Here is a 223764-nt window from a genome sequence, read left to right as displayed (position 1 = left end):
ACCTTGCTTTTAATTAAGTGGGTCTACAGAACCCTTATACATATTCTAGCACTTTGCCTTAGTTAGGTCACTTGGGAGCTTATATTTTCCTTTTAAAATTTCTTCTTTGCATCCCTCCCATATTTCTATACCTTTATTCTACTTTTGTTTCTTCTATAACCATCATTGTCGTCTGTCTTCTTCGTATTTTTGATATCCTTTCAGTTTCTCTCTCTCTCTCTCTCTCTCTCTCTCTCTCCTCTCTCTCTCTCTCTCTCTCTCTCTCTCTCTCTCTCTCTCTCTCTCTCTCTCTCTCTCTCTCTCTCTCTCTCTCTCTCTCTCTCTCTCTCTCTCTCCTCCTCCCTCTCTCTCTCTCTCTCTCTCTCTCTCTCTCCCTCTCTCTCTCTCTATCTCTCTCTCTCTCTCTCTCTCTCTCTCTCTCTCTCTCTCTCTCTCTCTCTCTCTCTCTCTCTCTCTCTCTCTCTCTCTCTCTTACACACACACAGGAAAACACGACGAGGAATGAATAATGAAAGCACACTATCCCGCTCACTAATTTGTCTCAGCGTCAATAGGTTGGAATAGGCCGAGGGAGGACACGGCGAAGGTGAAATTGTGGAGACTGTGAGAGAAGGAGGGAGGAGGAAATGAAGAGTAAAAAAGATGGACGTGCAAAGATGTAAGGAGAAGATAAAAAGTGAAAGGAAAGTGGGATGGACGTATAGATGCGAAGAGAAATGAAGGAAAATAAAAATGGACGTGGAAGATATGAAAAAAGAGATGTAATGGAGATATATATGGATGGATGTAGCAAGTGTGAAGGGGAAAAATAATGAAGGAAAATAATGGTAAACGTGGGAGATGTAAACGAGAGAGAAAAGGAAAGATTTTTTTATGTACGTCAACAATATGAAGAAAATAAAAAAAATGAAGGAAAAAAGTGTCGTTGAAGATATGAAGAGGACGGGAAATGAAAAATATGAAGAATATAAAAAAGAAAAAAAATGTCGTTGAGAATATGAAGAAGACAGGAAATGAAGAAAAATATGAAGAATAGGGAAAAAGAAAAAAAATGTCGTTGAGAAGATGAAGAAGACGGGAAATGAAGAAAAAGATAAAGAGAATAAAGAAAATGAAGGAAAAAATGTCGTTGAGAATATGAAGAAGACAGGAAATGAAGAAAAATATGAAGAATAGAGAAAAAGAAAAAAAATGTCGTTGAGAATATGAAGAAGACGGGAAATGAAGAAAAATATAAAGAGAAGAAAGAAAATGAAGGAAAAAATGTCGTTGATAATGAAGAAGACAGGAAATGAAAGAAAAATATAAAAAAAGAAAGAAAATAGAAAAAATGTCATCGCTGAAGTTATGAAGAGAACCCAGGAAATGAAGAAAATATGAAGAAAAGAAAGAAAATGAAGGAAAAAATATCGCTGAAGTTATGAAGAAGACAGGAAATGAAGAAAAATATGAAGAAAGAAAAGAAAATGAAAAAATACCTGAGATATGAAGAAGACAGGAAATTAAGAAACTATGAAGAAAGGAAAGAATATAAAGGGTAAAAATGTCGTTAAAGATATGAAAAGGACAGGAAATGAAAAATATGAAGAAAGGAAAGAAAATGAAGGAAAAAATGTCGTTGAAGATATGAAGAAGACGAGAAATGAAGAAAATATGAAAATAGGAAAGAAAATGAAGGAAATAATGTCGTTGAAGATATGAAGAAGACGAGAAATGAAGAAAATACTGAAGAAAGGAAAGAATATGAAGGGTAAAAATGTCGTTAAAGATATGAAAAGGACAGGAAATGAAAAAAATATGAAGAAAGGAAAGAAAATGAAGGAAATAATGTCGTTGAAGATATGAAGAAGACAGGAAATGAAAAATATGAAGAAAGGAAAGAAAATGAAGGAAAAAATGTCGTTGAAGATATGAAGAAGACAAGAAATGAAGAAAATATGAAGAAAGGAGAAAATATGAATGAAAAAAAATGTTGAGAATATGAAAAGGAGAGGATATAAATGGAAAAAAAAAAGATGGAAGTAGAAGATATGAAGAAGAGAAGAAATGAATGAAAATGGAATGGACATGAAAAGTGGAGAATAATAAAGTGGATGTAGATGATAGTGGACGTTGACAGAAGCATGCGAAATGGAGTAGTAGGGAAGAAGAGGGTGATGGAAGGCTTATGTATGTGGATTCATGTGGAAAGGCTGCTATTGTACATGTAAGCAAAAGGGATTAGCTGTGTCTGATAAGCCTATATAACGCAATCTAGGTCATCTATGAGCACTTTGACATAGCAAGTGACTAATCCACTTTTTACTTTGTGTCTGCTTCTCATCGTTTCAAGTGGTATCATTGTTTCGGGCCTTTTCTAGTTGTATTATCACGTTTATCCGAGCTCTGAAATTTTACCTTCAGAAATTTACGAGAGCATATTTCCGTCTCATAAACCTTAACAGTAACATTATTAATACGAGACTGCCGGATGTCGTTTTTATTTTATTGTCGCAGGCTGAACACCTCCTCTGATGCACACTGAGAGACTCGTCCCTGACAGAGAGAGAAAGAGAGACAGAGAGGGAGAAAGAAATAGAAAGATAGATAGACACATAGACGGACAGACAGATAGATTGATTGGAAAAAAGATAGACGTAATGGAAGATAGATAAATAGATTGACTGAGAGAACTGTTGATTGATAACTTAAGTGTATGACAGATAGTAAGACATATAGATTAGATTATGAAAAAAGATAGACAGATACAGAGATAGATAGAGTGATTGAAAGAAGGATAGATATATACGTTAAGTGAATGATAGATAGAAAGACGTATAGACAGCTAGATTGATTGATTGAAAGATAGTTAAACAAGTAAAAAGATAGTTAGTTAGTTAAAATTAAAGGAAATAAAAAAATGACAAAATGAGAGATAGGAAAACAGATAGAGAGCTAGACAGATAGTTGGAATGAGAGAGAAGAAAAAAGAGAGATAAATGGAAAAAAGAGAGAGAGAGAGAGAGAGAGAGAGAGAGAGAGAGAGAGAGAGAGAGAGAGAGAGAGAGAGAGAGAGAGAGAGAGAGAAAGAGAGAGAGAGAGAGAGAGAGAGAGAGAGAGAGAGAGAGAGAGAGAGAGAGAGAGAGAGAGAGAGAGAGAGACCAACTCACCCTCCCCTACTTTACCTTCCAGCACGTGATATTTGCCTTTCAACCTCCTCATAAATTCAGTGTATCATGTTATTTTACGCTACTACCGAACCCACCGAGACCACCGTTAGGGGAAAATAATGCTAAAGTGTCCCCTGAGTCGTTTTGAATGAGGGCGACAAACCCTCATATTTCAACGACACGATAAATCCCGTGTAATGTGAGGGAGAGAGGGAGAGGGAAGAGGGCATGGAAATATTGGAGAGTGGGAGGAAATGAGGGTTTAGGAAATACGAAAGAAGAGAGGGATATAGGTAAGAGAGGGGAAGTAAGGAAGACGGATAGTTGGAGGAATGGCAGAAAAAGAAACGTAGAAATGAAAGGTTTGCATGAGATTGAGGAGTAAATAATTGAGGGAATGGTGAAGAAAAAGTTAGAAAAATGAAAAAAATGTGTATGATTGTGGTTTGTGTGTTGATTTAGAGTTGGAAGTAAGGAAGAGGGAAAGCTGGAGGAATGGCAGAAAAGAAGCGTAGAAATGAAAGGTTTGCATGAGAGCGAGGAGGAAATAATTGAGGGAATGGTGAAGAAAAAGTTAGAAAAATGGAAAAAAATGAGAGTGCTGGTGGTTTGTGTGTGTTGATTTAGATTTGGAAGTAAGGAAGAGGGAAAGCTGGAGGGTTGGCGGAAAAGGACACGTATGAATTAAGGGTTTGAGAGAGGGCACTGAAATAGGGAAAGAGAATAAGAATGAAGGGAATGATAAAGAAAAGGTTGGAAATTGTAGAAACGAGAGAGTGCGGGTGGCATGTAAGTGTTGATGGTATTTTAGTGAGAGTAAATATATAAAGTTTAATATGATATGCTGCTGACTTTCTAAAAACTCTACGGTGTCCTTTTACTCATGCATTTCGGTTACTCACGTTATTGAAGGTAAATACAGTAATGAGATAAAAGTGAGATCACACGGAAGAGGAAGAACGCTAAAAGACAGAAACCCGACACGAGAAAATAGAGTGGCTCTTAATTACTGCATAAATCTCTTTGATCTTATTATTACTCTAACATTTTCCGTGATAATGATTTACGGCCTGTCTGTGCTGTTTTTTTTTTTTTTATTCAGTGTTTGTGAGAAAGGCAAAGGAAAGGAGGAGTTATAGATGTAGTATTAGTGGGTAGTAGGAGGACCAAGAGGAGCATTCGTATTGGTAGGGTATAGTAGTGGGAGTAGAAGGAGACGGAGGAGGAGAAAGACGTAGAGGAAAAGGACAAGAGGGCGGGGAGGATGAAGAGGGAAAGGAAGAAATAATATGTGACGATTTTTGAAAGTTTAATGTAATGTCTAAAAGATAAGTCCAAGAATGTAGCAAGAGGAGAGAAAGAGAACGAGGGTAAGAGGACGCTGGGGACGAAGAAGGGAAAGAAAAATTTGATGATATCGGAAGAGTTATAGAAATATTTAATAGAAAACTCAGATATACGTGACGCAATATATTATAGTTGTGGGTGGTAGACTATAGATATAAGCCTGTGAAATGCATCGGTAGTAGGTCAGAGGTGAGTTAGGAGAAGGTGTGCAAGTCGTGTAGGCGGCAAGCAAGTGTTTAGAAGGTCGAAGGGTATAACTCTTTCTCTCTCTCTCTCTTCCTCTTCTTCCCCGCCTGCTGCTGTTGCCTGCTGCGGGAGTGGAGGATCATGGCGTAGATATATTTTTTTCCTTTCCTTATCCGCCTCGTGTCTCTTCCTGCCACGGCCATGGATTACCGCAAGGCTGGTGTACCTGTGTGTGTGTGTGTGTGTGTGTGTGTGTGTGTGTGTGTGTGTGTGTGTGTGTGTGTGTGTGTGCGAACGAGAAAGAGGATATGAGCGTCGAGAAAGCCGCTATTTTCTTATTTTCTTGAAGGTGAAGTAACGTGGAGCTGTATTTTACTTTTTTTCCAGATTAAATTGTGAAGGAGACCGAGAGAGAGCGATGAGGCGTTATCCCCTCATCCTCTCCTGCGTGTCGGGGCTGAGGATGAGGCTGAATGAGCTGCAGGAGGAAAACCAGACTAAGAGAACGGATGAGAAACAGTTTTTCATGTTCTTAAAGGCGACGCGGCGCCCACAAGTAACGGCGAAGTGGAGGAGCGAGGAAACTGAGAAAGAAAAGTAAACAGAAGAATCATTATTATTATAGAATTTGGCTTAGAGTGAAGTTTCTTGAAATATAATAACGTAAATAGAAATATAAACATAAAAATCAACAAAAAAGGTAAAAAAAAGTAGCGGTAAAGTGGAAGAAAGAGTAATAATAGATAAGAAAATATAAGAATCAGTAATATTATATAATTTGGTTTTGAATGGTTTTGTTCAATATACAGGAACGGAAACTACAAATATAAACACCAAAAAATACCAGGAAAAGAAAATATATCGCTGATATATAGACAAACTTTCAATCCACATAATCATCTACATTTACTTTGAACCTTACCACACGAGTACCATCTCTAAGCTATATATAAAACAGGATTCCCTTGAGAAGATGAAAATTTCTACGAACGGGGAAACTCGTCTTCACTGCGCTATTCACTTCAACAATCGAGCTTCTGGGAACATTAGGCAGTTTAGCGTGTTGTTCTGAGCGTCTTTACAGCTGTTTACAGGGGTTATGCAAAACAGAGTACTCGTATCGTTAAGGGAATTAAAGAGGAATATGAAAGTGTGATGATGCTATAGATTGTTAAATGGGCAAGATAACTCAGATAAAGCCCAGAGATGATCTTCAGTGGAGTAGGTTTGGCAGTCAGTTTCTTCCCTTCCTCTTCTCTCCTTCTCACTCTCCTTTCCTATCTCTTCCTCCCTTTCTCTCTAGGTGGACCAAGGTACAAAGAGCATCTGCGCCTTTCTCCTCCTTCCTTCTCCCTTCTAATATCTTCCACAGCATCTCCCTTCTCCTGTCTTGTTCCTTATCCTCCTCCTCCTCCTCCTCCTCCTTCTCCTCCTCCTCCTCCTCTTCTACCTACTATTATCTTCCCTCCTTCCTATATCCTTTTTTTCTCCTCAACGACAGCAGTGGCGTCATTTGAGGGAGACCCGATGAAAAGGGGACAAAGGGAGACCAAAGAAACGAAGAGAGAGAGAGAGAGAGAGAGAGAGAGAGAGAGAGAGAGAGAGAGAGGGAGAGGGAAAGAGAGGAAGGTCGTGAAGGGGAGAGAGCAAGTAGAATGAAGGGAAGGGAGGAGATCAGATGGCCCATGTGGATGCAAGCGAGATCAAGGGAAAGCTGTAATGGGATGGGACCAGAAGCGTTGTTAAAGTGTAGTCAGAAGGGCAGAGCGAGGAGGAGAAGGAGACTGGAGGGAAAAGCAGGAAGAGCAGAAGCTGAAACAGGGAAAGAAGGAGAAGGAGAAGGGGAGCGGGAGGCGGCAGAGAAGTGGCACAGAATGGAGGTAGTGAAAGGAGGAGGAGGAGAAAATTGTGGAGAGGTAATAGAGAGGGGAGGAGAAGAGCAGGGCGTGAAGGGGAGGGAAAGTTGTGAGAGAGGGAGAGAAAGGTTCCATTGGGAGGAGGAGGAGGAGGAGGAGGAGGAGTAGGAGTAAGGGGATCTAGAGACAGAAACCTTTCGCAATTTGAAAGTGAACAAAACCCAATATGAAACTTTTTATTAATTTTATATTCTTTTTACTCCTTTTTTTGGGCAGGAGTTTCACTTTTAGGTTTTCGGCACAAGGGACGCTGCCGGAAAAGTGACTGAGGGAGGAGAGGAGTTAAAAAAAGGTTGGCAAAAGTTAAGGACGCGAAGGGAATGATAACAGCTGTCCGGGTCGCATGTTCCTAGTCTCTCTACGGGCATGTGGTTCCTGAGTGAAGATGCTTGGCTGTACCGTCGAAATTAACCACGGGGTGTCCTGGAAAATACTCTCATTGTAATTCCCGCTCAAAATTATTCTATATAACTCCAACTACACCACTCAGAATTACCCTATATAACTCCAACTACACCACTCAAAATTACCCTATATAACTCCAACTACACCACTCAAAATTACCCTATATAACTCCAACTACACCACTCAAAATTACCCTATATAACTCCACCTCCACCTAACCTAACCCACCTTAACCTAACCTAACCTAACCTGCCCAATTCGAGAGCGAGCGCCACATACCCGTCCAGAGAAGGAAAATAGGCGTCCGGGTCCTCGCGAGTTGTGATTAGCGTGAAGGATGCAAGTATGTGCGAGCGTCCGATTTATGTACCTCGTTTATTTTAATCAAGGCGTTTGTCAGCCATTTTTTTCGATACCGACACGGCATTAATACCTCACTGAAAGTCACCTTGTGAAAGTAATCGGGTTACATTTGTTTGATTATTTAAGTACCTGAGGGCTGACATGTTGGCCTTTCAACCTTATTTTCGTACATGAGTAAGCGGGTTATATTTGTTTAATTATTTATAGATCTTTAACGTTGATATTTTGCTCTTTGAACCTTAGTTTCGTATTTAGTCAATTTTGTCATAACCATTGTCTTCTTTTTCTTCTTTTCTTCTCCTCTGTTCCTCTTTTAACCAGATTTTCGTTCACAAAGTTCATTTTATCATTGCCAAGTGTCTTTTTTTCTTCTTGTCTTCTTTTATGTTGCTTTTTAACTTTATTCTCGTACACAAACTTCAATTTATCATAGCCAAGTGTCTTCATTTTCTTCTTTTATTCTTTTCTCCTCTCTTAATATATTCCCATAACGAGACCTGTTCGTTATAGCCAAGTATTTTTCCTCATTTTCTTCTTTTCGCCTTTATTATTTCCTCAACAAGACCTTTTCATCACAACCAAGTATTTTTTTTCTATTTCTTCTTTTCTTTTCTCCCTTCATTATCTTTTTTTTTCCCTAATGAGACCTTTTCATCAAAACTAAGCAATTTTCTTCTTTCTGATATTGTATTCTCTTTTTTTCTCCTTTATTTATATTTTCCCATAACGAGACCCTTTCATCATAACGAAGTATTTTTCTTTTGTTCTTTTCTCCCGTTCATCATAACCAAGTATTTTCTTCTATTCTTCTTTTCTCCCTTAGCATTTTCCCATAACGAGACCTCCTTTTCATACACGAAGTCCTTTTTTGTCCAGTAAACAGTTTGATTTCTTCGCAAACAAAGTCTTTTCGGTACACAGAGGGCGCGGGGCGAGGGGCGAGGGGCGAGGGACGGGGGGCGGCAGTGAATGTGAATGTGAAGGAGTAGAAGGATCGGCGGGGAGGATGAGAAGCGGCGGCGTCGGTCGTTGTGGTACGAATATCCGCGCGTCAGGAAGGAAAACACACGTGATGGACGCGACCCCGACTGCTGCAGAGAGCTCCTTAAACGCCGTCAATCTCACATGTCTCCTTCGTCTCTCGTTTTATAGTTAGTGAGGGAAAACAAAATGAAAAAAGCGGAAAAGAGTACATACAAAAATATCTGAAACGCACTGATCCCATACCGAAAGAGAAGTTAACAAATGAAGTGAATTTTTTTTTATAGGACAGTAGAGGAAAGAAGTTGCCAAAGAAAAAAGTTATGAAGTTGAGTTAAAGGATCGGAAACAGTAAATTAGAAAAAAAATCCGGAACAGACTAACTTCATAAAAAAAAGTTAACAAGAAAAGTTATCAGATTTTAAAGGGCAGTAAAGTAAAAGAAGTTACCAGATAAAAAAAGAATAATTAGGAAGTCAAATGATATAAAATAGTATAGTATATATGAATAAAAAAACTATAACAAGCACCCCCCCCCAAAAAAAAAAGACGAAGTTTATTAAAAAGTGATCAAATTTCAACGTACAGTAAAAGTAAAGTAAGAGAACAAGTTAACGAAGAAATGAAATTATCAAGTTAAGCTCCTGAGGTGATTTGGTGCGCCCTTTTATGGTTAGTGAAAAAGAGTAACGCCCATAAAAAAGTAAAAAAGGAAAAAAAAAGTATATATGAATGAATGAAACTATCTTGCAACGCTTTAACCACATCAAGAAAGACTGAGAAGTGAACAAAAAAGTGATAAAATTTCAACGTACAGTAAAGTTAAAGAGAAGAACAACTTACCAAAGAAAAAAAGAATTATGAAGTTGTGTTCCTGAAGGGGTTCCATGCCGCTCCCCTCTCGCCCTCATGTCTCTCCCTCCTGCATGGTGACGGGATGACGCCGACGGGCAGCCCTTTGAGTCGCTGTCAGCCCAAACATGTCGCGCTGGGCTCCCGCGAAGCCAACAAATCAAAGAAATCGAGCTTGACGGAAAACTCGGAAAAAAATTCATATATCTTTTCGACTTGCATGAAGTGTGGAGACTCGCAGACGCTGACCGAGTTTACTTTTCTCATTTTATTGATGTTTGTGTGTAAATGTTTAGGGCGGTATTACAAGACATTTTCGCTTCTCACATCACCTATTTCTAAAGGTCAAAGAGGGGGTCAGTTGGGTTCTAATGAGTGTTTCTACAGGTTCATGGTACAGAGGAAGGGTCAGACTACCACCAGGGTCATAAATCTACCCCTGAAAATGCCCACAAGTCATACGAAAGCCCTGTCAAATTAGTGTCCTTGGGCGATGAAATGTCTTATAATACGACCCTAAATTAGTGTTGTAGTGCGTGGACTACATGGGATTAGTTTTGACGTGCGTGTTCGTTTTCTTACGTAAGGGAGAAATGAGGAGGGAACCTTCTCGGAAAACCAGGAAGTCAAAGAATCGAGATTGATGGATTGTTTGAAAACTACAAATATTCAAATCTCTTTTCGTCCTGCAAGAAGTGTGTTGACTCGCATATGTTGACGGAAAGAGTGTTTGCGTTTTACTTTTTGATATTTTTTTTGTCGCTGTCGTGTGTCACTATTTCTTGTTATATTGAGATGAAGATGAGTTTATTTTGATTCGCGTGCGTGTCTTTCTGTCTGAGGGAAAGGTGAGAGGAAAACGCGTTCCCAGAAGAAAATAATCAAAGAAATCTTGCCTGATGGAAAACTTTGCGAAATCTCAAACATCTTTTCGATTCGCAAGGAATGTGGAAACTCGCGTATTCTGGTGGAAATGTTTGTTTTAAATTTGCACACAGGATGGTTATACGAATTGTTGGTGTTTTATTGTGCTGACACGAGTTGATTTCATGGTTACTGCTTCATTTTCCTATATGAGAGAAGGGTGAGGGACGTACGTGATTAGATGTGTGTCCAGGTGTGTTAAAAGTGCCAGTGCAGGTGTAAGTGGCGGCGACAGGTGCTCCCTATGATTAGTGTGCTTCTTCCATTCCTTCTCGTCATTTGGTTTTCAGAGGAGCGCAAAGTGTACCATCGATGAGGCGAGGGAAGACCACTACACGGTTAGCGGGGTTTGTTATCTCTCGAGGACGGGTAATTGTTGCGTTGGTCTCGTTTAACGTTGAGAGGTAGTGGAGGAGGGAGGTGCGGGTGGTGGAGCAGGGCCTCGTGCTTAGCGAAGTGTGTGTGTGTATTATTAAGGTGGCGTGGCGCGCGTGGCTGGCTGTGTTAAGGAAGGAAAGGTGTGATAATGAACAGGAGAGTAGGTGAGGTGAGCATGTTTAAGAGAAACGTGGATTTTACCAGTTAGGGGCCGTTGATCATATCGTAAATATAACAAAAAACATACGCTTTCCTCTTTTCATTGTTACAGCAGAATATTTATGGCGCTTCCTGTTGTGATAACGAATAAATTATGGCTGAGTGTACTTTGCAATTTTTAGAACGAAAAAAAAGCGACATATATAACTTTCTAGTGTAACATTTTTTTCTGAGCAGGGCGACGCTGTGCTTAGGGTACAGGGGGGCCTTAAAACAGGTGCATTACATATACCTCTACTCCCAAGCACTTGTCAGCCATACCTTTGCTACTGAGCGGCGGACAGGTGGGTCGATACGCGGAACCAGGAATGTAAAATGTGACAATGTAGACAAAAAGTTCATGAAAAAAAATAACGTAAACTTTCTGTCTTTTCAGGTACGGCTGCAGCATCGTTGAGAGAGAGAGAGAGAGAGAGAGAGAGAGAGAGAGAGAGAGAGAGCAGGAGCACCCCACTTCACGCAACACTCAGGTGAGCAAGTGTTGTTTTGGGGACACAGCTTCACCTGTGGCGGGGGTGGCGAGGCTGACTCTACTTGTTTCACTTTCACTCTCGCTATTTCATGCTTTTGTTTCTTTTTTATGAATCACACTCTTATTGATGGATTTTCTCATGCATTTCCTGTCTATGTGATTTTTCTTTTACATTCTTTATATATGACAAAAAATATGTCTCTTTATATGGCTTTTCTTTTAAATCCCCTGTCTAATTATACGACTAAAATTCTTATCTATGTAACCTTTTTTTAGTTATTCTTTTTTTTTTATATATATGGCTTTTCGGATGAGTGATTTGTGTATGTTTTCTTCCAAGTTGTTTTTTTTATTTCCATTTTCTCTTGAACTCCCTGTCCTTTATTTATAGATCCTCTTTCTTAGTGCCCAGTCTTTCAAATTCTCTATTTTAATATGGCTTTCCTTTTATATACTGCTTATTTTTTTGGATTTTCTCATTATTTCTTTTAATTTCGATTTTCTCCTTTCTCCTCCATTCCCAGTCTTGTTATGGATTTTATTTTATTTTCCAGTCTTTCAAATTCTATGTTCTACTGTCTTTTCTTTTATATACTGTTTAATTATTTGTATTTTCTAATTAGCTATTTTTGTTTCGATTTTCTTATTAAACTCTCAGTCTTGTTATGGATTTTCTTTTATTTTCCAGTCTTTCAAATTCTATGTTTTAATATGTCTTTCCTTTTATATACTTCTTAATTATTTGTATTTTCTGATTAGCTCTTTTTATTTCGATTTTCTCCTTAAACTCTCAGTCTTGTTATGGATTTTATTTTAATTTCCCAGCCTTATTTCACTTATTTTTCCCTTTCAATCTGGAGTCATGAAAGGAGGCCTTCAGAGCGCCAAATGAATGAGTAATGATGTCACATTCATTCATACAGAGTCATTACTGTGGATAATTGCATCGCGGAGTCCACCGGGCCTGTGTATTTGTGTGTGTGTGTGTGTGTGTGTGTGTGTGTGTGTGTGTGTGTGTGTGTGTGTGTGTGTGTGTGTTTAATAATGATATCAGCGCAAAATACCGAAGCTTGGAACATACTTGAGCGCTGCAGTCTTTCAAGAACTGTATTTTCTCTTCTTTTAGTGTTTCTTAATGAGCGGAAAACTTGTGAAAATATGTCATTTCATATTCGAGTTGCGTATCTGCCTTTTTATATTTCTTCGTATTTTTGTTTGACTTATATTAATTTATGAAATGGTGTTTTTTTTTAGTTATCTAGTCGGTCGGAAAATATATCCTTTTTTTTCTTTGCTCACTCTTTAAAATCAAATATCCAAAATGTCTAGTAAATGTGTTCAGTTCCAATTTCCTTCAACGACTGAATCTTATAATTCCATATGAGAAACGTGTGTGCTATATCTACGTTGACTACTATTACTACAGCGTCGTCTTAGGATAGAGAATGAACAGTAAAATGAAAGAAAATAAGGGAACATTGCTATAAGGAAATGAAAAATGCGAGTTATTTTATTTCCATGACAACTTTTATTTCACCGTTTTGGAATAGAGATGAAATAAAAATAAGAAAAATTAAGGACCATGAATATAAAGAGGAATGAAAAGATGGACACAAAAGTTAAAAAAAAAATAAAAGTATCCGTATAAAAGAGGAATGAAAAGAAGAAAAAATAAGAGAAAAATAAAGGAGCATAAAAACAGAGGAATAAAAAAGGAAAAGGTATAAAAGAGGAATGATGAGAAGAAAAATAAGAGAAAAATAAAGGAGCATATGTAATATAGATAAATGAAAAGATATACAAGAGTGGAGTGAACTGAAGTCAAATAATTGTGTTGTAATGTAACTCTGAGAGGCGAGGATTGTCACTCCCTGGTAATCCACGCCTTCCCTCTCCCTCCCCCTTCAATCACTCTGACTCTGCCCCCTCCCCTCCCCATTCTTCTCTTCAGCCACCCTCCCTTGACATCTCCATTTCCACTATACCATCCTTATATTTTCTTTATCAGTATCTTTGTATCTATCTATCTATCTATCTATCTATCTATCTATCTATCTATCTATATCTGTCTTTTTATCATTGCTTCATGTCCCCACTTTCGAGTATTTTCCCTTTTTCTTTCATTTCTCCATATCTCCTCATGTTATCTCTCCTCTCCTTCCCATCCCCTCCCCTTTTCACGTTTCTCCTGCACCCCTTCTGTTCCCTTCTCCACCCCTCTCCCATTTCACTCACATATCCCCTCTCCACTGTCCTTCCCCTTCCTCTCTCTCCCTCACTCTCCCTCATCCCTTTTTCTCACTTCCCTCCTCTACTCTTATTTCCCTTTTCATCTCTCCCTCTTTTTTTTCTGCTATCCACTTTTTCGTCCTCACGTTTCCCCTCTACCCCTTTCCCCTCTCTCCCCTCTCACTCACTCTCCCCTCTCTCACTCCCTCTCCCCAGAATTCCTCCCTCTCCCTAAGTCCCAGGAATCTTGCCCAGCCTCCTCCAACTAAGCCACTTCAGCTCGTCCGCGGCCACACACACACACACACACACACACACACACACACACACACACACACACACGCGCGCACACGCACACGCACTGGCAGAATGGATATAGGAAAAAATAGCGAGGAAAAATACAAAAAAGGATAAGAAACAAGTGCAGAATGAGAAGAGGAGGAGGAGGAGGAGGAGGAGGATGAGGAGGAGGAGGAAAAGGAAGAGTTGAAACAGGACAAAGAAAAATGAGGTCTACACGAAATAGGAATAGGACCATGAGTCTTAGGAGAAGGAGGAGGAGGAAGCGGAAGAAGAAGAGACGGAGGAGTAGGAGTCGGAAGAAGTTGAAGAGGAAGAGGAGGAGGAGGAGGAGGAGGAGGAAACAAGCAGCAGGAGTAATCAACATAAATCCTTGGGCGAGCATCAGCAGCCTCCGCGCGGCGTCTCGGCTCCATCAAGTCCGTGTTAATCCCGTTGTGTTGTATCGTCCATCACCCGCGCACACCGACGCAGCCACTCCCGCTTACCTGGACGATCCTCTGACTTCGCCAACGCTTCTTTAGTACACCTGGCCACATACACCTATTTACTGGTACCTCTTTAACTTCTCTTCCACTTTCTTAACACACAAGCACCGCAACACCTATCCACCTTGATTTTCTTGTAACTGTTTATTTATTTTTTCCTTTTTCTCTCTCTTTTTTATCATACCTGCGGGAACAAATGAATAACGAGTGAATGATAGATATAACGATGACCTAAATCACAATATCAGAAAAGAGGAGAACGATAAGAAAATAATGAACCTTAACGATCCTTTAACATTTCTTCCACTTCTGTGACACACTTGCTCATGTACACGTATTCGCCTTGATCTTTCTCTGGCTTCTTTTACTTATTTCCCTCTTCTTCCTCTCCCTAACTCTAACTCTTTGATCACACCTGTATAAACCAAGCATCTTACCTGGACGCTCCTCTAACTTATCTTACACTCCTCTAATACACCTGGTCATGTACACCTCTTCTTCCTCTCTCTAACTCTTAACTCTTTGACCACACCTGTATAAACCAAGCATCTTACCTGAACGTTCCTCTAACTTATCTTACACTCTTCTAATACACCTGGTCATGTACACCTCTTCTTCCTCTCTCTAACTCTAACTCTTTGACCACACCTGTATAAACCAAGCATCTTACCTGAACGTTCCTCTAACTTATCTTACACTCCTCTAATACACCTGGTCATGTACACCTCTTCTTCCTCTCTCTAACTCTAACTCTTTGATCACACCTGTAAAAACCAAGCATCTTACCTGAACGTTCCTCTAACTTATCTTACGCTCCTCTAATACACCTGGTCATATACACCTGTTAACCTCTCTTACTTCCCATTCTCTAATAATTTTGATTCAAGTAATAATTCACACCTGCACGAAGAAACCTACTTACCTGTACTCCTCTAAGTTTCCTTCATAATGTTATACTATTTATCAAAATCTTTAATGTTACCTGTACAGTTCTTCACATTGATTCTTCTATAACTTACTCTTGATTGTGTTACTCTTTTTACACTTTGTCTAACCCTTTCATATTAACTTAAAACACTTACCTTGACCCTCCTTTCACTTTTCTACACTTTGTCTAACCCTTAAAACACTTACCTTGACCCTCCTTTCACTTTTCTACACTTTGTCTAACCCTTAAAACACTTACCTTGACCCTCCTTTCACTTTTCTACACTTTGTCTAACCCTTAAAACACTTACCTTGACCCTCCTTTCACTTTTCTACTTTCCTTTCCTTTCCTTCACACCTGTACTTTCACATTACTCACCTGGATTATGTTACTACTCCATTAACACTTCCTTCTCCCATGTTTTTTTTACCTCATTGATCGCTTCCTGCTCCCTATTTTTCCTTACTCATGAATCTTTTATTTCAACTTCACTTCTTCGTCTTCTGAGTCACCCTCTCCTGTCTCTTTCTCCTTCTCTTCCTCTTATCTATTTTTCTTCCACATAATGATTTTTGCTCTTTAGCTCTTTCATCTCACTATTCTGTTTCCATTTTTCTCTACCTCCGTACTCACCACCTCCTCCTCCGCTTCCTTTCTTCATTTAATTTTTTTTCTTTTGCTTTTTAATCGTCATTCTGTGCTACATTTCCTTATACTCCTCTTTTCTTATCTTCAGTTTTTGGTCCCTTTTACTGTTTTCCTTTTAGTCTATTTTGGTTCACTTTGGTCAACGTTATTTACAAGTTTATTTTCTTTGTTTTATCTTTTTTTCACTTCCTTTCTTCATTATTTTTATTGTTTTATTTATTTTTCACTCTTCCTTTCTTCATTCATCCTTTTCCTCCTCTCTAACATTGATCATTTTATTTTCTTATCTTCTTTTTGCGAGTATTCTGCATTTATTTATTTATTTATTTATTTATTTATTGTATGTTTATTTTCATCTTCGTTATAATTGTCGACCCTAACATAACCTACATTCATTCCCCTCACGTTAGTTATATTTTCTCACTGTGCTGGTGGCATGATTTACTTCCATTTCTGATAACTCACCTTCGTTTCGCTTTTCATTTACCAGTTATTCCTTTTCGCTCACCCTTTCGCTTCTCTATATTCCGTTCTCTCATACTTCACAATTTTCCTTCCCTTTATTAATGTTATGAACCTTCGACACTTATTCTTCTTCTCAACCCTTTTCCTTTTTTTAATTGCCAGATTTACCTTTTCGTCCTTCCTCCTCCCTTTATATTTTACGTCCCCTTACACTTCACCATTTTCCTTCACCAATACCGTTATCTTTTCATCCTCCATTTCCACACCAATTTATCGTAAAAACCCAGGAGAAAATATCGTGAAAATACGGCGAAAAAGAATGATCCAGGTTTATGGAAGGAAAAAAATGTGTTAGGAAAAGTAAAGGATATCAAGTGAAAATAAAAGAAGGGAATCACATTTTATTCCAACATTTCCTTCAGTTTGAAAAGTTGTTCCTCGTGAAAAGAAAAAAAAAGGAGAAAAAATACAGGAAAGGAAGTGAGAATCGGGGACTTTTTTCATCACACCTTAACCTTTTCCCCTTTTTTATACCTATTCTACTTTTTTCATCCTTCCCCTTCCCTTCACATTACGTCCTTTCATATTTTCCCATTTTCCTTCCCTCTAGCATCGTTGTTCAGCCGTACCTTCTCCTCTTTTCCTCTTTCTCACTTCCCCCTTCCCTCCAGCATTTTCCTTCCTCTCCCTTCTTCTACTCACCCGTTTGCCTCCCATCAAAAAATCTTGTGTTTCAATCAGAAGGAAAATCAATCAAATACTAAATGTTGCTGTTTTCCATTTCATCGCCTCAATAAATCTATTACTTTCACTATGGAAGAGAGAGAGAGAGAGAGAGAGAGAGAGAGAGAGAGAGAGAGATAATAACTTGAATATATCTGAATCCTCTACATATATTAAAAGAAAAGAGAGAAAAGTACTTCAGAAATAAAATAAAAACGAAAAACACGAAATGAGAAAAGGAGAAAGAAAAAAATGAAGTAAACGAGGAGGAGGAGGAAGAGGAAGAAGACAAAAAAGAGGAAAAGGAGGAGGAGGAGGAGGAGGAAACAGAGATACAGAAATGTGTGCAAAGGGTGGGATGTAAAGGAGAGTCTCGAGATAGTGAGGGAGAGGTCTGAGGGAAGATAAGGAGGAGGGAGACATGGGAGATAAGGAAGGAGGACGCGGGGAGAAGGGAGCGCGTCAGGAGGAATGAAACGCAAGCAGGAGGGAAGAAGAAACGGTAGCATTTGCATATAAATTAATTAAGAAAATACTTGTTTATGCAGGAGAGAGAGAGAGAGAGAGAGAGAGAGAGAGAGAGAGAGAGAGAGAGAGATGAAGCCATAATTTGAATACTAAAGGGAAGATGAATACATGTGGTGATGGAAACGAATGACGAACAAAAGTATGAACGATAGAGAAATAGGAAAAAAAAAGAGGAAAACGGGGAAAGGAAGTAAAGAGAAGAGACAAGAACTCATTAGAAATTTGAATATTCATTTCCAAACTCAATTTACTGATATTCTTTTTTTCTCTTCGTGTTTCCTCTTATTACGTAGAGTCTAAGGCACATATTCATTAGGCACATTTCAATTTCCAAACAGACGAAAAATTAAAACGAAAAAAGCATCAGCCAAACACACACACACACACACACACACACACACACACACACACACACACACACACACACACACACTTACATACGCTCCGACTTGTCCTAAAATTCCCTCAAGTTTCAAATGACGTGAACTTCGATCATAAAACTTGTCCGTAATTTGTCACTCACCTGTGGAAGACGATGAGAGAGAGAGAGAGAGAGAGAATTGGAAAAAAATTAGAACCTATAACTTTGTATCTAGTTTTGTGTATGTGAGTTGTTGTTTTTTTATCTGTTTTGTGTCCCTTTACTACTAATGCATTTTTATTCAGATTATTCCGTTTCGTCTTCCTTGTCAGTCTCTTTCTCCTTCCTTCTTTCCTCATTTTTTTTTTTCAGTCTTACTCTTTCACACGCATATATTTCCTTCATTGATTTTTTCTTTTTATTTTTCCCTTTAATAAACCACTAAACCGAAGACTAATATTCTGCGTTTGTTGAGAGACAGAGAGAGGGAAACAAGTCGATGCAAGGGAGGGATGGGTAACTAATCTGCTCTTCCTCCTCCTCCTCCTCCTCCTCCTCCTCCTCCTCCTCCCTTTAAGATCTGGCCTGAGCGTATTAATAGGTGTCCGCGATGGGCTGTAAGACGTGCGAATAATTAAGAAATGATGTTGATAACTAATGGGTCTTCGCTAACGACTGTTGAGGGAGCGTGTTAGCCAGTTTAATTAGTCCGCCCAGCTCTGTTGTGTGTGTTATTGTTTGTGTGTGTGTGTGTGTGTGTGTGTGTGTGTGTGTGTGTGTGTGTGTGTGTGTGTTCATTGTTTTTTTTGGGGGGGCTGTTGGTGTTGTTCTACTTCTTCTTCCTCTTCTTCTTCCTCCTCTTCTTCTTGTACTTCTTTTTGTACTTCTTCTTCTTCTTCTTCTTCAACATTGGTAACTGCAAAATATAAAAGACTTAAGAAATATTTGTGCGTCTGTATATTTTATTTATCTTTCTATCTTCCTCGAGGCACCTAATCTATTTTTAGCCGGCAAAGATTCATCGCCTCTTATCTAAAACTATCCACCTCCTTCATTTTACCGCCACTTTCCTTACTCCTTAAGCCTTTATCATACTGCCTCTTAAGATTCTTTTATACCCTTGGAATTTATCCTTTATTTTCTCTTCTCATTCTTTCTCTCCTTTCTCCTTTCTTCATTTCTGTTTCATATTTTTTCTTATCCTTCTTATTTTTTGTTTCTCATCCCTTAACTCTTTCTATGGACGTATTTCTTTTTACATATTTATCATAGTTTCTTTAGTTCGTCATTCGCGTTCTTTTTTATTCATTTCTCTGTTCTTTTTTTATTCTATCGTTTGTTCAACTTATTCCATTTTCTTCTCTTTGTACGCACTCCATATCCTCTTTCCTTTCTTCCTTGATCTTCCTTTTATCTGACTTCCTTTACTTCCTCGTTTCTCTTCCTACTTGCGTTCCTCCTCGCCCTATTTCTCTTTATCTTCCATTTATTCATTTTCCATTTTCTTTTCTTCTCTTCGTATGTTCTTTGCTTCCTCTGTACCTTGTTCCTCTTTGCTTTTTTCCTTTCTTTTCCCTTTATCTAACTTCCTTCTTTCTCTTCTTTCTTGCGTTCCTCCTCCTCTCCTTATTTCTCTTTCTCTACCATTTATTCATTTTCCATTCTATTTTCTTCTCCTCGTTCGTTCTCAGCTTCCTCTGTGCCTTGTTTCTTTCTATTCCATTTATCCAACTTTCTCTTGCTTCCTCTGTTTTGTTATTTCTCGTCCTCCTCCTCCTCTCCCATTTTCTGTTAGTCTACCATTTAATCAGCGTTATTTTTCATTATTTTTTGCTCCTAGTTTCGTTCCTATTTTCCTTTCGCTAACTTCCCTTTATATAACTTTCTTTTTCTTTCTCTTTTGTTTTCTCTCGCTCTCCTCCTCTCGCTTTTGCTATAAGTCTAACATTTCATCACCTCTCAGTCTATCTTCTCTACCTTTCGCTTCCTTTTATATAACTTTTTCTACTTCCTTCCTTCTCTTTTCCCGTCCCGTCTTCCTCTCCCTGTTTTCATTATTCTTCGTATATTTTTCATTCATTTTTTTTCTTTTCATGTTCGTGCTTACTCCGCGTCCTCTTTGCTATACGCCTTTCCTTTCCTTTTCTCTTTCTTTCTTTACTTCCTCCCTTCTGTTCTCTTTCACTTTCTTCCTCTCCCTCTTTCTCTTAGTCTCCCATTTAATCACCTCCTTTATTTTCTTCTTCCATGACCGTATCTCACGTCCTGTTTACCTTCCTAATTAACGTAACATCTTTCTTTTCCTAACTGTTCTCTCTCTCTCTCTCTCTCTCTCTCTCTCTCTCTCTCTCTCTCTCTCTCTCTCTCTCTCTCTCTCTCTCTCTCTCTCTCTCTCTCTCTCTCTCTCTCTCTCTCTCTCTCTCTCCTTCCCTATTACTCTGAGTCTACGTTTAATCACCTTCTCCCTTTCCCTTCCTCTCCCCTGTCGGTAGTTCACGTCCTCTTTGTCTTCGTTCTGCTCCTCGTTCTGGCATGTATTCGCCTTGCCATCCTCCTCTTCCTCCTTCTCTTCGTCTTCCTCCTCCTCCTCCTCCTCCTCTCTAATCTAACCAAGAGACTATGAAAGGGACGTAGGAGCTAGTGGCATGTTTCACTGTCAGGAAATTGATGGCTGGGGAGTGTGTGTGTGCGTGTGTGTGTGTGTGTGTCAGAGAGAGAGAGAGAGTATATTGTTTACCTGTACGAGGCTGAGTATGATTGAGTGTGCGCACCTTTAAACAATAAAGCTACACCGTCTACACCTGGAGAGAGAGAGAGAGAGAGAGAGAGAGAGAGAGAGAGAGAGAGAGAGGGGTGGTGTGTGGAAGGCTATGGAAGGAAGAGTATGTATATGTATTTCATAATCAATGTAATCTAACGTATGTTTTAGCATTAGTAAGGTCAGGTTAGGTTAGGCTTGGTTTGGTTAGGTTAGTAAGGCTAGGAAAGGATAGGTTAGTAAGATAAGATGAGGTTAGTGAGGTGAGGTAAGGTTAGGTTTGGTTAGATAGATTATGCTAGGTTAGTAAGGTTAGGTTGATAAGATTAGATTAGGTCAGGTTCGGTTAGTTAGGTTATGTGAGGTCAGGTTAGTAAGGTTAGGTCAGGTTAGGCTAGGTTTGTAAGATTAGGCGAGGTTAGGGAGGCTGGATTAGCTTATGTTAGGTTTGGTTTAGTAAAGTTAGGTCGATAGAGTAAGATTAGATCAGGTTAGTTAGGTTAGGTTAGGTTAGGTTGAGAGAGAAGGGGAGGGGAGAGGAGAGGAGAGGAGGGAAGTGTTAAAAAATATAAAAGGACAATCCACTTTAGTAAGATAAGGTTAGGTTGGAAAGATCAGGTTAGGTTAGGTTAGATTGAGGGAGAAGGGGAGGGGAGGGGAGAGGAGACGAGATAAGTGTTAAAGAAGAAGAAAAAAAAATGGAGTTAAGTAAGATAAGGTTAAGTTGGAAATATTAATTTAGGTTATAAATATTAGGTTAGGTTAGAAATATTAGGTTAGTAAAGCTTGTAGGGCTAGTAAATATTAAACGTTAGTAAGGTGGATTATATGAGCAAAAGAGAGTTCATAAAAAGCACAGACACTTTTTTTTACCGTTTTCCATTTTCATCTGAACATTTTAACACTAATGAGAATTCAGGATTTTTTTCCACTCGTGTACTTAAATCTCACTCTGTCGAAATGGACGAGAATTTCAAGTTATGTGAAAATGTAGAAAAAAAAATAATTACTGCATATCATTTAGTATCTCAGCTTGTCTGTTTATCGTATTGAAGTTTATATTTGTGTGTGTGTATGTCTGTCTTGTCTGTCTGTCTGTATTGGACCTGCAGGTGTTCCGTGGTGCAAAAGATCCCCCACTCCCCCCTTAACCCCTCTCTCTCTCTCTCTCTCTCTCTCTCTCTCTCTCTCTCTCTCTCTCTCTCTCTCTCTCTCTCTCTCTCTCTCTCTCTCTCTCTCTCTCTCTCTCTCTCTCTCTCTCTCTCTCTCTCTCTCTCTCTCTCTCTCTCTCTCTCTCTCTTTCTCTCTCTTTCTCTCTCATGGTAAAAAAGTAATGAAGTTTTAGACCGTGAAACTTTGATAATGACTTCTGCCTCCGTCTCGTCATCTCCCAAATGCGAGTAATAAGAAATCATTAGGCCAGTTGGCAGTAGTTAAGAGAGCAGAGAGAGAGAGAGAGAGAGAGAGAGAGTGTTAATTTTAGCAACACTCTTTTTTTTCTCTCTCAACTATTTTATATTTTATATATATTATTTACACACACACACACACACACACACACACACACACACACACACACACACACACACACACACACACACACACACACACTCCGTCACAAAGAGGAAGAGGATTAAAATCAGACGTGTGAGAAAGAAGATGAAGAGGAAGAGGAGAGGAGGAGATAAGAGGGATGAGGAGGAAGAGGAGGAAACGGTACAGACGGAGACTATAAACACGATGAAGATATTTTAGAGAAAGACTAAAGAAAAAAAGAAAATGTAAATGAAAAGGAAGAAGGAATTAAGTAGTTGAATAGACAAAAATCAGTAAGGAGGAAGAAATGGAAGTAAGAGGAGGAAAAAGGACGTTAAGAAGAGGCTGAGGGGAGAGAAGAGGAGAGGGAGTAAAGGAGAGAGAGGAAGAAGTGGTTTAGAAGAAAATAAGAAAGGAAGTGGAGAAAAAAAACGTTAGGGAAGAGGCTGAGAGGAGAGGAAGGAGATGGAAGAAGAAAGTGACTAAGAAGTAAATTAAGTAATGAGAGTAAAAGGAAGAGTAGAACAGGCGTTTGGGAGAAGGCTGAGAGAGGGGAGGAGAGATAGAGGAAAGGGTTAAGGGAGATAAAAGGACTCTGCAATTTCCTGCTAATCCTTTCCCTCCAGTGGACTCCGTTTAGGACTCCACCTCGAGCCTCTTCAACTCTCCTTCACACTCGTCACCTCGTGTTAGGAATCAATTAGGAGAGTTTTATTCTTTATGGAGCCGGTATATGCAATCTTTTGTGTCCTCTCCTGCACCGGATGACGAGAGGAAGAAAACAGATAAAGAAGGAAGGAAGGAAGGAAGAGGAAGAAATTGAGGGTAGAAAGGGACACAAGGGAAACGGAGAACTGATTTTTGTTACTTTAAAAAATTATGACTTTTTAGGTATTTATTTCTGTTAGATTTTTTAGAGTGCAGAAAACAGCTAAAAGGCAAAGAAAAAAGAAAGTTAATATTATCATTATCATTAGAGTAGGATGGGACAAAAGGGCAGTGAAGGACTTATTTCTGTGTTACTTTAAAAATATACGACTTTTTAGGTATATTTCAATTAGTTGTTTTCGTGCAGGAAGGGAAGCAGCTAAAAGGCAAACGCAAAGAAAACTCAAAACAAAAAAAGATGAGTATTATAGTCGGTTCCACGAGAGCTGGCGCCCCCAATCAATGATACCCGCGGACTTGGTATCATTGCTTCGGTGCCGGTACTGATTTAAAGAGCCGATTTCACAGTCCAACACAGTGTCTTCGTAACAGCCCGAACCAAACTATAGAATCCCATACAATCCAAAATGGTGAGGTCTTCGATGCCACACTAAATACACAAAACTTTTCCTGTGTAGTTTCGTTAAATTTGTGAACTTAAATATCAACACCAGTCACTATACAAGGACATTTCGAAGGCTCTGGTATTGGTTTGGGAGCTTTCTAACCCGTCATGGGGAACTGTGAAACTGGCCCAAAGAGGTAGCAGGTTAGATCTAATAAACAACAGCCAATGAGCGACGCAGAGACTGTCACCCAAGCAATGATGCCAAGTACGCGAGTCAACCCCTGAAGGAATTGGCCCGCCAGCTCTCGTGAAACCGACTATAGAATTAACAGTGTCATCATTATCATTTTTTCTAATACGATGCAGCTTAGACAGAAAATTTATTAACCTGAAAGGGGAAAAAAAACGAAAAACGTATTTTTGTATTACATTAAAAAATGGTATGAATTTTTAGATATATTTGTCTTAGTATTAGCTTTAGTTTTATCATCATTATTATTATCATTTCAAACACGTTGCCACGCAGACATATATTTTAGAGAGACGTAAAACAGAGCGTGTAATTAATATTTATGTGTTTGGTAATAAATTTCATCAAGCGCCGTAATTCATTATGGTTATCACGCCGCCGGGACGCGACTTTCAGCGGGGCGAACTTTAGATGAATGGCCCGCGCTAAACACGCCTTTTGTCCGCGTTCAGAGCTGTAAACAGCGATATAACCCGCGCCACTTTTGTTCAGTACCTATTTACTGCTCGATTTTTTTTTTGTATAGAGGTCAACATTGTGGTTTCTTTACTTGTTAGATGAAATAGCTCTTACATGACTTTTTTATCGCATTCATAAGTGTAAACAGGAATACTACGCGTCGCCCTTCTGTTTATTTTTGTTTCATATGCTCATTTTTTTGCCGTGTTCAAATTTATGGTGTCAATTTCTTGTTTCATTATTTGTTCTTTTAATGGTCGCTGGGGTAACACAGTTAGTCATTCATAACTGTAAAGAGGAACATTACATCGCATTTTTGTATTACCTGTTTAATGTTATTTTTTGTCGAGTTCAAATTTATAGTTTTTTTTTATTTGTTGTTTTATTATTTACATGGGTAATTAGTCAGTCATATGGGCGATTGTTAAGCGGTATAGTTCTGTTCGTATGTTAGCCGTTGTATGCAATCTTTTGTGTCCTCTCCTACACCGAATGACGAGGAGAGAAAGAAAACGGATAAAGGAAGGAAGGAAGGAAAGAGGAAAGAGAAATTGAGGATAGGAAGGGACACAAGGGAAACGAAGAACTGATTTTTGTTACTTTAAAAAATCATATGACTTCTTAGGTATTTATTTCTGTTATTTTTTAGGGTGTTGTTAGTATGTGCGTTACTTTGCAAATTATATAGTTTGACGGATTCATATTCTCATATTTGTTATTCGTTTGATTATTGTTTACTTGTCACTTTGGTAATTAGTTAGTTATTTTGTTGGCTCTTCAATGGTCTGGCTATGTGGTTTAACGGATCGCTGGTTCATGTTGGTATTGTTTCGTTGGTTCAGTGTTTCATTCAGCAAACACTTCAAAAACATTCGAAAAACAAACATTACCAATCTGTTAATTAAATTGATGCCTTTTGTAGATGGTTCACTAATTACGTGATCATATATTTATTGTTCCTCGCACAGACATCGCAAAGGTAATATAACAGCAATTAAAACCTCAGTTAACTCGTATTTCCAGGTATCGTAACAATTTATCACAGGTATTGAAAGCAAGGGTGTGGAGTCGGGGTCGCCGGGGTCGCCTACTTTTGGCCGGAGTCGGTAAAAATATCTCCGACTCCGGTTCCTTTACGATACGTGTGATGTATGAATGGGCGTAGTGTGGTGTGTGATGTGGCTGGGTGTAGTGTGGTGTGTGGTGTGGCTGGGTGTGGTGTGGTATGATGTGGCTGGGCTTGATTTCTCTACCACTGTTATGCACAAGAGGGGAGGGGGAGGGGGGTGGAGTCGGGGGTCGGATTTGGAGTCGCAAGCTTAAAATTACCTGAAGTCGGAGTCGGAGTCGCAACCTTAAAATTTCATGGAGTCGGAGTCAATTTTTTTTACACCAGACTCCGCCCCCTGATTGAAAGTGCAAGTGCTTGGAATAAGAAAATAACCCGGGAGCAGCGGGGATCATGTTTCTTAATGGTCCCTCCATGCGAGAAAAATGAGAAAAAATCACCCCGCACACAAACTATTTCATAATATATATCAAAGCATTTGTGATCAGATTATGTATCATCTATTTTAGGGGGTTCATGTCATGGCACAAATTTGGCCCGTCGCTGCTACACGGTAGAGCCACAAATTTGGCCCCTCGCTGCTACACGGTAGAGCCACAAATTTGGCCCCTCGCTGCTACACGGTAGAGCCACAAATTTGGCCCCTCGCTGCTACACGGTAGAGCCACAAATTTGGCCCCTCGCTGCTACCGGAATAAAGACCGGATTCAGTTTTCGAGTTACGTTGGTCCGCAAACACACTCGGGCATAAGGTTGATGGATTTTCCCTTTCTTTTCCGCTCCTTTCTCCTTTTTCCCCTATCTCCTTCCCTTTCTTCAATATTCATTTTTGCTCGCTCACCCATTCACTTATATCCCTGTTTACAGCTCTTTCCTCTCTCTCTTTCTCTCTTCTCTCTTCGTCTCTCCTCACCTCACTCTCCCTCTTCCTCTTTGTCTGTTATTGTCTTTGTGTCTGTGCCTGTTTGTCCGTCTCAATCTATCAGTCTATATCTTTCTATCTATCTCTTAACTTTGCGATGTTACTCGCTTATTCATTCACTCGTTTACACAGTCACTCATCGATTCACGTCCCTTTTTCCCATCCGTCTTCCTCCCTCCCTCCCTCACTCACTCACTCACTCACTCACTCACTCACTCACTCACTCACTCACTCACTCACTCACTCACTCACTCACTCACTCACTCACTCACTCACTCACTCGCTCACTCACTCACTCACTCACTCACTCACTCACACACTCACTCACTCACTCACACACTCACTCACTCACTCGCTTGCTTGCTCGCTTGCACACGCACCCGCCTCCTCCTCGGCCCAATACGGAATTCAAATATAAACAACAAAACCAAAATAACCGCGACCTCGATAAGCCTGGAGAGAGAGAGAGAGAGAGAGAGAGAGAGAGAGAGAGAGAGAGAGAGAGAGAGTGTGTTGCAATATGTCCAGCGCCATCAGTATGTGTGGAAAACTCTTGCAAAGGAGAAATCGCTTGTGTGTTGCGTGTGTGTCGGCGCTCTGAGTGAGTGTGTGTGTGTGTGTGTGTGTGCGTGTGTGAGTGTGTGTGTGTGTGTGTGTGTGTGTCATCTGTCTGTCTCCCTGCCTATGTCTGTCTTTAGTTAGTAATTTCTTAGAGTTCAACCTCTTTTATATATTATTTCAAAGATTTCTTTTCGACAAACACAGAAAGAGGAAAGTATAAAGCAGAAAAGTATTTACTGATCTCAAACGTAACCCATTTATATAATTACCTCCATCTTCTGTTTACTACTACTACTACTACTACTACTACTGCTACTACTTCTACTACTACCATTACTTTATATATACTACTACATACTGTACCGCTAATACGAACATTACTACTAATAATTTAATCTACTGCTACATACTCACCACTGACACTTAACACCCCTACCATCACTTTATAAACTCCTACCACACACACTCTACCGCTAACGCGAACTTGTGGTCGGAACGGAGGGAACAACACCCATTAATGTTGACGAAAATGAAGTAGCACACAAACACCCCTCATAACGCCGTCTAATGAGTGGTAATTAAGCGGTGCGAACTTCGTGTCACGCGCGCCCGCCAAACAGCACAAGTTGACAAGGGAACACGCCAGCACTTCGTCTCAGCGCCCACCTTCACCTGTACTTAATTACGCTACACGAAACTTTCCTTTTGCTTAGTTTGCATTCCCCTTTCCTTTTCTCTTGTTTAATTGCGTTTCAGTACACTTAACTTTTACCCTTCTATCCTAACACACTTTCCCTTGCATTCCCTTTTATTTGTTTCCTCTTTTTTTCAATTCCTTTCTCTTTCTTTCGTCTCCTTTCCCTTCCCTTCATTCCATTTCTTCTTTTCCTTCCTGTTTTCCTTTCCTCTCCCTCTTTTCTCCCGTTCTTTTCCTTCTCCAGTCATTTCATTCTATTCTTTTTACTTCCGTTCCTTTCCCCGATCTATTCAATTTATATCTGTCCCCATTCCGTCTTTCCCGGTTCCTTTTTTCCCCTTCTCTGCATTTCCCGCCCTTCTCTTACCCCGTTAACTTTGCCCTAAACTACCTTCCTTTACTTTCCCTTACCTCCAACTGCCGTTTCCTATCATCTTTTCCCCATTCTGTCATTAGCCTTCCTTTAACATCACCTTTCCTCCCTTTCCCTATCTTCCTACTCTCTCCTGCCTTGCCCAAACCGTGTATTGTTGTGTTGTTCCTGTGTTGTGCTCATTATCATTATCTTCTGAATTCCCCTTCCCGTCATTTCCTTTCACCTTCTGCTCTCCCTTTCCATTCCGCTCCCTTTCCCCGTCTTCCCACTCTCCCCTGACCTCGCCAAGCCATGTATTGCCGTGTTGCCTCCGTGTTGTCTTCATTATCATCACCTTGTTGGTCATGACAGGTACACGGCAGGTGCAGGCAATGTGTATTACCTCAGGTAGAGACGTGTGCCACTTCTCAGGTAGATAGCAATTAGAATTAGAGCCCTCGACCTGCCCTCCAGCGGTTGCATTCTCGTTCTGCCTGTTTGTGTATTTGTCTGTCTGTCTCTGTTTCATGGCTGGCATGTGTCTGTCTGTCTATTCTGAAATCAGTTTGTCTGGTAATGTGTTTCAGATATTGCTTCTCTGAGTCTGTTTTTCTGCTTCAAATGTTTCTGTTTCTGCCTGTTTATATGTCTGTTCTAAGTTTGTCTGTCCGTTTAAACATTCGTCTGTCTGTCTTCAAAAGTTCCCATATGTCTGTTTTTCTTCTTCTTTTCTTTCCTCTCTCTCTCTCTCTCTCTCTCTCTCTCTCTCTCTCTCTCTCTCTCTCTCTCTCTCTCTCTCTCTCTCTCTCTCTCTCTCTCTCTCTCTCTCTCTCTCTCTCTCTCTCTCTCTCTCTCTCTCTCTCTCTCTCTCTCTCTCTCTCTCTCTCTCTCTCTCTCTCTCCATTCCCAAATTGTTGTGTTTCTCTCCTCAAAATTTCTTTCCCTTCTTCCCTCGCTTATGATTTTCTCGAGAATTTCCACGCCAGATGTTCTCGGCTTTCGTTTTCCTCTCCACAAGCGTACGTTTATCTCGTTATTTAATGTTCTTTTACCTAATCCTTTGCTTACCCGTTCGTTTGTTTCGTTCTTCGTCGTGTACACTTTTTCTTGTTAGGCTTTTCGTCGCTTGAACTAGCACGGATTATTTTTATTGTTATGTTTTAGTTTGTTTTCAGCTTTATATCTCTTTTCTCATTATCAAGAGTGGCACCTTCTTCTTCTTATTTGTAACTTAAGTATTCGATGTATTATTTTTGTTGGTCTCCATTTCGTCACTTCAACTATCATCCATTATTTTATTTTTTTTCCTTATTTTCTCATTGGTAATATTGACACTTTTCCTCCGTTGTGATTTTAGCATTCGATTTTAACTCTTTCATTGTTAAGTTAAGCTTTTCGTCCTATGAGTCAACGTTATTTTGTTATTTTCTTTTGTTTATATATTTTTCTTTTCTGATAATCAATTGCCACACTCTCTCCTCCCATTTTGCAGCGGGCTTTTTTTCTTTAATATTGTTTTCTTTTCTTTTTTACGCCCTTGAGCTGTCTCCTTTGCTGCCTGGCTCTGTGGCGCAGCAATAATCCAAAAGGTGAGAGTTATGAAATCTGTCGTCTCTCCCGAGGTCGAGGTGAAATTAACATGACATCCGAGCCAGTGTCTGCGGAAAGGTACATCTAGTACTGTCACTCTGCCTGTGTCCGAGTTGTGTCAGTCTCCTTGTCTTTATCTTTGGGTCCATTTGTTATCGCATGTTTCTGGGGAGGGTGGTACTGTTTTTGTTGTAGTTGTTGTTAGTTGTCGTTTTTATGATTTTATCTGTCGTTCTTATTTCAATTTTTTTTATCTTTCATTATTTTTTTATCAACAATTATTTTTTTCATATAAAGCAAAAAAAGAAAAGCTTCCGAACTTCAAGGCAGCCATCACCAATTCACCCGCGCCTCCACCTCCACCAAACCACACTCCTCTCTCTCTCCTTGTGTCGGCGCGGGTAAATGTTTGGGCCTGTTTACCTCTTTGGGATTCACCTGGGGCGCGCCGACTATATTTACCTGCAATTATCCTCATCACCGTCCACTTCTCGCTCGTTTTTCTTCTTTACTTCTTGTTTGTCTGCTTTTGGTCTGTCGGTTTTCACTTGACTTGCCTTCCTTCGCCTCCAGTTTCTCGTTGCATCCTTCCTTCTTTCCATCTTTCTCCTTTTTTTGATTCCTTGTTTCTCTACTTTTCTTTATTTCTTGTTCTTTTGGTTTGTCTTTCTCTTTTCATTTCACTCCTATTTCTTTCTCCCTTTTTTGTCTTCATTTATTTAACATTTGTCGCTCCTCTTCTCTGTTCTCATCTTCCACTTTCCTCATTCTATTCCCTCCCATTTCTCGTCTTTTTTAGTGGGATGTCTCCTCTCCACTTTCTTTACCTCCTTCCTTCACCTCTTCCACGCCACATTTCCTGTTCCAATCTCTTTATTTTCCCTCCCCGACATCTCCCCCACAACACATCTGTCACCATTCCTTTCCCTCACCACCCTCCTGACCTTGTTTCCCACTCCCCCATCCACTACTACATTCTCCCTTCCCTCTGCTCCCTTTTCCCTATGCCTCTCAGCCTCTCCCTTAGCGCCCCTGTCACTATTTCTTTCCCTTAACATAATCACCTTTGGGACTTTCACTCGTTACTCTCACTATCGCGTTACCTGAACATAATGACTCCCTATACTCCACCCTTGCCCTAGACTCCCCCTTCCTTTCCCTTCCTCATCCTTCCCCTTTATCCTCAGGGCTTGTTGGTGCTTCGGTGCGTCAAGTATTGTGTCTCGGAGTGTCTTGAGTAGCACTTCTCTTTGCTCTTCGTTCCCACCTGCTTCTGACCTTCTTGCTTCCTTCCTCTTTGTCTCCTGAAGCTTAAAATTTAGTAGGCCGATGAGAAGTGACGCAATATTTCCATACTAATGAGGCACTTTCTTCCTCCTGCTTTTTTTTCTCTCTCTTCCTTCCTCATCCTTTTCCTCCTCCTCCTGGTCCTGTTCCTATTGCTCCTTCTCCTCCTACTCATCTTTCTTGTTTTTCTTCACACCTCCTTGTTTTCATCCTTCTCCTCCTTCCCTACCTCCTCCGTAAGACTTTTCTCTACCTCTCCCTCTCTCCAGCTCTTTCTTCTCTCTCATCCTTTGCCTCCTTTTCCTCCTCCTTCTTCTCATTTTTTCTCGCACGTTCACATTCTCTCCTCCCTCCTTGGTTTCCTCCTCCTCCGTCTCTCCCTTCCTCCGTCTTTCCTTCTCCCTCATCATTTTCCTCCCCTCCAGCTCCTCATCTTTGTTTTCTTCCTCCACATGTTCACAGCCTTTGCTCCCTCCTTGTTTTCCTCCTCCTCCCACCTCTCCACTCCTCTGTCTTTCCTTTCTCTCCTCCTTCTCTCTTTCTCTCCCTCCCTTCTGCTGACCGCCGCTGGGCAAACCCTGCATACGTAATGAGCGACCAGGTGGAGAGAGAGAGAGAGAGAGAGAGAGAGAGAGAGAGAGAGAGAGAGAATGTGCGTAGCAGACAAACTTAAATTGGAATACCGAAAAAGAGGTGAGATAGGGAGCGAAGCAGACAGACAGAAGGAGATAAAAGCAATTCATACACAGAGCCGCGGAGATAAAAGAAGACTAAGATAGACAGACGCACAGACAGATGGACAGACGGACGGCCAGACGTTAGGAAAAAGCAGAAATAAAAGAACAACACTCACAAACAAATACGCGTAAGATATGATCAGAAAGTAAAGGAAGAACAATAGAAACAGGAGCAAAAGTTGTGATAATGATAGTAATAATGATGATGATGGTTAAGCTTCTCACAAATAAACAGACTAATGAGAAACACAAAAAAAATATTAACTCTATGACATAACCGGAAAACAAAAAGGAAGAAAACATTGAAACTGGAACAAATAAAAGAGAAAAAATAATTAATAAATAGATAAATGCGAGATAGAACCAGAAAGCAGAGGTAAAGAATAAGACCTAGAACGAAATAAGTAATAGTAATAATAATAATAATAACAATAATAATAATAATAATAATAATAATAATAATAATAATAATAATAATAATAATAATAATAGTAATGATAACAGACCAGTAACAAGCTTCAATTAATCCCAATATTCGTTCCTTAATCCGTTGTATCCTCTATATTTTTCATTTTTATATATGGCGAAACTTGAAATGATAATAATAGTAATAATAATGATAATGATGATGACAGCACAAACACGCATCGATTCATCCCTTTACACGTCACTTCATCCAACGTATCTTCTATTTATTTCTTTATTTTTTTTAACCGAGCGACGCGAGGGGCAAACATCATCAGACACACCTGCCGTACATACCTGCCGCCTCGTAAACACAGGTCATGATCCGGAGAACAGGCGTGAATGGAGCCAGGAATAGAGACGACATAATTATACTGTGTAAATTACAGGTAGACGTAGGTGGGCAGTAGGTGTGGGGGGTGAGGGGTGAGGGAGGTGCAGGTAGAGAGAGAGGGCCTTTGTGGTGCGTACCAGGTGAACTTTTCATTAACATTCCACAGGTATTACCGCCGGATTTCACTCATAACCCGATGGTCCAATTTCCCGGAGTCCATTGAGTGTATGTGTCTTCTCCTCCTCCTCCTCCTCCTCCTCCTCCTCCTCCTCTCTTCTTCCTCCTTCCCCCTCTCACGTTTACTCCCTACCATTGAGTGTATGTATGTATGTATATATGTATGTATGTATGACCCTATTGTCTCACCAACACCGGAGAGTAGTTCAGCATGCTCTCTAAAGACAGATCCTCTCTTTATCCACACCACACTACATTCACATAACATATACACCTTTTTCCAAAATTCAAAATTCAAAATGGCTCAATTAAGCAATGCCTCGGAGTCCCCGCCTGGGGGGACCACAAATTCCCCCAGGGAGGACTCCCCTTCTGGCTGCCGACCCGAGAGGTGTCTTGATAACTCCTCGAACCTCTTTCTTCTCAATTTCTGCAACATTCGCGGTCTTCGCTCTAATTTTCATTCTGTGGAACATCATCTCTCCTCCTCTAAACCTCACCTTCTCTTCCTTACCGAAACACAGGTTTCTGAGGCTACTGACAGCAATCTCTACTCTGTTCCCTCCTACTATCTCTATCCTAAATTTCAATCCAAAGCTGGATGTTGCGCCTACGTGCGCAACGACATCACTTGCTCTCGTGCCCACGACCTTGACTCTTCTGAATTTTCCACCATCTGGTTAAGACTTCACTGTCATTCTATTACTAAATACATCTGTGCTGTTTATCTCTCACCTAACTCTACCAACTATGTAAAATTCTTTGACTATTTGAATTCTAAAGTGGAGCACATCTTGACCACTCTCCTTCGCTGAAATCTCCATCCTAGGAGATTTCAATGTTCACCACCAGCTTTGGCTTTCATCCTCTTTCACTGACCATCCTGGTGAACAAGCCTACAACTTTGCTATCCTCAACGACCTAGAGCAGTTGGTCCAGCACCCTACACGTATTCCTGACCGTCTTGGAGATCGGCCCAACATTCTAGACCTCTTCCTTACCTCAAACCCTTCTGCTTATTCTGTCAAACTGTTCTCTCCGTTGGGCTCCTCCGATCACAATCTTATTTCTGCATCCTGTCCTATCGCTCCTGTACATCCTCTGGACCCACCGAAGAGGCGATGCTTCTGGCATTTTGCTTCAGCTCGGTGGGACGACCTGAGGATGTACTTTTCCGATTTCCCGTGGAATGATTATTGCTTCCAGGATAGAGACCCCTCTATGTGTGCTCAGCGCATCACAGAGGTGATTGTCTCTGGAATGGAGGCATACATTCTCGTTCTTTTCTCTACTCCTCAAGTTAAAAGCCTTGGTTTAATCACGCTTGTTCTCGTGCTGTCAATGATAGAGAGGTAGCTCACAAAAGATACCAGAGCCTTCAAACTAATGCTAATTATGAACTTTACATTTCTGCCCGAAATCGTGCCAAATCTATTCTCCGACTAACCAAAAATTCTTTCATTAATAGAAAATGTCAAAACCTTGCTTTCTCTAACTCTTCCTGTGACTTCTGGCATCTAGCCAAAACATCTCCTCCAACTTCACTTCTTCATCTTTCCTCCACTCTCAGTCCTGACGGCAACACTGCTGTCTCATCTATCTCTAAGGCTGAACTCTTCTCTCAAACTTTTTCTAAAACTCCACTCTGGACGATTCTGGGCATATTCCTCCTACTCATCCCCCTCTGACTCCTTTATGCCTGTTATAAAGATTCTTCAAAATGATGTTTTCTATGCCCTCTCTTGCCTAAATCCTCAGAAGGCTTATGGACCTGATGTAGTGCCTCCTATTGTCCTTAAACACTGTGCATCCGTGCTGTCACCCTGCCTGGTCAAACTCTTTCGCCTCTGCCTGTCAACATCTACCTTTCCTTCTTGCTGGAAGTATGCCTTCACACAGCCTGTACCTAAGAAGGGTGACCGCTCCAATCCCTCAAACTACCGTCCTATTGCTTTACTTTCTTGTCTATCTAAAGCTTTTGAATCAATCCTTAACCGTAAGATTCAAAAGCACCTTTCCACTTCTGACCTTCTATCTGATCGCCAGTATGGGTTCCGCAAGTGGCGTTCTACTGGTGATCTCCTAGCCTTCTTAACTGACTCTTGGTCATCCTCTTAGCCGTTTCGGTGAAACTTTTGCTATTGCGCTGGACATATCAAAGCTTTTGATAGGGTCTGGCACAAATCTTTGCTTTCTAAACTACCCTCCTACGGTTTCTATCCTTCTCTCTGTACCTTTATCTCCAGTTTCCTTTCTGACCGTTCTATTTCTGCCGTGGTAGACGGTCACTGTTCTTACCCTAAATCTATTAACAGTGGTGTCCCACAGGGTTCTGTCCTATCTCCCACTCTTTTTCTGTTGTTCATTGATGATCTTCTTTCCAAAACGAACTGTCCTATCCATTCCTACGCCGATGATTCCACTCTGCATTATTCAACTTCTTTTAATAGAAGACCCACCCTTCAGGAACTTAACGATTCAAGGCTGGAGGCTGCAGAACGCTTAGCCTCAGACCTTACTATTATTTCCGATTGGGGCAAGAAGAACCTGGTGTCCTTCAACGCCTCAAAAACAGTTTCTCCACCTATCCACTCGACACAATCTTCCAAACAACTATCCCCTATTCTTTGACAACACCCAGCTATCACCTTCCTCAACACTAAACATCCTAGGTCTATCCTTAACTCAAAATCTCAACTGGAAACTTCATATCTCATCTCTTACTAAATCAGCTTCCTCGAGGCTGGGCGTTCTGTACCGTCTCCGCCAGTTCTTCTCCCCTGCACAGTTGCTGTCCATATACAGGGGCCTTGTCCGCCCTCGTATGGAGTATGCATCTCATGTGTGGGGGGGATCCACTCACACAGCTCTTCTGGACAGAGTGGAGGCAAAGGCTCTTCGTCTCATCAGCTCTCCTCCTCATACTGATAGTCTTCTACCTCTTAAATTCCGCCGCAATGTTGCCTCTTTCTATCTTCTATCGATATTGCCACGCGGACTGATCTTTTGAACTTGCTAACTGCATGCCTCCCCCTCCCGGCCCCTGCTGCACTCGACTTTCTACTCATGCTCATCCCTATACTGTCCAAACCCCTTATGCAAGAGTTAACCAGCATCTTCACTCTTTCATCCCTCACGCTGGTAAACTCTGGAACAATCTTCCTTCATCTGTATTTCCTCCTGCCTACGACTTAAACTCTTTCAAGAGGAGGGTATCAGGACACCTCTCCTCCCGAAACTGACTTATCTTTCGGCCACCTCTTTGGATTCTTTTTAGGAGCAGCGAGTAGCGGGCTTTTTTTTTTATTAATGTTTACTTTTTTGTGCCCTTGAGCTGTCTCCTTTGCTGTAAAAAAAAAAAAAAATGTGTCTCCTCCTCCTCCTCCTCGTCCTCATCCTCATCCCTTCATCCCCTCCTCCTCGTCATATCTCCCCTCTCCCCCCCGCCTCACTCACACTCCCTTCCCCCTTAACTCCCCACCCAGACACACTTACCTCCATCCCCTACCTCCCCCATCCCCCTCTTGCAACACCCCCACCCATACAAACACTCATACATACTTAACTTTCCCACCCTCTCCCCCTTCCCCTTATGCCCTTACCCACTCCCACACGCACACACCTCCCCCCCTCACCTCACCCCCCCACTCATTATTGAAGTGTCCCTCTGGTATCATCATCGAAGAGTAAGAGTATGAACTGAGGCGATTGACTTGATTATGTTTTTCATTTTGCTCTCTCCCTCTCCTCATCCCTTTCCCTCCCCACTTCACTCCTCTCACCCCATTGCCCTTCTCACCCCTCCACACCCATCCACACACGCACGTACACATACACATTCTGATATTGGAGGTGTCCCGTCATATCATTGTGAATAACAGTTAAGAATCTAGTGTTTTTTCCCTCTCTCTCTTTCCCTCCCTTCCTCTCTCTTTCCCGTCATGTCGTGGAGTCCGCCGCCCTTTGCCACCTCATCAGCGCGAGGCGGTAGGATTTGGGGCTTTACCAACACAACACCGGCGGCCTCGGCGGAGTGGACTAGCGAGGACAATGGCACTTGAGAACGACAGGCTGATGGGGGCGATGGTTTGCCGGAATAACACACACACGCGCGCTGGTGCTTTGCGAGAATATGATGTACACATTCATTTTGTTACCACGGTGCAGGGAGCGGCTTGAAGGGCAGATAAAAAAATAATCCACAATACAAAAAACAGGCAGAAAAGTATCACATGTTGCTCCGTGGCCTGCGAAATATGTATAATACTTTTGGTTATAAGAGAAAAGAGGGTAACTTATACGCACTCATTTGTTTTTACTGTACAGGAAGGGGCGAAAATTACAACATAGAACGCAATACAAAAAATAGAAAATGATCAAGTTGCTTGGTGGCCCGTGGAATATACATAATACTTGTGTTGTAGTAATAAAAAGAAAACAAGCCACACACCTTTAATTTCGTTTTTATAGCACCGGAGGCAGCTTAAGGAAAAAAAAAAAAAAACAGCGAAAGTGAAATACAAAAAAAAAAAAAAATATCACACGCTGCTTGGTGTCCTGTAAAAAATATAATATGTATTCTTTTGTTGGTATAATAGTACAAAGTAATGTTTTTGTCCTCATAACGCATACGATGATGGCTTAGAATTATAACATATTAAAACGATAACGCTTTACTAAAATAACACACGAGGATAGTTTAGCGGCCATATTCCCTAAACATTCCGGCGCCCAAGCACTCACATTTGACGAGGCTTTGGTGGGAGTTGTGGGCACTCTTATGGGCAATTTTATGTTGTCTGACAAAGCAACTGTATGGTTAAAGTGAAATAAAACACTCATGAGAACCCGATGACTCTCCTTTTTTGGTTTTTGTAAATTGAATAAGAACCCGATGACTCTCCTTTAAGGCCTTTGGGAATTGAATGAGAACCCGATGACTCTCCTTTAAGGCCTTTGGGAATTGAATGAGAACCCGATGACTCTCCTTTAAGGCCTTTGGGAATTGAATGAGAACCCGATGACTCTCCTTTAAGGCCTTTGGGAATTGAATGAGAACCCGATGACTCTCCTTTAAGGCCTTTGGGAATTGAATGAGAACCCGATGACTCTCCTTTAAGGCCTTTGGGAATTGAATGAGAACCCGATGACCCTCCTTTTTTGGTTTTTGTAAATTAAATAAGAACCCGATGACTCTCCTTTAAGGCCTTTGGGAATTGAATGAGAACCCGATGACTCTCCTTTAAGGCCTTTGGGAATTGAATGAGAACCCGATGACTCTCCTTTTTTGTTTTTTGTAAATTAAATAAGAACCCGATGACTCTCCTTTAAGGCCTTTGGGAATTGAATGAGAACCCGATGACCCTCCTTTTTTGGTTTTTGTAAATTAAATAAGAACCCGATGACTCTCCTTTAAGGCCTTTGGAAATTGAATGAGAACCCGATGACTCTCCTTTTTTGTTTTTTGTAAATTAAATAAGAACCCGATGACTCTCCTTTTTTGGTTTTTGTAAATTAAATAAGAACCCGATGACTCTCCTTTTTTGGTTTTTGTAAATTAAATAAGAACCCGATGACTCTCCTTTAAGGCCTTTGGGAATTGAATGAGAACCCGATGACTCTCCTTTAAGGCCTTTGGGAATTGAATGAGAACCCGATGACTTTCCTTTAAGGCCTTTGGGAATTGAATGAGAACCCGATGACTCTCCTTTAAGGCCTTTGGGAATTGAATGAGAACCCGATGACTCTCCTTTAAGGCCTTTGGGAATTGAATGAGAACCCGATGACTTTCCTTTAAGGCCTTTGGGAATTGAATGAGAACCCGATGACTTTCCTTTAAGGCCTTTGGGAATTGAATGAGAACCCGATGACTTTCCTTTAAGGCCTTTGGGAATTGAATGAGAACCCGATGACTTTCCTTTAAGGCCTTTGGGAATTGAAAGAGAACCCGATGACTCTCCTTTAAGTCCTTTGGGAATTGAATGAGAACCCGATGACTCTCCTTTTTTGGTTTTTGTAAATTAAATAAGAACCCGATGACTCTCCTTTTAGGCCTTTGGAAATTGATGATGTGAGAGGAAGCACCTGAGAATACCGACCTTCGTTGTACTAATTTCAGGTGTAAGTAGACAGTTTGTGATAGGAATATAGGGAGTCTGAAACCGCCAACACCGCCATGACGACCAACAACAACAATAACAACGACATAACCACAATTAAATAGAAAACGTGATGCAAATAGAACTCTTAGACACCCATTCCTGAAGGGCAAGGAAAGGGACGGGAAGGGAAGGAAATGACGGGAAAGAAAGGGAAGGGAAGGGCAAGGAAAGGGACGGGTAGGGAAGGAAATGACGGGAAAGAAAGGGAAGGGAAGGGCAAGGAAAGGGACGGGTAGGGAAGGAAATGACGGGAAGGGAAGGAAATGACAGGGAAAGAAAGGAAGGGCAAGGAAAAGGGACGGGTAGGGAAGGAAATGACAGGAAAGAAAGGAAGGAAGCAAGGAAAGGAAAGGGACGGTAGGGAAGGAAATGACGGAAAGAAAGGAAAGGGAAGGGCAAGGAAAGGGCCGGGAAGGGAAGGAAATAACAGGAAAGAAAGGGTTAAGCGTTCACAAATTCGCAGACGCAATATAAACTCGGCGCACAGGTAACGGAGCAATTAGGGCACCGATTCACCTGTCATAGCCAATGTGTAATCAGGTGAGACGATCTTTCACTTTTTATCTACCTGTGAGGAGCTTACGAGAGAAGCTTTGAGGAGGATTATGGAAATTTTTACCTCTCTCTCTCTCTCTCTCTCTCTCTCTCTCTCTCTCTCTCTCTCTCTCTCTCTCTCTCTCTCTCTCTCTCTCTCTCTCTCTCTCTCTCTCTCTCTCTCTCTCTCTCTCTCTCTCTCTCTCTCTCTCACATAAGAATGGTCTGCTCCTGAAAAATGATGGTAGTGTTATGTCGTTTTAATGGTTTGCTCGTGTGATTCCCCCATTACTTGTCCATTACGAGAGAGATGTGTAATAACATGGAACGAGCTTGAGTGACAGGCATGGGAGGAGGAGGAGGAGGAGGGCTCTGACAACATCCCTGAAGACGGACAGGAGAGGACTAGGCCGAGAGAGAGAGAGAGAGAGAGAGAGATACGTGGTGGTGGTCGTCAGGAAAGACTTAACGGTAGAATGTGACAGTTGGAGTATTCAGAGGCTGGAGGAGGAGGAGAAGGAGGAGGAGGATGAAGAAGTATTTTGGAATAGAAGATGGAAGAAGAGGAAGAAGAGGGGAAAATGGTGTAGCATGGAAGAAGAGGAGGAGGAGGAGAAGGAGGAGAAGAAGGAGGAGGAGGAGGTATTCTGATACGAAGGAAGAGAAGGAATAGAATATGGAAGAATAGGAAGAATTGGATCAAGAGGAGAAAATGGTGTGGCATGGAGGAGGAGAAGGAGGAGGAGGAGGCAGCGGAGGAGGAGAAGGACAAAGGGCCGTAAGTGAGCTTGAACGGGCTTTGAATAGTGGCCGCGGCCCTTGGGATTCGAACTAGTGGTCTCGGGTAACGAAGACGCCCGCCTCCACCACCCAGCCACACCTACACCCCCTCACCTCCCTCACCTGCTCTCCTTTCACTGGCCAGGCTGCGCTTCACATCCTCACCCATCTGTCCTTCGCCTTTATCCATCCACTCCTTCCTTCACCCATTTCCTCAACCTCTTGCTCCTTGCTGCCTTCCTTCATCCATTATTTTGAGTTTTTTTGTTTATTTATTTTTTTCCTTCATTATTTTCAGTGTCTTGTCTATTGCTTTCCTTCATCATCCACTTTTTCCTTCATCCATATCCTCAGTTTTTTGTTCCTTGTCATCCTTCTTTATTCACTTTATCTCTCATCCACTTATTCAGTTTCTTGTCTATTGCTTTCCTTCTTCATCCACTTTTTCCTTCATCCATATCGTCAGTTTCTTGTTCCTTGTCTTCCTCCTTCATTCGCTTTATCTTTCATCCACTTATTCAGTTTCTCTCTTGATCCTTTCTTCCTGCATCCAATTTTTCTTTCACCTGTTCAATCATCATCTTATTCTTTCATCCAGTGTTTTTTCATCCGCTTTTTTTCTTTCATTTCTTCAGTTTTTTCTTCAATCCTTTTTTTACTAATCCGTTTCTTCAGTTATTTTTTCAGCATCATATTTAATCTTTTTTTTTTCCTTAACCCAATTCTTCAGTCTCTTCTTCAATACCTTTCTTCTTCATCAGTTTCTTCTTCGTCTGTTTCCTTAGCTTTTTATTTACTGTTCCTCCTTCACCACCTTTCTTTCCCTGTTTCCTCCTTCTCCCATCTTCTTTACCTGTTTTCTCCTTTTTCTTCTTTACCTGTTTTCTCCTGTTTCTTCTTTACCTGTTTTCTCCTTTCCATATCCTCGTACACATATTTATCCTTCCTTCTCTTCTCCTTTGCTTCTTTACTTGTTTCTTCCTACATCCACATCCTCGTACACATATTTATCATCATTTTTCTTAACCCACAGATTAGAAAATGTGAACTAAATGCAGACGTGAAAATCTTGCAAGAATTTTAACGTCACTTCCTGATTCGACTCAAAAATATTCCTCACAAGATCATTTTTGCCACCAGGATTTTTTTTTCGAGGGCTCAGAATTAATTTCCTTCTTAGATTTCCCACGAGGAGGATGTTAATAGACGCGTGCCTGTGTGTGCGTGCGTGTGAGGGGGAGGGGGGGATAGGGGGAAGGGTGTGTGTGTGTGCGTGGGTGCGTGCGTGACTTGTGTGTTCGTTTGGGGGTGGGTGTGAATGGGGTGAATGTGGGTAGGGGAAGGAGAGGGTGGGGGAGGGGGAGGGGGTCTGTGTTTGTGTGTGTGTGTGTGTGTGTGTGTGTGTGTGTGTGTGTGTGTGTGTGTGTGTGTGTGTGTGTGTGTTTATAATGGTTGGTAAATGCACATATATTAGATTTTTTTTTCGTCTGCCTTTCTCTTATTTTTCGGTGGTTACTCTCTCTCTCTCTCTCTCTCTCTCTCTCTCTCTCTCTCTCTCTCTCTCTCTCTCTCTCTCTCTCTCTCTCTCTCTCTCTCTCTCTCTCTCTCTCTCTCTCTCTCTCTCTCTCTCTCTCTCTCTCTCTCTCTCCCCCCCCCCAAGGTGACCTAAAATGAGGGCAGTGATGGCATTCCAATAATGACGTCGGGAATTATTTCTGCCCATAACTGTCCAAAGAAATATCTCTCACGGTTATGGCCGCCGCGGTGCTATTGGCGACAGTGATAACGGTGAATATTTTCCACCGATATCAGGGTCTGGGGTGCCCGTTCGTGTGTGTGTGTGTGTGTGTGTGTGTGTGTGTGTGTGTGTGTGTGTGTGTGTGTCTCATTATTCACGCACCATTGCTTATTATGTGAACAAAACGAAAATTCATCTCTTGCTATTTTTTTTATTTCGTCAGGTTGTTTTAATTATCATCTAAACTCACTGCACTAAAATCACTACATATTTTCTTCCCCTCATCTCCCCTTCCCTCATCATTTTTGTGAACGAAACTAAAGATCACCGTTTTCTTTTCTTTTTTTTAATCTCATCAGGTTGTTTTAATTACCCTCTAAACGCACTGCACTAATATCACTGCTCATCCTCTCTTCCCTCATCAGCATCCCTCATCTCCCTCTCGTCTCTCTCTCCCTTCTCCCATCTTATCAATTCCAAGTAGAGAATGAGGTTCCGGCCTGACTAATTTAACGAATTCATTTTTCCTGACAAATGATCTCGTAACGTCGCATGAATATGGTTGTAATTTCTCCTCATCTCCTTTGCTTCCGCGGCTCGAGTGTACCTGTGAGAGGGCGGGTAATGGGGTTGACCTTTTCCTCTCCTCTGTGTTCTCTCTCTCTCTCTCTCTCTCTCTCTCTCTCTCTCTCTCTCTCTCTCTCTCTCTCTCTCTCTCTCTCTCTCTCTCTCTCTCTCTCTCTCTCTCTCTCTCTCTCTCTCTCTCTCTCTCTCTCTCTCTCTCTCTCTCTCTCTCTCTCTCTCTCTCTCTCTCTCTCTCTCTCTCTTTGTCCCAGGGGTTGGTTTTTCTTCCTCTGATATGCTCTTTTTCTTCCTCACTCCAATCTCCTTTTCTATGTTTTGTCTGTGTTACTCTCATCTCTATTTTTGTCTTTGTCTGTGGGAGGTGAAGGAAGGACTATGCTGGGTTTTGTCTTTCTTTCTTTGTCCCTCTAGTTTTTGTCTTTCTCCCTCTGCTGTGCTATTTTCCTTCTTTCTTCTTACGTCTTTGTGTCTTGTCTGTCATTCTCTAGTTATGCTCCAATGTCTTATTCTCCCTCTGCTATACCTTTTTTCTCTTTTCTCTTTTTTATGTCTTGTCTCTGTTTCATTCTCTTCGTTTGCTCCGGTTACATTTGTTTCCCTTTTCGTTTGTTTTTCTCCCCTTACTATGTTTATCTCCTTCTTTTTCCCCTTCTATTGGCTGTACGAGTCACCTTATCTGTTTGGGAGGTGTGGCAGCCGTGCGTAGCCTCTGTATGGGTGGGTGTTTGCTTTTTTTGTGGAGCTGTGATTTGTGGTCGTCCTTCAGAAGCGTATAGTTGTGTGTGTGTTTGTGACCCAGTTCTGCGTGTCACTTAGGTCTGTCTCGGAGGTGAGGTTGCCATGTGTAGCCTCTGCGTTGATGAGTTTTACTTTTTTTGTGGTGCTGCATTCGTGGGCGTCCCTCGGAGATGTTAAAACGGCTTGTCGGCTTGTTTTTGTGCAGTGCCTCCGGGAAAGGGCGCGGCGCTCCCCCGAGGACTCTTTGATTGTGGAATATTGTTCGGGGCTTTGCGGAGCGTCCTGGAGGGTTAGGCTGCCACACAATGGTCCGTGTTGACTTCCTGAGCGATTGTTTCACCCGGAATACCATTTTTTAAGTTTGAAGGAGGCAGCCGAAGGTGAGAAAGGAAACAAAAAGGGCCCGATGGCTGTTAGTGGATGGCTCCTGGCGAAGGGTTTGTTTTGTGTTGTTGTTGTTGTTCCTTGAGGTTTCTAAAAGGTTGTGCTGCATTTTCAATTTTCTTTCCTCTGTGTTAAAACAAAAGACCGTTGGCTATTATTGCATTATTCGTAGTGAAAGATTGTTTTAATTTTGTTCCTTAAGGTCTCCAAGGGAAGTGTTTCATTATAGATTTCCTTTTTTAGTGGTAAAACAAAATCTTGGTGGTTCTTCGTTGAGTATTAACTATGAAGGATTGATATTTGTTGATAAAGATCTCTGAGGGATTTTATTTCCTTACGCTCCCTCACGCTGGTAAACTCTATCTTCATCTGTATTTCCTCCTGCCTACGACTTGAACTCTTTCAAGAGGAGGGTATCAGGACACCTCTCCTCCCGAAATTTGACCCCTCTTTCGGCCACCTCTTTGGATTCTTTTTAGGAGCAGCGAGTAGCGGGCTTTTTTTTAGTTATTGTTTCCTTTTTTTGTGTGCCTTTGAGCTGTCTCCTTTGTTGTAAAAAAAAAAATAGTGGAGAAGAACGAGGGGAAGAGAGATCAGGTGGAGAGGTGAAATTTAAGGGGACACAAGGGAGTTGGGCTTAGAGGAGGAGGACACAGAAGACAGAAGCTACTGGCCACAACATATAAGAGCGGCCTACCTCATAAGGGAACGCGAAGAAGAATTTCCTTATCTAAGTTTCCCCTTTGGCGTTTTGAGCGAGTCTCCACTAACAAGCCATTCAGGACATAGTGAGCCTGGTCTTGGGGGGGGGCGGGGGGGCAGTATAATTGCGCCGCATTGTTAAGTCATCAGGAGCTCCCACAGTTAATGTCGCGCTGTGGTATTTCCGTATTTAATTTTCCCTTTGGTGTTTTGAGCGGCTGTATCCTCTGGCAAGCCTTTATGACCTCTTAGTAAGCCTCGTCTTGGGGGGACAGGTACTTGTGGGCATTGTTAAGTTTCCAGGAGCTTTGGTGTTAATTCCCCTCCTAACTAATGCTTCACTGTGGTATTTAAGGCGATTATTCCCCCATTATCGCATATTAGTACACTGTTGTTAGGGAATTATTACTCTGAGCGCCCTGAGACCACCTGGGGCTGAAGTTTCCTCGTTATATTCCACTTGGGCAATTGTTCCCCCTGGCGCAGACTCCCCCTCTCTCTACGGGTGTGTGGTTCGCAGTCAAGACGTTCGACTGTACCTGAAATTAACAGTGGGGTGTGCAGGTAAATATTCTCGCTGTGACTCCCGCTCCATCCATCTCTGTCTCTTTCTATCTATCCTACTCTTACCGGTTTTCAGTTTTTCAGTTCCTCTTTTCTCATTATCTTATCCTAAAAGACTCTTCCAATCCTTGCCTTACCTAACCTAACCTAGCCATCGCATTAGCTTACAACAAATGACTTTTACCAATCTTACCTTACCTTACCTAACAACCTAACCTGCCTCTTTGTCTCTTCCCAATCATTACCTTACTTAACCTAACATAACCTTTTCATTATCTAACCATATGTGGCTCCTACCAATCCTTACCTAACCTAACCTAACCTTGCCATCGCATTAGCTTACAACAAATTACTTTTACCAATCTTACCTTACCTTACCTAACAACCTAACCTGCCTCTTTGCTTCTTCTCAATCATTACCTTACTTAACCTAACATAACCTTTTCATTACCTAACCATACACGACTCCTACCAATCCTTACCTAACCTAACCTAACCTTGCCATTGCATTAGCTTACAACAAATGACTTTTACCAATCTTACCTTACCTTACCTAACAACCTAAGCTGCCTCTTTGCCTCTTCCCAATCATTACCTTACTTAACCTAACATAACCTTTTCATTATCTAACCATACACGACTCCTACCAATCCTTACCTAACCTAACCTAACCTAGCCATCGCATTAGCTTACAACAAATTACTTTTACCAATCTTTACCTAAACCTAACAACCTAACCTACCTCTTTGTCTCTTCTCAATCCTTACCTTACTTAACCTAACATAACCTTTTCATTATCTAACCATATATGACTCCTACCAATCCTTACCTAACCTAACCTAACCTTACCCCGTTCAGAAGTGGGCGCCACGTACCAGTAGACAGGGACCCCCCCCCCCACCCTCTGGGCAGACCATTAAACCCTATTACCGCCCTATTTGTGGTGGGTTGGGACAGGCCGCAGTGCTCTGACCTGTGTTGCTTTAATGACATTAGGCCACCGCCCCCCGACAGCCTCCCGACATCCCCCCCGACCGCCGCTAACCATTGCCTGTTTGTTAATTATTCCGGACGTAAGCTCTTGTCGGTCTGGCTTTGTATGACCGCAATCATCTTACCGTGCCTCCCGCCTGGCTGCTTTCCATGAATTATTAACATATTGCCTAATCGATTCCGGCAAACCTTCATTTCGCCTTTGCCGGGAAACATGTATATTGATGAGCGCCGCGCACGTCCCTTCTCTGAACCGAACAATGCAGCGCTTAATTTTCCAGCTCGAGCCAAACCTGCTGCCTGCTTTTTACCTGCTGACGATGAGGAATGACTCGCAAACGCAGCACTAGCGGAGAAGTAATTACAATGCTCTCTTCCAAACGGTAAAACACATCGGCCATTCTCTCTTTCCCTCGGCGCCGTCCTGTTGTGTAATATCGAAGAGGATTGTGGGAAGAGGCTTGGATTAAAGAGCGAATGATGAGGCGATGCTGTTAAACGAAAGACTTGGATTATCCGTTTTTTGTTAAGGAAGGAAGGATATCTCTCTTGTCTTTTGTCTTTGCCTGTCTAACGCTGTCTCTTTGTCTCTATCTGTCCAACTTTGTCTTTACTTTGTCTCTCTGTCTGCCCAAGTCTGTCTCTATGTGTCTCTGTCCAGTTCTGTTTTAAGTCTCTGTCTACCGAACTGTCTCTATATATCTGTCAAACTCTGTCTTTGTCTCTGTCCAACTCTGTCTATCTGTCTTTCTTTGTCCAACTCTTACGGTGGTTCAGTTTTCAGTTCCGCTTGTCTCATTATCTTAACTTCTTTTTCATCTTCGTCTTTTTTTTCTGTCTGTGGCCGTGTCTTCATATCGATTTGCTTCACGGTCTCGCAGCTTTAATGTTCTTTTTACACCTTTCTCTGTTTTCTTCACTTCTTTCTTTTGGTCTTTCTTGCTTACGTCCTCCTCCTCCTTCTTGTCTTCTTTGTCTTCATTCATTTATGCTTTAACGCCGATCTCATCAGCTACATTCCTTCTTTTGTTCCTCCCCTTCCTTATGCTCTGTCCCCTTGTTGTATTCCTTCTCTTCATCCTCTCCTTCCTCTTCCATTTCCTCTTCCTCCTCCTCCTCCTCCACTAGCGCCAGCTCCTCCATCACCAGCTGTCCATCTCGCTGTCTGTTACTTGTGTCCTGTTGCTATTTTCATCATGTTCTACCCTCTTCTTATGACCATTCTCTTCCTCCTCCTCTTTCCTATTTAATTTCCTTTTCATCTTCTATCACCAGTTCTTTCCTAGCCAGTCATCCATCTTGCAGTACGTTACCTGGGCTGTCTGTTACCTGTAGCCTCCTGTTGCTGTTTTCATGTTCTTATCTTTTTCCTCGTCCTTTTCCACCGTCACTACCACCAGCTCTTTCCTCTCCAGTTGTCCATCTCGCTGTCTGTTACAAGTTCTCTCTTATTTTTTATTTTGCTCATGTTTTTATCTCTTCTCTTCTTCCTATTCTTCCTCGTCCTGTTCCATTTTCTCTTCTTGTCCCATCCTTGTTCACGTCCTCCTCCTCCTTCTTGTCTTCATCTTCATTCAATTATGCTTTGTCGTCGATCTCATTCTGTATATTCCTTCTTTTCTTCCTCCCCATCTTCATGTTCTATTTTCCTTATGTGTTTATCCCTCCTCTTCTTTCTATTCTTCCTCGTCCTGTTCCACTTCCTCTTCTTGTCTCACCAGTTCGTCCGTTAGCAGTTATCCATCTCGCTGTTGTCACCTGAGGCCTCTCGTTGCTGTCCTCCTCATGTTCTTTCCTCTCTTTATAACACTTCCTCGGTTTTCTTTTGCTTTTCCATTTGCTCGTCTTGCTCCACTAGTTCTTCCCTCGCCAGTTGACCATCCCGCTGTCCGTTACCAATGCCCTCTCACTTCCGTTTTCCTCATGTTCTATCGCCTTTCTCTTCGTCCTCTTCCTGTTTCATTTCCGTTTCCTCTTCCCTCTTCCTTCGCCAGGTGTCCATCTCGCTGTCCGTTACCAGTGTCCTCTCGTTTCGGTTTGCCTCATGTCCAATCGCCTTTCTCTTCGTCCTCTTCCTGTTTCGTTTCCGTTTCCTCTTCCCTCGCCAGGTGTCCATCTCGCTGTCCGTTACCGTGGCCTCTCGTTTCGGTTTGCCTCATGTCCTATCGCCTTTCTCTTCGTCCTCTTCCTGTTTCGTTTCCGTTTCCTCTTCCCTCTTCCTTCGCCAGGTGTCCATCTCGCTGTCCGTTACCAATGTCCTCTCGTTTCGGTTTGCCTCATGTCCTATCGCCTTTCTCTTCGTCCTCTTCCTGTTTCGTTTCCGTTTCCTCTTCCCTCGCCAGGTGTCCATCTCGCTGTCCGTTACCGTGGCCTCTCGTTTCGGTTTGCCTCATGTCCTATCGCCCTTCTCTTCGTCCTCTTCCTGTTTCGTTTCCGTTTCCTCTTCCCTCGCCAGGTGTCCATCTCGCTGTCCGTTACCGTGGCCTCCCGCTGCTTGGTATTCATGCAGGACGGTTCAGTTTTCGCGTTTGGTAAATTGGGCGACGTAGATCGAGTGTGTAGCAATATGTATCTGTTGGGCGGCGAGCAGCTGAGGGCGAGGCAGGCGAGGCGAGGCAGGCGAGGCTCTTCTTCTTCCTTCGAGCTCCCGCGATCATAAAAAAAGTAGATTGGCTCTGAAATGGACGCCAGAATGTATTGATACGTGTGCTGCTTGCGAATAGAACCGAATCCTCGTGTATATGTTTAGTGTCCTCGAAGCCTTGTCTCTCTGTCTTTTTTGTCTCCTCTCAAAGACTCCTGTTAGTGGGATTATGCCGCTGAGTAAGGAATTATATTGCGATGTTGGTATTTTTGTTTTTGTTTCTCGTGATAGTTCTGTGAGTCGTTCAGTTAATAGTGTTGATTGTGTTCATATTTTTTTGTTGTTGTTTGTTTGTTTTCCTTCGCCGTTAAAAAATCATGTACCGATGGATATTGCTTTTAAACGTTTGCGTATTACATAAAGTGTTCGTAGCTTCGGTTTTAATATGTATTCGAATTCTGGTCCTGCTTTTAGGTTAATGGCATTCATGACTTTTACGCGTATCCCTCAGAGAGCTTTTCAAACGATCTCATGGCGGAGGGAAATGACTTCGAAATAGTTAACGTTATTGTAGTGTTACGCTTGTGTCCGCTTTTTTTGTGCGTGTGTTTGAGTTAGCAGCGGCGGGTCAGGTCGGGCACATCTCAGGCCGGGGCGGGGAAAGTGAAGCGGGTCAGGTCACGATGAATTCTCGAGATAAAAGGTCAAAAGGTGGAACGATGCGCTGCTGGGAAGGATTGCTTGGCGCTTCCCTGGCCGATGCTGCGTCCGGTACTGTTGTTTTGGGGGCTGATATGATGAGTTTGACACACACACACACACACACACACACACACACACACACACACACATCTTAGTCTCAAAACTGAAAAACAAAAAAAGAAGGAATAAGAAGATAAAAAAAACTTGAATCCTACATGTTACTATGATATTTCGTAACGTAGATTTCCGGATTTCATTTCCTGTTGTGTTTGTTTGTTTTATGTACTAACTGTTTATTTTTTTTATTTTTTCATTTTTTACAAGAAGAAAGGCAGGTCAAGGGCAAAAAAAAAACCAGCAACAACAAAAAAAAGGGAATAGGAGACGTCTTATATTATTTTTGTTCTACGCATGGTTACTGTAATGAGAGAGAGAGAGAGAGAGAGAGAGAGAGAGAGAGAGAGAGAGAGATATTAAACACCTTTTTCATATCTTTCGTCTGTTCACCTTCTGCTTATCACACATCACTCCTCCTGCGTTTCTCTTTTTTTTTCTCGCCTGCGGATAATTATTGGCGGGAAGAAAATATCCGGTCATTAATCAGAGAGTTTTCCGATACCGATGAAAGTAATTACGGAGACGATACCCACGGAGTAGGCGTAAATCTGACCGGGTCTTGAACGGAGGAGGAGGAGGAGGAGAAGGAGAATTAGAAAGTGAAGATGAAGAAGGTGAATGTGAAGTTGAAGGTGAAGGAAAAGGAGGAGGAGGAAGAGGAGAAGAAGAAAAAGAAGAAGCAGAGGACGAGAAGACGAGAGAAGCGGAAGCGAGAACCGGAAGAGGGAAGCGGAAGAGAGAAGCGGAAGAGGGAACAGGAAGAGGGAAGAGGAAGAGGGAAGCGGAAGAGGGAAGCGGAAGAGAGAAGCGGAAGAGGGAACAGGAAGAGAGAAGAGGAAGAGGGAAGCGGAAGAGGGAAGTGAAAGAGGGGTGTGGAAGAGGGAAGAGGAAGAGGGAAAAGGAAGAGGGAAGAGGAGGAGGAGAAAGAGGAAGAGGGAAGAGAGAAGCGTAAGTGGAAGTGAAAGTGAAAGAAAACTGACCAAGAGTGAGAAAGAAAAACAAACAAACAAAAACAAACAGAAAGATGAAGAGGAAGAGGAGGACGAGAAGTTAAGGAAGGAAAAAGATCGAGAACAAGAACTAAAACAAGAACACCAACAACAACAACAACAATATCAAACAGAAGAAGAGAAAGTGGAAAGAGAGAATAATAAAAGCTGAGAAAAGAGAAGGAAAAAAAGAAGATAAGAAAAGAGATCAAAGAAAAAAATAAGAAAAAAGAGATGAACGAGGAGGAGGAGGAGAAGGGAAGCAGGAAGGAGAAGTAGACGAAGGAGAGAGAGAAACGCCAACCTAACCCTGGCAGTTGTCGAGGAAGGACCAAAATGTGCAGGATCCGATTCCCTTGGAGGTGAAAACTAACACCACTAGAACACTCCATCCTCCTCCCTCCGCCTCTCTGTCACCTCTCTCCCCCCCCCCTCCCCCGCCGATCCCATCCCACGGTTTGCTCGGTTAATTATTTGTTTCATTCAGTCGGATAATTCTTTCCTACTCGGTGAACACACTCGTCACACTCGCTCTAGCAATGCTTTTATACGTGGAAGCACTAAAGCAATCCATTAGTGCCATTTTATCAATTATCGTATTTACTCCACTGCGCTCATCATTAATTACAACAACAACGTCAGATAATGAGCGCAGGAATCCACTATCAGCTCTCAGGCGTTGTTGATGTAGTTTTTCTTGGGATTTTTTTCACGCTAGACTTTTCCGAGTTAATTCAGACAGGCAAAAGATGAGCTCAAAATTCCAGTATCAGCTATCAGGTCCTTCTCTCTCTCTCTCTCTCTCTCTCTCTCTCTCTCTCTCTCTCTCTCTCTCTCTCTCTCTCTCTCTCTCTCTCTCTCTCCCTCTCTCTCTCTCTCTCTCTCTCTCTCTCTCTCTCTCTCTCTCTCTCTCTCTCTCTCTCTCTCTCTCTCTCTCTCTCTCTCTCTCTCTCTCTCTCTCTCTCTCTCTCTCTCTCTCTCTCAAGCGTTGTTTTAAGGAATTACTTTGTATTTTTTTCACTCTCAAAATTAATCAAAAATGTCGAATTATAAGCTCAAGATTCTAGTAGCAACTCTCTCGTGTTTTCTTCCTCAAAGGTTATTTTTATCACTTTATTTAATTTTTTTCATTTCTCACTTACTGGTTCCTTTTATGTGGGTTTTGGAGGTGTCTGAAAAAGCAATACGGTATCATTTATCCAGTGGCTCTTTTCTTGCATGCTTGACTCTATCCCGGGACGCCACGTGGTTGAAATCACAGTTGAAATTAGTGTCAATGGATTGTGTGTGGCTTTTACTTGGCATCTCTATTATAGTTGAAAACGATTGAATTCTTTCGCTGAACCCAATTTCTGTACGAGGCGTCTGTTTAGTTAACCCGGTAGCAGCGACGGGACAAATTTGTGGCTTTACCGTGTACCAGCGACGGGCCAAATTTTTGTCATGATATAAACTCCCCAACTTAGATGATGCATAAACTGATCACAAATGCTTTGATATATATTATGAAATGGTGTGTGTGAGTGATGATTTTTTTTTCATTAATTCGCTTAGAGGGGCCTTTAAGTAAGAAACATGATCCCCGCAGCTACCGGGTTAAAGGTGGGGATAAGAGAAGAAGCGCTTGCAGCAAATGTGGAAAGGTTTGTAATTTTCTTTCATGGGGCCTCAGAGACACATGAGTGCTGAGAGGTGTCCCCGTGTTAACCCCGCAATCCACGCTTAGCCCCCTCACGCCCCCCTCTCAAGAAGGTCACACGCCCTCGACACCTCTTATCTTTTAGTAGATTTTAATGACGTTTTTCCGCCATCGTGCAGATTAGAGTGTGAACAGAACGTCCCATCCCACGTCCTCCTCCCTTCCTCCTTGCCTCCTTGTTTCCTTCCCCACCATTTCTCTCCCTGTCGCCTTTTCGTTCTCCCTCCTCTCCTTCCTTCACTCACGTTCTCTCGCTCCCTTTTTCCCTCCCTTCCCTTCCTCATTCACAGCCTCTCCCCCTTCCTCTCTTTCACCTTTTTTTTATATTCTCCCTCCTTTTCCTATTTACCGCGCTCACTTCCTCTCTCTTCCTTTCTTCAACCTTTTCATTCTCCCTCCCTTCTCTACTTCATTCATTGCTTCTTTTTCCCTCCCTTTCTTTCTCCCTATCTACCTCATTCACAGCATCTCCCTTTCTCCCTATCACCTTTCCAGTCTCCTCCTCTACTTTCCTCCCTCCCTCACTCCCTCGCTCACGGCCTCTCTCCCTACCTCATTCATGGCCTCTCATTTTCCCCCTGTCACATTCATCCTCCCTCTCTCTCTCCCGCTCTTCCTCCCCGCCTCTGTCCCAGTCTCTCCGACAATTAATCTATTTGAAAGCACTCCGCAGCGTTTTTTGCATATTAAAGTGAGCACCTAATTGCATTGTTGACTCGTTTAAAATATTGCTCGCCGGTCCGCTCCAAAAATAAAGCAGAAAACGTTGGGCGCGGCGTGGCATTACCGAACGTTTATTTGGCGCTGCATTACTAAACGCTTATTTGCCTTCCCGTCGCTAATACCGGGACCGACACGCCGCTCCTCCGCCGACTGCACCCGCGAGAAAAACTAGTTCCTTAACACGTCCGATCCGATCCTAATGTCTTTTTTTTCTGTTTAACAGGTGAGCCGCGCCAGGTGTTGTTGTGGGCCGTGGATCAATGCCGCCAGGTGAGAAAGAAGCACCTGTTGTGTTGTAAGCCTCGATGAGTCGCGGGAATGAGGGCAAGGCAGGAAGGCAGCGGCGTGGAGTGTTGGTTAAAAGTTTGTTGTGCTTTGTTAATGATTTTTTTTTATGCAAGTTGGGATGAATGAAGAGGACAAAGAGCTGGTGTGAAAATAAGTGTATGTGCATTTGTTTGTTTATGTGTTTGTTTGTTCGAGAGGAGGAGGAGAAAGAGAAGATGAAAGAGGGAAAAGGAGTAAGGAAAGAAGAGGAAAACTGGAGACAAAAAACAAGAGAGAGAGAGAGAGAGAGAGAGAGAGAGAGAGAGAGAGAGAGAGAGAGAGAGAGAGAGAGAGAGAGAGAGAGAGAGAGAGAGAGAGAGAGAGAGAGAGAGAGAGAGAGAGAGAGAGAGAGAGAGAGAGAGAGATCCTTTGTGACAAATATGCACTTTTATAGAAAAAGGTGAAAAGTTTGATACATCAGAAAGGAATATTTTACCTTTGCCTTTTATAATCTCCATCCGAAATAGCTTGTATGAAGAAAGCACTTAACATGCAAATCCCAAAGCTCTTTAACACCTTTCAAGTTGCTGGAGTGACGCAAACCGTTCTAATTTTACCTGATGAACCCCTTTTACCACATTTTACTTATTTATTTCTTTTTCTTATTGATATACATACTCATTATATGGCGGATAGATACCTGTAAGATCACATTTCACTCCTAAATTATAAACGAATGGAAAGATAGATTGAAAGGTTATAAAAAAACAAAAACAAAATAAAGGAAGGACAAATCTACCTGTAAGTCCAGAAGGTAAAATGACAAATCAGGAGTCAACTTACCTTTCCTCTCCCCAAACGTCCAGGAACCTTCCCTAAGCACCTTACACCCCCCCCAATACGTGTTTACCAAACGGGGCCGCTGTCATGGGAGTTGTTTCTTTGTTTCTGTTTTTGCTTGATTAGGGAGCGCGTGTCTTGTCTGGTGTTCAGTGTTGGTGGGACTGGTGCGGGATGACATGGTGGGGAAAGAGGGAAAGTGTGTTCTGATTTGAGATGAAAGAGAGATTGTTTGACTGGTGGAAATATTGCGATAGGAAAAAAAGTGGGAAAATAAAAAGGCAAACAAATAGACAGACAGAAAGCAGGGGATGGCTGACATGCCTTGGAGGGAACGTGATGGCTGACATGGCTTGGAGGGAACGTGAGAGAAGGAGAGTGTGCTGTAATATAAGGAGAAAATCAGAGAGATTGATTGACTGGTTGACAGATATGATGAAAAAGGTAAAAGAGAGACACACAAAAGACAGAAAGCTGGTTATGTAAGGGGGAGGGAGAGAGTCATCTAAATTTGAGGAGATAAAAGAAGTGATTGACATAAGCAGGGGTGTGAAAAAATGTAAACAGAGATAAACTGACAAACAGACAAAGACGGACGGACAGATAGACCAGTAAATATAAATAGGTATATAGATAATTAAAGACAAATTCAATAGATGCAAAAAGTTATTCCAATGATTTAATACAGACAAAGACAGGAGATAAGAGTGAAGAAATAGATAGAAATAGAAGTGATGCAAAAAGTTATTCCAATGATTTAATACAGACAATGACAGGAGACAGGAGTGAAGAAATAGATAGAAATAGAAATAGATGTAGAAAGTTATTCCAATGGTTTAATACAGACAAAGACAGGAGACAGAAGTGACGAAATAGACACAGACAGACGAAGACAGAAATGGATACACCCAATCACCTGACGGGTAGATAATGATAATGATAATAAAATAAAATGCCTGTGTGTGAGCGAGTGTCTGTTGTGTTAGCCCGTCATCAAAATGTAACGTTTATGTATTCACTTTATGTAACTCAATTAAGTCAGACGGAATTATAATGATCGCCGTTATGATGCATGATTGGCGTTGACTAATTAGGAGAATCTACATAATATTTACCTTCTTCGGTGCCTGCCGCGGGTGACTGGCCAGCCATTGCACCGTGAACACCTACGTACACACACACACACACACACACACACACACACACACACACACACACACACACACACACAAACACACACACACACACACAGACACACACTAACAAACTAATTAACTAAATGAATAAATCAATAAATAACTTACTTATTAATTACCTAATTTAATTATTATCTCTCACATATTGTTACTAAGAACCATATAATTATAGCTACCGAAATGACTAACAAACCAATTATTTACTTAACTCATTATCTCTCTTACACACACACACACACACACACACACACACACACACACACACACACACACACACACACACACACACACACACACACACATACACACACACACACTGCCCTCAAACAGTAAAGGTTGGCTTTCAAAAGAACTTTAACCTTTAGTTGGAGATAACGAGTGAGAGCAAAGGTGAGCAGTTCGTCCAGGCAAAAAGCAGAGGAAAGGAAATACCAGAAAATAATTGAATACTAAGAAATGAATCTGTGAAATCTTGGAAATATTTCGGACAGACGAGCACAGAGACGGAAGGAGACTGGCACTTTGAGACACATGCACACTCGGCGAAAAGCGTAAAGCAAAAGATAAATCAACGAAAGTAAAGTGAAAGAAACAGAGGAATGATGAAAAAAAAGGAAGTCGATTTAGTGTGAAAGTTAAATGATTAAGTAAAAAAATATAAGCCGACACAAAACCACTAATAAAAGTTTTGAAAAGGATAAATAATAAAAAATGGCTTCAAAACCAAATGACTAAACGAAAAAATAGACAAAAAATACGATAAAAAACAATAACACCAAAGAGAGCAACAGGTTAAGAAAAAGCCGTTTACCAAAAAGAATAAATCAGCTTCTCTAAAACGGTAAAACTAAATCTAGAAACTATTTATTTTGCCCTTCAGCTGCCTCCATTTCTGTAAACAATAATAATGATAAAGGAAAGGCAACACGTTCAGAGGTCAAGCTCAAGAACACACTCTTGGGGGAGGGAGTCTAGCGCCGCGTCCGCCTCCGCCCGTCTCCACAGCGCCCCTCCAGCCACGACACGACTCAGTAATATGTCACCTGCTGGAAAATTGTCCGGAGATTAAAGCCGCCTCCAGCAGGTATCTCGCGTCCTTCCTTGCCTCCTGCTGCTGCTGTTTGATGTTGCTGTTGTTCCTGCTTGTGTTTCTGCTCTGACTGCTACTCATGTATTGTTTCTGCTGCTGATAGTGATTCTACTTTTGGTTCTTGTGTTTCAACTGTTGCTTCTTCTTCTAATACTGCTTTTGATGGTGTTACTGGTGCTTGGTGCTTCTACGGCTACTGCTGCTGATCTGTTCCTGCTTCTGCTGGTTCTAATGATACTGCTGTTGGAAATGCTTATGCTGCAGGTGCTTGAGTTTTCACTGCTACTACTGCTGATGTGTTGTTTCTGCTACTGCTACTGCTACTACTGTTGATGATGGTGTTGCTTCTGCTTCTTCTGCTAGTGCTGTTGTCGCTCTACTGCTTTTGATAACAATGACGATGATCTTTCTGCTCCTCTAGTTTTATTTTTACGTTCGACTTACAGAATCGGGAGGCTTCCATGATCGGGACGGTTGTTTGGCCTCAGTCCATTAGTTGCGCGGGCAAGTTGTTTATAGTGGCGTCATTCTTGCTCGCGTCATTCTGTCCCCCCGGAGCTCCATTTTTGGTATTAAAGTTGATGATTTCGTTGGTTCTGCTTCTGTTGCTGCTGTTCTCTCTGACCGTGCTGTTGTTGATGTTGCGTTCTCTTTTTTAAACTACTGACAACATCTTTCTCTATTTCTGTGATTGATGCGCTTCACGTCTGTTTCCAGGACATTTTTTTTTTATTTGCACTTTTTTTTCTGTTTTAGGTTTTTCATCTCGTTTATCTGTCTTAATTCTTTGTTGGACTTTTGTTTTAGTTTACCAGCTCACACGGAGGCAGGCTGTTGTGGAATCCTGTTGCTCGCTGCTTTGTTTTGGTTTTTTAAAGTTTTTGTTTCGTGTGTTGGCAGTTTCCCCTTTCATTTCGTTACTTTAATTCTGTTTGATAAATTTGTTGTCTTATTCTTTCCCTTTCCCTAATTTATTCCACATGCTCGTCGTCTTGTATCTTTCTCATTGTTCTTCTTTTCATTTCATTATACTCATCTTTTCGTTCTCCTTCCTTCCTTCCTTCCTCCCTTCCTTCCTCCTTCCTTCGTTCTTCCTTCCTTCCTCCTTTCTTCGTTCTTCCTTCCTTCCCCCTTCCTTCGTTCTTCCTTCCTTCCTCCTTCCTTCGTTCTTCCTTCCTTCCTCCTTCCTTCGTTCTTCCTTCCTTCCTCCTTCCTTCGTTCTTCCTTCCTTCCTCCTTCCTTCGTTCTTCCTTCCTTCCTTCCTTCCTTCGTCCTTCCTTCCTTCCTCCTTCCTTCGTTCTTCCTTCGTACTTTTAATGAACACGGCGCTGGTTCACAATGTTAAAAAGACAGCACCACACACACACACACACACACACACACACACACACACACACACACACACACACACACACACACACACACACAAACACACAAACGAGATAGAGAGCGCAACAAAAGTAAAAACCAAAAAAACAAACCTAAATTAAACCAAATACAGAAGAAAACCACATAAAAAAAGACAAACGAAACACACAAACACACACACAACCCTACCCAGAAAAACACGCAACACCCAGACAACCAAACAAACACACACACACAGACAGAGGCAGAGAAAGAGGAACAGGGAGAAAGTGGAACAGACAGACGCCGCTTGGGACCATGAATATGTAAACAGAGGCAGCGTCGGGCGGCGTGGGCGAGGCTGGGCTGTGTTTTCGCCCTTCAACGGTACAATTGTCGCCTCTGTTGATTTGTGGGCAGACTGGCGGTTACTGGGCTACTCAGGAAGAAGGGGGGGAGGGGGGGGGGGAGAGAGAAGGAGAGGGAGTGGGAGTGATATTCTGACTCTTCGGTTCCGACTCTCACATCAACTATTTCCAAAGGCCAAAAATGAGATCAGTCGGGTTCTAATGAGTGTTTTTGCAGGTTCATGCCACAGAAGAAGGGTCAAACTACCACTAGGGTCATTAAACTACCCCTGGAAATGCCCCAAACTCCTACGAAAGCCTTGTCAAATATGTGTGCAGGGGCGCCGGAGTGTTTAAGAATACAGCCCTTTCTCTTACATATTCCGTCCTTGTCTTCCTTCTCCTCCTCCGCCTCCTTCGCCTACTCCCTTTTCGTTCCCTTTTAGTACTATCTCCTTTCTTTTGTCTCTCACTTATTCCGTCTTTCTGTCTTTCTCTTCCTCCTTCCTCCTTCTATTTCTCCTTTTTCTTTCTCTCTTTGTTCTCTCTCTCTCTTCTTCTGTCTGTCTCTGTCTATATTTATCTGTCTAATGCATACATCCTCTTCATATTGGTGTGTATTTTTCCTCTTTCGTCCTCTTACTGATACCTCGTCCTCTTCATCCGTCTCCTGTTTCTTTTTTTTCTCTCTCTCCTTCCATTTGCTCCTCCTCCTCCTCTTCCTCCTCCTCCTCCTCCTCCTTTTCCTTACTTTCATCCTCTTCTCAGTCATCAAAACCCTGAAAACACTCACAAACACTACACACACACACACACACACACACACACACACACACACACACACACACACACACACACACACACACACACACCAGCTACTTTTCTTCCTATTTCCCGCGTCTTCCTCTTTGTATTCACCTTCTTTTCTTCTTTTCCTCCTCCTCCTCCTCCTCCTCCTCCTCCTCGCCACCTCCTTTGTCCAGCCTGACTTTTAATCTTGGGATGAACTCTGCTCTGAACGCCTTGACGGTCTCTCCTCCTAGGCTTTCTTACGGTCAATCTGGATCTTCTCTCCTCCTCCTCCTCCTCATCCTCATCCTCATCCTTCTCCTCCTCTTTCAGCGCCTTCTGCGTGTGGGAGAAAGCAAGCATCTCATCCTTTTACTGCAAACGTCCATGAGAGTTATTTTTCTTTTCTTTCTTTCTTTTTTAGGTCTTTTCTCCACCTCAGTGTTGCTCTCTCTCTCTCTCTCTCTCTCTCTCTCTCTCTCTCTCTCTCTCTCTCTCTCTCTCTCTCTCTCTCTCTCTCTCTCTCTCTCTCTCTCTCTCTCTCTCTCTCTCTCTCTACGAAAGAGAGAGAGAGAAGAAGTGGAAATGACATGTAAACTCAGCTGATTGGGAAGGAGGATAAAAGTAAAGAATAATTAATGAACAAGGAAAAAATGGAGGAAAGGAATTAAGAGAAGGGAGATAGGTTAGCAGTGGAGTGTTTGTCGAGAATTGAGATGCAGGATGAAGAGGAAGAAGACGTAGAGAGGATGGTGAATAAGAGAAGGAAAGAGGAAGGAGAGTGAATGAAGGAAAAGAATTGAGAATGAATGAGGGAAAGAGAGTGGAAGAGAGAGAGAGAGAGACGCGATGATAGTAATGAAGGAGAAGGAAAGAATATACGTAGTTGTGTGAGGGGGTAAGAAAAGTGAAAAAAAAAAAGATAAAATAAGTTGGGTATCGGAAAGATGGATAATACCCGTACTCAAGATACCTTACTCACTATGTCAATCACTCACATTCATTCATTCATTCATTCATTCATTCATTCATTCATTCTCTCACTTATTCACACTTATCGTACCCATTAGTTAACATTCACTCACTGTCTCAACCTAATTCACACCCTCACACTCATTCACTCACCTTCCACCTCTCACTCACATATCCACTCATTCACACCCTCGTACTTCTCTCTCTCTCTCTCTCTCTCTCTCTCTCTCTCTCTCTCTCTCTCTCTCTCTCTCTCTCTCTCTCTCTCTCTCTCTCTCTCTCTCTCTCTCTCTCTCTCTCTCTCTCTCTCTCTCTCTCTCTCTCTCTCTCTCTCTCTCTCTCTCTCTCTCTCTCTCTCTCTCTCTCTCTCTCTCTCTCTCTCTCTCGTATATACACACTTCTTCTCCTGCCAATGACTCACTCTTAAACTAATCCACTTCCTCACTCATTCACTCACCTTCGAACCCACACATCCTTTCTATCTCCTCTTCTTCTGACACATATATGCATTCATTCACACATACTCGTACTATCCCTCTTCTCTCCCTCTCTCTTCTACACACACTCCCTCATCCGTTACCACTTCGCCCTATTCCACGCCACACCTGCACGGAATAACCACAAACATAACCTGCATTCACTTCTTCTTAGCCAACACGACCTCCCACTTACTGTTTTTATGCCTTGGTTAGTCTGCGCAGTGTTGCCAGAATGGGCGTTGCTATTGACAGAGGGGAGAGAGAGAGAGAGATATGCAATGTCTTGGTCGTGGGTTGTGGTATGGCTGAGGGTAATGGCTGTTGCTACTGACGAAGGAGATTGTGTTTTTCTCTCTCTCTCTCTCTCTCTCTCTCTCTCTCTCTCTCTCTCTCTCTCTCTCTCTCTCTCTCTCTCTCTCTCTCTCTCTCTCTCTCTCTCTCTCTCTCTCTCTCTCTCGTTCTCTCTTCTCTTCTCTTCTTTGTTTTATGAAGACTCCTTGGTCTCATTCCCCCGTTGGTTTATTACTCTTTTTGTTTTATGAAGACCTTCCTCTGCAGTTCACAGGTCTCTCTCTCTCTCTCTCTCTCTCTCTCTCTCTCTCTCTCTCTCTCTCTCTCTCTCTCTCTCTCTCTCTCTCTCTCTCTCTCTCTCTCTCTCTCTCTCTCTCTCTCTCTCTCTCTCTCTCTCTCTCTCTCTCTCTCTCTCTCGCTCACGCACACACACACACACACACACACACACACACACACACACACACACACACAATTACCTTAAACACCACAAAGGTTTCATTTTCTTTATATTCCTTTGTTTTGGCTCATTTCCTCCTCCACCACCACCACCACCACCGTCACCACCACCACCACCACCACCTCTCACTGTCTCTCCCCTCACACGCTCCCCTCGCCCCTCACTCATATACACCTCACCTTCTCATCCACCCTCTCCTTCCCCTTCTGCATACATTTCACGTCGGCTCCTCCCTCTCCTCTTCTCTCTTCCCCTGTTCCTCCTTTGCATATCTGCCCTTTCGTCTCCTTGCCCAACCTTCATCATCGCCCCCTCTTCATCCCCTCATCTCTTCCCCTCGTTTCCCTCTCTCCTTCCTCTCCTTATCCTCGCACACTTTCGCTTTCTCAGGTAAATGGATTCTCAAAGCTCATTCTGACAGGTGAGGAAAAATACCCACTGATTCCCAGGTAGGTCTCAGGAGTCAGTCAGAGAGAGAGAGAGGGAGAGGGAGGGAGAGAGAGGGAGAGAGAGCTACAGAGGTCGTGACAAGAGAGACAAAGGGTTATAAAAAGGGGGATATATGGGGTGAGTTGTGAGCCTGTGTTGGTCATATATAAGGGGACCAGCTAGCGGAGTGTGTGGGAGGGAGAAGGAAATAGATGGAAGGGGAGTAAAGGAGAGGCAGAGGAAAGTGAGGGAGAGGAGGTTGAGGGAGGTAAGGGAAGAAAAGGAGAATTAGAAGGGGGTGAGGGAAAGGGAGGTAAGAGTGGTAAGGGAGGTGAGGGAGAGGAAAGAAAGGGAGAAGGAGGTGAGGATGACGCCTGTCTTACGAAGGTGTGCGAGGGCTTGAAGCTGGCCCATTGTTCTCCTCTGTTTCTTGGTGCTTCTTTATTACTGTCATCCTCCTCCTCCTCCTCATCCTCCTCCTCCTCTTCCTTGTGTCTTGGTACTGCGTGTGGTCTTTCGTATGTCGTTTTCGTGGTTGCTTTTATTATCGTTCCCCTTTTTCTCTCTTTCTTTCTCCTTTCTTGTGTTTCTCGTTCTCCTTCTCTCTCTTTCTTTCTCTCTCTCTCTCTTGCTGCCACTTCATTCGTTTTCTCACACCCTCGTCTTCTCGTTTTCGTTATTGTCCTCCATTTTCTGTTCTTCATACTCTCTTGTTCTTCTCCTTTTCCTCCTCCTCCTCCTCCGCCTCCTCGGTACATATGAAGGTCATCCTCATAGTGTCAGGTGGGTCACTAGAGAGAGGTTGAGGAGGAGGAAGGAGGAGGAGTTTACACGGCCGCTTATTCATGAGTTTTCTCTAGGGTATTTTCTCTCTCTCTCTCTCAGGTTTCTTTGTTTCTTTTTATTATGTGACGGCAGACAGATGGTTCCTTTATCAAGACAGAGTGTTGGTAAAGAGAGTATTGATGTCTCTCTCTCTCTCTCTCTCTCTCTCTCTCTCTCTCTCTCTCTCTCTCTCTCTCTCATACCTTCACTTGTTTTCTTTTATATTTTTCCTGCTTCTCAATTTCCTCCACTTCCCGCCACTTCATAACAGCTCGATTTTGTTTCTTTCCTCTCTTTCCCTCACTCTTTTTTTCTATTTTGTGCTTTTTTCTCACGCCCACACCATTACCGCCTCATTCATCTCGGAATCTGCCCATCTCAACCCCATCCCTCATCCCTCCAACCCTTCCTTCCCTCCCTCCCTCCCTTCCTTCCTCTTTGGCCTCCTCCCTCTCCTCCTCTTTCTGCTCTGCTCCTTCATATCTCGGGGTTAAAATCTGCCCATCTCTTGCCCATCCCTCCTTCCCTCTACCTCTTCCTCCCTTCCCTCCCTTCCTTCCTTCCCCTCTTGCCTCCTCCCTCTCCTCCTCTTTTTGCTCAGCTCCTTCATATCTCTGAGGTAAAATCTGCCCATCTCTTCCCCATCCCTCCTTCCCTCCTCCTCCTCTTCTTTCCTTCCCTCCTCTCTTGCCTCCTCGCTTTCCTCCTCTTTTTGTCTCCGCTCCTTCATATCTTGGAGCTAAACTCTGCTCATCTCGACCCCATCCCTCCTTCCCTCCTCCTCCTCTTCTTTCCTTCCCTCCTCTCTTCCCTCCTCGCTTTCCTCCTCTTTTTGTCTCCGCTCCTTCAAATCTCGGCGCTAAAACGTTTGGCGTGGGAAAAAAGGAAACTCCTACCACACGGTGTGACAAACAGTTCCCGGAAGCAGAAGAGAAGGTTCGCGGAGTCAAAATTGTATGAGTGATTTGACGCGGAAACTCTTGGGCCAATGAGTGACTGGCTTTCATGGCGAGGGTCGGGCCAGAGCCAATCATGAGCTGCCTTTGTGAATGGCTGAGGCTGAAGGTGAAGCGTTTGAAAGAGTTGCTGCAAGACGCTTGAAAGGGTGGAAGATTAGGAGGGCGGCGGGCGGCGAGTGTAAGACTGACAGGAGGACGTTTGCAAGGGTGAAGGGAGATTCGTTAACTGGAAGAAACGTTTTTAAAGATGACAGAAAAAAAACGTTTGGTTGTGTGACGGAAATATGATCAGATGATAGGAAATGGTTTTATAGATACCAGAAAAAAACGTTCCAAAGTGTGACGGGAAGTTTGTAAGGACGAAAGTAAATGTTTTATAGATGACAGAAAAGAAACATTTTTAAAGGTGACGAAAAAAGCGTTCGGAAAGGTGACAAGGAATGTTTATTAAGAGGGTGATGGAAAACGTTGTCGTGGGTGACTTTGGGCGCGCTAGTTGAAAAGGTGACCAGAAACTTTGCTGTGGTAGCGAAAACCCGTGAATGAAAGGTCGAAATATAACAGTTGCAGGGATGAGTGTTAAATTTCGGGGGAACACGTTAAAAGCGATACGAATGAGCAAAATCGTTTAATGGAGGAGGAGAGAAACATTCGTAAGGCCGTTGAGGAAACAATAAAAAAAAGTTACTCGGAAAAGGTTAGGGAGGGCAAGCGTCACGAGGGACGCTATGAACAAAAACGTTAGATTGAAATGGGAGCGAAACGTTTCCAGGTACGACGAGTATATCAAACAAAACGTCTCTAATTTTAGCCGGAAAGCGTTTGAAAGGAAGCACATGAATGGCGAGGTGAATGAACGCTTGTAGGGGTGAGAGGGAGAACATTTTTAGAACGTTTGGGCTTGGGTGCTGACAGGGCTGGAGTGAAGGGGAAGGGAAAGGAAGGGAAGGGAAATGAAGGGAAGGAAAGGAAAGGAAAGGAAAGGAAAGGAATGGAATGGACAGGACAGGACAGGACAGGACAGGACAGGGCAGGGCAGGGCAGGGCAGGGCAGGGCAGGACAGGGCAGGGCAGGGAAGAGAAGAGAAGAGAAGAGAAGAGAAGAGAAGAGAAGAGAAGAGAAGAGAAGAATTGAGGAAAGCAAAGGAAAGGAAAGAGAAAAAGGGACGGAAAAGAGAAGGGATAAGTGAAGGAGGGAGGAAGAGGAAAGATAAGTTATGGTTTAGAGAGAAGGAAGAAGGGAAGAGGGGAGGAAGGGAAGAAGGGAAAAGGGGATGAGAGAGAACAAGAAGTAATGGGTTTGGAGTGAATAGGGAAAGTGAAGGGGATGAGAGAACAAGAAGTAATAGGATTGGAGTGAATAGGGAAAGGGAAGGGGATGAGAGAACGAGAAGTAATGGGTTTGGAGTGAATAGGGAAAAGATAATGATTGAAACCAGGAAGTACTCGTAATGGGGTTGGCGTGAAGGGATAAAGGGGGATGAGAGGCCAGGAAGTAATGGGTTTTGTGTTATAGTTGGCCCAGATAATGGCAATATATGGGTACATAACACCTCCATTAATCACACACCGAGGTTATTAGCAGGAGTGGAAGGCATTATCTCGCCCCTTCCCTTCCCCTTCCTCTACTCCCTTACTCTAATTCATCTTACCCCTTCTTCCCCTTACTTTGTTCCTCTGTTCTCGCCTCGCATCATTCCTTCCTCCCTTCCTGCCATTCTTTCCTTATTTTTCCTCCTTCTACTATCTTTTTTTATCGTCCCTTTTACTCCATTTCCTTGCCAACTGCCTTCCTCTTTCCTCCTTCTTCCCTCTCTCTCTTAACCACATCTTATCTCTATTTTTCCTCCCCACCTCCTCTCCCCTTTCCTTTCCCCTCTCCTATCCCTTCGTCTTCAAGCCACACCCTAGCATATCTCCACTTATAAATCCCTCTTCATTCCTCTTTCGCCTCTGTCCTTTCCCTTCCCCTTTCCTTCCCCTCCTCTTGCTTCAGTCGTACATTCACAACTTACACTTCCTCCTCTTACATTCAAATACATCTCTCTTACTTCTTTTCTTTCCCTTCCCTTCACAAACCCCTTTTTTCCCTTATCTCCTTTCCTTCCCCTTCGCTTTATTTCCCTTCCCTACCCAAACCCCTTTTTTCACTTCTCCCTTTTTTTTTCCTTTCTCTTCCTTTCCCTTCTCTTCCCAAACCCATTTTTCTCCTTCCTTTCCTTTCTTTTCCTTTCTCTTCCTTTCCCTTCCCTTATCAAGCCCATATTTCTCCCTCCTCTCCTTTCTTTTACTTTCTCTTCCTTTCCCTTCCCTTCCCACACCCATTTTTTCCCTTTTCTCCTTTTTTTTCCTTTCTCTTCCTTTCCTTTTCCTTCTCAAGCCTATTTTGGCCCCTCCTCTCCTTTCGTTTCCTTTCCCTTCCTTCCCAAACCTATTATTAGCCCTCCTCTCCTTTTTTTCCCTTCCCTTTCCTGTCTTTTCCCTTCCCTTCCCTTCCCATCCCTTCTATCCTCCTCCTTCCATCTTACACATACCGTACCCTTCCTGCTACACTACAAATCCATCTTACCTCTCTCTCCTCCTCCCCCCATGTTTCCATCACGTGTCCTGCTACCAAGGCGGGTGTCCAAGTATCCAATTCTTTGCCCGGACACCTGAGTTCCTCTTATTCCTGCGCCTCACCTAATCCGCTTAATGGAGGAGCCCTGGGTACCGGAACACTTTTTTGTCCGGTGCGTGTTTTTTGTGAGTATTTTTCCCCGTTTTTCTTTCTGTCTGACCCGCTTTATTTTTACGTTTTTCTCTATATTCTTTTTTAATCTTGTTCTGCTCGCTACATTTTTTTCAACTTTGTTCTTTCTTTTCTTTTCTTTTGTTCGTTTGTTCGTTTGTTTTCTGTTTGTATTTTTCTTTTTTTCGATTTGTTTTTGTGTCGTTTGATGCGTTTTTGCTCCATTTTGTTTTTTATGTTAAAGTCTTGTTGTCATTTTTTATTTGTTTAATGAAGTTGATTTGTTTAAAGCCCAGTAAGCTTGTGTGTGTGTGTGTGTGTGTGTGTGTGTGTGTACAAATGACTCACCATTACCACGCCATCATTAACTGTCCGCATTGTGGTGATGGTGGCGATGATGAAGGGAGCATTCGAAAGGAGAGGAAGGGAAGAAGGAAAGGAGGGAAAAGGATGGTATTAATTATAAAGGGGAAAAAAATGTAGGAAAAATAGGGTTCAAGTCATTAGCAGGAAAATGTTATCACTGTCACCATTATCACCACTATCACCATCACCACTATCACCATCACTATCATTACTACGACCACCATAATCACCATCACCATCATTACTACGACCACCATAATCACCACTATCATCATCACCACTATCACCATCACTATCATTACTACGACCACCATAATCACCATATCACCATCACTACTACCCCCGCCACCATCATCACTTCTACTGCCACTATCGTTCACCACAACAGTTCACACAACCACCATTTCCATCGCCACAGCACCTCCATAATCACCTCCATCACTTTCTATCACCAATACTAACCTCCTCCCACACACACACACACACACACACACACACACACACACACACAAACACACACACACAGTCATCACTACCACTAACACACACCCTTCCTCTCATCACCAGCCACCACCATCACCAATACTAACCCCTCCCCCCCCACACACACACTGTCATCACAACCACTAATACACACCCTTCCTCTCATCACATGCCACCACCACCATCACCACCACCACCAGCATCGGTCGGCTTACAAATCCAGCCTTACGTGGCGAGGCTTAGCTTATTTTGAGAGGACTTTGAGGGGACTATCCATAGATGGACCATTAAGAAACATGATCCCCGCGGCTACCGGGTTAATAGTCCCTCATATCCTTGTGTATCCGTGTTATTTCCTTCACCTCGTTCTCCACTGCTCTCCCTCTCTCTCTGTCCCGTTCCCCGTCTCCCTCAATCCTCTCTCTCACCTCCCAACCCTCTCCCTGCCTCCCTCCCTCCCTCCCAGCCATTGTCACTCCCTTAATCCCATAATCGTCACTCCCTTAATCCCCATAATCCTGTGATCGCGATATTATTGACAATTAGTTCCGTTCTAATGCGTTTACGAACCCGACTCATTAATCGATTCCTACTTTACTCTCTCTCTCTCTCTCTCTCTCTCTCTCTCTCTCTCTCTCTCAAGATTAAGTAATATGTATAGTGTTTTGATGTGTTTCTGTTAATATTTTTGAAACTATGAGGTTTGTGGATAAACGAGAGAGAGGAGAAGGTGGAGGTGGAGGTGGAGAAGGAGGAGGAGGTGAAGGTGGAGGAGGAGGTAACTTTATTCTCTTACAGTCCTCAAATAAGGCAACCACGAGGTCTGTTTTTTTTCTTTTTAAAGGAGGAGGAGGAGGAGGAGGAACAAAGAAACACAAAGAGAGAACAAACAACAGCAGGCCTGCTGGTCCTAACGAGGCTGTTTGTGATAAGCTACACTAACTATCTAATCAAAGGTGGAAGATGAAGGACAGCAAAGGCGAAGGCCGTGGTGAGCAAATCAGGGAAGTAAAGTAACGGAACAGGCCGAGGCAGCAAAACTATAATATAGTCGCCAAGTCAGTCAGTTCGGGGCCTCGCCATTCACGCCAATCCCGGGCAGAATCTTGGCGGTTCAGTCTCCTTCCTTCGCCCTGTCAACTTCCAACTTTCGTCACATCACTTTCCTTCCTTCCCTCGTTCCTTCCTTCCTTCCCTCGTTTCTTCCTTCCTTCCTTCCTTCCCTCGTTGTTGCTTTCCTTCCTTCCTTCTCTCGTTTCTTCCTTCCTTCCTTCCTTCCCTCGTTGTTGCTTTCCTTCCTTCCTTCCCTCGTTCCTTCCTTTGTCCTGTCATCTTTCTCCTTCCTCTCTTCCTCCTGTCACCTTCCCCCCTTTATTTCTCCCTTCCTCTGTCGCCTTCCTTCGGCCTTCGTCCTGCCATCCTTGATCCAACAAAAACGGTCTCCGGCGCCTTCACTGTATTTTCGATTGATTTTATATAATCCCGTCTGGAATTTTAAGAGACTCATCTTGCGATCCACCCTCCTCGCCTCGCGGGGCTGGGGAGCGTCAGGGGGCCCAAGGCCTTCCTGGCGAGCGTCGCAGGGCTCAGGGCTCCGGCAGGGCGCCTCGGCTCCCCCGGAGCGTCCACGGAGGTGTCGGAGATCCCGAGGGTCCGGGGGTTGGGGGGGCGTGAAGTGGCAGCAAGACATGCAGTTATTGACCTCTTATTAGCCAGGCGACGCGTTAATGACACGTTCCAATGGAAGGTTCGACGCATGGGGAGGTACAATTCCCCTAAGCAAGGCAAGTGTCATGCCAACTACGATAAAAAACGAAAAATCCAAAAAAAATACAAAAACAAAAAATCCAAAAAAAATTGTCTTGTTTTGCTTTGTTTAAAGCGTCTTGTATGTTGGTATGGCGGGTCTTCTCTGGGGAGAAGGAGACTAACGCGTTCCAACATACAAAACCAGGAAAAGACGACATGGAAACACCGAGAGAAGGAAGGGAAAGAAGGGAACACCAGAAGAAGGAAAATACAGAGAAGTAACACAAGAAGAAGGAATATGAAGTAACACAAGAAGAAGGAATTTGAAGTAACACAAGAAGAAGGAATATGAAGTAACACAAGAAGAAGGAATATGAAGTAACACAAGAAGAAGGAATTTGAAGTAACACAAGAAGAAGGAATATGAAGTAACACAAGAAGAAGGAATATGAAGTAACACAAGAAGAAGGAATTTGAAAAGAGTTACACAGAAGAAGGTATTGAAAAGAGTTACACAGAAGAAGGTATTGAAAAGAGTAACACAGAAGAAGGTATTGAAAAGAGTAACACAGAAGAAGGTATTGAAAAGAGTTACACAGAAGAAGGTATTGAAAAGAGTAACACAGAAGAAGGTATTGAAAAGAGTTACACAGAAGAAGGTATTGAAAAGAGTTACACAGAAGAAGGTATTGAAAAGAGTATAACAAGAAGAAGGTATTGAAAAGAGTAACACAGAAGAAGGTATTGAAAAGAGTTACACAGAAGAAGGTATTGAAAAGAGTTACACAGAAGAAGGTATTGAAAAGAGTAACACAGAAGAAGGTATTGAAAAGAGTTACACAGAAGAAGGTATTGAAAAGAGTTACACAGAAGAAGGTATTGAAAAGAGTATAACAAGAAGAAGGTATTGAAAAGAGTTACACAGAAGAAGGTATTGAAAAGAGTATAACAAGAAGAAGGAATTTGAAAAGAGTAACACAAGAAGACGGAATTTGAAGAGAAATAACACAAGAAGAAGAAATGTGAAGTAACACCGGAAGGAAAATCCAGAGAAGTAACACAAGAAAAATGAAAATGGAAATGAAAAGAATCATCCACCTTTCGGCCCAAACCAACATCACAAAATTATGGGCGAGTCTCTTCTGGGAGGAAAGCGGCTCGTTCAGACCCAGGAACACCAGAAAGGATGATAGAAACGTCAAGAAAAGGAAAACAAAAAAGTCATCCACCTTTCGGCCCCTGGGGCCGCAGGGTGGGTGACGGGTGAATCTCCTCTGGGGAGAAGGAGGCTAACCCACACAGTCAAGATAGAGGATAGAGAAAGGAAATGAAATCATCGAGAAAAGAAAATGAAATTACAATATCAAGAAAATAACTAAAAAGTCATCCAGCTTTCGGCCCCTGGGGCCGCAGGGCGGGTGACGGGTGAGTCTTCTGGGGAGGAGGAGGCTCATCCACACCCAGCAACACCAACAGAAAGAAAAGAAAAGAAAACATCAAGAGAAAAGAAAAGAAAACATCAAGAGAAAAGAAAAGAAAACATCAAGAGAAAGGAAAAGAAAACATCAAGAGAAAAGAAAAGAAAAGGAAAAGAAAAGAAAAAACAAAGTAAACAAAGCAAAACAAGACAAAACAAAAACAAAACAAAATAAAACAAATTAAAACATAATAAATAAATTAATAAACAACCCTATAACAAACAATATAATTTAGCTACTGGGACTGCTTAAACGTTCGAGATCAGCTTGGAAGTGTTCTTTATCCGTTGTCGTAGTGACTGCTGGCTATGTTTGTGTCGTCGGCAAATTTCGATATTTTACACGATAGCCGCTCGTCAATGTCATGTACGTACACCAAAAACAGAACAGGTCCCAACACCGACCCCTGCGGAACACCGCTTTTGATATCTCGCCAGTCAGATAACATAAGAACATAAGAACGTTGGAATCTGCAAGAGGCCGGTAGGCCTATACAAGGCAGTTCCTTTGACCCTAAACTCCCGTGTATCTAACCCCACCTAGTATCGCTGTCCATGAATTTATCTAATCTATTTTTTAATGTGACAATTGTATTGGCACTCACCACGTGACTGCTAAGCCTATTCCACTCATCCACAACCCTGTTGGTAAACCAATTTTTGCTTATGTCCCTGTTGAATCTGAATTTATCCAGTTTAAACCCATTACTTCGTGTTCTACCCGGTTCTCTTACCAACAAAACCTTATGAATATCTCCCTTATTAAAGCCCTTCATCCATATATAAACCTCGATCATGTCTCCACGCACCCTTCGCCTTTCTAGAGAATGCAAGTTTAACTGTTTGAGTCTTTCCTCGTATGGCAAGTTTCTCAACCCCTGAATCATCTTACTCATCCTCCTCTGCACTGATTCTAACATTTTGATATCCATTCTATAGTAAGGTGACCAGAACTGAACCGCATAGTCAAGATGAGGTCTAACTAATGCTAAATATAGTTTGAGGAAGACTTCGGCGCTTCTGTTGCTTACGCTCCTTGAAATAAATCCCAGTACCCTATTTGTTCGATTTCTAGCTTGAATGCATTGTGCCCTTGGATGGAGATCAGAGCTCACTAAGACCCCTAAATCTCTCTCGCACCCAGACCTGCTTATGAGAGTGTCGTTTAAGCAATAGTTGTGAGAGGGGTTGTTCCTACCTACACTCAGAATACTGCACTTCCCTACATTGAACTCCATCTGCCATTTATCCGCCCAGTCATACAATCTGTTTAGTTCATCCTGGAGAATACTAGCGTCCTGATCCGACTCAATTACTCTACCGATCTTGGTATCATCTGCAAATTTACTGACATCACTACTAATTCCTCTATCTATATCATTGATATAAATAATAAACAAAAGTGGACCTAATACCGAACCTTGTGAGACCCCACTCGTAACACATCCCCAGTCAGATCTTTTACCATTGATTTGCACTCTTTGCTTCCTATTGCTAACCCACGCCTTGACCCAGTTCAAAACCTTATCCTCTACACCGTGAGCCTGTAATTTAAGCAACAGTCGTTGGTGAGGAACTTTGTTAAACGCTTTACTAAAATCAAGATAGATTACATCATAGTTTTCATCTCTGTCTGCCGCCTCAAATACTTTACTGTAGAAGGACAAGAGATTAGTGAGGCATGACCTGCCATTCGTGAACCCATGCTGCGAGTCATGAATTAAGCTGTGTTTCTCTAGATGCTCCCGAATGTTCCTGGCTATTATGGACTCCAGCATCTTGCCTATAACCGATGTTCAGCTAATTGGGCGATAGTTTGAAGCAGCCGACCTGTCCCCCTTTTTGAAAATCGGCGTTACATTAGCTACTTTCCATAAGCTGGGCACATAGCCAGTATTTACCGACATCTTAAAGATGTCGGTTAGTGGGCCACTGATTACATCACCTAATTCCTTTAATACCCTCGGAAATATCCCGTCAGGACCTGGCGACTTGTTCTTCTGAAGCTTATCTATCTCATCCTGAACTATTTGCCTGGTAATGATTATATCCCTCAATTTATCGCCATCCCCGCCCTCGTACACCTGAACCCTTCCCGGAATAGTCGTTTGATCCTCTTATGTGAATACTGAAAGGAAGTAGCCGTTCAACAATGTGCTCATATTTTCGTAATTTTCTACTAGCTCCCCTGTGTTTGTTTTCAGCGGTCCAATTTTCTCCCGTGTTTTTGTTCTATACATCTGAAAGAAGCCCTTAGGATTACTTTTCGCCTCATTTGCTACTTTGATCATAAGAACATAAGAACATAAGAACGCAGGAGTCTGCAAGAGGCCGGTAGGCCTGTACGAGGCAGCTCCTTTGACCCTAAGCTCCCGTGTATCTAACCCCACCTAATATCGCTGTCCATGAATTTATCTAGTCTATTTTTGAATGTGACAATTGAAGCCTATTCCACTCATCCACCACCCTATTAGTAAACCAATTTTGCCTATGTCCCTGTTGAATCTGAATTTATCCAGTTAAACCCGTTACTTCGTGTCCTACCGGTTCTCTTACCAACAAAACTGAATGTCTCCTTATTAAGCCCTTCATCCATTTATAAACCTCGATCATGTCTCCACGCACCCTTCGCCTTTCTAGAGAATGCAAGTTTAACTGTTTGAGTCTGCAAGTTCTCAACCCCTGAATCATCTTAGTCATCCTCCTCTGCACCGATTCTAACATTTTGATATCCATTCTATAGTAGGGTGACCAGAACTGAACCATAGTCAAGATGTAACTAATGCTAAATATAGTTTGAGGAAGACTTCAGGGCTTCTGTTGCTTACGCTCCTTGAAATAAATCCCAGTACCTATTAGCTCGATTTCTAGCTTGAATGCATTGTGCCCTTGGACGGAGATCAGAGCTCACTAAGACCCTAAATCCCTCTCCCAGACCTACTTATGAGAGTGTCATTTAAGCAATAGTTATGTGAGGGGTTGTTCCTACCTACACTCAGAATACTGCACTTCCCTACATTGAACTCCATCTGCCATTTATCCAGATCATATAATCTGTTGAGTTCACCTTGGAGAATCTGATCCGACTCAATTACTCTACCGATCTTGGTATCATCTGCAAATTTACTAACATCACTACTAATTCCTGTGTCTAAGTCATTGATATAAATAATAAACAAAAGTGGACCCATACCAGAACACTCGTAACACATCTCAGATCTTTTACCATTGATTTGCACTCTTTGCTTCCTATTGCTAAGCCACGCCTTGACCCAGTTCAAAACTTTACCCTCTACTCCGTGAGCCTGTAATTTAAGCAACAGTCGTTGGTGAGGAACTTTGTCAAACGCTTTACTAAAATCAAGATAGATTACATCATAATTTTCATCTCTGTCAACCGCCTCAAATACTTTATTGTAGATCTTTTTGTAATTCCTTTTTGCTATCCTGGTGTTTTTCTTCACTAATCTAGATAATTCGACATACCGGCCCCTGAGATGCGTCTCACCATTCTTTATTTTCTGATAAATTCTCTTCTTTAACCCAATCTCGTGCTTTAGTCCACGAGTCATCCACTTGGGGTCATTGTTTTCTTTTCTAAGTGTTCGCTGTGGTATATGCTGTCCTTGCCTCTCTACTATTACTCTAACTAAATTATTGTAAGACATTTCTGCCTGGTTCTCCTGGCTCTCATGTATCCCTAAATTATCCCAGTTTATCCCTTCAAGATGTCTTCGAAGCCCCTCGTAATTTTCTCTTCTAAAATCTGGCACTAACACTGGGTTTGGCTCGCGGATTACCTCCCAGTCTAAGCTAAAACGAACCGTTCTGTGGTCACTATTTCCTAGCTCTCCGCCCACCTCCAGCTGATGTAGCAAGTTTCCATTTTTCGTTAGGACTAAGTCTAATATGTTATCCCCTCTTGTAGGCTCAGTAACTACCTGCTTAAGGAAGTTATCTTGTATAACTTCAAGAAAATCCTCTGCTTCCAGGTCACCCACTAGGTCTTCCCAGTCTATATTCCTACAATTAAAGTCCCCCATTACGCAGACATTTTTAGTTCTACTCGCCCTGCCAATCTCCTGTAGTAATATACTTGTGTCCTGCCTGTTAAGGTTGGGTGGCCTGTACAGAACTCCTAGAGTTAGTTTTTCTTTCCCTTTATAAACGTCCACCCAAACCGATTCTGAATCCATGTTAGTTTTGACTGAATTGTTAACTAAACATTTAAGTGAGTCTTTAACATATAGCGCAACTCCACCTCCCTTTTTGCCCCTTCCGTCTTTGTGAAACATCTGATAACCCGTTATTTCAAATTCCGATCTAAAATTTCTATTGGCAGTGTCTATCCATGTCTCAGTGATCGCTATTATGTCAAAATTTTCTGAACAAGCTTCACCCCTTAGTAAATCTATCTTGTTTCTGAGGCTCCTGCTGTTGGTATAGAAGATTCTTAGCCCGCCCTCTGTTACTCCCCTATAATTACTTCTAAGCTGCCTGGTCGTATTATTAGCTAGATGTCCTCTCCCATTACTCTTCCTATTGCTCCCATTACTCCTCCCCCCCTCGCCTATATTAAAAAATCCCTCAGGGTACCAAGTGCTCGCTCAAGGGAGTCTGAGAGAGCCTCAACACCCTTGAACGTCAAGTGTATCCCGTCACGGGCGTAGAGGGCGTCGTTGCCAAAGAAGAGGTCCCAATTGCCGATGAACAGCCACCCATTGCGCTCACAGTGTTCAGCAAGTCTGCTGTTCACTGCTATCGCCCTGGACAGCCATCCATCGCCAACGCCCCTCCTTGGCAGGACGCCACACACTACTGGTGACCCACCAGCATCTCTTATCCTACCTAACAGTTCCCTAAAACGCAGGAAAAGGTCCTCGCTTTGCACACGAGAAACGTCGGTTCCGTCACAGTTGAGAAAGACAATGGGGTTCGATCCCTCACTTGCCATACACGCCTCAATCCTGTCTGATATATGGCCCACCCCTGCCCCTGGGAAACACACCCTCGTCCTGTTCTTATCCTTGGAGCAAAATTACCTGTCAACATAACAAATCTGACTGTCACCAATGACAAGCACCCGGCGACCAGGAGAGGGGCCAGAAGGACGGGTGGGTGAAGGGGGGAGGGGAGAGCAGGAAGGGAGGGGAGGGACCTGCTGTGAAGAACGAGGAGAAATTGTGGAAGTGGTGGAAGGTGGAGAGGAGGAGGAGAAGGAGGAGGAGAAGGAAGAGGGAGAGGAAGAGGAGGATGTTGGGGAGGAGGAGGAGGAGGAGGAGGATGGGGAGGAGGAGGGGGAGGAGAAGGAAGAGGAAGGAGGAGGAGGAGAAAGGGAGGGTGAGGGTGGGGAGGGAGGAACGGACGAGGAGAGGGAGGGGGAAGAGGCGGAAAGGGAAGGTGAGGGACAGGTGTGGGAGGGAGGGACGAGCGAGGAGGCGGAGGACGAGGAGGAGAGAGAGAGGAGGAGGAGGAGGAGGAGGAGGAGGAGGAGGAGCAGGAAGAGGGAGAGGAAGAGGAGGATGCTGGGGAGGAGGAGGAGGATGGGGAGGAGGAGGAGGGGGAGAAGGAAGAGGAAGGAGGAGGAGCAGAAAGGGAGGGTGAGGATGGGGAGGGAGGAACGGACGAGGAGAGGAAGGGGGAAGAGACGGAAAGGGAAGGTGAGGGACAGGTGTGGGAGGGAGGGACGAGCGAGGAGGCGGAGGAATACATAGGAATACATAGAAAGAACAGACACCAGAAGACCTATCGGTCTATGGCGAGGGTGTCTGTTTACTACCGCTACTACTAGTAATCTACGTGTGGTAGGACAGGACAGAAAAGATGAAGGCTCCTCCCCACCCACCTCTCCCTCCGGCAACGTGCCGGCAGGAAATAGTTAGAAGAGAACACCATGTGCCTTTAAGGAAGAAAGGGACATGGAAATTTTACAGTAAAGAGAGAAATAAGAGGAAATTACTACCCTCAACTTACACTACTGGTAACCTAAGCTGTGGGGGAAAATGACTTCAATACATAAGAACATAAGAACATAGAAATACAGGGAGACTGGAAGAGGACGAGTGACCTACACAGGGCAGTCCCAGAATCTCCTCTAATACTCACGATGGGTGAGGTGTAGTTTCCGGGGCACAGGTGGAGGCTTGATCCTCGTTTTACCGGCGGTACTAGGCACGGCACCAGTAACGTGTCACCTTACTGCACCCACACCTCACTCCACCTGTCATGCGGACATCAACTGTTGCTTTACTCTATTGTTGACTTTCGCTACTTGCAATCTAGGTTGTGGGGGAGAATTATATGAATATAGGTTGAGGTCTTGCTGCAATCTGTCTGAAAACATGCGAAAAAGGGTCAGTATAATCTTATATCCCTGAAGTACTTATCCAAAGAAGACTTAAAGCTATTGATACTCTGTGCGCTAACTACTGACGGTGGGAGTCAATTCCAGTGATCGACAACTCTATTATTGAAAAAACTTCTGCACACCAATGTGTTACATCGATTTCCCTTTTAACTTCGTACCGTTGCTGCGTGTTCTTGTGTTGATGTCTCTCTGAAATAGACTATCTGGGTTAATGTTGTCGAATCCATTAAGGATTTTGAACACTTCAATTAAGTCCCCTCTTATCCTTCGCTTTTTTTAGGAAAAACGTATCTAAACGCTTTAAACGCTCGTCATATGGCAAGTTTCGGAGCGCTGGAATTTGTTTGGTTGCTCGTCGCTGTATCTTTTCTAGCAAAACTTGATCTTTGATATAGTTCGGTGACCAGAACTGAACGGCGTATTCTAGGTGTGGTTTTACAAATGCTAAATATTATCTCTTCATAAGTTCGGGTGATTTATAATCAAAGTTTCTTGAGATCAATCCCAACATCATATTGGCTTTTTTTACTCGCTGCAGAACATTGATCACTCATTTTAAGAGTGTTACTGATAAGGACACCAAGATCTTTTTCTTGTTTTACTTCGCTGAGCTCATGTCCTTGAATCTGATATTTAAAGTTAGGGTTTTTTTCACCTATGTGCATTACTTTACACTTATCTACGTTAAAACTCATTTGCCATTTTTCGCTCCAGTCGGCAAGTCTTATTAAGTCTGATTGAATATTCTCGCAACTTTGACTGTTCATTACCGTACCTCCTAATTTGGTGTCGTCGGCGAATTTGGCTACTTTTGATAGGATATCAGTTTCTAAGTCGTTCACGTAAATTATGAATAGTGTTGGCCCCAGGACCGAACCTTGGGGAACGCCACTGGTGACGGGTTGCCAATCCGATGCTTCACCATTAAGAACTACACGTTGTTCTCTGTCGGTGAGCCAGTCATGAATCCACGCACATAGATGGTCGTTAATACCGTGGGAACGCAGTTTTGAAATAAGCCTAACGTGAGGAACTTTATCAAACGCTTTCTGAAAATCTAGGTAAATTACGTCATATGGGCTTCGGGCGACCCAACATGTATAAACATCGTTGAAAAAGGTTAATAGGTTGGTAAGGCAAGACCGATTACTACGAAATCCATGCTGACTATCAGTTATCAAATCATTCGTGTCAAGGAAAGTGATCATTTTATCCCTGATTATTTTTTCGAATAGTTTAATTAGGACAGACGTAAGGCTGATGGGACGATAATTACTGGCTTGTTTTTTATCTCCTTTTTTAAAGATCAGTGTAATATTGGCCTTTTTCCACTCGTGAGGCACACTGGCCTGTGTTAATGACTTGTTGAATATTAATGTTATGGGTAATTCTAGCTGTTGACTATATTCTCTCAACACGCGAAGAGATAAATTGTCGGGGCCCGGAGATTTATTTGGATCTATTTTCTGCAGGCACGCACGCACTTCGCTGATATCAATTTCGATCAACGCAAGCTTATGTTCTTCAGGGCCTTGAAAAATTTTCTTTGGGGCTGGAATCGATGTCATGTTTTCTTTTGTAAATACGCTACTAAAGGTTGAATTTAGGACCGACGCCATGCCTTTATCGTCACTAATCGTATTTCCACTTAATAGTAGTGGGCCGATATTATTTTTAAGTTTTTTGTTTCTTATGTAACTGAAAAATAACCTGGGATTTTTCTTGACATCGAGTGATATTTTCATCTCATATTCGCGTTTTTGTTTTCTGATTTTCCTTTCGCACTCTCTCTTGACATTGATGTACTTAGTATGATCCTGTGAATTATGCGACAGCTTATATTGCTCATACAGTTTTCTTTTTTCGACGATGATTTTTTGTAGGTAATTATTCGTCCACAACGGTTTTTGATTATCAGTCCTTCGTGGCTTGAGTGGAATGAATTTATTTACGACGAGGAGGAGAGAGAGGGAGAGGAGGAAGAGGAGGAGGAGGAGGAGGGGGGGTGGGAAGATCTCCAACTCGTTGATCCTCTGATCATCCTTCTGAGTCTTAACGCAGAACCTACAAACGTCCTTCGAAAGAAGGTACTGCTTGGCCATGCGAAGGCCACACCCAAAACAACGCTTGAGGGACGTCATGGTGAAGATATGGGCGAGGTAAGACAAAAATAATTTGGCGCTTAGGATAATAACAAAAGTCCGCACTGCGGTGACGTCGTCAGGTCAAATCTCTCGGGAAAAACGCGTATCTAGGAAAACAAACCAGCAGCTGCTGTCAGGTCGCAGTCAGGTCAGTTCCCCGGGGAAAAGGGTGTGGCTCGGTAAAAAAAAAAAAGGCGCGGTTACTTCTACCTACCAAGACAAGACAAAACACGGGCCTATATTATTATACTGAGAAATCACTTACGGAAATAAGATAAAACTTTCACACAAAAGCAATATAAAACCGTGTAGCACTGGGTTTGCGTGAAAGAGTGTTGAAGTTGGTGTAGGTGTGGGAAGCTTAATACACGTGGCCTAGAACTAACTGTGGATCACTATCTAACTAGGTAAATACTAATTCAGAGCACTTAGCGGGTTGTAGTATGCAGTAGTCCTCCTGATTGTGTAGTCCTCCAGCACAGCACAAGCTCCCAGCACAGAACGCCTCAAAGCACACCACAAAAACAGCACACAAACAGAGGAAAAAGGCTAGTTGGCACCACACAGCAGGGGAGCAAAAGTCAACGTGTTAACCTGGGGAAGGTCAGCGCTCGACTGGCGCTTACTGACTCTTAGGCGCCGTCTTAGCTGAAAGTGATTAATGATTGCTTGAAATGAAAGAGATAAAAACACAGAGTGAAGGGGATTAGGAAAGGAGTGAGGTGAGTGAGAGGGGGTTTAGGAGAGGAGGTAAAGTGAGAGAGGAGGAGTAGGAAGGGATGTGAGGTGAGTGCAGAGGGGGAAAGAGAGGAGGTGAGTGAGGTGTGTGAGATCAATGAGGGTTATGAAAGAGGTGAGGTGAGGTGAGGCGTGTGAGATCAATGAGGTTTAGGAAAGAGGTGAGGTGAAGTGTGTGAGATCAATGAGGGTTATGAAAGAGGTGAGGTGAGGTGTGTGAGATCAATGAGGGTTAGGAAAGAGGTGAGGTGAGGTGTGTGAGATCAATGAGGGTTAGGAAAGAGGTGAGGTGAGGTGTGTGAGATCAATGAGGGTTAGGAAAGAGGTGAGGTGAGGTGTGTGAGATCAATGAGGGTTAGGAAAGAGGTGAGGTGAGGTGTGTGAGATCAATGAGGGTTAGGAAAGGGGTGAGGTGAGGTGTGTGAAATCAATAAGGGTTTGGAAAGAGGTGAGGTGAGTGAAGGGGTGGGTAAATATGATGTGAGGTAAGGTGAGCGAGGAGGGGGGGGGGGCTTAGAAATATGTGGAGGTGAGGGAGGGGTAGGAAGGGCTAATCCTCTAGGAGATTTGTAGTGAGGAGGAGCAGAAGGGAGGTGAGGTGAGGGAGTGTGTGTGTGGGGGGGGGCTTAGGTGAGGTGAGGGAAAGGGGGGTAGGAAGGGTTAATCCTCTAGGGGATTTAAAGAGGGTGTAGTAGGAGGAGCAGATTGAATCCTCAGGGAATTCAAAGGGTGAGGTGTCGGCAAGCACATCGCAAAAAAGAAAAGAAAGAAAAACACACGAGAAACTCACGCAAGAACACCCGACACACCCAAATCACACGTGAAAAAAAATGGAGATCACAACAGCACACGAAAAACAGTCAGAAACTCAAGTATAAGCACGATTCAACACCCCCAAGTCACTCGCAAAACACCGGAAACACAACAACACACTCGAAACACTCTGAAACCCACGCAGAACACTCGGAAACACAGCCAAATCACACGCGAAAACACCGGAAACAACAAAACACTCGAAACACTCTGAAACCCACGCAGAAACACTCGGAAACACAGACAAATCACACGCAAAAACACACAACACGCTCGAAACACACGCAGGGATATCACAGGCAAGACGCAGCAAGGCTGTGAACGATCGCAGCGTGGATCTCACTTCCGCTTCTCAGGAGAGCTCAGGAGGCACGACCTCTCAGAGTGAGGGCAGGGCGCGTAGTGAGGGAGGGCAGGGCGCGTAGTGAGTGAGGGCAGGGCGCGTAGTGAGTGAGGGCAGGGCGCGTAGTGAGGGAGGGCAGGGCGCGTAGTCAGTGAGGGCAGGGCGCGTAGTCAGTGAGGGCAGGGCGCGTAGTCAGTGAAGGCAGGGCGCGTAGTGAGTGGGGGCAGGGCGCGTAGTGAGTGAGGGCAGGGCGCGTAGTGAGTGAGGGCAGGGCGCGTAGTGAGGGCAGGGCGCGTAGTCAGTGAGGGCAGGGCGCGTAGTCAGTGAGGGCAGGGCGCGTAGTGAGTGGGGGCAGGGCGCGTAGTGAGTGAGGGCAGGGCGCGTAGTGAGTGAGGGCAGGGCGCGTAGTCAGTGAGGGCAGGGCGCGTAGTGAGTGAGGGCAGGGCGCGTAGTGAGGGCAGGGCGCGTAGTCAGTGAGGGCAGGGCGCGTAGTGAAAAGAGAGAGAGAGAGAGAGAGAGAGAGAGAGAGAGAGAGAGAGAGAGAGAGAGAGAGAGAGAGAGAGATTGATTTGATTTGATAAGTTTATTACGCCTAATGGCTACAAACAAAATACAAATTCGATATCCACAGGTTGAGATCCGTACACACACACACACACACACACACACACACACGCACACACACGCACACACACACAAAATATAAGAGACTGAAAGATTCACATTTAATATCCCCCAAAATAAGGAAATCTTATGAGCATTAAGTCCAAATTGTCATCCTGAAGTAGATATTTACAAACATTAGTTAAATCCTGTCCCTGCGGTAATAGGTCTTTCACTGTGGGGCAGGCAAGACAATAATGTTGAAGGGTATTAGCGTTCACTTGGTCACATAGTTTGCATGTAGAATAGTGTGGCATATCCTCGACCTGGGAGATCTGCCACACTGGTCGATAACCCAACCTAATCCTCGCTCTCACGACATTGTGTCTACGGACCATGAGGCCATGACGACGATATTTGTGTTTTGTGTCCATGAAGGCGTCGTGATGTCGGATGGATACATTGTCAGCACGCTCAGAGTTCCTGCGATTCACCACACGGGCGTTGACGTCTGACATCAGCGTATTCCTGTAGCACCGTAAGGAGAGCGGGACACGCACTGCAGGAAGGTTAAGGCCACACGCAGCCTTAGCGAGACCGTCCACAGTATCATTGGCCGTGAGTCCAACATGAGACGGCACCCACAAAAAGGACACAACCAACGCTCTGTCACGTGCGGTGGCCAGCCGACGTAGGATATCTTGAACCACGTGATCGTAAGCGGGTCTCGGAGATGAAAGGGCGAGAAGGGCAGACTTGGAGTCGCAGATGATCACCCAACTCAGTCCCCTGCCAGTAAGGAGGGTAACAACATCCAACAAGCCATTCAGCTCACAGTAGTTGGAAGACGTCGAATTGGGTAAACGACGGCCAACCCACCCATCTCCCGGCGGTGCCACAGTGGGGGAGAACACAGCACACGCCGCACTCCCGTCCGCCTGCAGTGAGCCGTCAACGTAGAGATGGTGTGCAGCAGGAACAGAAGCAGACACACTGGCGATGGCCTCAAGGGACAACTGCTTCTGTAGGAGAGTATGGTCAGTTTTAGATGTACGAGTGAAGGAGATGCGTGGATTAGGTACTCGCCAGGGTGGCAAACCAGGAACAACCTCGACTGCAGGGACATCAATGGCAAGCCTTCGGAGATCAGCACATACCATGCGGACAAGTGTGCTTCCGCCTGGCCGAAGTGGAGGTCGGCGCGTGTTCGGATCGAGTGCCGCTCGGATGACATAAGTGTAGTGAGCAGCAAGATGGGGAAAATGCAAACACTTGATGCTGAAATACTTGACATTCATGTAGATCCTATCAACAAGTGGAGTCAAAGTTAGCTCTGACAGCATGTTGACTATTCTGGTCGAAGTTGGGCAACCCAGGATAAACCGCATGACTTTGTTTTGAAACTTTTCAAGTGGTTGCAGTGATGCCCTGGAAAGCTGGCAGAGCGCAGGGGAAAGATAATCGACAACTGATCGAAGAAACACTATGTAGATGGTCTTGGCTACAGGGATAGAGACTCCTTTCATGTTGTTTGCAAGCCACTTGACAGGGATGAAGCGCTGCTCTAGTCTGTCCAGTAGCTCCTTAATGATGGGATGGATACGTTGTTGTGCAGGCATAGCTGGGGTGATGCGCACGGGTGAACCTAAGTAGGTATACTGTGTGCAATGAGGGACAATACTGCCTCCCACGGTGAAGACAGGGAGCGTCTGAGGGTTGCGTGTGGAGAAAAGCCTACTCTTCTCAGGGGAAATAACGAGGCCACAAGCAGTTGAGGATGCATAAAACGCATGGAGGAATTGCTGAAGATCCATGGGTGAGTAGGAGTGGATGCAAATGTCGTCAGCATAACAGGTGATTGCAATGCCAGGGCTGTCAGGAAGGAGAGAAAGAAGGCGATGCATGAGGACGTTGAAGAGAAATGGACTTAGTACGCCACCTTGTGGAGTACCCAAATCGAAGCCTTTAGAGGTACTGCACGCGCCCCTAAAAAGGACCCGAGCAGTTCTGTTGCTGAGGTAGCTACGTGTCCATCTCAAAAAACTTCCTTTAACACCAAAGGCCACAAGCTGATCAAGTATGACTTCTCTACTCGCAATATCAAAAGAACTCTTAAGATCGGTAAATGCTGCAACACTGGTGGGTGAAAGGCGGGAATAAAGCTCATACAGGCAGTGGTGCGTCCCCCGCTGAGGCAGGAAACCATACAGTCGCGGCGAAAGTTTGTTTTGCAGGCGGAACATCATGCGGTTAAAGAAGATCCGTTCAAGCACCTTACTGAAGCACGATGTCAGGGAGATGGGGCGGAATTTATCAGTACCGGGTTTTGGTATGGGCACTATGGTGCTAGAGGTCCACGCCCGGGGCACACAACCCTTCCGAAAACACGAGTTATAAAGCTGCAGCAGGGGATCGCCAGGAACTGTCTGGAGAAGACGTAGGACAGAGTAAGTGATTCCGTCATCACCAGGTGCTGATGATGTACCTCGAGTCAGGGCACGCTGCAGCTCATCAGACGTGATGGGAACGTCATCCTCCTCATCTGTCCGCAACAGAGCGTCCACCAGGGCCAGGCGGAGAGAACGAAGGCTTGCGTGGGAGGAGAGTGCAGCTTGTACAGGTGCTGGAAGGTTGCCAGGTCGTGATTGTGCAGACCAGGAGTCAATAAGGGACTCGGCATATTCCGTTGGACTGTGATGGAGAGCAGTGCAAGGCTTTTTCTTTACAATCTTGTTAATCTTGTGCCACATTGAACCCACGCTGGTGAGATGATTGATGCTATCAGTAAAGTTGTGTCACGAGTCAGTCTGGGCATGCTGTTGGAGTCATCAGCTCGTCTCGAGACGTCTGGTACTGGTGAAGATGGGCAGGGGTTGGGTCTCTCTGGAAAGCAAGGCCGTGCTCCACCGCCTTCCTTTCTGCCTGAAGCACACGGTCATCGAGTGGCCCGATACGAACCCCAGGTCGACGGGTGAGATGAGGCCGGGTGACATACCGGGTGTAAAAATCACGGGTGGACTTCACCAGCGAGGAATACAACTCATCAGGGGAGCTGGTATTAAATGTAGGAAGCATAGTAGTCATGTAGGAGATGTATGTTGGACAGTATTTTGGAGGTATCTGGACGCGGGTGCGGGCGTGAGAGGGAGGGGGTGTTGCTGGTACGGAGTATCGGAGGCCCAGAGCAACGTGGTCGGAGAACAGCACGGGGATGGAGAAACACTTGACACGTGGAGCTACCAGTCCTGACGTAAAGATGTGGTCCAGGGTACCTCCACGGGAGTGGGTGGCGCCGCCAGTATCCCATCGTGTGAGTCGATGTCGTCTGACGAAATCAAGAAGTCGAAGCCCATTCCGGTTCTGAGCTGGAGAAGAGTCACCAAGTTCAGGATGGCGGGCATTAAAATCACCCATGTACACAATGCCACTAAGTGTTGGAAGGGGCAAGGCCGCCAAGTTTATTCTTCCCGGGGCTGAATAGACATTACATGAACGAATCTTGCCGTGTCCCATCGCTACCTCCAGGAGTTGAAAGGTCATGTCTGCTTCAACGGAGGTACGAAGCAGCTGGTGTGGTACTGAGGAGTGTACATAAAAATTATGTGACGAGACCGTTTGGAACTGGGTGGACGTAAGAAACGTAGCCAGTAAGTGAGGGAGCTTGTCTGTCACCAAGAAGAGGACCAACAAAGGCCTCCTGAATGAATATGACTGTCGGGGAGTGCTGGTTAACATATCCCTTCAAAGCTGAGAGTCTTGCCAGATCTCTTAAACCGCAGGCGTTCCAGGAGATGACATGAAGCTCAATATTACGTGCGAATTCTACCCTTCGGTACGCGGAAGCCAGACGTGGAAGAGGTGGTGGGGCGCGCACGAACACGCTGTGCCCCGCCCACTGGGTAGGAAGGTGTCAACGACTCCATATCCTTCTTCTCTAGGTGGGAAACGATGGCGTCAAACTTCTCGGTGAGTGTGGTGACCGTAGCAATCATTGCCTGCTGCCCTTCAACAAGTGTGGTGAGTATGGTGTCTGTGGAGGCTTGTTTGGCGACGAGATCAACAAGGTTAGTCTGCAGTGCATCACACCGCTCTGCGAGTGAGTTGCAACGAGTCGTTAGAGCAGCAACAGCCTCACCAAGCTCACGAATCTGTGCTGACTCCGAGGAGACAGAAGCTTCATAATGCGGAGTTTGAGGCAACGAGGCTAGCGGAGGAGGCGAGGCTGCTGGTTGCCTCGCCGAGCGCTTGATACAGCCGTGCCATACATTAACTCCCTGCCTGTTACACCGAGGACACTTCTAGTTGATGTTCGTAGATGCGAGCAGGTCGGGTTGTTCGGTAGCTGAAGGTGAGACAGGAGGCGGCGGAGGAGCGACGCGGTATGAGCAGGTGCGAGAGTCGTGGTCACTAGCGCACCAAGCACATTTTTCTGATGCACTGCAGCAGCGTCGGGCAGAGTGAACACCAGGGAGTTCCAGGGCGAGGGAGGGATCAACACCGACAGGGTACCGAGTTATCAAATAGTTAGGATATTTCCTGGGCCTCTCAGGGGAGTCTTGCACATCAAGAATGACAAACTCACCCTTTGCTACTCGCTCCACGATGTCCTGGCGGCACCTTGCAATGTAGACGAATCGTGGTCACAGATGCCATCTTCACCTCGGCGATATCCCGCTCAAGCTGGAATGTTTTCTTGACCTCCGCAAACCAACGAAACTTAAGTCTCCACTGGTAAACGCTCCCTAAAAGCAAGCTTCACGTGATCAGCACGGGGAGCAAATGCTGGGAGGGCAGGTTTGATAGTAGCTGCAGCAGAGGTGCGTTGAGGAGGCGGCGGCAGCAGAGCAGGGAGTGTGGGGGTTCACTATGTTTTGGTGTCTTGGTAGCGGGTGAGTGTGTCTCGCTGTCACTGTCTGTTGTGTCACCCATAGACCGCTTGCCCGAGTTGGCAAGGCGGGAGCCGTCAGGTCTGGAAGCAGCGGCAACAGAATCACTTGTCACTGACGAGGCAGAAGTGGCCGTGTCCCACGCTTACGTCCTCGTCTTCACTGAGCGCAAGATCCATCTGCACGTCAGCAACAGTACCGGGGCCAGAGTACTCCATGTCAGCAACGATGAACTGCTGCAAGGGGCAAACAGCCACACGTCTTCACCCAACCGTAGGTTGGGCTAGACAGAGAGAGCCAGTGTTGCCAGATGGGATTGATGAATTCCCAGTAGATTTTACTAAAAAAAAATCAGTAGATTGGCAAAGCTCTCCGGTAGATTTTCTTTAATATAGTTCTTATGGCACTTGGAAAAAAAAAAAAAAATATATATATATATATATATATATATATATATATATATATATATATATATATATATATATATATATATATATATGTGTGTGTGTGTGTGTGTGTGTGTGTGTGTGTGACTTCTGTGGGTGTATTTAGATCACCTAAACGTTAGGTACATTTACGTTAGGTAAAATGTATTTCATATTATTTACCAAAGGCAGATCTAATTCAAATAATGTATATTAATCTCATCTCTTCTTTGGTTACAAAGTTATTTTTTTATATTAAAGGTTTATTGTTGTAAAAGAATATACAACTATAGACCTAAAACTTGCTGGCTATTCCGCAAACAATTTCTAGCTTTAATCTCTTCCGGTACTCAAATTACAAAGATACCAAAACAGGAACACTTTGATCTAGTTCCAATGCATAAAAGAAATGGATTAAACTTTGCCAAGCATGAAAACTGAAAAGTAGTATCTGAAAGAAATGAACAAAAATTACATTCCAAAGGTCCCAAAATGTAAATAAATAGCATTAAATTTTAAGTATTAAACATACATTGAAGCCACAAACAGTATGCAATCATTTGATTCCAGAGCGGGGATGCAGAAAACAATTTGCACGTTATGGGTGCCAAGATACGGTCGCCCCACTCTGCAGATTATTTTTTAAACACCATAGGAAGTCCACAACTCCTCGACCTTTCTCCAATAAATGGACATCCACTTATTGGCGAAATTTCGAGGAGTTTTAGACTTCCTTTGGTGTTTAAAAAAAATTAAAAAATGCAAGGTGAGGCGGCCGGATTCTGCCAGCCTTAACGTGCAATTTGCTTTCTGCATCCCCCCCAGAATAATTAGTTAGGAAGCAAAACATTTAATCCTCATCACTGGCACCATCATCTTCCGTGGCTTTATGATCAATACAAGATTTTTTGTACATATCACTATTCAACCCTTGTCTTAGTCCTTCTGTTATTTTAAAACTATGACAATTGGCATTAGATAGAAGTCTCTTAGTGTGTAGCAAACCAGTGAGTGTTCTTGTGGAGAGTCTATTTCTCAGTGTAGTCTTCATGCGGTTTATGGCTGAAAACGTTCTTTCAACGCTAGCACTTGAGTGAGGCAAACAGAGCAACCTCAGCATGAAGGAAGCTAAATGTGGATACATTGGACTTCCATCTCCTAGTTTTACGTTTTGTACTCTTACCCAAAACTCAGTTACGCTTGCGTCACTCCTAGTACACAGTATGTCACTGTTCCTTAACAGCCGCCATTCTGAATCCATAGTTTGAACTGCCTGACTGGGAACAAGGCTTGGAAATGAGCTCATTAAAGCAGCAAGTGAATCCACTGACTTACTTCTTACCACGTCAGGATCTAATACTTCCAGATGCTGGAAAGTATCTTCTGCAAATGGAAACCTTTTGCATATTTGAGTTGCTGCTTCTACAAGAAATACTTGACATCTTTGCCGAAATGTTTGCACATCTGGAGGGGGGAGGTTTTGCCCTTGATGGAGTGTCATGGCTACCTTAGCTCCCAGATAGATTGAGGAGAGGTCTTTGAAATTACTAGGATCCTTAAATTCTATACTGCTTAGTGGAGTTTTTCTCAGGTAATCATCTTTAAGATAGCAATCAAGCAAGGATCTAAAGGCCTGCAACACTGATTTATATAGCTTGTGAATTTGTGGACTCTGTGATTGCATTTGCAGGTTAAGAGTGTTGAATATTGGGAGAACAAAATCCAGAAATTCCAAATACATCTTTGTAAAAGGGTTATTTAGCCTTTGTAGTATGGTGCCACTTGCAACGAGTCTGTCATTGAGAACAGCTCCAGTAAAGTATAGCTTGAGAGCATCCCATTGCTCAAGCAGCCTGGACACTACCATATGTAGGGATAACCATCGAGTTTGACTCGGATGGAGTAATTTGTGAGGTTTAGCATTAACAAAAGACTGAAATTCTTTTAGGTCACCAATGCGCTTTGGACTGCAACTGAAGTATGAGAACACATCACGAGCCAAATCTTCCACATCTTTAGGTAAAGTTGCACATGCATATGAAGCACAAAGCGCAAAGGAGTGGCAAATACATTTCATCACAAATAACCCTGGTATATCCTTTTTTAGTAATGTTGAGAGAGAGTTGCGAGCTCCAAGCATGGAATTTGCCCCATCAGCACCAAAGCCAATCATATTTTCTTTATAGGGGATATGATTGCAGGCAAAAAAGTTTACGACAGACTCATACAGTGTCTTTGCAGTTGCATCATGTAGAGGAATCAGACCTAAAAAACAATCAGTCACTTTGTCTTCAATCATAGTCCTGACAACCATACACAGATGCTTTACAGATGACAAATCAGTGCTTTCATCAACAATCAGTGAAAATTTTGAATCCTGAAGTTTTCTAATCAATATATCAGAGCTTACCTCACCTGTCACATGGTTTATAATTGATGTTAGCTTTGTGCGTCCACACTTGATCTGTTTTGCAATATTTGAATCAGGACATATGGCCTGAATGAGTGCTGGCATGTGCTCCACAGTTCTAATTGGCAAATCATGCTCACACACAAATGCAGCCAGTCTAATCTCACCATCCCGAACAGCTTTGTCAATTTTTGTTTTAGCGCTAACCAGAGGCATGTCTAGTACGGAGGGTAATTTGGCCTTACTACACATATCTTGGTGCTTTTTAGTAGTGGAATGCCTCTTTACCTCCATTTTACCTGCGCTAACATTTATGTGAACATGACATGCATCACAGAAAGCAAATGTTTGTCCCTTTGAACTTGCTTTAAGCCATCCCTTGAATTCTGGTTCAGATTCCCATTCATGGTGATATTTCTGAGCATATTTTATCTTTTTCTTTGGAGTTTCACCTACTTTGCTGAAGGTAGATGCAGTAGGCCTACCTGCTGCTGACTGATCACGTCTCCCTCGCGACTCAACGTTTTTGTCCTTCGACCCATCCATTTTTTCTGCATGCTCCCAATCAGAAGGTTCCATACTTGATATACCTCAATTGCAGTCTGGTCTTGTGTCCGACTCCTACAAAAGATATTCTGGTTAATACGTAGGCCTAGTTTACTTTCTGTGCCTGACTTTTGTTTTCAATATTATTTTTCTTCTTTTTCCGCTGGCGATGTTTTTATTTCCTCTATAAGGCAAAATATCAAATAACAGTACCGTACACAGCTGGACGCGGTCGTTAGGTTAGGTGAGGTCAGATAGGGTTGGGTTAGGTTAGGTAGAGGGGTTCGAGAGGCGAAAAGCCCCCCTCTCCCGTTAGGCGTTGGTTTTAGCATTGAGTATTGTACATGAGACAAGGTGGGATTACCAAGGGTTGGTTAAGTTAAGTTTGATTAGGTTAAGTAGTAGAGGGAGGGCGAATCCCACCTCGATATATAAAGGGGGGTACAGGCCGAAGCCCTCCCAATAAGTTTCAGCAGGTTGCCACAGAAAATTACGCCATTTGAAGGAACTTTCTTGAAAGGGAATTTTCGCCGTAGCTTTTTCTTATCTTGCCAAATATGGTGTATTTAAAAACCCCGCATTCCCCCACGTCCCCAGGTTTGTAGGCTTTGGAAAGGGAAATAGGAAAAGTGGTGTGCGTAAACTACATACGGTATTTTCCGATATTCTAGTCCTGTCGAACAAAGTACTGCACAAATGCACAAATAGTAATACACATATAGATAAGACGTAGAGATGCCCAAATGTTGAAGCTATGACACGAGGACATTTAAATTATGAACGTCACACGAAGGTATACACTATTAAACTCACACCACCCACCTCCCTTCAGAAAAAGCTGCAGCCCGAAGATTCCATACTTTGACACGCCGCGGCCTCGCAGTTTGGTCTGATGTGTTCGATACCTACAAAAAGAGGTACAGGCAGGTGCACAAACGGTAGCTACACTCGTAAACTAATACACACCACCCATCTCCCTTCACAAACGATGCAGCCCGCTAATATGTGAGGCCCTTTTTAAATAAATTAACACAAATTTGAACTTCTAAACAGCATGGATATATTATCTAAAGACTTACAGGTGCGTGGGTGTAAGCTTAGGTGTTTGAGACCAGTACGGAGGCTGCAGCCTACAGAGTACAGACACTTGAAAGATATATATGTATACTTAGTTACTGACTAGGGCCGAGCCAGTGACGCCACTCACGCCAGTCTCGTTTGTTGTTGTCCGTCAGCTGAGTGCCGATACACGAACAAGACACGTACGTTCGTCGTCCGGTTAGCCACCGTCTCCCACCCGACCCCATATCTCTCTCTGGTTTGCCCCCCCAAAATATATATATATATATATATATTTTTTTTTTTTTTTTTTTACAGCAAAGGAGACAGCTCAAGGGCACAAAAAAGTAAACATTAATAAAAAAAAGCCCGCTACTCGCTGCTCCTAAAAAGAATCCAAAGAGGTGGCCGAAAGATAGGTCAGTTTCGGAAGGAGAGGTGTCCTGATACCCTCCTCTTGAAAGAGTTCAAGTCGTAGGCAGGAGGAAATACAGATGAAGGAAGATTGTTCCAGAGTTTACCAGCGTGAGGGATGAAAGAGTGAAGATGCTGGTTAACTCTTGCATAAGGGGTTTGGACAGTATAGGGATGAGCATGAGTAGAAAGTCGAGTGCAGCGGGGCCGCGGGAGGGGGGGAGGCATGCAGTTAGCAAGTTCAGAAGAGCAGTCAGCGTGGAAATATCGATAGAAGATAGAAAGAGAGGCAACATTGCGGCGGAATTTAAGAGGTAGAAGACTATCAGTATGAGGAGGAGAGCTGATGAGACGAAGAGCCTTTGCCTCCACTCTGTCCAGAAGAGCTGTGTGAGTGGAGCCCCCCCACACATGAGATGCATACTCCATACGAGGGCGGACAAGGCCCCTGTATATGGACAGCAACTGTGCAGGGGAGAAGAACTGGCGGAGACGGTACAGAACGCCCAGCCTCGAGGAAGCTGATTTAGTAAGAGATGAGATATGAAGTTTCCAGTTGAGATTTTGAGTTAAGGATAGACCGAGGATGTTTAGTGTTGAGGAAGGTGATAGCTGGGTGTTGTCAAAGAATAGGGATAGTTGTTTGGAAGATTGTGTCGAGTGGATAGGTGGAGAAACTGTGTTTTTGAGGCGTTGAAGGACACCAGGTTCTTCTTGCCCCAATCGGAAATAATAGTAAGGTCTGAGGCTAAGCGTTCTGCAGCCTCCAGCCTTGAGTCGTTAAGTTCCTGAAGGGTGGGTCTTCTATTAAAAGAAGTTGAATAATGCAGAGTGGAATCATCGGCGTAGGAATGGATAGGACAGTTCGTTTTGGAAAGAAGATCATCAATGAACAACAGAAAAAGAGTGGGAGATAGGACAGAACCCTGTGGGACACCACTGTTAATAGATTTAGGGGAAGAACAGTGACCGTCTACCACGGCAGAAATAGAACGGTCAGAAAGGAAACTGGAGATAAAGGTACAGAGAAGGATAGAAACCGTAGGAGGGTAGTTTAGAAAGCAAAGATTTGTGCCAGACCCTATCAAAAGCTTTTGATATGTCCAGCGCAATAGCAAAAGTTTCACCGAAACGGCTAAGAGAGGATGACCAAGAGTCAGTTAAGAAGGCTAGGAGATCACCAGTAGAACGCCCCTTGCGGAACCCATACTGGCGATCAGATAGAAGGTCAGAAGTGGAAAGGTGCTTTTGAATCTTCCGGTTAAGGATTGATTCAAAAGCTTTAGATAGACAAGAAAGTAAAGCAATAGCAATATATAATAATAACAATAAAAATAACAAATAAATAAATAAATAAAAACCTCTCTCTCTCTCTCTCTCTCTCTCTCTCTCTCTCTCTCTCTCTCTCTCTCTCTCTCTCTCTCTCTCTCTCTCTCTCTCTCATGAAACTGAATATCGGTAGGTTTCTCGGTAGGTTTTATCGAAAATCCAGTAGATTTGACCTTATTTTCGAAATCGGTCGGTAGATCGGTAGATCCATCAAATATCCAGTAGATCTACCGATTTATCGGTAGATCTGGCAACACTGGCTCAGAGAGCAGTGTTGCCACGCTACCACGACTAATTTTCCCTACAGCCAAGGTTATTTTCCCCTATATTCCCCTACGCTCACAAATCGTAATAATATAGTGAAATAAAGACTACACATGGAAAAAAAAAATGTTTACTTACATGCTTAGCAGGTTGATGATGATTATGAAGATTCTTGTGCTTCAACGAACATAGCATTTTCATCTTTATCTGAGTATTTTGAGAAGTATCTTGTTCTTGCACTTGATTACAGCTTACACAGAGAAGGGGTCAGGGCAAAATTTGATGGAAATCTCTCGCATGTTTTAATTATTGATTCCAGTGTTTTAGTCGATAACTTATTTCTAAGTTTTGATTTGTTGTTGTTAAGTTTCGAGAATGTTCTTTCAACTTCTGCTGTACTTTGGGGTAATGCTGTTACTCTCAGCATGAAGGTTGATAGTTGTTCATATGAAGCTACTTTTCTCATTTCTTTCCAAAACTCCTCAATGCTCTTACTTTCCCATCCGCCTCTCTTAACCTCTTCATCAACTAAGATTGACCTCCATTGTCGATCAATGATTTGTACATTAGCATCAGGAAGAAGACGTGGTAGCCTCCGAAACAAGACTGCTGCTGAGTTCACTTCAGCTTTATCCTTCAAAATGTATTCATGGTTAACGTCTTTGAGTGCCGCAAAAACTGGATCCACTAGATCAATCCTTTTAAGAATTTGACAGCATGCAGTTTTGTACCAATTTCTACACCGTGAAAGAAAGCTCTTTCGTGTCGCTTCAATTTTGGCAGGGTTTCGCTTGCAAGTATCCCAGGATAGACTTTATCCAACTGCAACCAATTTGATTCATCCTTAAAACTCGAAATCTTGAAACTAATGCTCTCCCTTTTCATGTAACTTGAGCCAAACATTTTAAGGACTCTTTCAGTTTCTGGCAGTAGCATGTGCAGTTTGAAGCTATTTGACTGAAAAAGCTTATTTAAGCCAACCAGATCCCCGAGAACAAAGCTTGTAAATTCAAGAGTGGCTTGGATATATGGAGATTTTATAGCCTGAAGTATTCTGTCAGCTTGCATATTTTTCACTCCAATAGCCTCTCCTGTAAAATACAAGTCAAGTGCTGACCACTGTTCAAGTACCCGGTTAACACACTGAGAGATTGACAACCACCTTGTTTGACATGGCTTCAATAGCTTATGAGGTTCACACTCCACGAAGTGTTGGAATTCTTCATAACTCTCTTTCCGGTTTGGTGATAATTTGAAATAATTATAAATGTCTTGGATTAGCTGCTCTGCAGTTTTTGAGAGCTCTTCACATGCATGTCCTGCAACTAAGTGGAATGTGTGGCAAAAACATTTCATGACAAATAAATCTGGCATAACTTCCTTTAACTTCGTTAATAACGAGTTATTCTCTCCCTGCATTAAATTTTCACCATCAGAGGCATACCCCACTATCTTGCTCCATTCAATGCCATCTTCTTCAAATGTATTTTTCAGCAGTTCAAATAGCCCTTCTGCAGTACCATCTCTAACAGGGATGAGACGGTAAAAACGTGTCACTGGTTCAAAAGTGTCACTGTTCAAAAATCTGAAGTTAACACAAAACGTTTTTTTCATTGTTATGTGTGTTGCCTTATCACAAAGCACTGAAATTCCACCAGACTTACTAACCTCTTCCATTAGTTTTTCATGTGCATAGGGTGACAGACATTCAGTCAAAAGGTATGTCCCCTTGGTTCTGTTACAAGTCATGCCACTGATCGTCTTCGAATCATCTGCTACAAAGTGAAACGTACTCATCATATCATCAAGACAGTTAAAGGAAAGATTCTTTCTAGCAATCATTGCAACAACATTCAACTCTGCTTTAATTCTGTTCTCATCCTTTACTTCTACATAAGAGGGCATCAAATGATTTGATTGCACTTGTTTTGCTAGTCTTATGTGGGAAGATGTTTTAGTATGTCCGATGAGCTCAGATTTTCCAGCCACTAATTCTTTGTCACACACTTTACAATGAGCTTTTTCCCCTTTTCCAACCGTTAGCCAACCCATGGCCCAACTTTCTTTTTCCCATTCCTTCCGGAACTTTTGGGAACGATAACTCTTTTCAGCTTTCGGCATGATTAGCGAATATTCCACGTAATGAAAGGATCTGCAGTTGTAAAGGTCAGTTTACGAAGCGGAAGTACACCAACTACTGCCGTGCTAACTTCAAAACTGAGAGTGAGAGACTGAGAGTAGCACATCGGGACTTCTTCATACCAATTACCAAGTATCATTAGATTATTTTCTGTCTTTTCATTAAGCTGGCTTAATATTTCCCAAGCCTATATTTAGACAATACCAATGCAATGCTGACAAATAAAAGGAAAGATAAATACACTATTATTAGTGTTATTACTGAGAAAACAAAAATGAAAAAAATCCAAATCCAATATTGCTGAGAGGTCTGCTTCTGCTCTCTCTCTCTCTCTCTCTCTCTCTCTCTCTCTCTCTCTCTCTGAGAGAGAGAGAGAGAGAGAGAGAAAACACGTTAACGTTTTCCATCTTGATTTGTTTGTCTTCATCAAAATACTGTTTTCGTCCTGGTCGATGAAAGTCACCGTCTGCATTTTCCTCAGGTTAAATTTTCGTCATGAGGCAACATTTCTTTATTGTTTCGTTTAATTTTAATTTCGTACACCAGCAGAAACATGTCGATAAACAAAAACGCAGTTGACAGATTTAAGAAAACAGCCTTTCATGCTTAGTTCGAATTCTCAGTGCAGACACGGGGGACAGAGGAGTGTGCCTGCATGCTCGGTTCTTAACTACGGGAGCATCACCACCAAAACAACACGATCAAGCAATATCTTTAATAAATATGTTATGCAAGATCCCATGTCTATGGCGGCACACCCCGAAAACACTCGTTGCGTCGCCTCCTGAACCTTTTCCTGCCTGTTTATCCTCATATCAGAAATTTTCTCCATCATAACAACACACTCGCATAGGAATCCTTCGATTGTTCCATACCTTCGGCGCCCCACTTCCCTAATACACACACTCCTACCTCTCCCTCTTGCACCTTGCTCCTTCATCTCCTGCACTTTGACCCCCAACACGCCTCCTGCCGTGGTATTGTTGTTTCCTGAAGGCGATCCGAGCACGCCGAGCATTTCCAAGCCGACGGGAGCATCACATAATCGAGTCAATCGTCTGGAACCCACGTAGCTTCCCGCGCCTTTCTCGAGAATGCCACTGATCACGTTATGCACGGATGAGCTTCGTGCATTCTATATTATAGTCTGATGCTGGGGGCTGCCAAAACATTGTTCCCAAAATATGTCCACTATAAAGCTCTATATTCTGCATTAATATTTCATTGATTTTTTTTTTTTTTTATTAATAATTCATAGTGTCGTTTAGACTGTAGGAGATTTTTTTTCTTTGTCATTTTCATTTTGCTTTTTATTGCTACAGCATTTTCATTTCACAGGCCTAATCTATTACTACAAGTTAACTCCTCCTGGTTTCTCCCTCCTAGGCACTCATTGTTGCCAACCATAGGGAGATATCCCTAAACGGAGAGACTTTTGATTGATTTTCAGAGGCGTTAGGACGTAGGGACGCCCAGGCAAAATTCCTATAAACGTAGGGACTTTGGGCATTCATTGATTTATATTATATTTTTCTGTAAAAAAAAAGCATGCAAATACTGAAATTTCGTGTACTTAATGCAGTTACGTAGGAAGCCCCTCCTTTACTTTTTCGTTCTCTTTGGCGAACATATAAGGAAATGGGGCTGTCTCAGGTCAAGGGCGTGTCACTTGAGCGATGTTTTCTGGCATCTTCTTATCAAGTGATGTCCATTGTGGCGGCAAAAGATGCGCGTGTGGTCACACGATCGATCCGGCTACGAGAATCTTCCACTGACATCTTCCAGCAACCAAAACAAACAATGGATCGAGAGAGATGTCGTCTTGCTGCGATTGGCCTCAATTAGACCAGTTACTAATAATTTATAATTGCATTACTCACAAATATGACCCGGGTTTCACTGTGGATCTCATTCTTATTTACTATGACAAAGCCTTTGACAAAGTTCACCATCAAATGCTTCTAGATAAACTGTCACTGACTGGTATTTCAGGCAAGCTAATGAACTGGATCTGAAGCTTCCTGGTTGGATGCACCATGTCTGTTTCAATTAGCTGTCACTCGAGCCAACCTAGATCAGCGCTTAGTCGTGTGCCGCAGGGTTCTGTCCTGGAACCGCTTCTGTTTCTGATTTTCATAAAGTATATTGCATCTCAGATCACATGCAAATACAGTAAACCCTCGATAATACGGACTCGCTTATAACGGATTTTGGATATAAGGGAACTGTTGCTTGTATCGTCTGGGAGATTGTCAGGGCTTTGTTCAGAGTTCTCAGGGTACTATGAGTGAACCTTGTTGGATTGGTCGTCACGAAATTTTCACAGAATTTTTCAGAGTAGTCAGAGGATTATCAGAAGGGCTTGTTGCTTAGATCGTCAGGGGATTATCAGGGGATAGTTCAGAGAGTACTCAGGGGATGGTTCAGAGAGAAGTCAGGTGAATAACACGGCGCCTTGTCGCATGGGTCGTCAGGGAATTATCAGAGGATTTTTTAAAGAGTAGTCTGAGGATTGTCAGAGGGCCGCCAGGGGATTGTTCAGAGAGTTCTAAGGGAGATTTTCCAGGGGGGGTCCTTGTTGCATTGGTTGTCAGGGGATTATCAGGGCACTGTTCAAAGAGTACTCAAGGGATTGTCAAGGGTCCTTGTGGCGTGGATCGTCAGGGAACTGTCAGGGGATTGTTCAGAGTGTAATCAGGGAAATGTCATGGGCCCTTGTTGCGTGGGTCGTTAGGGGATTGTCAGGGGATCGTTCAGAGAGTTATCAGGGGAGTGTCACGGTCTCACGGACCTGCTCATACTTTTGACGAAGACATCAAGATCTTGGAAAATTCCACATACCTTGGTAGTGTTGTGCATAGTAATGGCGGGTCACTTCAAGAAGTCTTCCTGCGGATTGGCTTGTCCCACGGTGTTATTGACTCGCTCAATACGACTAATATGCTGTTGTCGATACCCGTTTAGAGGGGCAAAGATTCGGATCTTGAAGTCGATTGTGCTCCCTTTCTTACTTTATGACTGTGAGACATGGACTTTAAATAGTGACTTTAAGGCCGGGTTCTAGCAGTATCATTACGAGACGAACTGACGTCTTTGGTAAAAAGTGTCTTCCCAGAATAGTGTGATATCATTGGAATGACTGTGTCAGATCGGTAATTACTCCTTGTGACAGAATCGAGGCATATTGCCTTCATAGTCCGTGATCGGCAACTCCGGCTGTACAGGTGTGCTACCTAAACGTTGACCCTAATCAGTGGGTTGTATCTGTAAGATACATTCCTGTGTAGAGGAGGTCAAAGAAGTATCACAAAGTTCGTGGCTGGAGCAAGTCTATGGATCCTTTCATGAGTTACTTAGGATAAAAAAAGGTCCTGCGTGAGGGCTTACTCGGAGGGACCCCTTTCCGTTTTTTTGACGCAACTTTTCCAACCCCTTATAATTAATTTTTACTTTTAAAATTCATTGGTGTATTTTTATTCTGTATGACTATTTTTTTAACTAAATTAGTTTCCCTATATATTGCAATAGCATCCTAGCCAACCTTATGAAAGCAAGTCTTAATCATCATCAGAAATCCCAATACTATTCTAAATACTCTTATCCTGAATGTAACCCTCCCCGTTTCTCCCCTTCTCCATAACAGCTTGCAATATTCCACTTACGTTGTGTTCCCTGTGTTTCCTCCATGGTGTCCCCTCCATAATAGTTCCCTCTTGCTACGCCACGTCCGGACAATAAGGTACAGTCGTAACTTTCCACGGACTCCTGTTCATCTCATGTTGTCAATTACTGAGCTTCCTTTGTGCTCGACATTTCCCTTGCTTTCGCTAGATATTTTCTCTCTCTGTTTCTCCCCTCCTACTTCTTATTTGTTCACATTCTGTTCCACGTATTCGCACATCTCTATGACTTATAAAATATGATTTCCAAGATCCCACTGACTCATTTATTCAGGTACTCGTACATTTTCTAAGCATATATGGCACTTTATTTCAAGTAAAATTCGTTCCCACGTGTTTATCGTTTTCAATATCACCTCCGTGCCTTTTTCCCCCGCGAGCAACGAATCGTCTGCATAAGCAAAATAATGTTCCAACTTGTAGCTACCCTATTTCTTGCCTTTTACCCCAACCGCTACATGTATGCATAAGTAATTTGAGACAACGCATCCTTGTTTCCCATTATTGTATTCCAGTCTTCCTCTCCCCCTAATCCAATTTCACTTCATCGCCCAAACACACACACACACACACACACACACACACACACACACACACACACACACACTTGAGTATTATTAATGTGGAGTTTGTGTGTTTTAAGTATTCCATATGTGGAGTTTGTGTGATTGAGTATTCTATATGTGGAGTTTGTGTGTTTTAAGAATAAGAAAGGGAAAAGGAAGGGGAGGACACCGAGCTTTATGCTTTCCCAGGAATTCTGCGCTTAAAATACTGCATGGAGGCTGCCGGACGGGAGCGTGAGGGTCCCTGGACAAGCCCCGGCGGTTGATGGCTCATTAAAAACCTGTGTCGCTGGAACTGAAAGACATATTTCCTTTAAGCCACGGAGCAGCTCAGGTGTCTGCGTCACGCCTGCACGCCCTGTGTACCCTGCGCCTTGTAACTACGTTGTGGATTTGGATGTTGGTGTTATTTTTTTTTCTTCACTGATGATGACGCTGATAGTACGAAATAATAACGATGGTAATGAAAAGAATACTAATAATAATACTGCTTTTCCTCCTCCTCCTCCTCCTACTGCTACTACTACTGATGATGATGATTATTATACTTCTATTATTATTATTATTATTATTATTATTATTATTATTATTATTATTATTACTATTACTATTATTATTATTATTATTATTATTATTATTATTATTATTATTATTATTGTTGTTGTTGTTGTTGTTGTTGTTGTTGTTGTTGTTGTTGTTATTTTATTGTTATTATTATTATTATTATTATTATTATTATTATAATTATAATTATAATTATAATTATAATTATAATAATTATTATTATTATTATTATTGTTATTATTATTATTATTGTTATTGTTATTGTTATTGTTATGATTATTGTTATTATTATTTTATTATTATTATTATTATTATCATTATTATTATTATTATTTTTATTATTATTATTATTATTATTAGTAGTAGTAGTAGTAGTAGTAGTAGTAGTAGTAGTAGTAGTAGTAGTAATTAGTAATAATGATGATGATGATGATAATAGTAATGATGATGATGATAATAATAATAATAATAATAATAATGATGATGATAATAATAATAATAATAATAATAATAATAATAATAATAATAATAATAATAATAATAATAATAATAATAATAATAATAATAATAATAATAATAATAATAATAATAATAATAATAATAATAATAATAATAATAATAATAATAATAATAATAATAATAATAATAATAATAATAATAATAATAATAATAATAATAATAAAACAACAACAACAACAACAACAAAGGTGAGAGACTCCCTCTTTGTCTTACGTGACCTCAATTCGATGATGTAACTACAACTTTAATCTACCCCGGCATAGGGCACATATATACACTTAGGCCATGGTTAGAAGAGTTGAAATAACCCTGTCACTATTCGCCATGTAAGCTCATCGAATACTTGTCTAAGTATGGCCTAAATGATGATAATGATAATGACAACAGTATTGGCAATACTAAGACAAAATTAATCAACCCAGCCAGGAATCAAACCAGCGCGTCTCCCGTACCCGGCCACACGGAGATTAGAATTGAAAGGTCCACGCCGTCCTTCTTTCCACACAACCTCACCTCGGTGGTATTTTAGTTATGACTTCAGTCTATCCTGGCATAAGACTTCATTACCTATTTGATATACTAAGACGACTTCAAGTAACCCAGCCAGGAATCGAACCACTGGACCTCAATGAGATGAGGTGGGTGAAAGGTTGAGTGAGAGGAGGGAGTAGCTGAGTGGTCAGCGTGCGGGTGCGGCGTCCAGGAGGACGCAGCAGGTTTGCGTCCCGCCGGCCGCTACTGGCAATTTTTCAGCCATCGCCGATTGGCCTAAGGCCGTGTTGCGCTTGCAAGATACGCGTGGAGAAATACCAAGTCCCTAACGGAACCTCGTCGCGTCACGAACTTTGATGCGTCCCACCTCGCTGATTCGGAATCGGTACGTGTTTGGAGGTTGTACTGTCTCCCTTGTTTTCTAAGAAATTTCTATCCACACAAAATTGTGAAGCATTTTATCAAAATGGTTTGCGTGTTTTGCTTCCCATAATAAGGTCCTCTCCTTATAACACCTTATAAATTGAAGGACAATTGTGGTGGTAAGGCACAGTTTATACGAGTACTTCTCACGCAGTGGATCAGTAGATTTGAAACGCCAGAATTTTCTCATTTATACACTACCGCACGACCTCTGCGTGTAACGAAACACACGAGAAATTAATCCAGACAAGGAAAGGTTTTGCCGGCGCCGGGGATCGAACCCGCAACCATCGAGACAGGAGAGCCACTCCTTAACCAGTCGGCCAAAGAGGTACCCCACTCGCAGAGTGAGTTATGGGAGGCTCGCCCATCAGGCAAGTCAGCTGCACTACACGGCTCCCCATTCCTATTTAGATTAAATTCTGTGTTGAGATTTTCCATTTTCTATGAACTTTTCGGAGAGCATGGGCCATCACTCTACCTGTTACCCACTCGGGGTGACACAACAGAATCACAGGAGAGAATGCCACTGCTTTGCCACCAGTGAAACGCCAGAATTTTCTCATTTATACACACGAGAAATTGATCCAGACAAGGAAAAGTTTTACCGGCGGTGGGGATCGAATCCGCGACCAGCGAGACGGGAGAGCCACTCCTTAACCAGTCGGCCAAAGAGGTACCCCCCTCACAGCGTAAGTTATGGGAGGCTCGCCCATCAGGCAAGTCATCTGCACTACAGATTTCTGAGCTGTCAGCGAGTTGAGCAGACTCACTACAGCCAGTTGATACGCGTCTAACACACGTACCGTCCACACACTGCGTAACTTCACCCTGTTACATCCTTGGTAGCCTGACATCTATTGTTTGTAAGTTAATGGAGACTATCATTCGCGACAATATGGTGAAATTCTTCGAAGAAAATAATATAATAAATAATTCGCAACATGGCTTCCGTAGTAAACGTTCGTGTTTGACTAACTTACATTTTTTCACTATATTTTTGAGGTGTTCGATGAAAGCAGATCAGTAGATATCATATATCTGGATTTTCAAAAGGCATTTGATAAGGTCCCCCACAAACGATTGCTCAGCAAACTACTGGCGCACGGTATCTCGGGTAACATTCACAATTGGCTTGCGGACTGGCTCTCTGAGCGGAAACAGATAGTAGTTCTAAACGGTGTTACATCTAACTGGCTCGATGTCAAAAGCGGCGTACCTCAAGGATCAGTGCTTGGCCTCATGCTCTTCTTAATTTATGTTAATGATATCGATGATGGGCTCACTTGCAAAGTATTAAAATTTGCTGATGACACAAAAATTGCTAGTAAAGTAACTGCGATACTCGACGAAGAAGCTTTACAATCAGATATAGATCGACTTGCACGTTGGGCCAATCAATGGCAAATTAAATTTAACGTTGAGAAATGTAAAGTGTTGCACATCGGAAAAAATAACAATCGCGTTCGGTACGTAATGAATGGCCAACAACTTTCTGCAGTAAGTAAAGAAAAGGATCTTGGAATCACTATATCAAGCGATTTAAAGCCCGGTCAGCATTGTTCAGAGGTAGTTAAAACTGCAAAGAAATTGGTTGGCTTCATCGGACGAGTCTTTAATAATAAATCGGAAAAAGTAATATTAAAACTGTATAATTCGTTGGTTCGACCCCGTCTAGAGTACTGTGTACAGTTTTGGTCTCCCTACTACAGAAAAGACATAGAAAAGTTGGAACGGGTCCAACGAAGAGTAACAAAGATGATTCCTAGGTTGAGAAATTTGTCATATGAACAAAGGCTTAAAAGTAAATTTATTCAGCCTATCAAAACGAAGAATGCGAGGCGATCTAATAGAAGTGTTTAAAATGTTCAAAGGATTCAGTGATATTAATGCGGAAGATTACTTTACAATTGATCGATCAAATAGAACAAGAAGAAATCACAATTTGAAGATAAGTGGTAAAAGATTCTCGTCGTACGAAGCTAAACACTTCTTCTTCAATCGAGTTGTTAATGTTTGGAACTCTCTACCTTGTGATGTCGTTGATAGTACAACAGTTACGGCCTTCAAGAATAGATTAGACAAGTGTTTTGAATCCAACCAGCAACTAAGATATTACTCATTGTCGTAATAACGTTAAGTTCTTTCGAATACTGGTGTCCTTGTCCGCTTTTATCGCCCGGTTAGTGGTAGCAGTAATGGTAGTTCTTTCCTCTTTCCTACATAAATTCCATGCAGTTTTTCCATGCTGCATGTTTTTTTTCCTTTCCTGCCAGCTTTGGCTGGAGGGATGGGGGGGTGGGGAGGAGCCTTCGCCTTTGCTGTCCTTCATCTTCCACCTTTGATTAGATAGTTAGTGTAGCTTGTCACAAACAACCTCGTAAGGACCAGCAGGTCTGCTGTTGTTTGTTCTTACTTTGTGTTGTGTTACCTAGAGGCGACACACAAAAAAACGACAATCGGCGGAACGGTAGCGAACCCCGACACGTAACAAATAGCTATGTTCGCGCGGATGTTACGCAGTGTCGTTACGAGGTACCGTCCACACTGGCGTTTTTGTTGCACAACGGAGTTATGTTACGATGTTCTGATCGCGTGTGTGTACCCGGCCTGAGACTACCCACATGCTCTCCTGAAGACCTATCAACCCAGACTCTAGAGTCTCTCTAAAAGATGATCAAAGATAAGTTTCTTGGGGCAGCATGATCCATGCAAGATGACGTCACTCTAAACACTTGTCTGCGCCAAAGCGGGCTGGGGCCGACCACTAATAGTGCCCCATCAAGAAAGCCTACCGGCGCATGTCTCACCACTCACCAGGAAAGCCTGCCGGTACCATAAGGGAAACGTAAAAAAAAAATAGTAATAATAATAATAATAATAATAATAATAATAATAATAATAATAATATTTATAATAATAACTAACAATAACAACCACAAACAATAAGAACTCCGTAAGACGTAACAACTTTGAACTCCCCAAAACCGTAAGACTGTTAACCATCTATTAAGTTTTCTGTTTCGCATCACTCGAAGCAAAAGTGGAGTGCGAGAAAGACTGCCTGTAATTTATAGGTGCTTTGTTTAGCCGTGTTTTCCATTTTTTTCGGTTGTCCTCTTGACATCTATTGCAATGCAGAAATCATGGTTTCGAACAAAGACTAAAAGAAAAAAATATATATTTTGAGGCTCATGGATTTGTATGTAAGCAAGCTATCCGTCACTCCCCCTCCCGTCCTCCGTCTATCTCGTGCTGCTTCAACGGTGATTCTCATGCTATGGTTACTACATGCTGTTATTCAGGGGTTGGTCTTTATTAATTTTTGAACCTACTAAATGCGTGGCGTCGCCTCCACCGTCCGCTACGGCTAAGCAAGTTGTTGGTCCTCTCAAAAACACTGTTCAGTCTTGTGCCGCGTACCTCACTACTCGCACTCTTCTCCTCCGTGTAGTATACCTGTAAGTGTAAACTGTAATATCAACTGTCAGTATTTTTTTTATTTCTTCTATTTACTGGAGAAGAAATAGTAACCATAATTTTATTTACAGTTATTTCTTGAATCTGAATGGGTCAGAACATATGAAATGTAAACATATTAATATATAAAAAGGGTATCACTGGACACCACCAAACGCTTTTTTGCCAGGTCTGAGTAAACTAAAGCATCCCATCACCATAGTGCTCTTCTCTCTTAATCAGTCTTTTTTTCTCTCGGCTGGGCATGTAAATCGTTTCTGCTCGAACGTTTCTTCTATTCCTAGAGTGTCAAGCTTGCGTGGAATTCAAATGATAGATAGAACGGACTCTTCTTCGTAGCCAAAGTTGTACTGCAGAGTTGTGACTTGTACAGCAGTGGACCGTACCGTGCCCTGCAAACCCTCAAGAAATATTTAATTAGCGGACGTGATGATACAGTTGTCGAGTGTTTAGAATTAGTTCGCCGTGTTACTCTATCAAAGACGGGACCTGATAACATTATACTATATCACTGCTGAACAGAGTTTATTGCACTTTATTATTATTATTATTATTATTATTATTATTATTATTATTATTATTGATGTTATTATTTTACGTTTCACATATGAAGCCAGTAGGTTTTCTTGGTGAAAACTGGTGCTCGCCCCCAGACTGTTGTGGCGCAGGCATGTGTTTATAGTAGCGCCATCAATACCCCTCCGTGGTCCAGCGGTCAAAGTGCCTACTATAGCTACTACTCCGCGGGCTCGAGTTCGAATCCCGACTCGGGCACTCGGCGTGCAGCTCACCCAGCTGTTCGTCCTCTTTTTCGGGCTGGTCGGGGTACCTGGGGAAATCTAGGGAAGGTAAACTGTGGCAATCCCGGATTTCAGATTGGCCCACAGGCTCAAAGGGCCAACGGGTCGGAGATGAGCACCGCAGCCACGCGCAGCTGTATCCACCCACCTTTACCTTTACTTTTTCCTTTACCATCTTGTTTGGCTCATGCTGTTTCCTAGAGTTCATCTTTAATCTTTTTTTTTTTTTTTTTTTTTTTTTTATAATCTAGAGTCCTGGTTTATAGGTAGTCTTCAGGACAGCATGTTGGATAGTCGATGACTGGAAACTATCAGTTTAAAGCGGCTGGCGGAACTCGAACCCAGGTCCTCCAGGACGCCGCTTAGCGCTGACCACTCAGCCACCGCCTCCCCATTCGGTAACTGTTCGCAGTTTTGGTTTATCCTGCCATTTCTCATTGGAACATTTGCAACGAACGATATATACATTTGCCTGTTCTAAACTTCTTCAGAAATAATCATTGTAGCGAAATTGTGATTTTTTTTATGAGAAACGGACATTCAACAAATTTATGAAGCCCTTGGATTTTTTTTGTTTTTGTTTTTATCTTGTTTAATGAAGGGGCGGTGAAATGAAATCTACTGAATTAAGAAGAGGATGATTTAATTATCCGATAAAAACTGACCAAGTGACGGCAACTGAATGATAAAAACTGACTTAATAACCTGGACGGTCACATGAAATCCTCCCTGTGCTTCCACTCACGCTCCGGTTCGGTTCACCCATGAATGAGTGGGTACAGGAAGAGGTTTTCTGTTTCCTGGGGACTGTTCTGGACCCTTTCTGAGAGCATACTCGTAAATGCCGAACGCAGATAGTCTACAAGTCAAGGTGTAGACCTACTGCACATTATTCATCAACAGTGGCCACAGGAAACAGTTTGAAGGGCCAAGAACATATTACAGTGTGCTACATCTCTATTTCCTGCCAATTCATTCTCTCTAATGTTTTTTTTTTTTATTGATTTGTTGTCCCATTGATTTTTCCCAGGCCAGCGGCGGGGAGCAGGCGGAATGGGATTGCTTTTCAGCGCGAGTTTTTCTTCACGAATTTCGCTTTTCCAGATTTTATCAGAAGCTCTTTTATCATGATGGAAACCAGCCAAGTCCATTGAACGCCTGATTAGAAAATGTAAAAATTTCAAGCTAGATTTTCCTTTCAAGGACACATGTTTCATCCCCTAGGCGTCACACGTGTTCGGGGGCTGCTGTACAAGGTGCTTATAGTGTCCCTATCTGCCTGTTTCGTCTCTTGTAATGATAATAATAATACCTAAAACTTGATAGAAGTCACAATTTGTTTATTGGCAGTTCATCCGTGAGATTCGCCTCTATCGTACTCCTTTTAGGCACGCTGCACCTCCTCGCGTTCCTTCCATTATTTCCTCCAGAATCCATACGATGGATTCTGATTTCCTCCTTAGTAGCACTTGGGCCGAATCGTGAGCAGACTGCCGGGTGGTGAGATAATCCAATATTGCTGAGAGGTCTGCTTCTGCTCTCTCTCTCTCTCTCTCTCTCTCTCTCTCTCTCTCTCTCTCACACACACACACACACACACACACACACACACACACACACGTCAATCAAAAGTATCCGGATCTGTAATTTACAAACATACAATTTTCTCTAATAAATCCTATCTACTTCAACTTGCAATTTATCGCTATACGAAAATAAAATCTTTATCATCATCTTCAGCCATTACTATTCCAATACAGGATAGAGACCTTTCCCATGATGTATAGTCGATCCTGCTCCGTCAACTGCTCTTAATTTCAGTTTATTTCTCCTCTGTCTGTCCTGAATTTCATAATTTCTAGCTTGCCACTCTATTCAGTTGCGTTAATCACCTGCATTCCATCAGTTTGGTAAATCCTAGTCAGTTTCTCATCATTATTATAGCCACTGAAATATCTCAAACCTTTGTCTCTCCTTTCTGCGGTATTATCAGTCAACCTCTTCCCCCTTCCCGCGAGGAAAGCAGTCTTCGTGGACCAAACGGTATTATAAGTGACAAGGAGTGTCTTTGTGCAGCGCGCGAAGCGGCGAGCGGGAAGGAAACGAACCATGTTCTCTCTTCAGGAAGAGCAGCTGAAGACCACCTCTGCGCCAATATCTTCGCACATTTAATGATTTATTACGACATTTTTCCATGTTACTGTATTATTAATTGAGTATAAGAACAATCTAATTTTTCTAGGCCATATGTAAAATCATACAATGCGAGAAACAATATTTTTATGTTTATTCAAGACTTCACTGTTCCTATAATAATATAAACCAACTTTGGAACACGCCGCCCGGTTCACTCTTTACCAGTTCTAACAACAGTTCTCGCTTATGAGTGTTTATAGGGTTGCCCTTTCGAACCACCAGCATGGTGGGTGTCTCCGGGGCGCTATATTTCCCAAGTCTGTATGGGTATGTGATGCTTCCTCCAAGATGTGGTGCTTAGCTTCCCACGGCTAATCATCGTTGTCCCAGCTCGTGAAGTCACCTGTGGGTGGAGCCGCTTGAGAATAAAATATGCATTTTGTCGCCCAAAACAAGACTAACGTAATATACATGCATATATTATGGAAGCACAAATTATAATATTGTAGTAGATTTATACTAAACATCCTTAACAAGTGTTTAGTAACTAATGGCAAAATATATATACAACCTCGTTCTCTCTGTGCGAAGATCACAACAGCAGCAGCTGGATATAACGACGAGGAAAGCTCAGCAGAACAGATGATACCATTTTCCACCCACTGACAGGAGCTCGAAAACTAGTTAAAAAATATTCACACGGGAGAAATAACGAAGGGAGAAAGAGATGTCTCATGGAACAGGTGAAGAATAAAGAAAATATACACATTTTATTATCCAGCGGTTTCCTAAGCTCCTCCCACAGATGACGTCACAAGCTGGAACGACGATGATTGGCACCTCACACCCGTATAGACTGTGTGTGCTATATTTTATCCCGTGTGAATATATTTTGAACTAGCTTTCAAGCTCCTATTATTGGGTGGAAAATGGTATCATCTGTTTTGCCAAGCTTTCCTCGTCGAATGAACGAGCCTCCCATAACCCACTTAGCCAGTGGGGTACCTCTTTGGCCGACTTGGTAAGGAGTTGCTCTACCGTCACGCTGCAGTCGCGGGTTCAATCCCAGGCAGCCGGCGAATACCTTCTCCTTGTCTTGATTAATTTCTCGTGTATTTCGATACACGCAGAAGTCGTGTTGGAGAATAGGAAAATAGTAAAAGAGAAAATAAACTCTCGGGGCATGACAGTGGTGGCATAGCGGTGGGCATCCTCTCCTGCAATTCTGTTGAGTTTCCCCGAAGGGGAAACAGGTAAGGATGGCCCATGCTCTCCGAGGATAATAGAAAATGGAAGAATTGCAGGTATTTCTGAAAGGGACATTGTGGAGTTATGTCTGAAAGGGACATCGTCAACAAACAGAAATTAATCCTCATTGGCGGGAAAGCCGTGTAGTGCTACGATTTTGCCTGATGAACGAGCCTCCCATAACCCACTTAGTCAGTGGGGTACCTTTTTGGCCGACTCGGTAAGGAGTTGCTCTCCCGTCACGCTGGTCACGGGTTCAATCGTAGGCAGCCGGCGAATAACCTCTCCTTGTCTTGATTAATTTCTCGTGTGTTTCGATACACGCAGAGGTCCTGTTGGAGAATAGGAAAATAGAAAAAGAGAAAATAAACTCTCGGGGCATGACACATGAACCAGAGATACTTGGAAACAGTTGACTGTTGTGTTGTTAAAGTGGCCACAACAAGCGACGCTGCGGCGTCCTCAACGAAGCTTGGGCGTGAACAGGATCACCCACAACCTCCGAGGTCTCCATAGCGGTGTCCTGACCCTCTCCTGGGTCAGAAGGAGCGGGGTCCTCATCTTCCGCAGGACTCGGGGACGCAACAGCAGGTGACGGGGCAGGCACGTTCGAGCGCAGTTTCTTCTGGGCACGGGACACGACGGCAGCTAGTAGTAGACAACCATCAGAAGCGGCAGAGTCAACACTGCCAGTTCTCACTGAAGCAGGCCTCCGTGCGCGCCCTCCGAGGTCTCTCCCAGAGAGTGAAGAGGCAAGCCCCTGAGGGACAAGCCGACTGGAACGGGCAATTCCCTTCTAAAAAAAATCCTGTGTGTGTGTGTGTTGAAAGAGAAAGAATTTAATGCGGCGTTTGCGACCTTGGGCCTCATGGGAACCGTAAGGCGAGGATCGAGGCGCGTGAGGCACAGCCGACCCGCATGCTAGCAGGAGGCGAACTGTAACGAGAAGGATGCAGCTACAATTTTATTAACACGAGTATCACTTATTGTATTCAAGCGTATGTTTTGAGTCCCAGAGAAAGACAGGTGATTTAAGACAATTGAAAGAATGGCTCAAGCTTCATGGACCCTGTGACCTAATACACGCTGGCTGGCAACTCTGAATATTCCTCATTGCCTGCCCCTGTATTAGACAATATATATTAATTATCAGTGTCTCGATCTGACCCATAACTATCGCAAAAAAGCACCCATAATTAACGGATATAAGAATAGCGGATCAACTGAAGAATTGCCCCCCCCAGAGTTCCCAATGGGCGACTTCTGAAGCTCATGTCACCAGATGTCTCTACTGGCAGTCGACCACCCGAGATTTTCCCTGAAAATATCTCGTAATTACCGTAAATCCCCTGCGTTCTTTCTTGGCAAACTATAAATACACATCAATACAGAGTCTGATATTGTTTGTATAAAAAAATGTAGTGGATATGTTTCTTTCTCTACACAAGACGAAAATAATGACGATATGACGGTACTTGACAACTCGGGTGGAAAAAACACGTCCTTGCATGAAAACAATGCAAATTTAAGCAGAAAAAGGCTTCGAAAATATTTCTGCTTGCATTGCTGCATTTCCTTACTACCTGCATTGGGTGTGCCCGTGTCTCTCGACGAAAATTTGGCCAAGAAACAGAATGGCGCTTAGCAACTCGAGCCATAGAACGTCCCAATGTCAGGACGTGACACTAGGTCACTTTGTTGTCGCCGTCGTGCCGTGAGGAGTCCTCGCTGCCCCTCGCTGCCACAACACCGGCCAATCCTCGCAGCCCTAAGCAACATCAACAGGTGTGTATATGGCATGTGACTTTTGGTTTTGCTTTTACAGTACAATAGATTTTTTCCCGTTGAAGGCCCCAGCTGATGTAAGCAAAATTTAGCACCATCCTGGTTATAGGACAGTCGTCAGAAGCCACGCCCTCAAATTGTTCTTGCCCAAATTTTCGTCGAAAGAGACACGGACACACCCGATGCAGGTACTCAGGAAAGGCAATAATGCAAGCAGAAATATTTTCGAAGCCTTTTTCTGCTTAAATTTGCATTATTTTCATGCAAGGACGTGTTTTTTCCACCCGAGTTGTCAAGTACCGTCATATCGTCATTATTTTCGTCTTGTGTAGAGAAAGAAACATATCCACTACATTTTTTATACAAACAATATCAGTTTCTGTATTGATGTGTATTTATAGTTTGCCAAGAAAGAACGCAGGGGATTTACGGTAATTAAGAGAGATTTTTAGGGAAAATCTCGGGTGGTCGACTGCCAGTAGAGACATCTGGTGGGCCGTGCCTTTTATTAAGTTCCCCATTGAAGATTCGCCCCCACCAACTCTGCCCAACTGAAGAATCGGCCCCCCAACTAGAAATATCGGAAATTAATATATTATTTTTTATTTATGCCTTTCGTTTGGCATCTCCACGCATAACCATCCTTACACTTGGCATGTTTAGTCGTTCATCGCATTGTCACAATTGCCACACTTCACTTCATATTTCTTAAAAGTCGATGTTGTTTAAAGCCAATAGGTAATTGGTCACAGGCAAATTAAGGATCCTTAGTCAGCAGAGGGAGCACGATAGACTTGAATATGCCACGGGCCATGTCGAACTACAAACTGAATACATGAACCCAATGGTGCTAAAACTGTTCACAAGTCGTGTCAGGTTAGTCAAAAATGTTCAAGTGAGGTCAGGTCAACTGCTGAGGTTTTGATCCCATGTCAGGTCTACCGGTGAGGTTTTGTCAGGTTAGTCAAAAATCTTAAGGTGAGGTCAGGTCAATTAACAGCTAAGGTTTTGATCCCATGTCAGGTCTACCGGTGAGGTTTTAGCCGCCCCCTGTAGAATCGACCCACCAGCGGGTCTGGGGGGGCAATTGTTCAATTGATCCAGAGTAACTTTAATTGGATATCGTTATTTTTGCAGATACAACAATTTTGGGTCTGTAACCGATAAATGCAATGCTCTGAGTACGACAGTCGGTGGCGCTGCCTCGCGGCGAGCACACACACAACAATGTAAACAACGGGACACGTGCGCGGCCCCGTGCGTGCGTGCGTGTGTGTGTTGGGGGCGGCGCCTGACGGACACGCACTGTCATGCAGCTGCACCTTGACCGTCTCGACTCGATCACCTTGGCTGACACACGTATCGAAAAATCGCTCATTTATCAGTGAGGTTAGATTTAAAGACATGAACTTCCCTGCCAAGAAATAAAACTGATGAAGAGTTTGTTGACGTTTGATTGTGGAGGGCAAGGTCCAAGGAGACTACTTGGCACCTGTGGGGAAGATAACCGATGAGCCTTGACAACCACACCAGAGAGGCTCGCGAGGCACCGTGACACTAGGCCTTCAGGCAGCTGCTGTACAGGAGAGGTATTCATAGGCCTTTTCATTGGATAAACAATCATAGTCTTATTCTGTGAAGGTATCGAGTGCGGTTTCACTGTCGCGAAAATCAGGATACTTTTACTTGTTTTAATAGCTAATCACTTACTGCCACCCTCAAGAGAATGTTCCAATAAGGTTACCTGGTCATGTCAAGGTAATTTAAAGGTCTGAATTGGTCAAATTATAGTCCCAATTCCTGGTATTTCTATAGTTGGGCTGGGTTGCTGTCCCCATGGCTATATTAAGAAGCCAGGGTTATCCAGGATTACTTTAGTCAAATGTAATTATATAGTTAAACACCCAGACTGTATCACTGAAAATCATAACAAAGTAATAGGCTGATGTGCTTTTTTTATTTATTTTCTTCAACTGTTCTAGTGCTGCTTCCTTTGCTGTCATTTATTGTTATTTTCATGCTAATGGCTCTTATGAACTTACTATCTGTTTGCCTTTACCCCTTCTGCAGTCTTATACCACAAGACTTTGTACGTAAGCTTGTTCCTCTGATGTCTAACTCCCTATTAATTTAAAAGTTAACCAAGGAGACTATACATTGAGTTTCCAATATGTAAACTTCTTTCACTGGTAAACTCTGGAACAGCCTTCATCTGTATTTCCTCCTTTCTTTGACTAAAGTTTTATAGAGGGGAGCATCAACTCCTCTAAAATTAAATTTCATCATGTCTTTCAGTTTCTTTCTGTTTCCTTTATTCAAGGAGAAGCATGTTACATTCAACTTTTATTTATTTATTTATTTTAGGTTTACTATGCCATTGAACCATTCCTGTACCATGAAAAGAAGAACATTACCAGAAAACTTTGTAAGCTCACAGCCAGTAGTTATTTGAAAGATCAACTTTTCAACATGGTAATATATTTGTTACCATGCTGTGAAATAAGGTGTAGTTGAATTTTTGTAGCCCTTCAACATACTTATTATAGTCTCACACTATAGCTGTCATTCATTCTTGTCTAGCTGTGGTAAACTGAAGAAGCATTAAAAGTATTGCACCCTAACCTTAGAACCATAAACTATCCAATTTTCATTAATATGTGAATAATAATAATAGTAATAAGAATTATATGTAGCCTACAGCAGTTATCATGAAGGGGACAGAAGTGAAAGAGAGAGAGAGAGAGAGAGAGAGAGAGAGAGAGAGAGAGAGAGAGAGAGAGAGAGAGTTGCTGGAAAACAGTAAAGTTGTATAATTTTCTCAAAGACATTGTATTTTTTTTCAGGATGGACTATTCAAAGCTTTTTTCAAAGACTTCTTCCAGAAGAAAACCATCTTGCATCAGTGAATTACGTGAGTATACAGTTTTCCCTCATTAATCACTCACTGATATAAGAAAAATAAAGCATAATATCAGCCATTACTAATACATGAAACTGTTTTGAAATTGCTGTATTAAACTTTGTGGAACTGATAAGAATATGAAGCCCCTTTCCTCTGTGACTTTCTCTGTATTCAACTTGTATCCTACCAATATCTTGTACTGACATTCTCATACTACTATTCTTCTAAGTTTCATAAATATCTCCTTGTTCCTTTTGTAGCCATGCAACAAGAAAAAGATCTCTGAAATCTCCTAATGTATTCTGTCTATATATCACCAACACCTATATTCATACATCTCTTTTACAAGTAAATTGAAGTAGCCCTACTTTTTTCTTTTCTGGTTTCTTCATCCTTAGAAAATAAATTGGTTTGATCAAGAAATTTTCATTCTCTTTTTTAAAGGGCATTAACAGACTTTTGTTAATGTTATAAAGGGATGTCCTGAAGATATATGGTGTTGGAGGGCATTTACTTGAAGGGATTAAGTCACTACAAGGATGCAAGTGTTTCTTTGTGTGTGAATGGGACACTGAGGGAGAGTTTTGGTGTTGTCATGAGTGTGAAGCAGGTGTATAATGTCACCATGGTATTTTAATTTTTATATGGATGGTCGTATGAGGGAAATAAAAGCCTAAGAAGGGGAGTTTATATTGAGTAAAAATATTTTGAATATGAAAATTATTATTACTTTTTGAAAAAAAAAAATCTCATTTTTCAAGTAGCTACTTCCCGTTTTTACAACTTTTTTGGCATAACTAAATATTTATTTGTGACAAGAAAATGTATTAAAGCAAGTCAGTATCATCCGGCATCGTAAAATGTTTTTGTAACGTTCTTGAGTTGGCACCAGCCATCATTGCATTTATTTATTGTTATAAAAATTATATTTTCCACAAAAAAGGAAGGTCATCAGTGCCAGCCAGCCACCCCACAGACAGTGTAGTACATGATTAAGACAAGATATTTTGATAGGCTATTTTGATAGGCTAGGTAGTTAATATGCCAATCAGTTTTCATAATGGTGCTGCTCACTGCGGGGCATTACGTTTTATCTTAGAAATTGTAATACTGTACATACAGTGAGGGAGCAGGTTGGAGCTTGCTGACTCCCCGGACAGTGTATATGTAAATCTATGCTCAGAAAAATTAAAAGACTTATTATTATGACAATTCAATGACAATTCTCGATTGTATGATTATATGCACCTGGTCAAATTCCAGCAATTGGTTTGCTATATTTCATAAAGTAGTAATTATCCAAGGTTTAAGATATCTGTAGATGAAGTAGAGGAGATATTTAAATGTGTTAGGGGGATCAATAAGAGCGATTTAGATGAAATAATTGTATCAAATACTGCTGTAAGATCACACAGCAACAGGTATAAGTTGGATCAATTCAAGTACAGGAATGAAATAGGCAAGAACTGGTTTGCAAACAGGGTGGTGGATGAGTGGAATAATCTGAGCAGGTATGAAGTTGAGGCAAACACAATTGAAAGCCTTAAACGAAGGTTAGATGTATGTATGGATGGGAAAGGAATATGGTGAATAACATCTTCAGGAGCTGCCACGTGTAGGCCTTCAGGCCACTTGTAGTCTCCTTATATCCTTGTGTATTCTTGTGTCTTAGTGTCTGCTTCTTCTTGGTGAGACATTTAAGGTTCAGTTCTTTACACATTGCAGTTCACTTTTTAGAACAAAGGTATTCTTGCAGGAAATGTTCTTAAAGAACCATCACCATCATTAGTATGGCTGGCCTCAGGGATGCCCAATCCTGAGAAATTTCCATTCCAAAGTCTAACTGTGACACTGAAAGGGGGAAAGGAGGTGACCCTCAGCTCAGAGGCTTTGTCCACTGGTCTACAATATGGCCCTACACCCGGGTGAGTGAAAGCTTTTTCATGTTATGATATTGATTGTAACATTTTCTATTCGTGTATCTTCAAAGATTGGGATGATCTGTTCTATATGAGAGTTACCTAGGGGGACAAACAGTGGAGATGGTTCTCATATTCTCCATGTTCATAAACTCTGGAAAATGCAATGTCAATGTCTACTGCCTTACTTCTCTCTTTTTCTTTTTGTTTAACATCCATATTGCACCCCTGCTTCTTTATAGGCTGTTGGGGACTGGGGTTCATTTGATTTTGAAGACACATATGTATTTTGTTAGGCTGAGTCATACTTTCCCCTGGATACCTTTTTAAACGGGGAAAAGGGTGCATTGGTACATGGTCAGTTTTAACGACTCTATAGCGCCCTCACTGGCCGCCACTTCCAGTGAGACATGCTACTTTGCCATGTACCCCCAGCATGAGGTACAACCCCCAATGGGGATATATTTCTGGTTCCTTTCTGCTGAAATGATTTTAGTGATTTCCCAGCCACTCCATGCCTCTCAATTTGTCTTTCATGCATCTTATCTCTCTTTTTGTCTTTCATACATAGATCACACAGTTACAAATCATCACATAAGAACATAAAAACGTAAGGAGTCTGCAAGAGGCTGGTTGGCCTATACAAGGCACTCCTGTAAGCCTAACCCCACTTCTCACTATCCATGAATTTATCCAACCTCTTCTTGAATATATCTATGGTATTGGCACTCACTATGTAATTGCCAAGTCTGTTCCATTCATCCACCACTCTATTAGTAAACCAATTTTTGCCTATGTCTTTGTTGAATCTGAATTTATCTAACTTAAAACCATTTCTACCATTGCTACCTAGACTATCACAACTTAAGATGCTGCACTCATTACAGTCCCTTGCCCTTAGTATCATCAGCATCACTATATATCTGTCTATGTTTCCAACACCCTGCTCACTCACAGGAACCTCCCTCAAGGCAGTAGCCACAGCAGTTGTCTCCAGTTTTCCCTGTTCTGGCACTCCCTCTCAGCACACTCAATCCCTCACTTACAAACTCTTTTTCTCTTTCCATTACTCCTTGACTCTGTTAATCCATTTCACTGGTGGTCTCCTCCTGACACCCCACTCCCTAAATCCTGCCCTCATTTACTCTCTTCACAAAGTCATCTTCATTCATACTCGTCACATGTCCTAACCATTTCAGAGCACCGCACTTCACCTTTCAACCACACCACATTCCACACTCTTTGCCGTTACACCCATAACAAATCTCTGATGCATGTTTTCAATGCTTTCTACATCCCATCCTAGCACCCCACATCCTCCTCTTATAAAGCTCATTTCCACTGTGTACACTTGTGATTCCTGTGCTGCATTCCATGTCCATGTTTCTGATGCATATGACAGAGTTGAGAGGGTAATACTATTTCTTATACCTTTTTATGCTAGGGGGACAATCACTGAAGATGAGTCTCCTATTCTTCCTGTTCATAAACTCTTGAAAATGCAATATCAGTGTCTCTCCTGACTTTGTGGTGAAATGCCTAGTGATTTTCCCTCTACTCCATGCCTCTCAACTTGTCTTTCATGCATCTTATGTCTCGCTTTTTATCTTTCATACATCTTCTAACTAACTTACAGGGAGCATACACCAAGGGGGCATCGCTTCACCCACCCACCTCCTCCACCCCCAACAGTCCCTCATGCAGTTACCCTTCCCATTCTAAGCCACTCTTGGCGGGCTCAATCAACTTGCCCCAGTCATGCATTACGTGGGTGTCCCCTTGATTTCCTCCACTCAGGATTGTCTCATACAGAAATAACCCTTTATGCTCACACTTCTTCCTTTCATAACTCTCTCCAAAACACCAATCACGTGCCTGCCCTTCACTGCTCTGTCTCCTTCACCTCTCTCCATGCCTCCATGTTTACATAAAACTGTCCCTAAGTACTTCATCTTCTTCATTCTCCCAACCAGACCTCACACTCTTTCATGCTCTCTCACTCTATGACTTTGCTGTCTGCTCTCTTACCATCTCAAATCCTCAACCTTAATATCCTCAATCCTATCAACATCTACTTTCAACTTTGTCCTTTTGACACCCTGTCAAATTCATCCACAATCCCCTGGCCGAGTGGTCAGCGTGTGGGCATGGTGAGCCCATGGCCCTAGGTTTCAGTCCCACCGAAACACGCTGATTTTTCAAATCATTGCCGACTGGTGGAAGATTACCTACTTGCTGTCAAGATCTACAATCGACCCTAACTTCAGCGACTTTGGTCAAGAGGAGCACCAGGGAGCAGCACAGGCCAAGCAAAGAGTCATACATCATGGCAGTCACTGTAAATAAAATTCTCCTGCGCCACTAACGGGCTGGGGTCATCAAGGAGGCCCCTCAAGAAAGCCTACCGGCACTACAGGCCTATATATATATATATATATATATATATATATATATATATATATATATATATATATATATATATATATATATATATATATATATATTTATATATATATATACTATATATATATATATATTCTGCAAAGAGGCATGCCACCAAAAACTGATTTGTTCTCATCACTTTCAGCCTTGGACCTAACTTTCTAACTCTGGCTTTCATTTCTCTCATGGAACCATCCATATAAACATTAACCAGTCATGGACTCAGGGTTGTTTAATTTAAATCACTGATTCAAATCATGATTTAAATCAAATGTAATTTTTTTTTAAATCACTGATTTAAATCAAGATTTATATTATTTGATTTTTTTAATGTCGTTGATTTAAATCTTGATGTTGTTGCTGATCAACAACACAGAATGGAGAAATAAACAAAGAAAACACTCTCTAACTTTGATATCAATATTTTCCTTGTCAGCTTCACAAAATTTTTACCTGATCTGGTCAGTTCATTATATATATCTTCCTTCAGCCACACCTGGTCCGTCCAGTGTCCTGGGGCAGAACAAGACACTGACTACCTTTCTCACAGTATCTTGCTGAGGCAGAGTGATGGTTTCTAAAGTGTTTTACAACATGAAGCACATGTTTGTTTATGTTGCCAATTTCCAAACCATGAGCCAATACATTTAGAATGTGTGCAGGGCAACCATGGGTTAGCAACTTCAGTTCATTTGCTTGTGTAACTGTTTTCTCATCTTGTTGACATTGGCTGCATTCGATGCTTAAGTCTGACCTCATATAGCAAGTTTCTCACCCCTTGGATCTTTTTTTTTATGCATCCATGGTCTAGTGGTTAGCGTGCCTTGCTACGAACCCACTCCCTGGGTTCGAATCCCGACCTGGGCTGTCAGTGTGCTGCTCACCCAGCTGCTCATCCTCCCTTTCAGGCTGGTTGATAAATGGGTACCTGGGGAAACCTGGGGAAGGTAAACTGTGGTAACCCAGATGTCACGCTGACCGTCCTGGGGTGATGGGTTCTTCCCACCAATGGTCAAGGGCCAGTGCCACAGAGATGAACACTGCGGCCATGCTCAGCTGTAGCGTATGCCCCCATTTTTACTCTTTTGGTTGGCCGCAGCCAATTGGTGGCGCAGGCAACTGTTTTATAGTGCAGCCATCTTGCTGGCTAATCCCCCCCCGAGCTACACTTGGTCCTCTTTAGAGAGTTTCGCTGGAGTCCGGGTTGATGGGCAATCATGAGGACAGCATGAGGGTAGTCATTGGCCCCTCCAAACACTCAAATGAACTAAAGAAAAGCTATTAAAAGGGACAAATGAAATATATACCCCTATTTTTCAAAGAATCACTTCACATACACTCATGGATCATCCACAGCCTTTTCTGATACATTCATTTGAAGCTGCATTCATCTTTCTTTGTGCAATTTCAGTGAGGACATGTCCAAAACATGACATGATATGGTTAGACTGTTAAGAGACTAGACAGAGTTGTGGTGTGGTGCTGGCCAGTGGCTGGCTGGCTGCAAATGGTCAGTCTTAGGACTGGCTCAAACAGCCAGCCAGGTTACTTATGATGATGGAATATGATACAAGAATACTCCAGCAAGTGTTAGAAACTAATGTAGAGAATACAGAGGTTTACATTCATTTAATTATTTTCATTAACAAAAAAATATAAAATTGATTTAAATAAAAAATCTGATTTAAATAAAAAAAACTGATTTTTTATTTTTTTTCTGAAATAAAAAATCAACAACTCTGGTCATGGTAGCATCACATTTCTTTCTTACATCCACACTCACATAAGTAAATAGTTCTGCTTCTTTTATACTTCTTTTTGTTTCCAGGTAATTGACAGTTTTTACTTGAAACCAGGTATCCACCGCTGGTTGAACAACTGAAGAGGATGGTACAGCAGTGGCATGCCCCACCATGCTGGGCAAGGAGTGATCTGGTGGTGACTGTGGGAAATCAGGATGGTGTATCCAAGGCCTTGGAAATGCTTCTGGATCCAGGAGACTTTGTTGTCGTTCAAGAGCCCTGCTACTCGGATGTTCTCTGTATGGTAAGTATGAATCCACACATGAAAATAATGTTTGTACGTTAAGGAATTTGTGCATGACGGCCTACTCAGGAAGACTTTTATTCAATGACAAAGTATATAAAAAATAATGATAACATGAAGTGCAAAGATTGTGGTGTAATTCATAAGTCGAGTTATCTCTAGGGTTAAGAAAATAAAAAGAAAGTGATGAACATGGGATATCAGTCTGTACTCAGCACCATTATAAAGTTTTCACTATTTGGACACCCCTTTATAGTAAAAGTTATATAAATATCTCTTAACCCTTTCATGTACTAATGATAACCAAATCAAATTATTAAAAAAAATATTTGATTTATATCTTGATTTAAATCAACTTAATTCTAATCATACAACCCTGATGTTTGTCATTTTTTATCTTATGCTTTTCTCGAATTATTATTTATCTCATCTCTTTTTACTGCCCTTGCCCCTTCTCATTCCTGTTTCTCCAAACCATGTTCTTAGCCTCTGAGCTGTTACTTTCCAATTTTATTTTCTCATCTGCTCTTGCTTCCTTCTATCGTCTGTTTCATTCCATCTGTCCACTTGTGAACGTAGATGTGGCACCTGCGCATTGTTAGTTTGTGCTTTCGTGAAGATCAACTTTTTATTTTCAGTGATATATTTGAATGTTTGTGTATAAAAAGAACCCTCAAACCCTTTTATATAAACCACAAACATACTGATTTGCATAAATAATGTACCACATAAGCACACGAAAGACAAGCTTGTATCAGACAGTAAAGTCAGATCATACTTGAACGATATATGGCCTATCAAATCACTGATCTCTGTTATCTTAGAAATCAGTGTTTCAAATACCTATCATTCATCTCATTGCAGGCACACAAAATGACATCTGTCTCTGCAATTGCATATACATAAGGAATGTTGATCATTTGTTGCATGTAAATAACATGGGTAATATTCAAAATACTAGCCTAGCATCACACTCAACAGTTATTATTTACTATTTCTTGTTATTTTGAATATTAATCATTATTTATATGCAGTAAATTATTACAATACCCTTTATTTGCAATTGCGTAGCCAGATGTCATCTAATGTACTTGAAATGAGACAAATTATATATAGGCATTTGGAAGGCCATAGATCGTTTGAGTATTATCTGACTATATACTGTCTTTTTGCGTGCTTGTGTGGTAATTATCAATGCATATCGGCATGTTTGGGATTTATAAGTACTGAGGGTTCTTTTGTATACATAAACATTAGCTTGAATATGAATCACAACAATTGATTTTCACGTATTCACGAACTAGAACTGTGCAGGTGCCACATTCATCAAAATTCATGCTTTATTGATGGACAGATGAAATAAAACAGACTATAGTTTTCTTTCCTTTGCTAGTTGATGCTGTTCTCTTATCAGTGGATGTATTTGCCTAGTTGTGAGATACAAGGAGTGAGCTACACTCAAGGGGTTCCATCTCCAAATCTCAGTTTATCAAGTTTAGTTTTAAATTCCTGAGTAGAATTGGCTTAAACTAACTGCTTTTCAAGGTCATTCCAAATGTCAATTTATCTATTGAGAAAGCTACACTTCTTGATATCTCTCAGACACCTTGTCTTCCTCATTTCTTTACATGACATTTCATATTTTTATTGTCCAATAGAGACAGGTCATCCATGGCAGTAGGGGCACCCAGCAATGCCACACAAGGCTTGGATTCAGTGTCTTTCTAGTCAGTAGGGTTTTTTTTTTTTTTTTTTTTTTTTTTTACTAAAGTCGATGAAGTTAGGGCTGATCGAAGATCTGGGCAGCATGTGGGTAATCTTCCACCACTCAGCGATGGCTTGAAAAATCAGCTTGTTGTGGTGGGACTCGAACCGACATAGGTCCACAGGCTCACCACACCTGCATGCTGACCACTTGGCCACCTCCTCCCCATAATGTAATTATTGTATTTTGTAAAGAATACTTCATTCCTAAAAAGTAACTAATATTTTTAGTATTCTTCTTGTGCAAACATAAAATAAACAACAGAATTATCTTATACGACAACTGCTGCCCAGAAGCGTGCCAAATCTATTCTCCGACTTACTAAAAGCTGTTTCATCAAGAGAAAATGCCACAACTTTTTTTTCCTAATTCTTCCAGAGACTTCTGTCACCTAGCCAAAAATATCTCCAATTTCACATCTTCACCTTTCCCTCCTCTCCTTAGCCCTGATGGCAGCACTGCTGTCTCATCTGTCTCTGAGGCTGAACTCTTCACCCAAACTTTCTCTAAAAATTCCACTCTGGATGATTCTGGGCATATTGCTACTACTCATCCCCCCTCTGACTCTTTTATGCCTGTTGTTAAGATTCTTATGACTGATGTTTTGTATGCCCTCTCTGGCCTCAATCGTCAGAAGGCTTACTGGCCCGATGGAGTGCCTCAAAAAACGTCCAAGTGAATCAAAAATGAGTTCCAGGGGGCAGCATGAGCCAAGAATAAATGGTGCCACTATAAAAATTGACTGCGCCATGATGGGCTTGGGCCGACCACCAGGCCCCTGAAGAAAGCCTACCGGCACTATAGGTGAACACGTAAAAAATATATATACGTATATATATAGAAACTGAACTAACAGATTGGGAAAGCAGTTTTGAAAAGTGTTCAAACCTCTAAAAGGCTATCTCTCAAAACATGATTTTTCACCTTTGATATGCATCTTCTCAGCCATTTATGCAGCAGTTTCAATAAAACAAAGACTCAGAATAAGCAGAAGCTCATTTTTAATGTAACAATGTAATAGTATTTTCAAATATAATGACAAAAATATATAGTAACTTCGCGTCCAACATGAGACTTTGGTCAAAGATCACATCACATTGGACGCAATTTAGTGGATATCAAATTTCCTGGACAAAATCCAAGGTTCAACAATTGTTGGACATATGCCCAGTCAACCTCAGGAACTGAAATAAAATCCAGGTAAAAAAATTGAGGTTTGTCTAATCTTGTGGTTGCCTGGCATATGCCTTGCTAAGTGTGCATCTGCAACATTCACTAGGTGGCCAAGTGTTGTTGTTGTGATAGCAGAGATGGAGAGGTTGATATTTCCTCCAAAACAGACTTCTTAATTCACTAAGCTTGATATTCTTGTTCAGAGTTGTTAAAGTCTTTTGATTTAATTTGCTTTTTGTGTACTGGTGATTTGCTTTCTAAGTTTGTCTGTGTCTTCAACGAAATAGCCACTATGAATTCAGTAACCTTCTTGTGACAACCATTTTTGTCTGTTTGTAATTATCAGTTGAGCAGTTGCTTGTTGTTATGATCGTTTTTATTATCCATTTCATTTTTTCATCCAATTTCTTTAGAAAGAAGCATATATTAGTAAATAATTCACATGGTATGATATGCACCTGAAATCCAAGAAAAAAGTGGTGCCATCACAGCAACAGTACATCCTTTGTTGACATGTAATGCAAGTCTTCAAATACCTTGTTTTAGTTGATCTCTTTGATGTTCTACTTAAATGTGCTTTACAAAGTTTGGTAAGAGTTCGGGGCAGGTACTGAATATTGGCGATTGCCAGACCAAGTATTGTAAACTTCTGTAATTATGCTGTTACAATATTTATAAAAAAAATACTTGTCCAAAAAATGGCGCATTGGACATGAAATGACCTGGACAAACACGTGTTGGTCATGAGGCCTCTACAAATATTTTCTCCAAATTTGTAGCCAAAATTTTGACTTCTTGAACTAAAAAAACATTATTGTCAAATTAAATTCACTATAAAAAATTCACTCATTTACACCCAAAAAACATAGTAAGATTTTTCATGCACATGAAATACATGCCTGTACAATGAAAATTGTAGGAGGAGATAGGTTTAAAAGTCTGGTCTGGAAGGGGGCAGGGGGTGGGTGAGGCAATGGAAGGGGGAGGTAGGGGGACTTTTGGACCATTATCTCTGTAGTGGTCTTGACTTCACTGAATATTTTCATGTCAAGAAAATCATTAATAAGGATTTTCAGAGTCAACCACCCGACCCCCTTAACCAGTACAGTGTCAACTTCAGACAAAGAAAAGGGTCATGTCGGGTTGCATTTTTTTCATATTGGTTTTACTTGACTCAAAAGGTCTCCAGAAAATTACAGGTTCATTGATGTATATATTAATTTCATGTGATGACTTGAGATGTGGCTTCTTTGCAGTTCTTATCTGCATATATTCCCCAATCTTGAAGCTCACTTTCCTATTATGTTGGCCAAAGCCATTGCTATCATGCATACATCAGGATGTGGCCAACCAGATATTTCCATGTAGACCTCCTACGTATGGTCAAATCTACTCCCATTTAGTATTATACAGACCTTGACAATTAGAGGTTGCTGCTGAGCTCAAAAGCAGGCCAAACTTTTGACAGGATACCAGTACATCACTCGGCTGTTGAGCCCAACACACTCATGACATCTCCATATGTGAGACTTTTCTGTACATTAAATTTTGTCCTGCTGGGTGACTGTGATGCCAAGTACATCCATATTTCATAGAATTTCATGAAAGTCTGACCATATTTTTACATCAAGCTGAGACTTCATAATTGCTTGAACTTTGCAAAGGGAAAAGTTGAGGGGATAGGGTTATATTATCATCCAGTTTCGCTACTTTGATGAATCTTATTTTAAAAAATTGTCATGTTGATAGTGTAGCTATGCTTGTTATGGTACATTTTATGAGTGGCTACTGTTTTGCACCTTTTACAAATTTTAATCTATAATATATGAAATTTCCATCAGTTTTTATAATAAACTTTAACCAATGTCAGATTTCAAACTAAATTCTAATATAATTGTATTTAGCTTTCAGCCCTGTCACCTCAGTACTTGGCTGTGGGTGGTGATGAGCAAGGTATGCGAGCTGACCTGTTGCAGTCAGCACTGAAGCAGGCAGTCAAGAGTGGGTCACGCGGCGTGCCCAAGGTTAGAGAATGTCTTTGCCTGAGTATTCATGAGCAACCAACATAAACTCTACTTGAGACATCAGTGACCTGAACCATCATTATATATAACAGAAATGCTGTACTATGCTCTTGCAAGCTCTCTTCAATGTACTTATGCCTTTTGTTCTTTTCTGCAAATTAGAAAGAGAGAGAGAGAGAGAGAGAGAGAGAGAGAGAGAGAGAGAGAGAGAGAGAGAGAGAGAGAGAGAGAGAGAGAGAGAGAGAGAGAGAGAGAGAAAGAGAGAGAGAGAGTTTCTACAGTAATCTGTTCACATTTATTGATTAGTAACCTGAAAATGTAGTTTTAAGGGACTATTGAATTCAATATCATTGCCATTACCATCATCATTTCAGTGTTCCCTTTTTATTTGCAGGTTTTTTATTCGCCAATTTGATTATTTGCTTGTTATTCTAGAAAAATCTAATATTAAATATTCTTAAATGTGAGGCATAAATTTTAAATTCCCACCTCAAATGTGGTAGCGTTGTAAGCAAATGTTACAGGGGGCCCATGCCACCACTGCTGCCACTTCATTCCTCAGTTGCACATTCCACCCAGAAAAAGTAGCATGTAAAATATCACTGTTGACCCAGGTGGGTCAAGGTAAAGCTGGAGGCATATATATATATATATATATATATATATATATATATATATATATATATATATATATATATATATATATATATATATATATATATATATATATATATATATATATATATATATATATATATATATATATATATATATATATATATATATATATATATATATATATATATATATATATATATATATATATATATATATATATATATATATATAGATATAAAACCCGATTATCCTAAAGCGGATTATCCGAAAAACCGGATTATCCGAATTGATCTGATAATGCAATTAAAAAAATTTTTTCTATACTAAAACGTTATAAAACATCAAAAATAAATAAAAGTAACTACATATGTACTATATTGACACATTTAAAATTGATAAGAACAGTTAAAATGAATATGCTTTCTAATACGTATTGCCGAAATAGCTTGTAACGAATAGATCAATGTATTAGACAAAAAACATTAAACAAACTCTCAACAACACCACGTCCGCACCTTCGCCCCAGCAAGGACGTAGGTGCGGCGAATGAACAAACTACTGCACGACTACTCTCACACCGTACTCTCAAGACAACGACACAAACACGACTCCCCTCTCCACTCCATGCCACATTCCCCTTCCAACATACGAGTTGCGCGATAATATGAGTCATCATACTGTGTCTCCACCTGCACGATGCATCAAGGTCACACTTGCAAGCTTGCACAACCATTCACAATCGCACTCTGCAACATTCACAATTCAGATCTGCAACGCTCACAAGTATCAACATACACTGGTCCAGACAAGGAGACACACAGACAAACATACAATAAAACATTTACATCACATGTTTTAAGCGTACTACTTTGTTTAGCGTAGCGTGTGTTTGTTTGGTTTCATTGTTTACATCGTCAGTCGGCAGCAGTCGCGTCACACACTTCACACTGGGCAGTCGCATCGCGTTCTACCTGTGCTTCGACCTCACTTCTTTCTACATCACCATGCCGAAAGAAACCGGGAAAAGGAAGAAAGTCGTCCTTACCATACAGCAGAACACAATGCCGACGATCAAACTGGCGGCGATCAAAATGGCGGCCATAAATCCGGATTATCCGATACACACACACACACACACACACACACACACACATATATAGCGCCCAAAGTGATGGCGCAAAACACCCAGCGCCATCACTTTGGGCGCGGAATAAACCACCGTCTAAAAACAAGGATCAAATCCGCCGATTTTGTTGGCGCGGAGATGATGGGTTCAGGCAAGTGACCTTGAGGCCCTCACCACGTGTTGTTGTCTAAGTGTGAGGCGTTACCTTATACGGACTGCATGTGTCTGAGTGTCTATGTTGCACAATGTGTTTTTTGTTGCAAAGTGTGCTTTGCTTTCCTGGCTTGTGCTTGACAGTGGGACCTAAGAAAGAGCTGAGAAAAGAACAAATTTCCTCTATATGCTCCCTGAGCCTAGGGTGAAAAGGAAATAAAGAAATAGCTGCCATCAAGGGTGCAGCACTTCGTAGTGTGCAGTGTTATACAAAAAAAATGTAGGGACGCGGGACATGCTGTCTCGCCGCCACCTAAGAAGAAAAGGACAGGGAGGCCTCGTGTCACTTCTACGATGACCCTGAAGGTGCTGAAGCGTCAGATGGACAATGAGCCTCTCATCCGTCCAAAAGAACTGAAGGAAAAGAACCCAAGGCTCCTTCAGGACGTCTCAGTGCGAACTATTCAGAAATGCCTTCATCACGACCTTAAATTCCAGTATCGTGCACCACGAAGGAAGCCCATTTTAACAGCAGTACAAAAAACAAAATACTCTTGTTTTGCCGTAAATATTTAGCCTGGTCTTCAGAGAAGTAGAAAACAGTTATGTGGTCAGATGAGGCAACTTTTACAGTGACTGGCAACAGACGAGGGAAAGTGAGGTTACGTCCTGGCTCAGATCCTTATCTCCCTAAGTACACTGAGGGAACTGTAAAACACCCAAGCAGTGTGATGGTATGGGGAGCATTTGGGTATCATGGCACTGGGACTTTAGTAGTGCTGCCAAAAAACCTCACTCTCAACAAAGAATGTTATCTTGAGCTTCTTGCTGACAATCTGGAGGACTGTTTCACAAAATGCAAAAGTGAAATAATCATGCAGGACAGTGCACCGGCTCACACCGCCAAATTGATCACAAATTGGTTTGAGTGAGTCGACATTGAATACATTAAAGACTGGCCAGGTAACAGTCCCGATTTCAACCCAATCGAGAACATCTGGGGCTTGATTAAGCGCTGACTACGAGGCCGTGACACCTCCACAGTGGATAAGCTGATCATCCACATTCAGGAGATCTGGGAAATCTGGAACCTTCCTTCCTCCAAAACCTGGCTTTGTCGGTTCCAAAACGTCTTCAGAGTTGCTTCAAGAGGAAAGGCAACCCAACAAAGTATTAGAGGTGACAATAGTACTGTATAAACATTTTTCTTATCCATTTTACATGCGTTCAGAAGCAAAAAACGTGATACGCCATCACTTTGGGCGCTGACTGTATATATATATGTATATATATATATATATATATATATATATATATATATATATATATATATATATATATATATATATATATATATATATATATATAGCGTGGCGAACTGGTACTGGACCAACATTCGCCAAGGTGATGGACGACGGCGGTTCAATCCTCACGCTACCACTCGGATTCAGTCACCGCCGAGTGGCTTAACACTACCCACATTCTGTCCTGAACACCACCCATCACCCCGGACTCTAGAGGAAGCCGTCAAGCGAATCAAGAACGAGTTCGAGGGCAGCATGAGCCAATGCAAGATGGCGCCACTATAAACACTCGTGCGCCAGAACGCAGGCTGGGCGACCATCAGGCCCACCTGGAAGAAGCCTTGGGCCGATCATCAAGCCCCACAGGAAGATGCCTACAGTATAATAGGCAACAACATATATATATATATATATATATATATATATATATATATATATATATATATATATATATATATATATATATATATATATATATATATATATATATATCACACAGTGTGGCAGCATATGGTAGACATGTACTGAAAGTCATTACATTTTTGCCTATAGTGCCAGGCCCGGTAGGCTTTCATAATAGGGCCTGATGGTCAGCCCCAGCCTGTTGTGGCACAGGCAAGTGTTTATAGTGGTGCCATCTTGCATTGTCTCATGCTGCCCCCCCTGAACTCATTTTTTATCCTAGAATCTAGAGTCCGGGTTGATAGATGGTCTTCAGGACAGCATGTGGGTAGTCTTAGGCCACTCACCGGTGACTGAAAAAAAAATTGCTTGTGGCACCTGGCGGGGCATGAACCCACGTATAGCGTATGCCCCTGACTTTACCTTGCCTTTTCTTGCTTACTTGACTCGTGCTACCCCCTTGGGTCAAGGGTGATATTCTACATGCTACTTTATCCAGACAAGATGGAATTTAACAAACATTTATGAAAATGCAGCAGTATTTGTACTGCATAAGCAGCATTCTCCAGCTACCTCACCCACAGGAATGTTAAAAGTGAGGAGCTCACCCTGGTTCTCACCCAACCTCATCACAATGGTGCTTAAGGTAGCAGTAAGGTGGGAGAGGTAGCTGGAGATGCTGCCTATGTGGTTTGAGTACCAGAGAGGTTTTCTGAATTTTTTTATATGGATTAAACTGAGGAAATCATAATAATTAACATACTTATTTTCATCAAAGTCAATTAACCTGTTAATGACCTGTTTTATTTGATAGGCAATGTACTTGGTCCCTAATTCCTGCAACCCAACTGGCACAAATATGGGAGAGAAGAGACGTCAAGAAATCTATGCCATAGCTCGGGAATATAATCTGATCATATTGGAGGATGACCCCTATTACTTCCTGCAGTTTTCTGGCAAGGTTAGTCTTACATTTGAGCATGATATTCAGTATCATATAAATCTATTAATTCAAAAGTATACAAATATGATTATGATTTAGAAAATTATCATTTAAAATTTGAAGTATATAGAATAAGGAATAATGTCTAGTGCTTATCCCAAACAGCAGCCTTCAAGTTTCCTCAGTTTGGATGTGGATGGTCGAGTTCTGCGGTTTGATTCTTTTTCCAAAATCATAAGTGCTGGGCTTCGCATCGGCTATGTGACAGGGCCGTCAGCCTTGCTGCAGGGCATTAAGGTGCACCTGCAATCCAGTTGCATCTGTGCCCCAGTGTTGTCCCAGGTGTGTCATAAGTGATAGTTTGGCATCACACACACACACACACACACACACACACACACACTCGAGACACCGTGAAAGAAGGACGCATGGTCAGCGAGCTCCCCAATGATCAGCTGATTGGCGTTGTTCGCCTAGAGTAGTGTTTACAAAGGGCCTGGATGATGGTCACTGTGGTTCTCGTCTCCTATTATTGACCTGGTTGTAAGATGAGTGGGAGGGAGGATGATTTGTGGTGGAATACACCAAAGAGAAGAGGAATTGAATCACAAAGGAAGGAAAAACAGAAAGTGCTGATGATGGCATTGATGATGAAAGGTATGGTCCTGGTAGCTTCTCTGGTTTTGCGAGTAAAGAGTCGGCTATTTGTAAGAAAATTTTGCTTATGAAAAGGAAACTAGATAAGTGGATTGGAATAGTGAAGAGCAGGGACGAGGAGGAAGTACAGAACAGAGAACTTCAAAGAGACCTCAGATCACGAGTGCGCAAATTAGAGGACAGGGAGAAAAAGCTGATTCAAGAAAATGAAGAGCTAAAGGAGAAATTGGTGAAATATGAAAAATCGATGAAGGAAGGACTAGAAGAGGCAAGAAAGGAAAATGAGAATTTGAAGGAAATAGTGAGCAAAGAGGAACAAAGGGTTAGAGAAGAAGTGTTGGGAGAAATACAGAAAAGGTGAGCTGGCTGGAACAGAACCAAGTGTTCAGGGTGGGGCTCAGCTGCTGTCTGATGAAGGAGGTGCTGGCCACCCACCAAGTCGCCTCCCACAGCGGGTTAAGAAGCCTTGGTGGTTCGTTCGACCGAGGCGTCGAACGGCTTCAGGCAAACGTGCAGCGGGAGTGTAGCAGGTCGTTCGCCACCCAGATGGTAGTTGCCCTCACACAGGCCCCCATACACTGGACAAACACATCAACAGGATAACGGGACAAACTCTAAATTTGCTGAGGAACATAAGGACAGCATTTGTGTACTTGGATGAGGAGATGATGAGGAAAATAAGTCATAATGATAAGGCCAAGGCTGATGTATGCAGCAGTGGTCTGGTCTCCTCATGAAAAGAAAAACATAAAGAAGCTGGAAAGAGTGCATAGAGCGGCAACTAAGATGGTACCAGAACTTCGAGATCGGACTTATGAGGAGGATTTGAGGAGATTCGTAAACATCGTCGATGATCTGAAGAAGGAATTGATAGCAAGAGGTGAAGAAATTAGAAAACTTTGGGAAGAAAATGAAAAACTGAAAAAGGGAAGTTCCAGAGATGATAACATTGATGGCAATATAAAGGCAGCGGTCAAGGAAGAAATATCGAAAAGGGTAAAGGGAAATAGTGCAGGCAAAATGGACATGGAAAATAAGAATAAGAAAACAGTTGATGTGAAAATAAAAGGGAAAAAATAGTTTCAAAGTGATTCTGGAACAACAAGAAAGGGAAAGAAAGATTGAGATGGAGCCTGAGGTTGTACAAGTAATAAGAAGGAAAACTTGGTTAGAGAAGTGGCAGAAGAGAAAAAGAGTGTGATAATCATGGGTTTCAAAGAAGAGAAAATCCCAATGAGGGCACAGAGAGAGATAGTATATGAAATCATTAAGGCGAAAGAAATATTGAAAGGCTTAGATGAAGAAGGCAGAAGGCTGACAGAGGAGGTGGATGAGGTGACGACGAGACTAGGAAAATATGTGGAAGGAAAAATAGACCAATCAAGCTGAAGTTAAAGACACAAACGGTGGCCAAGACAATAACAAGTTGGAATGGGATCCTAAATGGTAAAGAAAAATATAAAGAAATATACATAAGGAAAAATATGAGCATAGAGGAAAGAGTTAGGATGAGAGAAATTAAGAAAGAACAGTCAGAAAAAGAAAGTTTTTTTGAGATTGTGAAACAACAGAGTGATGAAATGGTGGATCAGGAAGAGGGAGGAGGAGAACAAGTAAAAAGACAAAACAATAGGGAAGAGAAGACGGGAACGAAAAACCTTAGGTTAACGTACACTAATGTCGACAGACTTACATCAAAGAAGCTAGATTCAAAAGACTACCTGAACAAAATAGAACCAGATGTAATGTGCATCACTGAAATAAAACTAGCTAGAGGCACAAAAATGGTGGGAATAGAGTAGTGCAATTATAATATAAAGAGAAAAGAAAGAATAGGAAAGTGTGAAGATATTGGTCAAAACAGATTTATAAGTGATAGAAGTGAGAACAGGACCAGAAAATATGGAAATTTTAAGTGTGTTATTGCAGTTGAAATGCAGTGAAAACTAGCAGTAATGGTGACATATGTGCCCATACACACAGCATGTGGGACAAGTGAAATTTATAACAACCTGTTAGAAAGTACAAATAAAGCAGTAGAGGATATTATTAGAAATAGCAAAAATATAATTCTAACAGGAGAGTTTAACCCGGTAGCAGCGACGGGCCAAATTTGTGCCATGATATAAACCCCCAAAAAAAGATGATACATAATCTGATCACAAATGCTTTGATATATATTATGAAACGTTTTTTGTGAGGGGTGATTTTTTTCTCATTTTTCTCACTTGGAGGGACCATTAAGAAACATGATCCCCGCTGCTACCGGGTTAACTGTAAAAATGTCAAATAGGAAGAGTTTGAAGTTGAAGTGGAAGGTGAAGAAAATTCATGGGGAGCTAAAGTATTGAAACTGGCCACAAATAACCTCATGACACAGTGGGTGAGGGAAGAGACAAGATTTAGAGAAGATGAACCACCTGGATTGGACTTGCCATAATTTTTACAAAAAAGATGAACTTGCTAAGTGAAGTTCACCACGAGTGCCTGCCGGTAAAAAGTGACCATGAACATTTATAAATAGAAATAGATGAAGAATGTGAAGAGATTGGACCAGAGAACCATAAAGAGAAAAGAAGAGATTACAACAAAGCTTGGTAGAATGATCTGCGAGCTTTTTTTGGAAGCATAAATTGGTCCGAAATTAAAAACTACAAAAGGTATAACAAAAATGTGTCTACTTCCTTAACATATATAATGAAGGTGTAGGAAAGTGGGTACCCTTCTATGTAATAAAGATATGAGGGAAAAAAGTGGTTTAATACAAGATGTCTGGAAACAAAGAAAAAGAAAGATAAAGCATGGAGCAATTTAAATAGGAGAAGGAATGCCATAAATAGGGAAATTGTTGTTAAGCTAGAAATGATTACACCAAAGTGAGGAGAGGAAAAAAAAAGTATGAAAAGAATATAATAGAAAAATGTAAGGAAGACCCAAAACTTATTTTTATAGACAAATAAAGAAGAAATTAAAGAAAAAAGAAGCTGTGAATGCAATCAAAGTGGGTGACCAAGTCTATAAGAATGTAAAGGAAATATGTGAAATATAAAATAAAAACTTTCAGAAAGTATTTACCCAAGAGATCAATTTTGAAGAAGGAATGAAAAACATAAAAGTGGATAAAGAAGAGATTCTGGGGCTATTGCAATCACCAGATGGTAAGAAGGCATGACCAATGAAATATCAGGCCAAGTACTGAAAGAGTGCAGTGAACAATTAATAGAACCAATTCATGACATCATAAGTTGTTCAATCAAGACTGCAGAAGTCCTAGTGCAATGGAAGAAAACACATGTGATCCCATTATATATAAGAGCGGAAATAAACAAGAGCCACTGAACTATTGACTGGTTTCTCTAACAAGTGAAATGTGCTCAATGTGTGAGAAGGTAATTAAAAGACAGTGGGTAGACCATCCAGAAAGAAAGATAATAAATGAAAGTCAGTTTAGATTCAGACAAGGTAAATCTTATCACAAATCTAATATGTTTTTACTCAAGAGTAATAGATACAGTACAGGAGAGATGGATGGGTTGACTTTATATTTTTGGACCTAAAAAGACAGTCAATAAAGTTCCACGTCAAAGATTGCTGTGGAAACTAGAACATAGAGGAGGGTTAGGGAGAAAATGACAGAATGGATGAAAAGTTACCTGACAAGCAGAGAAGTGAGAACCATGTCGAGAGATGGAAAATCAGACTGGAGAAAGGTCACAAGTGGAGTGCCACAGGGATCAGCGTTAGTGCCAGTAATGTTTTTAATAAATATAAATGATATGCCGGAAAAAGTAAAGAGCCCATGTCTCAGATCTGTGTAGCAATACTGATCTGATACATGCTTCAAATACTTTTTCTCTTCTTTGAAGTGGAAGACTCCTATTTATCAGCAGTCCTGCCGTCTCTCTCAGTTCCATGTTGCTACCCGCGTACTTACTGTTCCTCCACTCCAGCCTCGCTATCTAACAAATCACCAAGATGGCAAAACTGTTTCAGGTCTTCTATTACATTGCCATCAACATCCATAGCTTCTTCCTCTTCCTCTTTTGGCAGTTTCCCTCCATTTTTACACATGCAGGACAGCAGAAATCTACCACAGTCTTCAAGTCTCACTCCCAAACATCTTTTATGGCACCACTTTTTACATTCTGTTCAAAGAATAGAATTTACTCCCACTTCACCACTACACACTCCACAAGGAAAACTTCTTTGCTCTATTTTCTTGCCTATCACCATCATCTTTGTTTTGGCTGTTTTCATCCTCAAACCTCTTCCCTCCAATGCTTGCTTCCAATCAGTAATTTTCTCTTGACTTCCTTGTGGTGCCCAAATTACATTTAACCCAAATTTCTCCTAACAAAACATTGAGGCAAACAGTAAAAGGAACAAAATGTTGGTCTCCCTACTATGCAAAGATTATTGCTTCATTAAATGTTCAACATAGAGTAGTGAGTATACATAACAGGCTTAATGTGCAGCTTTTAATTGTGCTGCAGAGGAATCTTAGCAAGCATGGCAGCTGTGGATATTATTCCAGAAAATGTAAATTTTAGTATACAGTATTATTAATGTAAAAATGGTAACTGGTAGATTAATATTACCCCGGTTAATGGTAAATGTTTCATTTGGTGATGGGTAATTTAGTAAAGCATGGTAAATCTTTACCAAGAATTTATTGTGATGACATCATGCTTTACTGAGATTCCTGAGGAAAGGATGCCATATTGGTCCTAGTACACAAGCAGACTTCAGTGTGATAACACCAGTGAGAATTAACTTTTAAACTAGATAAAGCCAGTTGCAGCAAGGAAAGACAAGTTCCACCAATTTCATAGAGAGTGCAAATTAAGTTTATTCACTATACAATAGAGAGGCAAAACTCAGAGATAATATTTTGACAGTGGTTGCAAACAAAGCCATGTAAATTGTGTGCATGTCATTGATAGATTTCATTACTTTTCACTCTCCTCATTTTGATAGCATTTCCTGACTTTCATCAGCCATATAACAAAGCATATAAAGGAGTCTGTTATATCTCAGATTGAATAAAAGAGGGGTTAATACAGATGGATAGGGGAAGATTGGAGTCCTGGAACTAAATTCCATTTAAGCCATGTTATAATGGGTTTGCACAAGTTTTGCTCAGCTAATGGTTTATCAAGAATGTAACATGTTCATAAAATGGGAGTCACTTGTACTTTAGGTTCATTGAAATATTCACTGTCAGGAGGTTGAAAGGTTATTGTAAACTCACATTAGATTACCAACAGGTTCTAATCCATGAGCTACTAACAACATGGGGTGATGAAGGCTTCAAGAAACACATATCCGATATCTGTCAGTTTTACGAGAGAAAGAGGGATGAGATGCTTCACGCTCTTCAGACTCATTTGACTGGTGAGTTCCATACAAAAAATTTTATGCTATATGATACTGAGGCAAAATATTTTGGTATTACATTAACTGCACAAGCAATGACAGAATAGTAACAAGGGAGGCTAATGCAGAGTGGTGGCACCGCAGCTCATCTCACCACCACTCCTTATTAGCCAGTAGTGTGTCTATAAATTTTTCTGTGCGTTAACCCGGTAGCAGCGGGGATGATGTTTCTTAATGGTCCCACCAAGCGAGAAAAATGAGAAAAAATCACCCCTCACACAAACAATTTCTTAATATATATCAAAGCATTTGTGATCAGATTATGTATCATCTATTTTAGGGGGTTTATATCATGGCACAAATTTGGCCCGTCGCTGCTACGCGGTAAACCCACAAATTTGGCCCATCGCTGCTACACGGTAAAGCCACAAATTTGGCCCGTCGCTGCTACACGGTAAAGCCACAAATTTGGCCCGTCGCTGCTACATGGTAAAGCCACAAATTTGGCCCATTGCTGCTACACGGTAAAGCCACAAATTTGGCCCGTCGCTGCTACACGGTAAAGCCACAAATTTGGCCCATCGCTGCTACACGGTAAAGCCACAAATTTGGCCCGTCACTGCAATCGGGTTAACTATGATTGGGTGACTAATTAGAGCAGATGAAAACTTACTGTTGATGTTTTTTGCTCTAGTCATGTGCAATGGAGTGGTGGTTTTGTAAGGTGAAGATTATTTACATTACATTCCTTTTTATATTTTTTTCTTTACTTCGCTTTATTCTGTCTGATGATTTTCATATATCACCTTCTAATGTTATTCGTTATCATTCAACCTTTTATGGTCCTTATAGACTTAATAGAAAGTTTTAGTCATGAGGATTCAGTTACCAGAGAAAGTGATCAATAGCTGTTTAAGATCATTCAGTATTTTTCTGCTCCGACTCTGGACCTTCAGCTTAGAACTGATTTTAAGAGCATATATAGTCCTTGGTTCTTCAGGGAGGGGCACTTATAAGCATTGCGATCATGATGAAAGGATTAGGAGGGATGAGGAATGCAACACCTGTGAGACGAATGCATGTATCCACAAGTTGAAGGATGAAATAAGATGAAAGAATTTAAAAATCTGTGAATATAATATTTCTGTACTCTTTAAGTGTGATGTAGTTTATTAATCATTATCTATGGTAAAGGACTGTGATCTCTATCCTCAGGTTTATGTGAATGGGTTGTTCCCGATGGAGGGATTTTCATTTGGCTGAAAGTAAGTACTCCCATTTTATTTTAGATTAGAATTAATACATCAGGCAGAGCTTTCTGGTCTGCTTATTTTTTTAATTTCACATTAGTAATGCTCAGTAGAACAGAAACTTGGATATCAGTGCTTGTTGTATTTTATGTTTGTATGCAACAGGTCTGATGCAGAACTTTTATGTTTTATTCAACTAAATACATGAATGGATGACCACATATTATTTATCATAATACTGAATGAAGGTTCAAAATTGAATTTTTCTTTTCGAAATTCTGCCAGATATACTACAGAATCATATACAAACTAAACAGAAGTTAGGAGCATCAGCCTATAATCATTAGATATTTGATGCAGCAGCATAACACACTCAAATGATGTCATTGAGGAGCTCGAGAGTTTTCAAGGGAAATGGAGAATCCACGAACTAGATTTGTCATTTTTTTTTTAAATGCATAGCTCAGTGGTAGGAGGATACAAGTGGATGTCATACCACATGACACAGTACACCCAGCCACACCGTGCTGCATATCACACCAGCCACACCGTGCTGCATATCACACCAGCCACACCATGCTGCATATCACACCAGCCACACCATGCTGCATATCACACCAGCCACACCATGCTGCATATCACACCAGCCACACCATGCTGCATATCACACCAGCCACACCATGCTGCATATCACACCAGCCACACAATGCTGCATATCACACCAGCCACACCATGCTGCATATCACACCAGCCACACCATGCTGCATATCACACCAGCCACACAATGCTGCATATCAAAATCACACCCAGTCACATCACATCCAGCCACACTACACCACACATCACATCTAGCCACACATCACATCCAGCCACACCTCATCATATATCACACCCAGCTACACCACACCACACATCACACTGAGCCACAACACACTACACCATCAATCATCACACCAGTCACACCACACTACACATCACACCCAGGCACACCATACCCATTTAGCTTCCGCTGAATGTAGTTCCTTCTCCGCTAACTTTAAGTCCACTAAAAATTCATACAGGTTTGTTCTTGTCCGTTGTGGGCAGACACAGCACCAGTGGAGCCACATGGCGCAATAATTCCATGGCTTCCACTTTTGGGTAAATTACGCCTTAAAGTAGGGTGATTGGACAATTATTAGGGAAACTTTTTGGTATTTTAGGGTAATGCATCTTCCATTTCCAGCTCTTTGAACTCTGGATTTAATAACAAGAATTTGATATTTTCCACCTGACAAGAAATAACTTAAAATAATAAAAAAAATAAAAGTGTCACATGAAAAAAAGTAAAAAATGCATAAATTTCCGGGAAATCTTGGATAAAATATATGGATTTAGGATAAGCTGGAGGCTTCTTTCTCTTCTCTTCTTGCTGTTGTTTATTGGGCTCTTTATTCAGTTCAGCTGCGACATTGTCATCGTGTAGTCGCGTTCGTTATTACTGCCTTGTTTATCGTTATTGACGTCATGGAAGGTGACCTGAGTGCAGGGATGGGGTGAATACAAGAACTGTGTATTCGAATACGAATACCAATACTTTATATTTATACGAATACGAATACGAATTCAAATACACTGAAATATTGATAATTCGAATACAAATACGAATGCTTCATGAAAGTATTCGTGAATGTATTCATGAATACTTTTCGTTGAAGATAACTTTTTCCAGACCCCAGACCCGCCAGACCTCAACAGTCACAGCGGCCACGCTAGTGAACCTGTATCATACACGTCGGACAAACAGGAATGAAGATTTGTAACTTGGAAGGAACAATAACTATTATTTCATATGATGGATTTAAGATTATTCGGCATACTATTCGAAGAATACTAATGCTTTTCCCAAGTATTCAAATACAAATGCGAATACTTTGATGTCAGATGCCAAGTATTCGAATACGAATACACCCAAATACTGTATTCAAATTTATTCGAATACGAATACCGAATACCAATACCCTCATCCCTGCCTGAGTGAGGACGTTTTTGTTCCACCTGAGGATGCTGACCCTGTTAAGGAGCCGGCAGCAGCTGTGGGTGAGGTGGAAAACTCTCAAGCTGACGGCCAGGAGTCCCAGAAGTTCCAGAACCCGTGACCCCACCAGGAGAAGTACTTTGTCCTTAAATCAAGAGATATGATGAACGCCAATGTCTTGCACTTCTGATGCGTCATGTGCCACCCCACAAGTCACATGTCGCAGCGAGCATTAGCCGTTTTTGCTGGTGGTGGTAAACGCTCACTGCGAGCTCCAGCCGCACTCAAATCTCCCGTGTATGAGTGTTCCAACAATATTTCTCACAACACAGCATTGCCAATTGAGTAGATTCTCCACTAAATTTGGTGGAAAATCATGTCAGCCCAGCGCGGAAAATCTACGGACGAGCAACTGGTGGATATTGTTGTCCAATATAGTGACATTTTTGCTTAGCTTCACCTATCACATGACTGATATTTTGACCAAATAGTTGTAAATTTTGCAGTTGGCAATACTGCCCTGCTAGCACCCCATCATCAAGAGATCTATAGTAGTTGCCGTACGGCTGACCGTCGCGCACGTATAAATGTACGTCTTCACAGGCAACACCCCCTGAACGTGCCTGTACTTTCGCAGGAGAGGCTTACATTACCGAATCGTATAGATCTTGGCCTCCTCTTTCCAATGGTGTTTTTGTTTTTTAGCTGTGATGAATAGTTTTTTGAAATACAGAGGTTAAAAGAGTGAGCACTAATGTCATTTGCTGGTGGTGCTAAAAGCTCGCTGCGAGCGCCAGTCGCACTCCCAGCAAAAAACACCTCCTGAACGTGCCTGTACGTTCGCAGGAGAGTCTTACATAACCGAATCTTATAGATCTTGGCCTCCTCTTTCCAGTGGTGTTATTGTTTTGTAGCTGTTATGAATAGTTTTTGAGATACAGCGGTTAAAAGAAATCCCCTTCCCCCGCTGGGGTTCCCGAGCGCGCCTGAGGGGATAGTCTCGTTGCGAGCACTTAGCAATGAAAGGGTTAAAGGAGGCGATGCAAGCAGTTTTGATGAAAAATATCACTTTCTGTGATATTGTTATTATTTTAGGGTTTTGACATTTCTAAAGCCGGTGTAACACCGGACAAATCTACCCAGCAATGGACAGAATGTCCGTTGCTGGGTATTTGTCCGTTGAGATTTTGTGGTTCGTTAAATCCGAAATCCGTTAAATCGGGGTCCGTTAAATCGAGGGCCGAGTGTGTGTGTGTGTGTGTGTGTGTGTGTGTGTGTGTATATATATATATATATATATATATATATATATATATATATATATATATATATATATATATATATATATATATATATATATATATATATATATATCATCATCATCGTCATCATCATTTCGCTAACTGTCCGTTTTGAGTCTGCCTGAGCGGTTGGATGCTTTATGGCTCTCCTCCATTCTACTCTGTCTTCTGCCCGATGCTCATCAAATCCCATCAGTGTCAAGTCTTCCTGTATACACCTTCTCCACGTTTTTCTAGGTCTATCAACTGGTCTCCTTCCTTCTGCCTCCAGTCTCTCCAAAACTCCCAGCACTGTATCCTCCCCTGCTCTCTTCACATGTCCAAACGATCGAAGTCTTTCCCTTCTGAGCACTGTTTCCAGGTCCTCTACTCCACATGTTAGCTACATCTGCACTGGATGCCCAGTCTTACCACCTGATCCCCACCATATATATATATATATATATATATATATATATATATATATATATATATATATATATATATATATATATATATATATATATATATATATATATATATATATATATATATATATATATATATATATATATATATATATATATATATATATATATATATATATATATATATATATATATATATATATATATATATATATATATATATATAAGGACAGATATATAAAGTAGAAAGAGAAAAAAGAAAAGAATGAAAAGGGAAGAAAAACAAGAAAATAAATAAATTATAGAAAAATAAAAGCATTAAGAGCATTAAGAAAAAGAAAAAACGAAAGAAAACAAAACTTTGAAAAGAAAAAATGAAAAAAATGAAATTATAAAAACCTGAAAATGAAGGAAAAAGAAAATACAAGGAGGAGAAAAACAAGGAAGGAAAGGAATGAAGGAAAAGAAAAAAGAAATAGAAGGAAAAAATAAAAAAAAGTATAAAATGAAGGAAAAGAGGAAAAAGAAACAAGAATAAGAAGAAAAAACACCAAGCCTTTCTCAAGTTGAAGAACTTATTACAAAGACAAAATAACTGTTTGTTTGTATGTATGTATGTACGTATGTCTGTATGTTTGTTTACACATAATAATAATAATAATAAGTGCTAGACACACACACACACACACACACACACACATGCATAACACACAGAGCACCACAACACAGCACCTCAGGGGAAGTGGATCTTCATGTGTTTGCCAATATCCGGCTTGGTCTTGAAATGTTTCTTACAAACATCACACTTGAACTTTCTCAGGCCAGAGTGTCTGAAGATGTGGCTGTTCAACTCAGACATACAAATGAACCTCCTGCCACACTCTTGGTATTCATGAGGTCTTTCACCAGTGTGTGAAAGGGTGTGTCTGTTGAGGATACTCTTCATACTGAACTTTTTGCCACACTCTTGGCATTCATGAGGTCTTTCACCAATGTGTGTAAGGGTGTGTGAGCTGAGGTGACCCTTCTGGATGAACTTTTTGCCACACTCTTGGCATTCATGAGGTCTTTCACCATTGTGTATATGGGTGTATATGTTGAGGTGATTTTTCCTACTGAACATTTTGCCACACTCATGGCACTCATGAGGTCTTCCTCCAGAGTGTGTGGGTGTGCTTGGTGAGGTCAGCCTTCCCAGGGAATCTTTTTCCACACTCTTGGCACTCATGGTTTCCTTCAGCAGTGTGTGCATGGCTGTGTCTAGTGGACCTGTTCTGTCTCAAGGCTTCCTGCACTCAAACTTTCCCTTTCCTTTATGGCTGAAGGTGCCAGCAGCAAGGTGGTAGTGGTGATGGTAGTGGTGGCTCTTCTGATCACCCCTGACCCTCACAGCAGAGACAGTCTGCTCCTGCTGGCCCCAGGCACTCAGGCTGCTGCCCAGCCTTGCAGCCTCCACTGAAACAGAGGCCAGTGGCAGCCAGGATGCAGGGAGCGCTGAGCACAGCACCGCTCCAGACCCTCACTTCTGTACAGCACCGGTGGGGCTGTGGGGACAAAGATCACATCCTCATAGAAACAGGATTCAAAATAAAAAGCAGCGGCAAATTCCTAAAATGAAAGACATAGCATATATGTTACAGTTACTGCTATCAACCACAATACTGTGAAAACTGCATCAAATAAACTGAGGCAAAGTAGACCCAGAGTAATGAATTATCTGCCCTCGACACCTTGGAGGCACCATGCAGCAGGCAGCTGAAGGGCACCTTGTAAAGACCTTCAGGGAAAGGGAAACTGCAAACCAAGAAGGGGCAGAACCACACCAAAGAACAGACACCATTAGAAAGGACACCAAGGAGAGAACACAGTTGCAAGGGTGAGAATGACCAAGGAGTGGATGGCTGTCTGGGCAGGACAAGTGCATGGGTGGGCGAGGCTGTGCTGCGTGTTGGGATACATGGATACATGAAATGAACATGAGCCAAACACCTCGTACTGACCCCCTGAACACGCCCAGTTACTGCTCCTTCCCTTCACAGCAGCGTTCGCTAACACGCCCAGTTAAGTGCGGTTCACACGGGCAAAGTTTCCCTATGTTGAGTCCCGGCACCCTTGTTGGAAGCAAGTGACCGCGTTCCCATGGTTTCGTGAAGACGGTCATCTTTCTCCTGTTGTGGGAAACTCTTGTGACCTTCTCACGTCAAAATTACAGTCATTATAATGTCTGACGAGTTGGTGTGTCCTAAAAGTGTAGTGAAATCCCTGTGCGAGTTGGTAGAAGAGCAAAGATGCCTCTGGGACCCGAGAGATGCTGATTACCCTAAACACAAGCTTCGTGTAAAGATGCCTGGCTTATTCATGAACATAGGTCACTATTGATAGGAGGCCTAAAATTACATCAGACACGTCAGAAAACAAGAAAACTCGCGCCAAAAATCATCCGTTGGCCTGGTGGTCACAGGTGGGGAAGCTGCCGAGGAAACGGGAACACGAGATGCCGGCACAGAGGAAACTTTGCCCTTGTGAACCGCGCTTTGCTGTGAGAGCCACCGCAGTCATGGAGGTAGAATTGGTGGAGTCGACACGGCCCGCTAATCCCATTCATTGAGGTGAAGCCGACAAACTGTCAAATTTACAGCCAACAGATGGGGGTGGGCAAGCCTGGCCGAGCCCATTAAGAGGGAGCCTGACCTGACACCTGACCGTAAAAATGACAGCTCGGGCGGATTCACTTAATTGGGCTGATGTCGATTCCACCAATTCTACCTCCATGGCTACAGTTCAGTTCAGTTGTAGGTCGGGAGTATAGCCTTTGTAACTGCACTCCCTGATGTGTTTTTCTCGCTGTCTGGGATATGTGCTGTGCTTTTAACTGATGGTTATTATTATTTTCTTCTTCTTTCATTACCTTTTCTCTTATTTTCCACAAATTCCAAATAGATATTTTTGATTCATGTTTGCTGGTGTTATTAAAGAGCAGATCTCTGATTACTTAATTTTTATAGGGTTGTTGTAGCTTAACATTTTTCTGTCTTTCCTCACTATATGCTGGACACCAAAGTAGGAAATGCTCCAGGTCTTCATTTTCTGCTCCACACATACTACACTGTTTTCTCATTCTTGAATCTATTTATGTCGTTTAGCCTTAGGGTGTTTGATCTGCACTTGAAGAGTATTTCTGAGGCTGGGTCATTAGTGTATACTTCCTCTTGTCCTCCGATCTCCTTCCGTCATTCTCTGTAGAGTATCACACTTGACTTTTCATTCAGATCTTCTCTCCAACATGTTGTATCTATTTCCTTCATTTTGTTTTTAATATTTTCCTTTGTTTGAATTCTTATGCCTTCTCTAAAAACTTCTAATTCTCTCATCTCACTAAGCAACCCTTTCATCCATTTCCCCGGTCTGTTTTCTAACATCTTCTCTGCTATCATTCTCACCAAGTCATTGCCCTCCACCAGCAGGTATCTTAAATACTTGAACTGTCCCTCCCTGATCCTAGCTTTCATGCTAGAGGCTCCCACTTCCCCCCTCAAGGTTGCCACTGGTGCATAGCTTGGTGCTCCTAAAATTTACATAAATACCCCATTCTCTATTCTCTGCAATTTAATTATATCTGTTGCTGTCACTTCCATGATATTGATTCCATATAAAAAAGATGGTTATGCTACACTTTTCCAAAAAGTTTTACCAATCAAAATCTTAGAGCAACAGCTTGCTATCACATTCCTGGTCATGTTAGCTAATTTTTCTGCCTTTTGGAACATCTCTTCCTTCTGTACCTTAAAAAAAATTTTGCTGTCATTAATTGAAATCCCCAAATATTTAAATCTATTCTTGATTCTTATATTCTCGATAACCTATGGTTTGTCTGCCATGTTAAATATTACTATATTACTTTTATCCTTGTTAATCTCTAAACCCACCTCTTTTCCTACCTCTTCTAGTTTCTTTATGATCTGTTTAGCGTCCTCCACATTGTTGGCCAATAACAACCCGTCATCCGCAAAGAACAGGGAGGTTATATTAACCCATACAGTGTTGTCTTTTGTCATAGATAGGGGTCATGCCAGGTTGCACTTTTTTTATTTTTTATTTTTTTATGTGCTCCTTAAAATGTAAAAAAAAAAAAAAAAATACAAATCATTTGATATATATATATATATATATATATATATATATATATATATATATATATATATATATATATATATATATATATATATATATATATATATATATATATATATATATATGTGAGGAATGGAACACTAGAGTGTTCGTTCTCATATTTTTCTCCGCTTCAGAGCTAACGATGTCGTACCAGGAAGGGGAAATTTATCTTTGAAATTTTTAGAGCCTATTCTTTCCATTATAAACACTTCTCACAACCCTAAAGTGTGAGTAATGTATAAGTACTTCTTTACATCACAAGAACCTAAAAAAATAAACAGGAATTGTAAGTACAACAAAATAGTTGGATGTGCATTAGGCAACACCACTCGCTTCAGGGCTGTGTGTAGTTCTCATAGCTCAACATAATACTCTGAAGCTTCTGACAATCAGTTTTCATTTCCAATTACTCTGAACTGTAATATACAATTCCACATGCCTTACTGATTATAGAATCAAGGAGTAATTACCTAGAAGAAAGTAACTTACCTTCTTGTATAATGATTTTTGTTGGAATGCGGACAAATGTCCAGAAAGGCCCTTTAACATCTATTAAAAAATACGAAGACTTGTCAAATTATTCCTCTTTACTGTCAATGAACAATGTTACATACACAAACAAAAATAAAGGGCGTATAAGCCCTCAAAAGAGCATGCGTATATATACGTATTAAACACTTCCCTAAGAGGTACGTATATTTACGTACTAAACACTGTAGCTACGGGTTAAAATCCTCATCCTTGTATCCTTTGTTTAATTTTTTTATTTCTTGTATTATTCTAAAGGTGACTAGTTTGAATAGACTAGTAGATGCTGTACATCATTGTCTTATCCCACTGGTTATTTCTATTTTAACTTCATCCCCCTCTCCTACCTCTACTTTAGTTTTATCCATTGTATATACTTTAGTTATAAAGTCAATGTTGTTAGGACTAATTTTATTTTGCATTAATATATCTATCAAGCATTCCCTCTTTATGCTGTCATAACAATTGAAATAACGATGCGTGGTGTCTTATTTCTGTAAGATTGTTCGATGCAGTATTTTAGAATAAATATTTTGTTTTCAATCCTGCTCCCTTCTGTAAAACCTGCCTGTGTTTCTTTACCTAGTCTATTTCTTACAATATGATCTAAGCTATTCTTTATTACTGCCATCATCAGTTTATATCCAACATTAGTCAGTGCAATTGGTCTCAGGTCCTTGGCCTTTGGTTTCCTAATCGTTGGTTTCATTACAGTCCGTGACTCCTTCCAGCTATCTGGCACCTCTCCTGTCTCTAATGTTACCTTTAAACTGTCAACTAACAAATCTTTTAGCACAAGGCTCTCCCCTTAACTCTTTGTACAATTCAGCTTTTATTTTTATCTGTCCCCACAGCTCGTTTGCTTTTCATTTTCTTGAGGCCCTTAGTTACTCTTTCCTCTGTAATGCTCTCCTCTAGGTGTATAAATCCTCCTTTCACTCTTCTTGCCATATCTTAGTGTTCCACTACTTCCACTGCACATGTATGTAGATATATTCCTCTTCAGCACTTTCCACTTCTTCAACTCTCTTTAGCATAACTGGCTGATCTCTTTCTATGTCTCTTTTTAATCTAGTATATTCCCTTACATATTCTTCTCTAGTCCTTGTAGTACCGTAGTAGTAGTAGTCGGTGTTTGATCTTGATCTTCATGTCACGGGTGGCTTGAGATTTCTCCCTAGCCAGGCCTTTGTATCGGCAGCTCCTGTGACCCGGTGTACGTTGTGTTATTTGGTGTCCGATCATCAAAAGCTGGTGCTTTTATTTACAAACACTGGTCTCGTGAACTGTGCATGTTCAGACCAGTAAGCGGAGCCCTGTACAGTCTCACAAAGCTTTTTAACACATTAAGAGTTGCTGGAAGGCTGAATCAGAAATACAGTACCACCATCCTCGCTTACAAATGTTATTATGCAATGTCATGTCTACAGTTCATGGGTAGGCCAGGAAAACAACTTAAAGAGAACAACAACAACAAGATGGACAATCTGTTGATCGGCGTCTGCGACGCCGATAAAAATGAATTTCTTCCACAAATTTATGGAAATTTTTTGCAAAGTGGCAACACTGGCCTAACAGTGCACCCAAGTACTTTGCGTAAGAATTGATCATGTAAAGGATTTGGAGATATTTTTCCTGACTCTGACTCTGACTCCACACCCTTGCCTGGTAGCTTGGTGAGACCATTTGCAAGGAAAGCCATGCATAGGTCTATCAAACTCCTGGACTCCTTTGTTACCCCTCTCATTACTCATTTCCATTCTAAAGACCATTCATTTTCTTACTCTTACTTGCTTTAAGCTATTCCCAAGGATTTTGAGGCTATGAGAGTTTCATATGATATAGGAGACTTAATTCTGTATGGTTTTATTCATGAATATCTTAGAAAGTTTTTTTTTTTTTTTTTTTTTCATGCTTCTTAAATTTTGTTTCACAAGCTACACCAATTTTTATGTTTCCATTTAGTAATACTAGTACATTGATTTTAAACTTTACAGTGAAGGCAATGCAGATTTTTATGTACAGTAGGTACATAATTTCTTTTTTATTTCCTTTAAGGCACTGCAGTTGAATGACACTACTTCAATGCTGCTGGAGAGGGCAGCAAAAAGGGACATCGTGCTTGTTCCTGGAAATGAGTTTATGGTGGATTCCTCAAAGCCATGTCCATACATGAGAGCTGTATATTCCTGTGCAACACCTGACCAGATGATGAGAGTAAGCTGTGTATTAGAGCCACAATGATGTTACTTTACATTTAAAGAAATCTGAGTTTGGTGTATTCTTCCTTGATGAATAGTTCATGTGTGAGCACATCTTTGCCTAAGTTGCTGTGGAAGCACAAAAATGGAAGAGCATTGCTGTGGTTTTATTGATGTGTCTGAGTTAAAATTCAGTCCTCATAAACCTCCTACTAGGTAGTGACATTTAGATATCACAGATCATCATCATCATTTCATCGACGCCTGCTCCTAGGAGCTCCCACCAGGGGATGGCCACGGCAGAAGAGCTTCCAACTTTCTCTATGCAGACACTCCCTCCTTGCCTGCTCAAAGTTTCTCAAAGATCTTTCCCCCCTCTCCCTAACGTACTCTTGCACCCTAGCCCTCAATTTCACTGGAGGTCGTCCTCTAGCATTCCCTCCCTCTATCTCACTCACATACACCCTTCTGGTCATCTTACTCTCCTCCATTCGCTCCATGTGGCCAAACCACTTTAAAGTCTGTCGCTTCACCTCTTCCACCACTCCACACTTCTTCCCTTCACCCCTGAGACACATTCCAAAATGCTCGTACACATTTTCATTACTCATTCCATCCATTCTACTCACACCACAAGCACTCCTCAAATAACTCATTTCCACTGCCTGCACTCTAGACCTCTGACTTTCATTCCAGGCCCACGTTTCACTTGCATATGTGAGGGTTGGTACTATTATTGTATTTCTCAAATCCCTCTTTACCTCCATGCTCACACTTCTGCCATTCATGATTTGTTCCAGAGACCCTACCACCCTTCTTCCTTGCAATACCCTTTATCTTATCTCTCCCTCCATACCACCATGCTTACACATAACTGATCCAAGGTACTTAAACTCATTGACCTCCTCCATTTCTTCACCATTCAAAATTATTTTGCATTCTTTTTCACATTCAATTCCCACTCTATATGGGCATACAAAATCTACAACCTCACTTCTACTTCGCTCACAAACCATCACTTTACTTTTGTTGACATTTACTTCAGCTTTCTCCTATTACAGACACTATCAAAAACACTGACCAAATTTTGTAGGTCACTTTCATTTTCTGTAATGAGCACCGTGTCATCAGCAAACAGTATCGAATTCAGTACCCACTTCCTTCCCTCATCGAACAGTCTTACTCCAACTTCTCCAACTTTGCCCTTAATTTCTCTAATAACACCATCCATATAAATATTGAATAACCATGGTGACATGATGCACCCTTGTCTTATGCCCACTTTTATCTCAAAATGTTCACTTGTTTCTCCAGTAATTTATTTGACAGATAAAGTAATTATCTTTGATTGTCCAATATAGTGTTGATTGTGGATATTTATTTGTTGGGGGTGGACAGTGGACACAATATTCATGTCATCTTTGATGGCTATTTTGTTACCAATATTGTGTGTCGTTGCAAGTGGTAGAATAATGTTTATGTTGCTACCAAATTTATACAAAGTGAATTTTCATTTTTGCAGATCTGGAATTTAAAACATAATTATCTAATAATCTGGATGTGGGTGGGTGTATTTACCTATTTGTATTTACCTATTTGTAGTATACAGGGCCTGATCTCAAGCTCAGTCAGTCCTGTCTCCCAATCTATATTTGTCAAGCTTTTCCTTCATTTTATGGACACTGCCTGCTTTAACAATGTCGTTAGTCCAGCTTGCTGTGCGTGGGAGCACATATGTTACTATTACCGTCAGTTTTTCACTGCATTTCAACTGTAGTAGAACACTTAACCAGGTAGCAGCGACAGGCCAAATTTGTGGCTTTACCATGTAGCAGCGACGGGCCAAATTTGTGCCATGATTTAAACCCCCCAAAATAGATGATACATAAACTGATCACAAATGCTTTGATATTGTTACACCACCGACCCGCATACCACACTCCAAGCATGGGCAGGCGGTGTGCCTCAACCCCAGACCACCACACACGGGTCGTGAACACCCAGAACAGCAAGACACACCATGAGGCCACACTCCCCAGGGCCGCCGACACACCATGAGCGGACAAGGCAGGGCAAAGAGGCTCACAGTGTAGGTTTTCCACTTTACTTAACAGCTCCACCATGTCAGAACACAGATTTACAAGGCGCAGTAACTCCCAGTACACAGAGCGGGGGCACGGACACAGCACAGGGCTCACAAAAGCGGGCAGGGCACACAGGAGCGGGCAGGGCACACACAGGCAGCAGCGCTCACGTCTCTCGTCTCTCGCAGCTCAGCTCTCTCTCCAGCGCGGCTGGCCCGCCGTGATGCACCCCACGCCGCTGGCCATCACCAGCCCTCCGCGCCCCAAACTAGCACCCCCCCACACAAATAACACAGATACATATGAAAATATACCTTCTGGCGTAACAATATATATTATGAAATGGTTTGTGTGAGTGATGATTTTTTCTCATTTTTCTCACTTAATTTTAGAGGGACCATTAAGAAGCATGATCTCTGCTGCTACCGGGTTAAAATCTCCGTATTATGTGGTCCTGTTGTCATTATTAACACTTTTATGTCTGTTTTGACCAATATCATCACCCCTTCACCACTCTTCCCCAGTCTGTCTTTTCTCTATATGTTATAATTACACTGTTCTATTCCCACCAATTCTATTCCTTTTGTTAGTTTTGTTTCAGTGATGCACATTGCATCTGCTTTAGCTTTGTTCAAATAGTCTTTTAATTCTAGCTTTTTTTATATTGAGTCCGTTGACATTAGTGTACATTAACCTAAGCTTTTTCATTCCTTTCTCCTTCTTATTGTTGTTGTTATTTAATTGTGTGTGTAATTCACCTCTTGGTCTGCTGCGGGTCTCTCTCGAGACAGCCAGCCGTTCCCCTACGGAAGAACACAGAGCTCATAGTACTGATCTTTGGGTAGGACTGAGACCACTCACACAACACACCGCAACAACAAGGTCACAACTCCTTGCCTTACGTCACGTACCTACTCACTGCTAGGTGAACAGGGGCTACACGTGAAAGAAGATAAACCCAACTTATCTTCACCCGGCCGTGGAATCGAACCCCGGTCCTTCTGGTTGTGAGGCAGACGCTCTATCCACTGAGCTACAGGGACGTGTGTGTGTATGTGTATTTACCTAGTTGTAGTTTTACAGGGCCTGGGCTTATGTTCATGTAGTCCCATCTCCATATCTGTATTTGTCCAACTTTTCCTTAAAGTTTTGCACACTCTTCGCCGATACTACAGCCTCACTTAGCCTGTTCCAAACCTCTATATTTCTTTGCGGGAAGCTGTATTTCTTTATGTCTCTCAAACATCTTCCCTTCCTCAATTTTTTACTGTGTCCTCTTGTGTTCCTGGTGTTTATTCCTTCTCTTAGCAGCTCCGCATAGTCTACTTCTTCCATTTTACTCAATGATTTATAAATTTGTATTAGGTCTCCCTTTTCTCTTCTTTGTTCCAGTGTTGGTATGTCCATTTCCTTTGCTAAGTCCATTCCATATATCCACAGTCCTGTATGGAAAACTGAACTTCTTTAGGTCTTTCAAACAAGTCCCCTTTCTCAATTTCTTACTGTGTCCTCTTAGTATCTTTCTCACTTTCATCTTGATTAAATCATTTCTATCCAACACTTCAATTTTACTCATATTCCTGTACAACACTATCAGGTCTCCTCTTTCTCTTCTTTGTTTCAGTGTTGGTAAGCCCAGCTCCTCTAATCTAGTCTTGTATGACAGACTTGATAGTTCTGGTACCATCTTAGTCACACTCCTTTGAATTCTTTCAAGTTCCCTTATGTCCTTTTTCTTATGTGGTGACCAGACAACTGCCACATACTGTACCCTTGGTATAATCAATGTTGTCATTATTTTCTTCATCATGTCCCCATCCAAGTAGTGAAATGCTATTCTAATATTTTGCAATAATATCTGCGTGTGTGTATGTATTTACCTAGTTGTGACGTACGGGAAAAGAGCTATGCTCACACTGCCCTGTCTCCATAGCCACGCTTATCCAATTTTTCCTTAAAATCATGAATGTTTCTTGCACAGACCACCTCCTCCTCCAGTCTATTCCATAGCTCAGTGCTTCTATTTGGGAAGTTAAACTTCTTCACATCTCTCCTACACATGGTCGCCCTCAACTTCTTTCCATGTCCTCTTGTTTCTCTCTCGTTCCATACACAGGTCCTCTCTGTCCAAATGCTCCACTCTGTTCGCCACTCTGTACACCGCTATCAGATCTCCTCTTTCTCTTCTTCTCTCCAGGGTTTTGACCCCCGTGCTATTGTGTGTGTGTGTGTGTGTGTGTTTAGATAGATAGATAGATATATAGATATAGATAGATATAACAATTGGATAATATCAAATTAATTTCAATGCATGTAAATAAAATGGAAATGTTATAGTGATCATTCATTAGTGTTCTAAATTCCTTAATCTCTAATATTTTGTTTGCAGGGCATGGAAAACTTGGCAAAACTTATCCAGGAAGAGATTGAGCTGCAGTCTACACAGGCCTGATAAAACACTGATCATCAGAGTAATATATATATTAAGGTAACATTTTGTTTGTATTGTGTTAAATGAATAAACAATTTTGTTAATGTTTCTTGACCCATAAAGCGTCAGAGACATAAGAGACACGTCAGCTGCTCTCAGACATTCGAGCGTTGGAGACGAATGAGATACGTCGCCCTCCTCCCATCCTTTTCCTGATAAATTACGTCCTCAAAACGTCTTCATATACTGTACTGCTCTCATACATCATACACACTGTATATTCTGCCTTCTCAGCCCTGCTAACATGAATATCGTCTTTTATTCCTTATATTAGTTTTCAATTTTGTGGCGGTTTCTGCTCCATTATTTTTGTGGTAGCTGCCTTATGGCACTTGCAGGCCTGCAAGTTTATCAGGATAAGCCACAGGCCTGCCTAGAGACATTGTGATAGGCTGATGAGTCAGCTGTGTCCCCTTATCCCCTGATGAGACTATGGTGGGATTCTATCAAATGCATGGCATGCTACCCATCACTGCACAGGAAACAGTTCAGCTTCTTTTAATATTCAGGTCGTTTACTTCCATTGTGACCAGTGCTTTATGATGACCTCCAAACACTCAAGACTAGTTTTTGGTTATTAAAGCTCGATTTAAATTGGCATACATCATGTTATTCTAAGTAAGCCACAAAGTAAAAAATATTTTTTACCTCATGTTATTCCAAATTCATGCAGTTTGAACACGCTTAACTCAAGAATTATTTGTTCCATTGCCAACACCTTGTCCCTTGTCTCACAATATTCCTGTTGCTGCTGTCTTTTAGATTGGCAACTTCTCAATCTCTGAGCTTTACATGGCCTAGTGCTATGGCACATTGTGGTCTGAAGTCAGCTATGCCCTAAAATCTAGCAATGCCTCTACCTTACCTCACTTACCAGTACCTCTTTCAGCCTTTTGCCTCAAGGCTGACATTGTCTGTTGCACTACTACCATTGTCAATCAGGTTGTCATCCTTGGTGCTTAGTGGAGACAGCACTGAAGCTTTTCCGCAACACTACTCAAGCAGGCCATCCAAGGCAAGACAATCTTATCTGCAGCTTGTGCCAGGTGTTGGACCTCAATGAGACTTTACAGTGAAAAGCATGATGATGCTAAGTGTCCCTCCTGTGTACACACTAAGGGTACTTTAAAGACTATGCCAAATCTTGAATACTTGATGGTTCCTTTGATGATGTAGGCATCAACCTTGTACAGCTTCCTCACAGCCACCGAGGTTCTTCATACTTACTTGTCTGTTTCAACCACCTAAAGCATCACGTGGTCTGCCAAGACAGTGCCCCAATGCCATTGGCTTAACTTAAACTGTCCCTTCATGACTCTTTAGTGTCCCTTGAGTGACAACAGGTCTGAATTTAAAAACAGGTACTTCAGAGTATCTGCCTACATTTAACAGCAGACTTTTAATTTCTGCACTTCATATTTATATCTATTACTATATAATCTGTTTGACTCTTTTGTTCTTCCCTTCCAATTCTACTTAATGTGTACCTAGGGGATCATTTTATGTTGGATAAAGGTGTTTGCCCAAAACACACCTCTCTTACACATCCACTTGAAACTGGCAATATTTTACTTACTGTCTACATCCTACTTTGTTACTATATTACCAATCTGTACATGACTTACCCTTACATTTGTATTACCCATCAATATATACTTTTTTTTCAGAATTATTTTCAGGGATATTTATAATACATTCATAATATTAATAATACTGTAATAACAATAATATACAGTTTATTCTTAAATTGGGTAGACCTAACTGAAAATGTACATGTGATGAACTTAGGAACGGGTGAAAGGAGACATTGTCTTGAATGGTGCAGACCTATGGTGTTATATGCCGAGCCTTGGTGCAGGTGACCACATCCACACCTACTGTTTAAATTGTTGTCATCCTTTATGTTGGAGAGAAAGAAGGTTGGCAAGTCATTAACTGACCCTAACACCCCAACAGTGTGGTGTGGTGAGGGAGGCAGGAGATGCCAATATCTTCTCCATGTATTCAGATTCAATAATTCTTGGGAAATGATGATAGTGTTTCTCCCAGTTTTGTGCATGGGAAATACAAAGTGACTTGAACCTCTCACAGACACTGCTCTCTCAAGGTGTGTGTGTGTGTGTGTGTGTGTGTGTGTGTGTGTGTGTGTATACTCTATATATAGGAGAGATGAACTACTATTATCAATCCACATTTTTTGTGAATGTTTAAAAGCTGAGGACAATTCTTACATTTACAAATCTAATCTGAGGTATATTGCACCTTTACATTAGTTTTAAATTGCTGGGTATATACATAACTCTCTAATAAATGACTCTGATAAATAAATCCAATTTCCTCTACTTTTAATTAAGTGTAATCACAAACTCTAGCTTCTGATGTCTCAAAGTGTTTGAGACTCATGATTCTGACATTGTACTAAGGAAAGCTGTCATAATTTCCCTTTCCCCCAATTATCACCATGTACAAATATGTATATTAAACTTTACAGCTCTACAACCCTAAAAAGTTTGCTAGTAAAAAGGCAAAGCACAGCACACCAGTAGCAAGGATGGCAACAACCCAGACTGGCACCATACCTGTAATGAAAATAAAGAATCTTAGAATTAAGAAAGTTTTGCATACATTACATTAATTGATTTTTTACTGTATATTTTCTAACATCAAATTTTTTTTTTTTTACAGTATAGAAGAACTAACTAATGAGGAGCACACGTCCAGGGGCACGTCGCTTCACTCACTGCCTCCACTTCCAATGGTCCCCCAGAGCAAGCTCCTATGCAGCTACCCTGTCAATCTCAAGTCCCTCCTGGCAGGATCAATTGACTCTTCCCATCCATGAGTTCCATGGGCACGGAACTTGGTCTCCTCCACTCAGGGTTGTCTCATGCAGAAACAACCCTATGAGCAGGATTGATGATTGGGAGCTGTGCCATGTGCTCATATAGCCAGAATTGGTGTTCATGGACTCAGCTGGTAACAGGCCTTGACTCAGTTTCATTATGTAGTCTCTGGTTCGAAGTCATTCCGGCGAAATACCCCATGATCCTGCAAAGGCACTTGGAACCAAAAGCATCGACATGCTTCTCAAAGTCACTTTCAGTGTCCATGTTAAACTGAAAAAATAACTTTCAAAAAGCACTGTTCCTCAAAAGTGGAAAAAAAATCCAAATTTAATGTTGAAAAATGGTTGGAAAGGTGTCGTCATACTGGCAACTTGAATGCTTTCTTGAGGGAAGAAGTAAATACAGATGAAGGAAGGCTTTTCAAAAGTTTACCAAGAGACTGGGCCAGAATTAATGAAATTGGAATTAACAATTTCAATTCTGTGTTAATCAATTACTCACATAAGCAAATAATGTTACATAGCTGTGGCAGGCAGTACAACTAAAAAGACCTCTCCCATGCATCACAGGACTGCTAATAATAATAATCTCTCATCATCTTTTGTTAGCAATTGAGGGAGTCTCTAAGTAAGTAGGCCACTGCCAACCACCAATAACTCAGTGGTACCAAGACTGCCAGTCTGTAGTGACACCCAACAGCTACATGCTCAAGTGAGAACTTGCTCTCACTCTACTGTAGTGTAAGTCAGTGATCCATGGAATTACAGCATGGAAATTGATTCCTCAATTGGGAATCATTTCTGAGGTACAGAAGGATCTCTTCAATAACCATTTCCAAAATAACATTTTGGAGAATAATGTCAACCAACTCACTAATTGGGAGCATATGCCAGGAGGCACTTTGCTTACTCACTTGCCACCTCACCCCCAACAGTTCCCCTGAGAAAGCTTTCTTGCAGTTACCCTTCCCACTCTAAGCCACTCTTAGCAGGATATATTAACTTGCCCCACCCATGAGTTAAATGGGCATCCCCTTGGTCTGCTTCACTCAAGGTTGTCTCATTCAGAAACCTCTATAAGCAGGATCAGTGTCCAGGCAGCGTGCCATGTACCCATAAAACTGAAGGTGTTCACAAGTTAAGCTAGTAACAGGCCTCAACTCGGTTTCATGCAGTCACTGGTTTGACACAAGTCATTTCAGCAATACCCCATGATCCTACAAAGGCATCGACACATCTCTTCAAGTCACCATTCATTGTCAATGTCTCACTGAAAGTCCTGGTGATGGCTCTCAAAATGCTGCATGAGGAGGCAAAGCCACTGGGACTTAAGGTCTCCTGGCCAAACCAAGGTCCAGTCATTTGGAGGTTTGGTGGATGATAAAGTTCTGTTTGTTTATGCATATGGTGAGGACATTGAGGTCACCAATAGTTTCATATACCATGGTAGCATAGTGCAAAACAATTGTGGGTCTTGCCAGGAAGTCATTTGACGGATTGGCCTGGCCCATGGTGTTTTGGACTCGCTCAACATGAGTATATATATGGTTCGGTGAGTATCTATGCTGGCTGACAAAGATTTGAATCTTAAGGCACTTATGCTCCCTATTTTCCTGTATGGCTGTGAGGCATGGACACTGAATAGTGACTTGATAGGTGTGTCGATGCCTTTGATACCATGTGCCTTTACAGGATCACGAGGTATCACTGGAATGACTTTATGCTCCCTCTCTTACTGTATGGCTGTGAGACATGGACACTGAATAGTGACTTGAAGAGGTATGTTGATGCCTTTGGTACCATGTGCCCTTACAGGATCACAAGGTATCACTGGAATGACTTTGTGTCAAACCAGCAACTACTCCATGAAACTGGATCAATGCCTGTTACTATCTTAGTCCGTGAACGGCAACTCCAGCTGTGTGGGCATGTGGCACACTTCCCGGACATTGATCTTGCTCATCATTTTTTTTTTTTAAGACTACCCCAATTGGAGAAGACAAAGTGGACACCAACAGAACTCATGGCAGAGGCAAGTTGATCAATCCTTGGAGTGGCCCGAGATGGGAAGGAGGGGTGCATGGAGCCTTGCTTGGGGGAACCAGTGTGAGTGGAGGGACACTTCCTTGCGTATGCCCTCCTTTAGATAGTTAGTAGCTCTGCATTTGTTAAGAGAGAGAGACTGGCTTATCTCTTTCCCTCCTCTCTATTCCCCTCATCCCCCCTCCTCTCTCTCTCTCTCCATATGTCAATCCATGTATCCATCTATTCTCTCAGTCTAGATAGATATTGATAGACAGACAGAGAGAGAGTAATATCTCCCCTCATCACTGCATTCAGTCAAAGTTAACTCAGCAGCCACACAACTCCCTACAGGTGGGGGGGTGACCCAAACTGGATAATGGATCAGCTGAGCACAACACAAGTATCATCTCACAACAACAGGTTCCTCACAATGTTTCCTCATCACCTCTTACAGGCAACCCTTTACTGGAGAAGTTAAGAAGATGCAGCAGAGGTGAGACTGGCTAGTAGTACACCTGAACCAAGACCAAGACTCACTGAGTCGTACAAGCAGGGAGGCACTGTTTCTATACAATAGAAACAACACAGCCAATGAGCATGGCCAGTGTCACCTCTGTTGCAACTTGACACTGGGCAGCCCTGCATACAGTTGATGTGTTAGCCATACAACTTCCACAGGTGGGTTGGTGAGTACAACAGAACAATGGATTAGCTGAGTACAACAAAGATATCATCCTGTAAACAAAATCCTCACAATGTTCCCTCAGCTGCACTTACTGTTAACGACAATCAGAGTTAAATAAAACATTCGTAGAAAGTAAGAAGATGCAGCAGAAGTGACACTGGCCACGCCCACCAACCACGACGACCCCCTTGTTTACAAACACTGTCCAGCCAATGGTACATCCCCTCCAGGTACTGGCTCAGCACAGCTCAGTCTTGGTCCTAACTTGGGTGCCTGGCCAATGCCATCTAGGCAAAATTTGCCAGTGCCGCCACAGCTGCCATCATGAAGGCAATCCCACTCCCACTAATTGACCACCAGCAATGCTGCACAATGCTATGTAGCTAATGGCTCAACTGTATGCAGAGCAGGCCTACTCTGGAGGTGGTGGTGGTGTAGCACAGATATTTCACATCTAATGCCAGTCAGATATTTATAATTTTTCAACAATTTTTCTTTGACCAGGCAGATTATTGCAGAATACGTGGGGTTTCTAGACACCTGGGGGCCAGATAGTTGGGGTTTTACTATATCCAGAATTTATATTCACCCAGCACCTCTAAGGGCCACTTTCACAGTCGTCTGGTATGCACCCTAACCAAAGGCCCAACCATCCTGGTAACAGGCATTACCATCGCCTCGATCCGCTTTCACAGTCGCTGTTTTCGTGGTATCGACGACTACCAGAGTGGTGACGGTCATGACAAGACAAAGGCGCGTGATTCGGCAGTGTTGGTATGCCGGAGCGGCGGGAAATGTCGACATTACATCAGCTGAGCGGAGGATTATGAAGGATAAATGTGATAAACGTACAAAGAGTAAACGTGAAGAATAGCTAAATATAAAGAGTAACTGTGAAGAATAGATATGATGAAAAAATGTGGAGTTTCTCGCTGATACAACCAAAAGCTGTTGATAGGCTAAAATATTTCCTTGGCGGAAAAGGTGAAATAATAGCAGATGTCAGCAAGACAGACTCTTCACCTATGTCAATTACATTTATTCATTATTCACACATTTATCAGACTTCACATTTATTCTTTACCTAATAGGGCTGATTTTGTTATATATTATGCTCTATGCATACATATTAGGCTAACTATAATAATACAAGTTTGACCAAGAAGGCGTAAAAGGTGAATAATGGTGACAAGTATTAAAGTCCTCCCTTCTTCTTTGTTGTGTACTTTTGCAACAATAAACCATCAGTCAATCAAATTGAAATTCTCATTTTACGTTTACTGGTCAGCAGGTTCATGTCATTCAGATCTAAATTTTTTCTCATATTACCACTGAAGCCATGCAACATGCTGCTGTATTGTTTAATATTTTTCACATCTATTTAAAGAAATAATATAACCATTTGAGAGCAAGAATTTGTATTATTTACTAATTAGTGTCATTGGTAAGCTCAATTGGGGAGCCCCCCCGGCCACCAGAGCTCCGTTACCAGAGGCTCCAATCTCTGGTACTGATGCAAACAAACAATGCCGCGAAAGACGACTGTGAAAGTGGATTTCTTGTTGGTAGCGGAGATCGCCGCTCATTGGTAACGATCAACACAAACAAACCTGACTGTGAAAGCTGCCCTAAATCCCTGTGATTCCTGGTTACTAGGGATTTTACTGTAATTGGTATAAAAGGTGTAAAAATGGTTAAAACTAGCTCAGTAAATGTATTTTATATCCTTTATGTGTGGGGTAGGCAAGCAGAATGGTGGGAACATTGACCCTGCAATGGCCCTTAAAACCTGTGGACACCAAAAAGTTTTGTGTGCAGGTCTATCAGTGAAAATCAAATTGTTCACGGATGTATCCACAAATATTAAAAAAGTTAAAACTGCAGAGGTTAAGGGATGAGTACAAAAATAAACCATTATAGTGCTGTTCCTTCAAGCAGAAGACAGTAAAAATTGCCTAAAGAGAATGTCTAGATACTCCCTTGAAAGCATTCATCTCATAGGATGGAGGTAATACAGACAAAGCAAGGCTGTTGCAGAGTTTGCCACTGGTCCCGATTAATTCTTGCATAAAAAATTTGACACCCTAGGGGAGCATTCCCTAATTTATATAGTTTTCTTTTGTTATTCTGTGTCCTCTATTATTAAATTTCCCAAACTGTATGATCAACCTTTAGTTCTCCTAAAGTCAGATAATTAGAACTTTAATTAAAAATCAGTTACATTTATAGCAAACTAAAAGTAGTGGCTTCTGGGAAGGAAGAAATTATATATGTAAAATATTAATTCATATCTTGATTTGTAGTCATTATTTTCCTTTTGTTGAATCATAATTAACACGATCAGAAAATGACAAGCAGCACATCAATACATATTTTCATTAAAAGTATTTATACCTGGTTGAGGTTTTACTCCAAAGAACAATCATTCATACCTGGTCGAGGAATGTGGTGAATTTTGAGAGAATTATCACAGGAGATGGAGAGGACGGAGGCATCCGAGTAGCCACGCACCATCTGTGATGCTTTGTTCTGTGTAGGAAGCCACTCCAAACCTGTCACAAACATGCTGTGGGCCTCTTCCACAACTTGTAGTTGCTGAGGCACAGATAAAGTTCATAAGGATTAGTAAGCATCTACACAAATATAAGTATGATGAAGTGCTACATATTAACCCGGTAGCAGGGGGGATCATGTTTCTTAATGGTCCCTCTAAGCGAGAAAAATGAGAAAAAATCATCACTCACACAAACTATTTCATAATATATATCAAAGTATTTGTGATCAGTTTATGTATCATCTATTTTGGGGGGTTAAAATCATGGCACAAATTTGGCCCGTCGCTGCTACATAGTAAAGCCACAAGTTTGGCCTGTCTCTGCTACACAGTAAAGCCACAAATTTGGCCCGTCGCTGCTACCAGGTTAAAAAGAGCTGAGTGGTAAGCTGAAGTAAAAATCTGACATTAGATCAGTCAGAGTTGCACTATTACTCAGCTTAAAACCCACTTTTTAAAAAAAAAATTTTAGTGTAATTTTGTATGATATTCTATAACTGCCAGTGATGTTGTAGTTGTAACCTATATCACTGTCTTATTTGTAAACAGTAAAGCAGAACAGTAGGTGAAGGGAGAAGAATTGGAAAGAGTAAAGGGAGTGATGGCAGATCTGTGAAAGCAGTGAGGCTGTAATGGACTGATGGATTTGACATTTAGGGGAATAAAAGGAGGTAGGAGGCATAGGGCCGCTTTTACAGTCATTTTGTTTGTTTTGATCGTTACCAATGGCAGTGATCGCCGCTATAGTATTTCCATGTAAAACTGGCCAATGGGGTAGTGGTGGCTGCGGGGTTACCCTAGCCCCACACCTTACCACACACTCTCAACACCTCTCGCTTCCTCTGCAGCCACCACTACCCCATCAGCCAGTTTCACGTGGAAAACTAAAGCGTCGATCAGCGCCATTCGTAACGATCAAGACAAACAAAGTGACTGTGAAAGCGGCCCATATACTCTGTTCACATGGATGTCTCCTAACATCTACTCATAGGTTTCATAATTACTTCTTACCCAGTCTCTTAATCCACTGCCTCTTCAGAAATACCCTCTCCACATCTCTAGTACTGCCTCCCTTCCTCTCATTTACAAGCAGTCATTACTTTCAGCCTTTCCAGTGCCTGTCCCTTGCCCTACTCTCCTGCTTTACAAGTAGCTTTCAAAACCAATTTTCTCCTTTCATTATGTCTATCTTTTGTCCTTTCTAAACTTTACTCATTTATCACTGATGATATTATTTGTTATCATTTGAACCATACACAACTTTCATTTAACAATGACAAGATTTTCCCTAAAATTCTAAAGTATTGCATTATCCTTCACAGGAGCTGTAACTGGAAATTCATGATGATACTTACTTGCAGACTAAAGGCAATGAGGATGTACACATTGCCACCCATGGTTCCAGTGGCCAAGTACTGGCCATTGTCGCTGAGGGCCAGACTGCTTAAAGATCCTACCAAAGATTTTGTTTTTTCTTGCTTGTATGTCTTGCCACACCACTTTGCCACAATAGCAGGATTTTTAGTTCCTATAACTGGGTTGCTAATTGTGAAGAGTCTGGTCTTCTGTATACTTCCTTCAACAATTCCATATCTGCAAAGAACATGAATTTGGAACTCAGTTTTCAGCCAATAAACACAAATACATCAGACTTGCAACCCAAAAATTCTCTTTAGAAAATCAAATAAGGAAAATTAAGAAAAGGAGAGGGATTCAAAATGTTTACTTGTTACTGAACCTGAGTATATTGTTCAAAACACACCCATCCCCCTGTTATCACACCTAATTGGTTACAAAACTGTGTGATAGCAGATATGCATGATAGCTGAATTGAAAAATCAATGGGAACATATTTTTGACATATTTGGGGCATTTTTCCACCAAACCTGTACCCACATGGAATTATACTTATTGTAACACTCACTCAGCAATGGTTGGGGGATTCTTACAAGGTTGCTCTGCCATTATTATCATAAAAAATCAGGGGCGGGTTCAGTTCCCTTGCTAGCCTTACAACACCCTGCAGGTTTGTATGGAGGGGGTGATGCAAACTGCACAATTGATCAGCTGAGCGCAACAAAAATTACTACTAACAACAACAGCTCCCTCACAATATTCTTTCAGCAGCTCTTATAGGCAACCATTTACCAGAAACAGTTATCATAATTGAATGAAACTTTCATAGAAGGTAAGAAGGTACACTGGCCATGCCCATATAGTTACACTGCTGCTATTGTTTACAAACACTAACCCCACTCCCACCAATCGTGCAACAACTTTGGCCATTTGGCTAATAACGTCACCATCTTGACACAACTTGTTCGCTCTGTTGCATAACATTACACAACATTTGGTGGCCATTTCATCAACTGAACACAGGGCAGCTTTCACTGTTGTCAACAGAGAGAAGCGCATTTGACTGAGTAAGTGAGAGAATGGCGGGAGCGTTGACCTATCACTGAGCAAGAATGGTCGAAGATGTAGCACTAACAGCTGGTGTGTATTCCATGACCAAGGTGATTCAAATTCACCAATGCACCCAGGCCTTGTGTATGTGACAGCATGAGGATGGCAGCTTTTAGAGTGCGCATGATAACAGTGAATTGCGATAGCAGAGGGCATGATAGCAGGAGGTTGGGTGTATAATATAAAAGCAGAGATGAAACATACTTGGCACGAAAGCATTTGTACTTGACTCCATTGGTCTGCAGCACCACATGTGTTATTTTGCTTCCATCCTTGAGGCTCCATACACAACACTCATAAGCAGGCTTACACACAGAGACAATCTGTATGGGAAGAGTAACATTATTCCAACATATATGACAATATAAATCTCATGATGAAACTTACATCATTTAAAACTGTTACTATGTAATTAGCTTAATCCATGAAAATATAAAGAAGGATTTTTTTTTATAACAAAGAAGATGGCTCAAGGGCAACAAAAAGTGAAAAAAAAAAAAAAAGCCCACTACTCGCCGCTCCCATAATAGATAACAGTAAAGAATAGCCAAAAGAGAGAGCAATTTCGGATGGAGAGGTGTCTTGATACACTCTTCTTAAAAGAGGTCAAGTCATAGGCAGGAGGAAATACAGAGGAAGGAAGGCTGTTCCAGAGTTTACCAGTGTAAGGGATGAAAGAATGGAGATGCTGGTTAACTTTTGCATAAGGGGTTTGGACAGTATAGGGATGAGCATGAGTAGAAAGTTATGAGCAGTGGGGCTGCGTGAGGGGGGGAGGCATGCGGTTAGCAAGTTCAGAAGAGCATTCAGCATGAAAATATCTATAGAAGATAGAAAGAGAGGCAACATGGCAGTGGAATTTAAGAGGTAGAAGACTATCAGTAAGAGGAGGAGAGCTGATGAGATGAAGAGCCTTAGACTCCACTCTGTCTAGGAGAGCTGTGTGAGTGGAGCCCCCCCACACGTGAGATGCATACTCCATACGAGGGCGGACAAGGCCCCTATAAATAGAAAGCATCTGTGCGGGGAAGCTGATTTAGTGAGAGAGATGTGAAGTTTCCTGTTGAGATTTTGAGCTAAGGATAGACCAAGGATATTTAGTGTTGAAGGTGACAGCTGAGTGTTGTCGGAGAATAGGGGATAGGTGTTTGGAAGATTGTGTTGAGTTGATAGGTGGAGAAATTGAGTTTTTGAGGCATTGAAGGACACAAGGTTCCTTTTACCCCAATCGGAAATGATAGCAAGGTCTGAGGTAAAGCGTTCTGCAGCCTCCAGTCTGGAGTCATGCAATTCCTGTTGAGAGGGTCTTCTGTTGAAAGAAGTTGAATAATGCAGAGTGGAGTTGTCAGTGTATGAGTGGATAGGACAGTTTGTTATGGAAAGAAGATCATTGATGAATAACAGGAAGAGAGTGGGTGATAGGACAGAGCCCTGTAGAACACCACTGTTGATAAGTTCAGAGGAAGAACAGCAACCGTCGACCACAGCAGAGATATAACAGCCAGAAAGGAAACTGGAGATAAAGGAATAGAGAAGGATAGAATCCAAAAGAGGGCAGTTTAGAAAGCAATGATCTGTGCCAGACTCTATTGAAATCTCTCAATATGTCCAGCACAACTGAGAAAGTTTCACCGAAACAGCTAAGAGAGGATGACCAAGAGTCAGTTAAGAGGGCAAGATCACCAGAAGAACGCCCCTTGCGGAACCCAAACTGGCGATCAGATAGAAGGTCAGAAGTGGAAGGGTGCTTTTGAATCTTCCAGTTAAGTATTGATTCAAAAGCTTTAGATAAACAAGAAAGTAAAGCTATAGGACGGTAGTTTGAGGGATTGGAACGGTCACCTTTCTTAGGCACAGGCTGTATGAAGGCATACTTCCAGCAGGAAGGAAAGGTAGATGTTGATAGGCAGAGACGAAAAAGTTTGACCAGGCAGGGTGTCAGCACGGAGGCACAGTTTTTAAGGACAATATAAGGCACTCCATCAGGTCCATAAGCCCTCTGAGAGTTGAGGCCAGAGAGGGCATAGAAAACATCATTCTTAAGACTCTTAATAACAGGCATAAAGGAGTCAGAGGGGGGATGAGCAGGAGGAATATGCCCAGAATCATGCAGAGTGGAGTTGTTACAGAAAGTTTGAAAGAAGAGTTCATCCTGAGAGATAGATGAGATGGCAGTGCTGCCATCAGGGTTAACCCTTTCATTGCTAAACGCTTTCAGTGGGCGTTAGGCGTATTTGCTGGAGGCGCTAAACGCTCGCTGCGACCTCCACCTGCACTCAAATCTCCCACGTATGAGAGTGTTCCAACACTAATTCTCACAACACAGGATTGCCAATTGAGTGGATTCTTCACTAAATTTGGTGGAAAATCATATCAGCGTGGCAAATCTACGGACGAGTAACTGGTGGATGTTCTTGCCCAATATAGCGGCATTTTTGCATAGCTTCACCTATCACCTGACTGATTCTTTAACCAAATAGTTGTAAATATTGCAGTTGGCAATACTCCCTTGCCAGAATCTGAAGAAAAGATGTCTGCAGTTCCCTCAATACGGCTGATCATCCCGCACGCACCGACGTAAGTGTTAACATTCAACACTCCCTGAACGTGCATATACGTTCGCAAGAGAGGCATACATAATCGACTCCTGTAGATCTGGACCTCCTCTTTCCAATGGTGTTTTTGGTTTTTAGCTGTGATGAATAGTTTTTGAGATACAGAGGTTAAAAGAGACCCCCCATTGGGCTCCCTGACTGCGCTTGAAGGGATAGTCGCGTCCACACAACGCGCAAGGAAAGGGGGGTTAAGGAGAGGAGGGAAAGAGGAAGAAGTAAAATTGGAGGAGATATTTTGGGCCAGGTGCCAGAAATCTCTGGAAATATTAGAGAAAGCAAGGTTTTGACATTTACTGTTGATGAAAGGGCTTTTGGTGAGTCGGAGAATAGATTTGGCACGATTCCGGGCAAAAATATAAAGGTCATGGTCAGCAGGAGTGCGAAGCCTCTGGTACCATTTGTGAGCTGCCTCTCTATCTTTGATAGCACGAGCACAAGCGTGATTAAACCAAGGCTTTTTAGCACAAGGAGTAGAGAAAGTACATGGAATGTGTGCCTCCATTCCAGAGACAATCACCTCTATGATGTGCTGGGCACACACAGAGGGGTCTCTCTCCTGGAAGCAGTAAGCATTCCACAGGAAATCAAAAAGTACATCCTCAGGTCGTCCCACCGAGCTGAAGCAAAATGCCAAAAGCATTGCCTCTTCGGTGGGTCCAGAGGGTGTACAGGAGCGATAGGACAGGATACAGAAATAAAGTTGTGATCGGAGGAGCCCAACGGAGAGAACAATTTGACAGAGTAAGCAGAAGGGTTAGAGGTAAGGAAGAGGTCTAGTATGTTGGGCCTGTCTCCAAGACGGTCAGGAATACGTGTAGGGTGCTGAACCAACTGCTCTAGATCGTTGAGGAGACCAAAGTTGTATGCTTGTTCACCAGGATGGTCAGTGAAAGAGGATAAAAGCCAAAGTTGGTGGTGAACATTGAAATCTAGGATGGAGATTTCAGTGAAGGGAGAGTGAGTCAAGATGTGCTCCACTTTTAGAGTTGAAGTAGTCAAAGAATTTTATATAGTCAGTAGAGTTAGGTGAGAGATACACAGCACAGATGTGTTTAGTAACAGAATGAAAATGAAGTCTTTGCCAGATGGTGGAAAATTCTTAAGAGTGAAGGTTGTGGGCACGAGAGCAAATGATGTCGTTGCGCACGTAGGCGCAACATCCAGCTTTGGATTGAAATTTAGGAGAGATAGTAGGAAGGAACAGAAGAATGGCTGTTAGTAGTTGCATGTGGTATTAGTAAAACCCATTTTTCTGGTCAGTGAACAGATGAGCATGATCTTTAAGCATCCCAAGTTTAGGGGTAATCTTGTGTGCCAGATGTAAAATCCTAACTTCTGCATACATTACATACATTAAATACATTAAGAAATATCCAAGATCATTCCTGAGACTTGTAGGGTTAAACATCTCTCCAATTATATCTAACTCTCACTGTCTCAAACAAGATGCCTAAAAACAACGTACCTCCTACATTACAGCTGATCAGGATGAGGAACTAAGACACTCGACTATTTTTGCCCCCAAAATTTGTTATGCACTTGATGGAGTATCCAAGAAAGAAAAATGAGAAGACAGCAAAACTTAACTTCCACTTAGGATGGAGCTTCTAATTTTCTGTCTACATTCACAATAGTATTTTCCAAATGCAATTGAACAGATATATGTTATACATCCCCTTCTGTCACATAATATGGATGTGACTGGGAAAATAATTACAATTATGATTCATTGGAGACCCATTCTTGCACTTACGCAAAAATATGGATGAGACCTACTGATAAATCTAATAAGTAAGGTACCTGTTTACAGTCTGGTTTGATGTCAAGGGCATCAACTTCCTTGTCATGAGCCTTTATCTCTCTTTCCTTCTTCATTTCTGGTAGACTCCAGACTCTTAGGTAGCCATCAGTTCCACCCGTCACCAAAAACTTGTAGTCAGGAGATACTCCACAACATTTCTGATATACTTCATCTTCTGTTTTCTTTCTGTGAAAAAATAAATAAATATATATAACTTTCCATCCAGTTTTTCATTTTCCCTTTCAATCCTCCTCTATTTTCCAGCTTCCATAATAGTCTTATATGTGGAACTTTGTCGAAAGCCTTCTTCAAGTCCAAATACATGCAGTCTACCCATCCATCCCTCTCCTGTGTTATGTCCGTCACTCTCAAGTAAAACCTTAATAAGTTTGTTACACATGAACGCCCTTGTCTAAAGCCATACTGTTTTTCTGCAATTGTGCTCTTCTAGAAATTTGCCCATTGTTTCATTATCACTTTTTCACATATTTTACAAACTATATTGGTCAATGATACTGGTCTATAGTTCAGAGGTTCTTCCTTTTTCCTGCTTTTATGTGTGTGTGTGTGTGTATTTACCTAGTTGTGACATACAAGAAAAGAGCTATGCTCGCGCTGTCCCGTCTCCATATCCACTTTTATCTAATTTTTCCTTAAAATCATGAATGTTTCTTGAACAAACCACCTCCTCCTCCAGTCTATTCCATAGCTCAATGCTTCTGCTTGGGAAGCTAAACTTTTTCACATCTCTCCTACACGTGGTCGCCCTCAACTTCTTTCCATGTCCTCTCGTTTCTCTCTCGTTCCGCACACACAGGTCCTCTCTGTCCAAATGCTCCACTCCGTTCACTACCCTGTACGCTGCTATCAGGTCTCCTCTTTCTCTTCTTTTCTCCAGGGTTGTGAGCCCCATTCTATTGAGTCTCTCCTCATAAGTCCGATCTCAAAGTTCCGGTACCATCTTAGTTGCCACTCTCTGCACTCTTTCCAGCTTCCTTATGTTCTTCTTTTTGTGAGGAGACCAGACCACTGCTGCATACTCCAACCTTGGCCTTATCATTGTAACTATTATTTTCTTCTTCATCATCTCCTCATCCAAGTACACAAATGCTGTCCTTATGTTCCTCAGCAAATTCAGAGTTTGTCCCGTTATCCTGTTGATGTGTTTGTCCGGTGACATGTTCTCTGAGACAGTCACTCCCAAATCTTTTTCCTCCACTCCTCTGCATATTATCTCACTTCCCATTTTATAATCATATTCACATCTTCTACCACTCCTACCAAACTCCATTTTCTTACATTTCCCAAGGTTGAACTCCATCTGCCATGTACCACTCCACTCCCATATTCTATCCAGGTCTCTTTGCAGTGCCTCACAGTCTTCACATTTTTCACTCGTCTCAAAAGCTTTGCATCATCTGCAAACAAACTCACATAGCTGGACACTCCTTCCACCATATCATTTATATAAACAGCAAACATTATTGGTGCCAACACCAAACCTTGCGGGACTCCACTCATCACAGGGCACCAGTTGGAAACCCTGTCCTTGATTAGCGTCCTCATTTCTCTGTTAGTTAGGAAGTCCTCCAGCCACTTAATCAGTCCACCCCTATTTTTAATTTTCCAAATTAGTCTTCTGTGGAACTTTGTCAAATGCCTTTTTCAAATCCAGGTACACTCCATCCCCCCAGCCTTCTCTCTCTTGTAATAAATCTGTCACCCTTGGGTAGTAACACAACAAATTAGTGATGCAAGATCTCCCTCTCCTGAATCCAAACTGGCAATCTGAGATAATTTTCTCGCTTTCTAAGAAATCCAACCACCTGTGTTTAACCAGTCTCTCACATATCTTTGCAACCACACTAGTGAGTGATACCACTCTGTAAGTTAATGGGCCCTCTCTCTTGCCTCCCTTTAAAATCGGTACTATGTTTGATCTCTTCCAATCTTGTGGTACCCTTCCTTCACTCAGGGAGGCACTCATTATGGAGTGTAGTTTCTCTGCAAGTTGCTCATTACATTCTTTCAAGATCCATCCTGATGCTCCATCCAGCCCCGTTGCCTTTCTTACATCCAGCTTGTTCAAACTTTCCTTGACCTCCTGCACTGTTAGCTGTATCTCCTGCATAATCATTCCTCTTTCCTGGCCCGGAGGTTGTACAAAATCTCCTTCTTTTGTGAAAACTCTTTGGAAGCTGTTATTCATCACCTCTGCCATCTCTGCTGGGTCCTTATATGTAGTTTCATCCATTTTCAGTTATCAATTGTTTCTCTATTCTTTAATTTGATGTTCACATGTCTAGAGAATAGTTTGGGTTGGTCTTTGCACTTGTCAATTATATCTTTTTCATATTTCCTTTTTTCTTCTCTTCTAATCTTTGTATATTCATTCCTTGCTTGTTTGTAATCGTTCCACGAGTTGATTCTTCTTCGTCTCCTCCATCTTTTCCAAGCTTCCTCTCTTCTCTTTCTAGCTGCCTCGCATCTCTTGCTAAATGACTCCTTTTTACCAACATCCCTTTTGGTTACCTTAGGGACATATCTATTTTTGGCTTCCTTGTATAGCTTTAAAAACTCCTCCCACTTATCCTGTGTTCCCTTGGCTTTGTACAGCCCACTCCAACCTGCAATTTCAAAAAAAGTTCTCATGCTAATAAAGTCTGCCTTAAAGTAGTTGCTTCTCCCAGTTTTATGATCCTCTTTTCGGTCAATCGTTCTCTTTTCTGATACTTCAAATTCCACAACCGCATGGTCACTCTTTGCTATTGGACAATCTATTTTAAGATTGTCTATTATTTCTGGCTCCTTACTAAATACCAGGTCTAGTCTTGATGCCTCACCTTCATTCCCGAATATGGTATGTTCCTTGATCCACTGAGTCAGCACATGTTCCATTGCCAGTTGCAGGGGTCTTCCTCCCCATGACTCGTCTGCTCCCTGCATCTGCCAATCCTCCCATTCCATCTCCTAGCAGTTGAAATCACCCATTATAATCATTTTCTCACACTCCCTCAACATTCCATCCAGGCTACTCACCGTGTCTTGTATCATTTGTTCATATTCTCGCAACTCTCATGCGCTTGTTCTTGGGGGCACATACCCTACTACATAATGCCTCCTTCTTCCTTCAGCTCCCACAGTTTTCCCTTTCAACACCTTCGTGTGTGTGTGTGTGTGTGTGTGTGTAATTCACTCGTGGCCTAATCACAAGATGGGCTCACAATCGCCAGCAAGTACCCTCCCAACCCAAGTAAGTTCCTTGTAGTTGATCTCCAGGTACTGCCAGGACCTTCACACATCATACACCCCATCTCCCTTCCTTAAGGTGGGACAGTATCCGCTCCTCTGTCAGTGGAAAAAATCAACCTGAGCAGGGCTCAAACCTCCGCCTGCAAGACCATGGAGCCTGGCAGCGCAGCGCTCTACCACTGATGTGAATGTGTGTGTGTGTGTGTTTACCTAGTTGTGATCTACAGGAACAGAGCTATGCTCCACATGCTGTCCAGAAGACCACCTATCAACCCGGACTCTAGATTCTAGGATTAAAGATGAGCTGGCAGCATGAGCCAATGCAAGATGGCGCCACTATAAACAAAACTTCCCTCTCCAGCCCATTGCAGACACCCACACATCTCTGCAGGAAGCTGTTCTTCTTGATGTCTCTTCTACAAATTCCTTTTCTCAACAGTTTTCCATTTCCTCTTAAATTTCTCTCTTCTCTTATCAAAAGGTCATCTCTATCCAATTTCTCTAAACCATTCATCACCCTATACACCGCTATTAAATCTCCTCTTTCTTTTCTAATTTCCAATGTAGGGAGGTTCAGCCTCAGCAATCTTTCTTCATAAGGCAGGTCGCTCAGACTAGGTGCCATTTTTGTTGCCGCTCTCTGTATCCTCTCCAGTTTTCTAACGTGTTTCTTAAGTGATGGCGACCAAGCCACTGATGCATATTCTAGTCTAGGGCATATCAGGGTCACAATTAATTTCCTTACCATGTCCTCATCAAGGTATGTGAATGCTGCTCTGATGTTCCTCAGCAGGTTGTATGTCTCAGCTGATATTTTATTCACATGTCTTCTGGAGACAAGTTTTCTGTGATCATCACTCCAAGGTCTTTTTCTTCTATCTTCCTGTCTAACTTATCCTTATTCAACTTATAATGTCCCTCTACTCTCATTCCACTCTTTCCAAATTCAATAACACTGCACTTTTTTATATTAAATTCCATTTCCCACTTCCTGCTCCACTCCCAGTGTCCAGGTCTCTCTGGAGCAGCAAGCAGTCCTCCTCTTTTTCCACTCTTCTCATTACCTTAGTGTCATCAGCAAACAGTCTCATATAGCTATCCACTCCTTCTATCATATCATTAACATATACTGCAAACATAATTGGGGCAAACACAGTCTTGCAGAACTCCACTCATGACATTTTTCCAACTTGATTTCCTGTCTTTAATAGTTGTTCTCATCATCCTGTTCTTCAGAAAATCCTCCACCCACTTTAGAAGTCCTCCTCCTAATTTACCGGCTGTCTCCAGCTTCCACATCAACCTCCTATGCAGCACCTTATCAAAGGCCTTTTTCAAGTCCAGGTAGACAGCATCAGCCCATCCATCTCTCTCCTGCACAACATCTATCACCCTTGAATAGAAACACACCAAGTTTGTCAGGCATGATCTTCCTTTCCTAAATCCAAACTGTCTTTCTGTGATGATTTCATTTTCCTCTGGGTGCTTTGTCCATTTCTTTTTCACAATTCTTTCGCATATTTTTGACACTACGCTCGTAACTGGAAACGTGTGTGTGTGTGTGTATGTGTATTTACCTAGTTGTAATTTTACAAGGCCTGGGCTTACACTTGTGTGGTCCCGTCTCCATATCTATAATTATCCAACTTTTCCTTGAGGCTCTACACACTCTTCACTGATACATTTCTTCACTTAGTCTGTTCCAAACCTCTATATTTCTTTGTGGGAAGCTATATTTCTTTATGTCTCTTGAGCATCTTCCCTTTCTCAACTTTTTACTATGTCCTCTAGTATTCCTGCTGGAAGGTTCTTCTTAGTAGCAATTTCTCGTTATCTACTTCTTCCATTTTACTCAATAGCCTATATATTTGTATTAGGTCTCCTCTTTCTCTTCTTTGTTCCAGTGTTGGCAAGTCCATTTCCTTTAGTCTCTCTCCATATGTCAGTCCCTCCAGTTCTGGAACCATTTTTGTTGCCATCCTCGGTATTCTTTCTAGTTTTTTTATGTGTTCCTTCATATGTGGAGATCACACTGTTTCCGCGTATTCTAGTTTAGGTCTGATCATAGTAGTAATTAATTTTTTCATCATTTCTTTGTCCATGTAGTGGAATGCTATATCTATATTTCTCACCATGTTATATGTATCACCGAAGATCCGATTTATATGACTTTCTGGTTGCATATAATCTTGCATTATTACTCCCAGGTCTCTCTCTTCATTTACTTTCTTTAATATTTCACCATCTCCCATTTTATATGTCCATTTTGGTCTTTCTACACTTTTTCCCATTTCCATAACATGACATTTCTTCACGTTGAATTTCATCTCCCATTTCTGACTCCATTTCCAAATCTTGTTTAGGTCTTCTTGCAGCTCCTTGCAGTCTTCACTATTTCTTATATGTCTTTGCAGTTTAGCATCATCTGTGAACAGGCTCATGTAGCTGTTTATTCCCTCTGGCATATCATTAATATAAACTAGGAAGAGTACTGGTGCTAAGACTGACCCCTGGGGCACTCCACTTTCCACCGTTCTCATTCCGATCTAGTGTCCTTAATCACAGTTCTCATCTCTCTTCCTCTTAAGTAGCTTTCTAGTGAGTGTGTGTGTGTGTGTGTATTAACCTAGTAGTTTTACAGGGCCTGGGCTTTACACTCATGTGGTCCCGTCTCCGTATCTGCATTTATCCAACTTTTCCTTAATTTAAAGCTTTGCACACTCCTCGCCGAAACTACATCCTCACTTAGTCTGTTCCAAACCTCTATATTTCTTTGCGGGAAGCTATATTTCTTGATGTCTCTCAAGCATCTTCCCTTCCTCAGTGTTTTACTATGTCCTCTTGTGTTCCTGGTGGTAATTCCTTCTTTTAGTAGTAACTCCTCGTTATCTACTTCTTCCATTTTGCTCAATAATTTATAGATTTGTATTAGGTCTCCCCTTTCTCTTCTTTGTTCTAGTGTTGGTAAGTCCATTTCCTTTAGTCTTTCCTCATGTCAATCCCTCCAGCTCTGGAACCAATTTTGTTGCCATCCTTTGTATTCTTTCTAGTTTCTTTATGTGTTTCTTCTTATGGGGAGACCACACTGCCTCTGCATATTCCAATTTTGGTCTGATCATAGTGGTAATTAACTTTTTCATCATATCTTTATCCATGTAGTGGAATGCTATTCCTATATTTCTCACCATGTTATATGTATCACCGAATATCCAATTTATGACTCTCTGGCTGTTTATTATCTTGCATTATTACTCCCAGATCTCTCTCTTTGTGTACTTTCTTTAATATTTCACCATCTCCCATTTTATATGTCCATTTTGGTCTTCCTTCACTTTTTCCCATTTCCATAACATGACATTTCTTCACATTGAATTTCATCTCCCTTTCCATACCCCATTTCCAAATCTTGTGTAGGTCTTTACTGTTTTTTATGTCTTAGCAGTTTTGCATCATCTCCAAACAGGCTCACATAACTATTTACTCCCTCTGGCATGTCATTAATATATACTAGGAAAAGTATTGGTGCTAATACCGATCCAAAAGGCACTCCATTTTCTACAGTTCTCCATTCCAATTTTATGTCCTTAACCACTGTTCTCATCTCTCTTCCCCTTAGGTAGCTTTCCATTCAGTTCTTCATTTTCCCTTTCAATCCTCCTTTATTTTCTAGTTTCCATAGCAGTCTTGATGTGGAACTTTGTCAAATGCCTTCTTCAGGTCTAGGAAGAAGCAATCAACCCATCTGTCCCTTTCCTGTATTTTATCTGTCACTCTTGAGTAAAAGCTCAGTAAGTTTGTCACACATAAGCACCCTTTTCTAAATCCATACTGTTTACTTGTAATTAAATTTTGCTCCTCTAGAAATTGCATCCATTGTTTCTGTTATCACTTTCTCACATATTTTACATACTACACTGGTCAATGATATGGATCTGTAGTTCAGGGGTTCTTCCTTCCTTCCACTTTTGTATATGGGGACCACTTCGGCCCTCTGCCACTCCTTAGGTACTGTACCAGTTGTTATTGAGCATTTAATGATGTCATATATCAGTCTAACCAGCTCATTTCTGCATTCTTTCAATATATACCTATGTGTTGTGTGTGTGTGTGTGTGTGTGTGTGAATAATTTAGAGTTATAAGTTGACAATATGCAACATCAAAAATCACTCACTTGAAAACTGTATCTATGGAGCTGATTTTGTCTACGTCAAATGTAAAGTACTTGGTGCCTCGAAGGGTTGTGTTGATGGACCGCCGCCTCTTTTTTTCTTCTCTTATGTCTTCTTTTTCTGTTGACCCTTCCTCTGCACTCTTTTCACTTATTCTTCTTTTTCTTAAAAGGCCTGTTGCATGACCTAAAAAATAGGAAACTTAATACATGAATGTTCTGTTACACTAGATTAAAAGATAAAGGTAAAGTATAGGGCATACACTTAAGCTATGTGTTGTGTCAGCACTCACCTCCAAACTCTGGCTCTTGAACCTGTGCTATGAACCCCTTACCCTGGGACACAGGACAGATGTGCCACACAATCACCTTCCCCAGGCTTACCCGAGGTACTCCCCGACCCCAGAGAGGATGAATAGCTGGAAGGGCTGTACTCTGATTGCCCAGGCAAGGATTAAACCCAGGCCATCAAAATTTAGCTAGGCATACTAAACGCTACATCACAAAGGCACATACCTGAATTGAAAGATGCCTTATTGTTATACATAAGTTAGTTGTAAACTTAGGTAGCTTGCTCTTTTCCCATTTCTAATTTCATACAATTTGCTTTTGAGTTGATGGATGTTTCTTCTGTTTTGGTCGATTCCAAATCTCATGTCAATACATTTTTAGAAGAAACAGTGACATGAGATGTGGAATCATTACATTTGGAGGGCTATCCATTCTTGATTTGCATTAATATCACCTTATTTCCATACATCCTCAACAAAAGAAGTCCTTTTCTCTCCTTATCCTTTATTGCCCTAATCTATGATCAACTCTCCTCTCTCTTCATTATCAATATGCCAATTATCATCATTATGGCAACTTTTACCTTACATAAGGAGACTCAGTTACTGCTGCATTATACTGTCTTAATTGCTGTACAATAATTCAGCCTCAAAATATCTTACGGGTTTAAAAATGAAGTTTGTTGTACAAGAAATTGCTTATTAACCTTTCTCTTTTCCTTTCACTGACTGCTGTAGAGAGACTTCCTCCTTTTTCACTGCCTTGAGTGTTGGCTTCAGCTTCATGATGACACACTTCTCCTCCTGACCCACAGCAAGGGTGATGATGGGTGCTGTCTTGATAGTGGTGGCTGCTGTGATGGCCCCTGGCCAAGCCACCATGTTGGTGATGCAGTCATCCCCAACATCATACGAAAGAACTCGCTCCCCGACAGTCTGGTTTCCATTGTGGTACAGTTCAAATACATCCTGAAAAAATATCACTAAGTCAGCCTTAATTTAATGTTGTTGTGGTTCAATTAATAACAGTATGAACAGCCATTTTTTATCAAATGTTATTCATGCTGTTATTTTTCTTCCTCCCATATATGCTGAACTTAATAACATTATCATCAGTAGCATAAAGAAGCAAATACTTCTATATAAAACATTAATTGATAAAATGAAAAGAAATTCATAATAATGTGATACATATTGCTGGGAGTAAAGGGAAAATTCAATAAGAGATAGAAATCTGGTGCTGCACAGAGAATATCAACAAAACATCAGGAATGAGAAAATGTAAATGAAACATTTATTCACGGCAAATAAAAAGTCCAGAAAAATAAAGTAGATATAAGGAGCTTAGAACCATAAGATATCAAACACCACCATATCAAAACATGAGATAGGCACACCATAGTCTTTCCCAATTATCCCTAAAAATGCATGCTGCAATATGGTAAAAAATCCCACTAAATGAATATGATTATTTTCCTTATGCATCCCCACCTGCACCTTCACCCACATTTCAGAGTCAGAGAGTACCAAGCAAGTCTTATATGACATGTAGAGCTTTCAGACAACAAGAGTAAGCAAGGTCCAACCCAGTGAGCAGGGTCAACTTCTGGGTAGCATGCCACACGCCTGTATAGACAGACTTGATGTTCATAAACTAGCCTATGCAGGTAATCAGCCTCAACTCAGTTTGGAATAATCAATAATTTGACAAGTTTCCATGCAGGACCCATTCCCATCCCAAGTACTTCATAGTATGATACATCAACTTGCTCAAGTCACAAGATTTATGGGCAAAAAGTCATCCTCTTGTTGAGTGAGTCCATAACAACACAGGCCAAGTCAATCCTCCTTAGGACTTCTTGGTGAGACACACCATTGTTCTGCATTATGCTACCAGATATATGTGAAATTTTCCAAGATATCAATGTCCTTGCCACACACATGAACAGACTGTATTGTTTCAACCTATAAATTTCCAAGCACCTGCACAACTGGTCTTGATTAAGGAGACCTTAAATCTTGAAGGCTTCACCTCCTCCTGCAGTGCCTCAAGAAAAATCATCAGAACCTCCAGCAACTCTGCAAGTATTATTGCATCATCAGCATAACAAGGTCAATAACCTTGGTATTGCCAATAGATACTCCACAATAACTTTAGCCTAATCCACAACTCTGCCTAATATCTATTCCATATGTGTAGAAAAAATTTGGGGACAGGACACATCCCTGCATCACTCCTGTGTTCACAAGAAAGAAGCTGGACACACCACACCCCCACTTCACAGCCTCTAGCCCTAATTACAGGCTAGTCAATAGACCAATGATCCTACCAGGACCTTATGGAGTCACAGGAGATGCTAAAGTGCTCACGATGCACTGAATCAAATGCTCTCCTGAGATTGACATAGGCTGCAAGCATCCCATGTCAAAATTCACAGAGGTGATCCACCACTATGCAAAGGTGAGCAGAGTGCTAGAATCTGGCTAGTTGTCAACCTACCAGGCATAAATCCAGATTGCTCAGGTCTTTAGAACTTCAGCTGTTGGCTACAAATCCTCCATATGAGCAATAGATGGGCAAGCACCTTGCCTGACTGACTGAGCAATGTAATATCAGGGTAGTCGTTGCAGTTCTGATGATCCAATTTCCCTTTCCAGATAGGGACAACCAGCCCCCTCTTTAGGTTCCACACTAATGTTACAACCTTGCCATAGCCACTCTAACTTCATCAAGAGAGGATGAGGTTTTATCAGTGGGTGAATCTACATTTAGAACAGGCAACCCCTGTTATTCGACAGCATTGTGTTCCATAAAAAGTGGTAAAATAACAAAATAAAATAGTTGTTAGGTTCATCACTCCATTAAGACAAGTGAACATGGTGGAGGCATGTGTAAACAGCTTTAAGGCAGTAATAATGTATTTTATGTCATCTTATGTCACCATACATATATCGTGCCAGCAAACTCTAGATCTAATACCCTCAATTTACTTTCCTATCATCCACATGATATCTTCATGTTACAAAAGACGAGAAACTGATCTAAGTCCAGAAAGGGGTAAACATACATTTATGACACTGGGGTATTGAACCTGCTATCAGCCAAATGGGAAACCACCACTATAACATTCAACTAAAGAAGCGCCCCCTAGCCGAGTGGAGTTTTAAGGGCTTTCCGCGTCACAGGTCACTACCAGTAAAACCTCACTTTAACAAATAAATTGGGGAAAAGGGATGACATTATTATCCAATGGATCTTAATTTTTCACATAACAAACTTATGAGCTGAAAGTTTGTTTGTGACCATTCCTATGTATAACAAAGTTTGTTAGTTATATTAGATGAAAGGTGAGGTGGTGGCTGAATGGTTAGTGTGCTGGCGCAGCATCCAGGAAGACACAGATTTGTGTCCCGCCCACAGCTATAAACATGATAACAATTTTTCAGTCATTGCTGAGTGGCCTATGACTACCCACATGCTGTCCTGAAGACCAACGATTAACCCAGACTCTAGATTCTCTCTAAAAGAGGAGCAAAGATGAGCTCCTGGGGAGACCATGAGCTAAGCAAGATAGCACCACTATAAACACTGGCCTGCATCATAATGGGCTGGGGCGAACCATCAGGCCCCATCAAGGAAGCCTACTGCAGAAAAAAAGGAAGGACAAGAGTGGAGCTGTTTACAGTTGGCTGGACAAAACTAGACTGCCTAGAAGCACACCACCTAATCAGATTTGTTTCCACTGCCACCAAGTGACATGTGTACATGTTTGGCCGGCCCACCACCAAACCCACCACCTAATCAGATTTGTTTCCACCGCCGCCAACTGATATGTGTACATGTTTGGCCGGCCCACCACCAACCCAAGTCCCCCACTTATTGAACTTGTTCAGTAAATCCCAACATATACCAGAATGGCCCAAAATGTTTGTTAAAGACTTGTTCTCCAAAGGAGTGCTCAGTTTAACTGATTCAATTTTCTTTACACTGTTCATATTATGGCCTCTACAACAAAAAGACAATCTAACACCATTCGATGCAACTTATTCACTTTGTGAAGGAGCTTGGCAAGAGGGCTGCAGAGAGGCCTTTTGGACCATGGGCAACAGAAATGATGATTCAGTATAAGGGGAGCCATGAAGGCTGACTGAAGTCTGACCCTATGGGGTAAGGTGACAATAGGTACACATTTTTTTTTTAATATCTCAATACGGTTAAGTCTCTTATCCAAGATTCTCTTAACCGAATTATTTGAAAAACTAAGTTTTATGAAAACTTTCTCGTATCATTTAACCAAAAAAATCAAATTTATCCAAAATCTGAACCTCGCACCACAAGCGTTTGTTTACGGATGTTCCACCAGAGCGCGCGCCAGCCACCACCAGCTCCCCGCCCTCCCCCGCTTCTCTTAACCCCTTCAACACGAGGACGCGTATACTGCGTCCTTGCGTAACCCGTACCATATCTGAGGACGCGCATACTGCGTCTTGGTTCGCTTTAGCCAGTATACGAGTTATTTTATCTCTGTATATTTATGCTTACATCTCAAAATTATCAATTAATTTATGTTTCTTTATGTGCACCATTTAATTCTGCATGTTTTTTCATATATAATGCATGATGATTATGTTGAGTTTATGGCTGAAAACTTGTTATATTCAATAGCAACATTTGAAATTTGCCACACGCGGCAATCCCGGATACGGCACGGGGCGCTATTTTGGCCCGGCCATAGTGAAGGGGTTAAAGGTAACCCAGTTGGTGGAAATACCAAGAAGGAAAGAGTTCTGCTTACCCCGAAACAAAAAAATAGAAATATGTAGAATATAGAAAGTGGTGCAAGCAGAACTGTTGATGAAGGATTACAATGACGGGCCTACCACCCTGTACAACATACAAAAACAGAAAGACAAACTTCTCAGTTTTGTGGTTAATTTTGACGTTTCACAGACTATGAAAAAGCAATGTACACTCGGCTCCAAAAGTTCGTTTCCACATACTACATATGTTTGTGTCAACGGGGATGGTAGCACTGAAGGGGCGGAGTCGGGTTTTTGATGTCACGTGTATGTATGATTCAGAATCTGAAAACAGAACGCGTATCAGTGTTTCATCCGAGAATTCTTGAACTCATGGAATTTGTGTTGGCGGACAGCCAGCATGAATGAAAGTAGCAATTCTTGACATCACATACTACAGTATTTTTTATTATAAGTTGACAGATGTGAGGAATAGAAAAAGTTGTCACCATTAATATCACAGAGTCCCGAACTATACCTCCGTAGCAATAAAGTTTGTCATTCACGCAAAATAATTTGACATAACTGCAGATTAGATCTTCGTTCGCCTCGTATTTCTCCATTATCCTCCTCCAATATGCGGGTGTTGCGACAACGACGAGGCATTGTTCCGCAAGGGAAGCTGTAGTTGTTCTGAAGGTGGTTACAGGCCTTACAACGTATACACTTGGCTAAGCATTTCTATGACCTCATGGAATTGAAAGAGCCATGTGAATTCTCTATTGATTGGCTCCAAAAGTTTAAAAAGACATGGCATCAGGAAATTAGATGTGTGGCGAAAAAAAATTGGCCGACACGGACGCTGCAGAGGAATTTGTCAACAAATTTTGTCAGCTCGTTTACTTAATCTGTTTTCTCTTGTATTTTATAGATTATTGTACATCCAAAAAAATCAATTTAACGGAACTTTTAAATTCTTTGATTTACCAATAAAAGAGACTGGACTGTACACTGCTGAGAAATCAACCTGCAAAGCTGGTGCATATATACCTATTTTCATGGGTTGTCCAATATGTATGCCCCTTGTCCAATAGGTACTCATTCACTTATAATTCTGATGATATTAAAGCTAGATGAGTCTCCCATGGACATGTTTGCCAACGTTCACTGCTTAATCCACTCATTCATGTCTCAGTGAGGGTCAATTGCCTTATCAGAATCAGCCTCATTAGAGGAGATGGATGCATGGATTGACGCTACATGAAGAGAGAGAGAGAGAGAGAGAGAGAGAGAGAGAGAGAGAGAGAGAGAGAGGAGGGACATGATGTTGTGTGCGTCCCTCATAACGAGCAGCATCACACACTCACGAACTGGTTCTTGATGCCCGTCTTGGCCGAGCCGCCGCCGCCGCCCACCACCACATGCCGGCCGCCCACGGCTGTCACGGCGTAGCTGGGGTAGTTCAGACTGGCCACGGTCTCACATTTCTTCTGGCTGGACATGTTGAATCTTCTTCAGTATCTGAGGGGAGTGGTTAGGCCATGGGAGCGGTGCCCGTCACGCCGAGGCCTGCCAGCTGTCAGTCGTGTTGACACACACGTCACCGCCGCGGCTCCGGGTCGTGTAGCGGCGATCACGGACACACTCTATACACTAAAGCAATGGTAGTTTTCCTTCTTACCTCCCAGATTTAGTCATTTAAATTGTAAACTGTATTTAATTTTGTAATGGGGTATGTTTAAATTCATTTGGGTATGATATTGTGATGCTGACATTACACGATATACAACATTTTTTTTCCGTGTTACCTACTAATATATTAATTAGTATACCTCAAATATGTCTTGAATCTTTGATATCTATAGATAAATAGTATTTGAATACGTTTAGACATAACGTAGATACTACAGCTTCACTGTGACCGAATACCTGCCTAAAAGTTATGCAGGAGTGAAAGTTGATGTACCCAATTAGCTGCATCCAAGGGAGCATCTTCACCCCCAGGCTGAGGCAAGGAGACTATATCTGCTTGGGCTGAGGTGAACCACGGCAGCAGACACACCCCGTGACCAAAAGGGTGGTAAATTAAAGGTCTAAAGGTCTTGCTCTACTGTACGTTGCCAGATATAGCTACATATATGATGTTCTCTTAAACTGCCGGTAAAAAAAATAAGCATGAAATTAAAAACTCATGTCTAAGCTATCCACACATATATTGGCAAATACTGCTATTACTCACTGACAGCCTTTGCGTCGTCATTGAGGCAGATATGTATTACGTAAACAGTCGCAGAGCTTCAACATCGTAGGATTTTTTAATACGAGTCTATCCTTAAAATACGTTTTCTTCATTATTTACGTTTTCTTCAAATAATTTTGTTGGTATACACATTTGTAGAATAGAGAAAAAATATATAAATGATACTTAAATCATGAATGTTAAACAATATATTGCATGTAAAATAGCTAAATACCTTGAAAAACACTATTTGGGAATTATTTAAGGAGTATATTTGGTCATTAATATTTAACATTTCATATTTTTTTTTTAGCGGGAAATTTAAAACTCAAACCAAGGCTATCCACGCACATGTTGTCGAATAGCGCATCACTGACAGGAGAAAGATGCTTGTACGGGTGATTTCTGAAATTAGTGCCCTAAATTACGTAAGATAAGGCCACGTCCACACGTACTTGCATCACGTCTGGTGGAGCGAAAGGCCTCTTTTGGCCTGTAAGAACCCTACTATTACTTTATCTTTTCGTTTGAAGGCCAAAATCCACTTCTTCAAAGTGTGTTTGTCTCTAGGAAACCTAATGAACTTAACACCTTGACGACTTTCCTCAGCTGAGCCACTGCATCATCCATATACACCACAAATCACCATTTTCACTGAGCACGCTACGGTGAGAACATAGTGAAGTGAACCAGTTTGATGCCAACTCCAAGCACCATTTGTTCAACCCCGGACCCCTAACGACATCTAAACACTTAATTATTTTACACCAATCATAGTACCGGTAACACCTGATTTTTCAAGCTTGGTATTAGTCTTTACTAACAATAATATGGCTGATTTGTCTGTTTTTTGCTTGCTTTTTTAGGTGTAGTTAGTTGGTGTCGGAAATTTTTGTATAAAATTAACTCCCGTTAATTAAATCAAATTGTGTCAGTAGGAAGAAATTACGCACTATTTTTATTATGATTTAAATTTACGACGGTAAATCATGGGAGAAACTTTTATACCAGCGATTCGAAGCTGTATTGGCTGACGTGGCAGATAAGTGACGTCACGTGTTGAATCTTTGAAGCTTCACCTTAACACATGTCACGTGCACTTGAGGCACAAATACCCTCTCGATTAATTATAAGACAGCGGGGCCCGCCATGCAACCTGCCCCGCGAGTCAATTTACCGTCTCACCTTTCCACAACCTTTATGGTTATTATAATTATTCTACATATGTAAATAAGTACAACAAACAATGTAGCGTAAATATACATTGTCCATGGTCTACAAGCAACTATTGGGAACTCACAAAGATGATCCCCTTATCCACGACGTTTCGCCTCACTCCATAAACCACCCGAGCTAAGTACACTGTGGTTTTCGGGCGATTAAAGCATCACCGAATATCCTGTAAGTATTACGGATCCGTGGTATTGGAAATTAGTTTAATTATGATCGACTCTAGGGCAGCAAGAGCCAAGCAAGTTAGCGCTACTTTAAACACTTGCCTGCGCCACCACAGACTGGGGCCGACCATCAGGCTCCATCAAGAGAGCATACCGGCGCCACAGGCCGAAAGTAAGGAGGCTCGAGGATCTTAGCTATATATATGAGCTTTGCTTATAACTTTTTTCCCACTTAGCACTACGCTGCACAGTTACTGATAATATAAAGTATTTGGGGAAATAGATGGTTTTTTTCTGAGCTACTGAAAACAAACAACCTTCTTTTCAGCATCGCCAAGGATGACAAACTTATTTTCTACTAGCTTTGCAAGCGTCTCATAGGTACAGCGTGTTGGCTTATTTTTCTCGTTTCAGTCTTCTATTGGTGATATATATCGCTTACAATCGCCTCGTACGTCAGCCTCCTTGATCTCTCTCGACTAATAGCACACTTTAGTGACTTTACTGTCCAAACGCGTAACTCAGGTATTTTTTCTTACTAGAATTAACTATAAGATTTCTAGAATTTACTAAAATGCTAGTTCTCATATCGGGGATGAGGGCAGGGAGGAAAATTGTTTGAGACAAATGGTCATCAGGTTGGTTCTTCAGTAAAAAAAAATAGTCGTAGCTAACCTTTAACGAAAATATATCCCGTAGACACAATTGGGATGGCAATCTATTTTCGCTAAAGTAGTACGTAGCTCTGTGTCCTTATGGAAAAAAAAAAATCAAACCTGGTTTCTCAAGTTTACATGATTATCTCGACTTAATATTTTGGAGTCTCGTTTTTTTTTCCAGAGACGAGTAGACACAATACTGCACACACTGACCCCCCCAAAAAAAAAAAAATTCAAAACCAGTATTACAATATAGGGGGATCACCCATATATTTTGCACACAAGATTAGCTAACTAACGTAAGCCCCCTTTATACATTTAACAAGCTGCTTGGCTGTGTCAATACGAGAGAATGCTGAAAATGAAAGACTATGGCAACTTAACTCGTCAGCCTTCACAAATCTTACTTTGGAGCTTTTCAGTAATGGATCATACTTGACCCTGCTTCGAAACAGTCCGCCTTGGCTGACTCATGGCCCCGGACTGATAAACCCGCCCACGGAGACCCTTGCAGCTGTGCCTGTTGGAGAGGGGACACTAAAAGCAGAACCAAGACTCGAGTGTTTTATATTTACACTCTAGAGCTAGTCTATCTTATCTACTGCTATTTATATTTTTAGTGTGTGTGTGTGTGTGTGTGTGTGTGTGTGTGTGTGTGTGTGTGAAAACGATTGGTAATTTGGGATGACCAACCTTCAGCTTATAATAGGGGCTTGCGTTGGCCATGGCCACTACTCAAATACCATACCCGAACACCCAAACCTACCGTGAATTTAACTTCACTCATTGGAAAGGCAAATATTGAAAGCCGGATCAACGGTCGAATATCACAAGAGAAGTATTACATAGCAAATGCATTTAGTGTGTGTTAGCGATCGATGGCCTCTCAGTGTGTGGCTGTATGACTCAGTGTATGATAGATTTTTTTGGGGTGCTTGAGGGCATCAAAGGTTCATGAGGCAGGGGAGGGAGGGTGGCGAGCGAAGCGAGCATGCACAGGTGGGGGATTTTTTTTATAAATAAGCGCTTTAATTAATTAAGGGGGATTTTGAGGCCGATGTAGAAAACATTGGGTGGGGGCTATAGCCCCCCCTACCCCCCAGAAATTACGGCCCTGTCCAGAATTGACAGTTCTCTGGGTAGCCGCGTGTGGAGCTGCGTGCATGTAGCCAATAGTCTATTTCGGTAGGCTACATGACGAAAAAGTAGTCACTGCTGGTATTGGCCGGTATACTCGAATTTTAATTCGATACTGCAACTCGGTACCTACTACTTTTGTTCCTCGGTACTGCTCACCTGTGTGTGTGTGTGTGTGTGTGTGTGTGTGTGTTGTGATCCATTCCGTACTGGAGAGTGAGATGATGCATTTCACATTTTTCTGACCTCAGGATGGCAACCCTATAGTTGTGTCATTCAACACAAGAGAGAGGCAGCACGATCGAATACGTGCATGCTATGCGGCTCCCAAATTTGTTTCCAGTGAAACGTAACCATGCCCAGAAGTTGTTGTTGCATTTGTGATTGCAAAATGAAAATATAAATTTCTTGATGGCGGCAGTGTTAGCCAATATTTCAAAGCCGACAGTCGTCACGAACGTCCTTCATTAAGCGAAGACTGTCGTCACGACAGTCTCATATTATTCTTAAGTAGTCGGCACCGACGACTGTCGACAAAAAACGATAAAAATTTGAAAAATGGCCCCGACAGTCGTCACGACTGTTTCAAGACAAGCCAAGACTGTTGACGACAGACGACATGCAGTCTTGAAGACTGTCCCCGACCTCCCTCAGACCACAACAGGAAATGACGGTTGGTCCAGATCCTTGCCGACTCTGCCGACTCTTGTTGTGAAAGTTTATCATGGAATACTTTTTCGTGCTAACCCTCACGACCCCACACTCTCCTCCCGACGTCCGCTCAGCATGAAGTCAGAATTCGGCGACCGTTTCTAGAGCTCGATCTTTCAAGACATGCCCGACCCTTTCACATCAATACCTAAGACCTCGTGTACCCTAGAGTCGTGGGTAGTCGTGGCTCAGAGTCGGAACAGTGTGAAACGGCTTATCAGCTTCCTCGAGGTTGGGCGTTCTGTATTGTCTCCGCCAGTTCTTCTCCCACGCACAGATGCTTTCCATATAATTATAACTTTTATAAGGGCCTTGTCCGCCCTCGTATGGAGTATGCATCTCACGTGTGGGGGGGATCCACTCGCACCTCTTCTGGACAGAGTGGAGTCTATAAAGGTTCTTCGATCGTCTCATCAGCTCTCCTCCTATTACTGACAGCCTTCTACCTACCTCTTAAATTCCGCCGCCATGTTGCATTTCTTTCTATCTTCTATCGATATTTTCATGCTGACTGCTCTTCTGAACTTGTTAACTGCATGCCTCCCCCCCTTACGCGGTCCCGCTGCACAAGACTCTCTACTCATGATCATCCCTATACCTACTGTCCAAACCCCTTATGCAAGAGTTAATCAGCATCTCCATTCTTTCATCCCCTTCACTGGCAAACTCTGGAACAGGCTTCCTTCGTCTGTATGTCCTCCTGCCTATGACTTGAGCTCTTTCAAGAAGAGTGTATCAAGACACCTCTCCATCCGAAATTGACCTCTTTTGGCCACTCTATACTTATCGCTGTATGAGAGCAACAGTGAGTGGCTTTTTTTTTACATCTTTTTGTTGCCCTTGAGTTGCTCTCTGCTGTAAAAAAAAAGAAAAAAAGATATGTAGCATACGGGTGATGTTCATTACGTAATTGTAATTGTAATTGAATTTGTTTTGAAGTAATTGTAATGTAATTGGTATTGCCAAATGGAATTATAACTATAATTGTAATTCAAAGTTTACGAAAGTAATTGTAATTCACAGTAATTGTAATTAATTTTTTCAAGTGTAATTACTCTAACCCGATGCGACACACGAGGCACACATGACGCGACGCGGCGACGCCACGACAGTCAGCCGTGCGTCATGGCGGAGGAAGGTCGCGTCAGCCGGGTCCGCGTGGCCGCCACGCTGTTGCTGGTGCTGGCCGTGCAGGGCGGCGCCGGGCTGGCCACGGACCAGCACGGCTGCCGAGGGCTGTGCCACTCTGTGCTGGGCCTGAGTGCCACGGAGGCCCAGGTGAGTATGGAGCCACTGCGTCGACCGCGGGGCAGCGAGCCTCGGGGCGCCGCGGACTGACTGTTTGTGACACACTTTGCCTTTGTCTTGCGTCAGGCGGCACACAGGTGACTGGCGGCCGTGCTGAGCCCAAGAAGGCTAGTCTAGACGTTAAACTCGAGAATCCTGGAGTGATTCGTGTTGCTCGCGTTATTTGCAAGGGTGCCAGCGTTGCTTACAGCGCTGGCATCACTTACCAGTAACATTTTATCTGTTCATTGATCTATCAGTCCCAAGGATTATTTCTTATTGTCTGCCACGACCAGCACACTTTTATAATCAGTGAGTGTTCCGTCCCGTGAAGCTGTAAAGGGGAAATTTACCCCGCCCTGTGGTCATGAGCCAACCCTTGTTTCGGAGGGAGGCGAGTCATGGAGTTTTATCAAGCTCCTGGTGGTCTGCATCATAAATTTCGTCGCCTAGAGCGTGGTGAAGATAAATTAACAACGACAAATATTTTTAGATGGCTGAATGATATCGTGCACCCGTGGGGAGGGGCGGGGGGAGCGCAGCCTTGGCGCAGACTCCCCTATAGGTTATGGGGGTTGGTGGGAGCGAAGCACTCCTTGGTGGGTAGATTAGGCAAGGTTAGGCAGATGGGGTGTGCTAATTTTTTGCAATTCTATCCATTGATATTGACTGATTGATCCGTTTTTACTTGCCATTGGTTGAAGGGGGTGGGGTTATTTATATGTGGTGATTACCCTTGAATAAAGTTATCAGGCAAATGTTCTAAATAAATTTTCTCCATGTAAAAGTTTTCTTGCACTGATTTTCATGTTATATTCATCTGCATTAGGTTTTGATTGGGATAACTCATGTTTTTAAAATGTTGTTTCCTCAAAAATAATAGTTCCTCAGAATAACCATTACTTAGTTAAGAAAATCAATAAAATGCCGGTATTTATGTAAGCAAAATTTGTTTGCAAGCGTTTACTTCAGGTGTACCAAAATTTGGCTCTTACTGTTACAATTATTTTGATTATGTGGTGGTAATAAATTTACTAATGGATTGTTTGGAAAAGTTAGTGTAATACAGTATAATGTAGTAGACAGTATCTTGATAGCCTGTTATTATTATTATAATTATCATTATTTATTATTAGTATTATTGTTATTATTATTGTTATTATTATTATTTATAATATTATTATTCTTGTGTTTCTCGAACTGGATGGATATACTATAAGCATCTTGGAACACCTATTAAACTGCAAGTAACAGTAGGCATAACCTTACTTCTGCCATGCCAGCTGTGTCTCATGAGTAATTGAGAGAAGCTCCAACATTCTTCCAAGTGCACATGAGCTTTATTCTGCTAAAGATCCTCCCTTCGTTGGTATAATATTTTGGGTGCATATAAATATTTATGATTTTAAGCTTCTTCTTAATCTTAAAGGATCCATATAAATGATTACTAATAGATTCTTACCATACTAGATACTTGCAATTTGCAGCATTATATGCATGATGAATCTTTATAATTTATTTTCAGCTTTTAGTAATGTGGCCATTGGATGGCCAGGGGATTTATCCTCTTGGGTTCTGCTCATGGGGCTCTGAGATTAGAGACCTAGCAGTGGCAAGATCAGTAGTCGGGGAGGGGGGGGTAAACCTACCCCAGCAAAAGTGTCTGCCTTGCAGGGTAGCTGTAGGCATCTCGAGCCTACTTCAGCCATTTTTGGTAGAGATTAATCCGGTTGATGAGCATATAATGTGAGTGAGTTTGAAGCACACCCTGGGCTTCATGTCTCTTGTGTCCTTCAATGCCTCAAAAACTCAAGTTCTCCACCTATCAACTTGACACAATATTTCAAACACCCCTCGAAGTTGGGCGTTATGTATCGTCTCCGCCAGTTCTTCTCACCCGTACAGTTGCCATCCATATACAGGGGCCTTGTCCGCCCTCATATGGAGTATGCATCTCACGTGTGGGGGGCTCCACTCACAGAGCTCTCTTGGACAGAGTGGAGTCTATAAGGCTCTTCGTGTCATCAGCTCTCCTCCTCTTACTGATAGTCTCTACCTCTTAAATTCTGCTGCCATATTAGCTCTTTCTATCTTTTGTCGATATTTTCACGCTGACTGCTCTCCTGAACTTGCTAACTGCATGCCTCCCCCCCTCCTGCAACCATGCCGCACACAACTTTCTACTCAAGCTCATCCCTTTACTATCCAAATCCCTTGCGCATGAATTAACCAGCATGTTCACTCTTTCATTCCTCACGCTGGTAAACTCTGGAACAATCTGTCTTCATCTGTATTTCCTCCTGCCTATGACTTGAACTCTTTCAAGAGGAGGGTATCAGGGCACCTCTCCTCCCGAAATTGACCTATCTTTCGGCCACTCATCTGAACTCATCTATAGAGGCAGCGAATAGTGGGCTTTTTTTTCATTATTGTTTCCTTTTTTTTTCCCTTGAGCTGTTTCCGTTGCTGTAAAAAAAAAAAGTGCATTCCACTAATTGTCCTGAGATTTTTTAAACTGAAGAGAAAGGGGTGTTCTAGCCTATATGTCAAACGCAACTCCATATTTGACCAGTGCCTCCCTCGGGATGCACTATCTTTGAGTAAGGAATGGGAGCTTTATCTAAAAGTGATCTTACGTTGCTTACCCTTAGCGTTTCCTGACTAATTGATGAAGTGACGAAGCCACAACTTGTTTTGCTGCCTTAAACCTGGGGTTTTGGGGCTTTTCTTTGTTTCACTAACTTCTATGATGGGTTTGAAACTTGATTTATATTATTTATAACACATCCTGAAAGAGAAAAAAAGAAAAAAACATAGTTTGAAAATGAAATAAAGAAATTTAATGTGTGTGCAATTGCTCCATGAAGTGCGCGATTACCCCTTCCTACGGTAATATATCAGCTGGAGTTAGTATTTTTTTCCAGTCATTACAAACTTTATTGTTCAAACTTTTTTCATGACCCGTTGATTTGTTATCCTTTATTCTTTGTCCCCAACTTAAGCTTAAAAACTAATTTACATTATATTAGCTTCTTTTTGCTTTGTCAATTTTACCCAAAGCTATGAACCTTTATTAAAAAGTCCAGTTTGTATTTAAGGCAGCTAAGTTGCATTTGAAGTAAAGTTGTCCATTTTCTCCTTTACAGTACTGTAATACCTCGGTCTACAAGTGCTTTAGTTTATGAGTGTTTTGATTTACGAGCAAAAAATAATCACCAAAAATGTCTTTGTTTATGAGAGGTGACCTGGTGTACGAACATCCTGTTTGTACAAGTTGAAGACGCGAGCATGAGTTCCCTTTGTTCGCTGCAAGATGAGAGTGCTCAGAGTGGAAAACAATGGGAATGGGGTCTCAAGCTGGTGTCACACTGGGCCATTTTCCTCCAACTGCATTTGCGGTAGACACAACCGGCAACTCCAACTTTTCTGGGTGTGCATCACACACGACCAAGGTCGATTGCCCGTATCCACAATGTAAACAACCCAGTCGCCCAGTATCCACATGGTGCCATTTGCACAAGTAAGTGCTGCTTTGGTATGCGCTGCTGTTACTCAAATTATGTACATGCTGATACTGTACAGTTAAATGGAAGAAAGAAGCAGTTGTGGGTACAATCATGGCTTCAAAGACAGGAGGGCAGGAGTGTTTACCCCGCCCAAACAACTTGCTCCCAGTTGGTCATACAGCCAACTGCAGTTGTTTCTAGCTCCAACAGTGAGAGGAAAATGCCCAGTGTGACACCGCCTTCAGTCCGCGTTGTACACTCGCAGAGGTAGCACCCGCGCGCTCGTGTCCACGTATGTTTGTGCTCTAGTGTGCGATGTTTGTGTTTTCAGCACTATACTATTACTATATTATTTATATATTATATTTTATTATTTATATTATTTATATTTATATTGTTATACTATATTATATATGTTATTTATATTTATATTATACTGTATTATATGTTATTTACCACTGCTATTTGTTAGTAAAATTACTTTTATTCTGTATAAAATAACATGTAAAATGATTTTTATGTTAATAATTTTGGGGGATATGGGACAAATCAATGGGATTCCCATTAATTTATATGGGGAAATTTGTTTTGTTTTACAATTGTTTTGGTTTGCGAGGAAAATTCTGGAACGAATTAAACTTGTAAATTGAGGTATGACTGTATTTATACTTAGTAAACTTAAAGACTGGTACATCAGCAGAGTGTATACTGCCACATTTTCATTCATAACATGCAGGGTGGATGAGTTCAGAGGTCCTTTGTATGTTGCAGGATAAAATGTCAGCTTGTGAAGAGGGCTGTATCACTGTCAGCCACTGCCTCCATGACCACCACGACTTCGAGGAGAAAGACAGCAGCATGGCCTCTGACATGTCCAAATCCTGCTTGACAACATGTGAAGGCTGTAAGCCATCATCACTAAGTCTGTTGAATTTATGCTAATAATACTGTCATATATTTGCATATATATTTATTTATTTATCATTTATTTATCTCGTGTGTGTGTGTGTGTGTGTGTGTGTTTACCTATTTATAGTATGCAGGGCCCGAGCTCTACATAGTTCTGATAGTCCTGCCTCCCAATCTATATTTGTCCAACTTTTCCTTCATTATATGGACACTGCCCCCTTCAACAATGTCTTTGTTTAGTCCATTCCATGTATCCACACTCCTGTATGGAAATCTACTTCTTTATGACTTTCAAATGTGTGTATTTACCTATTTGCCTATTTGTAGTATACAGAGCCTGAGCTCAAGCTCGGTCAGTCCTGTCTCCCAGTCTATATTTGTCCAGCTTTTCCTTCATTTTATGGGACACTGCCCGCTTCAACAATGTCTTTGCTAAGTCCATTCCATGTATCCACACTCCTGTATGGAAAACAACTTATTTAGGTCTTTCAAACAGGTCCCCTCTCTCAAATTCTTACTGTGTCCTCTTAGTTGCCTCCTACCTTCCATCTCGATTAAATGATTTCTGTCTAACACTTCCAGTCCATTCGTATTCCTGTACATCGATAGCAGGTCTCCTCTTTCCCTTCTTTCTTCCAGTGTTGATATGTCTCAACAATTTTGCATCGTGTGCAAACAGGCTCATGTAACTGCTTACTGTCTTCAGCATATCATTAATATATACTATGAAAAGTATTGGTGCCAATACCGATCCTTGAGGCACTCCACTATCTACAATTCTCCATTTCGATTTCATGTCCTTTACCACTGTTCTCATCTCTCTTCCCCTTAAGTAGCTTTCCATCCAGTTTTTCATTTTCCCTTTCAATCTTCCTTTATTTTCCAGCTTCCATAGTTGTCTTGTATGTGGAACTTTGTCAAAAGCCTTCTTCAGGTCCAGATACACGCAATCCACCCATCCGTCCCTCTCCTGTATTGTGTCTGTCACTCTTGAGTAAAAGCTCAGTAAGTTTATTACACATGAGTGCCCTTTTCTAAAACCATACTGTTTATCTGTAATTATATTGTGTTCTAGAAATTTTGTCCATTGTTTCTTTATCACTTTCTCGCATATTTTACAAACTATACTGGTCAGTGATACTGGTCTGTAGTTCAGAGGTTCTTTCTTTTTCCCGCTCTTATATATAGGGACCACTTCAGCCCTCCACCACTCCTTTGGTACTTTACCAGTTGATATTGAGCACTTCATGATATCATATACTGGTCCAACCAGCTGATTTCTGTGTTCTTTCAGTATAAAACCTGAGACTCCTTCTGGTCCCATTGCTTTCCTCTCCTCCAGCTCCTCCATTATTTTATATATCTTCTCTAGTTACTATGACTTCATCCATTTGAACATTTATCTTGTCATCTTGTGGTTCATTGAATTGTGATTCTTTTGTAAAAACTTGCTGGAACCTCTTGTTTAGCAGCTCGGTCATGTCTTTAGGATCTTCAATTATCTTATTTCCATCTTTCAGTCTTCCTATTTTTTCCCTTGGTCTGATTTTTCCATTTATGAATCTATAAAACATTTTAGGTTCTTCCTTGCACTTTTCAAGAATATCCTTTTCATATCCTTTCTCTTCTCTTTATTTTCATGTATTCATTTCTTGCTATCTTAAAATCTTCTTTGTTCCTTTGATTCTTATTTCTTTTCAATCTCTTTCATGCTTTGTCTCTTTTTTCCTTTGTATCTGCACATCTTGCATTAAACCAATCCTTCTTTCCTCTTTCTTTGGGTTTATACAATGGGACATATTTCATGACACCTGTTTCATACTCCTCCATAAAAATATCATACTTTTCCTGCACCTCCCTTGTTCTCTTCAGCTTTTCCCAGTCTAGCTCTGTGTGTGTGTGTGTGTGTGTGTGTGTGTGTGTGTGTGTGTGTGTGTGTGTGTGTGTTGCACTGGATCACTGAAGGTGGGAGCTTATTCCATTCTCGTGCTACTATGTTGGTGAAGAAAAATTGGTGTAGTCTGAATTTATTTGTTTGCACTTCAGTTTTATGCCATTATTTCTTGTTTGAAACATGTCATCTATCATAAACAATTTGGATTTGTTCATATTCATAAAATCATGGAGGTGACGTTTCTCAAGAGAGAACTAGAGATGAGAGCCTTTCATTGTAATGTTTATGGTGTTAAGAGATCATATTTGTTGCCCTACGTTGAACACCTTCCAATTTAGCAATATCCTCTGCATGGTGGGGAGACCAAAACTGTACTGCATATTCCAAGTGGGGTCAGAAAAGAGAGAGAGAGAGAGAGAGAGAGAGAGAGAGAGAGAGAGAGAGAGAGAGAGAGAGAGAGAGATCATTGCAATGCTGTTGTATTTGCTCACCATTTGAAGGACCTAAATATTTAGAGAAAGTTTTTCATTCATGAAGCAGAATGGCATATGTAATATTAATATTCATATTATAATCTCACTCTACATCACAGTCAGCCTAGCACTGTACTTGGAATATATATGAAGAAATCAGAACTTAAATATTTATCAGAAAATTAATGATAACTGATTTTTCAGCTTGCTCCCAATTGTATGGTGAAAAAGCTAACTTGGGACATTCATGTGTAAGTGGCTGTGAAGCTCAACATTTGCAGATAGATGGTTTGGTAAGTAGGCAGTATGTGCCTTTTCCTGATTTAGGGGTATGTAGTGTGAAAATATTGGTTGATAAAACTAAAGGTAGAATGGCTTAATTTTAATTGTATTGGAAAATTGGGTTACCAGCTAGGAGAGTTTTCAGATCATGATACACATGAACCCATGGTCTTCTGAGCTATTACATCTGGTTTGAGATTTGGAGGTGAAGGTATATAGATAGATAGATAGATAGGTAGATACAGTCACACCCTGCCTTACGTCATTAACCCTCTCATTGGGGAATTTCTCCGGAGAGTTTCCTCCCATAAGTGTGAATTCTCCACTAAAAAATGAAGTGCCAATATTTCAATTTTAAGTGCCCTAGTAATAACAGTATTGCGTAAATTTTTCAGAGATGGCAATATTTCTGTATAATGTTTAGCAAAAACTACAAAATTTTGTACTTTTTTTGCAAAGAAGTAAAAAAACAAAAACAAAATAGTGCTGAATTCCTGAAAACACACTACAAGGCTGTTTTACATTAATGAAATGTGAAAAGTGTAGTGCAGAAAGCATGCAATAACCATACAAATGGAATATTTCATTAAATCCTTCAAAATACCCATATATTACGTCAGCTATTTAGATAAAATTTATGTACCCAAACTATGATTTTTTTCCTATAAATACTGAGAGGATATTTTTGTACTTGTACAAATGTCTTGTTATTAATATTATCTAGTTTATTAGCTATTCTAATTTTAGTTATATTAAGATTATGCCGAGTAACAGATATTTGCCTTCAGGATGGTTGTAGAAAAAATAATAGCAAAAGGGACGAAACTATACGCTGCCTTCATGGATTTGGAAAAAGCTTATGACAGAGTTGATTGGATTGCATTGTGGGATGTTTTAAAGATTTATGGTGTGGGAGGAAAACTGCTTAGTGCAATAAAGTCTTTCTATGAGGATGCATCTGCATGTGTCAAAATTACTGGAGAAACAAGTGAACATTTTGAGATGAAAGTGGGCTTTAGACAAGGGTGCGTCATGTCACCATGGTTATTCAATATTTATATGGACGGTGTTATTAGAGAAATTAAGGGCAAAGTTGGAGAAGTTGGAGTAAGACTGTTCGATGAGGGAAGGAAGTGGGTACTGAATTCGATACTGTTTGCTGATGACACGGTGCTCATTGCAGAAAATGAAAGTGACCTACAAAATTTGGTCAGTGTTTTTGATAGTGTCTGTAATAGGAGAAAGCTGATAGCAAATGTCAACAAAAGTAAAGTGATGGTTTGTAAGCGAAGTAGAAGTGAGGCTGTAGATTTTGTATGCCCATATAGAGTGGGAATTGAATGTGAAAAAGAATGCAAAATAATTTTGAATGGTGAAGAAATGGATGAGGTCAATGAGTTTAAGTACCTTGGATCAGTTATGTGCATAGCTGGGCACGATAACAGAAAATCTTATTCCCGATAACCGATAACTGATAATGGAAAACCTTATCGGTGATAACCGATATTCATTAACTGTAGACACAAATATAGACGATAACCGATAACCGATATAAATCCTCAATTCTGATACTAGGTAGCGATAAATACGATAGGTGAAAACGATACTATATATATATTTCAAATAAAAAACATAAATGAATTCAAATTTTCATTATCCGTATTTTAGAAAACTTACGAAACCTGAAAACCACACGTTGACACGTACATATGGACGATAATACTAGAAACGCCTGAACTGGTGTTGTGTTATTTGGCGTCCCCACCGTCAAAAGCTGGCGCTTTTGTTTACAAACACTTGTCTCTCGTGAACTGTGCATGCTCATACCAGCAAGCGTAGACCTGTATAGTCTCACAAAGCACTTTAACTGTAATTAAGAGTTACTGGAAGGCTGAATCAGACATACAGTACCACTACCACCATCCTCGCTGTTTCTAGAATGACACTGTACGAGTTGTATTTATATGTGCAGAGTGTCGTTCTAGAAACAGCGAAGATGGTGGTACTGTATGTCTGATTCTGCCTTCCAGCAACTCTTAATGTGTTAAAAAGCTTTGTGAGACTGTACAGGGCTACGCTTTCTGGTCTGAACATGCGCAGTTCACAAAAGACCAGTGTTTGTAAACAAAAGCTCCAGCTTTTGACGATGGGACACCAAATAACACAACACCGGGTGCCTTCAATACCATGGCATGCTCACAAACGAATATGGAATATCAAATTTGAGGCAGTGAATAATCATTTTTTGGGCAAAGTTAAATGATTTTTCTCTTTGATATATTGACTTTTGAGTCTAACATAAAAAAAATAACCAAGTGTTTTAATATTAATATAAGTATGAAATCTCTTCACCGAAGATATTTCACACCCCAAAGTTTTTTCATGCAATACTGGGTGCTCGGGCCACGCATGCGCAGTAGGGAGGAGACAACTTTTTTTTTCTGAGAGGCAGAAAAAAGTAGCGATTATTGCTAGTTTGGTTACAAAAGTAACGAAGATACCGATATTTATTTAAATAAGTAGCGGGTGGCCGATAACCCGATTTTGTTATCAGCGATAAAGTATTGCAATAACTTATCGCGATAACGCCCAGCTATGGTTATGTGTAAGCATGGTGGTATGGAGGGAGAGATAAGAGAAAGGGTATTGCAAGGAAGAAGGGTGGTAGGGTCTTTGGGACAAATCTTGAATGGCAAAAGTGTGAGCATGGAGGTAAAGAGGGATTTGAGAAATACAATAATAGTACCAACCCTCACATATGCAAGTGAAACGTGGGCCTGGAATGAAAGTCAGAGGTCTAGAGTGCAGGCAGTGGAAATGATTTATTTGAGGAGTGCTTGTGGTGTGAGTAGAATGGATGGAATGAGTAATGAAAGTGTGTACGAGTGTTTTGGAATGTGTCACAGGGGTGAAGGGAAGAAGTGTGGAGTGGTGGAAGAAGTGAAGCGACAGACTTTAAAGGGGTTTGGCCACGTGGAGCGAATGGAGGAGAGTAAGATGACCAGAAGGGTGTATGTGAGTGAGATAGAGGGAGGGAATGCTAGAGGACGACCTCCAGTGAAATGGAGGGATAGGGTGCAAGAGTATGTCAGAGAGAGGGGGGAAAGATCTTTGAGAAACTTTGAGCAGGCAAGGAGGGAGTGTCTGGATAGAGAAAATTGGAAGCTCTTCTGCCATGGCCATCCCCTGGTGGGAGCTCCTTGGAGCAGGCGTCGATGAAATGATGATGATGATGAACAGGAGTGTCCATACCATCCCACCTCTCTGGCTGAACCACCACCATGGGTAGGGATGGTTCAAATGATTTAGAAACTTGTGTTTCATCACCTCCTGCTGAAAGCTTTGAATAGCTGTGAGTGTGATTTAACAACCTAAAGACCCAAATGATGAAGGAACAAAGACTATTGTTGAAGTGGGAAGTGTCCATAAAATGAAGGAAAAGTTGGACAAATATAGATTGGGAGACAGGACTGTCCGAGCTTGAGCTCAGGCCCTGTATACTACAAATAGGTAAATACACAATGATGAAAATGATGGAAAAACTGATTGTAACCATGATACATCCAAGGTTGGAATATGCATCAGTGGTATGGTCACCGAGTACAAAGTCAAATGTAAGGAAAGTAGAAAGGATTCAATGGGCAACAACAAAGCTGGTTCCAAGACTAAGAGATTTAACATATGAAGAGAAATCGAAGCAGTTGAACCTACCGACACTGAAACAGAGTAGGGAGAGAGGAGATCTGATTGCGGCATATAGGGTGCTGAGTGTGATGGAGAAAGTGGACAACAAAGAAGATCTAATAATATGGGATACAAGAGAATCAAGAGGTCATGGAAGGAAGATGAAAAAGGAAGCCTGTACAAGAGACATAGAGAAGAAGAGCTTTCCATAAAGAGTGGTGGAGGCCTGGAATGGCCTAGAAAAAGGTGTGGTCCATGCAAAGACGATTCATGAATTTAAGGCCGAGATGGATTATACGTAGTTTTCCACATAGAAGTGTTAACACATGGAACAGCTTGCAGGAAGAGGTGGTGGAGGCGATCGAGCAGTGTCCAACAAATGAAGGAAAGGCTGGATGAATGTAGATATGGAGATGGGACTATTAGAGCTTAGCTTGGTCCTGGTAGACTGCAAATAGGTAAATACAAATAGGTAAATACACACACACACACACACACACACACACACAAAAAAAAAAAAAAAAAAAAAAAAAAATTGTTTGATCACCATGAACTTTTGATATATTTATTATGGGACTGTTATACACAACATATAAGCTAATTATGGTTGTAGACACAATTTAAAGCTACAGTGTATTGTCACCTTGAGTGGCTGTGGTTATGTGACTTGCTTTGTCCATGCTGCCCTCCAGTGCTCCTCTTGATTTGAAGTTGCTGAAGTTAGGGTTGATTGAAGATCTGGACAGAATGTAGGTAATCTTCCTCCACTCAGTGATGCTTGAAAATTGTCAGTGTCTTGCTGTGAAATTTGAACCTGGGACCTCAGGATCACCACATCCGTGTGCTGACCACTCAGCCACAGCCTCCCGATCACTGGACTTAAGATCGCCAGCCAGTATCCTCCTGGAGAGAACTTTGGAGCTCGTTTAACTGATCTATGGGTACTGCTTGGAGCTCCCCCCTCCATCGCCCTTGCTCAGAGAGGCACAGTAGCTGCTCCTTGTCAATGGGTAAATCTTTTGTCTTGAATGGGGTTCAAATCTCAGTCTGCCAGAGGCCTGTCTGTTAGGGCACTGCACTCTCCACTTCATCATGGCTTTTTTTTGTGTATGTGTGTCATTTACCATGGTTTGCTCTCATACTGCACTAGCAAAGGCACAGACATTAATATTAACATAAAAATTATGAGGGAATGGCTTAAAGTATTTTTTTTTTACAATATAGGAAGCAGCCGAAGGCCAAAAACAAATAAAAAAAATCCTGCTAGTCACTGCTCCTATATAAAAAGTAGAAATGAGTGGCCAAAAGAGAGGTCAGTTTTGGATGGTGAGGTGTCTTGATGCCGTCCTCTTGAAAGAGTTCAAATCATTGACAGGTGGAAATACAGACGTAGGACCCATTCTGGCAATCAGAGAGAACTCAGAAAATTAGATGCTTAAGAATATCCTGTTAAGGACCATTTCAAAAGCTTTAGAAAAACAAGAAAGTAAAGCCAGAGAATGGTAGTTTGAAGGATTTACATAGATTTACATGGATATTCAGACTACACAGACCCTATATGGTCCAGACTGGGTGGTTTGTCCTTAAACTTAAGTGAAATGATATTAAATTCAATGCAGTCACCCTTTTTAGGCACAGAATGTATACTTCCAGCAAGAAGGAAAGGTATATAGATGTTAAAAGGCAGAGACAAAAGAGTTTGACGAGGCAGGATATCAGCACGGAAGCACAGTTTTTAAGGACAATATGAGCCACTCCAATGGGTTCATAAGCCTTCTGAGGATTGAGGCCAGAGAGGACATAGAAAAAATTATTCTTAAGAATTTTAATAACAGGCATAGTGGAGTCAGAGGAGGGATGAGTAGGAGGAATATGCCCTGAATCATCCAGAGTGGAATTTTTAGAGAAGGTTTGAGTGAAGAGTTCAGCTTTAGAGAGAGTTGTGACAGAAATGGTCCTATGGTGGGAAAGATTAAGAAGTTGAATAGTTAGAGGTATTTTTTCTAGGTGTCAGAAAGCTGTGGAAGAATTAGAGAAAGCAAGGTCTTGGCATTTTCTATTGGCGAAAGAATTTTTGGTGAGTCAAAGAATAGATTTGGTGTGATTTTGGGCAGAAATATAAAGATCATGTATAGCATGAGGAGCATGCTGAAAACTTATTAATCAGGAGGGGTGGAGAGCTTCAGAGAGGATGTGCATCCTCTTCCAAAAAGCATGGGTCAGTGGGGAAGTGCCTTAACCCTTTCCATACTGTGACGCAGACACTCTTTGAAAAAGCATGGGTCAGTGGGGAAGTGCCTTAACCCTTTCCATACTGTGACGCAGACACTCTTTCAAAAAGCATGGGTCAGTGGGGAAGTGCCTTAACCCTTTCCATACTGTGACGCAGACACTCTTTCAAAAAGCATGGGTCAGTGGGGAAGTGCCTTAACCCTTTCCATACTGTGACGCAGACACTCTTTCAAAAAGCATGGGTCAGTGGGGAAGTGCCTTAACTCTTTCCGTACTGTGACGCAGACACTCTTTCAAAAAGCATGGGTCAGTGGGGAAGTGCCTTAACCCTTTTCATCCGTGACGCAGACATTGGCGTCACAATATGGAAAGGGTCAAGAGGAAATGGAAGAGGATTAATCCTCTTCTAAACCTCTCAGTCCTCCTCTGAATTCCTCTTGATCCTCTTCCATTTCCTCTGAAGAGGTTTAGAAGAGGATTAAGAGGAAATGGAAGAGGATTAAGAAGTTTAGAAGAGGACTAACGGTGACGCTGTCGGATGCTGACGTCGGCGCTGCTGGAGTGAAGGGGTTAAGACAAGAATGTACCTGCTACAGTGTCACCACCATATAATACACTTGCTGCTGATGGCTCTCAGCCGTTACCACTTCTCGACCCTATATCTCTCTACATAATGGTCATAGGGTTGTAATACTCACACCCATTACGAGTCAGGATGCGGGGCAAGTATGCACTACTTAGCTCCCATCCCTCATGTGTCACTGGCAGTAGAATATCTGCACATGCTCAAACGCTCATGCTTTGGGCAGGGAGTGTGCATAGATGTCTGACCACACTCTATGCCTATGCCAGGGAAAGGTCATTCTCTTCCTAGCTGAGGCATTAGAAATAGTGTTAGAGTTATGAGTACATTGACAGTGCCTCTGATGACCCTTCTGGGGAAGAATATGTCCCTACAGCAGAGGATCTGGAGGAAATGGAGCCTCCAATCTTACCTATGTCCCAAAGTGGTTCCAGCGTGAGTGCACGCTCATGCCTTCCATCTCCACCACCATCATCACATCATCTACCCTCATATGATTATGATGACGATGGGAGTGACGAAGAAGATGAGGATGACCCACCAAGCTTCCTTCAACTCCTGGGGAAGTGGAAACGAGGACAGAAGAGAGGACTGGAGGATGAAAGGTGTGGCGACGAGGCTCAAACATTGCCAAGGCCTTGCTTGCCCTTACCAACATTGCCTCCCGTCACTAACTTGAAAAATGCTCCTCACAACTTCTACAAAACAAAGAGTCACTCCCCCTGAAGATGGGAAAGCCAAAGCTTCACAGAGAAAAGAGTTTTATGTTACTATAAGAACTATAGCTCTACTCAGACATTATAAGGGCATTGTGTTGTGACACCTGCGTGTCACATACAACTCTCATGTAATGTATGAGTAAACCACTGCCTGACGTCCGATGTCAGCAGCTGAATGACACGCAGAATATACACCCCCCTTCTATTGAGGGGGCTATGTTCTGTGTGTTCTGTAGCTATGGTGAATGATTTTACGTGCTTCAGGTGTTATAACTTCGTGATTCCAATTGATTTCCAAGAAAAAAAAGAAAAAAAATTGGCAGGTCTGGGTGTTACTGCATTATACATTATTGGTGGGGCTCATCTGGTTAAAACTTTGAGTGATATTGAAGGAAATATAAGTAGGAAAATATATGTACGTACTAACATGTATGTATTCAAAGAAAGTATGTGGTGGAATAGATGAGTCATTCTGAGATATCCATGTCTATGTAATGGAAAGGAAGTTGTATGGATTTCTGGAGGTCAACTGATTATTTCATATTTTCCAGGGAACCAGCGCAGATGCACAGTACTTGTCACAGAGAGTAGAAATTCTTGAAGATGCAGTTCCAAGCATAGGAATTAAGGAAAACAAAACTCATAATGTATCTTTAAACTTAGGGGGTAATATTCAAACAAATGTAACATCAAATACCCTGCTAGGTCCAATGTTAGAAAAAGATGGTATTTCTACAATAGGTGGAAAAAAAGTTGAGGACAGAGCCATTACATTTGACCTTCAAGGTAACATAGATAATGATACAATTGCTGAAGAAACTTTATCCAAACATGGAAAAAAAGGAGTTGTTTCTTATGGTAAAAGAGGAAAGGAATATTCAGAAAATACATCTATAAACATCCAAGGTGTTTTATCACGTAATGGAAGTTACATGGATGTTTCCTCACATTACAAGCCTCATATCAAGAGAACATCTGTATCACCTCCAATGAAGAAGAGGAAGGGAAAAAGGAGGAAGAAAAGATCAAAGAGGATGTTACGCAGAAGACCAAAACAAAACAGGTTGAAGAATAGGAAAACAAAGAAGCCAAAAGCTGATAAGGTCGGAAATACAGTTCCACAAGAGGTAAAAACGGCAGTAAAGACACCTGTGGCCAAAGGGTAGTCAGAGGTATTAGACACTGCAGTAATGGATTTGGAAACATGTACTAGAGATATATATGTTTAAATAATGACTGGACATAACTGTGGTATAGCTTCTAAGAATTGTTGAGGAAAAAGGAATCATAGTATTTTTGTTTTGTTTTGTTTTACTGCATGGTACATTATTCCCAATTAAAAAATGTTTATTTTCCATTAGATGTGGATATAGATTACATACAAGTTTTGTTGGGCATTTTTGCTTTGAGGAGTGATTAGATTTATATCATTGATTTTTTATTTATTTATTTATTGATTGACTAATGTTCATGGAATATGCTTGTGTATTTCTGGAGTAAAAGATTCAAATGTATTCAGAAATTAGTATCATCACCAATGCTTCACACTAAGGAAGAAACGAATCTCAGAGTGGAGAAGGGGTCATGTAAACCTAAAGAAGGGCTTGCAGCCGATAACTGAGCAGCACTTGTTACTAAAATGCTTGGCATTCATCAATTTGGACCTGGAATTTGCACCTTAGTCATATCAGTTTCATGGTGGAAGAGGCAACACTTTCTCATAAATCCAGGAAAGTTTCATTGCCTGTGGTAACTAACAAAAGGATTATGTAATTTCTCATAAAACTAACAGTTTCATTGCCTGTGGTAACTAGCAAAAGGATTATGTAATTACTTTCTCATAAATCCAGCAAAGCTTCATTGTCTGTGGTAACTAGCAAAGGGATTTTGTAATTTTAAAGAAATATAGGCATAAACATAATTGGCAGAAGTGTTTAGAAAACCTTTGCATAGAAATACTGTGGCTGAGTGATCAGCGGGCGGGCACGGTGTCCTGGACAAGCCAGATTCAAGTCCTGCCTGCTGCTAGATGAACTCTAAATAGGGTCAAATATTAAATCCAGGGGGGCAGGCCCCATAAAAAAAGGCTACTGGTGCTATAGGCCACTTGTAAAAAACAACATATATAATAACAATATGCTATGCTTTGGACAGATGATGACGATGGGAAATCATAGGTGGGCAAGAAGTACATATTTTGACCAGTGGGCCACAGTGATACTTTTCGAGGGCTACACTTAATTTAGATGATAATGAATAATATTGCCATAAAACATTGGCTGATATTGTGAATATAAAGCCTTGCCTTGTATCTCTTATCATTAACAGAAGTTTATAAAGAATAGTATCAGTTGGATTACTGATAATGTACATTTAACAAACAGTATAGTTAGGTTATTATTACTTTGATTTTTTTTACAGTAAAGGAAGCAGCTCAAGGGTGAAAATAAATGAAAACAAAAAAGCCCACTAAGCACTGCACTGCAGGATTGATATTTCTGTCTGATACAAATTTTCACTCTTGGTTTGGGAGGTGGTGTGATTGAGTGGTCAGGACTGATCACGTCTTCACTCTTGGTTCAGCCTCTGAATGTTTCAGCAAACAGTTTTAACAAGAGTGCTGCTGCCTGGTCATAGCTGAGGCCTTGGTGCAATGTGGCTGAGTGAAGTTTCAGTGATGTTAGAGCATTGAGAAAAAAAGATGAGGAGAGTAAAGGCATTTAACAGTGATGCATGTTACACTAAAATATAATAATTTCTACTAGAGGAGGATGGTTGATTTTGTACAGGATGTTAACAATCCTGGTGGAGAGCTAGTTGCCCAGTATGAGTTGCAGTGCTTTATTTTAAACACTTTCAAGAGGTTCGAAAGCTGTATTGGACCAGGCAGGATGGCAGCACGGAAGCACAGTTTTTAAGGACAATAGGAAGCACTTCATTGGGTTCATAAGCCTTCTGAGATTGAGGCTAGAGAAGGCATAGAAAACATATTCTTAAGAATTTTAATTACAGCCATAACAGAGTCAGAGGGGGTTATAAGTAGGAGGAATATGCCCTGAATCGTCCAGAATGGATGTCACATACATAGATGCAGCATCCAGCTCTGGATTGAGAAACAGTAGGAGGGAACATTGTAAAGTAGATGACTGTCAGTAGCCTCAGAAACCTGTGTTTCGGTTAAGAAGGTGAGGTTTGTAGGAGGAAAGATGGTCATCCACAGAAATGATATTTGAGCGAAAACCGAGAATGTTGCAATTGATGAAGAGAAGTATAAGTTGGAAGAGCTATCAAGACACCTTTTCAGTTCGTTATCAAAAGTGGAGCCTGACCAGGGGACATTTATGGTTTCCACAGGAGGGGAAGTCCGAGACAGTATTCTGATTAGCCATCATAATTTTTTGTTAATTTTGAGGAAATGGTGTGTGTTGCGTGCCTATGTAGCGTGGTGTGGGAAGACAGAGAATTTGTCTTGAGATAGCATGCTGAACTACTCTCTGGTGTTTATGAGACAATAGTGAAACGGAGAGTGAAGACACGAGAGGGTCTTTGATAGGGTTGCAGCACTCCTTCGCCTTCCGTATATACCTCACCGGGAGTGGCATGCGCCCATTTCGGCAGGTGTTTACCTGTCTACTCGGCAATGATTACTGCATCGTCGGCAAAACAAGGTCAGTAGCCCGGGTACTGCCAAAAAATGCTCCACAATGAATGATTTACGACTCTGCCGAGTCCATACAAGTGTTGAAAAGTGATGGGTCAAGGACCTTGCCATAACGTACACGGGAAAGAAGATGGACACGCCCCCCCAACACTTCACATCAAGAAAGTGATTTATTATTAAGTACATCAAATAGCATACCCACACGGGTAAATGTTAACGGTATTGGTACGACAGTCACCGGTACCGTTTCAGTATCGATACTTAATTAGTGCCGCCAAGTACCGGTACCGTTTCAGTATCGATACCGTTATTGCCGCCAAGTACCGGTATCGCTTAAATATCGTTACCGTTATTGCCGCCCAGTACCGGTACCGTTTAAGTATCGTTACCGTTAGAGCCTAGTCTCAGTACCGCTTTTGGTGTCGTTACCATTAGTGTTTCCCTAAGTCCATAATTATTGTAACATGTCTGGACACACACACCCGTGATTTCACAAGGCGTTTAAATCGATAACGTTAGAGCCTAGTCTCAGTACCGCTTTTGGTGTCGTTACCATTAGTGTTTCCCTAAGTCCATACAGTAACATGTCTGGACACACATACCCGTGATTTCACAAGGCGTTTCTACGAACATATTTCATATTTCGTCACTATTTATTGTGATTTTATGGGTAGATAATATATTGGTTAAAGCTTGATAAAAGGATAATGTTCATGAAATGTTAAAGAGATGACAGGATAACTGACAAGATTATGAAGCATTGATGAAGCGCGGTGTTGTCCCGACTCACAAGCCAGTGTGCGTTCCGACAAGTGTGGCCCCGGTCTCGTCCCTAGTCAGCGTACTACATCGGATAGAGCCAATGAGCAACTGAGCTGACAACTGCTGCGTGACCCCATAACCAGAGATGCGCAGAACTGACGCATATTTGTCATCAAGTGTCCCGGGATGTTGATATATGGAGTTTATGAACTTTTCTGTCGCCAGTACCGTATGGCCATGGAAAGAGGCTTTGCTACCTGGTTAACCTGGTACCTGTGGGGATCATGTTTCTTGCAGGCCCCTCTAAGCGCGAGAATGAATAAAAAAAAACACACACACCATTATATTATATATATATTTGTGATCGGTTTGATCATCATTTTTTTTGGTTTTTTATTATGGGGTTATTTGCTGCGTCTCCGCCTACACTGTACTGCTGTCTGTAAATGCTACCAGGTTAAGCGAGCTTGTGCCTCATCTGCACCACCTTGGCAGGGGGTCCCCAAGAAAAGGGCGAGTGTGTTTCGTGGGGCAGGGGTGTTCTGCCACACGTTTCGTGGAGTAAACGCGACATATATTTTTTAAAATAAGGATGTTAAAGATGGGTTGTATTTCCATCACATAATAATTAATCAAGATGAAAATAATGAGGTTGCAAGAAAAAAAAAAGTGATTTACAAGCCCACTAAGCATATCACACTGCTCTAAAAGGCTGCCGTACAGTCATAGCTAACTACATAAATATTTTATTTTCAAAATCTGTCTTAAACTATACCACATGAAAAATACAAAAGAAAAAAAATTACTTAATTTTCTTACATGTGTAGGTATGTGTTGGTCAATGCGATTATTGGTATACCTCACTTATCATTTTTCTGGGTTGAATCGTTGATCGTTCAAATTCTCATTAGGCAACACGTGACATTCTTCCTGGAGAGACTCAATTTCCGCGTCCCTCAACGGCAAATCAGCTTTTTGGTCAGTCAACGTGAACTATTCTTCTTGGAGGTCTCATTTCCTTCATCACTCAAGGCAGGGCCAGCCAGCTAGGTCAGAGGGATTAGCAGATCCAGAATACCTCATGGCTAACACCTGGACACTGGTACAGCATAGGTGACACCCTGCATCGGGAGTGAACTGAACGTACCCAAGAGTAGATACACAAGTGCTTCAATCCTTCCCTGCAAGCCACTCCTATGGCAAACGGATTGATTAAATCACTGAACGCAGGCAGCCTAGTGATGAGCCAACAGGCTTTCTTTTGCCTGCTAGTCCATGTTTCATCAACGTGTCACTACAGTGATGCGGTGACATATCCCCCATAACGTCAATCTATACCTATCACATTCCTAACACTGCGCACGCGCAGCCGTGAAAAAAGCAGACCAGAGTAGAGTTATTTAATTTTTCTTTGGGTCCTATGGTCCAGACCCGAAAAAATATCCCAGACGCCGCTTGTTAATTGAAAAACCTGGCTTGAAAAAAGTCATAAAAATAACAAAAGAAATAGATTTTTCATCTTAATTAGATTTTTTTTTTTTTTTTTTTAACTTTATCGATCACAATACTAGGCTACCTCTAAAAGGAAACAAGAAGAAACACCTAAATTCATCTGCTTCACGGTCTATATTTATGAAAACAACAAAAATCCTTTCTGGGAAAGGTAACTAAAGTTAAGGTCAAGGTAAGGTTGGGTGCATACGCTATAGCTACGTGTGGCCGCGGTGCTCATCTCCGTCGCATTGCTTCTTTGAGCCTTCCCATTAGCCCGGGACACGGGCCAGTGTGAAGTCCGGGTTTGCCTCAGTTTGCCTTCCCCAGGTTTCTCCAGGTACCCATCTATCGACCAGTCCGAAAATGAGGATGAGGGTGAGCTACACGCCGACTGCACGGCTCGGTTTTCGAGTTCGGCGCTGTGGATTCGTAGCTAGGAACGCCAGCCACTGCTCCACGGAGGTAACTAAAGATAACTACTCGTGGTAATTGGGAGTATTATATATGTGGCACCTGAGTCATTAGAGGCATAGCATACAAGCAATTTCATTAAAAAAAGGCATGATGTATTACATTCCTCTGCATGAAATTACCTTCCTACAGTATGCAGCTGGATTCAGCTCAATAGAAGTAGATATATATGAACTTATTAGCAAAAAATGTCACCCTGATTTAGATTATGACTTTTTTTACTCTGATTAAAGTCGATTAAAATCATATGATTTATATAATTTGATTCAATCATAATAACCCCGTGAAATATAGCCTGAAAGATGCTTACTGAAACTTCAGAATAGTATCCGTTTGCTCATATAGGCATAGAATGCAGAAAAGAGTTCACATAAGGGGGCACTGGTGTCCAGGAAAATAAAATATATAAATATTTGCATTTAAGACTATTTGTTGGGATAACCTCGAAAAGTGATCTTCATTGTCTATGCTTATAAATGTTTTACATGCATTACGTCATAACCTCATGACGTCATGCAGAAAAAAAAATGCCCCAACGGTCTCATTAGTTGTTACTGAGAAGCGTGCTGATGCATGTAAGAGTGTGTGTGTTATCTAGATGGACGGTCGAACTGGGTTTTGCAAACTTCCCCGGACGTCATGAACCGCCGCGGCTGCAAAACTTGCCATGACGTCACACAAATGTGGTTTCGCACATTTACTTCCTCTTATTATGTATTCTATTAACTTTTTGGTGAAAATGGTCTGAACTATTACATAAATGTCCCTTCATATCAATAAACACAGCAAGTGTCAAGTAAATACATAATATTTTAGGATTTTTTATGACTTTACATTAAAATTTCATGTTTTGAGTAATGGCCTTTCAAAGTGTTGAAAGGCCTGTATCGGTCATTATTTTTTTTCCGAGGTTGAATGATTTTCTCACATGTTAATCATAAACATATAGTGATATTGCACCACAACAATCATGTAATTATTTCTATACACTGTTACTGCATCATGGGGTGACGTCGGAGCCTTGGAATTTTCTAGTCTTGCGCCATTTCCGATAAAATTACCTCACTGCTGGGGTTCATTACTCGTATATGTCATTCCACTGGAAGGGGAACATTTTTTTTTTCAGGAGTAGGCGCCTTCCCATTAAATTCTATCTTCCCGGGCCACACAAGGAGCCACTGTGTCCTAGGAGTTGCCACCACACGCGCCTCCTGCCAAATGTGCTCAAACATAGTCACAAAAATAACCGAAAATAAGCAGTAGACAGTGCCAGCGTAGAAGCAACTGTTGCGACCCCCTCCCCACCCCTATTCTCCTTTATATGGCCACATACGCGTGGTCATGCCATTTCGCTTAAATAGGATAGTCTGGCAGTGTTTCTAGATAGTCCTTGAGTGCAGGACCCGTATTCTCAAACCTTTCGGCGCCCAATGACATATTTTACAAGGCTTTCGCAGGCGTTTCGGGCGTTTTCAGGGGTAGTTTAATGACCCTGGTGGTTGTTTAACTCTTCTTCTGTACCGTGAATGTGAAAAAATCCTCATGAAAGCCCGATTAATCTCCATTTTGACCTTTGAAAATAGTTAATGTGCGAGGTGGAAGCGTCTGAGAATACCGCCCCAGGTCTGCAGGAATTGAAATACAAGTATAAAATCGATATTTTCACATTCTGAGCCACAGTGCCCCTGAACGATTTTGTTTATCATGGGGGCGTTTCCAGGGGGGAGGGTGGGTGCTCTTTGTGTGCATCTGTTTTGTAGAATATACATGTTCGAATCCAAACTCGACCACCAGCTCCAGCACCGACCCCTCAGTCAGCCGATCACTTATACACGAGTCACGTTCGCAGGACGGGCCTGACCCAGCATCCTCAGTCACGCTTAATGAAAGGCGAGTGAGTGAGTGTTCGTTCGTCCAGGCAGACTAAACAAGGATTATAGGCAAAGAGGTGGCAGTTAACATGGTTATTAGAGAGAGAGAGAGAGAGAGAATAGTGCATTATCAACATGTAAGTTCATAGCCAACACATACTTTTAATTTTATTTTCTCTCACGCATTTTACATTATAATTGTTTTCCCGTCTCTCCTTTCTCCCTCCGTCCTCACAAACCTCCCGCTTGCTCCATACCTCACACACTTCCTCTTTTTTTCCCTCCCCTCCTCCTCCTCCCTCCCTCCTATGATGCTCCTCCCCTAGCCCTTGCACGCTCCCTACCATCACTCCCAGTCCCCGTCTCCCTGCCTCCTGAACCTTGCTCGCGCGCCGTAATAAAGAACCCCCGAGGGAGTTAAGTCGATTAGTGCATCTGATCGCCTGCTAACCCGCTACAGGCTGGGAATATGAATGGTGTAAGAAGGTGCATGGTGGTGGTGGCCGGATGATCAACGGTCGTGGTAGCAGCAGTAACAGGAGAAGTTTTTGTAGCAGTAGGAGTAGTAGTAGTTGTAGTGGTTGTTATAGATGTAGTGGCTGTAATAATAGTATTATTATTAGGAGTAATAGCAGTAGGATGGAAGAGAGAAAGGAAGGAAGGAAGGAAGGCTGAGAGGAAAGAAGAAAGGCAAGGTGTCTCAAGCACATAAGTCTTCTGGGGATATAAAAATATAATTGCCAATTTTTTTCAATAACGGGCATAGGGAAGTCAAAGGGAGGATAAGCTGGATTAATATGCCATGTATCGTCCAGAGCAGAATTTTCAGCGAAGGTTTGAGCGAAGAGTTCAACTGGATTAATTAAGGAGTGGGAAAGATGAAGTAAAGCCTACCGGCCCCATAGGCGAAGACGTAAAAAAAGAATGACAACTCTCCCTATTTAGGCATGTGGCATGCTGCCCAGAAGCCAACCCTGTTCACGAGGTTGTTTCTGTTAAGCCACACTGACACTTGCACGACTTTAAACTCGCGTGAAGTGTTCGGAAACTCGTCCATGGTCGTGCGTTACCCCTGACACGGTCGTGTGCTTCACGCCTTGATGGTTCACGCACTTCACGAACAGTTTGCGCTTGGCACGAGCAGTTCGACGAGAGTGCGTTTAGTAGTTCACACTATTGCGCAACTATTGCGCAACAGTGTCGCTCGCGTCAATGCGGGGTATATAATAGCCACTTCTCGCCATTCCACAACTTGCCAGCAAGCAGACAACATGCCGAAGACGAAACAAATAGGTGGAAGAGCAGCAGAGAAGGCCACAAGCCGACAGGCCAGAAAATATTGGAGCAGATCCAGAGCCAGAGACCGCTGAGAGATAAGTCCTCCAGTCATCCATATCAAGTGTCGATGGCATCCCTGAGACACAGCAGGATACACTTGATACCCAGAGACAGCCATCCAGTGAGGAAGAGGCTACCCGGCAGCAGAAGAAGCGGGTCCGGGTATCCAAGAAGGAAATCCCTGAGTACCGCTGGACAGATGAGGGGGAGAGGGGTTGCTGACCTCATCAAGGAATACCCCCAGCTGTATGACAAGAAGCAAAAGGAGTGCTAACGTGGCGACCAAGAACAGCCTGTGGAACCGAGTCGCTGAATCCCCTGCCACTGGTCCCCAATGCAAGAAGCACTACGAGAACATGCGCACCAGGGTGGGGAAGATCTTGAAGAAGGAGAAGAAGAGTGGGGCAAGCCAGCCTGATTAGGAGTGCCCGTGACGACGAGATCATGGAGACTTGGGTTTTTAACACAGCACATCGTTCGGGAAAGACAGTCCCCAGTGAGCAGTTTTTTTCCCCCGAGTCAATACAGTGACGAGCAGCGACGATGAGGATAATGATGTCCAGTCTACAGGGTCCCAGAGCCAGGCATTTACTACAACAGGCAACAGAGACAGCCACCACAACCGCCGTCACTACCACCACATCGGGGTCACCCCATGACCCCAGTGAAGCTGTCAGGCAGGTGAGAATCATCCAAATGTCACTAGTAGATTGTGTATCACAGTTTGTTCCATTTCTCTTGACATGACATGTGCAATATGATGCAATCAAATGCTGTACTAACTGGTGCCAATGTCTGTATGTTTTAGATCCTCTCCAAGCAGACTCCCAGGCAGAAGATCGTCCATGATTTCGTGTGCCTGCTGGAAGGGCACATGCAGGGCATATTGACTGCCTCAACCTGGTCCACCGTTACAGGCAGCGGCGTCCGCTCTTCCAGCAATCACAGCAACAACCACCCATGATCTGGCAAGGCCCACAGCAGCAACCCTGGCAGCCCCTTCAGCAGCAGCAGTTCTGGCAGCAGCAGCAGCAGCAACCTCCAGCAAGTCAGCCAGCACCTCAACCCTTGTTGCCGCCCCAGCCACCACTGGCCTCCCAGTCTTCAGGCCAGTCGTCCTGGACACGGACCACTGCCTGCCCCGTCAGCGACTCTTGTCCAGTCGCCATCACCAGGACACTGAGTGAGACACTTTGAAAATGTTGTTTGTTGTTTTCATGTTAATAAAGTTGACTACTTTAAAACACTTGTTTTCATTTTCACATTAAAATAAAGTTAGCCACAAATAAAAGAGACAACCAAAAAGGAAAAGAAAAATAAACGAGAAAGATTTTATTTCAATAGTGGTACAAATATAGATGCAGCTCATGGGGATACCATTCTTTCTTGCGTAGTAATGTGACAGGTAGTCTCGCTGATCCTTCGCCCTCCCTCGCTGAATGGTGGCCTGGGTAGAATCCCAGCCCCCCAACAGGTCGCTGATCCTTCGCCTCCTCGCGCTGAATGAATGGTGGTAGAGAGATCAGCCCCAGCAGCTGCTGGTCGAGTCTCCATCTACCAGGGATCAGATCATATGTGTCCGGATCTTGGGTATCTGATGAGGAGGAGGGATCAGGTTGATGTTGTCGGTGCTGCTGCATTGTTGTCAGGCATTCTCCACAACACGACGGGCACGAGACAATCTGTAGCTGTATATGCGTTCTCGATGGACCTGTGATCAGTGGGAGAATGGTTTCATCATTATCATCATTGTTCTGGTTGAGGCACTCCAGCTCTGTGGTCTTCTACAGCATCATGCAGGGAGCAGTACTCCATGTTCCTCCATCCGATGCACCCTCCTCTGCCCCAACATCCACACAGGAACTTGAACCAGCATCTGCCACTGCCATCAGTACAATGCTGTTTTGAACCAGCATTGGGTGGCTTTTTCATGGCGATTGCTTGCCGTCTCTAGCTCCCAGACAGTTGTGGTAGTTCCATCTGGAGCTGAACTTGGCAGCAACTTCTTTTCAGTTTTGTATAAACTTGCAGATTGTACTTGCTTCCCTGAAGCTGAACTGCAGACCAACTGGAAGCGGTTCCCTCATGAAGGTGGACTGTTTCTGGAGGCGAGGGTTAACTTCTCAACCATCTCTTGGAACAGGTCAGGTGTGATTCTGAGGTAATTCTTGTAGCCCTTGGATCTTCCTTGTGGAGTTCAGTCAGTAGCGTGTCATACTGTCCAAACTCCTGTCTTCTTTTCCTGACCCACACTTTCCTTGGTGTCCTTCTTCTTTCTTCATCTTCTGCCTCTTGCACCCTTTTCTGCTGCTCTTCAACAATGGCTAGAGCAGCCGCCACATCTTCTCTTCTCTGCTACGACGCTGTCTCTGGAATTCAGCATGTTGTCTCTTCCACAGGCAATCCAAAAATGACCGACGGCCTCCGAATAGCGCAAACTCGTCGGGCCAATGCGGGAAGTGCGTAAACTTTGCGCGAACAGTGCGTAAACTATGCGTAAATACGTCGTGCCAGTTCGTGTCAATGTGGGCACGCATTCGTAACCTATGCGTGAACAGTGTGTGAAGTCGTCGTGAACAGTGTCAGTGTCACTTAAGACATCTCCGAGTGGAGGAGGTGAAAGGGACGCTTGCCTTGAACAAGTCGATAGATCCTGCGGTGAGGTACTTGGGATGGGAAGAGGGCCTGCATGGAGACATCCGGAGGAACCCTCGGGTTTGGCGTCGTAGGGTGGGTGAAGTGACGCACCCCCAGTGTATGCCCCCGTTGATTGATTGATTGAGTCTTATTAAGCGCTCGCCTCTTGGTGCGCCACCGTCGCCGCGGTTACAGGGATTGTCGCGAGTGTCCTCTCTTTACTCTTTATACTTTTTGCTACTACTACTACAACTACTACTACTACTACTACTACTACTACTACGACAGCAACAACAACAACAACAACAACAACAACAACAACAACAACAACAACTACTACTACTACTACTACTACTACTACTACTACTACTACTACTACTACTACTACTACTACTATTACTACTTCTGGTACTACTATTACTATTACGATCATCCATTATATTTCACAAAAAGTAATCATACAAAAAGAAAGAAAAAATATTTGCCGGTGCTATCAGCTTGAGCCGTACTCGGCACACTGAGATTCCCAAGAGTTATCTTCCGTACAATATCACCATGGTTACCCGGACTCTGCGAGCGGTGGGTGGCACAGGTGAGGGAGGGAGGTGGTGAGGTGTAAGGACAGGTGTGTGATGTCGGTGAAGGCGGCTTGTAAAAATAATTAGATGGAATGGGGGATGTGGATGACAAGAAGGGGATGTTTGTGAGGGGTTGGTGAAGTGGGTAGGTACACGAACAGGCAGTGTGATCGGTGGGGTGTAGGACGCAAGATGGTTGGGTGATATGGTTGACAGGAAGTCTCCAAATGGTCACTTAGTCGTGGGGTACCTCTTCAGACTAATGGGTAGAGCACTAGCTTCCTATTTTGCTGGTGACAATTCGACTCCCGGCTATGGCAAAGTATATTTCCACCCCTCCGGGCTAAACTAATTCCTCACGTGTTTATAGATAATGAGATAATGTGTAATGAAGTGTATTCCGTGAACGATTCCCCTCTACGAGTGTGATGGTTCTTGAGAGACGAGGAGCAATAACATTAAACTTCTTTGTGTGGAGATCGTAAGGACGACAACCTCCTGAGACTTAACGAGATAATGAAGTGTGGTATCATTAATGGCTCGTTTGGTGGCTAATCCATCAATATGAGGCTCGAGAGCTTGAAAACGAGCCTCAGTGACTTCAAAACGAGCCTCAACGGCATCAAAGCGTGAAGGGAGGCGCACCGAAACTTGAGAGAGGCGACAGCATGGAGGAGTTCAGAAACGGGTGTGGAGGCTGGACTGGCAGGAATGATGGACTGAGGGGCAGTGTGTGGTGATGTCGATGCGAGTGTTTGTGCAGGGATAGTGGCCAAGCGTCTGAAGCACCCACGAATTCCCTCTAGACTCCCGGGGCCATATTCTCAAACATTTAAGCGCCAAGTTCACATATTTGACCAGGCTTTCGTAGGAGTGGTGGGCATTTCCAGGGGTAGTTTTATGACCCTAGTGGAAGTTTAACCCTTTTTCTGAACCCTAAACCTAAGGAAATACTCATGAGAACCCCACTTCATCTTTTGTGAATAGTTGACATGATAGGCGGAAGCATCTGGACGCATCATTCCAATCACCTGACTCCTTCTAGATGACGTCGATGATATTACAGTTTGAAGAATGAGGTGTTGGCGAGGCAAAACTGGCAGTGGCTGATGGAGAAGGTGTTGAGTGCTTCATATGGTAGCTTGGATGATGTAGTTGGTGGGTGAGTGGATGAATAAAGTGGCTATCACGCTGGGCAAATTCTCCGTGGATCTTCAGTCAAACCACGATTTCCGCTGGCGTGGTTCTCAGATTTCCGTGGTTTTCTGACGTGTCCACGATCTTCCAAAGCTACGGTAGAGTTCCTTGAAGGACGGCGGTATTACTCACCATCATCATCATCAGCAATAACAAGAAACAAATGAGAACCACGTTAGCGGAAACTGTGGTTTGGCTGAAGATCCACGGAAAATTTGCCCTTAAGTTGGTGTGGTGGAATGGTTGTAGTAATTCATGGGTAGTGCGGTAGAATGAGGTTGTAAGTGGCTGATGCAGTGTTGTGGTCGGGTTATTGGGGAGGGAGGTTGATGTGGTTGGTGGAGTGACGAGGTTAATGTGTGTGCTGTGTGTGTGTGTGTGTGTTCAGTGGTCGACAGATATGGTGTAGCGGGGTCAGTGGGTGGATAAGTATAGCTCATTTGTGTTATGGCTTTATGAGTACAGTGGGTAAGGATGGAGGAGGTTGGTGAGGTGTATCAATTAGCACGGTAAGTGAGACTGAGAGAGCATGTCAATCGGTGTGATGTAGGGAGTGAATGAGGGTTGAAGTGACGGGTTTGTGAGCACAGCAGAGGGGAGTCAAGGCTTATGGTCAACATGTGTACTTAGTCTTGTATGAAAGGTGGAACAGTGAGTGGGTTTGCGTGATAGAAACTGTACAGAAGGTGGATGCTGCCATGGATGATATGGTGGGTGAGTTAGCAGGCGGGTTTAGAAGTGTGAGAACGTGTACAGGTGGGTGATGTGATGGATGAGGTGGTGGGTGAGTTAATAGGCGGATTTTCTGGGCTCAGACAGCAGGTTGGTTTATGTAGCGAGTGGATGATGGGGTGGCTGAGCATAGCGAGGCGTACCCAGCGACTAGTTGCGTGGGTGTGTCAAAACTGTGATGTATATACCGTACGTGACCTTATACCCCCTTTCGTTCCCTTCCTCTGCGTGTTCAGCTGGAAAGAAGGGGAGAGTGAGAGAGAGGAGAAGGCTGAAGAGCAGAAGGGGAGCCAGGAGAAACCGGAACTGCTGGAGGAGGAAGAGGAATTAAATGGAGAAATAACAAAGGGTAGGAAAGGAATAACGATTAGTAGGAGGAGTAGAAGCAGTTGTTGTAGTAGTAGTAGTAGTAGTAGTAGTTAGTAGTAGTAGTAGTAGTAGTAGTAAAAGGAGAAAAAGACCAAGAAAAAGGGAGAAGGAAAAGGGAGAGGAAAAGGAGAAGAAAAAAGGAGATAAAGAAAAAGGAGAAGAAAAAGAAGAAAAAGGAGAAGAAAAAGGAGAAGAAAAAGGAGAAAAAAAGAAGAAAAAGAAGAAAAGGAGAAGAAAAAAGAAGAAACAGAAGAAGAAACAGAAGAAGAAAAATGAGGTAAAGAAAAAAGAAGAAAAAAATGAGACATGGAAAAATGGAAACATGCATCCACGTGAAGAAGAAAAAAGAAAAAATAAGAAAAAGAACAAGAAATATGAAGAAGGAGGAGGAGGAAAAGGAGGAGGAGGAGGAAAAGAAAAGGAGGAAGAGAGGAAGAAGAATTACAGTCATTACCTATTATATGAACAAGACCACAAAACACACACACTTAACACGAAAGGCGAGAAGTCGAGAGGGAATCGAGCGAGGAAGAGAGACAAGGCACACGCTAGCAGGAGTGAAGGAGGAGGAGGAGGAGGAAGAGGAGGAGGACCCCGTATAGTTACAGAGCAGAGGAGGAGGCAGAGGAGGAGCTATGCGCGCGGGTGAGCAGGGAAAGCAGTCGTTACAGTGTAGAGTAATGGACAGGCGGGCAGGCAGGCGTGTAACGGAGGATTAGTGAAGGAAAGTAATGCTTGAGGCGGTGGCGGCGGTGGTGGTGGTGGCGGCGGTGCATGGAAGGGACTCGTGTTAAAACCTTCTCAGTCTCTTTTTCTGTTTCTTTTTTTAGCTTCTCCTTTTCCTCCTTTTTTTTCCGTGTGTACAAATGCAAGACTGGTTTGTTTTTCGTCTTTTTTTCCTCTTTTTTCTGTGTGTACAAATGCGAGACTGGTTTGTTTTTCGTCTTTTTTTCCTTCTTTTACTTCCTTTTTTTCTTTCTTATTTTCCCTTTATTTTTCATATTTTTCCTTTCTTTTCCTCTTTTTTCTGTGTGTACAAATGCAAGTCAGCTCTGTTTTTCGTCTTTTTTTCCATCTTTACCGTTATTTCCATTTTTCCTTTCTTATTTTCCCTTCATTTTTCATATTTTCTCTTTCTTTTCCTCTTTTTTTTTCTGTGTGTACAAATGCAAGTCTCTGTTTTTCTTATCTTTTCTTCCCTTTTTTTTCTTTTACTTCCTTTTTTCTTTCTTATTTTCCCTTTATTTTTCATATTTTCCCTTTCTGCGTGTTTTTTTTCCTTTTCTCTTTTTCTGTGTACATATAAAGTCTGGCCTGTTTTTTTATATTTTTCCTTCTTTTTGTCAATATTTTTTCTTATTTTTCCATTACTTTTCCTTTGTTTCTCTTTCCAAGTTTCCTGATTCTACATTCCCCATTTTTCTTTCTTTTTCCTACTTATTTTTTTTGCCTTTCTGCATCTGCTTTTTCCTTTTCTTCATTTTTCATTTTTTTCATATGTGTGTTTCATGATTCTTTTTCCTTTCTTTTCTGGCCTCGTTTCCTCGCTTCTTATTGCTTCCTTTTTACCTACCTTTTTTTTATTTTATTTTACCTGTGTTTGATGCTTTCTTTTTCTTCTATTTTTTCTTCTTTTGTTTATTCTTCCTGCTCTTTGTTCTTTATTAACCTTTCTGCCTGTATTTTTTCTCTTTCTCTCCCTTTATTACTCTACTTCTTTTTTTCTACCTCTCCCTTTCTGCCCCTCTGCGTCTGCTCCCATTTTTCTTATTTTCTTTTATGTTTATGTGTTTATGCCCCATTTTCACTTTTTATAGTTGTTTTACTTTTCTGTGTCTGCTTTACTCTTCCCTGTTTTCCATACTTTTTGTTTCCTAGACCTCCGTATCTTAGTTTCTCTAACCTATGAACAATGGTGTTCTATAAGGTTCTATTCTTTCATCCACTCTCTGTTGTTCATTATCGATCTGCTTTCCAAAACGAACAGTTCCATCCATTCTTATGCCGACGACTCTACTCTGCATTAGGGTAGGCGGTGGCTGAGTGGTAGCGTGCTGGGCCCACATTCACCGCGTGAGGGACGACGCGGGTTCGAATTCCCACGCTACCACCTCGGATTTTTCAGTCACCGCCGAGTGGCTTAAAACTACCCACATGCTGTCCTGAAGACCACTCATCAACCCGGACTCTAGAGGAAACCGTCCAAATAAATCTAAAAGGAGTTCCGGGGGGCAGCATGAGCCAAGAGAAAATGGCGCCACTATAAACACTTGCCTGCGCCATGACGGGCTGGGGCCGACTACCATCCAGGCCCCTCAAGAGGGTCTACCGGCGCTATAGGCGTACACGTAAAAAAAAAACAAACAAAAAAAAAAAAAACCTCTCCAAAAGACAACAACGGCCAACTCTCCAGGAATTACACAACTCCAGATTGGGTGCTACAAAACGCTTAATCTCTGAGCTTGCTATTGTTTCTGAATGGGGCAGAAGAAACTCGGTGACCTCCAGTGTCTCAAAAACTCGATTTCTAGATTAGGAGTTTTGAATCGATACAACAGTCCTTGATTTCCCTCCCAGATGGTAACCATATGAAGGAGTCTTATCCGCCCCTGTATGTATCCCATGTGTGTACAGATAAGAGCCGTTTTTTCGCCTCATCATCTCTCTTCTTCCTGACTGTCTCCTACTCTTATAATTACACTTCAGGGATGCTTCTCTCTTAACACTATTTTCATGCCAGCTGTTTGCTCTTGTCAGCTTGCCTCCTCCACCCTTTCCGTGGCCTCCCTGCCCAAGACGTTCTACTCTATAGTGAAATCAAATTGTCGAGTCCGTTTTGGCGTTGGCTCCCGCGGGTCCATTTCTCCCCTCTGCTCTGCCACACAGTCCCAACACCTATTTTTTCCTCTCATATGTTACCTATAGCTTACATATGAGAGGAAGAGATGAGTGTTGGAACTGTGTGGCAGAGCAGAGGGGAGGAAAGGACCCGCGGGAGCCTACGCCATACCGGCCTCGACATATTTGGAAGACTCTAGCTCACTTTATGCTGTCGATATTCCCGATGCAAGAGTTAGTCAGTATCTTCGTTCCTCGTCCCTTAACTGTTGAACTTGAGCAGCTTTCTATCGTCTGTATTTCCTCCTTCCTACATAATCGCTGTCATGAGGGGAGTATCAAAAGTCTTCTCATACCGAATCTGACCCTTCTTTTCGGTACGTTTTCTTGTCCTGCGTGCAAGAGTTAGTCAGTATCTTCGTTCCTCGTCCCTTAACTGTTGAACTAGAGCAGGATTCTTTCGTCTGTATTTCCTCCTTCCTACATAATCGCTGTCATGAGGGGAGTATCAAGAGTCCTCTCAAACCGAATCTGACCCTTCTTTTCGGTATGTTTTCCTTTTTTCTCCTCGTACTTCCTCTTCGCCCTTGATCTGTCTCCTTTGCTGTAAATAATATGCTTTTCCGTTGCGTATGTTTCCTATTTTTGTTTTGCTTCCTTTTGCTTCCTATTTTTGTTTTCCTTCTGTTTCGTCTTGCCTCTCCTCACGGGGGTGTGGGGGGGGGGGGAGGTATATAGGGGGGTGCCAGCTGGTGGAGGAAGAGAGAACATACAAGTTACCAGTCGCACGCTCCCTCACGCACCCTTCATACCTCCTGCCCTGCCTCGGTTACGTATGGTCTCTCTCTCTCTCTCTCTCTCTCTCTCTCTCTCTCTCTCTCTCTCTCTCTCTCTCTCTCTCTCTCTCTCTCTCTCTCTCTCACTTGTCTTGATTCAGTTCAAGAGAAGGCGAGTGATCGATGTGTGTGCGTGTGTGTGTGTGTGTGTGTGTGTGTGTTATTGTGGGACTGAATTATGTACGTTATGTCACTTTCTTTTTCCTGTAAGTCCTTGATTATTTGAAGAAAGGAAAGTAAGAGATTCCATTCATCACCTGTTCGATTTAGAGAGAGAGAGAGAGAGAGAGAGAGAGAGAGAGAGAGAGAGAGAGAGAGAGAGAGAGAGAGAGAGAGAGAGAGAGAGAGAGAGAGAGAGAGAGAGAGAGAGAGAGAGAGAGAGAGAGAGAGAGAGAGAGAGAGAGAGAGAGAGAGAGAGAGAGAGAGAGAGAGAGAGAACCAGGCAAGCAGTAGTAGGGCGGGCATTGCATTATGTGACACTAACAATTTGCGTGCTCAAGGAAGGCTGCACACACGCCTCATTAAAATAAACCATCGAACCATTATCCATTACACACGATGGCATCCAGAAATTAAGCGGCCGCGCGCGCCTGTGAAATAATTGCACAGCGAAATGACTCAGCCCGGAGACGCATTTGAGCAACGATTAGTGAGTGCAGGCGGAATGAGCGTGAGCCTGCCTACATACACAGCGTCATTACTGTTATTCTTATCGTTGTCATTATTGGAATTATGTTCATACGCGCCAGGAAGCTGAGTGAGTGGAAGCTGTAATGTCATAATTTGCTTCGCGACGGGAAAAATATGTGAATGCGGCCTGGTGGTGGTGGTGGGGAGGGAGGAGCAGAGTGAAGAGAGGCAAGGGAAGGCGGAGGGAAGGCGGCAAGGGAGGGTTGAAATACATGGAACATCGGACAAAAGGTGGCAGCGAGAAGTGTGGGCGGACGGTGATAACAGGAAGGAAAAGAAAGAAGGATGAAAGAATAAGTTGTGCGATAAGAAGGGAGGAGAGAAAACTTGGTGACGGAACTTTATTTGGGGTGGTTCATCCAAGCCAGCCGGTGTCAGGGGGGCGTGGGGGGGTGGAAAGGGGGTGAGGGGTGCCGAATACCACGATCACTTCAGCCACAGCCGCCGCCACAGCCACCGCAGCCGCCTCGCTCCACCTAACAACCTCTGCCTTAGTTTTCCATTCCCTTTTTCTTCTATTTCCCAAACGTAGTACCAAACGTAGTGCCAAAGTTGAGCCTCGAATGTTAGTTCTGACGACTTTATCTGCATTTTTCTCGGAGGTGTTGGAGCTTCGACACCAAGGAGTCGCCAGGTGTTTCGAATCAGGCAGTTTCGGAAGTAGCGTCACTCGCCGCGGAGGAATACATTTTCTCCCCCTCCCTCCCCCTCCCCCCTCCCTACCCCTCCCCCTCCTCCTCCCTTGCCTTGACCCAGGGGGAAGGGGTAAGAGGGGTAGAGCCAGAGCCGCGGTGGTCTTTGTTGTTGAGTGTTGTGTTGTGCAAGCTCCGTCGTGCCCTCGCCCAGCCTCCCTCCCTCCCTCCCCTGTGGCTGCAGGTAATTACAACACTGTCCTCGTTTGTTTGGCCCGACTGGTAGTTCCCACACAGCTGCCCCTACATGGCGCTGCGGCCTGACGGAGGTAGCGGTGGTGGCTGCCACGGCTTAGTAACTCGTGTGACTCCTGCCTCAATCAATCTTCATTACTCTCCCTTTTATATCCTAACTCTGTACTGTATTATACTGTATTATTTTTGTGCGTCGGTATACGTGCCATGAGGTCAGCGTGTGTTTCCTTTCCTTGTTGCCTCTGCCCCCCCCCCCCCAGCCTGCACCGCCTGCACCGCCATCACTGGGCGGGCGACAACACTCGGCCAGTCAGCTGGCGGCAGCATGGCGTTGGGAAGCGACGAGTACGAGTCAAGGCTCAGTTAAGCGTCTAGTAAAGTCTGCCTTTATGAGCTCTTGGCAGGTCCGCTCCTCTCGAATTCTAGCTTGGGGCAGATTAGCGTGTCCGGCCGGCCGGACGCCCCTCCGTCGAGGGGCGTGAGGCGCGCAACAGGGCCATGCTGGGCCGCTCCTCAGCCCATAACAACAGTAATATAGAATACGTAACTGCCCGCCGGGCAATATGCGACAATACCTGGCGACACTACCTGTGTGTAAAGGTGAAGGTGAAGGCATTCAGTAGGAGGCGCGTATGGCGCGGCAGGTTATTCTCCCTCCATCCGGGGACAAGATTACTGGCAGCCCGTCCAGGCTGCCACGGCCACCTGCTCCAGGTATTACCTCTGCTCCTTCGTGTGCCCCATTCCTCGTCAGCAGGGCGTGTAGCCAGATTTGATGGTGCCATTTATGTGACACGTTAAGGCAATAAAGTGACATGATGTTCAGGCTTCATTAACTCCTCCACACCACACGTGTATTAGATTATCTGGATTTAGGGAATTTCTGTGCGTCACTCACTGGCTTGTTCGTGCTATGGGACGGTGACGCCGAGCAGCGGGTGTGTGGCTGGTGGGCGGTGAGGAATGATAGTGTGGGTGTTTTAGCCTCTGTGTGTGTGTGTGTGTGTGTGTGTGTGTGTGTGTGTGTAAAGGGTCTAGGAATGTTGAGGGGTGAAAAAAGGACGGTTCATGGGGGGGTGCGTCGTGACTAACCCCATGCCCTGGCCACCCTGATGAGCCACACCTTTACCCCGCCCACGCCCACTCTGTCCAGAACTGAGAATCGCCTCACTGTTCAGTATGTCGGAGGAACTCCCTCACTTCATCAATGTTTTATTTAACTTATTCCCAGCCTTGCCACGCCCCTCAGTTTTCACTTATACAAAGAGCAGTAAGTACTTGTTATGGCAGCTGGTACCAAAAAAAAAAAAGTAGTAAAATCAGTACTGTATCACTTCGCCTTGAGTGTTGAGCCAAGGGGAGTACATACGTAAGCCATCAGTATAAATGACGTCAGGATTACTTCATCACAGGCCGCACCGCGGTCCCCCTCCCCTCCATCCCCCTCCCCATCCCCCCTTCCCACTCCCCCCTCTACCACCACTACATCACCGACGCTCGTCTTGTCACACGTGGCGCGGCTGAGTCCTGGTATTCCTTGAAATCTTTATGGCCATGACTCAAAAGATGGCTCTGCCAAATGTGTCGCCATCCGCGGGTCTGGCGAAGTCGGCATTTCAGTGTTTATTCATTTTCAGATGTTTCGAAATTTCGAAATACTATTTTGTTAAAAAAAACACTGCTGTGGTGCTACTCGACAGTTACTTTGAAAAAAAAAAAAAAAAAAAAAGAAGTCGGTGATGAGCAGCGTTCCAAAACTTCGGTTTGGGAGAAAAAAATCGTACAATACTTTTTGTTTACAACAAGAGGCCGCTCAAAGGGAAAGCAAAAACAGGCGCTGCTCCCACAAAGCACTGCACCACGAAAATAAGGACAGGATTAAAAAAGAACATCAGATCCGGTTGGAGAAGTTTATTGACATTCCATTCTTGGTAGCGTTTATAATTATAATAAGGAGGATATTAAGCAGGGCTGCTCAACTGGCGGCCCGCTGTCCGAATCCGGATCTTCTGAGTGTTGTAGCTGGACCCTGGGCTCTAGGTGTAGAAAAAATGTAATTAGATAGCATGAAGGTTCTGGCGATAATTTTTTGCAAATGTATTTCTTGGACTGACTGTTGGCCCTACAGTCAGTCCAGGAAATACACTTACATGAATTCCTCACCAGGAATTTCATATTATTTCATTATATTTTTCTACTCGTGGAGGGAGCCTGGGGACCAGCTGCAATATTTAGCCGGACCTTTGCACACGTTTGAACTTGTCTAACTGGACCTTTGCTTCTAATAGTTGAGCAGCCTTGATATAAAGAATTATATAGCAAGGATATAAGAAGAAAAGCTGTTCCAGACTTTACTAGTAAAAGCGATAAACGCATGAAATACAGGTTAACTCTTGCACTAAGAATTTATACAGTTATAAGGATGAGATAGCGTATAAAGTCGTGTGCAGCAAGGCAGTGGGTGGGGTGCAGGCTAAGTTTAGAAGAGCAGTTAGTTTAAAAATCTGGAATAACGAAAGATGAAAAGATGAAAAGGGGAGCAAAATTATGACGGATGTTAAGAGATAGAAAACAGTCAGCAAGGGGAGGGGAGCTGATGAGACGAACAGCATTTGACACCACTATGTCCAAAAGAGCTCTGTGGGTGGAACTTGCTCCCACGCCATAGCTGAGATGTATACTCGAAGCACGGGTGACAAGACACTCATAGAAGGTTAGCATCTGAGGAGGGAAAACACAGTGGGGTCGATACAAAACGCCTAACCTCGAGGAAACCGATTTAGCAATAGGTAAGATATTAAGTTTTCAGCTGAAACTTCGAGTACGGGACAGACCGAGAGCGTTCGATATTATCTGCTTGAAGAAAAATAAATTTCCAAGCACGTGAATCCGAAATCAAACATGTCAGTCAAACGACACGCAGAGAGAGAGAGAGAGAGAGAGAGAGAGAGAGAGAGAGAGAGAGAGAGAGAGAGAGAGAGAGAGATACACACAGAAAGACACGCACACAGACACACATCAGATAGACACACAGACAGACACAGGCATACTGACAAACACACAGACAGACACAGGCATACAGAGAGACAGACGGACGGACAGACAGACAGACGGACACACAGACAGACACACAGGCATACAGACAGACAGACAGACAGACAAAGCCACAAACAGAGACAGAAAGCAGCGATGTAACATGTGTCGTGGTTACTCAATATCGGCACTTCGCGGCCTTATCCCTGCGGCACCTTGCACTCTATACGGCGCGACACAGACGAGCATTAGATTCACCAGAAAAACGCCCCAGCGCCTCACTACACACGAATATTTGATGGTTCCTCTAGCGGG

At 42.1% G+C, this 223764-nt stretch overlaps 4 protein-coding genes and 1 long non-coding RNA gene across 22 annotated transcripts in view; 3 read left to right on the top strand and 2 right to left on the bottom strand.

Moving 5' to 3' along the window:
* The window catches only part of LOC126984988 (probable GH family 25 lysozyme 3), a 58731-nt gene extending 18752 nt beyond the window's left edge, over nt 1-39979 (bottom strand). The window contains exons 1-3 of the mRNA XM_050839217.1: nt 39934-39979; nt 37905-38294; nt 37227-37406 (exon numbers count right to left, since the gene is read on the bottom strand). Of these exons, the coding sequence (XP_050695174.1) occupies nt 37227-37406; nt 37905-38294; nt 39934-39979 (616 nt within the window). The remainder of the gene's footprint in view (nt 1-37226; nt 37407-37904; nt 38295-39933) is intronic.
* A 26937-nt stretch (nt 39980-66916) lies between these two features.
* On the top strand, nt 66917-69621 carry LOC126985113 (uncharacterized). Of its 16 annotated transcripts, none has more exons than XR_007738307.1 (3): nt 67586-68607; nt 68663-68852; nt 68908-69621. It is a non-coding gene; the product is annotated as an uncharacterized LOC126985113 (long non-coding RNA). The 16 variants fall into 16 exon arrangements; XR_007738311.1 differs by having other exon boundaries at nt 67587-68662; nt 68717-68852; XR_007738302.1 differs by having other exon boundaries at nt 67593-68634; nt 68690-68852.
* A 33930-nt stretch (nt 69622-103551) lies between these two features.
* On the top strand, nt 103552-158752 carry LOC126985111 (kynurenine/alpha-aminoadipate aminotransferase, mitochondrial-like). Of its 3 annotated transcripts, none has more exons than XM_050839577.1 (12): nt 103552-103611; nt 112443-112510; nt 114258-114426; nt 118719-118908; nt 123751-123870; nt 128288-128434; nt 128582-128758; nt 134341-134467; nt 135665-135714; nt 146184-146342; nt 150800-150898; nt 153587-158752. In XM_050839577.1, exons 2-11 carry the CDS (start codon nt 112444-112446, stop codon nt 150860-150862), a joined length of 1269 nt encoding a protein of 422 aa, XP_050695534.1. In that variant the 5' UTR covers nt 103552-103611; nt 112443; the 3' UTR covers nt 150863-150898; nt 153587-158752. The 3 variants fall into 3 exon arrangements, with proteins under 3 accessions (XP_050695534.1, XP_050695532.1, XP_050695533.1); XM_050839575.1 differs by lacking the exon at nt 103552-103611 and adding an exon at nt 109526-109599; XM_050839576.1 differs by lacking the exon at nt 103552-103611 and adding an exon at nt 110825-111188.
* On the bottom strand, nt 152601-179968 carry LOC126985112 (prolactin regulatory element-binding protein-like). Its single transcript, XM_050839578.1, has 8 exons — nt 179711-179968; nt 174311-174572; nt 173317-173500; nt 165892-166078; nt 161681-161799; nt 160366-160603; nt 158889-159051; nt 152601-153480 (listed from the first exon to the last, which is right to left on the bottom strand). The coding sequence occupies exons 1-8, from the start codon at nt 179843-179845 to the stop codon at nt 153395-153397; spliced, it is 1374 nt and encodes a 457-aa protein (XP_050695535.1). The 5' UTR covers nt 179846-179968; the 3' UTR covers nt 152601-153394.
* A 5609-nt stretch (nt 179969-185577) lies between these two features.
* On the top strand, nt 185578-201976 carry LOC126985110 (uncharacterized). The gene is made up of 4 exons (XM_050839574.1): nt 185578-185764; nt 190051-190183; nt 192760-192848; nt 200607-201976. The coding sequence occupies exons 1-4, from the start codon at nt 185612-185614 to the stop codon at nt 201219-201221; spliced, it is 990 nt and encodes a 329-aa protein (XP_050695531.1). The 5' UTR covers nt 185578-185611; the 3' UTR covers nt 201222-201976.
* Nucleotides 201977-223764: the final 21788 nt, after the last annotated feature.

This window comes from Eriocheir sinensis, chromosome 58 (assembly GCF_024679095.1).
Source record: "Eriocheir sinensis breed Jianghai 21 chromosome 58, ASM2467909v1, whole genome shotgun sequence".
Classification (NCBI taxonomy): Eukaryota; Metazoa; Arthropoda; class Malacostraca; order Decapoda; family Varunidae; genus Eriocheir; species Eriocheir sinensis.
The sequence above is the reverse complement of the archived record's forward strand: the minus strand, read 5'-3'. Positions and strand labels throughout refer to the sequence as shown.

Excerpts from the sequence above, each read along its gene's own strand:
- LOC126985111 (XM_050839577.1), top strand. The coding sequence starts at position 112,444 with ATGGACTATTCAAAGCTTTTTTCAAAGACTTCTTCCAGAAGAAAACCA. Across the intron at positions 112,511-114,257 it reads ATCTTGCATCAGTGAATTAC|GAAATGTTCTTAAAGAACCA; the intron begins GTGAGTATACAG and ends GTATTCTTGCAG. Across the intron at positions 146,343-150,799 it reads CACCTGACCAGATGATGAGA|GGCATGGAAAACTTGGCAAA; the intron begins GTAAGCTGTGTA and ends TTTTGTTTGCAG.
- LOC126985110 (XM_050839574.1), top strand. The coding sequence starts at position 185,612 with ATGGCGGAGGAAGGTCGCGTCAGCCGGGTCCGCGTGGCCGCCACGCTG. Across the intron at positions 185,765-190,050 it reads TGAGTGCCACGGAGGCCCAG|GATAAAATGTCAGCTTGTGA; the intron begins GTGAGTATGGAG and ends TGTATGTTGCAG. Across the intron at positions 192,849-200,606 it reads ATTTGCAGATAGATGGTTTG|GGAACCAGCGCAGATGCACA; the intron begins GTAAGTAGGCAG and ends CATATTTTCCAG.
- LOC126985112 (XM_050839578.1), bottom strand. The coding sequence starts at position 179,845 with ATGTCCAGCCAGAAGAAATGTGAGACCGTGGCCAGTCTGAACTACCCC. Across the intron at positions 174,573-179,710 it reads CGGGCATCAAGAACCAGTTC|GATGTATTTGAACTGTACCA; the intron begins GTGAGTGTGTGA and ends ATATTTTTTCAG. Across the intron at positions 159,052-160,365 it reads TCATTGCCTTTAGTCTGCAA|CAACTACAAGTTGTGGAAGA; the intron begins GTAAGTATCATC and ends TCTGTGCCTCAG.